The sequence below is a fragment of the Leptosomus discolor genome, chromosome 23 (genome assembly GCF_034619465.1).
Source record: "Leptosomus discolor isolate bLepDis1 chromosome 23, bLepDis1.hap2, whole genome shotgun sequence".
Taxonomy (NCBI): Eukaryota; Metazoa; Chordata; class Aves; order Leptosomiformes; family Leptosomidae; genus Leptosomus; species Leptosomus discolor.
In genome coordinates this window covers 8905237-9134118 of record NC_141413.1, presented here as the reverse complement: position 1 = coordinate 9134118, position 228882 = coordinate 8905237, and the positions used below count along the sequence as shown (strand labels likewise).

General features: G+C 49.8%; 8 protein-coding genes and 1 pseudogene across 13 annotated transcripts; 4 read left to right on the top strand and 5 right to left on the bottom strand.

Moving 5' to 3' along the window:
• Positions 1-1096: 1096 nt before the first annotated feature.
• AP3M2 (adaptor related protein complex 3 subunit mu 2) lies at positions 1097-14323 on the bottom strand. Of its 4 annotated transcripts, XM_086477038.1 has the most exons (9): positions 14207-14323; positions 13565-13658; positions 7248-7419; positions 6570-6707; positions 5946-6031; positions 5282-5415; positions 4202-4409; positions 3208-3352; positions 1097-2774 (listed from the first exon to the last, which is right to left on the bottom strand). In XM_086477038.1, the coding sequence occupies exons 2-9, from the start codon at positions 13613-13615 to the stop codon at positions 2674-2676; spliced, it is 1035 nt and encodes a 344-aa protein (XP_086333164.1). In that variant the 5' UTR covers positions 13616-13658; positions 14207-14323; the 3' UTR covers positions 1097-2673. The 4 variants fall into 4 exon arrangements, with proteins under 4 accessions (XP_086333164.1, XP_086333163.1, XP_086333161.1 ...); XM_086477037.1 differs by lacking the exon at positions 14207-14323 and having other exon boundaries at positions 13565-13779; XM_086477035.1 differs by lacking the exons at positions 13565-13658; positions 14207-14323 and adding an exon at positions 9647-9974.
• A 1810-nt stretch (positions 14324-16133) lies between these two features.
• Positions 16134-64718, top strand: KAT6A (lysine acetyltransferase 6A). Its single transcript, XM_086477033.1, has 17 exons — positions 16134-16172; positions 16286-17056; positions 37121-37229; positions 38064-38179; positions 38439-38520; positions 39310-39445; positions 41140-41453; positions 42654-42772; positions 46754-46869; positions 49129-49270; positions 49704-49865; positions 50814-50907; positions 52207-52438; positions 53581-53791; positions 54821-55510; positions 56343-56658; positions 62068-64718. Exons 2-17 carry the CDS (start codon positions 16454-16456, stop codon positions 64653-64655), a joined length of 6030 nt encoding a protein of 2009 aa, XP_086333159.1. The 5' UTR covers positions 16134-16172; positions 16286-16453; the 3' UTR covers positions 64656-64718.
• A 10953-nt stretch (positions 64719-75671) lies between these two features.
• Positions 75672-145114, top strand: ANK1 (ankyrin 1). Its single transcript, XM_086477156.1, has 44 exons — positions 75672-75797; positions 113888-113989; positions 119526-119624; positions 120705-120803; positions 121502-121600; positions 121714-121899; positions 122038-122136; positions 122715-122813; positions 123105-123203; positions 123665-123862; positions 123940-124038; positions 124372-124470; positions 124711-124809; positions 125000-125197; positions 125373-125471; positions 125561-125659; positions 126724-126921; positions 127141-127239; positions 127645-127743; positions 128065-128163; positions 128268-128360; positions 128534-128606; positions 129011-129034; positions 129916-130018; positions 130303-130381; positions 130667-130764; positions 130853-131077; positions 131497-131651; positions 131792-132003; positions 132130-132334; positions 132521-132617; positions 133009-133237; positions 133421-133546; positions 133633-133752; positions 133970-134054; positions 134312-134386; positions 135203-135334; positions 135512-135658; positions 137314-137866; positions 138515-138773; positions 140063-140146; positions 140420-140587; positions 140893-141014; positions 142814-145114. The coding sequence occupies exons 1-43, from the start codon at positions 75672-75674 to the stop codon at positions 140989-140991; spliced, it is 5835 nt and encodes a 1944-aa protein (XP_086333282.1). The 3' UTR covers positions 140992-141014; positions 142814-145114.
• Positions 145115-146154: 1040 nt separating this feature from the next.
• NKX6-3 (NK6 homeobox 3) lies at positions 146155-148066 on the top strand. Its single transcript, XM_086477228.1, has 3 exons — positions 146155-146536; positions 147590-147759; positions 147836-148066. The coding sequence occupies exons 1-3, from the start codon at positions 146155-146157 to the stop codon at positions 148064-148066; spliced, it is 783 nt and encodes a 260-aa protein (XP_086333354.1).
• Positions 148067-153795: 5729 nt separating this feature from the next.
• Positions 153796-161271, bottom strand: GPAT4 (glycerol-3-phosphate acyltransferase 4). Of its 2 annotated transcripts, none has more exons than XM_086477070.1 (12): positions 161106-161271; positions 158249-158318; positions 157619-157916; positions 157361-157435; positions 156831-156920; positions 156631-156724; positions 156004-156146; positions 155752-155807; positions 155329-155414; positions 154964-155092; positions 154800-154879; positions 153796-154178 (listed from the first exon to the last, which is right to left on the bottom strand). In XM_086477070.1, the coding sequence occupies exons 1-12, from the start codon at positions 161268-161270 to the stop codon at positions 154070-154072; spliced, it is 1395 nt and encodes a 464-aa protein (XP_086333196.1). In that variant the 5' UTR covers position 161271; the 3' UTR covers positions 153796-154069. The 2 variants fall into 2 exon arrangements, with proteins under 2 accessions (XP_086333196.1, XP_009951323.1); XM_009953021.2 differs by having other exon boundaries at positions 156031-156146.
• A 705-nt stretch (positions 161272-161976) lies between these two features.
• On the bottom strand, positions 161977-173967 carry GINS4 (GINS complex subunit 4). The gene is made up of 8 exons (XM_086477071.1): positions 173869-173967; positions 173547-173633; positions 173122-173235; positions 172536-172633; positions 172117-172205; positions 171678-171768; positions 171466-171572; positions 161977-162002 (listed from the first exon to the last, which is right to left on the bottom strand). The coding sequence occupies exons 1-7, from the start codon at positions 173965-173967 to the stop codon at positions 171476-171478; spliced, it is 675 nt and encodes a 224-aa protein (XP_086333197.1). The 3' UTR covers positions 161977-162002; positions 171466-171475.
• Positions 164564-165571, bottom strand: LOC104350593 (protein phosphatase 1 regulatory subunit 3C-B pseudogene; annotated as a pseudogene).
• A 302-nt stretch (positions 173968-174269) lies between the features above and the next one.
• GOLGA7 (golgin A7) lies at positions 174270-181246 on the bottom strand. 2 transcript variants are annotated; one of them, XM_086477104.1, is made up of 5 exons: positions 181136-181246; positions 179574-179726; positions 179129-179230; positions 177914-177977; positions 174270-175553 (listed from the first exon to the last, which is right to left on the bottom strand). In XM_086477104.1, the coding sequence occupies exons 1-4, from the start codon at positions 181244-181246 to the stop codon at positions 177930-177932; spliced, it is 414 nt and encodes a 137-aa protein (XP_086333230.1). In that variant the 3' UTR covers positions 174270-175553; positions 177914-177929. The 2 variants fall into 2 exon arrangements, with proteins under 2 accessions (XP_086333230.1, XP_086333232.1); XM_086477106.1 differs by having other exon boundaries at positions 174270-175550.
• A 23712-nt stretch (positions 181247-204958) lies between these two features.
• Positions 204959-222043, top strand: SFRP1 (secreted frizzled related protein 1). The gene is made up of 3 exons (XM_009959674.2): positions 204959-205493; positions 211727-211804; positions 221721-222043. The coding sequence occupies exons 1-3, from the start codon at positions 204959-204961 to the stop codon at positions 222041-222043; spliced, it is 936 nt and encodes a 311-aa protein (XP_009957976.2).
• Positions 222044-228882: the final 6839 nt, after the last annotated feature.

The window sequence follows — 228882 nt, the reverse complement described above, 5'->3', positions numbered from 1 at the left end:
AGCTGACTTGAAGAATGGCCCAGAATCAACTCCAAATTTTTTCAATGTTTTACCCCTCGTTTTGTAACAAACCCCAGTCCAGTAACTAGAACGTATGTTCTCCACCCTTACTTTTAACTTCTTGCGTTTCATTTCCCAAAAGTTGCTGCCACCTAACTCAGAGCATTTAACTGCATTTCTGTGGCTTGTTGACCCATTACATCCCTCCCTGATAAAAATCCTCGAGATGGTTTCCATCTCTACAACATCAGCTTTTCCTCTTCTTATCCTGTTTTTTTCCCCTACTTGTCCTCTTCCAGCACACAGTAGCACCATCTTGAGACAAAGCTTAAGACAATAGTCACTGCCATCTCCTTGCTTCATCTTTTTCACTTTACAGTTGATAGTCATATTCAAGTTCTTTCAGAACCTGAGTCAACACCAGCATTTATTGTAAGTGAAGTACACAGCTACACCTCACATTTCCCCCCAAAACTCCTTGTATCATCATCTACCAAGTTCTCACTGACATTGCTCCCTGCTTCCTTCTTCCACGCTGCTTCATCTTCCATTCCATAGGAACTTTCAGCCATCTCAGACTGATACAGAAAGCTTGTCGTAAGGGCTAGACATACTTATGCATATAAGAAAACTTTCAAGATCTTGAGTAACATGAATCACTTCAGCAGGAAAGAAAAGATAACTTTAAAAAAAACAAAGCTACAAAGCCAAAGGGTAATATCAGTACTTGAGAAGCAGGAAGGTAAAGAGTTATTTCATTGTCTTCATAATTAAAGCACAGCCCTCAGCCTGCTACCCAAAACCCTACCTAGTAACAAAAATGGTTCAGCTGCATTCCTAAAGACAGTTTCACTGAGATTCTAGGAAAAGCTCAGCACTCTTTTTGGGAAACACTAAGAAAAATTACCAAGAAAGTAATTAATTTAGTTTTTGAGACAGTGACTTAGTCCCAAGCTTGCAATCCCAATTGCATAAAGACATTTATCTCCCTAAGGCACCCACTATCCACAATGCAGTTGGCATAATTTACTTTCCTCCTCAAATACCAACTGTATTTCTTGGAAAGCCCACACAAACCACTCTGAAACGACACAGATGACATGTAAAAATGAATTTTATTGATGCCCTTGCTGAAGGTTATATTTGCACTGAACATGCTCAGCAGTAAGGCCACTCTCTATGGCATTCATCAGTTGCACTGGAACTTGCAATTCCACAAGCATGATGCCACTCATCCACTGCAAGTATCTGTCACATGCAAACCAGAATGTATGTTATCCTTCGCTTGGGGTCACCTTGTTCTCTTCACAAGCATGAACTGTACGTGTGGGACTCCACAGCCACCTGACAGATGCTGTAGTCACATGTACAGCAGCTTAGGGACAAGTGATGCTACCACAGAGAAAATACATTGGCATCTAGTGGCCAAAGAGCACATTACAGACAATACGGAACAGTGCAGATGCCTCCCATTTCATATTTATGCTGTACAGAGAGATGCAGCACAGATTGGAACGGGCAGATGCAGCAACAGCTCCTGCAGAAGAGATGGTCCCAGTGAAAAATCCAGCGTAGGCTTGAATCCACCTGCACCGCAGCCAACTGGTACAGGAACTGGAATGAGGTAAGACAGCCAGAAACACTACAAAGGTACCAGGACACAATTATCTCAAAGACAGACATCAGTGAGCAGGAGAACAGCAGTATCACCTTCATTTCTAACAGGCAGGCAGAGACAAAAAGAGGTTCCAACAAGTCACTAGGATAGTGATCATAATTTAGCCACAGCTTGTTTCCATCAGAGTGCTACATCTCCACAAAAATTCTCCTGCATCTCTGTCTCTTCCCTGACTCCCCAAAGAAACTAGGAGAATCCCTACCTTCAAATACTGACGAAATAAGAGAAGCAGAATTACATTCAGATGTCACCACCCATCAGTTATAAGATCACACGTGCTACAGTCAGCCCTTCACAGGACACCATGCAAAGATCTGGATGGATTTCCAGTTTATCTCCAGAGATTCAAGATATGTGGTGACCAAGATGGCTTATGAAATATCTAGAAAAAGCATCCACTACTTCCCTTCGTGGCACTATCCCCAATCTCAGGCTCCTTAACTTCGCATCCTGGGTGGGACAATCTACCTTTCCACTTCTTCCAGTCCCTTTTAGGCAAATGGCTATAAGATCTCTCTGCTGGCGAGAACTATATAGCTCTCCACCCTAATGCCCAGTGATGGAGAAGGGCAGATGCCAGATCATCACACTAGAGTTGAAGTTTGTGGAAATGCAACTTTGTATCACTCTACAAAGGAATAAAAGCCAACCAAAATATAAGGAAGAAGAGTTACAAAAGGCAGTAAAACCCTAGAATTTCCTTTAGGACAGCAAAATGAAGGTGATACAAGCTTAGATAGCTGACCCACTAATCCCAAGGGACCTGAACACCTCTCCCATCTGCCACTGTTCCAAATACTTCAGACTGAGCTAGGGATGAGATGGTTCAGGTCAACCTTCTTTTCCCTGCTCCCCAGCATCATAAGCACTGCCTCTCCTGCTCATGCTACTACAGGCAAGGGAGCAACCCTAAACAGATGGATGGGTAAGAGGCTGCATCCAACAGCCAGGGAGAGCAGAAACAGGAAAGTGCTCTTCCTCACTACCAGGATCCTCTAGGTTCGGACTTGGAACTTGCCAGCCTTAGTCATGTATTTTATCCCCTTGAAGGGCTTGTACTTCTCCCCATACATGTCCAAGCGATTCACCTTCAGTCCTAAAGGCAAACAAACACAGCGTAAGACTGACTGCTGCCACAAACAAAGCAGACCAGCCTTCAGGATAAAGGAACAGAAGATCATACTAGAGGTACAGAAAGCATAGGGGAAGTTTTAGCAAGCAGTAAACAGAACGGAGAAAAGCTGAAAACTGCCAATTGTCAGAATTATTCTTTGCAAACACATCCAAACCCTCAAATTCTTTATAGGTCTGTAAGCATGAAATGCAAGGAAATGTAGATAGGCTGTTTCACAGAGCATCAGAGAGCACAAATCCACATATCTGTAGTTAAAGCACATGAGTTTTTTACTTGAAGAACATGTTTCACATAGAATGTACTTCAGAAGGCCTGCAGAGCTACTTCAGCTATGTGCAGAGTGAGCACTGACACAGCAGTGAATATTCAGCTTCTTTACCTGACAGTCACTTACCAGATATAGCCAGCTGCTGAATTTTAAACTGCAGGTTAATGGTGGGGTTTTCATCTGGTTTTGATGTCCCAGCTTGCAGGCTTACACTTCCCTTCAGGCTTGGCAGCTTCTGGGGGTTTATTTTTCCCACATCCCATGACAGCAACTTCAAGGAACAGAAAATGCAGCAGTGAAACAGAAATGCCGTAACACCCTCTAAAGAAGAGGCCCCTTCCAATGACAGCTTTTAATGTTTCTTTATGGAGAAGGTCTTTGTCTTAGAATCTTGCCTTTCATATTGGACAGAGACAGTACAGGTTTAAGAAGCAGCTGCCTTGGACCTTTGTTCTCCCTCTCTCTTTCCACAAGGTTCCTCAAAAGCCTACCATGAATGATATTTCCACTACCTGTGCTACAGGACCCATTTCCTATGTGTAGCAGCAACAAAAATAATGCAGAATTGCCTCCTTTCCAAGTGGCTGAAGCAGTGTTGCTTGAGGCTGTACTGTGGATAAACCATCAAATTTAAAATTTGCAATAAGAAAAAAAAGTGAACTCCTGGGAGGGGGGGGGGGGGGAAGAGGCAGGGCAAGGATCAAACAACAAAACCAGAGCACCCCAAAACAAATCAAAACCCACTAACCAACACAAATCCTCAGTGTTTGCAAAGCACCAGGTCTAACATACAGCACTAGGCACGACAACTAGATAGGCAGTAGTTTGTAAAGCATCCACCAGACTAATGACTCATCATACAATACCAGTTCTTGGATTTTCTGCATACACTAAGCAACCAGAACTACAATCCACTGACACTGAGCTATTTGTTGTGGGGATTAAGACAACTTCTAGTATGCAACTGTGCAAAAAGAGTTCTCGCCCCAAGAAGAGATACTGCCTTCTGAAATGCAATATTCAAGGAAACGTTCATGTAAACACGAACAGCTCAATTTCATTTGGTGAAAGGTAAAAAAGATTAAAAAAAAAAGTATCTAATTTCTCTCTTTCCACTCACCTTTGTAACTGGATCAAAGATATGCGTTCCCTGAGACGGTGTGAGGGTCATATTTAAGACACTTTTTGGCATTTGGCTAGTGACCATCACTCCCTCTACAGTCTTCCCCATAGTCTGCTTCGGCCCCAGTGTGATCTCAAAACGTCCCAGTGAGCTGCTATCACGGAAACTGATGTTGTGTTTAACGTAGACAGGAATTGCCACAAGGCTAGAATGAAGACATGAACAGAAAGTCCTCGTCAACCTCTTGCCTTCATCTTTGCTTTTCCTGATGCAATCTTTTCCTTCTACACTGAAAACATTGGAAACCAGTCTCCTTAATAAAGAAGGAAATCCTACGCTCATTTGTTTGATCTAAGAGCAAAGTCAGAATCCTGTTCTCAAGTCTTAATTACACTTTCTTTATTCAAGCTTGCTGTATCTTAGTTTTCTACCTCTCTACGGGACGGGTAACTACATCCAATGTAACAGAAGACTTCAGCAAAGGACGAGGAATGTTTTTGCATGTCACAACCAAGCTGGCAATTAGTTCCAGGCAATGCAGCACCTGAACTTCATGTTTGTGCATTTGGTTGGGATTTCCCATTCTTTTTCACCTATTTGAGCTATGGCTGACAAAGTCTAACAAAATGCTTTAGCATCTGTAACCCAAATTAGTACTTGGTAAGCTGCTTCTAGAAAGGAGTGCAAACAGTAAACAAGAACTTGTAGTTCTATTAAAAGAGACGTCAAAAAAACAAGATTACCAAACTATCTTGTTTTATTCTAAAAGTTTTTTTATAAACATGGGAAATGAACACCTTGATTACTCCATACTGCCTAATTCTTTCCCTCTCCAATTTGTTAGTCTGCTACTAGTCTCTGAAAAATGCTGGCTGACCAAAAAGAAATGACAGAATCACTGCTCCAAACAAGGAGAAAACGCGTTTTAAAAAAAGGAGAGCCACAAGTTATCATGCGCCTCTACTTCATTTGACACAACGAGCTATCTGAGCTTTAAAAGCAGTTCCTCCCACCACCCTGCCCCCCAGCCAGGAAGACAGAAATTTTGTAATTCACAGCACTACATTCATCACCTACTTCTGAGCACTGACATGGTAGGAGAGCAAGCGAAAATTTCCATCAGGTGGAATGAAGGAAAGTATTCTCTCTGACTCCCAGCGCTTAAAACGCACACATGGATGAAAGCTGACATCATCCAACAACCGAGGGTTCTGAAATAAAAGAAAATCATAAGGTTAGTGAAGACAGTTTTACTGAAAATAACCTCCTGTTCTTCTCAATCTTCTATCCATGAAGGGCCAACCATTTGATGTACTCTGCCCACCTGAAGGCATCTACATTCAGACACGTTAAGCTGTTTGATGCAGTTACATCTGTGCAATATTAGTGCTCAACAACCTACATCCTATTTTAGAAAACTTAGTCATGTCAAATAATTACAGTGATGCATACTCATAAAAAAGCTGTCCCTTTAGGATATCTGCCTAAAGCACCACTGTATCTCAAACTTAGTCACAGCACACACTAAGAGTACTTTCGACAAAGAATCTGAAAATAAAACACTTAGGCTTAAAGTTGCTGAAGTTCACTGTGAGTTTCCATCGTCAGTTCTTTCCCTTTTTGTTTGGCGTACCCAAGTTCTAATCTACTGGAATCTATCAGTGCAGGACTGAGATCCTAGTAGCAGGGCTGGGAACCCCTTTTCAAAATACTTCAGTAAAGATACATCCTTGAACTTTACCATAAAGGAGAGGGTAAGGTCTGGCATCCCAGTCAGCTTGACACAAGCATCAATCACCCCTTGAATTTCAGCAGTAATTGTGGAACCTGCAACAATAAAGCAAACGTGGGAGGTGATGTGAACCAGATCAAAGAAATCACAATGTGTAAAAACTATCAATGAAGAGGAAGGAAATTTATTATCTTTATGAAATGTCATGGATCATTACGTTGCACATTCAACATTTTTCTCATTCCCAACGACTTCTAAAGAAGATGCATACAAATAAGAACCACTGAAACCAGCAATGTCCATTTAATGACTAATGACAATAACTCCCAATTCTAAGAAGACTAAGATGCACAAAAACTAAGGAGACAGCGCTATGCACAATTTTTACTCACCTTCTCTTTTCCCCATATAGAACTGCTTACAAGACCTCAGGAATAAGGACAAGTGAAAACCTTGGTACCTCTCTAAAATTCTTGACTGAATAACACCTACAAGTTGGCAACATTTCAGAGTAAGAGTAGGAACAGCACTTCCCACATTTAGATGAGGGAGCTCCTCTTTGAAAACCCAAATCTCTCTCCAGGCACTATCACAACAAGTTACCCTTGTCTTAACCAGAAGCAACTTCCATACCCGATTTGTCAATGATTGCATCTATCTCCTCAATCACATCAAAATACGCCTCATTGTTGGTATATTTTACACCAGTACGTCTCCAAGGCACCACTGATAGCTGCCCAGTAGGAAGCTGGTCACCCACATTAGTGCTTCCTGAAAAAAAGAAAGGCAATAACAACAATCACAGAAGTTAGACAATGCTCCAAAACAAGTCCTTGGCCTCAAGTAACTTAACTGTAATTAATTCCTGAGAACCTCTGTCTTTTTGTAGGAGAGCAATTAGTCTTCCAGACTCACTGTTTGTATTCTACAATATACATCTCATATCCAACTCTAAAACAAACTACAACAAGGATGGGGACGTCTAAATAAAAAGCAAAACAAAAAGAAAAGCCACCCCAACAAAAAACCTACACCAAACTAACTCATCCAGGAAGGCATGTCATGGCTGTAACTAGAAATGTAATCTGTCTCAGTAAAAAAAAAAAAAAAAAAAAAAAAAAAGTGCAGCTAGTGCTGGAACTGGAAGGAACCTCAAAGCAAAGCACTAACACAGGACTTCCTAAGATACAGCTATGCTGGGGTTTAGAATGGTAAGGGACAACAAATTTTCTTCGCCCATGTCCTAATTTACTCATGCAGCAATATTGCCACACAGCCTCCCCAGTTTATCTACTTTTTGTTTCCCTGTACCTGTGATGGTGTTGACAACTGTTCGCAGGATAGTGGGAGGTTTTATCAGTTCCTTAAGAATATTAGACTCTGTTGCCAATGGAAAGCCATTGTCCAGCATCTCCTCCAGCACCTCATAAACCACCACAACATTGTCCTTGATCATCACCTCTGAACAGACACCAAAATAATCCTGTGCAAAAGAAATCGTTACTTGACAATCTCTGAAAGAAAGCCTTAGTGATCATTCAGTTCAGTGTCCTCCCACAGAGAAGTAAATCCAGCATCTTCTTGGAGAAGGTGAAACAACGCTGTAACTCCGTATATTAGTACAAGCACAGCAGACAGACTGACCACTCCCACAGACATGTACAACTCTGAGCATACCTGTGCTGCTGCCCCAGCAAGCTGGCAAGTGACCGCATCATCATATGCTCTTCCTTCCTCTCTATATAAGAGGATTCCCTTTGACAGCTAAAGGATTTTTTAATCAGCACTTGAAAGTGGCTCAATCACAACCAATTAAGCAGCAATATTAACAAGAAAAACTTATTTCCTGCAGCCACTACTGACTTGCATGCAGTGGCGCCTTTCATTAGACTCCAGTATTATACATCCTTCCTCAGCTGCCGTAGCCTTTACCTACAGGACTCTCAGTATTTTAACTGTGCAGTACAGCTGTTTAAGGAATTCAACCTCTCCTCCTCAAAGCTCTTCATTTACTTTTGTTATAATGCTTCCATACACATAGGCAATAATACAATCACTAACTTCAATTCCACAAATACTTCTTTAGAATTTATTTTTATGTGGAATATAGGGGAAGCACAGCTTCAAACTCTCTGCAAATTCTGCCTAAGTCCATGTTTGTTTTAGAGGAGAACATTTCCGAAGTCCGTCTAACACACTACCTGTGTTTTTTCATTCTGATACCGTTTGGGATGTACAGACGGCTTACACACCCTAGGATGTATTAGACTAACAGCAGAAGTCCGGTATTCTGAAAAGTCTGAAAAACAATTCTATCCATGTAACAAAACCCTCCTTCCTCATAATTTAAGAGGTGGATAAACAGAACCTTAGAACGTGATTCATAAAAGATCCACAGACCAGTTTATTCCCCAGCTTCATTCCTCTACTGTTTCTTCAGCTCCTACTCCAAAGCAATAATTAGCAATATTAGAGTTTGCAGTAAAAACATGCCAAGTCAAATTGTAAATCTGTAACACAATGTAGGTATAGAAAATGAAGTGGAGATCTTTCAAGATTCAGCATGTGTTATAGGAAGCAGTCCCAACAATTCAGCAATTTTTAAAATTGAACATTTAATTTACTCATAGTTTTGTTCCATGGGGACTTCATACATCTTTCTGGAGAGCGCACGCATGCACACACAAACCAGAGCTTCTAGTTACTTACAGCAATTAAAGAGATCAGGCATTCAGCACAAAGCATAAGCATATATAAACTGTGACACTAGAGAATTCCTAGTCCTGCACCACAAGCATTGCTTCTTTTTCAGATGTATCAGATTTCAACACAAGGCCAAGCCACTGAAGACGCGTTCACACCTCATTCCCTCACAAAAAACAAGACCTAAGTGACTGCCATAGTACATTTTTGGCCTGAACAGCCAATCCACTCCCTGAACTCAGTGAAACACAACTCAGGCTAAGCTCACGTTCTGATTGGCACCTGGAAGCAAAAGCTCACATGATATTCCTCTGACCAAGCAGCCGCATTTCCTGTATTCTGGTAGGATGCTGGTCACAAGACATTTCAAATCCAGACTATACAACCCTACTGTTGACAGGCAGAAGATAGACACCTCCACTGTTTCCCTGAACTGACTGGCGGTCGTGTCTGCCCCAGCACGGAGTGAATATGGCTGCTCTGGGGCAACTCCTGGGACTCGTTTCTTTAGGAAGCGAATATGCTTCCGAGAAATACTGCTAGATGTAAGCACATAGGTAGGCTGTCACTTATTGACTAGAGCACATGGCTACAAGTCGCACAAACTCCAGCTTGGTCTTAGTTCACAGTTCCTAGAAGCGACAAGGCTGCACAACAGAAATATAAGTCTTGACTGCTGACAGGTTCTTCCTGTGAGCATAGGCTGATCTTGAATCCGTCGTCACCAGAGGCAGTGCACCCCTAACCACCGCCAGCCCTCGAGACCCACTCTAGGTCCTCGCAGCTGCAGGAAGAGCACCAAGAGACCGGAAAAAGAGAAAAGTAATTGCTGCTAACTCGAAGGGCTCCCTTTCCTCCCCTCGCCCCGCTCTCCGTCCCAACGCGGCAGCCGCCTGGGAGTCTCCCTGCTCCGGCCTCCGCGGCGCGCACCCAACGACCCTACAGCTACAGCGGCGCCGCGCAGCCCCGCCCCGCCGGCACCCCCCGGTCGGCCGCGACAGCCCCACCTGGAAGGTATCGACGACGCGGTGCAGGAACTCGATGACGAAGAGAGGCGGCACCTCACTCTGGATAACGGCCACGAAGAAAATCTTGTGGCGGTAGACGCTGAGGAGGTAGTGGTGCGGCGTGGGGATCACCGGCGGCACGTTCTCCGCCTCCGAGGCCCTCTCCTGCGCCTCGAAGAAGTAGTCACAGACGGAGCGGCTGACAACGCTCTTCCAGTGCTTCTCCAGGAAGATGTCCCCCGAGGCGTTGATCAGGAACAAGCTGTGGATCATGACTGCGGCGGGCAAGCCCCAGGACGGAGCCGCAGCAAGGCCTACGCTGCGCGGCTATCGCCCTCCCCTCCGCGCCCGCACTGCCGTACAGGCCCCCGCGCTCTTGCTGCCACAAGCCCCACCCCCCCGGCGCAAGGGTTGGCCGCGCCAAAAACGCCCCCCTAACCTCTCCGGGCAGTGTTCGTGAGCACTCTGATTGGGTGACCTACTAACAACCGCGCCCGATAGGCCGAGGAGAGGCGTGCGGCTGATGACGCAAGGAACAGCACGCTACGCTCAGCTCCGATTGGGACAGCAGCCTGCCGGGGCTCCAGACAAGTTCGGGAGCGCGCCCAGCAACGCCCCGCAGGCCGAGGCCCCCGAAAGAGGCGGGCCGCCCCAGAGCGCGCGCAGCGAGCCTCGCCCGCCGCTCCCAGTCGGCAGGGGGCGCGCCGCCTTCGCGCCGGCGGCCCCTCGCCCGCAGAGCGCCGCTGCTCGGGAGGGCCGAGGGCGGGGGCTCCTCGGGCGAGCGGCTCGCCCAGGCCTTCCCGGTGGGGTGGGGGCTGGTGCTGGCAGAGACTGCCGCCTTGGAAACGGTGTTGCTTCCCATTTTTTTTTAAAGGCACGGTTTTTTAGGGTAGGCATCTCAGTATAGTCCATAAAATGTGTTGAGTAACACAGTTTGTACACCGAGGAGCAGTTAGTCGAATGTTTTCCACTGTATTATTTTGCTGGTTTGTTCACCACAGAGTAGTAACGCTACTAAAAACACAATCCGTCTGGCATGAAAATGACAATTGTTGTGCAAAATGCATCTAAACTCTAGGCCAAGCGATTCCTTTGCATAATTGGAACAGGTCGTATAGCAGATCTCTGGACTTCTGAGTCAGGCAGATGCCATTACGAATAACTTTCCAATTTTACTACTCTGCTGGGGACAAACATAAACACAAGAACAATTAAAAAGTCATTTCTGTCCCATTAAGTAAGCTAAGCATCCAGCCTTTACTACGTGGAAAGGAAGATAACTGACTGCTGCATAAACACGGAAAGTCTTGGGTCTGAGTCTTTACACCTGACCACGCTTCAAAATGGTGGGCAACTCTTTCAAGCAGCAATATCACCAAGTCTGGAAGATGAGTAAGCTGAATGGATGGATTATGTCAGAATGCAAAAAACTGCACAGTTCAGAGTTTATATTAATCTTGTTTTCTATTGATATGTTGTAGCTGGTTTTCCCCCCAAATGGGGCAGAGGTCAGTTTATTCACTCTGACATCACCTTTTAATACTGCCGTATGCACACATCCTTATTTGAAGTGTTAGATAATTCAACATGCACTAAATGAGCTTTTCACTATAGCAGAAAATAATGAAAAAGAAATGACCTATATATTAATTTCTCTTTTACTGTCAAATGCATTTTTTAAACATCAAATAATGCTTTTTAAATGTCTAATTCAAATTACTGTAATGAATGACATCTGAGAGCAACAAAGGGGTAATAATTTGTCATTTAATTACAGCACTTCTCAATTTAAAATAATTATTTATGACTTTAATATAATCACTTTACTTTCAACACAAAGGTATTCTAAGGATTGTAGTATTGGTCCACGAGGCTCTTTGAGACTGTATTACTTGCAGTCACACAGGTATCACAGACAGAAAGCAGCAGCAGCACACAGTTAAATTGACCAACAACTTACAGCCTTTATAAATTCAGTTCTCCAAGAAACTCAAACCTTTCTCTTTTTAACCTGGACCTTAAAATCAACAGTCATGCGATATGTCTTTTCAATACAGGCATTTTTTTGTCTCATAAAATGCAATTCAGTTTTGACTGTATTATACATTGTTTAAAAACTGCCATTTCCCTCTGACTGCTTACACCCATCATCAAAATTGTTAGTACTTTACTCAGTTCATGAAGTTGTCACATCTGTATTTTTCCTACTGTTACTTCAGTTTCTTTAGCCATCATGAACGCTGGTGCCAACACAAGAGCAACCATAGGGTAATAACTATTTCTGCACACCAAAGGAAAAGTTTGTTGAGGGAAAAGGGGAAATAGCTTTCTGCTTTAATATCAGACAGGATTGTTAAAGTGTCTGGATGGCACCTGCAGAGAACAATTTGCGGTTACACTGTTTACTGCTGCAGAAATGCTGCCTGGCTGCTTCCAAACTGTTAGCACAAAGATCATGTTTTGTTCTGAAAGTCAGTCTCCACAGTGGCTCGGGAGCTTATATAAACTGGAACCTAAAAGGAGAACATGGCAGAAGATGCTGCCACAACAGAATTTCATTTTGCTGGTTAATTTATGAACAGCCTGAAAACTGTTCATAGAAGGGTACTGTACTTCAGTTACAGTACGTGAACCCCCACAAAAACCTAAGCACAGTCAAAGAGCAGTGCTACAAAATGGTGTTGCCAAACCATGCACTGTCTTTATGATAGAACAACTCCTTACCATCTGTAGTTTGCCATATGCAGGAATTCTGATGATTTAACTGTTAGCCTGTGCTGTGAAAATAAAAAAGAGCATAGAAGAAAACAGGCCATTTTTAAATTTATAATAGTCAACAAAACCAATTAATTTTGCAAAGATGCTAATAATAACCTCCTGCCAATTTTGAAATGGAATAGAGCGTACATACTGATACACTCTGGTGCAGGAATACAACTGAGTTTCACTGTTATGTACTGAATCCTCTCAGTCTTGCTTTACTTTCTTATCTGGAAAGTACATTTTTATCTCCATTAGCTTTTCTAATAGAAAAGCCTTGTAATTTAAGGCACTGCTTCAAAGCCATGCAGCATAGAACCACCCAAATTTTGAAGACTCAGGAAGAGATGGGAGAAGAGATTAATTTGCAGGGATAATCCAGGTCTGGCAAGAAAAGGCCAGACCTCTATCGTCTACGTGGCAGAAACAGAACTAATTGTACAGTACCTTGTACAATAGCATCTCTAACTCCATTGCCTTCAACTAGTAACTAACTCACTGAGAACACTCAATGCACTGAAAAACCTATTCTGTTAAAACATCAAAAGAATTCCTCTTGCTCAAAAGAGAAGTTTCTCACCTCAAGACACTAAACAAAGCCATTCAGAAAAGACGACAAGTTTGCTTTATCAACTGTCTCCACAACGCTTCTTAAGATTTTTTTTTTTTTTTCTAAAAAAGGAAGCTCACATGAAACTTGACACAACAGTTGTCCTTTAAGGCAATGGTGAAAAACGCCTACTTCAAAATGTGTACACACGACCGGTAAACTGAGCCAGGGGTTAGAAAAGGTAAGAGAATTGCGCGCAGCACACAGCCATTCAGGATGGACAACAAAATGAGATTCTTTTCATCATATATAACCTAGAAAAGAATGCCGTAAAATGAGAATTTGCTCTTTGCTCCATTCTGTCAACTTTGAGCACACCCTAGTCCAACGTCATACCTCCGCATAGAGGAGGAGAACCGTGCTGTTCCACAAACTAGCCGAGGGCGGACCTCAGTTCTGGGACCGACCCCTTTCGCTTCCAGCGACAGCCAGCCGCCCCTGCGGAGCCAAGACCACGGTACCTAGACAGCTCCGGGCCACTTCCGTGTAGAGCAGCGTTTTTTAACTCCACAAACGTATCAAAGGTATCAGAAAGCGACACAAATTACCTCGCAAAGGTGCCCAGGGACAGAGCAGTCTTGAACGTGCGCAGCTGGCATAGGAATGGTATCGTTACCTCGGAGTTCTACGTCACTTCGGCACCTTTAAGCCAGAAAAACCAAGAGTCACGGTTCCAAGCGCAAGCTTCACGAAGCCTAGAGATGGCTTTCCTCCCTTACGGTTAGAGCCGTCGACTACCAGAGCACGGCCGCTAGCCCCGGCCCTCCCGCCCAGCTCCCGGCGGCGGGACCAGCCGGCAGCCTACCTCCGGCCGCGGTTGGGGGAGCGGAGGCCTCCCCGCCGCCGCGGCGGGACCGCCCGCGCCTCCCGCCCAAGCGCTGCCTCCAGCCAGCCTTCGCCGCGCGCCGCCGCCATCCCGCCCCAGCCCCGCGCGCTCTACCCACATGGCGCCGCAGGCCGCCCGCAACAGCCGGCCCCGCGGCGGCGACCTGGCCGCTCCCGCCACCCTAGGAGCGGCCCCGCCTCTCACCGCCGCGCGCGCCCACCAAGGGCCCGGTCTATGGCAGCCTCCGTACCCGCGGCTCTTCCCGGCGGCGGCCGCTCCCGCCCCGCTGTTCTCCGCGCGCGCCCCCGCCCGCCGCGGGCTGTTCCCCTCCCACGCCCCCTCCCCCCGCCGCAGAGCTCCGGACCCAAGATGGCCGCCGTGTCAGTTTCGGGCTTCGCCGCCGTCCGGCCTTTGCTTCTCGGTTCCCGTCTCTCGCAGGCTTCGGTAAGCAGTGCTGGCGGGACCGCCCCGGCTCGGGTGCCGGGTGCTGGGGAGCTCGGGGACAGGCGGCCGGCGAGCTGCGTGGTCTGGGGAAGGGGAAGGCCCGCTGGGCGCTCCAGGCTCGCGGCCTGTTCCGGCCCCGCCGCCGCTCTGCGCCAGGCCCGGGGCCGGCCGCCCGCTCCCCTAGGGCCCGCTGGGCCTACACCCTGGGGAGGCGGCGGTCGCGGCACAGCGCGGATGAGCCGGGTGGTGCCGGCCGGGGGGTCGCGGGCCGCGCTCCGCTCTGTCTCTGGCGCGAGAGAGCGCGGCTGAGGCGGGCGCGGGCGCGGGCCCGGCCGAACCGGTGCGAGGAGCTAGGCTGCACTGCTCGTCTCCGGCGGGATGAAGGGCGGTGAGGGGCCCGGCTGGTCGTCGGGGCTGCGGCCTGCGCGCTGTTTTTCGCGATTCCGCCGGTGCGAGCCTCTCGGCTGAGGCAGCGTGCCCCTTGGGGCGCCGTGTGCGGGGCCTGTCCGGGGTGGGGAGGGGACGGGCGGTAGCAGGTGCAGGGGCCGTTTGTCGCGCAGATAGGGAGCGAGTGAGCGACCTGGCGCTGGGGCCGTCCCGGTATCGCCCCGGCCTGGCCGGGCGGTTACGTAACGTCCTGCGCACGGAGCTCCTCTGGGGACAGAGCACGGCGTCCTCCGTGGCCCCGGAATCCGAGCGTGCTGGGGCGCCCCGGGAGCGCAGCGTCGCTTTGCCGGGCGGGCAGATCTCGGGGACCGTATTTCCCTTTGCATCTGTTGTTGGCGGGGTAAAAGAATTCTAGGTAAGCACTGCATCCTTCCCCGTTTAAACAGTAGCTCTGAATCCTTCCAGTACTGGCTGTGTGGAACTGTGCAATTGAGTCCGATGTCTGTATGCAAATGTGTTCTGTGTGTTCATAAATTCCTCGGTACTTACTAGAAAGCAGAATGGGAGAACTGTGTTGATGACTAGCTCATGACTAAAACTTCTCTTGCAGAAAATCGCTATTCCTTGTAATAAACAGTTTATAAATCCTTCTGGGTTAGTGTTCTTTTGCAATAGAACTTCAGCACAGCGTACTGTTACTGCACTTAGGAAAAGTCTTTGTTAAAGACAACTAAAGGCTGTGAAGTAGAGCTTCGTGCCCTTCCATCAGCATCTTTAATTAGCAGTGTCATAAGCATTCCTTCATTGTATATGGTCACCTGTTACTTTGTCCTCAAGTGTTTTCAGTGTGCCTCATCTATACTGAAGATTATAATGTTGTATTATTCTTTCCTATGGTCTCTGAAAGTGGAACATTTAATTACGATCTCCAGCTGCGTTTCTTCACTTTTTTTCTTGATGGAACGACTGTCATAGTTTTTCTTAGCAGAAGGGAATCAGACCTGTGATTACGCTCTGAAAGTTTCTTACTGTTTGCTCAAGACTCTTGGCTATTCATCCTGCTTTCTATTGAACTTTCAGACAGTGTCTTCCATGTGCAGAAATGAAGAGAGCTGATGCTTTTCTAAGGTCTTTGTTGTGGTGTGTCATCCCCCCCCGAATTTTAATTTAGGTAGCGCTCAGTGGTTATACAAAACTTGGTATAGAATTTATACTGACTTATGGATTGAAGTGAGAAAGGCGCTTTTTTCGCTAGGTTGTACAGAGTTATGTCATTGTTAAAGCATGCTTTAACTAGTAGTGAAGATAAAACCTTAAGTATTGCTTCAGTGTTTGAGAACTGTAGTAGTGGATTAAAACTCTGCTGTGTGTTTAATGAATTAATGTTGGCTGCTAATTTTTTTTTCCTAACTGTTCTTTGGAAACATCTGTCTTCTTGTTTTCTTCCAGGCCTAATGTTACAGTTCTTCTGATTGTGAGTGTGCAGACCAGAAGCTGAGGTGAGATATAGTGAAATCTTTATACCTTTGTGGAAAAAATTCCTCTGAAGCTGTTATGGGATTTATTGGAAAGAATGAGGAAATTTCTAATTGTTTTGCTTTCCTCTCTTCAGTGTGAAAACAAATAATGTTTGAGAAAGGAGGAGTAATTCAGAACAGAAAACGTGTATGCTATGGTTAGCTGGTTCCCATCATTCGAGAATCTGTTTTCTCATCGTGTGAAACTCGTTCAGCATCGGGATAAAGGATAACGACTCTATGGATATACAGAATTCTTCACCATGGTAAAACTCGCCAACCCGCTGTATACAGAGTGGATTTTGGAGGCAATCAAAAAGGTAAAGAAGCAAAAACAGCGTCCTTCGGAGGAAAGGATATGCAATGCAGTGTCATCTTCGCATGGTTTGGATCGCAAAACTGTTCTGGAACAGTTAGAGTTGAGTGTTAAAGATGGAACTATTTTAAAAGTCTCCAACAAGGGTCTCAACTCCTACAAGGATCCTGATAATCCTGGGAGGATAGCACTTCCAAAGCCTCGGAACCATGGCAAGTTGGATGGTAAACCAAACGTGGACTGGAATAAACTTATCAAACGGGCAATTGAGGGCTTGGCTGAGTCTAGTGGCTCATCCTTGAAGAACATCGAACGCTTTCTGAAAGGTCAGAAAGATGTATCTGCATTATTTGGAGGTAGCGCTGCCTCCATTTTTCACCAGCAATTACGATTAGCTGTCAAACGTGCTGTTGGCCATGGTAGGCTCCTTAAAGATGGACCTCTGTACCAGCTCAACACTAAAGCAACCACTAATGCTGATGCGAAGGAGAGTTTTGAGTCTCTTTCCTGTCTCCCTCCAGTGTGTCTCCTTCCCCATGAAAAAGATAAGGTAAGACCCAAGTTGCATGGGCATTTTCTTGTGACTGATGAAATGTGTCAATACAGAGTTGAGATTTGAGGTCAATTATTTGTTTAACTTGCATCTTGTAAGTTAGAAATTACTAATGTGCATTTAGGATACTGCTGTGTCCAAAAATCTAAGCATGATATATGATACGCATAATATGTACTTTGGACGTGAAGACTGCAAGTGAACTACTGTGGGGAATTTGCCTCTTAACACTACAGAATTGAATGTATAACAGGCTTACTGTAGCTATGTTAGCAAAACATAGGAAGTAAGCCTCTTTACTTTAAGGTGAGGTGGATTTGCAAAGCAAACTTGAGATCATCTCTTATTTTCACATTTTCACATATAGCTGTCAGTTTGGCTTCTTGTTTGAATACAGATAACATAGTGAAGTGCTGATTAGCACTTGCCACCTAATGCTGTTGTAGACGCTTTCTTTGTTCACAATGAAAAAATCACTTTCTGTCCCAGAACAGCTTTATTTTGAAATAGGAAGAACAGGTATATAGGATATAGCAGTTGAAAAGCAGAGTGAAATCAGAGGATGTAGAGAGCATGGAAATGCTGGAATGAGCTCTCATGGCCTTCTGTTCTCTTTTGTGTGCCTCCCCCCACCCATCTTTAATATAATTCATTATACAAACCAAAGTATTTTTCTATTGTTTTTCTCTTACTTTTATGCTTTTTTTCCCCCTCCTTTCTTCCATCCTTCTGCATGCCTAAGGTATTTGACTCTCCACTCCAACCTTAAGATGGAAGTTGTTCGAGTGAAATTCATACCCAGTCAGTATCTTTCCTGTCCTTGTGCTACTGTGGAAGCAGAGTAAAACGGAAATCTATCTCTGTTTATTGAAGACCAGTTTGCTAGTAGTTCCTATCTTTGCACTACTAGTCTCTGGGACTTCTAGAATGTGAATTTTTTTTTTTTCTATTCATAATGGTTAAATTTTTCAGCAATGTTGGCAATTTTTTGTTGTAAAGATCCTCTTCAGGGATGAGTTCATTGAGTGTATGCTGCTCATGTTTTTTTAAAGTCAGCTTCGCTTTCTGGTGAGAGGGCTGCTTTTTATGATCTATTAGGGTTTGAAGACTTAAAACTACTGTAGGAGTCTTCTTCCTTAAAAAAAATGTGCACAGCTGCTTTGTCACCAGTTTCTCTGAAGTTCTAATTTAACTGTGGGAGCTCTACTGTGGACACAGTACTTAACTAGTCAGAGCGCTGTGTTGTGGGCTGCTGCAATGTACAAAGAAAGTATTACTACGCTGAAAATTCCATCAGCTGCTTCTATCCTTTTTTTGAGTGTTCTGTCTACAAATGTTTCCTATGTACTTCTCCAACTGTATCTGTAATGAAATCAGTATAGCTGTAAAATGGTATGAAAACTGGATGTAAACAAGCCTGGAACGTGAGGCAGTTGGTTTGAGAGTGGGAATAACGGTGGAAAATATTAGCTGCTAATAATAACACAGTATGTTTTGCAGCCTATTCGGTCTTCTGTAATGTGTAAAAGCTCAGGACCATCTTGATATTCTTTTGGATGAAGTGTTTCCTGGGATTTTCTTAAAATGGGATATATCAGAGTGGTGAATGATAATATGGGCTACTATAAATACTGAATTTGGTCTGAGGTTTGTTTCTTGTCTCCTGGAAAAATATGCGTATCAAGTTCTCGGGTGTGCACGTGTGCATAAATATAAACACATGTATATGTATGTACATTTGGGGCTGTTAGATATGCTCCCTAATTCCTTTCCACCTGCTCAGTTCGAAGCAGATTGAACTCTAAAAGTAATACTAAAGGTAAATCTTAGTAACATTAGAATACGCAGTAGCTATAGTAGAAATTTTGCAAGGGATTTCTTCAGTGAATTCTTCTGATTTATTTTTTTGTGTGTGTCTTTTAAAATCCTAGGTTTATGCTCTTCTTGTACCATCTCTGTGCTGCGTTTCATAATAGGTTCTTAAGTCATTTTGAAGATATGGTATTAAAACATCTATGTAGATTCTGCTAGCATTAATTAACTGGAAAGTCAGTGGAAGCCAAAAGATCGGTTCCTATCCCGCAGGATTTTTAAGTCAGTTTGTTTGGTTTTGGTTGTTTATTTGTATGATTTTGGTTTTTTAAATACAGACAGCATGATAATCTTCCTTCACTCTACTGTTTTGTGTTAATTTTCAACCAGTTATGCAGGCGCAAAAGGCTTTTACTATGCTGTAGTAATTTTCTTGGCGTACTGGATGCTTCAGAGTGGTGAGGGATTTGGGGGGGTTTTTTGGTTGGGTTTTTTCATTTTTTTCTTTAATGGAATTATTCAGTACAGATTCTTTGGGAGTATTGTGACAATGTTTCTCTTGATTCTTACAAAAGCTTTGGCAACAACATGAACAAAAGCTCGACCTCCCAAACCTGAGAAATCCTAATGTCCTGCCCCTTGTTCACTGTTGTTAGTCTTTTATTCTTGCACTGTTTGGTCTTTAACACCCATTTAAGAACTCTCTGTATACTATATGATCCAAATTTATGAATCTTAAAAGTGTAATATTTCTTCCTTTCATGTGTTCAAATGTAGTTTCCACTTAGCTGCAAGTGCTTACCTGTCTGTCTGACAGTAGTGTCACTTTGTTTCGATGCCTAGAAGTGAACATTCAAATCTGGATATTTTCCTGTGTGTTGTGAAACAGAGTACCTTGCAGGAGGTCTATGGAAGTTGAAACTTCATTTTTTTAAATAAAATAAACATAAAGCAGCACTATAGAAGCTTTGTTTAGTAAATACTGGCTTTTTTTCAGATTTTTTTTTTTTTTTTATCTCAGTGTTCTGCGAATACCACATTCTAGCATTCAAGGGCAGAAAAACTGGCAAGTTATCATGGTTTACCAGGTAGTAATGACATGCTGCTGACATTATGGTTTTGAAATCCCTGGCCTAAAAACACTACTTGGAGGAAAAGAAACAAACAGGAAAAAAAACCTGCTGATGGGCAGAGTTCAGTGCTGAAATTTGCTTATCTGTTAGTGACAGTGGCTGACAAGAATTTTCTTTAATTTCAGTTTTAATCGCTATGTGTGCCTTCACTCGTGTAGGCTTTAGGGAAGCGGCCCTTTCAGTTTCCTGTAGTTTAGAAGCTAAAATGGGAATTGCAGTTAAGAGCTATTTTTGCATTCCTGGTGATGTTTTGGACTAAACGCTGGGCTTGACTTTAGTGTTGCTTCTATGATAGGTGACAGACTGGTAAGATTCGCAATACCTGCCTCTATTGTGGAAAGAAAGAAGGTGTGGGGTGTGTGGCAAATTGTTGCAATACCTAAAAGTAGAGGGAGTTCATACTCAAATTGTAATGAAAGAGAAGACGGTTGAGTTGCTGCCTCTTGGGTAAGTACCAGGCAAGCACTATCCCTTCAACGTGGCTGGAAGTGAGGAAGTGTAGATGCTGGGCCTCCCATGTTAGATCAGCCAAAGAAGTGATAAGCATGGAGCAAAGAACGTTCAGCACTGAGTCCACCATCCATCGGGGACATCTGTAGGAATGAGCAATACCATGCAAGCTGGACTCTAAAACAAGTAATCCCACTGTTACAGTGCGATTTCTACAGTAAAGCCCTGATTAAATGCGCATGAAAGATTTCTGTAAAGTATAACTGTCACTTCTGTTTCATGTGTAATTAGTATACATGCAGACTGAAGCAGGATTTTTTGTTTATTTTTTTTTTCTTGAGGAAAAATTGCTGTATACTGGTATTTGTTCAGAGGAACAGTTTTATTTCTTGACACTTCCTACTAATTATTATTTTAAACACCTTTTCTGAGGTGGGAGGAAAAATTCTTTGGTGCTGCTTTGGAAACCATAACTTACCTTTAAATGGATGCCATGTATCTTTAGATAGGTGAGGGCAGAATTTTTTTGTCATCTTTATAAAAGCTAAACGGAATAAACAATGATACTGTTTTAACGTATACTGGCTATTGAGGTGTCTTTGGGAATAGAAAGGCTTGACGTGAGTATGCAGAAAAAACTTAGTATATTGATGAAATTTTCTGGGATATTTCACCACCATTTTTAGTTTTGGGTTGTTTTGGGGGGTTTTTTGTTCATGATTGGAACAGGTGCTGTAGAGATGATTTGGGAAGTTTAATCTTATTTGTACTGGCACCTTGCATCTCTGCCAGAGGTTACCACAGCCATTGCAAAGATAAAGCAAGTGGTGTTTTGCTCCTCAACTGTTGTGGTTTGTAGCCCAGTTTATTACTTTTAAATGAAGTTGTTGGCTTAACTTAATGTTCTGTGTTGTGAAATTCAGCTGGTACTGGAGGGAGAGAATCTCTGATGAAGGGACAGAGAGGGCAGTGCAGGGCAGTAGCCTCTTTAATTATCGCTACTGTGAACTGGCACATCATCAGAGGCCTTGATTGCATGCTATTGAGTTATCCCTACAACGTGCTATACCTTTATTTTATCTGCACCACTACTACCTTTATTTCTTTGCTTACTTTTTGGCACAAAAGGTGGGTTGCATTTGCCAGACAAGACAGACTGATGTGTCTCTCTTATAGTCACTTAGATTGATACGCTCTATTTGTGCATTTGAAGCCTGAAAAGTAATAGCTATCTGGTGCTTATATAAGGCTATCAAATGCGTAGTATATATTTAATTGTGAGAAACTTTTTATACAGTTGTGTGCTGCATCTTTAGAATGTTGGGGGAAAGGATTGTGGATTGCAATACTTCAAGAGTCTTTTGATCAGAAACTTTGAAACAGATAACTTTGTTTTGGTTCGTTATTTTGCTGTTTTGTTGAAACAGAAGAGCTCACTGAACCTATGTTGTTCTGGAAAGCCCTGGGTTGTCTTCCTGAACAGTTCTCATTGGTACGGTAGCCTGTATTTGGAGGGCCTATGGTGCCTAGTAGTTCAAGTCGTATTGTGTTGACACTACAAAAGCATAACAGAAAAACATCTGGTTTTAGAAAGTTGGCATTTAGTGTAAAATAAGGCAATACTCGTGACTTGCAAAGCACAAGGTAGTACTATTTATGTAACAAATAAAGGTCATGGTGTATTAGCTACATGCTAAAAATTTTACTCGTGTCTTTTAGTCATTACAAAACAAATGCATTCATGGTTTTGAGATTACAAAAAATTATGACTGCATATTATGGCAGTGCTTACTGCAGGGTATATCTTCCTTTGGAATCATTTAGCATGATTTTAAAATTGTGTAGTATGGTGGTCAAGCTAGAAGGAGGAACCCAGCCACTGCTTGGATAATAGCTTTAGTCAAAAACCAATGAAGATGTGGGAGGTCAGAAGGCAGTGCTTGTATAAAAGTCCAGGCAAACTCTGTTACCTTATTAAGGCAGCTGGTTTTGATAAATGCTAAAACCGTTATTCCCAAAATGCTGAGGTGTATTCTTTCACTACCCTGCATGTTCTGTTTAACCATTCACTGTCAACAAAAATAGTGATAACTTATTTAACAGATGGGAATTAAATTTACCATTTGTGTCGTCTCTGCATGATTTTTTTGCTGTATGACTACAATTAACAAGTACCGTGTAATAGTTAATACAGTATTACTACAATTCAAGAATTACTGCAGTACTACAAGACTACTGCCATACAGTAATATCTAGGACTGTTTAAGAGCTCTTTCCTGGTATGTTGTGAGGAACTAAACTATAGTCAGATGCAGGTCTTAAGGCTGGAAGCTCTAGGTAAAGACAGCTTGCTCTGCTTTTGTTTTGTCGGCCTTTGTTGCAGAACACAGGTTAAAAGGCTATAAGAGTTTTTGTAAAATTGTTATTACTTAAAAAGAATAACAATATGTTAACACATCAGCTAACTGAAGGAGAAGTTGAAATAATTGATGTACATGTTAGATGTTTCCAGAGCATTTGAAATTTGATCTCAGGACAATAGTAGGACTGTCCCTTGCACAAGCAAAAGGAAAATTCAAATGGTATTAATTGATCTCCATTTGCACTGTCCTTGAAACTGTCTTTTATGTCAGTTAAAACTGGATTTGGCTGTAGCAACCTTTAAGTAAATATTTTAATATTGTCCTATAGTACAGATGTGAGTATAAAAACAAAATTCTGAAAGTGCTTCCTGAAAAAAAAAATGAGGAAAACTTCTGTGGCTGAAAAATAGGAGGAGTACTTAAAGCAGATTCCCTGTGCTGCTGTCTCACGCGTTGCTTATAGGCATGTCTGTTTCCTAGTTTTGTGTTGCTATTTATATCTGTTAGTACTTATCAATCACTTCAACTGTGGGTTATTACGCATGCAGCATCCTTTAGGCCTTCCCTCTTGCAAATAAGAGTTCTAGACCCCAGTGTGCACTTGTGTTTATCATATGAAGCTGAACTTCTTGTATCTTTTTAGAAAGTTCATAGGCTTTGAGGGCATCATAGTTGTTTTGAAGGCCTTTAAGCATACAATATCTATTGCTATATTGTGTCTGTTTTAGGTTAATAGCTGTAATTCCATGTCTTAAAGCAAAGGACTGTACCATTACTGGTAAGGAAGTTATTTGTGGATTGGTTTGTTTTGGGTGGAGTACCTAAATGATCTGCAACCAGAGCATTGTAATTACATTTTGAGAGCTCACCCTTGCTGTCCAAGGATGCCCTTCAAGCTTTGGGTCCCAGCTGGAGGAGGATTAGGATTCACTCTCTTCCAGCTGGTTCTGTAGAAGAGAAGGCTGTAGTTCTGCCTAAAAAAAAAAATCATGGTTGATAACAGATGGCCTCCATCTGTAGTCTGTGTAACTTTGGAAACTCTAGTGCTAAAAAATTACTTTGAACTTGATTGATTCGATTAGTGAACAGGTGAAGTAGCTCTTAGCAATAGAGCAAATGAAAGCATGTCATGGAAGCATGTCAAGCAAGTTACTATCATGGCCAGCTATGAACGGATGCTATGTGACAGTGCATTCAGGGTGACACGGTGCGGAATGATACCAAGAGGGGCTCTGACAGTATTTGAGGTAATGGTAACTTGGCAAAGTTTGTAACTGTGGGAAGATGTTGTGATGAGTACCTACATCAATGGGTTACTACTGTGGAGGAAGTGTTTTTAACCATTCTCTGACACAGTTTCAGCATAAGCTGAGCATAGGATAGCTGGTTAAAAAGGAGGAGACTAGTCTGGTATGTTGGCTGGATCCCTGTTGTTACTCCTTTCTGTCCTGGAGATTGTTGACAGATATGGAATGACACATCTCTGAAGTTTGGTTAGTAAAGGAACCTTATTTACTATAGAACTTTAAAGTATAGTGCAACAGGGAGGAGGGTGGATGATAGAGAATGCTGCTAAATAAACAACAGGTTGATTCCAGTGTTAGCTTTGTTATGTAGCAAGGGAAGAAACAGCAGAGAGAATGAGGGCAGATAATTCTGTCCCTGCCCTTCCCCTAGTTTCCCAGCAATTTTATCTTAAGTCATAGTGGTGGTTGGAAAAACAAGTTAAAAAGTATAAATATTAGATGAAGTAATGTCATATTAGTTGAAAGATAGGTTCCATGTTCTTAAAATAAGTACAAATATGCAATCAACAGAAAATGTGGTAAACAAATCCTATGTGTGACAGGCTGCTGAGTCTTTTGACCTCTATCCTCTGTGGAGTAGGTGGGTAGATATGTTTTATTCCTACTTGCTTCATTAAAGGGTTTCAAAATTAATTTATCCTAATGAGTTGTGGTAAGTCATGTTAGTCTTTGTTCCTCCTATTTAAGTTTTCTCTTTATTTGTTGTGTAAATCTGACTTAATTTTTCTGTCCTCACCAATTTTTTCTGCCTGTGTGATTACCTTTCCTTGGAACAGCTACTAATACTGCTTCAGATATTGCATGAGAAATTACCTGTTTCATTGTCCAAGAATCTGGCAGTCTTTCCATTGTTACTGGTATTGTGGTAAATCCAGACTTGCAGTGAGACTGAAAAGAAAGGAGGGAGAAGGGTGTCCAAAAAGAATGACCCTTGCATAGCAAACAGAATCCAATTGGTAATATATTGGCTTGTTTTGAGTTACTTTTGAAGGCTGGTTAACCAGTCTGTGGACCTATGCATGAACAATGAATTCTGGGTTGAAACTACTGTATCTTCCAAGCAGGTTTCTAGGAAGACCTATGAATTACTAAAACTTAATTATCAATGCCTCTATCCGTTCACTGTATTTCTGAAGACTGGATAGAAGAAATTATGGATCTTGGTACGAAATTAGATACTTGTGTAGAATAGAAATTGTATTAAAACTAAAGGTGTTCTGAATTACCAAGTTCTGAATTATTGGGAAATCACCGTTTCTACGTATTTCTCCCCATTTCTGTTAGACTGTCCCATCTAATCTTACAAGTCCAGAAAAACTGGTGACAGATACAGCTTTTAGATGTGTGTGTGTGTGTGTGTAGGTTTGATTTAATTTAAAATTCTTCAAAAATATACAGCCTCTCCCAGGCATTAGGTTACTCCTCAGTCTGAGACTCAATCCTGGATATTTAGTAATGAGGTGTTTTGATTGGAGTGCTGAATCTCTGAACTTGTCTGGACTCGTAGTGAATTCCTTGAAGGTGTGTGTGGAAGGAAAGAAAGTAATTCTGCTGCTTAATGTTACAATGACTGAGCTTCAGAAGCTTCTAATCATTAAGATGCATGCAAAATCTTTAGCATGATCTCAGGAAAAAGTAGATGCACTTGCTTTGTGCTGCTACCAATTTTTATTTTTTTATTTTTAAATATACATCTGTAAAAATACAGTGACTGACTGCCTTACTTCAGCACAGACTTCACTCGGTTTTGCAAATTCAGGGTACCTTCGTACAGGCAGTCTCTCAGCAGCAGACCTGTTTGGAAAAAGGTTTTATTTGTGCCTGTTTGGGTTTCTGCCACACTTGCTGTATAAGGCTGCTCATGTAGCAATGATCTATGCTTGTGCAAACTGCACGGGGTGCGGGGAAGGAGACTAGCACTGAATGAGGACTGTGGGTCAAGAACATGAGACTTTGTTAAATCTTACTGTCAAGGGTGTTATATTGAGCAGTGGATTTGGTAGTGAAGAGTTATATGCAGAGCATTTCTTTTTTTTTCCCTCCAATCTCATGTTCAGGGTGGTAGAGCTTCAAAAAATGGGTAGGATTTGGTCCCATAGTTACACTTGTCTGGGTATCCTGACTAAAATACAAATAGCAGCCTTGTATCAGATATTTCTAACATGCACTAGATTCTCATTCACAGTTCCTTTTGTGCCTTCTCTGTTATCGTGTTTATGTGGGCCCCTGCATTGTGTTAAATATTTTTATTCATTCATGTTTGGTTTTGAACTGAAGTATTTTAGGGATGCGGCTAATGTTGAAGTGGAATACAGTATTTAAAGATGGAGTAATTACCTATATACACAAAAATTACTTGTGTCTTTACAAAATTCTCTTCCCCAAAGTAATTTGTTGTTTTTAGAAGTCAAAGTCAATACCAAAGTTCCTTATTTTTTGTGAAAACCGAAGTATCATGGAATGCAAACTTTCCAGTGAGAAGAGTTGAAGATTTTAGTTTTCTATTGATTTGAGGGATGTGTTTTGCTTTTGCAGCTGTGGAAATCTATGACTTCTTAGGAATATTACTTGATCTAAAATTGAGTTATATAATCATCCATTGCTCCTAAGACAGGATGCTTTATTTTCTTGAAAATTAGGAAGCTGGGACAAAGTATAGGGGAGACCTTACAGGATATAGCTTTGGGTAAAGAAACCTTCAGTAAGTTGAACTGCCAGGTTCCTGAATCAGTGTCAAATAAAGAGAGTTTCTTAATACTGCAAATAAAGAAATTTGAGCCTCCCTTCTCTCCTGCCCCCCCCCTCCCCCAGTTTGCCAGCAGGAAGTCTTGGCATGTGATTCTGATTGTGATGTGCAAATCTTGAATTGTTTTAATCCTCTGATTAGAGGACTTGTTAGCTCTGGGGAGGTCATTTAAAGATTGACTGTCTAAATATTTCCAGTTGACTTTCTGTAAAGTTCTTATCATGTCATGTGCGTGTCTAATAGTGAGGAAATTTCTTCAGCTTGAATGTCAGTCCCAAGTAGTATCCACATTGCCTTTTTTTGTAGGTTTCCAGATGTCATAACCACTGCGTAGAATTCAGCTTGTATATGCTGCACCGATATCTAAGCTATTAACTGCCACACTTCACTCTACTCTTGTGGCCGCATTTCAGATGTTCTCCTCGTTGTAATAGTCCTTCCTCAAACAGCAGCGCTTATTTTGAATGTCCTTTGATTTTTCTTTTTAAATGACCCTTTTATGTTTCTGTTAGGAAGAGGTATGTATTTCATGCTTGTCGTTTCTTCTGTATCCTTTTTTATGTTTTCTCCCCTACACGTGCTTTAATGTAGCCTCATGTTTTAGGTCATCTTTCTGCCATGTAAATATGCTTCTTTCTTTCAAGTGAGACTCAGCTAAGTGAACTGGAGACAAAATATCCGTTGACACAGGCAAACATACATGCATGTGTTATTGTAATAGTTTTTCATGTGTCTATTAACATATATTTAGCATTGTTTTCTTGAGCACAAAGAGCATTTTAAAGAATTTCTTGTTTTTACTCTCGGTTGCTTCATATTTTTTCTTCACCATACTGTCTGGAGGCAATGTTAAGAAATGTGATTTGGTAGCTCAGATAGAAGGGGAATGGTGAGTCATTCACCAGGTTAAAAAAACTGAACCCATTGCTGCCACAAGTTAATATTATACTGTTTTCTATATATACAACAACAACAACAAAATATTTGTAAAATTACATTGGTAATATAAAATTCATTAGTTCTGATTTTATTGAGGCATGGAACTGAAGCGATCTTATTCCCCAGTCACTGATCCAGAAGGCATGGAATCCAGGCTTTGTGATGCCGTGCTCACTGAAACATGTTTCCTCATGTTTGAAATCATATTCTTCACGTGATGTAGGTTGTACTTCCCCTCTGGCTTTTCTGGTTCATCTACTCTTTCCAGTAGCTTCGGCATTTGAGGCAGACCTTTGCAACAGCATGGGCTATTTGAATTGAGGAGTAATGGTTTGTCACTTGTTTAAAAACAGACACACCAAAAAATATTACCTAGCATAAATTTTCGGAAGCCATCGTATCGGTGCTCTTGGATGATAACTTCCTAGCTAAAAAGCAAATGTACTGTAGTGGGGATGGTTCTGTAAATACTAGTTGTGGTAGATTTTCTCTCTGGAGGGCTCACATTCAAGATGTCTTAAAAAGCAAAGGCAAAAAAAAAAAAAAGTTGATGTGAATGTGTGTGTTTCTTTTACACTAACTTTAATTTTACACCTACTCGATTCCAACTACAATGACTACTACAAGCAGATGTGTGATGGTGGGGCAAAGATGGCCCTGGTATCTAGTAAGCCTCTGGTATTAAAATACCTGCAGGAAGTAAAGTGCATTCAGTGTACTGTGGCAGTGTGGGCTACAGAGTTGCCTGTGAGTTTTGGTGAGTATCCTACCTCACTTTTCCTAAATTAAGAAGACTACAAAGCAGGTGGATTGTCCAAAACTGAGGTTTTAAATTCCCCTCCCCCCCCCCCCCCCCCCCCCCCGCCCCAGCTTTTCCATAGGAACTTCTCCATAGTCGCCTTTAGGAGTGGGTACAGTCTGTAAATCTGTAGAGCAGCACGTTTGGTTTCTAGACATCCTTTGTATAGTAACAACATGTGCTGAGAGGCTGGCAGGCTGTAAGACACTGTCAGTCCAATTTGTTCTGGCTCCCTCCCTCGCTGAATCTGGTGACATCACACAGATAGATGTGCTTGCGAGAAAAACAGCAGAAGGAGTTGAATGTCTGCCAAAAATTTGGAGTATGAAACTGAGCTGGCTGCTTCCAGTCTTGTTTTCACGAATCTTTCATTGTATGCTTGCGTTTTTCACTTGCCAGGATGTTCTTTGCTGAACAAACACAGCAGCAGTGAAATCTCTCCATACTTAGTGTAACACAGTCTCACGCAGAAGCCTTGGAGGAGTAGCCCGACTTCCACATTCAAAGTTATTCCAATTTAATAAATTATTCTAAACCATTTTGAATTCTAGGAGAATCTCATCCTTTATTCCCTCAAACTCTAGCTGCTTTGTTTTTTAAATGTGGTTAAGTGTTTGTTTGCAGTTTGTCAAAGGTGGTAAATACATGAAACATTGAAGCTGTGAAGGATAGTCTTTGACCTGGTTCTTCCAAAGCTAGACAGTGTTCACATGTGGACATCCAAATTTGAAGGACTATAGGGACAAACAGGGCGTGCACAAATGCCGGCTAGAAGAGGTAAGAAAAACTATCTTAGAATGTTGACTGTACAGAGGTTCTATAAAATTCTTTTTGATTAAATAAATTGCTCATGAACTTCCTGCAGAGGATACATGAAATAGTTTACTTCTTCCCTGAAAAGTTGCATGAATGTTCCAGCTTTGCTTTCACAAATGATGTAGGATAGCCAATTAGATGAGACCAGCTGTGTTTGGGGAAGTTTTTTTTCAGTGCAATGGTATATAATTTCTGCTCCTCCTGTTTGCAGAAAAGTATTTCTATTCAAGAAAAAAATAAATTGCAAGACAGCTAATGAAATTCACTACTGAGCTTTGCTAGTTGGTAACCTATAGAAAAATAAGAGATAGGGAGAACCATAACTAATATAGTTGTTCGTGTCTTCTAATGTTTCATGAAGTATATGCAGCTATTAGAGTCATATAAGCATTTTGTAACTACCTCAGTCACACAGCTGGACAGTGTGTTAATCATATGAAGCTATCATTGCGTCTGAAATAATTCAGATTGAACTGCTAATACAGTAAATTTCCCATAACTTATATACAAGTCTGCAGGGGCCTTAGTAGTGCTGTTTTTTTAAATACAAGAACAAAGTATATTACTACAACTAGTGAAACAGAGTTGTAGCAGACTCCTTGATGCAACGCTGTATGGCAGTCATGGGAGTATCAGTAAAGTTTGGTTACGTGATTACTTGAATGAGCTTTATTTGTAAGTCATCTTTTCCTACAAATTAGGTTTCTCCTGGCTAATGTCATACTTTGCTGCAGCTACGTGATGATTTTGGAGGTGAAGTTGGATAGAAGCATGTACAAGGAGAATAGAAAAATAATTAAGTGCAGTTTAGTAAGTGACTTGCAAATACAAATGGAGTGTAGACATGAGCGAAAGGAAAGCATGCAAGTGAAAGTGCGTAGACTAGTAATTTGAGGCTTATCCTTATTGAAGCAGGATGGCAGTCTGAAACACATCAAACAAAAGCTTACTTGGTTGTACCTATTTTTCATGCTCACTGCTCTTTTGTGCCATATTGTTACATTATAATAAAATTCTGTATCATTTCGGTGAAATGATTGGCTCCCCTGGATGACACAGTTTTCCCTTCAAGTCAGACAGTTAAAAGAAAAATACCAGTTAATATCCAGTAGTAGTGCGTAGACACAGCTGAATGAAAGTAACTGAAATGACAATGAAAACATTGGAGTTGTTCAGTTTCAGTGTAACTGCCGTGCTGAAATTGAGCTCTCATATCAGAATTTGAGAAAGGGAAATACTGTTTCCTTTTTACAGCCAAGTAAATCAAAGCAAAGACAAGCAGAGATTATTGTTGTCATCATTGTGGTAAGGCGGAGCTATCTGTGTTGGCCAGGAAAAAGAGTGAGTACGCTTTGGGGTACTGATGCCTGGAGTAAGCTCTTGCTCCAAAGGAAAATATAATTTCTTGGTTAGTAAATTACATAATTTGTGCTCTGGCAGACTTTTGTCAGGGGGCGTCTCTGAGATTGCCATGTTGCTGACTGTATAATATAAAATACTAACTTTGTGAAGCACTTCTTATTTAAAACAAAAACAAAACACAAGGACTTGACCTCTGCTTAAAGTTCTGGGTTATTTTTTCTGCTATGTCTCTTTCTGTACTAGCCTTTCTCAGGGAAGGTGAGGGAGAAAATTAAAGGAGCAGGAAACTAACATGCTTTTTAGGATGCAGTTGTAAAACCTTCAGCTAAAAGGCTTGGAGAGTAGCAAGTGGTTTATGTACTTTAAAAAAAATGGAGGACTGCAGCTCAGGAAGATTTCATTCTGACAGCAATCCATTGTTCCAAAGTATCCATGTCCAGATACTTTTACAAATAGGTATGGTAGTTGGGGGTTTTTTTGTGGGTTTTTTTTTTTTTTTTTCCTGAAGACAAACTGTCTCCTTCAGACTTCTTTAAAGTGTGTCAGGTTATGTAAGTGGTTTAACGCCTAGGCTTTGATTTCTAAGAACTGTGGCAGTTTCTTACAGGGGAAGAAGCACTCGGAGTTCAAGACAGATAAAAAGAAACAGTGGGTCAAAGTGTATGGTTTCCTCCTGAGGAAAAAAAAAATTGTAGTCTCGCAGATCAAAAAGTCAGAGTGGAGGTCCCAACAATGTTCACTGATGCTAATAATGTAGCCTGCACTGATGAATTGATACTTGCTTGGTGCTCTTTTTGGGGTATGATGGCATTAGTGGTTTGTGCCATCAGGAGGAAGGTGGTAGCTCCAAATACTGCTCAGAGGGGCATAGCCATCTATAGTCTCTTCTGAGCTTGGATGTCTGTCAGACCTTTGATCAGATTGCTTCAAGAAATGACATTGACTGACGTGTCACTTATATGTTCCAATGTAGTGGATATACTCCAATGTAGTGGGTGATACTGCTGTTCATTGCTGCTGGCTTTTCTGTGCCAAAAGGTGTGAAATTGCCATCAGTCTTACTCTGCTCTGCAAAACTATTCCAATATGCTTTGTATGCAGTTTAGCAAGTTAATAATTCAGGATGACTTCTACTAACCACAGCGTTGGGCCCACCAAGATGTGCAGAATATGCAGTTGATGTCAAAGGGATTGATACCTTCAGTGGGTAACAGTATCACTGGTATCTAGAAACAGCTGCTGTCATGTGTGAAATGTCCGTTCTTATATGAATGAATTGCACGCGCTTGTTAAGAGATTCAAATATGTGGGCATGTGCAAGTCATCTAAAACTGTATCAACCAGAGCTCAAGGTAGAGGCTAACCTAGAATTTAAATGCAAGTTTGGGCCAACAAGTGAATTTTGGTATAGTGTAGTAAATATTGCTCAAGGTATATGATAGGTTTAAATGTACATTATCTCTTTATAATACCTTTAAACAGTTGATTTTTTTTTTTTTTTAGTTCATTTTACTGTCCTATCGTTCTTTGATCAGTAAGTATATAGGACTGCAGTGTTCAGTGCCACAAGGTTTCCCACTAGGTAAGAAGGCATTGGCAGAAAGGATGTATTTAATGCATCTAAGCTGTTAATTCATGTTTCTTAGGGAGATGTACAGAAAGACATCTTTAGTAAGCATCATAATGGCTTGAAGTAGCATCAGCTGTTGGCATATGAACTGTGACTTTGGGGGATTTTTAAATCGGAACTGCTTAGGCTTGCCAGGGAGGGCATCTTGTTGTCATCATGCAAAGGATTACCTCAGTAGCTTTTTCCCAAAACAAAGAACAAGTATTTGTGGAATATTTCTGCTTTTCTTATGTTTTCAGTAATAATTCTGTGATCTTTTGTAAGAAAAGCTGTCCTTAGGATTCTTTACCCATAATACCTTTAAAAGAGCTTATCATTATCTAAACATCTCCTGGTTATGGGTTTCTCTTGTTTTATCTTTGTTACTTGACTTGCATATTGAAAGTAATAGTTTATTTTAGGATTGTGCCTATCTAACAGTCAGGAATTGGTTCATCTGCTATTACTTTGTCAGAAAGGTTGTTCTCTCTATGTATGTTAATATGTTTATATTTCTTTCATGTATAAATACTTACATTTAGTCTGCAATTCATTTCTCAGTCATTCTTGAATATATTAATTTCTGTAGGTCATCTATTCTTAAGTGATTTTATTATCTGTCCTTTGAAAATAATGTCCATATCCTGCTGTTAGTTGAATATTGGAACTAGACATACAATCCTAATAATAGTCTCGATAATCTAATTTCTATTTTACATTCTTCTTGTATTTGTCTGTAATATTTAAAAACATAAAGCAATAATAGATAGGAAACACTCCTTTTTTGAATAATTTACGGTTTTATCATCTGCTCCCTGCAAGGAGCCTTTTATCATTTGTTTCTCCCTTCCCCTTCTTGTAGGTTTTTCTGTTCTCTTTATTTTTCTCACTTGCTGCCCAATAATAATTTGTTAATTCTTACCGTATCTTTCATGTACACCTAATACTGCTCGCAGAAGTCTTGCAGTCTTCTTGTTTTCTTTCACGTGATTTATCTCATTCTATGGTGTCTCTTGTGACATTGACTAGAGGGAAGAAATTCCCATCTGCACTTCATGCTTTGTGAGGGGTTCAATTTTTCAAACTACATCACTTTGTCAGGGGCCGTAGTGTATGACTCCTTCAGAAGTAGTAAAGCTCTTCTCCTTCATTTCTCAAAAAAACCCCCCAAAGAACCCGAAGAAACATAATTACCAAATGGTGGTTATATGCTCTTTAAATGGTGCCAAAAGTTTTAATGTCTGTGGTTATATTGCAGTTCAGTAACACAGTTAGTAAGGTGTGACCATGTAATTAAGTCAATTTCACTACACTTGCAGATGTTAGACCAAATGCATTCTTGATGTAATCTGTAAGAGGTGGTAAAAACATTGCAAATACAATTTGCCTGGTTTCTTTTTCTTCTGATATTGGGGTACAGCCCTTCTCCATGAATAAATAGTCTCTCCCAAGTGCTACTGTGATCACATATATAGTGGAAAAATGAAATTCTTCTGATTGTTTAATTGTAACCATAAGTGGACAGCATTTCTGTGAACTTATCTTTAGCAGTTCAGTTCTGTATATCCAGATTTGCGGAGTAGGCATATTCAGCTACCGAATTAACTCAATTTTGGTCTCTGAATTAACTCATCATTTTACAGCCCTTTGAACTAAAGCCATAAATGTTTTCTTGAAATATGTAAGCAATTTAGATTGAAATTTAGTGCAGATTTCAGTTCTGAAAGTATATTGTCCATTTTGTATTAAGAAAAAAAATGTTTTGTGCTTGTTCTCTTCTATTACAGTATCAGTGAGAATATTCTATATTCAGAGCAAGGAAGTGCTGGGATTTTAGATCATGGTTTCTTTTTGTATTGTTGTCAGTCTTCATTTGCTTAATTATTTCTGCTTTGAATTGGTAACGTCAAAGCAAATGGAAGCGTGTAGAGTAATATAAATGTTTTTGGAATAGCTTGGTTGTCATTCTTAACCCTTCCTCTGTTTCATTGCCTTTTTAATTTTTTTAATACCCAACGTAAACCTCAGCATTCAATACTGCAACTTCAATGTGGCATTGGCTCTTAATTATGAGTTAAAAATCAGTAGACTGTGTCAGAAAGTAAGAATTAGCCATACATGCAGCAAAATTGATGCTGTCGAATGTTTGGTCATGTTGAAGTTTAACTATTAGAAAGGATGAGTGCCCCTTTTTAGCTTCTGTGTGAAAGACTGTTACAATGTAGTTGAGATTCTTTATGAAACTTTGTATAACCTCAGACTGAAATGAGAGGAAAACAAATTATTCTGGGATGTGAAATTATGTTCACTGAGTCCATTTCTGGCAAAACCACACTTTGTGGAAGTTACAATTTGCTTTATATAAAAGAAGCCTAAGAGTTTTGTAAATTTTTTTTTTTTAAATGAATTTTTATTTTAACTGACTGACCTAATATATGACCAAATATAGTGGATGAATGAACATGTCAAATTGGATTCTAAAGGATTCTAAACCTTTTTACTGCAACTTTGTGGTAGATCGAGATCATTGCATTTCTTTCAGAGAGGACCAGCAGATGTCTAGACAGGGCTCGCTGCATTCTTTAGTTCTCATGCTGGTCTGCTCGCTAACATTATGCAAGGGATTTTTTTCTGAGCATTTTCTTGTCTCAAAAAAAGGCAATAATGGTGCTTACCTACTTTGTGTTGTATTGAAATGTGAATAAAATAGCAAAAAAAGAAGAACCAGTTGTTATTCTTCTCAGAAGGTAAAGGGTAAAAGTAATTCCTGAAATCTTGATTCCAAAGAAATTAAAGCACTGACAGACCCTTAATATGCAGTTTTTCCCCCTAGTAAGCCTCATACTGACTGTTAGCAGCTAGCTGCGTGGCACCTGGAGTCCAGTCATGAACAAAAAGACAACAATTTGTGTACAGTCAGTCCCCTCTCTGTGGGAGAGGATAAAAGAGGACAGGGGATCCATGTAGGAGGATTCCTACCTAGCCAATTTTAGCCAGCACCGCTATGGTGACTATGGCTGGAAAGGTACTTCTTGTGGAAGATGCTAGTTTTCCCCTCCCACTTGGTTATTAACGATTTGTGTGCTTGACATAACTATCTACAGTTGTCTTGTTTTTTCCCTTTCTCAAAAGGACCGGAAACTGGAATCCTTCAATTAACTAAACCTGTGAATGTGTTTCAGACAAATAGTTTGATGGGCAGATGGTTTCATATTAGTTTACTCTTCAACATCGTCTGGGATTTACCCAAAGGCTAAGATAAATGCTTGCATTCAGACTGAGGAATGTTAGGCTTTCATTCCGAAGTAGTCATTCCACATTGTGTGGCTTAGTTCTGAAATAGCAAATTTCCTAAGGTGTTCTGGTTGTTTCCATCTAGTAGATGTTTTAAGGAACACACCTCAGTCTGTAAGTATACTGGATCTGTACACTGGAGTAAAGATAGAGCTTGAAACTTCAAGTTTCTATATTACTGTAATATAAACCAACCTGATCTCTGCAAGAAACTGTTCTGGATATAGCTGTTGCTTTGGCTTAGCCAGAGTAAAGATTCCTTGAAGTTCTTCTGGCATATGCTTCCATACAATAATTAACAGTATGTGCACATGTAGCTGCATAATATACTTTGAAAAAGGTATGTGTGAAATAATTAACTTTAATGTGATACTACATAAAAAAACGTGTCTCAAAACTTACCATAATCTAACATTTTTTTGTGTTTCCAGTGTTTAAAATGGTTTTAGCATATTTTTGTTATATTTTAAAATTAAATTTTGCTTACATCTTTCCTTTGAAAACTATAAAACACAGACTTGTCTTGGAAAAAGCAGAATTGAATTAGAAAGAATTTGCTAGATTATGAAATCTAGCACTTAATGTTACTGGAGATAAGGTTATCCTTTCCCTCTCATTAGTTGATCAAGTGCCACTTCAAAACAGTTATTGCACTTGCTACTTCTTTGAGTAGCTGTTCTAGAATGTCAGTCCTTTGGTTTAAAAACGTCCTCTTTATTCCAGGCCAAGTGTTTTCTTGGCTAGTTAATATGTTTTTTATTTTGCTAGTGTTGTGGCTGATCTTAAATACATCTTTTTCCCTACATAATCTTTAACGCCCCTGAACTTTTTCAGAGAGCAAACCATTTCATCTGCTGCTTTTGAGTGCTGAAAGCTTACTTGCTGAACTTCATACAAGAGAATTTTTTTCATTTTTCATAACCATGTTAATAGTTGTACAGTTGTTGTATTTGTTCTAGGTGATGTATTGCAAGTGCTTTTGATGATTGCACTACCGCTTTCTGGATACCTGATGGGAATTTTGAAGACTGCTGTGTTCTGTGGTCATCTGTGCCTTTTTTCTACCACTGCATCATCTCATAGCTCATTCATTTCTTGACAGATTAAGGCACCAACTCTCTCTAACTTTGCATTCAGTTATGTATTCATTTATAGCCCTCTTTCCCAGTTTGTTTTTCCAAGTTTCCCCTAGCCCTGGAATTCCGTTCTCTTTTGCTTAGTCCCTGGGATTATGTCTCTTGTCTTTGGAATTCTAACTTCTATTCAGGTTACAGTTAATGCAGTACTGTATGGTGAGAACCAACTAAAAATCTGTGAATCATTGTGCGTTTTACGTACTGTTTACATGTGATATGTATGTCTGTGTGATTTTGTGTGTTATGATTTGCTCCCTTGATATACTTAGTGTTTTATTGTCTGTTTTCCTCACAGCCGGTTGCTGAACCAATTCCAATCTGCAGTTTCTGCCTTGGTACAAAAGAGCAAAATCGGGAGAAGAAACCTGAAGAGCTCATCTCTTGTGCTGACTGTGGCAACAGTGGTAGGTGACCATTTACAGTGCTGCTAGTAATAACACATCCACTTGAGACAGAAGAGCTTCGTTTAATGACTGCTACTGACCCGTACATATGAGGAGTGTGCATCTAATAATAACCTTGCCACTTGAGACAGTCTAGTGTAGTGACTACTCCTGACCCATACATATGAGGACTATGCATCTATGGCATATAATACAGTTAGTTCAGCTGAATCTTATGCTCCCGTAGGGGAGACAGTTAAATTAACACAAATAATTAATTTGGCTCCTGGAAGGTTTCTTTAAAAATCATAGAATTACAGAGTAGTTTGGGCTGGAAGGGACCTTTAAAGGTCATCTTGTCCAACCCTCTGCAGTGAGCAGGGACATCTTTAGCTGGATCAGGTTGCTCAGAGCCCCGTCCAGCCTGACCTTGAGTGTTCCCAGGGATGGGGCTTCTACCACTTCTCTGGGCAGCCCGTGCCAGTGTTTTACCACACTCGCTGTAAAAAATTTCTTCCTTATGTCTAGTCTAAATCTACTCTCTTTAGTTAAAAAGCATTACTCCTTGTCCTATCAAAATGTGCTAATAATGACCAGGTTTACTGTGTTTGTCAATTCAGTTATGAAAAATTATCTTGGTGTTCTTTCGTATGTGGGCCTGCCGCTTGCTATCTAGGGTATTGGGTTTGTGTTATAAGTAGATAAGAATAGAAGGACCTAAAAATAGGAGTATCAGGATAACCAAAATTCTGCATGGAAATATGTAATTGATAAACTAATCTCTCTGTGACCTATCTGTGAGCATTAACAGCAGTGGAATTGTTTTACTGGTATAATTTTTTCCTTTTTCTGTAGGTCATCCGTCCTGTTTGAAGTTCTCTCCAGAGTTGACAGTTCGAGTGAAAGCCTTGCGATGGCAGTGTATTGAGTGCAAAACATGCAGTTCCTGTCGAGATCAGGGCAAAAATGCTGTGAGTACAGTGGAATGTGGACTGAATTAGGAGATAATCAGTCTTGTGGATGTTCTGTTAAACGACAAAATAAAATAATTCTGAAGTCGAATATTTGCAGCTTTTGTTTGAGTCTGGTAGTTTTTCTGAGACCTATGAAATACCATGATATGTCTGTAGTTGAAAACTACGTGCATGTTGCCTGAGATAGTGACAAATTGATGGAGGGCTTGATGCTGATGCACATCTAAAATAGATTAACTTTATCTGTCTTCAACAGGATAACATGCTATTTTGTGATTCATGTGACCGTGGCTTTCACATGGAATGCTGTGATCCCCCTCTTACCAGGATGCCAAAAGGTGAGGACTTTGTGATGAAAAGGGTGATTTAAGATGGTGTTAGAAGAGATCGGGGGTAGAAAGTGCTTCCGTGTATTTGGTCCTCTTTTAGCTACATTTAACTTGTTCTTTAGAGCATTGCTATTCAGGTATTAGAAACTAGAGAAGGGTCAGAGCTTCACATCCGGATTTTCCACTGTCTCTTGCTTCCTGTACATTACTGTGTGTGAAGGGTTTTGAAAAAAATCTTTGAGGTTTGAGGAAATAGAAGTGATCCTTGCAGATTATAGTTATCAGCTTCTATTTGAATGAATGGCCTTGTACGAAAGAAAGAGAGGGCTTGTAAGTTTTTGAAGTCTTATCCGTTTGGACAGTAGAGAATCCTGGAGTACAAACAAACTTCTCTTTTCTATCAGAAAGCAGATTATCTATGAAAGATTTTTCCTTGGTAGTTAGAAGAAAATTTTTCTATAGAAGATGGTTGGAAGTCCTATAGTCGTAAGCAGAATGTAGGATAATTAAATGTGATACTTTTTTATGGTTTACTGATGATGTGCTACGAATTAAAGAGAATTCCTGTATGGCTGTGGGAAGTGTATCTGGAACAGGGGAGTAGGCTGTGAGAAAGTAACTGGACTTGGGTTTAGATTGCTGGAACATATACATAATTTTTCTTACATGTCTATGTGATAATTGGGGCCCTTGGTACTGTTCCTGCCCTTTCTGTCAGAAGGCCTGGGGCCTGTAATTCCCCTTTTTGTCCTATGTAGATGTCCCTTGCATTCAGTGGTGGGGACTTGTGTCTTGTAGGTATGTGGATATGTCAAATATGTCGGCCACGGAAGAAAGGAAGAAAACTTTTACACAAGAAGGCAGCACAGATAAAACGACGCTATGCTAACCCCATAGGACGTCCCAAAAACAGGTTAAAGAATCAAAATGCAACGTAAGTGTCTCTATAAGGAGAAGTAAGGTGTGAGATTCTATAGGGCAGTAGGTTTTTTGGAAGTCTCTGGTCTACTCTGTGAGATTTCTTTCACCATGAAAAGCTTTTCATTGTTCTTTAATACAGAATTTCTGAAGAGTGCTCTGAAAGACTACAAGTAATCTTAGTGCTTCTTTTTGCCTATATTTTTGACTCTTTGTAATAACTTACTGTTTAGTTTTGAACTATTCCTTATAGTCATAGTTGAATTTTCCTGTTTGTGTCAAGTCTGTTTTGCTGGATGGCTGCTTCTTCCAGCATAATTGTTTTGCTTTGCTTTTCTCAAGAACGCTTTCTGATGTTTAGAAAAACTAAGTAATCTACAATAAAGCATGTGAGGTGGTTGCTGTTTAACGTATATTTACTCTGACACTGCTGACAGAAAATATGTGGCCCTTTTCTACTTCCATTCCACATGTTTCTACATTTGTGGAGCACTCTGTTGTGTTGGGACGGATTGTGTGGCCTTGTCATGGTTGTTGTGGGGCAGCCAGTTATCAGGGAATTGGATTTGGCTGGGTAGGAATTCTTTGGAAAACTTTTCAGCCAGAGCAATTTCCTTGAGTTAAGGTTGCTGGTCAGTGCTTGTCGTGATGCAGCGCTATTGACTGTGCAGGGGACAAGAACTTCTGTTTTAAGCATCAGATGAGCTTAAAAAAAAAAAAAAGTTGAACTTGATTCTAACCAATAGCACCAAAGGACGTTCTGGAAAAAAAAAAAAACCTTGCGAAGTTTAATGCTTCTAAAAATGTAGAGGGAATGTCTCTCTTAAACATCCTACTTTTTTTTTCAGTTTGTGTGATACCTTTGTTTAGAGGAACTCGTGCTATAATTCAGAGGGGCAAAAGGAAAGCTAGCTATCTGCTATTCCTGTTTTGTCTCTCTTAATTTTTATTTGATCATTTAGTCACTTTTTTTTTGCCTTTGTTCTGTCATCTCACTTGCAAAAAATATCCACAGAATTATGTACAGATGCTTAGTTGGTCTTTTTAGGAAAAAGCAGCCTATTTCTATCCTCTGTAGCTGCGAAGATTGTAGCTAAAAATAGTCAACTTCCTGAAACAGCAGTCAATCTAGGGCAATCCCTCTGAGAAGTGCTAAATACTCAGTTATCTCAATAGTTTTAAAATTTCCGTCCTGAAAGATGGCAGCCGTTTGGAGATCAACACTGTTTTCTGCTAAGATGACCATCAGTGGTATAGCTTCTTAGCTGATGCATGTGTCATGTGTGCATTAGCTTTCTGTGTAGCTTTTAAGACAGTTTCCTATCACTACGACAACTTTGACAAATGACAGGTGTAAATGTTTAATGACTGCATAAATTGAAACTTTCTGTGCAATGGATTCATTCTGACTACTGTTTTAAAATTTAATGTATTAAATTTGGTGAAAATCTATTGTTTATACTGAAATTAATTGTACCTAATGTTCAGTGTGGAGAAAAATAGTACAGTACTTCTACTGAGATGTTTAGAATCCTGCCTCCTCTAGGGTACGCAGGCTCTTGACTACTCCTTTATTATTAAATTCTTAAGTTCATGTTTAGCTTCTGTGTGATTGATAAATAAGTATTTTAGGTGGTGGTCCACTTTGCAACCCAAAACAAACGACCTTACCAGATCTTCTGACCACATCTTTCCCTTTCTCGTCTTTAGATCAAAAGGCCCTTTCAGCAAAGTTCGAACTGGCCCTGGTCGGGGTCGGAAGCGTAAGATAGCTCTGTCTAGCCAGTCAGCATCGTCAGAAGGAGGATACCTGGAGCAGGCAGACATCTTGGATTTCTGCAGAGATGGCAGCACCACCTTGAAGTTTAACAAGAAAACCAAAGGGCTTATAGATGGCCTTACTAAATTCTTCACTCCCTCCCCTGATGGACGAAAAGCTCGAGGGGAAGTGGTAGATTATTCTCAGCAGTATAGGATCAGGAAAAAGGGTACCAGGAAATCTAGCACTTCAGAATGGCCCACAGGTAAAGATTTTTCACCCTGCCAATGTAAGTATCCTGCACATGAAGAAAATGTTCAAAGGCTAGGATGTTGAAGTGACTAGAATTGTTAGAGGCTGGAAACCTTGAGCTGAAAGTTAACGCTCAAATGCAATTATCTTTGGGGCATTGAGGTAGAATACCAGTTGGAGAAGGGGAGTGATCCTAGATACCTTTGCCTCTCTATATATAATCGCAATGTGTAATGAGGAATCAAATGATTACTGTGAGGCAAAATGCGCTTTGGTAATGAGGGGCTCGCAGGTAGCCTTACGAAATATGCTAAAGAATGTCACATTTGAAAGACATAATGTAGGGACTGGTTAATGAGAATAAGAACAGCAAGGTAGAAGTGTGAAATGGGAAACAGATAATTAAAAGCAGTCTGACAGACCATTGAGTTTCTGGTCTATGGTATAGGCTTGCACACAAATGTTTCTTAATTTTCAGCCATAGAGAAGCCTGTTTTGTGCATTTTGGCACCTTCTTGCTGGAGAACATCCCTTCTTTTGAAAGCAGTTCTGCTTTCCTTGTTTTCTTTTCTAGCTGAAAACATTAATTTATGACTGGGCCTTCATTTAATCTCTATGTTCAGATCTTTACGGTCTTGTTGAATAGTTTTGTAGTGTGACTTGTTCCTAAGCGAGCAGTGGAAAATATTCCACAATAACATACAAGCTTTACAGCTTTAGAATAGTTATCTGCATTAGCTTGGCTGGTGCTGGAAGAACAATAATGTATCTTAATGCTTTGGGGGTTAAGATGAAGTGTTGTGTGGATTTTGTTTGCTTTTTTTGTGGAAGGGGTGTTTCTTGGGTGTTGAATGTAAGTGTTCTTGTTTCGGTTGCACCAGATAGGGCATTTAAATAGTTGTGATCCTTGTTTGTGAGAAACAGGCATAGTGGTAAGCCATTTATCCAAAACTGTCTCATTATTACAGATGCCTTCATGATACTATGAATGTCTACGTGGTGAGTTTTGGACCTGGTTAAATATATGACAATACTTCTTACATGGTTGCAAATCCAGAACTGGTTCTTCCTTTGTGGTCCCAAATCTGAATAGAAAATCCCATCAAAAAAACTTGGCACAGTGTCTGAATACAGCCGGATGTTTGTCACTGCACTAAAAAGCAAGTACTGCTCTGTAAATGTAGGTGAAGACAATTTTCTCTCTTATTTACAGACAATCAGGATGGCTGGGATGGAAAACAGGAAAATGAGGAGCGTTTTTTTGGGAGCCAGGATATCTTAACTGAAAAAGACATGGAGTTATTTAGAGATATTCAGGAACAAGCACTGCAGGTAAAGTTAAATTTTTGGTGTCTGGCAGTAAGTACTGAATCTGTAAAAGAAATTTAAACGAACCCAAAAACCCTACCCCACCCAAACAACAAAAACCAACAAGAAATACAGACTCCGGATGAGTCAGCCTGTCATAGAAGCTAACGTGCTTGATTTCTGCTGCTTGAGGGTAATGGGGAACTGACCTCAAAAGGGCTGAATGATAATATAAAAGTGAGCGTAAGAGGTTAGGGTGGGCATCTAAAAAGCCATTGTGTCAGAACGTAAAGCTGTTAAACAGCTGGTAAAACATGTGCACAATTGAGGCAATAAAATATGGGGCTCTGCTAGCAGTTTGGGTCACAGGCCCTCTGGCTAGTTAAAACATTCTTTTTCTAGATACTTCAGCTCCTTATAGAACAGGATAGGGCATTACTGCGTGTGTCTATATGCATGTATATGTACATATACATGTGTGTGCAATATGTGTGTGTATCTCTCTACCTGTACATTTCAATAACCTGAATGGCCTTACGACTTAACTCCTTCTGAAGCCAAAGGGGTCAATTGAATTTATGCAGTGACTTCCCTGAACAGTGCTTCACTAAGTATAACTGTTCTTTTAAACTTCTCCAGGTATTTGACTTCTGTTTATTTACCTATGATTCTGTCATAGGCTGGTTTAATTCCACTACGCTAAATATAGACTCTGTACCAGAAGAGTTAATGAACAATGAATTGTGATAAGACTGAACTACGCTATGTGTAGACTTAGTAGCAGACTAAGGTGAAGTGCAGTTAACTCTTTTATTGAGGTGCAAATACAACGCTACTGCATAGGAAAAAGTTCTTTAATATGAGGGTGGTGGATCACTGGAACAGGTTGCCCAGAGAGGTTGTGGAAGCCCCATCCCTGGAGACATTAAAGGTCAGGCTTGATGGGGCTCTGAGCAACCTGACCTAGTTAGAGATGTCCCTGCTTATTGTAGGGGGTTTGGACTAGATGACCTTTAGAGATCCCTTCCAACCCAATACATTCTATGATTCTGTGATTTCAAACTTCGTTACAGGATTGATTTAAAAAAAAAACAAACAACTCAGCGTGTGCAACATTGAGCAAATTGCACATGAGACTGCAGCTTGTGACTTTAATTGTGTTTTAGAAAAATAACTGAAGATCTGAAACGAAACCTATGGAAATATACCCAGAATAGAGAAAATGCTAATCTCCAAGCATCTGCTTAGAAAAAGAAGCAAATTTTCAAGAGTTTGGTTGGTTTTGTTTGGTTTTTCCCCTGTGTGGGGAAAATACTTGTTGTAGATTATATGCCTTAAATTTAAGGCAGCTAGTTGGTTCGTTTTGGTGAGCAAAGGGATGACCGGGTTGTGATGCAGCTGATACAGGGACCCTGTGCATGTACACTGAGCTAACTGCCTCACCAAAGGAAATAGAAATACAGAGTGATGTATCAAAGGCTTTTGAGTGAGCCGAGGCAAAGATCCTGCATATGAAATGTTGAAGAAGAAAGTCACTCAGAGCTATCTGCAGCTAGCATAGAGGCTGAAGCAGTAGTCTGCTATTGAAGACTTAATTCTAATGGCTGTGATGTGTAAATAGTTGTATGGGAGATGAGTTTCTACATTTTTGTTGGGCATTCATTTGAAGGAGGAGGGGTTTGTTGCTGGAAAGAAGGCCCAGGTGCAGGATTCATTGTTGCAGGTACATGTTACTCTGTTTTCCTTAAGACTTGTCAGATGCTTGTGATAATTGTTTGTTATTGACCTATTGTATTGGGTGATAATAGCGATTCCTTTGAAACTACAGTGCAGGAAGTGCTTAACTATAGATTATCATAGCTATAAAGAGCTGCCTTCATAAACTGCTCTGAAATTCTTGTGTTGCATGCAACCTTATATCAGCTATGAAAAATGCAGAGGCTGTGCTTTCTTTTTCTCATGGAATCCTCACAAATAGGAAAAGCTTTTAGCACCCAAGATTGTGCTTATTTACAGAATCACAGAATGGTAGGGGTTGGAAGGGACCTCTGGAGACCATCTAGTCCAACCCCCCTGCTTAAAGCAAGTTCACCCAGAGCAGGTCGCACAGGATCGTGGCCAGGCAGGTTTTGAATGTCTCCAGAGAAGGAGACTCCACAACCTCTCTGGGCAGCCTGTTCCAGTGCTCTGCCACCCTCAATGTACAGAAGTTTTTCTCCATATTCAGACGGAACTGTCTGTGCTCCAGTTGCCCCTTGTCCTGTCGCAGGGCACCACTGAAAAGAGCTTGGCCTCATCCTCTTGACACCCACCCTTTAGATATTTACAAGCGTTGGTAAGGTCCCCTCTCAGCCTTCTCTTCTCCAGGCTAAAGTTCCATGTCTCTCAGCCTTTCCTTGTAGGAAAGATGCTCCAGTCCCCTCATCCTCTTTGTAGCCCTCCGCTTGACTCTCACCAGTAGTTCCGTGTCCCTCTTGAACTGGGAGCCTAGAACTGGACACAATACTCCAGATGTGGCCTCGCCAGGGCAGAGTAGAGGGGGAGGAGAACCTCCCTTGACCTGCTGGCCACACTCATCTTAATGCACCCTTAATAGTATCATCTTAATTCTTTTTCTTAAATACTGAACATATATGATATATATAATAATAATAATAATAATATCTAATACTTAAATACTTTAAAAAATTTTCTTAAATAGCACGTTTGTTATTAAATTTAGCTTTTGAGTTTCCATCCTAGTAGGTAGCCTAAGATGAAAGGAGAAACCTAAGGAATAAATCTGTAAACTGATGGGAGGATGGGGAGAAGTGGTTGTGAATCATATGCAGGTAGCAAGCTCTAAGACCTTATTTGGGTGACTACTGAAATATTCTGTTTATTTTCTGAGTAAGAATGAAAGGAAACACGAATCAGTTACTGATGGCTCTATTTGGAGCTCTTGGATTAAATATTTTCATAGGAGATTACTGTCCTTTTTCATCTAGGTAGAGCTCCTTAAGATGTGTATGCCTAGGGTTAGATCCTGAGGTGACTTCTGCCTATACCAGTCCCACTGAGGATACTTGGAAAAATGTTAATGTTGAATGTTAGGCTTTCAAACCCCAAACTGTTGTCATGGGTGTAGCAGTTTCATTCTGCTAGCATAAATTCACATGTAGGTGATTCACTGGAACTATTCACATCAGTTTCTGACCTCCTACATGAAACATAGTCACGTTTATTCATAGTTTTGCAGTCCAGGTGGTTCATATGATAATGCAATGGCAGTGGGAACATTTGGATTTCTAACTGGGTGAGTGACAGTCTTTTGAGAGAAGACCTTCATGAATTGGCAAAACATTTGTTTTCTTTGAAAGCAGAGCATTTAGTTGCTTTTTTTTAGTTCACATAAAATACACAGTTACTATCAGAGAGACAGGGGAAATAAAGGTTGTGTAAGTAATAATTTTTTTTTTTTTTCTAATAAATAATTTGAGGTTTTTCTTTAAGTCTTGTGTACTTATGATGAGAAGCAGGTAGCCATACCCTGAATATTGTTTTGGTAGATACTGCATTCACAGTAGTACATAGTCTCGGAGCTGGGAAGACACTGATGTGTTATGATAGATACTTGAATATTCTAGATCTTAACCTCAGGAGCAGTTTATGTGTTTCTGTTCTGACTATTGAAATAACAAGAAAGGAAATAGCAGTGGGACTGAAAAAAAAGATTTATTGAATCTTGTTGTGTACTAGTTTGTATTTAAAACCATGACATGCAATAGTGTGAAAGGTAGTGGAGGTATGTGGTATAACATTGCTTACTAATTCTTTTTGTGAATCACATGCTTGCTTGAAGTGTGACTGGTGCTGGGTTTTAGTGTCTGAAGGCAACATCTGCATCTTCTCATACTCTGAGAGTTCAAGTGGGATGGGCTGTGCAGACAATAATGTTTTAATTTATTTCAGTTTAGAAGTCTTTCACTTGGAAATTCACAAAAACTTTTTTTCCCCCTTGCATAGAAAGTAGGGGTGACTGGGCCTCCTGATCCACAAGTCCGATGCCCTTCTGTCATTGAATTTGGCAAGTATGAAATCCAGACCTGGTACTCCTCCCCATATCCACAGGAATACTCGAGGTATGACTGAACGTTCTCCTTTTGTTCTGCTTCAGTGTTTATGGGAAAGCTGTACTGCAGCAGGCGTAGAAATCTTAAGAAGATTCTATCTGAATGTGGGACAGAAGCAAAGTACACATAATCCAGATACTTCTCATGGTAGTTAATAGATGTCTTAAGGTCTTTTTAGGCTGAGTCAAAAAGTTGATAAGCACTCTGCAACAACCTGCATATGCTGTGAGCATTCGAACTGCCACAGGAATATATGATTAGATGGATTCCCAAAGAACTGACACACTCTGAAGAGGGAACAGTCTCAGCTAAATGACCTGGTACTGGGCTGTTATTAAGCATGTAAGTGTACTCTCAGAGTACATTGGTTCTTTACATGTGGTATCGTAGAATGGGTTGGGTTGGAACAGACCTTTAAAGACTATCTAGTCTAACACCCCTGCCATGGGCAGGGATATCTTTTCACTAGATCAGGTTGCTCATAACCCTGTCCAGCCTGACCTAGAACACTTCTAATGATGGGACATCTGCAGTTTGTCTGGGCAACCTGTTCCAGTGTCTGACCACCCTTATCATAAAAAATGTCTTTCTTCTGTCCCATCTAAATCTACATCCTTTCAGTTTAGAACCGTTGCCCCGTGTCCCATCACCACAGGCCCCAGTAAAAAGTCTCTCTTGGTCTTTCTTGTAAGTCCCCTTTATACATTGAAAGACTGCAATAAGGTCTCCCTGGTGCCTTTTCTTCTCCAGGCCGAGCAACTCCAACTGTCTCAAGCTTTCCTTATAGGAGAGGTATTTCAGCCTTTGGATCACTTTTGTGTCCCTGCTCTGGACCTGCTTCAACAGGTCCATTTCTTTCTTGTGCTGAGGACCCCAGAGCTGGATGCAGTGCTCTATGTGGGGTCTCACTAGAGTGGAATAGAAAGGGAGAATCGCCTCCCTCAACCTTCTGGCCACGCTTCTTTGGACACCACCAAGGATACAGTTGGCCTTCTGGGCTGCAAGCACACATTGCTGGGTCATATCCAATTTTGCATCCGCCAGTATCTCCAAGTCCTTCTCTGCAGGGCTGCTCTCAACCCGTTCATCACAGTCTGTGTTGATACTGGGGATTGTCCCAACCCAGGTGCAGGACCTTAGACTTTGCCTTGTTGAACTTCATGAGTTTTGCATGGGCCCAGTCCTCCAGCCTGTCAAGGTCCCTCTGGATGCCTCCAGCGAATCAACTGCAGCACTCCTCATGATAAAAAATAATAAATTTGTTTAGGGAATAGGATGTTAACTGTGTATTAAATGATTTGATTAGAAATCACTGTGTGCTATCTATGGGAGTTGAAAGAGAAAAATAAATAGAAATTTCACAGGAATTGCCATGATGTATTATTTTTATGCTGTATGTAGTTCAACACAGTTGAAGAAGAAATGTCTAATGTTGCACACTTTGGCGTCTGAAAGATTGTTCTGCTGTGGTGCGCATATCGTTGTTTGATGTTCTCTTGCTTAAGAACTTTGCAAGCTGTCTAAAACTGCAAACTCTCCGAACTTTAACTGGATTCAGAAAGAGAACTAACTTCTAAGGGCCATAGCTAGAGAGAGAAACTTAAATAAAACTCTTTATTCTACCATTTAATAAGAGTGTGTGGTCTGTTATAAGGAATTATGCTAGCTCTGCTATAGGCATTGAAGGTAACTGAAAATAGCATTCCTGCCCAAGCTAGAGTATGTAAATGGAGATAAATCACAACAGTATTGAGACACTTGCATTCAAATTGTTCCTGTCAGTGTAGTATGTAAAATGGTTTTAAAGCAAACAGGTAGATGGTGTTGTGACCCATTGCTCAGGGGTACATACAGCTGTCTGTTATGAGGAGGGAAGTGAGAGAATAGGAACTATTTATCTAATGCATCCTAGCATCACTAATGCAAAACTGGGGGGTTTTTTGCTATTTTTTCTAGGATTCTAATCGATGCATGTATTTCTTCTGACATAACTTAATAACGGGGAAGTATTTATGCAGGGCATTAAATACATTTTTTTGATATGCATTCATTACAGAATAAGTAAGTGAGTGCCATGACACCATGCATTCATTACAGAATAAGTGAGTGCCATGACACCATAGTAAGGTGGTTTTTGCCTGATTAGCACATACACAAGGTCAGTATGTACTGGGTTTGTTTTCATCAAGTTCTCTATCTGCAGGAGTGAGAAATTTTATCTTCAGTCTGTATTTTCAGTCTCCGATCTCTCTTTATCTTTGCTTACAGGCTACCTAAGTTGTACCTTTGTGAATTCTGTCTAAAGTATATGAAAAGCAGAACTATTCTCCAACAGCATATGAAAAAATGTGGCTGGTTTCATCCTCCAGCCAATGAAATTTACAGAAAAAACAATATTTCAGTCTTTGAGGTAAGTTAGAAAACTAAGCCACTCACTTTTCTCTATAAAATAGGGCCTTTAGCACTGAATCGTGTGAGAAGTTTTCCATAGTCCTAAAAATGTTCATTCTTGAAATGCAGAGTTGCTAAAAGTGAAGAACTACGAGTAAGCGGTGGGAGCTGATCTCATGTATAGGTTAGTCATCCATAAAACATATGAGAAGGCTGGTTTTGTAAAAATGCTTTTTCATTTTAGGAAAATTAATCTTAACTTCTCTTTTAAGCTAACAAATATAACGGTGACTTGTCCATGGCCTTTATGCTGTGGAAGTTTTGAGATGCTGCCTGTGACAGAGAAGTCTTCCTCTCATGTTAGATATTTCAAATGTACAGCAATACCCAACTGAAGCATATCCTTGCATGACAGCAAATGGAGTGACAAAACTTTTCCTCATTTCTGTAAGGTTGATGGCAACGTCAGCACTATCTACTGCCAGAATTTGTGCTTGTTAGCCAAGCTCTTCCTGGACCATAAGACTCTCTATTATGATGTGGAGCCATTTCTTTTCTACGTGCTGACACAGAATGATGTCAAGGGCTGTCACCTTGTTGGCTACTTTTCCAAGGCAAGTATTGGAGTACTTCAGAGGTGGAACTGCATTTGCTGTGGTGAGAAACGCTGCTAAGGAGTCTTTAAATTGTTGTAATTTAGGCCCTTGCATTATGTAATACGGGTAGAGACATCTGTTGCAACCAGATTTTATTTAGGTTACTTTCAGAGACCACCAGCTACTAAAACCATGTTTCCTCATACTGGTGAATAGCATATATTCTCTACGGAACATGTACTGCAGCTAGCAGTGAAAAAAAACCCAACTCTTCAAATGACTTCCTGCTCTTGGTGGTGATGGGTAGTACTGTTTGTGAGAAAGACATCATTACTAAGTAGTTCTCTCTCTGTTTCCTTCTGTAAATACATTGTTTTCCAAACAAGGCTGACAATTTTGCACCTCATTTCAAACCTTTTATTTTTTTTGACAGAATGGCCAAGATTTCAGATAGGCCTTTTCTTAAGATTTTTATCTGTAATGGTTTTCCTTACTTTTAAATAGCTTTAATTGAAGCATTTCCTTTCAGTCTTCAGAACAGCAGATTTGAGATTGCATTTTAGTATGCTACAGTTGCAACGTTTAAAGATTCACTGGAATACTGCAGGCTTTTTCAGTGGATTCAGATGGCTTCAGACTTATGCTTTGAACTTTATCTGCTATGCAGACCATGTTCTTTATTGTGTCTAAGCAGAAGGGTGGTAGTTATGTCAAGGTTTCACTCTTTTTGTTTTTCTGAACTGAAATGATGGTAATAGAGTTTTAATATTATTCTGTCTTTTAAAGTCTTTCCTTCACTCATGTACGTTCTTGTTCCTAAGAAACTTTGACTGGCTTTCTATTTCAGTTTTTGCTATAGAAGTAATTAGGGACTTGTCCAGAACAACTCCTGCTATTTCTCACTGGTCTTTATTTTTTGTCTTTTTTTTTTTATTTTTTTTATTTGCTGCTTTTTATTCCCAACAGGAAAAACACTGCCAACAGAAGTACAATGTTTCCTGTATAATGATTCTTCCACAATACCAGCGTAAGGGCTATGGCAGGTTCCTGATTGACTTCAGTAAGGAACTTTTTATTCACTTTTTTTCGTCTTTGTGCTTTCATATTTTAAAGAAAGGCTTCACTGTGGAAGAGGATATTTTTCAGATTAAAAATCATCTTGGGATAAAGAATTCTAAAGCTTACAAAATCATCTGAACTTCACAGTTTACTCTTACCACTGGAAGGCTTCAACTCTAAAGACAAATTGATTGTTTCCCCCCCTAAGCAACTTACGGTGGAAACCATAGGCGCGTGTCAGTGTAGTGTTTTTAGCAGAAGCTTACCTTGTGTGTGTAGTTCTTTCTACAGAAAGGCAACCCTAAAACTGCATGGTCTGTTGAAACCTTCAGCAGCTTAAGTGAATGAGTGTCTTAAGAAAAAGGTAGTCGTAGTTACATTGAAATTTAGCTTTGAGAGCAACAAAACCAGACATACTTAGGTTCTGAATGAATATTCAAGCAATCCTCAGATTCATACATCTCAGTAAGTTCTCAGCAAGTTCACAGGGCAGCTTGCCACTGTAACCATCTCTCTCTTATTATGTTGAGTGCAATCTAATATATCCCTCCCTGTAGACATGCTAATTTTGGAGTTAATGTCCAGAGGAAAAACCCTGCTGGTATAATTGTATTAGAATTATTTTTCTGGTAAATATCCTTCTGTAGATGAGATGTTGTTCTCTGAAAATATTAGTGAAACAAAGGAACTCGATGCATCTTGAGAAATCAACAAATGTGGGCTCTATTAGAGCAGTGGTGAGAAGACATATTTGTCAGCTGGTTTCCCCCTCCCTCCTTTGTCATACTGGGGAGGATATAACCTCTCGGTCTTCATTGAACCCGTGCAGTGTATCACAGACTTAAATTAAGTCGCTGCAGATAGAGCTTGGTACTCTCCAGTATGGCCTTGAAGTTTGACAGTATTTTCAAGAAAATTGTTTCCTGTATTAGTTTTAAATGGCTAAAATATGTTTTCCCTCTGTTGTATTCAAAATTGCTATTGCAGTGGGAGAATAGTCAGCAGACTGTTTGTATACTTCAGGCTCAGTATAGTTTCTAGGTAGGCAACTGCTGCCATCTCGTGGCATTGCCCATAGCCAATGTCTGATGGAAGTGTAGTTTAGAAATTTTACTCTATCATTGAGTAACAGGAGTTTAAACAAACAAACAAACCACTCAGTGTATCCTTCAAAATTATAATCTATATCTTGTAGTCAGCATTTAGCTACTTCCTGGAAAAATGCCTTTGTAGAAATTGGAGTGGAAACAGAAGCAGTGTGTGCTAATTTTTTAAATATTTTTTTCTTGTATATCTTTAGGCTATTTGCTTTCAAAGCGTGAGGGTCAAGCAGGATCACCAGAGAAGCCCCTGTCAGACCTGGGGCGCCTCTCATATATGGCTTATTGGAAAAGTGTAATATTGGAGTGCCTTTATCATCAACGCGACAAGCAATTAAGCATCAAGAAATTGAGTAAGCTGACTGGAATCTGCCCTCAAGATATCACTTCCACTCTACATCACCTACGAATGCTTGACTTCCGTAGTGATCAGTGAGTACAGAAGTCCTGTTGTATTTCCAAATAGCTGGAGATATATTTGAATGAAACTTAATGGTGTTTGGAGACAAGTCACATCTAGTAAGCTTGGTTTTATTTAAGACTTAAGCATCCAAATACTGTCTGTAGAGATTTATGATGCTCATGTGTGATGATGAATTGTTCGGTACCAAAGCTGGAACAGATTTCCAGCTGTGTAGCTCTGCAGCTGTGGAACTTCTGAGTAATTTGCAGCTGTGCAAGAAATCAAGCTGGTCTCTTGGCCTCGTTCTCTTCGGGTCCCTCAGCACAATCAGTCTAACATACTTGCAAAACAGAGCAAACAACAGCAACTTCCCTTCTCCAGAGGGAAATCTGTTCCTTTTTCCAGTCACTGAGCAGACATTTTTTTTCTGCTCTATTCTCTGTGCCTCAAAGATGCCATTAACTGTGTGAATTAACATGGGATGCTTGAACAGTGGGATAGATCACTGGGAGAAATTAGGTGTGTGGATGTAGAATAGAGGTAGTCTGCTTGCCCAACTGAGCGTACAACTCAAGTGAAATACTGGGAACTATTCTTGATTCAGACCGTAGCAGTTTTGGAAGTGGGGTTGTATTCTGTTGTGTTTTCTGTTAAACTTGGAACATATTTGGAAAACTTGAAGCTATTTGAGAACAGTTTTATGTCCTCATTTCACAAGATACTTTAATCAGAGATATTACTCACAACCCTCTGAATAAAATCCACTCTGGTAGTGGGACTGTAACTTTTTAAAGCAGTCCTTGCATTACCATTCACCTTGTATCTTTCACCTTGTGTTGGCTGTTCCCCAGTTGGCATATGCCTCATCCATTTAACAGATAATAAAAGTGATACTCCGCAGCTGAATGTTATCCATGGAAGGATGATGGCTTCACCACTAACAAGAAGTGGAAAGAATTTAATAACATTTCCTCAGTTTTAGGATGCTTTCTCTGGTAAACTGTCAGTACTGGAAACTGTACAATTTTAATGAGCTTTCTGTCTTCTCTGAAGTTGTTCACAGCAGCACTGATAGAGTACACAGATTTTTCTGTAATGTCTTATACCTGTTTCACGTGACAACATGTACAGTATGTAGCCTGTTGTTGATCAGAGTACTATTACTGTTTAGATTTGTGATCATTCGTCGGGAGAAACTTATCCAGGAACACATGGCAAAGCTTAGAACTAATGTCCGACCTATAGATGTGGATGCAGAATGTCTGCGTTGGACACCTGTTATAGTTTCCAACTCGGTTGTCTCTGAAGACGAAGAGGAGGAGACAGAAGATGGGGAAAATGAAGAGCAACAACAGCAGAAAGAAAAGGATCCAGAGACCAGCGTAAGAATGCATCTGTTACTTCTGTGTGGCATCTGGTTTACAGTCAACGCTTTTGAAGGCAATGCTAACATTTCAAATGCCAGGCTTGGGTATTTGGCATAATTTTAAAAAGCAATGCAGTCATGATTAGTAACTTTATAGTTTCAGATGAGAGACTAAAAATAGGAAAAGCATTGCAACGTAGTCTAGAGAAAGGTTAAGGACTATCTCTGAAAAGAGTTAAGGCTATTTCTACCCTTAATGATTTTTGCAGTATGTGATGGGGGAGGGGACGGTGTTAAAAAACAAACAAACAAACCCTAAAACACACCAAAACAAACAAACCCAAAACCAACCAGCCTGCCTCCCACTCTCAAGCAACCTGATCTGTCATCAAATTATTGAAATGTATTTAAGTTTGAAGGACCCAGAATTTCTGTAAGTGACAAATAGCATAAATGGAAATGAATCAACAAAAACTTTTAACATTTTTCACCAAAGTTTTTTGCTGTGTTCTTTTGCAAAACTACTAATAGCTTTAGAATTACTACCCACAGAGCAGTGAAGGTTTCTGAAACTTAGACTGCTGTCCTTGAAGGATTGCACTGTCACATCAGGTGATGAGCACTGACTAGAATACTAAGGCAAATTACATGCTGTTACCGTATTTACATTAAACTAACTGTGCATTTTAATGGAAAAAGAGCTTCAAGTGTGTGTTACTTTTTTATTGAAAATTACACAAACACTGTGTTTGAATGTAGCAAGATGATATTTGCATTCCAGCAGGCCACTGGATGGCTGCTGCTGACTGAAGTCACTTGTTAGGAAGACAGCTGAGGTACATTATCAGCTGGGAGGAAAGGAGTAGCAGTTAGCACTATTAGAATCTCATAAAGGTCTATTGTTTTGTTTTTCTTAGATTCTTAAAAGTCACTCTTGTTAAACTTTTCTGACTTCTTGCTCAAAAGCTTTTGTGGTCTTGAATTCAGGACAGACATGCATGCTTCAATAGGAAATGTGAAATCTATTTGTTTTTATTTAAATCAGATGGTAAAATCTGTGTCATGGGAGAAGAGAGAGCAGGAGCCTTACTCACCTGCAGAGAGTGAAAAAAAGCCAGACATTGTCGCTCCGGCCAATTCTGCACGGCCAAACAAGCACATTTTTGCCCTGGATAGTCTTCCTGCAAACAGTCAGCCATCTCGAAGAGGTCGATGGAATCGTAAGGGCAAAAAACTTCGGGAGTCATTTTGTGAGGAGTCAATATTGCCCACTGAGGACAAAACAGCAGTTCCCAGTGGACGATGCAGCGAGTGTGAGGAGAAATCAGCAGCCTCGCGAGGGCGGTGCAGTGACTGTGAGGAGAAGTCAGCGGCCTTGCAAGGAAGATGTGGTGAATGTGAGGAGAAGTCTCCAGCCCCAAGAGGCCGGTATGCTGAAGATGAGGAAAAATCAGCAGTTTCCCAGGGACAGTATGGCAAAGGTGAAAAATCTGCAATTCCCCGTCGGCGGTACAGTGAAGGTATGGAAAGGTGGAGAGGGCAGTTGAAAAAGAACACTGAGCCACTGAAGTGTAGATTCCCGGAGGATTGCGACAGATTACCCCGCCGCTACAGTGATAGTGATAGGGCACTTCTGAGGTGTTTTAGTGAGAGTAGTGAAGAAGATGATGATGAGCCTGTGAGTCCTCGATCAAGCTCTCCACCTGTTCTCACCAAGCCAACATTAAAACGAAAGGTGTGTGCCTTATTTCTTGTTGTCCTTGACTATATCGTGCCGTCTGTTTTGTCAGTATGTTGGTGTTTTCTGAAGGATTGTGCAATTCATGAGGTATGTGTAAAGTGTACAAGTAGTATCTGCTCAGTGTTCCAGAGCTCTGTCTGGGGGGGTAATTTCTGCTACCCTTTTGTAGTGGTGGTTTTTGTTGGATTGGGGCGGGTGGGGGTGGGGGGTGTGTGTGTGTGTGTATTAATTCTAACTTCTGTCATGTGCTTTTGATTTTTTTTTCCACCTTGGTTATTACAGTGCTCAGTCACACAAAACAGAAACAGATACAGTCCTGCTTTTAAAAGAAACTTGCAAAATACAAATGCTGTCTAAACAACTAAAATCACAGCATAAAATCTTTGGAATGATTTATCACGGAGATGTGAATTCTGTCAACATGACCAAGAAAATCCTCTCTCTGTGGGTTGCTGTACTAAAAGCTCTCTTCTATATCGTCTTTGCAGCTTATTCTAAACTATTCACATCTATATTGTAGTGTCTCTGAACTTTCAGCTGTTAAGGATGGGCTGTTAGCTCAGCTGTTTAAATGATTTATACTATTATACAAGCGTCAATATAGCAATCTTCATGTAAGTCAATATTCTTGCCTTGTATTTGACATCTGTCTTGACTGAAGGCAGGTGCCGGTCACTATTTCTAGTGAAGTTTGGATTCCAGAAGGGAGCCCTCTGGTCCTGCTTAGGCTGTTGAACTCTGCTGTTCACGTTTTCTGTTTATCAGTGTGTTATTTCTACTGCAAGTCATGAAATGTCTTCTCTCTTCTCCCACTGTCCACTTTCAGAAACCAATTCTTCATCGGAAGAGGCGAGTCCGCAAGCGTAAGCACCACAACAGCAGTGTTGTCACTGAAACAATCTCAGAGACCACAGAAGTGCTGGATGAACCGTTTGAGGACTCGGACTCTGAACGACCTATGCCTCGACTAGAGCCTACATTCGAGATCGAGGAGGAGGAAGAAGAGGAGGAGGATGAGGAAGAGGAGAATGAACTTTTGCCCAGTGGATACTTTCGGCACTTAGCCCCACCAGACACACTCAGGCATAGACCCTCTTCTAAGAGGAAGTCCAAAGATGAGGAGGAGTCTGATGACACTAATGGTATGTTTGGTGGTATGCTGTTGAAAATTTGATATAGATAGCGTGTCAGTGAGTGTCAGGTGACAGTAGCTCATGACGGAACAAGCTGCTTACCTTGTCTTATAACATCTAGCTAAAATGCAGGGTTAGGTGTAAATTACCAGTCAAAGCCACCTCAAACATTCACAAGCCTTATGAAAATGTGGTGCATGCTTCTAACTGTCTTATTAGCAATGACCTGATCACAGGGTATCCTTTTGATTCAGCGTTCCTAGTGGAATTGGTATCTGTGATTGTGGAAGAACCTATTCATCAGGGTTGCTTACAGAAATAAAACAGAAATGAATTGAAGAGCTCTCAGTTTTCTGTAACAAAGAGAAATAATAAATTGTCTCTTTTGAGATCCTGTTCTTCATCACATTGCATGTCCTGCCTCTCAGCTTCTCATATCTCCTTAAAGTTCTCCGATTTCAGTTTGTAAAACAAAATTTTTTGGTTGGAACTGGTTACTTAGAGTAACTTAGAGAGCACTGACAATTCAAAAGAAAAATCTGTCATTCAGATGCTCCATTAGTAATCTTCATTATGGTTGTTATATTTCTGTTCTCTTGATGGTCTACATAGTGCAAGGCAGTCAACCAAATAAAAACTAAGAACTGTGTGAGAGAGAAGTATGGTGCTGTTATCCCACAATAAAAAGTTGTTACTGGAATGAAGTCATCAATTTATGGCTTTCAACTAGCCTGTAGTTAGCAGAGGAGAATTTTTCTTTAAAAGTACTTAAATACTGAAAGCATCAATATGGTTATAGCCATGTATGCTATCCATTTAGCATTAGTTACCCTTGAATCCTTACAGCAGCACATAATGATGTAAATTTAGTGCAAACACACATTGATGCAGCTGCAGCATTGTTTACTTAGTGGCAATATACGCACAGTGAGCTTATACCATTGGGTTTTTAATTTTATTCTGATCAGATTACTCATGAAATACATTTTTATGGTACTTCAGCATGGTTAATAAGACTATAGAGTGGGGAGAAGATCTGTTAGATAAGTGATTTTCAGTCTTTTTCATTTGTGCTCTTCTGAATGTCTTCTGGTGGAGATGCAGATACCTTTAGAGATTCCACACACATATGTTGCTTTATAAAATACAACAGTGATTTTTAACTATCTTTTGCAGACTGCAAATAGAGTCCGTAGAGTGCCCAGGGATCAAAAATGTTATTTGGAAAGCCACTGTTTTAACTCACGGCCATTACATACTACAATGATAAATTTCTTGCTCACCTACTTTATAAATACTTTACTTTCTTACTCTCCACTTGTAATTTAGTGCTTGCTGTTCCCTTATGTCACTTCTGTTGCTTTTTTTTGCTGAACTTCTGCAAATTTGTCGGAACCTCCTGAAGTAATAAAGTAGTAAGCACACTATTTTAGGGTATTGCTGCTCCTGACATCAAATGGTATCTTTTGGCTGCTTGTGCCTTTAATGCAGGTGCCTTTGCATATAGATAGTAAAACTGTAATGATCTTAGAGAAAATACAGTGTACTTTCAGTTACCTAAACGTGTTAGCCCATGGGGATAATGAGTTGTCATAAACAGCTGGCCTTTTTCGATTAAAAAATTAAGCTGGGTGGAGAGAGGCAGCACTACCTATGACAATTTGTATTGCAGTCATTAATACTTGGTTCAGATTTACACATTTTAATCATAACTATGAGTGAGGAATGTTTATAGGAAGCTTAGATTTTTTTTGGAAGTTTTCCCATCACTACAGAAACCTGCTTGTCATTTCCTTTCTTTAAAAGAACAAACCAAACAAAAAACAAACCCGAAAACAACAACAAAAAAAACCCAAACCAAAACCAAGGTGGTTTGGGTTAGTTTTTTCCCTGAGAACTTAATCTCTAGGTGAGGCAATGCATTGAAAGTGTTTTATGTTTTCCTTGAAATGTAACATTGCACTCTCTAAAATTTGGTGTCTGATGAGAATTTGAATTGGTTCTGTTTGCTGTCAGGGCTATAGTGAGAATGGATAGTGTGCTGTGGTGATTTGAGGCCAGTATTTAATAAGGGTTAGGCATTCTGGAAGACTGAGTGTGTCCTGTGGTGTAGAAAACAAATAAAGCTTGTCTCTATATTCTACCAATTCTGTGCAACTTGATTAGTTTGTGTGGGAAGATGGAGCTCTGTAATAGGTTGGGCTGTATTATTTTGCTTTTCCTAGTTCTACCTTCCAGTTTTACTGTGAAAGTGAATACTGTAAGGATCTTCTGTTCAAGCTTGCCTGCATGCTGATGTTTAACTTAAGTGCTGAATGAGCACATACACATGATTGTCAGTATCCTAAAAAATGATGCCTGTGAAATCTTGAGTGATCATCAAACCCGTATTCTTTTGCAAAGACGCTGTCAGGTGCATGTGGTAAAAATCATAGAATCACAGTCCCTTGAGGTTGGAAAGGACCTCTGGAGGTCATCTTGTCCAGCCTCACTGCTTAAACAAGGCCACCAAGAGCCAGTTGCTCAGGAACATGTCCAGATAGCTTTTGAATATCTCCAGGGAGGGAGACTCCACAACCTCTCTGGAAAGCCTGTTCCAGTGTTCAGTCACAGTAAAGAAGTGTTTCCTGGTGCTCGGATGGAACCTCCTTTGTTTCAGTTTGTGCCCATTGCTTCTGGTCCTGGCACTGGGCACCACTGAAAAGAGCCTGGCTCCATCTTCTTTACACTCTTCCTTAAGATATTTGTACAGATCGGTAAGATTACTCCCCAAGCCTTCTCTTCTCTAGTCCCAGCTCTCTCAGCCTTTCTTCATCAGAGAGATGCTCCAGTCTGTTAGGCATCTTAGTAGCCCTTTCCTGGGCTCTCTCCAGTAGCTCCATGTCTGTCTTGTGCTGGGGAGCCCAGACTGGACACCTTTAATATTACTTTATTATAAGGAGAGCCTGCCATGATAAGATCATTTACTTTTTTTTAACTGTATTCCTAAAAATATTAAATCCATGACAGTACAGATAAAAGCAAAGGGTCTTTAGCTAAGAGGTGGTAAATCAAATCCTCTGTAGTAGACAGGAAATGTGAAAGAAGAGGAAGAGAAATAGTGATTTTTTTTTTTTATTAATTATTTTTTTGGAAGAGGTGGATTTTTTTTTTTTTTGAAGGGCTTAAGTGTTAATGCTTTAACAAATGCTATGAAAGTAGTGTTTCCATTTCTCTGCCTGATGATCTGCCGACTGTGGAAGATCCTTTCTTTCCTTTACTTGCATCTCAAATACTTGTTTTACGGATGACTTTAAGGAGTTGTTGAATTTTGAATTCAGTATTTGTTTTAAATTAATTTTTTTAATACCCAGAATTTTTTCAGAATGCTCCTCGTCAGAGATGTTTAGGGTAAATGCCTGTCTGAGCAAAGGGCAAGAGTAACTCAGCTGACCTGTGATTAGGTTTTAAGCAGCATTTGCGAACAACTGGGAGCACATTATTTAGTTTTACCTTTGTTGCATAACTGTGGACTTAAAACAGCTCTTCCTGGGAAATTCATAGCATGGAATCAATAACATTTTTTAAGATGGTAGAAAGGGCAGAAATGTGAATAAATGTACTCTGAATATGGGGGGGAAATTGATCTTATATCCATATAGTGGGATGACCAACCTAATTGCAGGCCCATTAGTGTGACAATCATCCTGACTTAAATAGTAGGGTGACTGGCTTATTACTCAGTAGAAAGTCCAGGGAGAGTTATTTGCTCAGTACAAATGAACACTGGTACGTGAAAAACGTGTGTCAGATGATATATTTTTACAAGACTACAGCTTGGTTAATAAGGGTAATTGATGTTACCTACTTAGAGTTTTGAGAGGTATTTGACTTAAAGCCATTTGCTTAAGCTGAAATGTTACAAAATCAAGCTAATACACGTGGAATAAATCAAGCTGCAAACAAGGAGTAATTAAGCAGCTTTGTTATTAGGGGGTGCAAGGCAGTTGGACTAGGTGATCATTGTAGGTCCCTTCCTACAGAACTATTCTAAGGGAGATTGGTCTGGGTTGTGTGTCTTTCTGTACCGCTATTTTATGAATAGATTAAAAAATAACGTAGCAGCTGACAGAAAAAGAGGGTATTTGGTAAATGAATTGAAGGGCAGTTCACTGTCAGTGACAGTGACTCACACTGGGAGAGTATTTGAAGGTCCTCTCCAGTAATTAGCATGGTTTTCTAGCTCAAAGCCAGAGAGATTCAGATGGTCCTTAAATATATAAACAGGGGCATCTCAAGGGGAGTAGAGACATTCTGTCATCTCTTTATTTAGCTTTGGTGAAAATACTACACCATCTTTCTCAGTTATTCACACTTGGTAAGAGTATCGATAAACTGGTATTGTTCAAAGAACAGTCGTGGGCTGATTAAGACACTGGAACAAAAGTTCTATAATGATAGATTCAAAGAAAGCAGAGGCAAAAGAGTGACTGGATAAATTTACAAATTACTTAGGTGAGAACTGTTATCTGGTAAGAGAGATTTTCCTGCCTAGCAGGTAAAAGGAAAACTAATACAAAAGCAGATTAAGTAAATTCAGTGTCTGGAGACAGAAATTCAGATGGTAAAGTGTGAATATCAACTAGTGTCAATGATTAACTGTTGCAGTAGTTTACCAACAGATGTGTAAAATGTCGCTGACTATCCCAATTGGTAGGTTAAAACCAAAATTAATTCAGGGAATGCCTTACAGTATTCAGTAAGTTCTCAGTAAATGATGATGTTCCTTTCTGTCTGTATAAGGTCTAAACCTACTTTAGTGTTTGGAAAGTCACCGAAATACAAAACTTGCTGCATCAAAAAAAAAAGTCTGAGGAGAGAGAAATTCAGCTTACTTTTAATGAATTTTCAGAATAAAAAGAAAAAAAGAAAAAAATTTGGCCAAATTCAGTTATCTGTGTATTTCTATTGGCATTTAAAAGCATAAGCCATGAAAAAAATGGAAATATTTTATATCTTCAACAGATGCAGAAAATACAGATCTAAATGGAAACATGCTTTTATTGCAACTTCATGTGTTCCCCTACGCTGGAACATTTTCATTTGTGAACATACTGTATAAATAAAATTTGTAAAGGGTGGTGAGTCTTTCCAGGGCTTTATCGTATAGCCTAGTGTTTAATTTGAATTGTGTATTAAAGGCTCAGAGCTTTGACCATGCAAAATCTTGAAAGCATTTCTGTTCTTTGAAAAATGTAATGTGCAATGTGATTGCTGATGAGCAGACCTTGATCCTTCTTGTTACCCTTCGCAATTAATCTCTAAGCTAATATTGATACGTAAAGTTGATAAACATGATGGGAATGCTTGGGAAAGCTTCCGTGAATGCTCAGGTCAAACAAAAACGTTTGAACAGTATCTTTTAATTTGTGTTTTCAGGTAACCCAACTTTGAAACCATTATCTATGCTGAGAAAAGGTGAAGCAAAGGATTCTTCACTTGAGCCAGATACTTCTACACCCATGAAAAAGAAGAAGGGATGGCCAAAAGGGAAAAGCCGAAAACCGGTCCACTGGAAGAAAAGACCTGGTCGAAAACCAGGTTTTAAATTGAACCAGGAAAAGGTGCCACCATCAGTTCAGGATGAAGGAGATGATGCAGTGGTAGCTAATTCAAAACCAGGGCGTAAGCCCAGAATTTCAGATAAAGAAGAAAGTGTTGAGCAGAAAGAAGAGCTGCCTCTTATTGAGGAAAGGAAAGAGGAAGGTGTGAATATGGAAGCAGAAGAGGTAGGAGAGGGAGAAGAGGAAGATATAGCCAGCAGTGAAGTAAGAGCAGTTTCTCCTGTGGACAGCAACAGCAGTCCAGTGTCAGAAGTAAAAGAGGCTGAGATAGAAGAGGAGGTAGAGGAGAAGCCACGGGTTTTAGAAGAGCAGAGGCAATCAGAAGAAGAACAGCAAGAACTAGATGAACCCGAGCATGACCATGAGGAAGAAGAGGAAGTTGCAGTAATGACAAATCAAAATGAAGATCATGATGCTGATGACGAAGATGACGGTCATCTGGAGTCTGTGAAGAAAAAAGAATTGGAGGAACAGCCTGTTAGAGAAGGGGTGAAGGAGGAGCCTCAGGTGCAAGAATGTTTTTTAGAAACAAGCATACCAAGCAGTAGAGAAGATGCAAAAGAAAAAGATGAAGCAGAGGCAGATTCTGAGGAAGAGCAGGCTTCCAATGAGACATCGGTGGGCTCAGAGCATGTCCCTGGGTCTGAAGATGATCACGAAGAAGAACAAAGTAATAAAGAAGGGTTAATTGAATTAAAGGAAGAGGAGGAGATTCCTCATAGTGAACTAGACCTTGAAACTGTTCAAGCAGTCCAGTCCTTGACCCAGGAGGAAAGCAATGAGCATGATGTAGCTTACCAGGACTGTGAAGAAACTCTCGCGGCTTGTCAGACTTTGCAGAGTTACACCCAGACTGAGGAGGATCCTCAGATATCAATGGTTGAAGATTGCCAGGCCTCAGAACACAACAGTCCAATATCCTCTGTTCAGTCCCACCCCAGCCAGTCTGTACGTTCTGTCAGCAGCCCAAATGTGCCTGCTCTGGAGAGCAGTTACACCCAGATCAGTCCTGAACAAGGATCTCTGTCCGCACCCTCTATGCAGAACATGGAGACCAGCCCCATGATGGATGTGCCTTCAGTATCGGACCACTCTCAGCAGGTGGTGGATAGTGGCTTCAGTGACCTTGGCAGCATTGAGAGCACTACAGAGAATTATGAAAACCCCAGCAGCTATGACTCCACTATGGGAGGCAGCATTTGTGGAAATAACTCTTCCCAGAGCAGCTGTTCGTATGGAGGACTGTCCTCTTCTAGCAGCCTCACTCAGAACAGTTGTGTTGTCACACAGCAAATGGCAAACATTGGCAGCAGTTGCAGCATGATGCAGCAAAACACTGTCCAGCCTGCAGCAAACTGCAATATCAAGTCACCTCAGAGCTGTGTAGTGGAAAGGCCTCCAAGTAACCAGCAGCCAACAGCGCAGCCACAACAGCAGCAGCCTCAGTCACAGCAGCCACAGCCCCCACCTCCACCCCAGCAGCAACCTCCACTGTCTCAGTGTAGCATGAACAACAGCTTTACTCCAGCACCCATGATCATGGAGATACCTGAATCAGGAAGCACCGGTAACATAAGTATCTATGAGAGGATTCCAGGGGATTTTGGTGCCGGGAGCTATTCGCAACCATCAGCCACATTCAGTTTAGCCAAGTTGCAGCAGCTGACAAACACCATTATGGACCCTCATGCCATGCCTTATAGCCATTCTCCTGCTGTGACTTCCTATGCAACCAGCGTTTCTCTGTCCAACACAGGATTGGCTCAGCTAGCTCCCTCTCATCCATTAGCAGGCACACCACAAGCACAAGCCACTATGACACCCCCACCAAACCTGGCGTCCACCACCATGAACCTCACGTCACCTCTGCTTCAGTGTAATATGTCTGCTACCAATATTGGTATTCCCCACACGCAGAGGTTGCAGGGGCAGATGCCCGTCAAGGGGCATATCTCCATTCGCTCGAAGTCAGCACCACTGCCCTCTGCAACTGCACACCAGCAGCAGCTCTACGGCCGCAGCCCACCCGCAGTTGCCATGCAGGCTGGTCCACGTACGTTAGCTGTTCAGCGTGGTATGAACATGGGAGTCAACCTCATGCCAACCACCCCTTACAATGTTAACTCCATGAATATGAACACCCTGAATGCCATGAACAGCTACAGAATGACACAGCCTATGATGAACAGCAGTTACCATAGTAACCCTGCCTACATGAACCAGACAGCACAGTATCCTATGCAGATGCAGATGGGAATGATGGGGAGCCAGGCCTATACCCAGCAGCCTATGCAGCCAAATCCTCATGGAAACATGATGTACACTGGCCCCTCCCATCACAGCTACATGAATGCTGCTGGGGTGCCCAAGCAGTCTCTCAATGGACCATACATGAGAAGATGAGCAAGATGAACTTGCATCCTAAAAACTGAAATATATATAAATAAAGGAACCTTTTATACTGACGAGCCAGAGAAAATGGACCTTTTTCCAGTTAAAATATTGCTGTAGATTTAGAGGGATTTTCTTTGGTTTATTTTATTTTTTAGGAAGCCTGGTCTTTATTTTTTGGATTTTTTTTGTTTGTTTGTTTTGTGTTTTTGTTTTCTTCACAATCCTGAAACATTTTACAGCTAAAATCATTTACAGATGTTTTTTAGAGGGGAAAACATGCACAAAATCTTTTCATAATTTAAAAAGAGCCTTACTTTGCTGACAATGTGGACAGAATATGTGTAACAGTAAAATCATTTTTTCTAAATTTTTTTTCAACTGTATGTCCTTCTCCCTTCCCTGTGCCCCTCTGTATGCAGTTTCTAGTGCTGCAGTCATATAAAATGTTTGACATCTCAAAGAATAACAAACCTTCCCTTTACACCCCATCTGGCATTTCCTACTGCTAGCAGGAGGCACTTACTGGGAGACTTGGAAGGGGACACAGAGGATAAATGAAGCTTTTTATTTCTGCAAGTCAGGAAAAATTTTTAATCTTTAATTTTCCCTGACTCCCTTGCCCTCAGTAAAATTTGGAGTTATGTGTAAACGATAAAGTATTCACATTGGTGTTTTGTAGATGAGTTAATTGAAATTGTATGTTTCATGCTGAAAGTATAATGTAACTTTTAAATGATCCCATTCACCACCCAGACATGCATGTGCACGCACACGTGCGTGCATGCACACATGTTCTGTCACTGAACTACTGGAAGCCTCTCAAGAGAGAACTATCTGTGTATCCCTTATGCAGTCATGAGGAGGACAGGGTGGTTAACAGTCTGTTAGAACAAGAAAATGGTTGCAGGCTCTTCTGGTGAACTGCAAGTCAGCCACAACTCTTGAGATCCCAAACTCTGCTTTAGTATGTACTTCGAAATGCTGAGGGTCTTGGTTCTAAGCCTTTGAGTCAGGCTGAGCTCAAAAGCAGCTGTTTCCAGTGGTCTGCCTCTTAATCTCTTTACTTAGGTAATCTTGGAAGATAAAGTGTATGTTTTAAGTGACTCGACGAGAACCCTGTGGTGTCCTTGTCACTCTTTCATTCCTGGTATGGGGTAGGAAGTTGCTGAGTGTGCCGCTTTCTGGGGGAATCAGTGATGCTTTCCCTGATTCTCCCGCTGTGTTTGAGACCCATTTTATAGGAATAGCCACACTTTTGATCTCATGTGGGAAAAGAAGGGAATCGGCCTGTTTTGCAAGAGTGAAACAGTCCAAACGCCATAGTAGGATGCAGGCGGCAGGATTTTGCTGTTTGTTACCGCATAATCCAATTTACATTTTTTTTGGCTACACTGCTGGCACGTCACCCAATACAAAAAGGGACACCCTTTAATGTAAAGTTCTTTTTTAATTGTATATGGAGTAGAAATGCAGACACATTAATAAGACTAATTTCTTTTGTTTTTAAACCAAAAGAGTCTAAAAGTTGGGGTTTCTTCGGATGCACTAAAATGGACTTTTCTCCGATAACTGCTAACCATAAAAGGCAGAATTCAAAGGACTTCCACTTTTTATTTCTGTTTAGTTTTGAGCATGTACAAGGCTGTGTAGGACCCCATTTCTCTGTATATACTATTCCAGTTCCAAATAACCCATGTAGAAAGCGCACTGTGCTGCCCTCTCCTTCCTAGATCTTCAGCTGTGTCACTGCTTCCTGATTGCTGGGGGGGCGGGTAGGGGGGTGGGTCGGGGTCTGAGACAGGAGGAGAAGCTGTTGCAATGAGGGCCGTGAGTTTAGTTTGTTTGCTGTTATGTTTGGTTTGGTTTTGTATGTTTTTTTTATCAATTGGGCAGCTCCCTTTTCCACAAGCCTTTGTGACTGTAGAACTATTGTAGAAAAAAAAAAAAATGTTCTTTTCTATATATAAAAAGAAATTATCCAACGCAGTAATATTGGTACCTACCATTTTTTCACTTCTGTTTAAAAAAAAAAAAAAAATATGTATTTTTAGCAAGATAACTTGGGTAATCTTCTAAAAGAAATTAAAAAAAAAAATCTCACTGTTAGTGACTTTGATGCCTTTTAAAAATAAGAGCTTTTTCATTTCATTCCATCTTTAAAATTTTTTATCTTTGTTGTAGAATATTAAAAACTATTTTAAGAAAGATAAAAATTCTCTTTAAAGAGATCTCTAGAGTGTGTGAATAGGAGCTCCAGATGCCTCTAAAAGCCGCATGTACAAATGAAGCTGAGTCTATTCCTGTCTGTTTATATTTGCTTTTCCTGTTTTGTAACCTCTTTGTACTTTGTTCATGGTGACTTGTAAGCTAAGGGGAAGGGGTGCCTAGATGCCTTTGTAATTCTCCATGTCATACGCTCCTGGCTGGATGGTCTCCCTTCCTCTCCTTGTATGTAATATCACTTTTTTTTCCCCTTTCTAGCAAGTACTTTCAAAAGAACTCTGTACATTTTAACATAAAAAAAATAAATTATGTTGAGCCATTTTGGATGTCAGTTGTGCATGTGGATTTTTTTTTTTTTTTCTTTCCTATGAGCAGTGAACTCTGTCCCTGATCCTTGGTCCTGGGAATGTGATTCCCTGTTGGCCTTTTGACCTAGGAGAGAGGTGGTACTTGGAATTTACCTGTGAGATCTCTGTCCATGTTAATTTTTATCTACAGCTTCTCATCAGAGAAAGATTAAAAAGTAGAAGAACCAAAAACTTGAAAGCTTCTTTAGAAATCATCACCTTCACGTTCCTTTTTGCAAGGGCTGCCTGGAACTTAAGCGAAGTGTGTAACCTGGTTTTGAGCAGATTCTGTTTGTGCAATCGCTCCAGAGTTTCGACTTGTGCCCTTACAAGGCTGCTGTGGGGGTGTGAAGCCCCCCCACCCCGTTAGTGCTCCGGGCAGGAGAACCAGGGGCGCGGCCCCGCAGCCTCCGGGCAGCGCCGGAGCACCCGGGAGCCCCGGGTCGCCCAAGTCCCAGCGCGGCTCTCACCGCCGAGGCTTCCCCGGGAAAAACGCCGCCCGCTCGGCCGCCCGGGCCTGGGGCCTGGGCCTGGGCCTGGGCGGCTCCCGGCGCCTCGCAGGGCCTCCCGGGAGCGGAGCGTGGGGCGGAGCCGCGGCGCTGCCCAGGGCGTTTCCGCAGGTGTGCAGTCGTGAGGATGTCCTCCCGTCAGCAGGCTGTGCCTGTGTGTCACGGTAAATAAATTAAAAGGGCCTTTGGAAGTGTAAAATTAAGGCTGACGCGCTGTTGGTGTCTCCAGTTCCCACCAAAGATGGAACGTAAGTTTATGTAAGGTGAGGATGATGCTGGGTCTTCCTTTAAGCTGATCTGTTTTTCCTTGGACTCGTCATATTGTTTTATTGAGGCACCTGAATTTTCAGGTCAAACACACCTAGATCCTGATAGAAGCTAATGTACAGGGGTGCTCCTGGGTGATTCATTTATTTATTCTCACAAGAGTTTTTAGGTTATTCAAGCACGAAGGAGAGAGAGACAGGGTGACCTGTGATTAAGGTTTTCACTACTTTAATCACTTTCCACAATTGTGAATTATAGTGAGTACATCAGCAGTGTTATAGGTAAGAATCATCAGGATCGCAGTAATATGCATCCTGTGTGTTTACATGTATGTGTGTTACTTTTGCATAGTCAGTGCTGGAGTTAAGACTGAATTAACAATTCTGTGCCGGAAAGCTGTGTTTAGTCGCTCATGGCTTTTACATGTTTTTTAAGTTGTTCATTAAAGGAAGCTTTAGCACTGCGCAGCAGCAAAGTTGCGAGGTGGTGGGTGCCACCGTAGCGTGCCCTGCTTTCTCTGTAATGATTGCGGTTTGTGGTCTTTTGGGTTTTGCTTGGTATTCTTGGCATACACTGAATCTAGCAGATGTGATTTGACCATTAAAATATGCTCAGCTTGAATTGTTACCTAACAACAATACTGTTGGAGTCAGGTTTTATTTATTACCAATTTTCAGAAACATCTCTCATTTTTAGGATACAACATGGGTTTTAAAAGTAAAATACCAATTGAGAACAGTTGCGTGTTCTCTAGCAAGTCAAAATGGCTTAGACTTCCAGAATTAATGTGCTGAGTGAGTAGACTAGAGTGTAATTCTGCTGCTTTAGATAACTCTAGAATTTGAAGTAGTCATGGCAGATCACTTCCATGAAATAACAGTATATGGTTATGTTCAAGTAAAATGCTTGTATCATAAACTGACAAGTAGGGCAAGTCAAAGTCTTCATCTGATGCCTGGGCACCAAATCATGGTTACACGTGCTGATACTAAATACTTTTCAAATAATTATTTGAGATCTTTGCAGTGCTTCGTCACTAGCTGTCAAGCTAGGGGTGAGCAGGGCCAATGCTGCTAATAATAAAAATTAAACTTCTTGTACGTTTTTCAGTTCTTAAGGTAGTTGAAACTATTTTAAGAAGAAAAATGTCTAGATAGGAATATAACAATTTGTAACAACTTTCTAGCTTTGTGGGCCGAGGAACAAAGGTAAGTTTTTATGGAAATCTATAAAGGTCATGGAAATGTGATTCCAGAGTTAATGAGCTGATAAACAGTAACTGCTTCTTAAGATATGTTTAGAAAAAGCATTATTTGATCAAATAGGCCTCACTGTTAATAGCCTCTGCTTGTTGTTTAAAAAAATAAAGAACTCCTGTTTGTGTGCGCTAACCTGATGATCACCACGTTTAGGAGCCATGAACAAAGTGACCTCTTGTTTAGAATCTTGTCATACAAACTATCAAATCCTACCATTAGAGAATGACTAAATAGGGGAGGGGTTTTTTCCTTGATTTTTTTTTTTTTTTTTTGAGAGAGAGTTGCCAAGGTAGAACAGGGTTGAAATCAGACTGTCTTGAAGTGCAAGAACCTTTAATACCTTAGAGCATGGTGTGAACAGCTGCTGCTGCCACAGGCTCTGCATTGCTGCAGCCAGATACCATTCTGTGGGCATGGTGAGAGCCGTTCCATTCAGCACTGTCAGGTTCGCTCTAAATTAGTTGATATGTGGATCAAAATGTCTGTTACCAGCTCTCAATGTGCAGGGAAGAGTTTGAATGCAACCCACAGCAACATACAAACTACTGCCTGGGAGACTAGTGTTGTAGTTTTGGAAGAGGCTAACTGAAAGGAGAGTGGTCTTATAGGGGTCTGACAGTTCTGAAAGCTCATCAGTGAGATAATTAAGAAAATGCTAGAAAGAACAGAACCGTCTTAATTAGGTTCCCAACCTGGGGAGAGAGCTCCTTGCTGAGATCCTACCTCTGCAGCAACAGAGGAACGCAGATAGACTGAGGCAGACTAAGTTTACAGCAGCTAAGGTGGGGCCTGCAGCATCTTTTATCTTCACAGCTTGTCAGCCAGAATAATTTACCTAAAAATAGCTGCCTGAAGTTGAGCTTTGAATGTAAAATTCTTTTGCCCCTAACACAGAGAATCTCAGCAACTTCACCAAACATTGATCTTCACCTAGAGTAGGGCAGGACTCCAGCTGCATGTTTAGTCTCTTGAAGTATCTGCAGTACCTTGCACAGAGAGTCAGGAATTTGTTTCTGTGCTTCCTTCCTTACAGGAGAACAGATCTGTATGGGGAATGGGCACATAATAACCTTATTCATTTTGTGTGATTATTTTCCTAAGGGTTCCCCTGTCAGTATCTATTTGTTCTCCTTTGCGAAATACTTTATCCTGTGAACTCTTTGGAACAGGGTCTCTGTTGTCGCCACATTTGTCATTGTGTCACATGGTGGAATCCCATTCTGTGATTGGGGCACCAGGGAGTTACTGTAGTACAAATAATCTATTTTCAAGGAAAAAGTGATAAATATGGTGCTCTATTCCAAATAATTAAATAACGTTCTGGAAAAGTTTCTTCTCTACTAACATGTTAGCTAGTTACCATGTTAGCACATGGTACCTTTCAGCTATAGGAGGAAGTCTGTTTAATGGAATTCTGTCATCCTCTGTTTCCCCGTTTTATTGAATAGGAATAAGCAGCAACAGGATATGACACATCTACTGTTACAGACATTTCCCCAACAACTTCTTCGAAGAAAAGTCATTGTTGGATATAAAAGTGATGTGGTGAGTTAAGTGAAATTACGACTCAGTCCATTTCCAACTTGTCCTGAGACCTTGCTGAAATAGCATGAATGGTGAAGAAGATGAGCTTCTCTTTGTGTACAGCAGATCTCTAGGGTCCTTTTCTACCAACCATACACCTACAGCACACCTTGACATCAATTGTAGGCCAAATGCTTCATAACTTAAAACATCATGAGTGTAAGCTCCTGCACAGGACGATCTTATGTGTATGGCAGAGACACCTCATTCCACTTAACTCAGATTTTTAAGTCATGCTGTCAAAATTAAAGACAAATGTTTCAAAAACAACCACCACTGACTCCAAAGACCATTTAGTAGGTATGCCACTCACCCTCCAGTTAGAGAGCTAAATATAACTTCAAATGCTATCAGCTCGGGCCGTACCAGGACAATAGCTCTGGACCTAGAGTTCAACGGGGTCAAATCCTCACTGGTATGTTGAGGGGAAAGGGAAAAGAGTGTCACATAGGAAGAACTGAATTGTTACTGGACAGCAGATTTCCTGAACCAGGGCTTCAGTCAGTTCTGCTGGGAGGAGCCATTCTCCATAGCAGCAGGTTCAAGGTGCTTTGTGTTCCCTTCTGATAAAAATCTTCTGCAGTCTGAAGTAGGCAAGGCTGCTGTTGCTTTAGGAGTGTCCTTGTCCTCCTTTGGTTTGAGTTAGTGAGCATGCTCTCAACCAAAGCAAATCACAGAACCTGGTCCTCAGAAAGTGGTCAGAACTGCCTGGGCATATACAGCAAAGGGTCAGCAGGTGATTGAAGGACTGAGGACAAAGGAAAACGCTGAAAAAACAGTGTCTTTAGAGGCCATTGCAGGCAGCCTTGATCATCCCTCTACCTATCCAGCTGTGAGACAGGCACTTTGATCTGCTAGGAACCATGACCACTGTCCTCAAGAACCTTCATCACAGATACTGTGCAGGGCTCGGTGAGTCCAAGCAGCAAATGCTGGTGCAGGAGGAAGGTGGAAAGAGAATTGTGATGGTATGGGGTATGGGATGTCTGGAGGCTGTGATGGTGTATGTACAGCTGTGGATCACTGTGCTGGGGTCAGGGTCTGAAGAATGCAACATTACTCTGGATAAGGTGGTGAGGAAAATGAGTTTGAACAGGGAAGTGTTTCTGGCCTTAGAAAAGCATAGGTATCCCTCTCAGCTACGCTGGTAAAAGCAATTCATCTGCTCAAGTGCACCCTCCTTTTCTGGGGATAGCAGATGATGCTTTCAGCGCCCTGCAGGGTGTACCAAAAGGGTATTAGATCAGTAATCTGACTGTTAGAACAATAATCAGACTTACAGGCAGAGTCTGAACCTGGGGCTGTCTGGAGTCTTGCTAGATACTTCTCTGCTCTGCTTTGTGGGCAGGCAGGGACTATGGGTATTTTGCAATTCGTGTGTCTAGTGGTTTTCCAGTCATGATCAGTCACGCAGTAATGCACAGGGCAACAGGGTGGGTGTTTTAGGGTAAATGCTATGGCCAGGAACAGTCTTTTGAAAAGTTCTCTACATCTCACCTTCCCTGTAGCATCCCTTCTATTCTCTGTTCTCCTTGTTCTCTGTTCTTCTTATTCTCACCTTTCCTTTAGCATCTGTTCTGATTCTCTTTAAGATACAGGAATGATTCCATGGTAAGGTTTTGGGATGGGTGGTTGGCTCTTCACCTTATGGGTTCCATCCAACCATGCTTTTTAGCTTTTCTCTGAAATCATTAAGGGTTTGAAGCCATTTTTGAAGAACTTCTATTCTGGTTTCAGAATCAAGGGCTTTTGAGAGATATATGAAAAAAACGTGGAACTTCTGGTAAACCTGGGAGAGATAGCAAGGTCCCAGTGCCTTGCGGGTCCTCTCTGACCCCATTTCTTTCCTGACTGCAGCTTTATGTAGTCAGTGGCAAACACAGGGTATCCACAAAGACTGCTGCAGGAAAACAGCAGGTAGGATGTAAGGGAATCCGCAGTGAATTGACTCTGCTAACTACCTGGTTAACTATGATGAAGGAGTTTAGCCTGTGGGCTGTAATATGTCAAGATAGAATCCTGAATTCAGCATTGAGGAGCTCATGAAAATATTCTTGTTCCTTCTGTAAGACTGGATCTCCTTCCTCCTGTCTGCACACTGAGGGGGAAGCAGCTTTTCAGACAGTTTTGGGAAGGTGCTTTTCTGTTTTGTCCCCTGGACCAGCAAAAGCATGACCCCACTCACTCCCATGTCTTTTTACCCATATCTGGTTCTCCCTTGATTACTGCTCTTGTACTGTGCTTACTCTGTTCTGGCTTACAAAGAGTTAAGAGGTGGGATCTGTTTGTAAGAGGAGGCAGTGTCTTACAAGCATGCAGGCAAAGACCGAGTGTACTGCCACTGCCTGATGCCATTTAGCTGAGTATATAGCAGATGCTTTGTTGACAGCAGGAAAAAAAGGGATGCCCATGCCAAAGTCTGGAGTGCAGTACAGCTATCCCGTGAGTGCAAGTGTGCAGACCCTGCCACGTAGCAAGGCTGGGTTTCTGAAGTTTGACCCAGCTTAATTCTTGAAATCTGGAAGACAGGACTCAGGTTAGGGATGAGATGTAAAGTCGCAGCAGTGTCTCGCTGCAGTCTTGCTAGCCGTGCTCAGAGCTCAGTGTGCCCCACAGCACTGAAAGGTTGGTGCCCAAACACTAGCAGGTGTACGTGGTGGGAACTGTATATGGCAGAACTTGGTTTCATTCCCGAGTTCCCTGTTTTGAAAAATTAGGAAGTTCCTCAGAAAGAATTCTAAACTAGCAGAGAGGCTGTTTTAGGATGCAAAGTCAAACAGACAGAAGTGTGGCGCTCTCAGCATGTTATGATTAGTTGTGACAACTGTTTTGCCTCCTGTGTGCCTGTTGTTGACCACATCATTTTTTGTATTAGGCCTCTGCCTCATTTGGCCTGCAAAGTGCTCATGTGGAAGAGGCGCAATTCAGGCGACTAGTGCAGCTGTGCTCCTGGCACCTCCTATCTGTGAAGCCTTTCACTATGCAGCTTCTATTTAATTTTGTAAATTTTTTAACATGGGTGTTCATAGGATGCTGCTATATAAAGATGTGCAGCTGGATCTAGATTTGAGCATGTTATTTACCCATGTGGGTACAGTAGACAGAACTAAAGTTGTCCTTGGAAAAGCCTTGTAACATTTGATTATTTCCTGTTCTTCATATTTTATTAGGACCTTCTCTATATTCTCAGCCATCATATTCTTTAAAAACTACATGGTACACCAGTCTTTTTCCTGGTTTTAGCACCCTCCTTGGTCTGTGGGTGAAGCAATAGAATTGGAGGAACTTCAGAGGGAAAAGAAATGCAGGAAAACTCACTCTGACAGAAGAGTGACCTATATTGTCTGTACAGTTAAGTCTGCATCTCAGCTTCTTGCCAGTCTAAATAACCTCTAAGTGACTGTCAAGCAGTTGCTGAGAAATGGACATTAATCCCTGCTTCGCCATCTTTTGACACAAAAGGGACCCTTTCTATCTAGAATTGGGGGACAGGACTGTGCCAGAAAAGTGCAGCATGTGCAGGGCTTCCGCCTGGGTGGATAATTTTGCTTTGCCCCATGGGCTTGCACATAGGGGACAGTTTTTCTGAGGGACAGGAATTGAGCTGATAAAGGCAGGGCCGCTCAGAAGCAAATCGTAAAGCACGCTGCTGCAGGTCATGTTACTGTCACAGCCAAAGAGTCCACCCCAGTTTTACCCTGGCCCCCTCACACACTGGTTCTGTGTGCAGGAACCAAAGTTAAACCTCCAGGCCTGACCCCTGGCTTCCAACATGGAATTGTTTGTGCTTTTGGAAGGCAGCTGCAGGTGAAATGTATGGATGTGTGTGGAGAAGGGGTGGCTGACTCTCCAGGAGCCTTGACTGGGGATCCTCAGAGAAGACTTGAGCTCCGGTGATGCCTGGATGGGCAGGAGCTGGTGGCTTGGGTTTACTTTTCTGGTGCTGTGTAGTCGAAGAGCAGACTCAGCCCTTGGTTTCTGTCTCCCATTCACAGCCAAGATCCCTCCCCTTGCTGCTCACTCAGTGGAGAGATGTGAGGAGGAAAGGATGCTGTTAAGCTGCACTTTGCTCCAGTACTTGGCACATCCTTTGCAGTATCGGCTGTTTTCTGAGCAGAGATGCTGTCTGCCTCTTAACCGATGCAGCAATTCCCTATTGCTCCCCTTGAAAGGAGCTGGAATCATAACCGAGAGAGTGAGCGAGTGATGCGGCTGCTGCACAGAGAGTGACTGAGAGGAAGAAAATTGGAGAGACTGGAATATGTGCCTGCCTCAGCAGCACTGCAGTGGTAAAGCCACTGACTGACTACATGCAGGTTACTGTTCTTTATGCATCGCTACAGAGAACCCAGAAGTCGGGATGAAATGCATTGGCCTCCTTTTTCACCGCTTCTCTATTGTCATCATGCATTAATTGCAGAGAGTTATTTTCCTTCCTGTGGCTGACTGCCTGCATCTCTTCTCATACTGCAGGAGAGACAGTGAGGGAGAGAGCACAGCACCAGCCTGGTGTCCTGTCCCACAAGGAGGATTCTGCATGATGTGCCAGTGCAGTCAGGGGCTGCTGCAATGGTGCACAGAACCTCTGGAACAGCTGGATTTGGGATTACTAATGCTTTATAAAGGTGTCCCAGACTCCATCTAGCAATTAGCTGGAGACATCAGCTGCCCTTTGGGGCTTGCTGGCTGCTTTCTATTTTCCTCTCATTATAGGTTTCACACTCATCTGGGTCGACAGCATTTGAGCTAGGGGAAGGGACTTTCTTGGTCAGGAATTGGAGGGTGCTGTGTGGAAAGTGTAGGTGTGAGCTGGAGGGAATTGCAGTCTGACCGGCCATGGCTCAAGCAGCTAAGCAGCTGAAGAAAATCAAAGATATTGAGGCTCAGGCACTGCAGGAGCAGAAGGAGAAGGAAGAATCCAATCGCAAGCGCAGAAACCGCTCTCGGGACCGGAAGAAAAAGGTCAGTGGCATTAGGGCAAGCAGCCCTATATCCAGATGCCTGTGCTTGTGGCAGTGAATGCTGTTTGTGGTTTGGGGGGGGGGGGGGGGGGGGAGCGGTGAGAGGGGAGAGAGGACAGAGGGGCAGTCTGGTTCCTGTACAAATTTATGTGCAGTCAGCACAAGAAACAGTCTGCCAAACAGAGGACAACTTTTGGGGACAGGAATCTCCTGTTTACCCTGACAGATTAGGGAGCTAGGGTGTAAAAAAAGTCAGGTGAAAGGAAAAAGGAAGTGAGGGATTTGTCAAGGCAGCTAAAGAGACTCCCTCAGCCCAGTAATGGATTTGATCTCTAAGATAAAATAGCTGGCTTCTAGCTTCATGCAGTTTCCCAGAGTTGCTCTGTGTCTGCAGAGCAAAGGAGCAAGAGAACCCCACCCCTTTCTCTAGTGAAAGAGCAGTTTTGATGTGCACTTCATGCCCTGCGTGATCTTTGCCAGAACAGTGAAACCAGGGTACAGCGGGAGGAGACCACTAACAGAGAAAGCAGTTTTGTGCAGGGGACTGTGAGCTCTGCTGCTGCTTAGGGCAGGCTGTATGTGTGAGTGGGACACAGATCATCGCTCCTAGCAAAGGCATGTTACTTGCTGGCAGCAGGCGAGTGGGGGGTCAGGAGCACGAAGAGGTGTCTTTCCCCTCTGATACTGACATGCAGGAGCTTTGGGTCTGCCAGCTGTTCTGAGCTGTAGCTCCTCTCTGGAAAGTCACTGCCAGTTTTTTCTTGCTGCCAGCTTCCTGTAGGAGCCAGCATGTGGCTAAGATAGCTTTGCTGCCCCTTGAAGACCTCTTGAACTGAATATTCTTCTCATAGCAGGGCCTGAGGGTGTATGTGCTATGCACCAAGCCAAAGAGGCAGTGAGGAGTGAGGTGAAACCAAGGGTAATCAAGGATATATGTGAGAGGAGGTTGTAATACAGGGATGTCTTAGGTGGGCTTCTCTGCCTTTAGCAAAAGACTTGGAGACTTCCATGTGCCCCTGCTGAGCAAGAGCCTCATGGTAGAGCTCTACTGCTTGGAGCACCTCAATAGCTGTGCCCTGCGAGTCCTAAGAAATGTCTTGCTGAGGTGCGGGGGATGGGCACTGCTGACCAGCCCTCAGGCTTCTATTCTTCCTGCCACACTCGACAACTGCTGATTCAGGCTGTCTGGGCTAGTCCTGGACACTGGAATTCCTAGATTTCATTCATCCCTGTTTCTGGTGAAGGCTTGCTCCCTGAGTCTTTGTGAAAAACATCCTCTTCACTTCTGCCTACCCCGCCCCAAAGCACAGTGTCTTGGTGATGGGTTGGGAGATCCAAAGATACCTGCAAAGTGTCTGGAGTTCCTCATGTGGAAGGTACTAGAGAGAGCACCTTCTCTCCAGCTCTTTGTGAGAGACCTGAGTTGCACTTGCTGCCGAGACACACCGTGACGCAAGAAGGGGAGCTGGAGAAGCACCACTGAATACGCCCAAAGGGGTCTGCTTCCCTGGGATGGGATAGACTTCACAGCAGTAAAGAAGCCTTTTGTAGTGTACTATCTGGGATTGACACAGCATGGGGAGCACCCAGCAAGGTCTCCTTGCAGAAATCAAGGTGCGCTGTGGTGCGCTGAGGAGGAGTCAATCTTCAGCTGTCCCTTCCTGAGTGGTGAATCCAGGGAGTGCGCTGGCAAGGGAGGTCTGCCTGCCTCTCAGCTCGGTGGCTATGGTCAGGGTGGGCAGAGGCCCTGTTCACTCCCCTGTTCCTCTTGGGACCAAAGCTGGGTGTAAGGATGCTTGTCTTTCGTAATGCCAGGCCATCTGTCCAGGACAGCCCTGCAGGGCCTCTTTTTACTCAAGGCTGATGGAGCAGCTTGTGTCTTATGTTGCCAGCGGGCTGTAAAGGGGTTCTGGTGTGAAGAACCACCAAACCAGGAGATTTTGCTGTTGGGCCAGCTCTCTATTCCTATCCCCTGTCCCAAAAGCCTGAGTGTCTCTAGTGGTAGTGTTTTATTGTACAAGTCTCCTTGGAGCCAAGCTGAGGGCTGCTGGAACATGTTGGAGTTTCTTGGGTGTCTGTTAGCGCCCTGTGAGTTTGCATGGGACTTGTGTCACATCTGTGCGAAAGGCCTCTGTTTCGAAAGGCTCCTGCACTGGCCACTGGAATGGACTGAAATCACCGCTGTGTCGCTCGGTCCTCCTGCTCCTCCCCATGTGCCTACCTGTTGTCTCTTGCTTCATATACAGATACAGGCTGTTTTCGGCAGAGGCTTTTTATTTGCTCCACGTTTGTACAGCGCAGCATATCAGTGTCTTGATTTATGACTGAGCCCACCATGTGCTGCTGCAAGGCCTGTTATTAGTCGGAGGGTAACCTGTGATCCAAGGAAGTGCTAGCATGACGTGAAGCAGTGGAGATGGCCACAGGAAGGAGATGATGGCCCCAGAATAAGTTTCTTCTCATCCCACGCAAGCTGATGTTATGTCTTGGGGCATGAAAGCTTCGCATCCTTTAGCGTTTCCAGCCATTTTTGTGGGTTGTGTGTGTCCCATGAACTGCACAGTTGAATCCTGCAAGAACTTTGTGTCCTGTGATACCTGGAGGCAGTGAGTTATGTTATTTAATGCTGTGTTGCCCAAAACCCTTCTCCTTGGACGATGATTGTATTTGTTGTTGTTTAGTTTCCGTCTCAATTTCTTGGCTTTTTTAATTAAGTGCATGTAACGAGAACCTGATTGACCTTGTACTGTCCATTTTTGTGTTCTGTGCCTCTCTCAGTATAGGGACAGTCCAGGTGTATAACCTTGTTGTTCTTCTGGTATACCCTGCCACCAACCTTTGGAACTCAGACAATGAGAGTTGATGTTTCATTTGACAGGGGCTGCATCAAGGATTTAAGGAATGGTATCTTGTCACTCACCCTTGCCCTCTGTGCAGCCAAGCCACCCTTGTGTTTTGGGCCGAGCTGTCCATTAAACAGCCAGATATGTACTGAAGATTGCATCTGCTCTGTGGGCTCTGCAGCATGGCTGGAGGTTGCCTCAGTCCGAGGATGACCCCAGGGAGCAAGCTTTCAGTAGCCCTGTCCATTCACACATTTAGTGCAAGTTCTGAATTTTGAGGAATTATGAGATCTGGCATAATGTGTTGATGTTTTTCAGGGTGCCCTGCAAATGGGCAGGTGTGACAGCAGCCCGTGAGCGAAAGAGGGTGTGAATTGAATAATAGAAGTTTGCTGCCGTTAGAGAATTTGCCAAGCGTCATCTGGGTTGGCTTCCTGCTGTTCTTGCCGCAGTATCCTAGCTTCAAATCTCTGTGCATTTTGCTTCAATGGCCAGTTCACAGGGGATCAGAGCCACTCAGTTACAGCTGCTGGGCTGTATGTGGAGTCTCTGATGTGCCTAGCTGCACTGACAGGCAAGTGGTGAGGGCCAGTAGCGACATCTGTGCTTCAGATACATCTGTCTGCCCTTTTTTTTTTTTGCAGTTTTGGGAGGTAGTGATGGTCAAGAACGCTTCCTTCCTTTCACTGCAGGTGTGCTGTGGCCAGGCTACCTCGAGAGGCAGAAAGCCCTCACTTGGAAGTCACACAGCCCACTTAAAGGATACGGTCCTGCCTTCTGCAGGATTAGTGGGGAGCAGCACAACACATTGTGAGAATGTGACATTTTGACGCAATTTGTGAGACAGGTCTGTAACTTGTTATGCAAACACACTGTTATCAAGTCCTTTTGAGTTGTGTGTGGTTTGTTGTTGTGGTTATATATTAAAGGTAGAAAATGGACCAAATCCCTTTCCAGGAATTCTGGAAGCATTAGCAAAGCTCACCAAACAGGTTATTAGAAAGAACCCAAAATGTCTAACCCCCAAACTGAGGCCCAGAGGTACTTGGCTTGCCCTTTGTTTCAAACATGCATTTACAAGTAACTTGCAGCTGTACCAGGTGCCCCCAAGATAAGTTGCTAGTGTCTGCAGTGCCTTGCAACCTGACAAGCTTTGACTGAGACTAATAAAAAAAAAAAAAGGTAATACTTTTATGAAAATCATTCTTCCTATGGAAGTATACTTATTCTGGTGCCAAATTCAGCCACATATCCAGTCAAGCATGAGGAGGGGCAGAGACCTTCATCTGAGGAGCACAAAGAGGCAGATACCAGCTGTGCTCCTCAGTTGGCAAGTGGTCATGAGGGATTCATGGAGTGGGAAGCTAGAACCTCTAAAACATCTAAGCAAGAGTGCTGTGCAGCAAGTAAGACCAATAGCATTTTAGTAACAGCAGCAATGCTAATAATGTCCAAATGTGCAGTCTGTGTGCAGCATAACTGTGGCTACTGGATTAAACAACAATCTAACCGAACGTTCAGAAGGAAATACCTATGATAATTTCTGTCAAAGTTTAAATGATTAATTAACAGTATGAAAGGTGTGATACATCCTCTCAGTACATTCAGAGTAAGTTTTGACAAATAGAGGACAAAGCTGACTGCATCTACCACTTTTTTTTTTCCTTCTTTTTTTTTGGGGGGGGGGCAGGGATGATGAATGCAGAACAAACGACTTTTCTCTTTCCGCTCCTGTCTAGTTTCTTTGTCTTGCAAGTGTCCAAGGGGTAAGACAGTCTCTTGTTACGGATTTGTAGAGCATCTCACACAACGCAGTCTTGAATGGTAAAAGAAAATTATTCCTAATAAGAAACTGCCTGCACAGAACTCCATGCCTTTTTTTCCAGTTGTCTGTTTCCTGAAAACAGCACACAGACCAGTTTATGGGTTCATGACTCTCCACAGTATAGGCTGGCACCCATGCTCGGTGCAGCATTTCTTCCGCATGTTGCAGCAGGAAATATTTTAGTGCTCACTATTACACACTGAAATCCATCCCAGCAGGAGAGGCTAGGGGGGTGCTTCAGAGAAGGGAGACAAGAAATTTGTGAGAGAGGGTTTGAAATAGGTGGGAAAGAGAGAGAGAGGGCTGTTTCCATTTGGCAGGAGCTGTGGTGGAGAAATAATCTTCCACCAGCTAGAACGTTATGGTGGGAAAGGGCAAAGGGAGCATAGAGGATTGAATGACCCCCTTTGTATTCTCAAGCATGGATAAGGAAAAATGTGGACGTAACTGGCTGACATCAACTGTCAGAACAAACTCCAAGCTGAGGTGTGTGAGGTGAGTAGAGAGAGGGGCTAGGTCCTGAATGGGCAGCTCTGACAAGATTGAGGCGATGTGGAGGATGCTGATGAGAATGCTTTTGCATCACAGAAATTTTGCATGCTTAGGAAGCTAGGGAAATGTGGGAAATAGAAGAAGTCAAGTAGGGCTTGGAACAACAGCCACAAGCTCAGTCAGACAGAGAAGCAATTACAGATGATTCCCTAGTAGGACAATTGAACAGTCACATAGGGTGGCCATGCTTGTGCTTGTTGTGTGACAAGCAAAAGATCTCACTTACCTGCTGTTCACTCATGAGCTCTATCAGGGTGGAACTTAAGTCCAAGCTTACGATCCCTGAGGTGGAAAATCCAGACACCTCTGTCAGAATTATGCAATAAGCTTATGAGAAACTGGGGTGAGAAATTGCTGCTGGAGTGCTGCCAAGGAGAAGCCACTGGGGCTATTCTCTCTGCTTGCCTACCATCCTTTCCAAGGGCTGTCACTAAGCAGCAGCCTTCAGCTTGCGCTGGGTTTAGAGGGGCTGCAGAGAAGAGAGTGATGGACAGAAGGAGGGCAAAGAAATTCAGCAGACCTGGGCTGCAGGTGTCTCAGAACATTCCCTAGGACAACTGGACTTTCAGCATCATTGTGCGCTCCTCCCATGGATGTCTGGTCTGGTACAGCTGCTGGATTGGGCTACATGGATTCTTGCATTCAGTGGCAGTAGATCCTGCCAAAGATGTGATGGGGCTGTCAGCTTCCCAGGGCTTCAGTGGCTGCTGGGAGCTGTGTTGGTATCCAACCTGCAGGCTGGAGGTCATCAGCAAGAGATAGGACCATGCCAACTGCAGAGTCTCAGAGTACAAAGCTACTTTGTCTTGTTTTTCTGCCTGTTCCTAGAGCAACACCTCCAGCTGCAACTTCTGTTGTCTCCCACTGCAAGTTTCATCAGTTCCATCAGCCAAAACTCTGCTTTTCCTTGCATTGCAAGAGCAATGACTATCCAGGCACCTTCCCTGAGAAGTTAATCAGCTTGTGGTGTGGCACAGCATTGAAGGTGGCACCTTTAGGACCACGTGAGATCAGCACTAGGTGAGGACACTGTATGCCTCAGCCAGGCAGCAGCTCTTTGTAGCCAGAATTGGGTGTCTGGACTCCAGTATTCTCTGTCTGAAGCATTTTTTCTGCAAAAGAATTGCTATCTTCTGCCTGAAACGTGGTGCTGCTGTGCAGTGGCAGGGAGAAGGAGCATGGGATATCAGGACAGACAAAGCCTTTGAGACTCAAGGAAGCCCTGCTTTTACCACTCTGAATGTAACCAGAGGGACAGTGTAGACAAAGAATTAAACTGTGTGACTAGGAATGGGCTCAATCATTAGCTATCTAGCTGTTACAGTAGGCTTTCAAAAGGATTTTGCAAATCAAAGGGCCATCTTAAATTTTTCTGTGGGTTGTGTGTGTGCTAGGTTTAAAGCAGCAGTGCAGTGTTGAATCTTTTCTGCTGTAAATGTCCAATGTGTGAAGCTGGGAAGGTGTTTTGTATACACAGCTGCTGCCAAATTGGGGCAAAGCATGAGCTCCTTTACAGGTGATCTGGTGCACTGAGGGAAGGAGCAATCATGGAGGATTTGCACCCCACCTCTGCCCAATATGCCTATGTGGAACTGCTTTGTGTGCCTACAAGGTAACTGTGACCCTCCAAGCTCTGTCAAGGTTGTTGGGGAAGCAATTCCCATCAGGATTTGGGGAGGATTACGTCAGCTGGCTGCACTGTCAGGAGATTCAGACCTCTGATTCATAGAAGCTTAATAAATATTTAGTGCTCGCTTTAGGCTGGGTTGGGAAGTAGAGGGGCTGTGTGTGATGATGACTTCCTCTGATGCTGTTTGTCTGACCTGCCAGTGGAGTCCTATACAAATGGAAATGCTGTCAGGATTAAAAAAAAAAAGCATCAGTGCTATGCCGTATCGTACTGCTTTGCTGTCTGAGGTCTATAAGGGGGCATTTTTCACATAACCCACTAAGGTTTCGACTCCTATCTCTCTCCATGTCTCTCTGGTACAGCGTCAGCAGGAAGAAGAAGCTGTTTCAAACTTACCTTTGACTAAACTCTGTCCAATTTCACTCACCACTGCTCACAATCACCCTCTAGCATTTTTCTATTAGGTTGCAATGCAGTGTGCACTGGTTATAATGGGAGCATCTGTGCTTTGCATTAAGTATAGGGGAGGGAAGGCAGAGGACAGTGCACAGCATATTTTTGGGCAGGAAGGAAAACGGCAGTTCAGAAATTATAGTGATCTCGGTGTTCCTTCACAGTGGGGAGGTTATAGGAGTTTCTGACTGAACATGGTTTGTTGCAATGGGCACAGACCAAGAGCTCTCTCAAATGGCCCAATTAGAAAAATCAGAAGATTTACCTGGCAGCAGTTCCTCTCTGGTGTTTACCTTTTTATTCTTTCACTGTCTGCCTTGCCCTCTGCAGGATATGGTGCCAAGACAGCCTAGAATCTGAGATAATGTGAGCTAATATATAATGAACCATGTTTGACTTGGGATGTCCATCCCTTTCCCAGCAAATAGTTGTCCACAAATACTAAAGTCAGTTTTAAGCGAAGAACAGCTTGTACAGTACTCAGCTAGCGAGGCATTTTAGAGCCTGTGTCCGTGTCCTTCCCTGACATTTCCAGGCAGGAGAGAAATGCAGCGCCATGATGGGAGGGGGAGCAGCTGTCGGGTGGAACACGAGCAGAATACAGGCATTGGGATGTGAGGGATGTCAGGTCAGAGCAGACCCTGCTGCTGCAAGGACTCGCTGATGGGGGAGGAGGCATGGAGGGGAAGCTGGTGCCACTCTGCACTGCTGCTCTGCAGGCTCTTAAATTATTCAGATGATAATGGCATCTGTATGTGCTTGGTGAGCCCACCAGTTATCAACATACTGGAATGAGGTGAGCAACGTTTGAAACCTTGTAGCATTCAGAAATCTGTTCCAGGAGCAAGTTCTTTCAAACTGTGCCCTGTCCTCAGCATCTGGTCCCTTGACTGAGATGCCTGTCCAGGCAGGGCACCTGCTGTGTGCAGGGAGTGAGCCCTCTCCAGAGCAAGTGCCTTCAGGAGGGCAGGAGGCAAAGGACAGTGCCCTTTGTGAAAGTCCTGTGCTTGGTATAGTCTGTGAGGCTCAGTTTGTTCACAGTAGAAAACCTCCTGTAGTGTGCTGAAGCTGAGGTACAGCAAGCTAGATCTGAGCTCAAAGGAAAGCTGCTTTACAGGGTGCTAAAATTAGAAGTTTAGTCTGAATTATGCTAATTTGTTTTAATTGTCTAAGTATGTCAAGGTTCTTCAGAAATATACCCTCTCTGTGCTGGTCTGGAAAGGTGCGGCATCACTGGGGGAGTGATGGAAGGATGGGCCAAAGATTGCAGAGATTTCTGGGTTCCCTGCCCTACTTCTATCTCTCTAGGAGCTCTCAAAATGCCATGAGGGTAGATTCTGAAAACAACAGCCCTGAATTGGATAGACCAGCCTTGTTATGATCTTAGATGAGTAGAGGGCAGCCTCCTGCATGCAGGGAAGTTCCTGGCACTTTCTCTGTATAAGGGAACTGCTCAGTATGGCAGAACCGTCTGAAAATTCACATTTCCTTTCACAGCTGAACTATGTAATGTTTTGAGCCACAGTTCTGCAAACAGCAGCAAAATTCAAGCTCCCTTCCTATTTGCAAACCAGATTTTGCTGACTGGATGAAACATTCCACCAGAGCCATACATTTCTGTGTAGGGGCTGCAAATGTAGGGGACGATGTTAAATCTATGGCTTCAAAATGTTGCAGCCTCAGTGAAAAATCTACAGCAGAAACAAAGCAGCAGGTATTCACCGAAGTGTCTTGGGAGGCGGAGGGAGAGAATGCAGCAGCAGGAGAGCATTTAGAAAACAGACGAGGTTTCTATATTTATACAGAGATGAGGAAAGAAGGGGAGATGTGCGTGCGCGCATTTGTATGTGTGCGTGTGTGTCCAGGTCACTGAGAAGACGTCTGTTTAAGCAGAAAGGTACTGCAACAAGATAACATGGAGAAATGAAGGCTATGGTCCTTCCCTGCACTGTGGTGATAGGCCTTTTCAGGGCTTGTAGGGTGCATTCATGTGCATATTGGACCTTTTAAATGGGAAATGCAGAGAACAGAGTGCTGAAACCCTTTGCAGAGTATAAACTATGTTAGATTTTTAACTAATCTGTTGATCTCTGCAAAGGAATAATAAATATTGTCACCTTTTTACAGTGTCATTTGTCCAGAAAACTAAGGCTTCTAGATACTCTGCAGGAAATGCATAGTATTCAGAATCCATTTAGTTCTGTCATGACGCCCTGTCTGGAATGGGGAGCACTGTGTCTTTCCCAGCACTCGCTGATTACAGCACAAAGTGAAGAATAAGATAAATGCTATGAGAAGGTACTGTTTTAGTGGGTGAGACAGACAGGTGTGGGGTGAGATAAGGACAGTTTTGGCTTAACAGTGTACTTTGCGATTTGCACAGAGCATCTCTGAACACTGGAAAGATGCTGCCCCTTTCTGTGGATGCCCCCGGGAGTACTGTGTAGATATCCGACTGCTGGCCATGAGCAGCAAAGACACTGACCTATCAGTGCAACTGCTCCATCTAGATCTCGTTCCATTTCCACTCGCATGTCATCTGGTGCTTTCGTGGACCTTGAGGCAGTACAGATGCCTGGCATCCTAATGCATTGGATGGGATGTACTCTGAGGGCCTGTCATCTATTTTAAGGGACATACTGGGAAGGAGAAGAGGGCAGTGCCTGTGCTGTCACCTCACAGGGACTAAGCTGTCTGCTCAGCTCTGTGATTGACTGAACCAGCCTGTGGTCACCCAGGGTCTCAGAGCCTTGCCTTGGGTGAGTGTTGTGGGAAATGCTGTACTAGCATTTGGCCCTTCCATCTCCAAACACGCTGCTATTATAAGCTATTTCAGCAGCTTGCTTGCCCTCCTCTGTCCCCAGCTGCAAGCACTGCCTCTCAGGCCTGAGAGCTGTGTCCTAGGAAGCATACATTGCTCTGCTTGGAGAAACTTCTGATGAGCAGTAGGTGCTAGTTTCTTCCATAGCCCAGCTTTAAGTTGTCATTTACACTTTAGCTGTTGTGAATGGCACTCGGAGACCTTGGAATCTCTTGTGCAAATGTGGAGGGTCCTGGGAAATTTTATAAGGCATGTACCATCAACCTGCTAGCTCGTCTCTTCTAGCAGCCTTCTAGGTAAAGTGCTGGTGAGGTTCTTGTGGTGAGGCTGTCCTGCTGTTCCCTGGAGTATGCCTTGGCTGTGCTGCTGGAGGTACTATAGTCTGGTCTGCTGTGTGCCTGGTCTCTTTGACGTAGGACTTCGCAAAGAAACTCTTGTGGTGGTGCTTTGGATGGACATTGAACGTGACTGGCTTCGCTGTTGGAGCTGGAGAGTCCAAAACAAGCCAGCCTCTTTCACTCCATTGTTCTCTATAATCTTCTAAAAACAAAGTTCAACAGGTGTTATCAGCATGTGGAAAGACTCAGAAACTACCAGCCTTTTTAACACCTCATATTAGTTGGCCGGGAGAGGCAAAATCTTAACATGCAATGCATCAAAATTGAAAATATATTGCAGCACAAGGTAAATTCTTACAAGTCAGTTGTCCCTCTTTTTGCAGGTGTCATGCAAGCTGTACTGATGGAGCAGAGAAATGGCTGTTTTGGGCTGTACCTTGCTTCCACTGGATAGCTGAATAGTCAGAGCTTTAGGCACAGATGAGATGGCAACCAAGCTCTTTCTTCCGTCCTTCTGAATGGGGAGGGGAGAGGGTTAAAGGGATCTTCCTTTGGTCTGCCTGGGAATCAGCTGTATTCTGTTGATGACTGAAGTGCCAGCTTTTACTGTGTGCTGTAATCATATGCACACTTCTTCCTTTTCTAAGTTCTTACTCTGCTATTTGACTCAATAATGTTTTACTGTAAATTATTTCCATGGATTTGGTTATAGGAGTAAATTGTGCATTCTTAAAAGATGCTGAATTTCAGTAGTCCGGTGTCCTTGACTTGCAAATCTCTGCATGGAGTTTCTCTTGGTTTGGGGTGTTTATTGTTCTTTTCTTTCCCTCCTCCATTTGCCTTGTGGTGGATGAAAGCACTCAAGCTGACAGGTGGGCATGGAGAGTGGGGTGGTGGTGTGCTAGAGAGTTCTCAGAAAGGGAAACCTGACCTAATTGGCTTTTGATGTTGGGCTTGCTTTTACTGCAGTGGGGAGTGTTATGGTTCTGCTTCCCATATTTAATGCTGAAACAGAAGGTATATCTGTGGGACACTGTCTTTGGCATGGGGGTATTTCAGCTCTAGGAGATGCCTGCATGGGGTCTGTATCTGGCCTGCAGGCTATAATTTTCTAAGCTTTTTCATTCATCAGCTCTTTTCCTGGCAGAATAATCTCAGCTCACAGTTGACAGTAGCTTTGGTCCAAGCAAGAACTGCTCAGCGGAGCATGACGTGGCAGCTCTTTTTACGTGCAGCTTGGACGTGCGACCACACTGATGCATAGCAATGTGCTCCTGTTAAAGAGGAACATGATGGTCAGCAGGCTGATCCCCTTTCTGTGAGTGCTAGGAAGAATGCTTCCTGTCAAGCCTGCTGTGAGATGGCTGCGGAGCTGAGATTGCAGTAAGAGGAGCTGCAGCATCACCGGACAAAAGTATAAAATATCTGCTGCCCATCAGTACTGTGTCAGCAACACTCCTTCTCAAAACTTGTGAACTCATCCCCGCCAATGGTGAGATACGCCTCTCGGACCTGCCAGAGGAGTTCTCCAAGGCCAGCAGCAGCCAAATAAGGCAAGATCACCTTCTCTCTGTCCAAAATGTGAGGCAGCAACATGTGAGCATCCAAAATGTGAGGCCAAGTGCAACATCCTGCACCTGGGTCAGGGCAACCCCAAGCACAGATACATGCTGGGCGGTGAGTGAATCGAGAACAGCCCTGTGGAAAAGGACTTGGGTGTGCTGGTGGATGAAAAGCTGAATATGAGCCGGCAGTGTTTGCTCACAGCCCAGAATCACAATTGCAATCACATCCTGGGCTGCGACAAACGCAGCGTGGGCAGCAGGTCGAGGAAGGGGATTCTGCCTCTCTACTCTGGTGAGAGCCCACCTGCAGCACTGTGTCCAGCTCTGGGGCCCTGAGTGTAAGACAGATGTGGACCTGTTGGAGCAAGTCCAGAGGAGGCCACGAAGGTGATCGGGGGCTGGAGCACCTCCCCTGTGAGGACAGGCTGAGAGAGCTGGGATTGTTCAGCCTGGAGAAGAGAAGGCTCCAGGGAGACCTTATAGCAGCCTTCCAGTACTGAAAGGGGCTACAGGAAAAGTGGGGAGGGACTCTTTACCAGGGAGTGTAGTGATAGGATGAGGGGTAACTGTTTCAAACTGGAAGAGGGGAGGTTTGCATTAGATACTAGGAGGAAATTCTTCACTGTGAGGGCGGTGAGGCCCTGGCACAGGTTGCCCAGAGAAGTTGTGGATGCCCCCTCCCTGGCAGTGTTCAAGGCCAGGTTGGATGGGCCTTTGAGCAACCTGGTCTGGTGGAGGGTGTTCCTGCCCATGGCAGGGGGTTGTAACCAGGTGATGTTTAAGGTCCTTTCCAACCCGAACCATGCTATGATTCATTGTCTTCTGACGATTCAGCAGGTATCAGCCACACCTCCCTATGGGGCCTCTCAACACACTGCGCAGCACCACCATCAGTAGCAGCAGAGGGGTCACATGAGGGATGTCTTTCCTGCCTTTCTTGTATGGCCACAGACACTGTGGGTAGATTTGGGCAGAGGAGCTGGCATCTTTCACTAATTCACGTTGGTTTAGTTGTGCTTTAGAGCTAAGAATAGTGTGAGGACACTTGGAACAAGCTGATCCAGAGGCTTTGCTCACAGCTGTAATAGTGAAGCAACTTTCTCATGAAGCTTGGAGATAAGGTCTATTCACTGGGAAGGGGCATTGCATATTGGGAGTTTTAGTCTGAACAGACTTCATCTCTGCAGAAGTGGTGTGTTTTGTCCATTTTGCTGGAAGTAAATGCAGCATTGCACACAGAGGAGCAGTGGAGGGTGCCCAGTAACAAATTATGAACCTGTCGTTTGTTCTTGACAGAATCTATTGTAACTTACTGGGAGAAAAAAAAAAAAAAAAGAGCTCAGCAGAGGAGGAAGCTTCAGAGTTTCCTTTATTGTTCTTGTGAGATTTTTGGAAAAAAAAAAAAACAAAGTAACATGCTTTTTGTCCTCTTTCTGCAGCTGCAGCCACTGCTGTCAGCTCCCCACCTGCAAGCTGTCTGCTATTTACTGCCGAGCTTTGCCAGCAGGTTACTGGGGTAATGTTAGGCTTGTTTAATGATGAGAAGTGCCTGGAAAATATGCATGTATCATTTTTATGTTCAAATTGACAGGCACATGGCATGCCAGTGATGTGATTGGGAGCTGCCAGGAAACAACAGAGATTCAAGGAATCTCTTTGGGTGCCCAACCATGAAAACAAGGACCTAATTTTGGCTATGTTTTCAAAGACCAGCATGAACAAACGTGCTGTTTGGAGGATGTTGTGCCTCTGAAGAGGCACTAAGGGCTGCAAAGAGGTAGGAGAACAGACTACAATGGTGGAGGCTTCCAGCCAGTCCACATTCCAAAACATGGTCAGCATGTAATGCAGCAAAGCAGCTGTAATGAAACCAGTGTCCTCTCATGCCTCTGCCACAGTGGGCATCCTGGCCAAAATATGTTTCTGAACCTCTGCCTGCTGGCAGGTGAAAATGGCTCTTCTTTTCTTTTGAAAAGAACTTGAGGAAGCCAAAAGAGGAAATAATTAATAGGATTTTCTTTACTGTTTAATTCCACTCACAGGCATGCACAGCCAGAGTACTCACTGTAAAGCAGGTACTTGGATTCCCCCTATAGTGCAAGAAGTTAAAAGGAGGAAATCTAAAGTGTTTAGGTTGAACTGCCTGTGTGAGCCTGGTATCCAGCATCCTCTGTAGTTGCTGTCAAAGATCCCGCGATGCCTTTCCCAAGAAAGTGTGTGTGTATATGCATGTGTATGCACACGTGTGTGGATTGACTCCTCTGTTCAGCCAAAATCTTTCTCAGATAATTGCGTTCTGCTTCCTCCAAGTCCCTTGTTTCTCCAGTTCCTGGAGTTCTCTGTAGCATTTCTGTGGTCTGCTGAAGGGTGCCTCCTCTTACTCTGGGCATGGGAACACTAGTTTAGCAAAAGGGTGAATGAACACAGGGGAACCTTTGCAATTGTGGAGTAGACTGAGTCTTGAAATGAAAAGTGGTGGAAATGGCACAGTGCAAGACATAGATGTTCTCTCTGTAGGAGACCACTTCAGGTTTCTGTGTTTCATCTTGTAAAGCAAATTCTGTCAAAAGGCTAGCATAAAACCCCCTCAGATGTTTCAAATCTACCTCTGTGCCCTTACATTTCAGAGATTTTTGGATTGTACTGAACCACTCTGTCCTAGTAGCTCAGTAAGGGTGCGTGGTATGTGGGGGTCAGTGTCTAGCATTTCCTGGCACTGACAGCATTGGTTTTTTTGCAAAGCCTCAGGGAATCCTGGTGCTAAATGCTACAAGAATATTCATCTTTGAAGGTAAGCAATTGTGCAGGCTTGGAGGTGTCCTTGCAATGCAGGGGATCTCTGTGAGCTGCTGGAGAGGGATCAAACAGCCTGCTCTTCCTGTGGTTTGCACAGCCTGTTTGTCATTTGGAATTCTTGCTCCTACTCCACCTGTGATGCAGTGGGAGATGGGGACAGTGTTGTGCTGCATGTTATGTGGACCTGCTGTCTTCTCTGCAGCCTGTAACAGCCCTTCCCAATTCCCCATTAACTGCTCCGTGGCTAGCACGCTTGTGGCGCTCAGCTCCCAGCGCTTGCTGCTGGCACTGATAAACTGGAGTAACAGCATCTAATTTTTGAATCATTGGAGGGGCGGGGGGGATTTTTTATTAATAACCCAAATTGCCCCGTGAAACAGCAGCTTGTGTGATGTTAAATATTAAACTCCACTAAGTGGGCGAGCCAGAGCACAGAAACAACAGCATGCTGGTAATGACTTGGTGTGGCAGGAGACTGCAGCGGTGCCTGCTAGTGTGCATTAATCCTTGCTCCTTGGAGAGCCTTCCATCTTCAGGGCAGTCAGGTGCTCTGCCACGCAGCTCCCCAGCTCCTGAATGGCATTTTGCATGCTTTAAACAGATCAGCACATCAAAGGCTGGCGGATCCTCTCTCTGGCGTTGCCATGGCAGCAGCAGCTGAGAGGATTTGGATGTTTCTGGGATGGGGTTGTGTTGCTGGGTGTGTTGGGGCAGAGCAGGGCTGCTCTCCGCACTCCGGCGCCCAGTGTCATCGTGGACACGGACACGAGCATGCCTGGTGCTGCCAGCGGCACGTGGACCTCTTGCTGGGTGATGGGACGGTCTGCCCCAGTTTAGGGTGCTGTGATGCAGACCTCTGCATCTGAACCGCTCACCTCAGCTCCCTCTAGTCCGGGAGAGAAGCAGGGAGTCCTTCCCATGCTGCACTGCACATGGAAGTAGGTCAGCTAAATTATACCCTCAGAAATGCTTGTTTCTTTCCACTGGCTCTCAAGGGAGCCAAGACAGCAAGCCCTGCTTCAAGTGTTGACTCTGTCCGTGCCTGACACTGTTACAGTGAGCCTCCCCTTGGGATGTCTGTCTCAGATGCCTCTTCTGTCCCCTACAGATCCACACACACTGGATACAGTCTTGTTTTAGTCAAACTCCCGAAATGCAGAAATGAAACTACATTTAGGAAGGAGGCATTGCTTTATTCAATAGTATGCAGAATCAGACACTCAGGGAAAGTTCCCAATTTGAGTGCAAAGCTAAACGCAAAACTTAGCGTATTTATGTACTAGAATTTTCATATCTTGATTACGTGCCACACCCATCATGACTTGTCATACTCAACTCCACCTTTCTACCCTATTTGCATATTGCTAGTGTTGCAAAACTATACTCTGCATGCACGGGGGTCTTGGGTGGTCATCGGTGGTCATTTGGGTAAGCGCCCCCTACTCATTCTGAGACAAAGTTCACTTCAGGGTACGGCTGGAGCTGTTCTTGCAGAAATGCTTTGCCAGCCTTCAGACATCCTTGGCTGTTCAGTTAGCTCAAGTCCTTGGAGCTGTTATCTCAAGATAAGAAGCATTCTGTGCATCCTCCACTGCAAGTCCTGGTGGTTGTTATTTTGTTTTTACAGAAAGTTTCACCCTTGATCCCAGGTATGGTATATAAAGCTAAAAAGTACGAAAGAGTTACTACAAAATATTTACATAAGGCAATGTCCAAACACTCTCAGTGTCAGGTACAGTGGATTTGCAGGAGTGAACATAAAGCTGAGCTTTGAATACTGTGAAAGTATGACATTGGTCTGGCTGGGCAGCATGCTATAGCAGCAGGATCAACGAGGCTGCTGTGTTTCCTTGGCAAAATGCCCCATCCTCCTTATTGTGTGGTCTGAAATTGCCCCTGGGAATTCAGTGCTGGTTTGTGAGCATTTCTCTTCTGGGTGATCCTGGCATCTCCTGCCAGTGTCTGCTGAGGGGACAGGCACATTGTATGCACATAGCAAATGTCCTTTGGGGATGTGTTGGTGGGCATCAGGAACAGCTGGGTGGTTTGATGAAGGAAAGCGGGTAATTTTGAGCACACTGCATGCATGTTCCTTGTGCTGCCACAGCATAGACAACCAACCATCAGTCTTCTGGCCACTGCAGACTAGAGGAGATGGTGAAGTGGTAGTAATATGCTGTACCATGGTTTGTAGTGAGCGTGGCAAACTGTCAAGTTTCTGTGCAATCACCTGAATTGCTTACAAACTCATCTGCAACCAAAGGTGCTTTCTGTTTTCATTGCCTCCATGTATGCAGTATTAACTTCTCTGCTTCCCCAAGGCTAGGCTAGACTCCCTAATGGGGCTGGGAATCCAGTGCTTCTGCAGGCAGGGGCATTCCAACAGATGTATTTATTTTCTATGTAATATCTCTGAAATTATACTCTTGAAGTGGAAGGTGTCCCTGCCCATGGCAGGGGGTTTGGAACTAGATGATCTTTAAGGTCGCTTCCAACCCAGATCATTCTATGATTCTGTGATGAGTGCAAAAAAAGTCCACTCCTGTTGCCCATCTCTGAGAATCAGGTAAAGTTCCTGTCTCCAGAAGGCTTCTGTAGCACTAGCTGTGGCCTATAAAATGGGCTTGTCTTTGGGCATAATTGACCTTTTTCAATAGCAGTTTCCTGCAGAAGGTCTAACTGAGGATCTGGGGTATGTCTGGTCTGTGTGTGCGGGGGTCCGCTTTCAGGTGCTTCTTATTGCAGCATGTCACAGTATTTTCCCAGACTTTATTTACATTGTCTCAGTTCTGACCTATGCCTGCAGGTGCAAGACAGAGGAGCCGGGGTGCACATCAGAGAAGGCAGTCAAAAGGATGTTGTTGACAGGAGTGGAGCAAAGGCCTGAAACTCATTATAATAAATTCAATTTTCTCTTTGTGCATTTACCTTGAAGTAACTCTGAGCTGATTTTGCTGCCAGGCTGCAGGAGACCTGCAGGAGAACAAAACCCTATTTGTTTTGTAGCATGGATTCAGAGGAGCACTTTGGGGTTCTCCGCCGCTGGCTGGGTGGTAACTTGCCAGTGCCTGTTCCCTAAACTCTGCCTGTTCCTGCTCTGCAATGCAGAATTGGATGCTGGACTGAAAGCAAGAACTGTCATCCACTGCTGACATGCACAAGTTTTCCACAGTTTAGGTCAGGGCAAGTTGATCCACGAAGCACTGCTCTTTGGTCCCATTTTTGCTCCCTTTCACTTCCATCTGTGCTTTAGTTCCCTGTCTCTAAAATCATAGAATCATGGAATCACAGAATGGTTTGGGTTGCAAGAAACCTTTAAAAATCACCTAGTCCAGCCCTCCCTCCATGGCTAGGGATATCTTTCACTAGATCAGGTTGCTCAAAGCCCTGTCCATGCTGACCTTGAACACTTCTAACGATGAGGCATCCACAACTTCTCTGGGCAAAAGGGGGTAGCCAAGTGACTATGTTCAGTCTGTACTACTCTACTAGCTCAGGAGTAGATGTAAGAGAGTGTGGCTTTCAGCCAGGGTTACAAGCTGATGCCAGGCCAGTGGGTTTCAGCACATTCTGGAAGGATGGGCAAAGCACAGGGACTGGCTCCTGCCAGCCCTGAGAGCAGCCTGCTCCCCCTTGCTGTGCTGACAACATCTCACAACTGGGGGGAGCAGTGAAGGGGAATGAACAGATGTCTCCAGGCTGCCTCCTGTGTTGCTGCTGTGTCCTTGCTGCTATCCCGCATCCTCCTGGGTAGGCAAGCCTAGTGCTTGCTGGAGCAGTTGGTAGGGCCTCAGTACAGCAGTACTGATACTCTGGGAAGCTGGCTCAGCCTCTGTAGATGCTGAATTAGTCTCACTGAGTGTCTCAGCTGGAGGAAATTTCAAGCAAGCGCAACTCCGAGAGCCAAGCCTGCTGTCCTGAACTCCCCACAGCAAGGGGACTTCAGGACACGTCCTGGTCTGTCTGATGCATGACCTCTCTGCAACAAACTGCAAAAGGTCTGAATCCTGCCTGGAGTAGCAAGGGGGGATGGGGACAAAGGCAGTGTGCCCAGAAATCTGAAAGCTTGTTCCCAACTCTGTGTGTATACTTTTATAGGCATGTTAGGCTGCAGGGCAAGTGTGAACAGCAAGCAAGCAGGCTGCCTTGGGAAAGGCCACAGAGGGGCTAGATTTGCAGAGGCCTGTTTGATTCCTTGGTTAAGAAGGGTTATGTGACTTTGTGCGTGGTGCCTAAGTATGCATATCATTGGTATTCTTCTGTCTTTTCTCATTGTTGTACCTTTCTCTGAACTTGACCTGTGGCCTCTTTTGAAGGCCAGATACGCAGTCCTTGTACATGAGGTCCTTGCTATGTCAGGCCCACAGCATCCACCCCTTGAGACTGTTCAGGGCACCCTTTCCTGGCAATGGTGATCCCATATCTTTTCCTCTGAAGTAAAACACAGAATTTCTTCTCTGTTTCGTGTTGCTGTCTGGGCTGAGCCTGCAAATGGCCTCGCTATCCTGCTGATGAGTTCAAAAGGATTTGCTTGATGTTGCAGGAAAAAAGGCTGCTGTTCCAGGAGCCGAGAGCTTGTTTTCCAGCATTTGGATGACATTTGAAGAACAGAACAGTAAATCGTCTGCTAAGCAAGTTATGGGAAGCGTATCCTCTATTTTCTTTGGCCATAGTGCAGTGTCCTAAATGCCCCACACTATGGAGCTGCATTTTTAGAGTACATGTTGGGGGGGGAATGGTGGGGGCTGGGTTAGGGAAACAGTGGTAAGAGAAACTCTCTGGGAGCTCTGTGGCTTCTAAACAAGAGTTGCCTAAGTGAGGCTCATAGGGTAAGTTTATCGGAGAGATTTAAGAAAAGCCCTCTGTGGCATGGGGGTGTTAGCTAGCAATGGTGTAGGTACTTAAGCACTGCAGCACAGAGGTCCAGCTTCCTGGTGTAGCGTCTTAATGTTATCCTAAGAAGTAGGTAAATGAGCCATTGTGAAGCTGTTGCAAGTATATCAGGGCTGGTTCATGGCTGCTAAGTTGCAGAGTGCACAGTTGATGTGTCCAGTGGTAGGACAGTTTTGCCTGTACCTGTGCTGTAGTGGTGGTGACTGCTAGAAGCTTTGTCCTGCTGGGAGATTTCACGTTGCTGGTGTGTAGTGGGCACCATTAAAAGCCGACCTGGAAAGCGTATGATTTGTTCAGATCCCATTCTCCAGAGAATCTAGGCTGTAAGGAGGAGCGGTTGCACTGGTGTTTTGCAGGTGGCGAGGAATGTTCACTTCCAGCAGTTAACACCCCCACATCTCCTGTACTGTAGCTGATAGAGCTTTGAGGGGCAGGTTCCAGAGAGCCTTTGTTCCCAAGTTTTTACTGCTGAGGCCAGGGAAAAGTGCTGATACTGCACACATTCAGTGAAAAAGGTCCACTGGGAGAAATAAAATAGTTGATCTCCTTCAATTTTAGAACAATAGTGAGACTCCCATTAGCTCTGCTGGGTTAGTGGAGCTCTATCGTCACTCCTGTGCTGCAGAATTGCGCACTTTCCAAAGTAGTATATGAGTGAGTATTTCTGGGACTCTGGGACTCTGCTTTTCTCATCCAGAGGCACCTTATGTAATTTAATTAGGCCTGCTGTGTGATGAAATCATCCTAAAAGCTGATCAGTGAGAGCAGGGCTGTAGGCATGCAACAGAAATCTGCACATCTCTTCTAAATCATTCATTAATTACCCGTAAATGAAACTCATGGGTTTCAAGATTTCAAGTGGATTTTCTGCAGATCTGCCAAACTATTCTTCACAGCACTGCAGTAACTGGAGAAAGGTGTGAGCAGGGTGCAGTGATGTGGGCTGTTGTTCTTGCTGTAAAGTTCATGTGAGGTTGTCCAGGCGTGCCAAGGGTGCTCAAGAAATAAATGAATCAGTGATATCTGGAAGAACTAATCATGACGAGAAGTTACACGTAGTCATCAGAACATGGATGGATATGCATCCAAGAAAGCATTTGGCTCCTTTGCTTGCTCAGCAAGGTGATGAACAAAGGCACAGACTTCCAAGCTCTTAGGTGTCCTTACAAGACTGGACTCTGGGAAGCAGTAGGAATGTGCAGTTGCACTCCAGACCTCAGAGCATTAACTTTTCAGTTCAGAAGGCTTGCGTTAAGCCTTCAGGAAGAGCAAGGACAGGCTGGAAACGTGATGCAGGGCTGCTCTCTTTTGAGATGCGGTTGCATCTTTTGGGCCTGTTAATATTGCAGCATTTGTTGTGCTGCTCAGTGTGCCTTGCTGTGCTGTCACAGTCACTCAGAAGTTGGGTTACTGCTCTGTGTCGATTTCTTGGTGGAAAGAAGCAGCCGCTTATCAGCTGCTCCACCCTTGCAGAAACTGCCTTTGAGCCAAGCACTGCAGGTAAAGAAGATGTACATGTGCCTTGCCCACTGAGACACAGCTGACACCTACTCCTGCTGATTGTAAGGTATGTAATCAGTAGGCGTATGGGGCTGAGCATGAAAATTTCTGCCTGCTTCCTTCATTTGCAATTTCCTGTGGTGGTTTAAAACATGGCCTTGAGCTCAGATAGTCACATATGAAGTGCTTCAGTTACAGTCTGGGAAACAGTAAAACCCCAATGTTTTTTCATCTTCATCCCTGTCAAAAGTCTTATTAAGTTGGACTTCATTCTGTTCAAGTATTAATTGCCTCTGGGTAGAAGCAAGCACACACATGGCACATGCTTCTGCTAAACAGTAAAGCATCAAAATAGCACTGGAAGGAATGTAATGGGAAATGGGGACCCTGTCCCAGACTTCTGTCTTGTAGGGGCCAAGACAAAATCTGCAGCCTTTATTTTCTCTGTCTGTGGCTGTGAAGGACCTGTCTGTGGCACTCAGTCTCTTCCAGAAGCAGAAGCAGTATTCAGCTCTGATTACTTCTCAGGGCCCAATTTCCACTCCTTGAAACACTTTTCCCTGGCACCACCCTAGCCCAGACAACAGTGGTCTCTCTTGGACGTCTCTTATCAAGTGCGTTTAGTTAAGGGGGCCCTTAGGCACAGGGGCAGCTCTATACACATTGCAAGCTGGTTACTGGGGCAGGGGATTGCTTATGTAGTGCAGCTCTGTACCGGTATGAGTGTACTAACCTTATCACAATCCCTTTAGACATCACCTCTAGAAGAGGGAGAGGAGTGATCTTGTGAGTAGAGGTTTACAAAAATGGTTTCTAAGTTCTTGTCAAACTACCTGAACTACATAACAGAGCAAGATCTTGGTGCAGACCGTGGCATCTAGGTACGCTGCAGACCTCAGAGACCAGGTGGCTGCTGAGAATTGAAAGTGTGGGGTGAGATCTGAGTTCTTGCTTGGCTGCTTGATGCTCAGCAGCAGAGCAGATTTCTTTCCAAGAGGAGCAGAGTGCAGCCTGCCAGGTGGAGACTATGCATTCATCTGTTCTCGCAGGAGGTCAGTCTGCACTGCCTCCAGGCATGCACTACAGCCAAGTGCTAGATATCTCTCCATCTTGAGATCCCCAAATAGGCATAATATTTAGGCATTTCAGTGGATCTGTAATCTTGCAGTTGTAGCAGGACCAATGGATCCAATAGGATCAATAGCTGGTGTGGATTAACTGCAGCCTGATAAGGGTCTTGTTAGGTCCTTCAGATTGGTACCCTCCCGAGTGAAGGCAGAAATCTACACCATAAGCAGTAATTAAGAAGTGATTTGCCCTTGGCCCATATTGTAGGCATAATGCCAAACTCGGGGTTCCCAGAAGTGGGATTTTTCAGAATCAGGCTGAGTTAGGTGATGCGTTTTGCTCTCAGAACTGCCTGGTCTCTAACAGGGGGAAAAACGGTGGATGTTAATCCTGTGGGTAAGATGTCTTCTGGTCCACTGAATAGGAAAGCTGGATGCAGAGGTTGCTGAACAGTTTTTATCTGTGTAGAAATCTTCTTTGCATCCAGGATAGCTCAGAACTAAGCCCTAGCATGAACAATGGGCCATGAATATTCCTTTCCTTTGGGAGCTCTGCACTTTACTCTGTGAAGTTCTGCACTTCTGCTCTCCGCTCTGTGAATCTGACTTCCTGAGTTTTTGTAGCTGTATGAGTATAAATAAGATAAATTGTTGTGATGAAATTTTCAGTTTCATTGCCTGGCTCATCCAAATGATGAGCAAAAAGAACACCTTATGACTCATGTCATAAGATGCCAGAGAGGCACACGCTATGAAGCTGTCTGTCTGCTCAGTGTGGGTGCAGGGAGGGGCAAAGGGCTGCCTAAACATCCCAATTTTGGGCTCAGACTGCTTCTTCTCCAGGAATTAAACTGTAGTTATGCTGGCACAAGGCAGCTGTCTCTTGGAGGAAGAGAGCAGGCTGCTTCATCTCCAAAATCATACCTTTGGAGGCAACTGTGCACAGTTCAAGAAACAGAACCCGAAGAACATAAATTCAATTTGTATTTCTGGATTTCCTTTGGGGGTCTCACAGCTCAGATAGTTCTGAACTGATGGATGATCATGAAACAGTTTCTTAGATGAGGGATCTGAATGGGAGAGATTTCTTATGTCTATTAGCTGCTGAGCTTTGCAAACTCAGTCCATTGGATTTCTTGCAAGTTTTGTTTTGTCCTGTGCTTCTGGGTGCTGGTTTTTAGACTGATTTGGGGAGAATTACTTGTAAATTGGCTCCTCCACCCCATCCCCCACAATAAAGGAGATGGAGAGGCAACTAGGGAGAGAGCAAGGGCTGAAAAATCAGTGCTTGGCAAATCTTTGTCCCCCTCCCACCGTATAATATTGCATAACTCCTCCTCTGACAGAAAGCTGAAGAGCAGGCGTCAGTGTGGACGTTTCACATGCTTCCTCTGTTGCTCATGGCTGATGATTCCAGCACTTTGGAAGCTGAGGGATTAGACACCTGAGAGGTGAGGCACCAGCAGCTCTTATGGCCTTCCTGTGAAATTATGGATCACCGTGCCAGAAACCACAAATGCCACCGGAAAGCAAGCCTCAGCCTTGCTGTGCTCAGAGGGCTGCCTACTCTGAGCAGTAGAGTGTCTAGTTCAGTACTGCAGAGCATTGTTATCTGCTTATTTATGCCTACATCACTGCTGTTCTCTGTTAACAGGAAGAAGCAGCCTGACAGCGGCACTGTTTTTCATCCCAGCTCTCTCCTTGCATGAATCTGAGTACCTTCCGTTATCCATTGCTGCGCAGCTGTGGCAGAATTGCTAAGGATTTAAATTATTCAGCTTCTGTTGCTGACTCGGCTTTAAAACTGCATTCACATTTCCTAAGATAACAGCTTGTTGACCAGAACCAGCAAGCCTGGCTGCTCCTTGGAGCCTCAGCCGGTGACAGAAGCATGGGGAGTGTTTTCCTTTGTAAGCAGAAAGGGGACATGCTGGAGTAAGATGAACCTCTAGCGTACCCTTGTCCTTGTACCGGGAGGGCACAGTGAGTGCTCAGAGAGGAGCAGCTTTCCTTCAGTGACTTCAGCCCTGGACCCATCCTGGCATCGCTTCTCAAACTGCTGATTGCAAGAGGGGCTGCACTTCATTCCCTGAGCAAAAGCACACACAGTTTCCTCAAAACACTGAGGCCCACTGTTAAAAGAAAGTTATTTACTCTTCTCCATGGTGATGTGTTTAAGGTTCTCTGCTGCACACACTACACTCCCCATTCCCTTAAATGAAAGGAGAAGAACAGCTGAGGACAGACAGACTAGCAGCAGCCAGTGAAGTGCCTGGTGCTGGGAGATCACTTCTCTAGTTACATGGAAGATAACACAGAGGAAGGAGCCTTGCGTTCCTTCACAGCTACATCATAGTGCTGTTGAAGAGTTTCTCCAAAGGTCAGAGGCACAACTTTGTATCTTGGAAGACCAAAACTCTTTGTAGCTGAAGGAGTAGTTTTCTTCAGAGACCTCCTCTTCCCTCTAAATTTCTGATTGAGAGCTTCTCTCTGCCCCACCGACTCTGTCTGCGGTTGCTGCTGGAATTCAATGTTTTTCTCTCATGTGTAAACCTGGAATGCAGTGGCACTGAGGCACCAGGGCTGCTGAGTCTCGTCCCTAGGAAACATCTCAGGACAGCAGAGAGAGAAATTATTTTTCCTTTGGTATGGTAGATATTATAGCATCCAGGAAACAGCACTTAAGACAATACTGGAACCCTGGCTCACAAAAATCCCCTGAAGCCTGTGGGGGTGCACAGCGGCCTAAGTGGGAGTTGACAGCTGTTATTCGCTCTAACTCTTGGCCACTTTTTCGCAACATGAGTTTGCTCTTTCTTAGAGAGTATTCCTGTTGTGTCTGTTGTAAACCATTTCCCTTTGCAGAGCTTCAGTTCAACTCTGTGTTAGCTTTTGTGGGTGCGACATGACATTAACCTGTACAGTCTTGGAGGCCTTTAAGGGGACGGTAATATGCTTGGATGTCACTAAGGAGAGGACACAGTATAAAATCTTAGGGAATGTGCAACCCAGCCAGTCTCAGTTTGGGGTCCGGCACCAGGTAAGTGTTAAGGAACTGCCTGAGACCTTAGCCTGTTGAGGTGTTTTCATGGAAATGAAAAGAGCTCTTGGGAGTAAGAGCTATTCATTTGTTAGAGCTGTATTTGTTATTTTTCAAGCTCTCCCAGGCTCTGATTTCTCAGACAGGATTGTGCCTGTACTGTTGTTTTCTCCAGAACTGCAAGCTGTGTCACAAATGTTACAGTTAGGTGTAACAGGCAAGACAATGGTGACAGACTTCTAGTAAAGCAGGTTGCTCTAGGGTCTTAGTTTTCAGCACTGATGGATGCAACTCGCCTGTCTGCAGTTAGATAGGAGGAGCTTCAGAGGTGCCTCAGGTGAGATGGTAGTGAGTGAATGAGACCTAGTAGAAGGATCAGTGGGAAGTGTTCAGAAAAATATGATTAATAAGGGACAGCAATTAATGTAGCAAAGAGGTTCGTTTCCTTAGAGATGGAGCCTGCACCAACTCCACAAACAGCCAAGGAAAGAAAAGGTTAGTAGTGTATCACATACTTCAAGGCAAAATGCTCTGTTCTCCTCCCTCTTCAGGGAAGGGAGGAAGCAGGCATGTACCTGCCACCTCGCAGGACTCTGTTCATTCATGCTCCTGCAATCGCCTTCGCTTCTGGAGTTCTAGAGCTATAGAAATGTGACTGATAGTAGAGTTCACCCTGTGAACTGTGTACAGTTGCCTCAAGACAGATACCTAGTGCCCTGTGATATGCCCATCTGCCTCAGCTGCTGATCCATGGGTCTGCTACAGTCCAGTGCCTGCCACGCCATGTAGATGTCACCGATAGCCTGGAGTACCTCAGTGACCTGAGCTCTTGCTGCTTCCAAGCCCCTCCTCTGAGGGATGAAGAAGTCACTGGAGGGCTGTTTGCAGGCAAAGCTCCAGGTCTCAGTGAGGGAGCAAAGCCTTTGTGGCTTGGCCAGGCTTGCCAGGACCGTGTCTGGGGGTAATGTTTCTCTGTCCCTCAGAGGAGCTCTGACCTGCAAACATCCCTGTCAGGGGCTCTTGAATTTAGGCACTTTTCTCATTTCTCACAGCTGCAGAAAGGCTTGGCCTCAGTGGTGGGGACCGGGGGCAATTTCTTCTTATGGCCCACCACGTGGCCTGTGCCAAAGTACCCTGCGGTCACCTTTGCAGAACCCCACAGGAACCACAGCAATTTCCCGCTCTGCACAGTCACAGGGTTTCCCTCCCTCAGCCCTCCTGTGGCTGTGGGCATATGATGTACATGAGGGAATTCTGGGCTGGAGCCAAACGGTGAGCGCCATGTCCCCTCCTGCACTGTGCAGGGCTCACCTGTCCTCCCTCTGGGGGAGGATGTGGCATCACTGGATAGCTAGAAATTTGTAGGACTGAGCCAATCTGACACTGCTTGTCCCTTGCAGCCAAAGGGTTTGCCACCCCAGAGATTATCTCATCCCTGAGTTTGCCTGTAATGGGTTTGTGAAAGTCACCACTGCTGGTGTTCACTGGTGCCAGAGGCTGCACAAATCAAAGCTAAATCCTGGTCCCTGCCTGAGAGAGCTCTCGCAATAGAAGTGTGGGGGCACCCATCCAGCAAACTGGATAGAGCAATCTCACGGGCACTTGTACACTGCTTTTCCCTGAGGTGCAGTGGGAGGTAACCCTGAATGGATTGGAGGGCACAGGTCTTCTTTCTAGGGCTTTGTCAAGTATGTTATCCTGGTGGCTGCAGGACCTGGAGAAAGTTTGCATTATGCTGAGGCAGCAACTTTGAATAGCCTCATAAGCTCTGGCTGATAAGGTCCTGTCTTCAGGGTGCGGAGGACTCTTATTTGCATTCATGACATGCAGTTATGCAGGAGGAAAAAAAAAAAAAGGCAGGATCTGAGACATTGGCGATGTTGCTCTGTAGGTTCAGATCAGCAATACTTTTAGAGCAAATGTAGAGTGCCAGCCAGCAGTTGCAGTGCCTATCCCTTTGACTATTATCATTTGAGCTCTACCTGAACTGGAGGTGGAGTCTGTTATAGCTCAAATGCCAGAGGGATCCCAGACTTCCAGGGAAGTGCTGAATTGCACTGGACAAGGGGAAGGTGTTTTCCTTAGACTGAGGTATGGACTCTGCTTTGCTCTAATGCTTCAACGTGGCCTTTGCTGAGTATAAAAATCCAAATTTCTATGTAATGCAAAGCATTTTTCCATCATAACAGGTTCTCTTGATCTACTTTTCCTGCCTCTCAGCTGATAAAAGCTTTCCCAGTAGTGGGCTGGGCTGTTTTATAGGAATTTTCTAGGGAGATACAGCTGGCAGAGCTGTTGTTTTTTTCTCTCTGAATCCGCAAGTGTCACAAGCAGTATTTATCTGTATTCTGCCCAGGCCTTTCCAGGTGTGATGACCTCATGGCCTTGGATTCACTGGTTTGGCCCCAGTGCCTGAGAGGAAGCGCCTTGGCCTTCTTGAACCTGTAATTGGCAAAAAAAGGGCCAGGTGAATAGTAGCTAGAAATAGAAACCAAGACGTGTGGCTCCCCTGCAGTCCCCCAGTGCTTTGTCAAGATGGCCTCAGTTTAGCATCTGGATCCAAGATGGGGTTAGCAAGACACTAGCAGAAGGATGCCTCCTGCCAGCCAGGAGTGCAGGTGAGCATTGCTCTGTGGTGTGTTACCCTGAGCCTGAGCACGAGGAGAGGGTGGGACGGGAGCGGTCTCCAGGAGGTCTGTTCCTGTGAACAATTGGTGTGACTCCCTTGCGTGTCTTTCAGAGAGGGCATGCACCAACCACTGTGGACCCCTTGCCTTCTTGCTGCAAGCAAGGATCTCCTGAAGGGATGCTGGAGCAGGAGTCTGCTGTGCAGGTAGAAGGGGGGAAGGGGCGCGTTCATTGTATTGCAGTAGGCTCCAGGCCCTTTGTAGGGCCTGGAGCTGCTGTGACTAGACATCATTTGCTGCTTCAGTTCCATCTCAATGTCCTTCATTTGGGACTGTGCCCAGCCAACATCTGCAGAGACCAGTGAACAATCTGGGGTCTTCTGCTAACTGCCTCTGGCCCAACCTGCTTTGTGCAGCACAAAGCAAGAGACAGTGTGGTTCTGGCCACAGAGCTGTTTCATTTTGCTTTGTATTTCTGAAGTTTCGTCTTCCCTTGTACTGTTGGAAGAGCAGGGTTCATGCACGTGGGCTCCTCCCTGTTTACAGATATGTTTATGAACCGTGCCTCAGGCGTGACATTCACTAAACACTTTCTGTCCAGCCTGGCAGCTCTCCCCAAGTCCCTGACGTGGGGCAACCTGTAATCTCCAGACTCCAGGCACGAGCCTCCCTGTTGTGCCGGCATGCAGGCAGGCAAGTGGTGATAGCGTGCAGTCCTGCTGATAAACCTCTTCCAGACTGGCTGCTCACACTTGGTTTAGCTGCAGCATTCGATGTAAGTGGGCTGATCAGAGCTGCAGACCCTGGCTGTCCAGGGCGAGCTGACTTTCTCCTGCAGTGATGCCATACCTGTATTACTTGAGGGTGGTGAGTACTTGGACATGGATGGTAAGGCACTCGCTGGGCAGCACAAGGGGGAGAGGGGTCACGTCAGATCTCAGGGTGTTGGTCTGCATGTGAGAGTTTAGGTATATCCTGGCCAGTAACATGGACTTAAATCTGGTCCAGAGAAAAAGGGCCTTGTCCCCAAAACATTGCAGCTAAGTGGACCGTAGAATGGCAGGAAGGGTTTGCAGCCCTTCTTAGGTCGCTGGGTACTTGCCTGAGGTCATGCTGGGAGCCAGTGGCAGGGCCTGACATTGAATCCAGAATGGCTCAGGCCAGTGGTGCTGTACTTACCTCATCCTTCTCTGCACTGCTTTGTTGGCAGAAGGGAAGTGCCCCCAAGTGCTGTTGTTTTGTGCTATTGTAATGGTGTCAATTTCTGTGTTACCACCTTTCCTGTTTTACCCACCCAGAAGGATGACGTTTCTTTCTAGGCACAGTGCTGCGCTAGCTCTGCTGAGGAGCAGGTGGCTGTGCTGCTATGGCTTTGCTTGCGTGTCCTCGCCAGGGATCAGCTGGCAGAGATATATTGCCAGGCCTGTGCTTCAGGTGCTTTCCTGTCAGTGCTTTCTTCCCTGCATGGCTTCCGGAGGCTGCACCCCGAGCACTGGCCAGACCAGCCTGGCTGAACGCTGCTGGCAGTAAATCTGTTGCAGCCATGGGACTGCACTGTGACCTCTCACAGTGGGCAGATCCTAGCAGAAAGCCCCCTTCTCGGTGCTTTTGGTCGTGGAGGCAGGCAAAGCAGGTGTTGACTACCCCTGCTGAAGCAGAGGTAGAGAATGAGTCAGAACAGACTGCAGAAATTAGGAGCAGTTTATAAGCATCACTAGAAAAGAGAAGCAAGTTTCTCCACAAGGCACCAGGGCAGACCCTTATGGCATGGTCTGGACTCCAGTGCATCTCCTGAGTGTGAGGGCACTGCCCAGAGCCCAGGGCAGACTGGAGGCTGGTCTGCAATGTGTGCTTTAGTCCCTGGCTTGCATCAGGCAGGCTCAGAGCATGTCTCTGCTTTCCCCCTTGCACTGGCAACCTGCTAGAGCTCTCTCAACTCCCCAGTGTTCACCTGCTTGAGCCATGTCATGGTCCAAGGAAGGAAATGCATTAGGAAAGTAGGAGATAAAAAGCAGTTACAGCACTGCTGCATCTATCTCAGCAGCTGTAAACCCTGTTATGTTGTTAGAAGAGGTGTAGTGCCTGAGTGAAAAGCTCTCACGTATTGTCTTCAGTCACAGTCTATATATTTTCTGGTGAGGTAAAAATAGCTTTTCTTTTTCGGGATATGCAGAGAGCAGAGGCTCCTGCTGACATCAAAGGAGAGTGACAGCTTTCCCCTGGGTGTGCGTGGCCTCAGCTGGCAGGAGCAGTAGCTGTGTTAATCCTTGCCTTGCTTTTGCTCTGTGTAAAAGGAACAATGTCCTGGTCTCCAGCTCCTGGTTCAGATTTCTGGACCAGTCCCTGTTCCTCTCCCTGCTCCATGCTTCTGGACCCAGCACTGTACTTCACTGGGGAAGTGATGGTTTGCAAATGACAGAACAAGATCTTGATGCTACTACTTAGAAAGTCCATTAGTAGCAGGTGGAAACTGACAGAGACAAGCTTTCAGAGAGCTGTGGGCTGTAGCACCAGGGGATCCTTATCAGAAAGATCAGTCTGCTGTGTAGGGACAGTTTCCAAGTCCTTGCTCAATGCAGATTAAGCTGTTTCTGATATCCACCCTCCTCACAGTCCTGAACCTGTTCCAGCTTCAGCAGCTAGCAAAGGGGACCTGTGAGGGGGAGGGAAGGAGCCAAATGGCAACACAGATGCTGTCTGCATCTGAATATGCTCAGCAGAGACTGAGTTAACCTTGGCCCTGACCTGCACCACCAGTCACAGTCTAGAACTATGTCTCCTGTTGTAAAGGAGTGTGTAAAAATGGGCTTTCCGAAAGCTAGTTACTCATGATTATGTAATGATAAGGTTGTGCATGATGTAAGGGCCAGTCTGGTGCCTGCACCTGAAAGCTTGCCCCCTCTTCAGTACTTTCAAAACTCTAATTGACAAGTTGCCTCCCTACCCACAAACCTGCCAGGGGCCCTCCTTCTTTTGCTTTGGGATTTCTCCTCTGCCTGTTGCGTGGAGTTCTCTTCCAGCTCTTACAGTCCCTTGCTGCAGGAACATGAGCAGATCTTCCATGTCCTGCATGCTCTGATTGACCTGCTGCAAGATGGTTGGGCTCTCCCTTCCATTCTGGTCTGGGGATCTCTGCTGGGCATATAAACCATCGGCCTCTGTCGTACATGGCTTGGGGAGGTCTGGAGCTATTGTGAAATCTCCACTTAGCAGAAAGGAGCATGGACAAAGGGTTTACTCAGGCTGGTGCATGAAGTGAGATCAAACTCACTTGGCAGATGCCTTCCAGAGATCACCTCTTGTGCCTTGACTCTCATCAGTCCTATTAAGATCTGCAGACCTAAATCATGTGGGCAGAGGTGAGGATGATTAGAGAATAGAACTTGGATATATGGATTTATCAGTCTTAAATCATGTGGGCAGGGATGAGGATGATGAGAGCATAGAATTTGGTCATATGGTTTTATCCTTTTATCTAATGAATTTTCCTGATGCTTTTGCTTGTCTCTTTCATCTGGGTTTGCAGTATGTGCCTGTTAGCCAGTTCTCCATGCTCTGCTGGCTGCCTGCCTGAGGCTTTGCTGCTATGGCCTCTCTGGGGATGCTGTGCTCTGCTGAATGCTGTCTTCTACTCAGAAGGCAGAAACCTGCCAGTAGGTTTTGTTTCCACTGCGGGGACCACTGAGGGTGTCCGATTTCTGTGAATACAGATAGGAGAGAAAGTTCCTGTAAGGCGGACAATGTGATTTCTGTTTCTGGGCATTTTGAGTTGAATCTCCAATTCAATTTTCTTGATCTTCCCTGATCATCTTGGAGCGACCCTAGCTGTCTTTTGTCTGCCCTTAATCTCAGCAGCAGTGTGTTTCCAGGACTGACATATTCATCTCATCTGATGAGAAAGGATCCAGGTTATCACCTGCAGACCTGGGCATTTGATGTGTGGAAGGGCAGGGAGGTCCAAATGGGCTCTGGCTCTAGAGAAATCCCTAAGTTGGGCAATTGCTTAAAAGTAAACCACTACACTGATGTAAGGTTTTGCTGTCTCTGCTGGAAATAGTGCCTCAAAAGTGAGGGTCATGCCCACTACTGGACACAAGACACATGAGCAAAGAAAACGTCAACGGCTGTTGCAAGGTTTACTGCACTACCTCCCCAGATGGCAGCGCTGACCTTAGGTTCCAGCACCCTGCCACTAGCAACTGGAAGTGACTGGATGACTTCCCAGATGTGAGTTGGGCCTTTCCACACTGTCTAGGTAGGATCCCCATAGCAATATGTGGCTTTGGTGCCAGGATTCAGGTTTGCATCTCACTGCTGGTGCTGGGGCTCTTTGGATGCTGGGGTGATTGTGTGCTGCTCACCCTGCCAGGTGTTTCCTTGCTGGACCTCCTCTGCTCCATGAGCCCATGTCAGCCTGGCTCTGTTTCCCCCTGTTCACTGGCAAGACTGGCCACGTAGAGGAGAAAGTTTGTCTGCTTGGTGGGGCTGAAAGCCACTGCTGCCTCCACCAGATAGGGCCCATGGTAAAAGTGTGCCTTTCCCTTAGCAGCTGTACATGACTCTCGGAAGGGATTGTGGCCCTCCTGTTGCTGTTTCTCTGCTCTTCACACAGTTTGCAAGATATCTCAGCTGGCTTTGCTCCTAATGTATCCCAGAGAAAGGGTGGTACATGTTGCTCCTGATAAGGGTTTTCAAGAGAGTGTTAGAACAATGGAGCTGCAAACAGATACCTGCAGTGTGCAGAGCTGGAGCTGCTAAGCTCCTTGTTGGAAAGAGCACATGGCTTCCAAAAATTGCAAAAGAGACAAAAGAGTTTGAAGATGCAGAGTTATCAATTAGTGGCAAAACGGGAGACAGCAATAAACTTGTGTAGTGGTGTCATTTGGTGTAATTACTTTCAAGATCTTTGCTATAGAGCAGCCATAGGAAGCTTTTCATGCAGCAATGTTTTCCAGTAGCTAGGCCTGGAAGAAACAAAACTGAATGAGTGCCAGGGCTGGCAGGAGAGTGCCTGCCCCAAGGACAATGTACATGGGCCTGGTCTGCATCCCTCTGCCTCTGGCATGCAGGGACTAAGGCAAAATCCCCATACAGCCAGCTTCCCTCTCTTCCTGGGCAGGCATCAGCTGTGTGGCTCAGCAGCAGAGCAGACCCAAATTTCCTGGCCACTGGGTCTCACTGTTGTTTGGCAGAAAGCATTTTGCTCCCCAGGGCATGGGAAGCGATTTGTTATCTGAAAGTCTGCATTGCAATTCCTCTTCTCTGGTGTAAAAGCAGCACAGTTCTTCAGACTGAAGATATGTGGCAGAGACCAGGGAAGGGCAAGGCAGGGGCTGAATGATGCGACTGAGAATTGAGTCTCTGGGAATTTCCTGTAGTACTTCATGTGCAGGGCAGTTCTGGCTGTGCAATACCTCTGGGTAGAGAGTGGAGAAAATACAGCCCATTTCAAAAAAACCTCACAGTGACCATAAGCTCACCAACTCTTCCCTCTCTGTAAGTAGTCCTTGCAGCTGTTGTAATGGAGCAGGGAACGAGCTGGTTTCAAGTGTCAAAGCGCTTTGTTTCTGCAGGCAGTGAGAAGGTGTAATGGGTGCTAGCAGCCTCTGACTGGGTGTGCTGCCCCTCACCTGCCTGTGCTGTTGCCTGGTGGTTGTGCAGCACGGGCAGGGCTGATCTCCAGGGACTACTGGAATCAGAGACTTGTTGGAAAGGGCACCCAGGCCCTTTCTTTTGGCATCTTTGGTCCTGTCCATAGCAGGACATGTTCCCAGGCAGTACCACAGACCTGTGTGCACATCCTTGCAGTGAAGGGGTCCCACCTCCTCTGGAGCTTCTCAGCAAGAAGCCAGCTCAACCCTTTCTCGTGCTGGGTGCTGCATAAACAAAGGAGTTGCAGTCCCCGCTCAGGCTGCCTCGCTACTCCAGCAGAAGATCTGCAGGTAGATGAGCAAGTGGGCAGATAGGATAGAGAAGGCAGCGTAGCAGGGTGCATGTGTGCCTTTTACCATTCTGGAACAGTGTGGCGACTTGCTTCTTGCCTGTCTTTGTGTCCCAGAAAACACTGTGAGATCAGCACAAGTCCCTGAACTCATTTGCACTTGGGAATCGTCTACTTGCAGCATTTAGCAGCTTGTACAGAGTGGGCTTCTGAAAAATGTTGCCACTTTTCACAGAAGGAGGCAGTGTTGAGACCCTCCCTGCCTTTATCAGCGATGTGCAGAAAGAGCTGGCTGGAGCCCCTCCCTGGGTGGGAGTGAGAGCGAGGCACTGCCAGAAGAGATTAGAGCGGGACTGACCACAGCCAAGAAGAAGATAGAGCAGGATTATTGAACCTCTTGACTGCAGCCCTTGAAATCCAGCCTGAGCCCCTGGTTTGGCAGAACTTCCTCTTTGCTTATTGCCTTAGCCACAGCTACAATGCAGTGGGCTTGGTCAGGTCCAGGCTTCTCATGTTGGCGTGAAAGGGCTAGGACAGTCATCCAGCAGCAGTAGTGCTTTGCAGGGCAAGGCTGTGAGAGCAGGAAGACACCTATGAATAGGAGCAGAGGAAGCCACTGATCAGGGCCAGGAGAGGGAAAGGGAAAAATTTAGATTGTCAGCAGACAAGGGGAGCTTTTTCCTGAAAAAAAAAAAAAAAAAGAAAGGGAAGGAAAATAGAAGCACAGTCTGATGTGCTGTGCTATGTTTTTTTTACTTTAGAAGGTCTCGGAGCACTTTGCAAAGTCCAGATCTGAGGCTTCTCCCTGGGGGAGTTGCTGGCAGCAGCCTCCTGACGCTTCACAGCTTGAATGTCCACAAGTCTGTGAAGCACGACACCTGTGTGTAGGATTTAGCAGCCGTGTAACAGGGCAAAAGGTACACAGTGGCAAGTGAGGCAGTTTATTTTCTCCCCTGGAGTAGCTCCTTTCTGGAAGATTGCTAGGAAGGCAAAGGAGAGTAGAAAGAAACACTACAAACTCCAAAGGGAAACCAGTAGCAGCAGTCTGCATCTGGAAGAAGTTGCTGTATATCCTAGGGCACACGGGTAGCAAATGACTGCATGTGTGTGTGTGTGTACAGATACCGGGGGGCTGCATGTAGCATGCCCATGCTATGCTTTGTGCTTATTAGTGTATGGTAACTGTGCACTGTGTGTGTTGGTGTTTAGGCATGTTGGTGTTGTGCTGACTAGGATGTGTGTGTGTATCTTTTTGATACGCACATCTTCTTGGTTCCCTAGGGTCTCTGCATTTCTTGCTGTTGCTGCTCCCTTTTGCTGAAATTCAGGAGATGGCCGTGACCCAAACTGTGCTTCAGTTACCTGGCTAATCTAGTGTTGTATTGATCTCTGTGACACCCCACAGTAAAGCAAGCTGTTGTGAACGAATGCCCCTTGAGTGATAGGTAGGCAGTCCCAACATGCACACTGAAATCAGAAGGGCAATATGACTGCAGATCTATTTCCTCTGCTTTTACCATTTGAGCTGAGATATCCCTTCTTCTCTGGCCACATGTGTTGTGTGACTGCTGCTGCCTGATGTCCTGCATCTCTCTACGCATCTCTGAAAGGTGCATGCTGAGCATGGGGAGCAGAAGGGCAGTACCTCTGAAGCACTGAAACTTCAACACATTCTCCAGGGCCCTGCCCCCAGCATCCAGAGGGTCGGGAGGGAACCATGACACCTCTCCTCTGTGGCAGGTGTTACCTGTAAAATGCCTGGCTCCTGGGCATGTCTGTGGGGCTTCTCTTTGCTGTTCCCGAGGTGGTACCTGCAGCTCTGACCCGCTCCCTGCACTTGGCAGCAGTCTTCCACTTTCCAGAGGCGGCTCGCTATTAAATATCCTGTCTGACACAGTAATGGAGGGAAAATGAGCAAATTCCATTAGCAGCTGGCGATCCCTGCAAGGTCTACATTGGAGCGAGGAGGGAGCCTGTATTTTTAGATAGAATGCAGTGTAACTTACTGGCTCTCTCAAAGCTGGGGAGTAGATAACCAAGGAGGGGGAGAGGGGACACCAGGCTCAGGTTTCAGCTGAAGTGCCGGAGTATGGCAGCACGAAAGGGCAGGTCTGGTCCAGACGTGGCTGTGAGTACACAATGCACTTCTCCTTCGTGGCCACAGAGACCTCGGCTTTGCTTTTCTGCTTGCTTTCTGCCTGTAGTCTCTGCTGCTGGGCGTGCTGGGGTTTTGGGAGCCCCTTTGTTGCTGGAGCCTGTAGAGTTTTACCATTTAGATCTTTGCAGCTCCATGTGCGTCCCATGGGTGGGAGAGCCTGGCTGAGCTGTGCTTTGACTTTCCAGGGAGTTTGCTGTGGAAGGTCTGTACTGTGCCTGGCATGCTGGCGGCATAGCTGAGGTGCTGCCCTGTCATTGATCTTGACCTGAGATGCAGAGGCTTCTAGCAGGGTCTGGAGTTGGAAAAGCTCTTTGCATACGATCTGTTGCTTGACACTGTCAGTGTTTCCTCGCTAGACCGTAGACAGCGCACAGGGCTTAGGGCGCAAATTGCACTTCTAAGCACAGTGCTGGTGCTGCCTTCTGCCTCTTACAGTAGATCATCCTGTACGAGCAGGGCACTGAGGTGCCATGTCGTGTCTGCTGGGTGCTTACAGTGCTCCACAAAGCCAGCAGCTCTGCTCTGAATCTGGGGGCTCTTCCCAGATGGACAGGGCTCTCCTCCGAGGTGATAGCAAATGGAGCCAGCTGGCACAGGAGGTCATGCGATCAGCACGTGTTCCCCCCCGCACGCGGAGGCTGCGCATCGGGACAGGGCATGGTGGTGCTGCCCTCCACCCCCTGTCCCTCTGAGCCCATGGGCTGCCCCAGAAGGGGCCATGACACCCGGCCACTGCTGCGGGAGCCTGGACTGAGTTCTGCAGGGTGTGCCTGGCACAGTGGGGGCCAGGACATCCTGTCTGTGGGCCTTGCTTCTGCAGGTGGTAGCAGGGTGGTGGGCCCAGGACACGGCTGCATTTCTCTGGGGTAGGCGGGTTGGGCAGAAAGAATGGGCTGGGGGAGGCAGACAGAGGAGAGCAGAAGGCAGCTGAGTTGTGCTGCTCCAAAGTCCAAATTCGAATGGCTGAGCAGCAAAGAGAGGAGCCCTGAACCTGTGTGGTGCATCATCCTGCCTAGGTCTGCCTCCAGTGCTGTCCTCTGTGGTCATGCTGCTTCCAGCATGTGCAGGAGCTTCCTAGTCCTGGGTGTTCCTCCACAGCCAGGCTGTGGGCACCACAGGATGGCCTGGGAAGGCAGGTGTAGGCTCTTGTAGCACAGGAGGTCCCTTGAGCAGTCCCAACATGAGTGGCACAAGAGGGGTTCTGATTTTCTGTTGGAGCTGAAGGCAGAGGAGCATGTTCTGTGACTCTGCCATGGATGTCTCGCAGCTCTTTGCTGCAGAGGGCCCTTTGGGCTGGACCTAGTGGGCAGGCACACACCAGCTCATACTTAACAGTCCAGGGTCCCAGCCTCAGAGAGCCTCATCACTGCATTTCCACCCTGTTGTTCTCCAGCTTCTGGTGAGCCATCCCATGGTCTTCATTTGCTGCCTTACGCCGCTAAATAGTGTTGCTCAATCCGTTGCTGTGCCTTGCCTGGGGTGGCTGCGTTTCAGTGATGCAGGGAGGCACTGCCTTGTTTCTGTCGGAAAAGAGAGTTGCAGCTTTCCTGGCTGTGGGGCACTCAGCCGGGGCCATTGTCCCTGGTGCCAGTACTCGAACTCACCACTGTGGCTACCCAGTGGTTTCTGGAGGACAGCAGGGGTGGGCTCACCACAGCTGCAGTTTAGGCCTTGTCCCTCTCAGCCAGGACACAGAGGTGTTTCCTGGGCCAAGGGAGGCTGCCATGGTTGCAGGAGTCCACTTAGAGCTTCCCTCCCTACCCTGCTCACAGTGCCGGGATGAGCTGCAGACCTCGTGTGGCTCTCCTGCCCTGTCATCTGGATGCTTTTCACTCTTAAGTCCGGGTCCCAGCCCTGCTTCTTCCTGTCTAATTCAGGGCACCTTGGTCTATCCCAGCAGTTCCCACCTTGACCTGCCTGGCCTCTGCCTTTTCTGCCTGTAGTCATGTTCTCTGCGACTGAGTGAAGAGCTGGCCCTGTGCTGGTGATGGAGGAGAACCAGGGGACTCTTGAGTCTCATGCTTTTTCTTTTTTTCCCCAAGGCTGATGCTGCAACCAGTTTCTTGAGAGCTGCAAGATCCGGGAATCTGGACAAAGCTTTGGATCACCTCAGGAATGGGGTAGATATTAACACCTGTAACCAGGTATGTGAAATCCACAGGGCTTCTGGTACCATATCTAGTTCATGCAAAAATGTGCCATGCAGTGGCTCCCATGACAGTCGCTGCATCCCTTCCTTACACTGCTCCCGTGGGACCGAGGCAGGGAGGTGTTCCCTGTGGCTGCTCGTTTGCTGTGCTTTGCATAGCCGATTGGAGGCACCTCCCACAGTCCTATCTGCCACGGAGCAGAGTGTGAGTTGGCTGGTAAGAAGTTGGTAAGGAAGTTTAAAACCTCTGTGGGAGAGGCTGCCTGTCCTGACCCCACTCCCCTCCGGTGCCTGATGTGCCTAGCTCCTGATGAAGCATTTGGAGGGGTGAGAAAAGAAGTGCTGTGTTATGTGGAGTGCAGTGGCAACTTTTCTGTGTGGAGGTGATTTTCTGGGGGTGACCTGCTCTGCAAAGACATTGTGCAGTCTCCAGACATGTATCTCCAGAGCTGTGGCGTGCCAGGCTGAGGGGGAGGTGCACATCAGCCTGGCAGATCACGGAGGCATGACTGCCAGCACGATAGGGGGATCCCTGGGGTGCAGAATTGTGTGTCCTGGCAGACCCCATCCTCCTCTCACCTGTGCCACCCCCTGCCAGGCTCCAGGCAACCCACAGCCGTGTGTCCCTGCCTGTGCCAGACAGCTGGCACAGGAGCTCCTGACCAGAATTGAGCTCAGGGGAGAGGCCACACAGGGCAGACTGCAGCATGAGAGTGGTCCCTTGCTGGGGAGCTTTCCACAGCTGAGCTGTGTGGAAACAGGTTCTATGCTGGTGAGGAAAATGGCTGGCCAGAACTCAGATCTGGACCAGTTGTCTTTGGGGGAGGGAGGGTAGCAATAGCTATAAAGATCTGGGGAGCCTGGCAGTACGGGCTGGAGTGTAGCAAAAGGTATTAACAGATAATCAGAGAGGGAAATCTGAGGCTCCTTTAGGGTGACAAGCAACTGGGACAGCTGGAAGGGGTTCAGTTGCTTATCAGAGGCCAGAGCAGATAGCTGTGAAGAGTGTAGCACAGTGGCTGGGACGTCACAGGAATTACTCTTGGGGATATTCCCCTTGCCTGCAATGCTCAGGCTTTCAGATTCCCAGAAGCTGCAGCTTAACACAAGCAGGGGGTGTTTGAAAAAAATGCCGGTGTTTGTGGCTTGGGAGGTGCTGGGCAGGTGGAGCCCCTCCTAGCCCAAAGCAGAGACAGGTCTGCCCCAGGAAAAGAGAGCTGCAGGCACAGAGGAATTGTTTGCACATAATCGACAGAACATTTTGTATCTGTGTAGCTGCCAAAAGCAAGTGGCTCAGCCTGAGTTGGGGCGGGTGCTGTAGGGAGAGACTCAAGGGGGTTGGGCTGAGCAGGGGGGACAGACAGGCTGCACTGTTGGCTGCTTCCTAGAGCAGTAGTGATGCTGGGGAGGCTGGCTCAGCCAGTAGCACGAATGTATATTCACCTGGTTCAGTATCAAGTCCGGAAACCAAGTGTAGTTCAGACCTACTGATTTGTGCACTGCAGTGGCTGGCACAGTTACCGCAGACAGGTTCCCCCAGGAAATGTCACCGTCTCCTTTTCTTTTCTGGCCAATGGTACTGTGCAGGGATGGTGGGCTTCTGCAGGCCCCTGGGGCACACTGCAGCTTGCATTCTCCTCTCTGGGACATGAGATGAGGTTTGGGGAAAGTTCAGGAGATGCTTATTTTGTTCATCATTGTATTATCTGGATTATTACTTCATAATCAGCATCCAGATACTCTCCAAGACTTCTGTCCTGGGGCTGTGTGGGGACATATGGGATTTAGATCAGAGGGGTCTTGTAGGGAGAAGAGGTAAAAAAATTTCAGTTTCAGAGTCCTTTGAAGATGAGCTTTTCTGTGGGGTCCTGTTAGGGGGTTAGAGGCTCTGACCACATAACCATTTTGGAGAGGTACAGGGTTTGAAAAGAGAAGAGGCCATGTGATGCGCTCTTAGCCCTGGGCTGCAGGACTTGGCTTGCACTTGGCACTGAGCAGATTGTGCACCTGCACCTGGCAAGATCTTCCAAGTTGCTGTCCTTCATTGCGGAATTTGCCCCAGTCATTAAACCCCGCTGCTGTTCCCTTAGCCTCTCTTGGGGGAGCAGAAGCCTGTGTAATTGAGCCACAGCAGCAGGACAGTTGCTGGAAGCAGTTACACTGCTCCTGCCTCCAAGCGCTTGGCTTCAAATGAGCAGAGACAAATAGGTGTTTAATGCGTCCACTGCTCCCTTACAGACCTCTGGGAAAGGAAGTCATAAGGAGCAGGGAGATCCTGCTGCTGACGTCTGTGCTGCTCTCCTCTCCAGGAAGAACTGGAGATGCTGCCATGTGTGGCAGAGGCTGGAGGAGAGCCTGGCAGGGAAAATCATCTTACTTTGCCTGCTTACAAGAGGCTCAGAGAATTCCCTCCTGCCACTTTCGGTGGATGTTTGGAGGAGAGGGGCAAGAGCAGGCTGTGTTTGGCCATGCTGGCCCATGCCTTCTGAGATGGGAGACTCTGCAAGCAGATTGCGCCACGGATATTCACTCATTTCCAATGACAAACTTAAAAGCAGAGGGAGAATTTCTATGTCCGCTGCTCCTGTACCACTCTAGTGCAGAATATGTGGTTCTGGAGAGGGATCTGCAAAGAATTAAGACAGGGAGACCCAGCCACAAGCTAAAGACGATGGCTTTCAACTTCTTCCTCATGCAGAGAGACAGTCAGTCATCAGCTGTCACCACTGACTGGCAGTGAGTCCTGTTTCCAGCCAGATTTCTGGTCCTGGTGAGGGGATTTAACACCTTGATGGGGAGCACGTGGCTACGACAGTATGAGGCACTTCTTTCAGTGATGTCTTTGCACTGGTTCCTGCCTTCTCCCTGAGGTTAGATGGCACTTTGGGGTTTCCTTCTGAGGAATATCAGACCTGTGGGAAAGGTCCAACCTCACATGTCCTGTATAAAATAAAGAGGGATATATGTGGTCAGACCTATCCCACAGGCCCTGTATTCTTACTCAAGTGCAGAGACCTTGACATGCCATCTGATCTTCATCCCATCGATTTCATCCCCTTCATTGCTGCCATCTGCATCAGTGTCTTCGTCATCCACCTCTCTCGTGTTTTGAATACCTGCATGCTCCCATCTCATCCACGAGGAGCTGGAGACCTGAGGATGAGCGCATCTTGCTACCAGGACCCTCGCCAGCAGGGAATGGCGCTGTGCTAGCACATGGGTGCCAGGAGATAGTCTGTCGGGGTGGCCGTCACAGTCCTGATGGGCAGTCCAGGGCAGGACCCTGCTTTGGTACAGGCTAAGTGCAAAGTCCTGTCTTTTGTGTTTTTCTATAGGGCTGCATTTGTTGCATTGACAGCCAGTGACTGGGATTTCTGGGAAGTGTTTGTGGCACTTAGTGAGGTGAATACAGCACCTTTCAAATTAAGCACATCCTGTGGCGGTTTTGGGTCAGATGAGCTGTCAAGCCAAAGCAAATGTGCAAAACAGCCTGTGTTGTTCCTGGAGCAGAAATATCGATGGGCCACTGGGAAACGATCTGCAAACATTGTGCTTATTGCTGCAGGGCCAGAGAATAATGATTCCTCACAGGTCTTCAGCATTCAAAAGGTTATTTATGAATCCCTTGCGTCAAAGGGCATATGTGCTGAGGAGAGCAACCGAGCATCTGTGATCTTGCACTCCAGGTGTTTGTTGTTTGAGTGTAACCAAGAAAAAGCATGGACTTGTGAGCTCATGAAGGCAAGGGTGTCAGTGACCATCTGTATGCAGTTGTGCAGGTGTGTCTTAGTCAAAGAAGCTGGGCTTGACCAAGGCGATGGGCTTAGTGTAGCCAGGCCTGGTTGGGGGGAGTTTCCGTTCAGTGGCTCTGTTCTGTGGGTGTTGCAGCTTTCCTGCTTCATTTTCCATTGGAAGCAGGCCTTTTGTGCTTCAGGCTCTAGGGGACTTTGGAGTTGGCGTGCTGAGGAAGCCTGTGGATTTTTAGGTTTTTACTCTTTGTGCTGGAATCACAGTTGAGCAAAAGAATCTGTGACTCTTTGACTATGATCCTGGATAGCTGGTGCTTTGAGTGAGAGAGGGTGGAAAACCTTTTTCCAGTATGATAACACTCTTGAAGCTGTTGTAAGTTTAACTGGAGTGTTGAGGGCTGGAACAGGAGCCTCCCCAGGCACGTTCTGCTCCCCTACCTATATTCAGGTGGGGATGAAGCAATTCTGTGAAGTGACCTTCCAGTGCTCTACAGGAGCTGAAACAGATGGTTGGGAGGTGGAGTACTTGGGCAGGACTGTGTGCTACCAGGGAGCTGGCATCTCTGCCACATGACAGCATTGCGTAGGGGTGGGTAAACATAGTGCATCCACCTGGGAGAAGTGAGGCACAAGGGAAGTTTGCCTTATGGGGAAAAAACATTTTTTCTGAAATTGCCTGCAAGTACTTCAGCTTTTTGTCAGCAAATATCCCAGCCCTTTTGTTCACATCTGGGAAGCAGAAGAGGGTGTTGGAAATAATGGAGCAAAAGCTGTCTTAGCAGCCTCTAGGGTGGTGACTTGCCTGACTCCTCCTTCTGACAGCCCAGGGATGCTAAAAGGGCACTGGCCAGCCCTTTGCTCCTAGCGCTCGGGTTCCATGTGGAGGAAGAAGGCGAGCTAGACTGGGGCATATGCAGAGGTGTTCTTGAGAAATCACTTCGGTTGTTTGGGAGCTTCCTGGAACTGGTAGAGCTTAGCAGTGGCATAGCCAACACTTTCTCTGCACACTTTGCTGCAGCTAAACTCTGAGGGAGCAAAGCTGACCCTCTGCTGAGCATGGGCTGCAGGATGGGGCTGTTGGTGGGCAGTCTGCAAAGCCAGGAAGAAGCCAGCTGCTGGACTGGAAGCTTCTGAACTGCTGTGAACTAAATTCGGCTGCCGCTTGATAAAATCATTGTCCTGTGCAGAGCTTCTCACTGCATCTCGATCTGTGTAAATGTTAAAGTTTAAGGTTTGTATGTGCACTTACACAGCAGCTCTGGTGCATCCTTACTCTGGGCTATACACAAAGCTCAGCTCTGTGCTTTATGTTTGAAAAGCCTGACTGCAGGTGGGTGGTCGTGGGGTGGAGCATCCCAAGGAAAGTCACTTGAGCAAAGACACGAGTTGACATCAGGGATGTGTCATGAGCAGGGAGGACTGAAACAGTGCCTGTGGTGCCAAACACACACACATGCTGAGCTGTGGTGCCACCCATCCATAGGAAATCATCTACGGGGGTCTGCATGCTTTGCTCGTGGAGAAACCTCCAGCATTGGTCAGCAACTCAGCATTCAGCTGTGTGCAGTTGCCCTGGCAGCGTGCAGCTAACCATGGCTGTTGTGCTGGATGCCAGCACAGGGCTCGGGAACAAGGCAACGGCTCCTGCTGCCACCAGCCTGGACTTTCTCCAGCATGAGCCAAGCGCCCGCAGTTGTGTCTGCACAGGAGCTGAGAGTAGGGGGTTCCCTGGAGAGCCCCAGCAGGTGACTAATACCCTTCTCCCACCTTTGCTTCCTCCAGAATGGGCTGAACGCCTTGCACCTGGCCTCGAAGGAGGGCCATGTGAAAATGGTGGTGGAGCTGCTGCACAAGGAGATAGTTTTGGAGACAACGACCAAGGTGAGGACAAGGGAGTCTGATCACATTAGTCACAACTCTGCACCCTGCTGTTGCTGCCAGACAAACCAGCAGTAGCCGAGCAGCGAATCACACTGTTTGCTTTCAGCCCCTGGAAAGGCTGTGCTGTTGGGCTGGGGCCTGGGGACCAGGCTCTGGTTTCAGCGCAGTCAAAGCTGTGCTGGGCACCTCCAGGTGGGTGGGAGGATCTTCTCCACCCATGCCTCTCCCCCATGGGAGCCACTGTGAGTTCAAGAGGGGAATAATAGAAGCCACAACATGTGCTAGTGCTGTCTTTGCTCATATCTCCTCCTGGCACTGGCTGCTGGCTCAGGTCAGCCCTCACTGCCCCAGGGCAGCCCCTGTGTGCTGCAACATTGAGATGGCCTTGGTACCATTGTTGCAAGCCTGGAGAGCTCTGGTTCTCTGTAAATAACATATCATTCTCTCCTTACATCACCGCAGCGGGGTGTGGTTCTTGCTCGGTGACAAGTGAGACAATGGTACAAGCAAGCAGGACTGACAAATGAGCAGCCTCTAGCACCTTCTGAAGGGCTGTGAGAGCAGGAGGGGGCCTGGCTTGCCACCTCCCCTGTGCCCTGGCAGGGCTTGGGGTGCAGAGCAGAGTCTGGCATTCTGCCACACCACCCAAAGGCACAAGTCAGAAGAGCCTGTGTCTGCATTTTCCAGCCTGCTTATCATCCCTTAGCTCTGCTGGGATGCCTTGGCTACCAGGGCACACACTGCAGTTTTGCCTGAAGACTGCCAGCTCAGCTACCCCATCCTCCCTCCCCTCCTTATCTTTCGGTGCTGGAGATACACAGAGCCTGACAGTGCATACAGCTTTTGCTGCCAGTAACTTCATGGGAAAGATGAAATCACTCTCTTCCCTGGCCAACAAATGTGAAGGGTAGCTGCCTGGTCTGTAGCAGGGACGGAGCATGGAGCAAGGGCTGCATGACCCCACAGGCTTCCCCTGGCCAGCTGCTCTGTTTGGACGTGTGTTAGCAAATGTCAGGCCCATCTTTCGCCAGCATCCTGGGTTGCTCCAGCCCCTGAGCGCTGCCCTGTGGTGTCTTTCAGAAGGGAAACACAGCCCTGCACATTGCTGCCCTGGCTGGACAACAGGACGTGGTCCGGGAACTGGTGAACTACGGGGCCAACGTCAATGCACAGTCACAGGTAGAGTGACCTGGGCTGGGGCAGGAAAAGCACTCAGTGTGCATGATGGTGGTGTCCTCATGGTGGGAACTGTGCCCAGCATGGGCACTTCAGCAGCCCTTTACAGTTTTTCTCTAGGGCTGTTCAGGGGCAAGGACTGCTCTGCCAGACTCCCGAAAGAAGACAGGTGTGCGAGTGGTGGGGAGGGAGTCTTGAGGGATATGGGGGGAGTGGAATGGTCTCTCTGCTGAGGGAGTCCATGGCAGCACACACAAGCACCCTGAACTCATCCTGGGAGGACTCATGGCTGATACCTCCCTGGCACAGCCATAAGGTCTCCAGCAACTCCTGCAGCTCTGTGTGCTGTGCCTCCTTTGTTCTTCTTCTTGGGCCTGGTGGGGCTGCAAGCTCTTCAGCTTTTGCCTGATGGGACGAATGTCCCTGAAGCAAGGGAGAGTAGTGGCAGCGAGTGGAAGTCAGTGTCTCCTGGGCTGACTGTTGTGAAGCATTCCCTGGTTCTTTCTAGATGTGGGGAGCCATGGGCTCCAGCTCTCTATGATTGCTACGCTGTTACCAGTTTTTTTCCTTTTTACTACTCACGCTGTGTATGCTTTTGTCTCAGTTCAGTAAGCTGGGGGTGTGGGTGTTGATGGGGTCTGCAAGGAGCTTGAGAAACTCGAAGAAGAGTTGTGTTGATGTGCATGGCCCTGTGTTTGCAGAAAGGCTTCACACCCCTCTACATGGCAGCACAGGAAAACCACCTGGAAGTTGTCAAGTTCTTGCTGGAAAATGGAGCCAACCAGAATGTAGCCACAGAGGTGAGATCCTTGGGGAGGACCCTAGGGCCCTGCTTTTTGGGGCTGCTGTTGGATATGCCAGATGCTGCCATGGCTTCTTGGCCCTCCCCCTCTCACCTGCCTCTCCTTGGCAGGATGGCTTCACGCCACTAGCTGTGGCTCTGCAGCAAGGGCATGAGAATGTGGTTGCTCACCTTATCAACTATGGGACAAAGGGTAAGGTCCGACTGCCTGCCCTGCACATTGCAGCCCGCAACGATGACACTCGCACAGCTGCCGTGCTGCTGCAGAATGACCCCAATGCTGATGTCCTCTCCAAGGTGTGTGGCTTTCCCATCCTGTCTTGGGGAGCTTTCCCACATCCACAGGGGGAACAACAGCTTGGTATGCTGTATTTATCCATCCTTTCAGCAGGGAGCATATTTCTGGCTGGGCTGATCCCTCCTTCTTTCCCCTAGACTGGATTTACCCCCTTGCACATTGCAGCCCACTACGAGAATCTCAGTGTGGCCCAATTACTGCTGAACCGTGGAGCCAGTGTCAACTTCACACCCCAGGTAAGTGCGAAGTGGGAAGGCTGCTGGGGCTGGTACTGCACCAGCACCAGAACAGAATGCTGTGCCTCCTTTCCATGTAGGTGCAGCAGCAGCTGCCAGGGTATGCTGGTGAGGTGGGACCATGCAGAGGGTAGCACACAGATGCATGTCTGGGGAGTTGCCATTAATAACCAGTGCAGGCCTTTTCTACTGTGTCTCCCCTCTGTTGGGTGCAGCCATGCATCCCTGGATGCTCTTTGGGACCTTGTGTCCAGGTGGAAGAAAAGCTGGTGCTGTCGCTGCAGGGCAGAGCTTATAGCCCCTGCAGTTGGCATGCCTCTTAATGTCCCATGGGTGCAGCCATATCTGTGAGTTGGCGCTTTCCTGCGAGTTCTGTGCAGCTTGTCTACAGCCTTTAGCTGCAGGCAGGAGAAGGTGCTCCCAGCTCTGTGAAACAAGCTCTTCTCCTGGGCCATCCTTGGGCAGGGATTTAGCTCTCCCTTGCCCTCTGTCCTTTGTTTGCCCCATGCCTCCTTGCAGCCCTGCAGGGCAAAGAGAAGGGGTTGCTTCCTCTAACAGACTGCCGTTCCTCCTGTCAGAATGGGATCACTCCCCTGCACATAGCCTCCCGCCGGGGCAACATCATCATGGTACGGCTGCTGCTGGACCGCGGGGCCCAGATAGAGACAAGGACCAAGGTGAGACCACTTCTGCAAGTGCACAGGCTGTCTGCCTCCCCCAGCTCCTTGCATCCAGGGAGCACTGCCATACTGCGCTGCCCGGTGCTTACCCTGTGAACACCTTGCTCAGTGTGTGAGGGAGGGTCCCTGGTGCACTAAGGGAATGGACCAGGTTTTTTGGGGGCAGAGGACATGCTCAGTTTTGCCTTATTTTGCAAACAAGTCCAAAGTCCCTGTTACACTCCAGCCTGAGGGAATCCCTGCCCTTCCTTGGCTGTGCTGAGCCCTTGAGCCCTTCTCTCTTCCCAGGATGAGCTGACCCCTCTCCACTGTGCAGCTCGCAATGGACATGTGCGAATTGCAGAGATCCTGCTGGACCACGGGGCTCCCATTCAAGCCAAAACCAAGGTACCCACGGGACTCTGTGGGGTTATGGGGTTGTGCTTTGTGCCAGGTCCCAGGGTAGCACAGAGGGGTAACAAGTTGTGCAGTTGCTGGATGCTACTCGTGGCTGGGCTGGGTCTGTGTTTTTGGCCTGCCAAGGGGTGAGGAGCTTCCTGACCTCCTCCTTGGCCCTAGCTGGAGCCCTTTGCCTGAGGGCTGCATGCTTCAAAGGGATCAGCCCTGAGAAGGGGATGGCCTGGGGACAGCCTGTCCCATGGCAGCAGCTCTTCGGGCCCTGCCCTCTGTTCGCTATTGCTCCCCTGTAAGTCTTGGCGAGGGATTTCGGGGCTCCTTTCTGGTAGTGCCCTGGGGAACACACTGACTCTTCTGCCTCAGAGCTGTGGCCAGGGGAGTGAGGCAGGGGCTGGGTGGGATGCCTGGTCCCCCTCCTGGCCCAGCCCTGAGGCCCTGCTCCGCGGTCACAGAACGGCTTGTCGCCGATCCACATGGCAGCACAGGGCGACCACCTGGACTGCGTGCGCCTGCTCCTGCAGTACAGCGCCGAGATCGATGACATCACCCTGGACCACCTAACACCGCTGCACGTGGCCGCACACTGTGGGCACCACCGGGTGGCCAAGCTGCTGGTGGAGAAGGGGGCCAAGCCCAACTCCCGGGCCCTGGTGAGCGAGGACAGGCAGGCAGGGCTGGGGCAAGGGAGAGTGTTCTTGCAAATGACTGTCCATCTGTCTGTCTGCAGAATGGCTTCACACCCCTCCATATTGCTTGCAAGAAGAACCACATCCGGGTGATGGAGCTGCTGCTGAAGACAGGTGCCTCCATCGATGCTGTCACGGAGGTAGGTGGGCTGCAGCCCAGCCCCAGTTCTCATGCTGCTGCCTGCGCAGAGCAGGCAGCGCTGCAGGGGATTGTGGCCCTGTTGCCTCTGCTGGTGCCTGGGCACCTTCTTTGTTGTGGCTTAGACCTCTTTGCAGCTCAGGACCTGTTAAGCCTGGCAGCAGCTCTCTGTGTTCCCCTCAGCTCACCTGCCAGGCTGCTGGGGCCAGGCTAGGGACCCAGAGTTTGCCTCTGTGCTGGAGCGTGCCCTGGGGAGGGGGAGGAGGGGGCAGGAAGAGATGTTGGCAAGGCCATCAGCCCCCATCTTGGCTCCTGGGCTCCTTTCTCTCCACAGTCCGGCCTGACCCCGCTGCACGTGGCCGCCTTCATGGGTCACCTGCCCATTGTCAAGACCCTGCTGCAGCGTGGAGCCTCTCCTAATGTGTCCAATGTGGTGAGTCCCACCCTGGCTGGGGCTGTGGGAACTCAGCATGGTGGGGTTCAGCAGGAGGTGGGGATTGCTTGAGTTCTGCTGTCTCTGCTCTCCTGAGCAATCCCTGGTGCCCCCCGGTTTCTGCTGGCAGGAGGAACTGGTAGGGGACAGAAGAGATTGTGGGCACTGCTCTCCTGTGCTCAGACCAGAGGAATAGCTGCAGGAAAGCATATCCTCTACTTTATCCTGTCCTTGGTGCAGAAAGTGGAGACGCCCTTACACATGGCAGCCAGAGCTGGGCACATGGATGTGGCAAAGTACCTGCTGCAGAACAAAGCCAAAGCCAATGCCAAGGCCAAGGTAGGTACAGAGAACCTGTGTGATAGTCCAGCTCTGGGAACAGCCAGTGCTGGTTTCCTCACTCTCACCTGCCCAGAGCACGACCTGCCAGGGGCTGTGCAACAGCAGGAGCAGGGCTGGATTCCCTTCAGCATGACAAGGAAGGGACTGGTCCAGATCTGCCAAACCAACTTCTCTGCCTCCGTCATAGGACGATCAGACTCCTCTGCACTGTGCTGCACGCATCGGCCACACCGGCATGGTCCAACTCCTGCTGGAGAACAACGCCAACCCCAACCTGGCCACAACAGCGGGGCACACACCCCTGCACGTCACCGCCAGAGAGGGGCATGTGGACACGGCTCTGGCCCTGCTGGAGAAGGGGGCTTCGCAGACCTGCATGACCAAGGTAGGCTGCAGTGGCCCCTGCTGCTGAAGGCATGACCCAGCTGGGCCAAGGCTGGGCAGGCTGGCAGTGCAGTGTCCCTGCCACAGGAGGAGCAGCCACCTCCTGTGCTGCAGCATGTGCCAGTGCCCGCCTCCTCATCCCTGTACACTCTGTGATGGGCTGCCTTTCTCCTCAGAAAGGATTTACCCCTCTCCACGTTGCAGCCAAGTATGGGAAGGTGGATGTGGCAGAGCTGCTGCTGGCACGTGACGCTCACCCCAATGCAGCAGGGAAGGTGAGCGCTGCTCCTGTGGCAGTGGGAGGGGTGGTGTGGTACATGGCGAGGCTCTGTCTCACCTGTCTGTGCCCTATCCCCTTCTGCAGACCGGCGTGACCCCACTGCATGTGGCTGTGCACCACAACAACCTGGAGATCGTCAAGCTGCTGCTTCCCAAGGGGAGCTCCACACACAGCTCAGCCTGGGTAAGGCTGGACTGGGTGTCCCTGGGGATGTTGGGATTTGTCGTGTGTTCAATGCCTGCCGGCCTAGGGCCAGCATTGCCCCTCAACGCTGGCACTCCAGGCGTATACAAGGAACCAATTACTGCCAGCCACTCTCCATGCCTTCTGCTCCCACCTGCCTGTCCCTCGGACCAGCACGTGGGGTGGGCAGGTGTGCCGGGCAGTCTGTTCCAGCAGACAGGCTCTGTCAGGGATAGTCCCTGCTGGCAGCACAGTTGTGGCTGTTGCTTGGGGACGTGTTTCCATGGCAAGCCCCGCAGAGCTTGGGGAAAGCACACACAAATGTTAGCATGCAGCTGTCTTCATAGTTGAAGTTAGTGAGTCAGAAAACCCACGAGCTCCTGAGAGTCATCCTGCTCTGCCTGAGCATGGGGAACATCTCCACAAAGAGTGACCAGCAGCCTCGGTTTCCACACTGTTTGCAGAAGCTGCATTCTCAGAACAGACAAGTGGCTGCTGGTGCCGGCCCTCCCCATCTGGCACTCCCCTCTCCCCCTGCGCAGGCTGCCGGCAGGCTTGCTGGGCAGGCATCGGGAGCAACCGGTACCGGCGCCAATCCCCTGTTGGTCTGCGTCACTGACAGCCTGTGCATCACCCTGGGCAGAGTGTGTTTGCCAGCTGCTTTGCTCAGTCTCTGCCTGAATACTAATCCTGCATATTGCGAGTGCTGCTCCCAACCTCAGCCAGACACATTCTAGGAGGTGTCTGTCTGCCCTGGCCTCTCACAGCTCCAGGTAGCTGAATAGTGCTGTCAAAATTCGTGTGTGGAAAACTCCAGGACAGCTGATACCAGTCAAACCTGAAGCAGGTGGTCTTTGAAATCCCTCTGCTGACTTTGCTGGAAGAGTGAGATTTGCCCTCAGCATCAGGGCTAGTTGCTGTCAGGGAGATGGTTCGGGTGTGAGCATACATCCCTGAGCTCTGGAGGCAGCTAGGAAGGGCCTGGAGGGACAAGGTGGCACCCTCTGTCCCTGCTGGTCTGCTCAGCAAGGGCTGAGCACTGCCATGAGCCTTTCTCCCTGCAGAATGGGTACACCCCGCTGCACATTGCTGCCAAGCAGAACCAGATGGAGGTGGCCAGCAGCTTGCTGCAGTACGGGGCTTCTGCAAATGCGGAGTCTGTGCAGGGAGTCACCCCTCTACACCTGGCTTCCCAGGAGGGGCATGCGGACATGGTGGCACTGCTTTTCTCCAAACAAGCCAATGGTGACCTAGGCAACAAGGTAAGTTGTCCCAGCGCATCCTGCCAGGCTGGAGGTGAACACCCCAGCAGGGAGTAGCAGACAGGATGGTAGTCCAGGCCCCAGTGCCTTCTTGCATTTGGGCAGCAATGTGCTGACCAACACGGTCAATTTGCCTGATTGGACACCTGACTTAGAATCTCTGCTGGTAGAGCTGCAGTGATGGTACTGCCACTTTGCTGAGACCTCCTCTGTTTGCAGAGTGGCCTGACTCCTCTCCATCTCGTGGCCCAAGAGGGACATGTGCTGGTTGCTGATGTTCTGGTGAAACACGGAGTCACAGTGGATGCAATGACCAGGGTAAAGTAGTGTGTTGACCATGGCTGTGGTGAAAAACATGTGGGAAAGCTACCTCTAGGCCTGCTCCAGCTGGAGCATTGCTGTTCTTTCTCTTTGTTTAAGACTCTGCCATCTCACAGGGATCCTTACCGTCTTGTCTGTGTCTTGGGGCCTCTTCCTCGTCTTCCCCCCCACCTCCCTGGAGGGATGATTCTTGCCTGCTCCCACATCTCACTCCTGTACCCCTGGGCACAAGGTGGTGTGGTCTGCAGTGTGCCCTCTGCAGTGGTCCTGGGCTTTCAGGCAGCATCCGCGTGCATGCTCCATCCTTCATCCATGGGGGCTTGCCCATGGGATAAGCATACCCCAGCCAGGAGGGAAGGAAGCACCGCTGAGGGCAGGCTGAGACCTGATCTTGTCTTTCAGATGGGCTATACCCCGCTGCATGTGGCCAGCCACTATGGGAACATCAAGCTGGTGAAGTTTTTGCTGCAGCACCAGGCTGATGTCAATGCCAAGACTAAGGTACAGAGATGTCCTGTGCTCCAAGGACCCTTCTGCCCTGGGGAACAGCACACAGGTTGATGGGGATGGCTTAGCCTCCCTTCCTGCTTCCAATTCTCCCCTCTACATTTCTCCAAGCCCTCCTGTCTCCGTGGCTGGAAGCTGCTGTAGTTTAGCTGCAGCCCTGGGCAAGTCCTGGGTTCTGCAGAGCCCTTTGCTTACCCTGGAAAGGAGGGAGCTGCTCTCATGCTCCAGGCATGAAGCACAGTGTGAGGCCCAGGGGCATTTCTGGGGCAGCAGACTCCCAGAACTGATGGCAGCACCCTCTGCCCTCCCCTGCAGCTGGGCTACACCCCTCTGCACCAAGCGGCACAGCAGGGCCACACGGACGTTGTGACACTGCTTCTGAAGCACGGTGCCTCTCCCAATGAGATCAGCACAGTGAGTACAGCACTCGCCTGCTCCTCCTCGCCCCATGGCAAGCTTGGGCACCTACCTGGGCTTTGCTGTGGCTGCTGCTAACCCAGTCCTTCCTCCTTGCACAGAATGGCACCACTCCCCTGGCCATTGCAAAGCGTCTTGGCTACATTTCTGTCACAGATGTGCTCAAGATTGTCACAGAGGAAACCGACATCCCGGTGAGCCCCTGGGGACTGGGACCAGAACCCTGTGGAGGAGGGCTGGAGGTGGGAGCAGACAGGCAAAGGTCTGCTGAGTGCAGCTGGGCAGGGTCAAGACTGACAGCTGAGGAGGGGATTGCAGGTGGCTGCGCAGCAAAGGGCTGGCCTCTGACTGTGCTCTGCTCCCGCAGTCAGTCGGTGACAAGCACCGCATGAGCTTCCCGGAGACTGTAGACGAGATCCTGGACGTGTCAGAGGATGAAGGTGAGGGGACAGAGCTGAGTCGCACCATCCCAGAGATCTGCTGGCTGGGCCTGCCACACTGGAGGCCCAGCAGCCCTGGGGACCGGCACTGGCATTGCTGTCAGCTGGGGTGGGGGAGCTGTGTGGTCCCACAGTGGTCTTGTGGAGAGGATGAGGGGAGCCCACCAGACTCCTGGGCTGGCACCTCCTGGCTCGGATTCTTCCCTGCACTATGCAGGAGAGATGTGTCTGGACCTCTCCATGGTCCCATGCTCCAGGGACATTGTGCAGAGAGCTCTTGGGCATGCAAAGCCCCCCACCATGCCCTGCTCCATGGGGTGGTACCAGCTCCAAGCCTGGCTGCAGCTGGTCTGCTCCTGTTCCCTCCCAGCAAGACCTCACCGTTGCCTCTTCTTACTTTGCAGGCACTGCTCATGTCACAGTAATGGGTATGAAACATGTCCCCCTGCCCCAGCTCAATGGCCCATTTCACCCCATGGCCACTAACCATCCGCACGCCACATCCATTTGCTGAGCCTCGATGCTGGGCTGGTGCTATCCAGTGCAGGCCCTGCCATCCTGCCCTGCCCATCTGTGTCTGTGCTGCTTGCTGTGGTGTGACTGCATGAATGGGGCCATCCCCCCACTGCGGGGGAGTCCCGGCTCCCTGTCGGCCCCTGGCCCTGTCCCCGGTAGGCAGAAGAGCCTGGTTCTGTGACAAACTCCAGTGCCCCTCCACAACCGCCCTGTGCCATCCTGGCCAGGGCAGGGATGAACCCGAGTGCACGAGGGTGTCCATGCTGCTATGGTCCCCTGCCCATCACTGGGGCTCTCCCTGCTTTTGGAGGTGCTGGACTCCCTCATGTAGGGCATTGGCAAGAGCCGAATCCAGGTGAAACTCCTCAGCAGGTGCTAATTGGGCCTGCAGGCAGCGCTGTGCCTCCAAGGGGGGTGCCTGGATGCACTCAGCAGTATTGGGGCATCCTTCCGGCATCCCCAGCCCTGCCTGTGCTCTGGTCCCCAGCATCCAAAGGCAGGCTCTGCTCTGTGCTTATTGCTGTGGGAAGGGAGTCGGCTAGCAGCCGAGGCTCCTGACGGCTACCACAGCTCCTGTCCCACTGACCTGCAGCATGGGCCTTGCCCTTGCCAGCAGGCCCCATGTGCTGTAAGGCTGCCCTGTGGCTGGCTGAAACCCATGGGATGGGTGTGTGTGGCCAGCAGTGGGAGCAGAGATGCACCCTGGCTCCAGGCCTGAGGAGCGATGGGGGCAAGGGCTGGTGCTGCCTTGTCCTTCTGCCTCTCTGCGTGCTGAACCAGGTCTCTGTTTCAGAGGAGGAGCTGGTTGCACCAAAGCCCAGGACACCCGATCCTAGGGACCAGGAGGGCAAGAGGGAGGTGCTGGAGCTTGTGACCACGACGACACTGGAGCAAATGTAAGAGGCACTGGATGGTGGGGTGGGAGTGGGTACAGGGCACAGGGCCAGCGTGGTGCTGGGTTGGGATGCCAGCAAGGCAGGGACAGCTCTGGGCAAGGAATGGATCCCTGAGCCCCGACTGGCTAGCATAGCAGGCAAAGCTGGTTGGTGTTGTTCCTGCAGCAGGGCACGGGTCCGCTTCTGAGCCTGCCTTCATGCAGCGGCCCCGAGACCTGGGGGTGGCTGGGGCTGAGGGGCCCAGGCCTGCCACTTCAGTGGCTGTCACTGCCCTCTCCTGCCAGGGTGGAGTCTCCAGCTGTTGTGCAGGTCCCCTGCATCCCACCTGAGACTGTGGTGACCAGAGCGGAGGAGACTGAGCAGGTAGGACCTGTGGAGACAGAAGCTGAGCAAGTCAGCCTGCTGCATGTGCCCTTGGTGTCCCCACAGAAGGCGAGCATGAGACACAGCCTGCCATGACCCCCCAGGCTTTCCCTGCCAGGGGGAGCCCCCCCATCACCACAGAGCCAAAAATGTGGGGTGGGTGGTGGGGATGGACCCTGTGGTACCAGCTTGTCCAGGGAGGTTTGGGAGACTGGAGGAGTGGGCAGGCTCAGCACCCCTAGATAGGACCATGTGCCAATGGGGGCTTTTCCCTGCCTTACACAGCCCTCCAAGGAGTTCGATGAGGACTCCCTGATCCCTAGCAGCCCTGCCACCGAGACCTCAGATAACATCAGCCCGGTGGCCAGCCCCGTGCACACAGGGTGAGTGCCCAGCCCATGTGGCGCATGCACATTCTGCATGTGAGCCAGCTGCAAGGTGCCCACCCGCCCGTGCCTCTGTTCGCTCCAGGTTCCTGGTGAGCTTCATGGTGGACGCCCGTGGCGGCTCCATGAGGGGCAGCCGGCACCACGGACTGCGCGTGGTCATCCCGCCCCGTGCCTGCGCCGCACCGACCCGCATCACCTGCCGCCTGGTGAAGCCCCAAAAGCTGCCTGCACCCCCAACGCTGGCTGAGGAGGAGGGTCTGGCCAGCCGGATCATCGCCCTGGGGCCCGCTGGCGCTCAGTTCCTCAGGTGAGTGCAGCTGGGAGCAGAGCTGATGGGGCTGCCTACACAGGGGCCATTCCTCAGGACTGGGGATGGATCTGGGCTCCTCTGGAGTGTCTTCCGGCTAGGGCAAGAACTCTGCCCATCTCTGTTTCTGGTGGTCTGGTGCAGGAGAGATCCCGCCTCCAGCCAGGTGCAGCATGTTTCTGGGGTGGGTCATTCCAGCATAACGGAGCAGTGGCTGTGCTGTGGTAGGAAAAGCCCTGACCAGCACTGTCCTGCCGGGCACAGAGACCCATTTCCCAGAGAGAGGGGTTTGAGCAGTCCTGCCTTCCTCCTCCAGCGGCTGTACAGCATGGTCAGGCACGCTGCCCAGGGCCACCTGGCTGCCTGCGAGTCCTGGCGACAGCATGTGAGTGCAAGCAGCCTTCCTTTGCTGTCTGCAGCCCTGTCATTGTGGAGATCCCACACTTTGCTTCGTATGGGCGCGGAGACCGTGAGCTGGTGGTGTTGCGCAATGAGAACGGCTCTGTCTGGAAGGAGCACCGCAACCGCTATGAGGAGAGCTACATGGACCAGCTGCTCAATGGCATGGATGAGGGTGAGCGTGCCAGGCAGGTGGGGCTGGCCTGGGTGGTGGGACGGGTGTGAGCGTGGCGTGGTTGGTGCAGCTTGGAGGGGGTGGTGGGTGACAGCAGCGGGCTTGGTGTGTGAACATTGATGGCTGTGCTGCCTTTGCAGAGCTGGAGAGCCTGGAGGAGCTGGGGAAGAAGAGGGTCTGCCGCATCATCACCACCGACTTCCCTCTCTACTTCGTGGTCATGTCCCGGATTTGCCAGGACTGTGATATGATTGGCCCTGAGGGAGGGTGTTTGAAAAGCACACTGGTGCCCATGGTACAGGCCACCTTCCCAGACACCGCTGTCACCAAGAGAGTGAGGCTGGCCCTGCAGGTGAGCGCCAGAGAGCCTGGCTGGGGGGCCAGCTGGGCTCCTGCAGGCAGGGGTAGACAGCAGGCCCAGGCTGTGCCCCAGCCCAGGGGAAACAAGCCCTGACGCCCATGGTTGCGCTGCCTGCAGGCACAGCCCGTGCCCGACGAGCTGGTGACTAAGCTGCTGGGGAACCAGGCAACCTTCAGCCCCATTGTCACAGTGGAGCCGCGCCGGAGGAAGTTCCACCGCCCCATTGGCCTCCGCATCCCACTGCCACCATCCTGGAAGGACAATCCCCGAGACAGTGGCGAGGGTGACACCACCAGCCTGCGCCTGCTTTGCAGTGTGATCGGTGAGGCTGCCAACCCCTGCTGCGCAGGCGAGTGTGCTCTCTGGTGGGGACAGGCTGGGCTGCCTCAATGGGATGCAGCTCCTGGCAGCTAAGGACAGGTCACAGCAGTGGAGAGAGCAAATGCCTGGGGGATGCAGACCCAGGCTTATGGAAAGCCAGTGTGGTCATACGTGCTTTCTGCTGCAGGAGGGACAGCCCAAGCACAGTGGGAAGACATAACAGGCACCACGAAGCTGATCTATGAAAACGAGTGTGCTAACTTTACCACCAATGTGTCTGCCAGGTGAGTCCTGGGCAAGCATGTGCTCGTCTGGGGACATCTGCTGCTCCTTGGGCCCTCTTGGGGTGCAGCCTGTGCCAGGAGGAGTCTCCTGCCCCTGTGCTCATTGTGGTGCTGCCCCATTGCCCTGTGCAGGGCAGTTGCCTCCAGCCTTGAGACCCCCATGCTGCCTCGGCACACATCAGAAAACACAACAACTGGGTGTGCAGGGGGAAGGGGCCATTCTTTGTGCTTGGGTGGATCCCCGTCATGGATGGGCCTGCTCCAGTACCCAGATCTCTTGTGGCACCCTCTGCTGTGCAGTTTGTTGTCAGGGCCGGGGGTGAGGGAGGGCAGCTCTCCTGGTGCCACTGGGGAACCTGCCCGGCAGCGCCCTGACCCAGCCCTCCCGCAGGTTCTGGCTGGCTGACTGCCCGCGCACAGCTGAGGCCGTGCACTTTGCCACAATGCTGTACAAGGAGCTGACAGCCGTGCCCTACATGGTCAAATTCGTGGTGTTTGCCAAGATGAATGATGCACGGGAAGGCCGGCTGCGCTGCTACTGCATGACTGACGACAAGGTTGACAAGACTTTAGAGCAGCATGAAAACTTCACTGAGGTGGCCCGCAGCAGGGACATTGAGGTTTGTCCCCAGCAGCATGTGTGAGGGGCAGCAGGGAGACGGCTGCCCAAGCAGGGGAGGGGCTGATGACAGTGGAGCAGCCTGGCCCTGGCCGGGGGAGGAGAGTTGGGGTTACCTGCCCTGTGCAGGGGCAGGAGAAGCAGTGCTGCACAGGGTCTGAGCATGTTTCCTGCTCCTGGCCAGGTGGTAGAGGGCATGCCTTTGCACGTCGAGCTCTCGGGGAACCTGGTGCCTGTCAAGAAAGCCACTCAGCCCCGCACGTTCCTCTTCCAGTCCTTCCGGGAGAATCGTCTTGCCATCCCCATCAAGGTAATGGCAGGGTGCAGGGCTGGGCTGCAGTGGAGCCCCTGCACCTGCCCTGTGCCAGGCCACCTAACTGGGCTCTCGGTGCTCAGGTTCGGGACAGCAGCCGGGAAGCCAGCGGCTCCCTATCTTTCTTGCGCAAGGCTATGAAATACGAGGACCTCCAGCATGTGCTCTGCCACCTGAACATCAGCATGCCACCCTGCACCAAGGTCAGTGCCAGGTCCCTGGCACCTTTGGGAGGGGGCAGCAGGGACCCATCCCTCCCTCAGCTGCAGGAGACAGCACTCACTGTCAGCTTTTCTTCCTCAGTTGCTCCATGTGGCTGTGCCATGCTGCTCTGGGGCTGCAGGAGAAGCAGTGGTGCAGGGCAGAGGTGCTGCCCTGTTTTCAAGCTGGTGACCCCTTGATTTGTCCCCACTCTCACAGGGAAGCGGCAGTGAGGAGCGGAGGAGGACACTGACGCCGTTGTCTCTGCGGGAGCGATACAGCGTCCTAAGTGAGACCAGTTTTGGTAGGCAGCCTGCTGGGACTGTTCAAGCCCACTCACCACCTGCGCTTGGGGTGTACAAGCCTGGTTGAAAGGCTGTGCTGACCCTGTTGTACTCATGCTTGTGGCAGCTTTCCTTTCCCTGAGGGTTTCCTTGGTCTCAGCTGCAGGGCAGTGCCATGCCTACAGGGCTGCAAGACCCCCACAACCAGCACCCTTTTCCCCTCCCTGCACTGGTGCAAGGCACTGTGCAGCTGAAGCTGTGACTCCTTCTTCTCTAGGCTCTCTGAGCACCACGGACAAGGCAGACCAGAAGCTGGTCGACATAGCAGAACATCTGGGCCTCAGCTGGGCCGGTGAGTCCACCCCTGACAGCTCTGAGGATGCACAAGACTCCTTGGAAAGCTGACACTTAGGAAGGCTGGAAATGTGCTGCAGGGTGGAGTCAATGTGCTTTATACTGCCCAGGGAGCTGGGCCCTAATGCAGTTGGTATGCACACAGTCTGCACTAGCCGCTCTGGCAGGCTGGCCTTGCCTCCCAGCACTTTTGTTAAACTGTGAGCATACTGCGGCACTGAAATGAACCTTCTTGCAGCTGTGCATGTATTCACATGCACCCACACAGATACCAGGCTAGAGTGTTGTTCTGAGTTGCACATACTGCTGCTATTCGTGGGGGCCCAGCACTGTTGTTGCATCGACACACAACGGCAGTACCCATGCTTCTCCTTAGCCTGAGACACTGCTACGCTGGTCACAGCCAGCCTGGGCAGAGGGGCTTCAACCTCTGCCCTCTCCCAGCTCCTGCTCCTGCATTTTCTGCCGTGTTCAGCTGTATGTGATGGGGAGGACTCTGTGCTGGGTCTGGATGAGCCCTTCATAGCATCATAGAATCATTTTGGTTGATAAAGACCTTTAAGATCTTCAGGTCATTGTCAACCATTATCCTAACACTACCAAGCCCACCACTAAACCATGTCCCTAAGCACCACATCTATACATCTTTTGAACACCTCCAGGGATGGTGACTCCACCACCTCCCTGGGCAGCCTGTTCCAATGTCCAACCACTCTCACTCTTTTCACTCTTAACAACATCGCTAGCGTTTTTGACTTGGGAGCTGGTAGTAGGCACTGGGGAGTGTGGTGCTGAGGTGTGGTGTCTCCCCCAGAGCTGGCACGTGAACTGCAGTTTGGGGTCGATGACATCAACAGGATACGTGTGGAGAACCCCAACTCCCTGCTGGAACAGAGTGTAGCCTTACTCAACCTCTGGGTCAGCCGCGAGGGCAAGGATGTCAAGAGTGAGTGTCTGCGGTGCCCTGTTAGAGGCGTGGAGGTGGCAGGTCTGGGTGCGCGAAGCGGCGTGTGCATGCTCAGGGATCACTGGCTGCCTTTACAGCGCTGGTTCGTGCACACCTGCCTGCCTGGAGGGTGTGTTCCCCTAGTACCACTTCGCTGACACCGGCTTCCCCCTGCAGTGGAGACTCTGTACACGGCGCTGAGGAACATTGACCGCAGTGAGATTGTCAACACGCTGGAGGGCTCTGGGCGGCAGAGCCGCAGCCTGAAAGGCAGCTGGCGCTACGTGGACAGAGACTACTCCCTCTCACCATCCCAGATGAATGGTGAGTCCTGGCTTCTGGCAGGGACTGCAGGAGGACCCCTGGGGCAGAGTCCGTGCAGACGGATTTGGGCTGATACCTGGCCTGATCACGGTGTGCTGGTGGTCCACTGGGAGCTCAGTGGGCACCGGGCGTTGCTGACAGACGTGGCCTTTTCACTGGGGCTTATGCTGCAGGAAGCTTGGCCACTGCCGCCTTAGAAGCTCTCCAGGTGGGGTGGACACACATTCCTTATCCCGACACACCAGTGAGAATTGTCTCTGGCTGTGTGAGCTGAGCGACGGCCAGGAGCTCACAGAGTCCTGACTGTCTGGCTGTGGCAGTGCACCTGGGCTGGGTCCCAGGTGCCTGGGTTTGGGGACACAGCTGGGGTCTGCTGCAGCGTGTGCTGTCGGTGAGCTGGCACACTGGGCAGGGACAGGGCTTTGTACTGCTGCAGCCCTGCACTGTGGTGCTGGCCAAGCAGCACTGGCTCATGGCTCTCTCCCTCTCTGTCTCTCCCCTTGTTTTGCTCTCTCAAACATGCCACCTAGTACCACCAGGTGCGGGCACTCCTGTGGGTCGCCTCTTGTCACCTCTCTCCTCTGAGCTCATCCTGGCCTCTCCTTCTCTCATCTTCCTCCACTGCCTGTCTCCACTGTCTCCGCCTCAGCTGAGCCCTCCGGGAGCCGCGTCCTGCTCCAGCAACTGCATGTCACCAGGGGCTGCCAGTCACATGGCTGTCATGCTTGCAGGCAGCCACCCCAGGCCTTCTCCTCCTGCACTGCCCTGCGCTCCTTCTCTCGCTGGCCCTGCACTGCTTGCCACTGGCCAGGCATCTGCACAGGGGAGAGGTGCCCTTTCTGTGCGGAGGGTCCTAGCTGTCCCACATGCCTCGGCTGTGGCTGGCAATCCCTGGCTGCATGAGGAGCAGAACAGGTTCTCTGCTGGCCTCTGGGCGTGGAAAAGGGGCTAGTGGGTCAGAGCCAAAAAAGGCTAAGCAAAGCCACCTGCATGGGTGGGAGTGCCTGGCTTGGCTGTAGTCCGTATCAGTGTGCCTGGGCTGTGCATGTCACCCCGGGTAATGCATGACAGCTACTTGTATCTCTGGAGACACCAACAGGGTTGTTGGGCCCTGGCTGCATCCTGCAGGGCCTCGGGTTGCATGACATGCACCAGGGCCATCCTTCCCTGCTCATGATACTGCTTCCAGCCTGCTCCTGTGTGCTGCATAGGGGGATTGACTTTAGGAGTCAGTGCCTGCCAGACTTGGCCACCTGAACTCCAGACTGTCAGCCAGCTGGTGCTGGATGGGGGCTGTGGGCAGGGATCCGGGGGCTGATGGAGCAGGGTAGCAAAGAGAGCACTGTGTCCTGCAGTGTGGATGGGGCATCATGTGGACCCCAGGCCAGTCCTCCCCACAGGGAGCAGGCAGCCTGGGACCTGCCCGAACCAGCCCCAGGACTCAAAGGGAGGCATGGCAGTGCTTGCAGGGACCATGCAAAGGCAGCAGCTGCTGTGAACGCAGCCCTGCCCAGCCCAGCCGCTGGGATCTGTGGCATGACTATTGCTGTCCTTGGGGCAGGCACCCTCCCGGAGGCTGTTTCCCTTCTTGCCCCACTGTGCTTGTGCGTGCGTGAGACGGCTGCCGGAGACGTCGCCTCTGTCTGCCCATATAGGTTACGCTTCGCTGCAGGACGAGCTGCTGTCCCCCGCCTCCCTGCATTACACGCTGCCATCCCCGCTGCGTGCCGACCAGTACTGGAATGAGGTGGCCATCATGGATGCTATCCCCATGGCTGCCACCGAGCAGGACGCCTTGATGGAGATGTCCGACATGCAGGTGTGGTCCTCGGGGCTCACCCCCTCGCTGGTGACTGCTGAGGACTCCTCTCTGGAGTGCAGCAAGGCTGAGGATTCGGATGCCACAAGTGAAGGCCGCTTCCCAGGGCAGCTTCTAGCAGATGCACATGGCCCAGACCACATGGGCTCTATGGACCTGGTTGAGGATGACACAGTGGACTCAGATGCCATGAATGGCCTGATTGACGTTCTAGAACAGGAGGAGGGGCAGAGGCCAGAGGAGAAGATGCCAGCCAGTGATCACCAGCCAGGGACTGGGGAGCAGGACCCGGAGAGTGAAGTCTCTTTTGTTTCAGTTCAGCAGAAGGTGCAAGCCAGGATCACAGCATCAGCTACTGTTAGCCACGTCATGGAGAAGAGCGCAGACAGGTACTGCAGCCTGGGGCACCAGGGTGGCTGTGGGAGGGGAGCAGAACTGCTTCGCCAGCTATTGCCCTGTGCTGGGCCAGCTGTAATAATCTCCCAGCTTTGCTTGCTTCTCTGCTGCTCTCCAGCTCTGGAGCCCGGGCATCCCCAGCAGACAGAGCCGTGGCTTGGGCTGAATGCCTCACACCTCTCTGGAGATGCTCTGGGGGGCCTTTTGCAGGGCACCTGGGAGGGACCCCAGGCAGACAGCCAGGCCCTGCACATTGGTTGTGCTTCCCAGAGCCATCTTGGCCTGGGCTGTGTCCTCTCACCTTCCCAGTGGTACCGATCCCGTGAGGTCCCTGGCAGAGCCCAGTGATGCTCCACAGCATTGCCTTAAACCCTTGCAGCCAGGCCGCAAGGCTGTAGGGTGGGCAGGGAGCATGATAGGGAGGAGGCCTGTGCCCTTTGTGCATCTGTGTTTTGTGCTGCTTGTGCCAAGCGCCCAGCAGTGCCATGAGCTGGGGAGCCCAGCGCCTGGTGGGGTGCAGGCTGCGCTGGCATGCCTGCCGGAGGTAGGCTGATGCTCAGGGTACAGCACTCCATGGCAAAGCTGACTGCGTCTCTCTCTCTGTCTCTCTCTCCCTGTCCCTGTCCCTCTCTGGTGCCCAGGCTGAGGGACTGGAATGCAGAAGGCTCCTTTATCTCCTGCCTACAGGACCTGACAGCGGGCTCCTGGCAGGAGGGGGTCACCCGAAGTCTGCTCCTGACGCACACCACGGCCTCTGGGGCGCGGGGCCAGGAGCAAGAGCAGGTCCTGGTGCCGGCCGGGGAGCTGATACGGGTCAGCTCCACAGAGGACAGCGACTGGCAGCCCCAGCACCCCATGGGCAGCCGGCAGGAGGAGGCAGACAGCCACTTCTTTGGGCAGGTGAGGTTAAGAGCAGGGAGACACAGCCCTGGAGGAGATGGAGACCCTGTGGACAGCCCTTTTCCCAAGCGTACCGCAAGGCCAGCCGGGCAGAGTGGGTACTAGCGGAGGCACAAGTTTCCTGGCACGCTTCCTGACCCCTGCCCCTGGGGGTGCCTCTCAGCCCAGAATAGCCTGCTGTGCTTGATACCTGAGCTCTTGCTCTCAGTTCATAACCCACCCAGCCTCCCTGCCTCCTTCCTTATTGAGTGTCTGCCCTGGCCACTGGCCCAACAGCCTGCTGGAGCCAGAAATAGAGCTGGTCTGGGGGCCAGGCTGGGTCATGGGCATGCTGCCACGGCCACGCGGAGCTGGCAGGTACAAGGTGAGGGCAAGCACCTTTCCCTGGCCAGGGCATGCACAGCACCCTGGGCAGTATGGCCATGCTTGGAGATGGTTGCTCATCTCTGCAGCGCGTGTTTCCCGAGTCACGTGCGATTCCAGTGACGCCTCAAACACCTTGCTTGTGCCCAGGACTTCATTTGTCCTGTGTTGGAGGACTGCACTCTGGTCTCCCTCCACAGCCAGATTGTTGGCGAGCTGACAGAGAAGGGGGACAGGGACAGGGCTGTCCCAGTTACAGCCTGGCTGGGGACGGGTGGTGCTGTCGCAGTCCTGGCCCCGTGACTTTGACAGAAGCTGTGAGCGCAGAGGACGCCCCACCTGCCTGCTCCCTTCTCGCCGCCCCCAGCCAGCTGAGCTGCAGCAGCTAGGGTTACAGCAGTCCTCCCGCAGAGCCAGGGCACCACACCGGGCAGGCTACAGACCCGCAGGGCTGCTCCTGCCCCTGGGGGCTTTTCCCGTCCCAGCCAGATAGCATGGCTGGGCTCTGAGTGGCTGTGTGCGCTGCGGCAGGGATGTGGGCTTTCCTGGCCCAGTTGCTGATCGCTCTGGTGCTGCTGGCCTTCTTCCTGGTCAGCTGCCAGAACGTCATGCACATCGTCAGGGGCTCTGTTCGCTTCCTGCTCAAACACGCCCACCGTGAGCTGGACAAGGAGCTCGGGGAGAGCCAGGGGCTGGCGGACGATGAGGAGGCTCTCTCCACCAGGGTCGTCCGCCGGCGCGTCCTTGTGAAGGTAACGAGCAGGGAGTTTTAACGAGCCCCGTGGCAGATACAAAGGAGAGCAGTGAAGGGACGGGGCAGGGCGGGAGACAGGGGCTGTGGGGTGGATGTCATGTGTACTGTTCTGCCTACAAAGGGTCTCCCCTCACTTCCCTGAAATGCCCTGATGTCCTTCCTGTCACTGCAGGGGAACGAAGTCCTTCATCTGCCTGGAGAGCAGGTGACTGAGGAGCAGTTTACAGATGATCAAGGCAATATCATCACCAAGAAGGTGAGTGATCAAGGGCATGGTGCAGGCAAGGGCAGCTTCAGCCTTTCTCCTCTCCCTTCTGCCTGGCTGCCCTGCTTCTCCCTGCAGCCCAGGGGCCTGTGCAGGGCACCCGTGTCCTGCCGTCTTCGGTTACGGTCACAGTATTTCTCCAGCCAGACCTTGTGCATGGGACAGAGGCTGCACGCCACGTGTGGTTCAGGGCCAGGCTGGGTGAGGAGGGAGGCATGGTACCCTGGGGCTAGCTCTGATGTCGGGCCGTGTGGGTCTCCACAGGTCATCCGGAAGGTGGTGCATCAGCTGGGCCCTGGTCACACGGATGACAGGCAGGGGCAGGAGGAGCTGATTCTGGAGGGCTCCCTGCAGGAGCCCCAAGACCTGGAGGATGAGGACGATCGCTTCATGAAATACTCCATCCTGCACCGGGATGGTCTGGGGGCCAAGGTACAGTGTGACTCCATAGCCCTGCCTTGCAGGCACACTGCCTTGCAGGCACCCTGCCTGGGGCCAGCACTGCCTCTGCAGGACTGGCAGGCTCTGGGGTGCTGCCACCCTCTGTTCTTTCTTCTGCCCTGCTCTCCTCTCCTGTTTCCCCTCTAAGGCTTCCAGGGGCAGCTCTTGCCCACTGCACCACCCTTCTTGCTCAGTGTCTTCTGCCAACTGACTGCCTTTCCCTCTCCTGTCCTCTTCTGTATGTCTGTCTGTTCATCTGGGTGATGCCCTGCTTCCTGCCCCTGCGGCTTCCTCAGGAGGAGGTGCGAGTGCGTGTCCCGAAACCAGAGGTCTCCGGGGGCAGGATGGGGGCTCAGATAGTGAAACGAGCCAGCCTGAAAAGGGGGAAGCAGTGACCCCTCAAATGGCCTCTCTTGAGGTAACCCCACCTTTGCTCTTCCTTCTATCCCAGCTCTCCATGGTGCTGCTGGCACTGAGCCGCTGGTCATGCACATCCTCCCAGGGAAAGTGTAACAGGGCTGTGCACAGCGCTCAGCCTGCAGAGAGGCGTTGCTGTGCTGCAGCAAAATGCTGAGGGTGGGCAGCGGCGTGCCCCTGCTGCTGACCTGCTCCTGGGCCCAGGGCCTGCTCTGCAGCAGTGCTCCAGCCACCTGCTGGTGCTGGGTCAGCCTCGGCACTCCGCTGCAGCTGCAGCGCCGGGGGCTGCTACTGCAGTTGCAGCATGCTGGGTGCTCAGGGTAATGGTCCCCAGTGACGGGGCCACGGGGTGGTTACTCCTGGTTACACTCGGCTACAGCAGAGCGATGTTCTTTGTCCAGAACCACTCCAGGGAGTGGGTAACATTTGCGTGGGTGCTGAGCAGAGCTGTGCCCTTCATGCATGAGCACTAACTGTGCAGCCCTGTGGCAAACGAGACCAGCCCTTGGAGCCTGGTGCCCCTCCCTCACCTTCCCACGGGGTGCAGCTGGCAGAGCCGTGAGACAGATGAAGGGTGTCTCAGCTCTGCTGCCTCGGCTCGCAGCAGTCCTGCTGGGAGATGCAAGCGGCTGCCACTGCCAGCCGCGCATCGTGGCAGGAGAGGGCGGCAGTGAGGTCTGCTGGAGCTGCTGTGGCCAGGAAGGGGGTGCAGGCCGTGGCAGGATGCTGCCGGTGGACATCAGGGCGGTAGGCGTGCGGGAGTGGCGGAGTGCAGGAATATGATGCTTGTAGGGGTTGAGGACAAGGGACGTGTCTTTGGCTCAGGACATTTCTTCCGTTGATCCCCAGTGGGAGCAGTGGATCATCCCTTGAGTCTGGTGCACTCCCTGCTCCCCCTGCCTTCCCTCTTGGGTGAGAGTAGACCAGGCACAAGGCAGGGTGCTTGGCACAGCACACTTGGACCCAGCTGCATCATTGTTCTCTGCATGCTCGCTGCTGGGCTGGCAGTGCAGCACCTGAGGGAAGGTGCTGCACGCATGCTCCCCAGCTGCCAGGCGCTGCCTGGGCCAGGAAGGAGGCTGCCAAGCAGGGGCAGTCGGTCCTCTGGCCTCTGCTGTACATGCATGGCTGTGCCTGTCTGTTCTCCCTCTCCCTCCTCTCTCCACTGTGTTAGTGGGCTCTCTGTGGGTGCATGATAGTCAAGAGGCTTGTGCTTGTGGACACATGTTCATGCAGACTGTGTGCCCACACCTGCCGCCTGCCCCACTCCCCAGATAGTCACTGCCTCTGTCTGGGGCAGTGCTCCTGCTGCATTGCTCTTGCTGTTTTCTGTAGCACGCGAAAGTGGCCCAGGATGTGCATCAGGAATGTATGGGGTCTTCCCCACTGCTATGAGAGTGAGGTGCAGCTGGTCACCCTAGTTGAGGCTGGGGGCTCAGAGCTGGCCTCCTCTATCTCAGAGCCTACAACAGCCCTCCCAGGTCCTTCCCAGTGCCATGTTACCTTTGGTGCAGCTCGGCTCCCTCTTGATGCTCTCTGCAAGCTGGAACAGCACAACCAATACCATCTATGCCATTGCTGCCGGTTCCGGGCAGGGTACTTACCGGTGCTCTGTTGCTGTCTCTCTGACACTCCCCCCCAAAATTGTGGTAGCTGGGCAGGATGGGTGCATGTGGGACAAGTATGGGGTGCAGAAGGGGCTGGGGCTGCAGTGGATGTGGTTGCCCCTACCCTTTCTCCTGGGTGTGCCACCATGAATGCCAGGTAACCCCATCGCTGTCTCTTTCTATGTCTTTCCAGGATCTCACCTCAACACCAAACCACTGAACTCCACACATGTCCTGACACATACCTGAGAAGAGAGGAGAGGAAAGCAGAGAGTGGAGGGGAGCAGGGCTGGCTGTACATGTTTCTATAGGCTAATGGCATGATTTCTGTATGAGACATACTTACCGTCCTATCCGCATGACTGACTGACTGCAAGACGCATGAGCTACAGTACTTAAACTGACGGAGGGGCCTCCGTCCCTGCCCCGCTGCTGTCAGGAGCCCAGAGACAGCAGCACGCACGAGGGGAATCCTCTCAGCTCCTCTGGGAGGCACGAGCCGGACTAGCAGAAAACTAAAGGGAAGGAGACTCCACCCTGGTGCACTTGCGTGTGTAAATGCATCCTCATTCCCGTGCTCGAGCTGGAAGAGGGAGGCTGGGGCAGCATGGCGCTGCTCACCGTGGAAGGAATGGGGCTCAACCCCCCCCCCCCCCCCCATCGCCCGTGCTGCCTCTGCTGGACTCGCTTCTCGTCCCTCTCAGTGAGTGTTGGGTTATGGGGAGGGCAGCAGTTGCCAGGGGATGTGTGAGAGGAGGGTTGCAGGGAGCACAGCTGCCCTGGGCAGAGGGGCTGGTGCAGGGCTGCCCTTCTGCTCCCCAGCACATGCAACATCTCCTGCCAGGGCAGGCCTCTGGGCTGAGCACTGAGCTCGTTGCTTGTGTTGAAAGTGTAAACTGTACAGCAATCAGCCTTGTGTATATGAACCAATAAATACTATGCAAACCCCTAGGGACACTCTAGCAGTATGTACAAAGCACTAACAGCTCTGCTCCCAAATACCTCTTCAGGCTGCAGGATGGGCAAAACCTTTGGAATACGTGAGCAGCTCTGGTGCCTAGAGCTGGGAGGCTATAGGAGTGAAAGGGCAGCAGACTGTCCCTGCCCTGTGCCCCTCCGTCTGATCCTGGTCCTTTCCTGGCCTGAAGAGCGGGGCCCACAGGTACAGTACAGTCCCATGGGCCTGTCCATGGTGCAAGCCCCAGATTTTGTTGGCTCCAGCTGGGGTGAAGCTGTAGGCCTGTGCTGAGGTGCTTAGGGCCCAGGGAGGACGGATAGTGAAACAGAGCAGGGGATGCTTGTGACACACACAGGGTTGTGCCTAGCTCTATATCTCAGCACAATATCTGCTCAGGAGATGAGCCAGGAGCTGGCAGGAGCCAGCAGCCCTGCACTATGCACCCCATGCAAGGGCTTTGTAGGGTCCCCTGGCCTCCCTGCAAGGGCACAAATGAGGATAGCCCGGTGACCCTGTGGATGCTGACCCTCCCAGGACCAATCCCAGAGACGTGGGGGGCTGTTTCCCTGGTGGCTGTGCTTTGGCCAGGTCAAATACCCTCCTGCAGCAGCCCAGACTGAGCAGTTGCTGTGGGAGCTAGGGCAGCCCCGTAGCCAGCTGCTCTAGCAGGAGAGCAGCAATGGGCAGAGCTGCCCAGGCAGGCAATGCTGAGGTGTGCAAGAGGCTGAATCTGCTACAATACTTGACCCCAGGAGGGCAGGATGCAGGTAGTGGCAGTAGGTCCCATGTCCCAAACTCTGTCCTTTACCTAACTGACATGGGGCCTGGTGTTTGTCGCAGTGATATGGGGAACCCCTGCTCTTTACTCTGGAGGTGGCCACAGACCTGTTTCACAGGGCCCGAGTTTGCTCTCTGTGCAGAACGAGCCCACCTCCAGCTTCAGGCCGTGTGATGGTGGCCCTGGCAGAGCAGCCCTCTCTCGTGGTGGGTGCACATCTGCTGGGAAAGCCCCTGGCTCCCCTGCAGCCGGGAAGAAGCCTAGCTGCAGCGGAGCAAATGACCCAGCTTAGCCTTGGAGAGCAAAGCAACTCCTTCCCCACCCCAAAGTTGAGCCATATAGGCACAGACTCTCCCTCCATCACCCTTGCTGTGTACACTGTTCTCCCTAGACCCACTGTGACAGCTGACTCTGTAGCATCACCGTAGAGTTGTGTGTGGGTCCTGTGCTTTGGCCTTGTATACGCCTTAGGGAATGTGCTGTGCTGCAGCCGTGCCTGGCACCTGCAGTGACATTGCTTTGCGCTCAGATTGCTCGTAGGGCTGGTAGGGGGAGGCTGCACCCAACATTGAGCCTAGAGAATGCTGCAGTCTGCACACTAGAAGCTTTTTAGAAGTTTTAAAAATTACTTTTATTTCCTTTTTTTAATTGTTATGGAAACAAGCCTTTTGGATCTCCCTGTCTTAGCCCCTGATGTATAGATCATTTCCCTGTACACCAGCTATCAGACTATGAATTAATAAAGAAACCAACACAGACCGTGTCTCATCCCTGCTGTTCCGAGGGTGCGGGGAAGCCCGAGGCTCCGGGGTGCGTGGCCGGGTGGGGCTGCCCTGTGCCCGTACCCCGTTGCCAGGAGGGCAGGGGCCGTCGAGGGGGGGGCGGCAGCTGTTTGTGCTCCGCCGGTGACGGGGGAGGCCGAAGGGCGCAGAAACGCGCGCACTCCCGGCAGGTGTCGGGGCTGATCCGGCAGCAGCCGCTCCCCGGGCGGGCGGGGGGAAGCAGCCGCCCAGCCGGTGACACCGGCGCCTCGTGCCGCTGAGGGGCGGGGGGGCAAGCGAGGGGGTCTGCCAGCTGGCCGGCAGCAGCCGTACTGCTGTGCGCACCCGGGGGGCCCCGCCGGGAGGGCCGGCCGCCGCCTTCCGCCCCGCCCGGCGCCGTCCAGCGCCCGCGACGCCCCGGCCCGGCCCCGCGTCTCGGCTTCGCGTCCCGGCCCCTCATCTCATCCCACCCCATCCCGCCCCGCCCCGCCCCGCGCCCCGCCCCGCCCCGCCCCATCCCCATCCCCATCCCCATCCCCACCCGATCCGATCCCCGCCCCGCCCCGCCGGCGCTGTCCAGCTCCCGCAGCGTCCCCCCGCCGCCGGCTTTCAAAGCGCAATTTGTCTGGGCCGGGCCAATCGCGGGCCGGCCCTGCAGCGCAGCCAATGGCGGCCGAGGCGGCGGGGCCCCGGCCAATGGGAGCGCCACCTGCAGCCGCCCGGCCAATTGGGGCCCGGTATTCTAATAGAGCTCATCTTTATCAGAGAAATGTTGGCTCTCCCCAAGCCCAAGTTGAGGGTCCGGAGCTGGGGCCACCTCGGCGGGGTCAGCCGGGGCCGCCCACCCAGGGCCTGCCTGTGGCTGACCTCCTGCCCAGGCTGTGGCCCTTGGCCAGCCTGCCAGGGGCCCAGGGCTGCCTGGGTGCCCGCCGGCCAGCGAGGACACCGGGGCCCAGTAGCCCCCGGGAGGGTGGGGATGGTCTGGCCATCACACCCCCAGGGACCTGGGCTCTGAGGGCCGCCTCGGCGCTGGAGCCATGGACGCCAACCTGCCGGGCACCTTCCTACTCAACGGTCCCTCGCTGGGCCCCTTCCCTGAGGCCAAGGCACCCGTCTGCCAGTACTCTGTGCAGAGCTCCTTCTACAAGCTGGGTCCCCCGGGGCTTGGCACCCAGATGGCTGCTGGCACCCCCCACGGCATCTCCGACATCCTCAGCCGACCCGCAGCGACGCCGAACAGCAGCCTCCTCCCCGGCTACCCCCACGCGGGTGGATTTAATGGACTGAGCTCCCCGAGCGTCTACTATGGGCCCCAGGTGGGGGCCCTCCCCAAGGCCGGCGGCGAGTACCTGCCGCGGGGCCGGAGCTGCTGGGCGGAGGCGGCCCCAGACTGGCGGGGCAGCCGGCAGTGCGGTGGCCGTAAGTACAGCGGGGCCGGGGCGGGTGGGTGGCAGGTGAGTGCCGCAGGCAGCGGGTGCCCTGCAGAGCCCCAACCCATCAGCAGCGGGTCAGCGACATGGGGCAGCTGCCCAGTCTGCATCTTCTCCATCACCCTGCATGAGGTACGGCTGGTCACCCTATGGGCTGCCCCAGGACAGTGGGAACGACGGAGCTGCTAGACCTCAACCTGCCGCAGAGGCTTCGGCTCAAGAGCAGGGGCAGCTCCAGTGGCAGAGATTAAGTCTTTGCTTAGCCCCAAGGCAAGCCACAGCTGGCAAGGATAGGCAGAGCCCACTGTCCTGGAAATCCCTCGTCCCTGCGGCAGCCTCACTGGGGTCAGTGCCCAGCCCAGATCAGGGCAGAGACAGGCAGTATGGCCAGCCCTGGGCTGGCAGCACTTGCCTGCCTAGTGGAGGGCTGGCAGGGGGATTGTAGAGCATGTTGCTGCCATGACAGGGGGTGGGTGGGATGGGTGCACCCACTGTCCCGTGGAGAGCCCCAGGAGGCTCTAGGCGAGGGGCTGGGTGCAGCTGCTCAGCACCTGCAGCCACGGTCCCCTTCCCCCTCTCCAGGTGACGCTCTTGGAGCAGATGGGTCAGGCAGCTTGGCTGTCTGCTCCTGGCACAGCAATGAGCCGACCAGCTCTGCCTGCCTTCCTGTCATGCATCCTGCAATGTGTGGAGCACAGGGGCACAGTGTTCCTGGTGCTGCGTGGCTCTGGGCTCATGCACTGCTGCTGACAACCCTTCCCCTCTCAGCACAACAAGTCAGTGCTCTCCCTGAGCAGGAGGTGTGCAGCCTGGCTCTGATTCTGCGAGGCCCGCACAGAGGGCAGCTCAGCTCTCCTGGGATGGGGCTGAAGCCTTGAAGCCAGAATAAGTTTTTAATGTGGAGAGGAGCCAGCATGGAGGGCTGTGGGTGCTGAGAGCTGGTGGGTGTACTGGTGCTGTGTTCAGGAACAGGAGAGCTGCCCAGAGCCATGCACTGCAGAGAGCCTGGATGCTCACCTGCCTCTCTCCTCCTCTCCTGCAGCCCCTTCTCACCTGGCTGACAGTGTCCACAAAAAGAAGCACACGCGCCCAACCTTCACGGGGCACCAGATCTTTGCTCTGGAGAAGACTTTTGAGCAGACCAAGTACCTGGCGGGTCCAGAGAGAGCACGGCTGGCCTATTCGCTTGGCATGACTGAGTCCCAGGTGAAGGTGAGTGTTGGGCCCCACGTGGCACAGGGCGTGTGGCATAGTGGCTGCTAACCGAGCTGGGCCCATGGGGTGGCAGGTCTGGTTCCAGAACCGACGGACCAAATGGAGGAAGAAGAGCGCCCTGGAGCCCTCCTCGTCCTCACAGCGGGTGGGGGGCTCTGGTGGAGAGCGGGCAGCCTCCGAGACCGAGGACGACGAGTACAACAAGCCCCTGGACCCCGATTCGGATGATGAGAAGATCCGGCTGCTGCTGAGGAAGCACCGCGCAGCCTTCTCAGTGCTGGGCTTGGGCACGCACAGCGGCTGAGTGCCGGCACAGCCCACCCCTCTGGGCCATGGGGTGCCCGGCCTGGCCGCCTGCTTCCTGCCAGGGGGGTGACCCCCCCTGCAGGTGCCCAGCTGTGGGGATGGGGTCGTTGCCACTCCCATCCTGGTGGCTCCTGCCCAGGGATCACGGCTCACAGGGCTGGGAGCAGCACGCGTGGGCAGCGTCAGGCGTGGCCGTGCTGTCGGCATTGATGAAATAAAGGTCCCAGCCCCAGCCAAGTCCCAGCGCTTGCTTCGTGGGCGTGCGGTCCTGGGTGCCCTCATGAGGCTGGGCCAGAGAAGGGGCTGGGATAGCACATATGGGGCAGGGTCTATGTGCCAGGCAGGGGAAGGGGCTGTGGCTGTGGTGCTGTGTATGGGGCAGAAAGAGCCCACAGGAGTGGGGCAGCCCTGGGGACCTTTCCCAGGGTTTGCCTTGGTTTGGGTGTGCACTGGCAGCAAGAGGTGCTGGTTCAAAAGTCACTCATTGGGGCCTCTTGTTGGAACCTCTTAGCAGCAAATAAATATCATTTATCTTAACAGTGTGAGTGAGAGCCCATTCACCTGTCGGGGCTGTAGGATTAATGTGGCGTCAATAGCCCCGGTGTGTTTGCCTGCCAACCTGGTGGGCCTCCTCCCATGCTGCACCCCTGTGCAGCGAGGGCTGTTCACGCACACGTGTGCACACGTGGGTCTGCATGCCCCTCACTCTGGCTCCCTGTGGCTCAGCCCTTGCATGCCAATGGTGGATGCCACATGGGGCCCTCTGTCCCCAGCCACTCGGGATGCCAAAGGGACTCCTGCTGGCACAGGCATGCTGCTGGGGGACCGGCAAGCTCAGCAGTCGCTCAGCCGATCACCAACTAAGTGCCAGCCAGGTGTGAGCAAACAGACTGGCCATGCCTTGGGAGGAAATCAATAGGAGATAAGGTCCTGCCGAGGCAGCACGTACTGTTCAGCAGCATGGCACAGGCACAGAGGGGATGCTGGGGGCTGCAACCCAAGCTGCTGTCCCCTGCGGCCACAACCCGAGCTGCTATTCCCTGTGGCTGCAGGCAGCATCTGAGGACAGGCTGCTGGCCAAGTCCACCCCCAGGGTTGGCCAAACCCCCTGAAGCACTGTGGCTTTGCAGCAGCCCTGAGCACCAGCCTTGTGGCATGGAGCCGTGGTGTGGGGCTGCATCACCCTGCGACCTGTCTGCCTGGATCCCAAGGCCTGCATTTGGCTTTGAGTCCTCTCCAGTCTGTCTCTTTTTGCCATGTGCTGGGCTGGGGGGACTTTGCAAGGAGGGCTGACTGCTTGGCAGCACTTTCCTAGGGCTTAGGGAAGACTGATCTCCCCACACAGGTCCTTGTCCAGCCTCACAGCGAGTGTGGGGCTTGTAATGCTTCCCCCTCAGCCATGCAGCCCCTCTGACAGCTGCCAGCGGGGTGACAGAGCTGATGGACCCTTTGCAAGGATGTCGGCGGCCAGGTCCCATGGACAGCACGTCACACAGGGCTAGGGCAGAGGCTGCGTACTCCACGCACCCCAGCCCCGTGGCAGGGCTGGGAGAGCCACGTCACCATCCGTGGGCAGAGCCAACGCTCGGCCAGAGCAGGATCCACACGGCGAAAGAAGTGAGCGGCTGCTGCCGGGATATTTTTTTGACATTTTCTAAGCTGCCCAGCATGGCTGACAATTTTTAATGTACTAACTGCCTGGTCCAGTGAGCTGATTAATTGGTGCTGTGGAGATCAATACAAAACAGAAAATTAAAACAATTTTAAAGTGATTAAGTAGTTTAACACCTGTCTGGTGCCACGTCAGGGCTGGGAGACAAATAAAGCAGGTGGCAAAGGCCCTGCTGCAGTGGGGGGGGGGAGTGACAAATAGCAGCAGCAGCCTGGCTGCCCTGTGAATCCCCACAGCTGGACAGGGCCCCCCAGCAGTGCTGCTCTGCACAGGGCCCCGGGGTGGTGGCCAGGACCACCCTCGCCTCCTGCCTGCTTGGCCGCCACTGTGCCGCCATCCCGATTCCTGTGCCCACAGCACTGGCCACGTGCACCAGAGCAGTGCTCACCTGTGCTGGGTCTCACGGGGTGTGTGGAGCCTGGGCAACGGTGAGCACCAGCTCTGCCCTCCCCAAACCTGCCTGGTGCCCCTGGCCGGGGGCCACCTGGGGCTGGGCAGCCCTCGGGGCTGCGGGCAGGTGTCCTGCCGAGCGCAGGCAGAGCTCGGGACGGCTGCTCTGGGGGCGTGTGGGTGCGCGCACGGGCAGGGCGGCCTGGCAGGCAGATGGATAGCAGCTCCGCTTCAATTCTGCATCCCTTTTCTCCCAGACAAACCCCGTCGGATTTTCATAAATCAAAGCGCCACACTGTTTAATAAAAATTTATTGACTTACAAGTGATTATTTATCAAAAGGCCATTAATAGCGGCTCCGGGAATGATGTGCTACTGGGTGGTGCGTGGAGACTAATAGCAAATCAATGCCAGCATCCGGGCAGAATGCATATGAGGGCCCCGGGCCCCAGTGGGCTGCACGGCTGCTGCAGCCCGAGCCAGCAGCCCCTACCCCATGGGCCGCCCAGCACCTCCCCCCCCCCCGATTATTTATCGCTTACAAATGAAATGATCGATACTTTTAATCTAGAGCTAAATTTATTAACTTTCTCATCGGAGAGAGACATATTGACTGGGGTATGGGGAGGGGGCGCTGAGGAAAGATGGATGTGTGCCTCCTAACCTGTCCAGCCAGCTCCCTGCCTGCTGCAGAGCATCCCAGCAGCAGCTGGGCTGCCGCCTCTAGTCCCCCAGCACAGTGGGGCAGTTCAGGGTCCCACAGAGCCGGGCAGGCTGGGGAGGGCTCCTGCATATCACTAGGCTGGGGGAGCAAGCCCTGGGCAGAAGACTTGTGGGCACCCACAGCCAGGTCCAAGCGCCGGGGGGTGCTGGGGGCTCTGCTGCAGGCAGTGGAGTGGTGTGAGGCCTGCCCTGGGGAGAGACCCTGCCCATGCTTGCAATGAAGGCCATGCCTGTACCCTGTGCGAGAGCACCGGCAAGGGTGTAAGTGCCCGCTCAGGAGCGTGCTGCTGGCTGGGGAGCGGCGACAGGCAGCCTGGAGACCCTGCCCAGGCAGGAGGATGGGCAGGCAGCAATTCCCATGTCCCCAGCCCAGGGCTGTGCCCCCGGCCGCAGCTCAGCACACGGGAAGGGAGCACCCCCAGGACCCAACGAGCGCGGCACTGACTGGGCACCCCACGGCTCTCTGGGGCTGGGCACCCTCCAGAGCCAGCCAGACCACTGCACAGTGGTGGGGCTTAGTCCAAACGGCACCCTGAGCAAGGGAAAAGCTTTGCCAGCCTCGGGGCCAGAGCAGAAAAGCTCAGGAAGACAAAGCTGGGGCTGGATCAGGCTGTCACCCCTGGCCAGAGGCTGCCATGAAGGTCAGCAGTAGCTTTTGGGCAAACACATGACTCAGGCAGGAACTGGAGCAAATGCAGCTCGTAAAACATTATGATTAAATGGTATAGGCAAGTATTACAGGGTAACACACACCTGCTTGGTAATGAAGCTTAACCATGCTACTGGTTAACTCCCATAATGCAAGCGCTATACCCAGCATTTCTTATACAACCAAAAGATGATGGTCAAAAAAACCCTCTGCATAAATATAACAACTGCCAAAGAGGTAAGGGTTGCGCTTTTATTTCTTTTCTTTTTTTGCTTAAGTAGCAAAGCAACAGTCCCATCAGTTAACAGATATGGACAAGGACTGGTGAACTGGTGCCAGGGGTTGTACCTACTAATTGGGTGACACAAGTAAATGAAAATGCTGGTGAATAGACCCCCCAATGCCATAATAAACTCCTAATGAAGGTGGGGGTCCTAGCCTGGGTAACTGAGATACCCATTAGTAACGAGCAGTTGTTTTGTCTTCTATGGGTAGCACAGAAGCATAAGCAACACACTCCATCCCTGTAGATGAACTATCTGCTGCTTGGCTTCAGCTGCTTTTGTTTTGTTATCTTAGGTACAAAGGAAAAGATATCGGGCTTTGTTTCATTTTTCTCCCACCCCCCGCCCCTAGATCAAGCAACATAGCTGAAGTGGGCAGAAGAGAATAATATGAAATTGGGGTAACAGTGAAAAGCACAAGGCAAATAAAGGTGTCTCCATCACCAGACAAGAACAGCCTGTTTCTCTTGGTGAGGCTGGATGTTAGCGGTCATCGTGTGTAACACATCACTGGTAATTGAATGCAGTGTTTGTGCAGGCAACATGTGTCTGTGTGTGTGTGTGTTTATAAAGGATCATATTTTGAGCATTACAAGAAGCAAAGGTTAAATCAATTCAGTATAAAAATATTTCCCATAACTATAAGTTAACAGCTTATAAGCTATTAAGCATAGCTTTACACCACTGTGAGTAAGGACGACTCTCAGGGTTGTACTAGGAACAGTTTAGTTTATTTGTCCATAAGTTGATGGTCCCGGGGTAGGTGAAGAGCAGCACACCGGGGAAAATGGGCTTCCTCAACCATGAGGACAAGTTGTGCACACACTGCTTGCACACTGCGCAGGTAAAGGTGACCTGGCCCAAAAGAAGGGTTTTGAAGCCAGTAATGATGAAAAGCAGAGAGGCCACACAGAACTCAGTGAGGGTACGTGCAGTATGTGTCTTGGGAAAGCTGAGGGGAGCTTCTGGACTCTCTTTCTCTCTGTTGCTCTCTTCTCTCTCTCTCTTCCTTGATATTTCTTTATTTATCCAAATAAAACAAGCAGGAAGTAAATGACCTTGAATCTATGGTGGTAGCTAGTGCAGGGAAATTGAAATCTAAGGACACTTACACAGAATAGCTGTCCTGACCGGGGGGGGGCGGCTGATGCCCTCCCCCAGCAAACACTGCCTGGGGTACAAAGGAGGCACTTCAGTATCGCCTTCTCTAGCGTTCCAGAAAATGCAAGCAGGCTTCTGCAGGTAGCAGTGAAACAGCACTTGCTTATAAGAGCAGGCAGAGGACCCAATGAAAGTGCTACAGTTTGTAGAAACATAAGGGAAACTGGAAAGTACATAGGATGAATGCTCAAATGCAAGTTGTTTTACCGAATATAGTCGCAGAGCTGAAAGGGAAAGGGGCAACACCTCCAGCACAAGACTCCAGTTTCCTTGCAACAAGCTGAGACTATCTATGTGCATGTTAGTGCATAACAAGATCAGATCCCACTGTCTCCCCTCAGGAGACACTTGAAAGGGGATCTCCTGCCCCAGCCACAGAGTCTCCAACTCTCCTACCCACCTTGGGCTCCCACCATAGCACGTATGGATTCCTCAGGACCCCCCCCACCTGCCACACCAGTGACAACTGCCTGGAAACTTGCAGTGCCAGGGGATAGAGGAGGGCTTCCAAGGAGGATGATCCTCACCACTTGAGGAACGCCAGCAAAGAGGTGTTATGCAGAAGCAATGGTCTGGGTCAGGCTATGACAGGAAGGTGACAAAAGGAAAACGAAAAATTTCTCCTTCTGGAAGTAAAGCTGGAAATGGCCTGAGAGACCACATATGGCTCCTAAGGGGTTTATGCTGCAGACATGAGAGGCACAGGCTCATGGATGCTCCCTTGTCAAGGCAGCTAATTTCAGAGCAGCTCACCAGTTTCTGTGCCGTGGGAGACTTGTGACTGACACACATGCACATCAACACACCAGTCCTCCCCCTGGGCCTGTAAATACCATATGGAAGCATATGACATCGTAAGTGTTTCGTTTAATATTGCCCCTGCAAGGGGCTTCACTGTAACAGTAACAAGAAGGCATCTTTGCCAAGAGCTGCCCAGGGCCTAAAGACTCTAGGCAGTAAGGGTGCCTCTGGGAAAGAACAGCCAGAGGATGAAGGAGCAAGTCCAAGCAGCTCTCGAGTAGCCAAAGTCCAAAGATTCGGAGCTGCTTCAGGCAAGCCCTGGCTCGCGCTGGAGGCAGAAGGCTCTGGCCAGGCCCAGTAACAGTGCTGGAGGCAGAGGGCTCAGGAGCGGCTCCGGTCTTCATGGTTGCCTACAATCATTTTGCTGTAGAGTTTCTGCTGCTCCTCCTTGAACGTGTCTTTCACCTTCTCCCTCTTCAGTCCTCCATCCCTAGGGAGAGAGTCGTATCATCAGAGGAGCTGCAGCCGTGCACTGTCTGAAACTTCAGCTGGGGCTGCTGAAAGCAGGTCAGAGTTCCCGCAACAGCCGGACAGCTACACTTGTACCTCATGTTGCCACGGCACGCTGCAGACCACTGTCCCCAAGAGGAGTTACTTTCACACCTTGCTCTGCCAGGAGCTGCACCCACGGCCCTGCACTGTGCTCAACACGGCAGCTCCGTCAGAAGCATGAGCTGCTCTGATACCACTACAGCAGCCTGCTTCCAGAGGCCCTCTGCCTCACAGGCTCTCCATGCCTGAAAAAGGAAGCTTCCAAAGCAGGCTCAACCCACTTTGCTGAGCAGCATCAAGTCAGGACCAGGGTATCCCAGCGCAAGCTGGAATCACGGAATGAAGCCCTGGTGCCCAGCACACACACAGCAGAAGTAAGGAGTTTGGTCCCTGCTACAGAAGAGCAGTTTTGGAGGTCACAGGCAAGATGTATCTCCATTCCTCCAAAGGCCCACTGCGCAATGCTAGACACAAACTTAGCTCTACAGCCCACAAGCACACACGGCACCCAGGGACAAGGAACCTGGCACCAGGAAGAGAAAAGCCTGCCTGGACTCACCAGAGGAGATCCACGAGGCCCCCCTGCCTTGCAATGGCTGACTTCACTCGATTGGCAAACTGGACAGCGTCCTCTTCGGGCTGTGGCAAAACAACACTGTTCAGCAGGAGCAAAGGGCCGTGCAACAGGCAGCAGATCAGATCAGCCAGGTTCACCTCACTTACCTGCCTGGTCATTGGGGGCAAGTACCAGACACTGCAGACAATGGCCCAGCTGGTCATCATCCTGAGGAGGTAGGTTACCATGCCATACTTGCTGCTGTTCCAAAAGGCATCTCCAAACTGCGGGTCATACTACAGAGGCAGAAGGGCTCATGAAGTCAGGCAGTGGTTGTACCCTCCCTGAGGCTCCAAGTTCCACCCCAAGCGCAGCTACAGGCCAGCCCTCCCAGCGCACTGCATGGAGTGACCTCAGCTTCCCCATGCCTTCAGACCAGGCTGTTGACCCAGTGGTGACAAGGCTGGGCTGCCAAGACTGAGCTCTCACGCAGAGGGCTACTTGTGCTGTAAGAATGTTTGCCTTCTCTTACCTTGATGGCTACAGGGTAAACTGTGGCTCCAATTTCAAAGCTCCCCTTTTTGAACATCATCACAGACGTGTTGTTGATGCAGGTTCCTGTAAGGGGCAAGCACAATCTTCTCAACTTCCCTTTGCAAGTCAGTTCAGAAGCCTAAGATACACACCTAAGGGCTAGGCCACGGGCACCCAGCAACTGCGCCCTAACATACACTCCAAACCCTGTTCTCTGTGTGCAGAGGATGTGTCACTGCGACATCATGTATCTGACTTCCACATTCTGAGTTCAGTCAGCCATAAAGAGGCAATGTCCCCTTTATCTCAGTGAAGGGTCTCAAGGCCCTTGGCTGCACAAGAAGGGAAGGAACAGAGATGCAGTGCTGTCCCAGTGTGCCCTCTCCACCAGGTCCTTGTCTGACCTTGCTCCACAACTCACCTTCTGGAAAGATGAGAATAGGCAGTTTGCTCTTGTCCTGGACATGCTCTGTGAGCCTAAAAAGAAGAGTGTCGCCAGTCAGCACAGGGCACAGAAGCTATCACTAGCAATCCACACAGCCCTTGTCCTGCAGTCACCGGGGACTATCTGGGTGCCAGCAGGAGCAGCACAGTCTCCCAACACCCACGAGGCAAGGCAGCGTCCTCACCCACGGGAAGTGGGCAGCCCCCCAACGTTTCCCAGCCTCCAGACCCGCCCTGCAGCGAGCAACTGTCACACCTTTTGGCGACGAGGTGACGATCTTTAACCTCAGAGCGTTCAAACCAGACGTGGGGGCAAGCTTTCACCATGGCTCTCTGTATCACGCCCATGAGCCCTCCGTGGATCTGACCCACCTAGACAGGACAAGACGACACAAATTACAAGACCTGAAGGCCAAGGCAGCTCCTAGCTTCACAGCCAAGTTGAGGTTCACCTTTCTACCCCTGCCCTGGAAAGGCTGAGAGGAAAAGTCCCAGGCTCTGACTGGAAGGACAGATGCAGCAAGCCCCGAGCACTTTCCACATTGCAGGAGGTCCAGCTGGGGAAGTGCTTTGCTCGTCCACAGATAGCAAAGCCCAGAGCTCTACTTGCAAAGCAGTGCCCAGAGATCCCTGGTGCTCTGAGTCCCAGGCCAAGCTTGCTGGAAAGCCACGCACAACAGCGTATCTGTGCACAGGGTCTGACAGTGCCATGCAATGTCGTGCAGGGAAAAGTAGTTCTGCATGCTCAAAACCCTCTTGCTGCCTACTCCTTGTCTCACGCGATACGCTTGCTGCTCCTACCACACATGTGGCCAGGCCCTGGCAGGCAGAGCTGGGGCTGGGGTGCCGACCTTACCATCGCGTAGTAGCCATCACTGGCCAGGATGATCACATCGATGGGAGACGTGTGATTGGCCACACAGATGCCACCATTTCGGGGTCTGTTTTCTCTAAATGCAAGGTGAGGACAGAGGAACGAAGTGTGAGGCCTGCAGGAGGCACAGCATGGAGCAGGTAGTGGGAAGGGACAGCCTGCAGCAGAGAGTGCCTCCTTACCGGTCATGGTAGGTGATGATAGCCGTGAGGGCACGCACACAGATCCGGTAACACATCAGGTGGACATGCTTGCTCAGGAACTCCTTACACCTGCAGCCCAGGACAGAGACCATCATCTCCCAGTTCTACAATCTCCCCTGTAATGGTGCCACTCAGCCCAGTTGCCCCAGGCCATGAGACCCAACCAAGGTTTCACATCTCTCACAGAAACACGTCTCGTCCTGCGTTTTGCTGTCAGCTTATGACCACTGATTCTTAACTCATGAGAACCAAACTTTGGCCTCTGCTTTTTTCTGTTACTGGTCCTTTCAGAGCCCAGGGCTGAGCGCTTTGCCACAGGCTCCGTGCTCACATCTAGGCCCTTTGTTTAAAATTACAGGGTGTCTGATCCCAAGAGGCTACAGATGCCAGCAGCACCTCTCTTGCCTGCAGCAGGCAGAACAGATAGGCCTTGCAGGAAAACTTCAGGATTATTGGGCCTCAAACTGCACAGGGCGTTCCCCATCCCCTTCCCTCAAAGACGAACTCACCTTCCATTTGGCAAATATCCCACCACTGTAGTACCAGTCACCAACAAGCTGATGCCAGTAAATGCCAGGGCTATCCTGCAGACAGAGGGAAGATACACGCTAGCAAAACCAGGCCACAGGCCCTACTCATCAAGTAGCCCGTCCCTCCTGATCATGTTGATCAGGGTCTGTGGGGCTTGGGAGACCAGTTGCAGTTGCTGCAGCGGGAACGGGCCATCAGCACTGTCTCAGCAGGCAGGTTCCCGTGGCAGCACTCACCTGAGGGGCAGAAGGAAGCAGTAGCGGATGAGCACACCCAGTCCCCAGAGTACAGTGAGGCGCAGGCTGATATACTGGAAGTTGTAGTTGGTCCTGCTGAGCAGATTCCAGGACTCCAGCTCTTCAGCTGAGAACCTCTTGGTCACTTCATCATCCATGATGGTCTCAATGCCTTTGCGGCAGAAATAGAAGATATCTGAGAGCTCAAACTCAGGGGTGTCCAGGGCTTTGCCACTGCCACTCCGGCGGATCTCCTTGATCTCCTCTTCCAGTGACGTTGGCTCCTTTGCAATGATACCTGCAACATGCCGCAGGCAGCTCTGAGCAAAGTGTGACTTGCCTGCACAAAGACAGCTGAGAGCCAGGGCCCCTCCTTGCCCACCCTCCACAGGGCTCCCTTCCTTTCTCCATCCCAGACAGGCACAAACCAGTCCTCCCAACTATCTAGAAATGGAGCACTGCCTGGGTGCTTCCCTCCCCTTCCTCACGAAATAGACCTCTCCATAGCTCCCTCCAATCCATCTACACGGAAAAGGCTTCCTAGCACACCTCAGCTGCTCAGGACACATTTACCTCATTTCCCAGAAAGAATTTTGAACTCACAGGTACCCACGCAGGGCAGGATCTTACCATTGACATAGGGCTTGTATAATGGATGGTTCTTCTCCTTGGCACCACGCTCAATTCTCAGTGTTGCCCACTGCAAGAGACACACACAACAAGGAAGGTTCGCAAGGCTTGTAGCTCCATTTCTTACCACCTCTGTTTTACAGTCGACTTCCAGGAAACACCATGGTTAAGGGGAGAAGGTGGGACTAAAGCATGAGGCTTCCATACAGAACTGAAAGGTCGAGTGATGAACACAACCAAATCGAGGTGGAAGCAGAGACTGGCCTGGGAGGAACATTTTTATAGCAGAGATCTGCCTGCAATGGGACAAGAGGACTGACAGGGACATGCTGAGCACAGGCACAGGACAGCCACGACGTGCACACATGTGTGCCACTCTGCACAGCACAGCCCCAGCGGGAACAGGGCATGCCAGAGCAAAGAAGAGCGCTCCAGTGGTGAGACGGCACAGGAAGATTTTCTGCAGCCTCCGTGTCCTGTAGGCTCTGTTGCACCCAGCATGTAGTTGCCACAGCCTCTGGGTGGACCGTGCATCCTGCTGGGGTGGCCTGCATTACAGCGCGGGAAGCCCATCATGGGACCGGTGCTATTTTTCAACACTCATTTCTTCCAAGCTCAGAGCAGAGACTGTGTTTTCAGGCTGCTGCTAAAAACATCGGGCTGATGACGGGATGGGATCCTTCCTTCCCCGATTCAGCTAACAGCTGCTGCTGCTTCTCAGCTCACCGGCCAGTCCAAAACAGCAGCAGCAAGCACCCTCAGACACCTCTCCGGCAGCTGGCTGCCAAATCCCACGCCCAGACTACCTATATCCACAGAAATCTCTCCCAGCACATTCTCAAGGGCACCAGCAAACACTGCAGTTTGGATTTCTGGCCAGTCTTCCTGCCTGCCCTCCAAGTAACCCTCTCAGCCTCACGCTCTTCTGCGTTACACAGGCCTGGGAGAACAAGCTTCTAAATGAGGACTTGTGTACAACATGCTTATCGCTCCAGGCTAGCTGCTCCATCAGGGATCTGTGAAGAAGGGCAAGCCGCTGCAAACTCCTGGCATCCTGGTCTCAGCCCATGCCAGCATCAGATCAGGAGGCAGCTACGTGGGAATGATAACTGCATATGGAGCGTCCGGCTCATCTAGCAGCCTCCTCTGCCAGGAGAAGGAACTGCAGGATTGCAGAAGATTGTCTAGACACTGCCATTCCAGCAGAAGTCAGAAGAGGAGCTCAGACCCAGCAGGAGCTGGGCAGCCTACGGAGAAGGTGTTCCTCATGAGCCCAGCATGTCTCTACCCTGACTGGTGACAGAAAACCCAGACTCGCACCGGGGAAGCACCAGGCAGGTCTCCCTCACCACCCACAGTGACGCACAGCTGCCACTCCAGGCCCCGCAGCTCTGGCTGTGTCCCACACATTGCCAGACTTGAGTGCTGCCCCTCTGGGTGAGGTTCACAACACTGGCCTCTAGAGCTGGGAAAATCTTTCGGGTAGATAAGGCTCCCCAAGAATACAATTCTGAATGACCAACCTAGTGAGTGAATCTTCCACCAAATCTGTGAGCAGTTGTGCCAGTGCTCCTCTCTCCCACCACAAAAATTCTTTGATAAAAGCTGAAATAAACTTTAAAGTCTTTTCAGAAAAAGTGTCTCAAAATTAAACACCAAAATAGGTGTTGACATTAAACATTCCTGAATTGAAGAAAGGGGAAAAAAAAAAAAGAAAACAAGGTGAAAAGTTCAATTTCAGATAAACCAAACTTGTTAATTTTTTCTCCCAGTTGAGTCACTACATTTGAAGTCAGGTCTTCAGGCATCTGTTAAAGGAGCACCTCACAAAGCCCAGGGTCTTCCCACTGACATCTCAGGCTTTTGGGACGACTCAGAGCGTAAAGAGCTGACTGAACATTGCAAGGGCCGCCTTCCCAAGCCAGCCAGGACAGACACACTCCTGGGGAAGACCAGCCCTGTTCAAACAGCAGTAGCTGTACCATAAAACCTTTAGCATCTTGAACTCCAATTTAAGAGCCTAAAACCTCCGTATCAAGCACGGGGCATCCCTTTTCCTTTTGCTTGGGCTGACAGGGTAGGGTGGTGTAGGCTTTATCTACTAGGAGTTTGGCAAAAATTCTGGTCTCACCAAGGACTTCCTTCAAGGAGAGGTGTTGGCTGTGAGACAGCCCGTAAATTAGTCTGCCAAAGGCAGGCAAGGGAACAGCATGACCCCAAGCTGGAAAATTCCACTTGGCCTCTCTGTGCCAAGAAGGTCAGCAAGGACTGCTGGTCTTTCTCCGAGGCTGCAGACCCAGACATGGCTGCTGGGCTCAGCAGATAAGCAGGTGGCACTCTGGGACAGTGTTGAGAGCTCTGGGTTCTGGCTACAGACCACTCGAGGCTTGCAGGGCAGAAAGTCCTGCCTTACCTCCTGCTTTTGCTTCATCCAAACGTGCCCTGGAGAGGAGCAGCCTGATGACTGCAGCCTTGTCTCTCCCCATCACATCCTACACACCTCTTGGCTTCTTTCCACGTTGAACTCTAACAGCAGTCTGCCTTGCCTGGGACATCAACCCATCCAAGCATACACCTCCTCTCGGCACATCTATAGATCCTACTGTTCCATTGCACACTTACAGGCCACACTATCCTACTACTTTACTTGAAGACTTACTGGATAATTACAGGGAAAAAACAGCCCAGGAACCAAGGTCTAGTAAACTGCATTTGACTGAGACGACCCAAACGGGTCACCTGGCACCAGCACATGTCACCAACAAACCAACCTCCCACCCAAAGCCTCTCTTCCTAGCATGACCATGCTTGGCAAAACCCCTGTAAACACACAGAAGATTCTGAAAACATGACTTACCTGAAAAATCTTTAATAGAGTTTTCATGTAAACCTTGCGGATGCCAAAGGAGACTCCAAAAATTGCTGGCACGATGATGAAAACCAGAAGCAGAGTGAAGAGGACAGTTATGGAAATCCCCAAGAGATTAACAACCAGGCTGTCAAAGGGGAGCAGGAGGAACATGGTGAAGGGCCCAGGCAAGGCTGGTGCCCTGCAGCCAGACAGAAGGGCTGCCCGCAGCGATTAACCAGTCCTCCTGTTACTCAGCAACAGTCTCACACATGCACTGAGTTCGCAGCCTGCTCACAGACCCCATTCCAAAGTTCACATCCTTTTTGGGCTCCGCCAGAGAGGGGATGCGACAGGATCAGGGAGAGCAGTTGGGAAAACAAGCAAACAGTCTGCCAGGAGCCCAGGTGAGTTCAGACAGTGCGGGCCAAAGAGCTCAAAGAAGACAGAACATGTACACAGGTTCCTCCATGGGCGAGCACTGGGCACTGCAGTGACACAACTGCATGAATGTGTATCCTCCCAAGGCGCCGCCGAACAAGTCCTGCTGTGGGGCAGCTTGTGAAGAAGCTGGCAGCAAAATCCCCTTTGGGCTGCTGAGAGCATGCAGAGTCTCTTCACAGGGACAAGGTGGAGTCCATCCCTGAGCCTGCATTGGAGGAGATTGAGGGAGTTGGCACTTGCAGGAGCCTACCGTATGTGGAGTTATTATTGTTCTTTCCGTGAGGACACAGGCACTAGCGCAGATCCTTGCATGACGCCTGGAACAAGTTTAATTCCAGACGCCCCTGGCATCCACTCACGCTGAAGGGTTGTTATAGACACGAATGAAGACTGTGTCCCTGGAAAGCTCTTCAAACAGCGAGTTGGCTTCTTGGCAGACGAGGCACTCACATGCCACCACCACTAGTGGAGGAAAGAGAAACTGAAGTCAGGCAAGTCATGCAGCTTGGAGAGACGTCAACTCAAAAGAGGGTGGCAGGAGGCCAGGGACAGTGGGCTCTGAAACCTGGAAGGCAGTGCTTGGGCTGAGGTCACATCACTCAGAGCAGCTCCTGAGACACAGCAGACTCGGACCGGCACTCCAGCTGCTGCCTGGCACTGTCACATGCTTGAGAATCACCCCCTGCTGCTACTCGTCCTGTATTTTCATACACCTCAGATTGAGCAGACTCGTGCAGAACCACGCCTAGAGCCCAGGATACTGCAATCAGGTCCCAAGTACCGGAAAGGAGACAATGGAGTGACAAAAAACCTTTCCTCGTGACAAAGATCTTATCGCCCCTCTCATTTCAGAGGCATCCATGAGCACTGAGCTAGCCAGGCACCCAGATTCCTGGGAAGGCATCACGTCCTCTACCCCTGTACACACACCTCATCCCGGTCACACGGGGCAGCTTCACAAACAGCTCAGGACAGGAAGCTAGCCCAAGGGGAGAATTACTGATGATGATTAGCTCGAGTGGAACTCATTGGGGCACAGGGACCAGTCAAAGGTCAGACACTCGGCGCTACAGCCCTTCCGGGGGAGGATGCCCTCGGCAGCAAGGGTACGCACAAGGGCAGCAAAGGCTGAGAGGAGCCTGCTCGGGGGAGATGTCCCTTTGGACATCACCTTCACCTGGCTGCAGAGTGCCACCCTGAGGACGACATTCAACAGGTACCCGGCAAGCACACTGGAGCAGAGGAGAGTCTGGGAAGATCCTCTTGCTCCCCTGCACAGCGTGCTCCAGCTGCTGGCTTAGCGCTGCTATAACAGTAATGCCAAGAATATCGTTAGTGCTTCAAAGGAACACGCACACCTGCATAAACCACGTCCTGGGAGAGGCAGCTCTACAGGCACCCGTGTAACTGCCCATTATGCCAGCGCTGTCACCCATCAGAACCAGGCCTCGTGCTGGCAAACTGGTCAGACTGGCCACCTGAGCTGGCAGCTGCTGCCCTAAGAGGGGCTCAGCTATTGCGCTCTGTCAGTGTCACCCAGTGGCGCCCCGTCAGGGCTGGCCACGCACCGGGCAGGCCGCAGGGCCAGCAGCCACGTGTGAGGAGCCCCGGCCAGCCGCAGGCAGCCCTGCCTGCTGGTACAGCCCCTGCGGCTCCCGCAGGGCGATGCTGCCACCGCCCCCAGGCTGGGGGGCGGCCCGGCCGGCCCCACCGCCGTTCCGCCCCAGCGCAGAGGCAGAACCGCGATCGCATCCCGCGCCCTCGGGGCTGCGGCTTCAGGCTGGGCGCCCGGCGTCGCGAGGAAACCCCCTCCACCCGCACCGCGGACACGCGTAACGGCGCGCCCGGGGCCGGGCCCGGCGCGGCTGCAGCGAGGCCGGGGGCAGCGGCGAGCGCCGTTCTCAGCTCTATTCACCGGGAGCACGGGGCGGCGCGGCTGGACACGGCCCACGAGCGCAGCGAATCGCGGCAGGGCCGAGGCTCGGTCCGGCGACCTTCGGCCTCGGCGTGTGCGCGCCAGGCAAGCAGGTGCTCCGCCGGGGTGGCGCGGGGGCGCCCCGCAGGGCCGGGCGGCGGCGGCTGCCTCCCGCTCCTCCGCCGCGGGCGGAGCGGCGGGGGCCGGGCTGTGGCACCGGGGACGAGGGCGCTGCGCCTCAGCCGTGCGGTGGGCGGGCCGGGCCGCACCCGGCGCGGGGGGGCGCTGCGGCGCGGCCTGCACCACGGCGGGGAGGCCGCGCTCCCCGAGGCGGGCACCGGTTAACGGTCCGCGGCCGGGCTGGGCCCTGCCCAGGCGCCCCGAGCCCGCCAGGCGCAGCGAGCGGGCGGGCAGGGGGGTCGGCGGCCCGAGGCCTGTGCGGGGAGGCGGGGACCGCCGCGCCGGGCCGGGCCAGGCCGAACCGGGCCGGTCACGCACTCACCTGCCGCCACTGCCGCCGGGCCCCGGCTCCGCCCCCGCCACGTGCCGTGCGCGCCTCCGCCCCGCGCTGCGTGCCCTAACGTCAGCGCGCCGCCCGCGGGGCCGCGCCCGCAAGGAGAGCACCGCCCCCTCGCGGCGCCAGCAGAGGGCGTCCCCCCGCCCCCAGGCCCCCCCCCCCCCCCCCCCCCCCCCCCCCCCCGCCCCGGACACAGCCACAGGCAGGAGCAGAACTCGCAAAGCGCCGCCACTTTATTAACTCCCCGTTACAGCACCAACGACCGGAGGCGCCCTCGCCGCAGCGACCGCCCGCCCCCGCGGTGAGCCCTCCTCGGGAGCGATCTCTGCCGAGGCCCCGGGGCCGGGGTTGCGCACACCCTCCCCAGCAGCCCCACACAAGGCACTTGGGCAACACCAGGACCCCCACAGCTGGCGCAGATGGCTCCTACCCAATGGACTAGGTCCGCGGGCCACAGCCTCCCCTTGTTGCTCGCCCCCTCTGTCAATAGCATCGCCTCAAGAACCTACAGGCAGAAGTCACACCAAGCAGCACCTTCCAGTCTCAGGGGCAGGAGCCAGCAGTGAAGAAGCTTCCGCAGAGAGTGGCAGTTGCTCGTTCAGCAGCAGGCTGGACACGTGGAGGATCTAGCAAAACTGTGAGCAGCGTCTTCTGCAGCTGACCCCTCCCCAAAGACCCTTGTCCCACAGTCTGGACATAAAAGGGACCTACACCTCTCCACATGCTGCTTTCCTACCAATAAGGAGCCTGGGTCTCTGAGCGCCGCCAGGTCTGCAGGTGGGAAAGGACCAGGGCGGCAGCCTGAGAGGTGCCAAGATGCTCCCAGGCCCCGTTGGCACTCTTCACAGCGTGGGAGGGGGGGCGGATCATGCCCACATGGCAGATCTTGTAGTTCTTCCCGTGGTTGTTGTCCCAGTGAGTCTTCTGTCCGCACTGGAAGAAGATGCAGAACTCTGTAGCCCTGCGGGAGATGGATGGCTTGGGCAGGGCAAGCTCAAACGAGAAGATGTCTGTGTCAGCCGAGCCATAGGTGCTATGCATGTACTGGCAGGAGACGTCCCGGAAGCTCTTCCAGCCATCAAAGGTGATGCGGACCATCACTTTCTTCTCGTACTCGATGTTTCTGACCTTTACTGTCCCTGACAGGGCACGGTCCTGGATCAGGCAGTTCTCCAGGCAGACAAGGTTGCTGTGCAGGCGGCTGCGGAAAGTCATGTAGTCCGCGGAGGGCTGTGGGAAGTCCAGCACATACTTGCACGCTTCTGGGCGTGAGTCCCGCAGCCTAGGTCGGAAGCAGGCAAGGTCAGACAGGGCATGCTGCAAGTCACAGAGGTCCTCCTCGATCTTTGAGAAGAAGCGGACAGCCGTCAGCGAGAGCCCCTTCATGTCAGCAAACACGACTCTCTTCTTCTTCTGGCCCTTGGAGCCCTTGGTGCTATCTCGCCGCTCGGGCTCGGGGTCTGTGCTCAGCTTCTGGTTGAGACACGACCGGAGGGGCTTGCGCCCCCGGCTGCCCCGCAGCTCCTCGTAGGAGTTCAGCAGCTTGCAGATGGGGGGCGAGTGGCTCAGGCAGAGCCGCATGGCCAGGTCCACGGGCATGGCCGGGGGCGCGCTGGCCCTCGCGCCGTGCACCCGGGGAAGCCTAGAGGCGAAGAGGGGGTCAGGCGACGCGGCCCCGGCTGCCGCGGCCCCCGCTGCCGGGCTTCCGCCCGCGGCGAGCCCCTGCCCTCCGCCCGCCCCGCCCCGCGCTCACTCGCCGCGGCGCATCGCGTCCCGCCCGCTCCGCTCCCGCTGGCTCCGCGCGCTCAATGGTCATTAAGGCCGTGGGACCGCCGGCGGCCCGGACACCCCCCGGCCGCGGCGGCAGCCAATCAGCGCCGGAGACACGCCCCCGAGCGGCCAATGGGGGCTCGGCGCTGCCCCGCCCCGGCGGGCTCAGCACGCCCCGCCGGGTGGCACCACAGCCCCCCCCCGCCCCGGACACCGGGACCGAGCCAGCCCAGCCCCCCGCGCGCCCGAGACCCGCCTCGCCCCGCCGGGTACCGCTCCGGGCCGCGGCCTCCGGCACCGAGCGCGGCGGTGGAGCGCGCTAACGGGAGGCGCAGCATCGGGAAAACGCGTGTGCTTTTAGCGCATCAGCGCGGAGGAACCATCAACGCCCGGCGGGAGCCGCGGGACAGGGAGGAGCGCGTTCCTCTCGCGCCGTCCTCAGCGCAGGGAGCGCTGAACTGGTTTTATACGTCCCCTTTCAGGCCCTGCCAGAAGACGGCTCCTTCCAGGGTGTCTAAGCACAACGACAGTCCCAGGCTCATCCTCTGCCAAAGGCGACCAACTCAGGAGTTTCCTACCCCAGTTCCTTGCTTTGAAAAAGAAATTCACCCACACCCGAGCAGGCAAGAGCCACGGTAGTGTCCCCAACATCTATCCCCAAAACCACCTTCACTGTCCAGCTCACATGTGACTCCTTGACAGAAAAGGCTGTCACCTCCATCAGATCACCCCTGCCCTGCTCTACCGGCTAATCTCTCCGGAGCTGTCTAGCCATTTACGTTAAGCAGCCCTGATTGTTCCTGCTGACAATACAGATTTTCATCAGCTCGTGACACGACCTCAGTATTTATATGTGGCTGTCCATCGCCACCGTGCCTGAATGTCTCCAGCACAGTGCAAGGCACCTCTCGTGGGACAGCTGGGAAAACCCAACTCCTGGCTGGCACCAATCTGCAGTTCAGCCCTGGTCTCAGTCAGCAAAAACATCAGGAAAAAGGCAAGAGTCACAGTGGCACCATCCCCTAGAAGGACACGTGGCACTCGTGTCACTGCTGCCAGACACCCCTGCCTGGGAGGAGCAGGACAGCGGCCTGTGGGTCACCAGGAGCCAGATGCGCTCGTCCGGCTGGGCCCACAGCAGCCAGAGGTGTGTCTGCTGTTGGCCAGTGCTGCGGGGTACCACCCCCACATGGGGACAGACACGTCTGCTGGGCTCGGCCAGGCCTCCTGCTGCCAGTGCCAGCTGGCACGCTGCAGCAGGAGCCCCGAGCTGAAGTCCTGGCTGGTGACCAGCCTCAGGCCTGAGCTGGAAGCAGAGCTCCCAAGTTCTGAGGCCAGCCTCGGATGCAGGCAGCACCACACGTCCTTCCACAGAAGTCAGCTGGAGGACCAGCATACTCACCCCTACAAGGTTTAGCTGGGGCCACAACTGTCCAAGTTACAAACCCAAGTGACATTTCCCGCAGTCATGACAGCAAACTGCCCCCCTTTTCTCTGAACTAAGGGCTCTGGCTCATGGTCTCACAAGTTGTCTGCTTTGAACCTCTGAATACTTGAAACTTTTCCCTGCAGATCTTCCAGTGGTTTCCCCGCCGTGTAGGAAAGTTTGTGTTACGACAACTGAGCAATAATCCTCACCAAATCACATTATTCATTTGACATAGTTTTCCTGTAGATACCCAGGAAATAAGAAATAGAACCACCTTTGGATCACTTTTCCTAGATGGGACTTCCAGAGGAACAACTCCCTAACTCTAACAGAGGTATTTCTCAACTCCAGGAATGCTGCTGTCACCCAGAAGCACAGCAGCCGGCAGCCGGTGTTAACCAGGGCACTGGAAGAAAGCCCACAGAAAAATACCAGGGACAGGCTTTCCACCTTTCACACACAACTGGGGCCCAAGGGAAGACAGTCCCCCTGCGTGCTGTGGTGATGGGTGGCACACCAGATGACTCCATGTGCTCACAAGCACAGGTGCCCCTCCAGCACATACGATGCCGGTGACAAGTCTCTTCCCAGCAGCTGCTTTCCGAGAATCATCCTTTCATCACATCCTCAGGCTGACAGTGCGTTTCCCCGCACTTCGGTGACTTTGGGGAGTTGACACCGGCATGAAAGAGTCTTCCTAGCAATGACACTGCTTGCCCCACCTTTCTCCTGCACTCAGGAGAGCAGATCCGGCTCAGGCCGGGAAATCACAGCTCACCATCAGTGCCCTCCTCACGACCTCTTTCACCATCCACCTACTTTGCATTTAGAGCTAATCACTCAGTAAACCCAAGCTATCTCCACCTTGGGAGGGAGCAGAGAACAGGGGGTGCATCTGAGCCCAAGCTTTACAGCAGACCCCATGGAAGCTGCTCCCACTGAAAGTCCAAGCCAAAAGCATCACTTCCTCAACAAACCTGCGGACGCTTCCCCTTCCCCGAAGACAGACAGGACAGAGGCACAGTGCTAGCAGTGAGGCAGTATCCAGTCCCAGAAGCATCCCAATATTTAGTCATGGAAGGACACAAAAAGCAGACAGCAGCGTTTTCAGGTATGCCAGAACTGAATCTCACTATGAGCCTGACTGATTTCAGCCTGCTAGCCATCTTCAAAAACCCTGGCGACGTGGCCATGTGCCAGCTGTCGGACTCCAGAGAGGAGCTGTACCAAAGGCACTCTGGACAGAATCAGGTCCAGTTAAGATTCAGCTGCTAGAAGAGGACAGGAGACCATTGCGCTCACATTGCTGCAGCCACGTGAGATGCAGTGGTGAGGCAAGTACTAGCTGTTGGGATGACTGTTCAAACTTAATAGGGCCAAGGAGAAAGTCTGCCAGACGTGCCACCTAGACATTCTCCAAGCAGCTCTCCTACAGCACGCTTCTGCAGCAGCGGATTAACAACTCTGGCTGGGAGCTTCAGTCACCTCTGTGAAGCTGCCTGGGCTTCCTGGGGGGCTGTGCAGAGGTACGTGCCACTGATTCTTAAGGATTAAATCCAGCTTCCTCTTAACGTCTATACTTAAACAAATCTTCTTTACCTAAATGGATTCATTAGGAACACTATAAACCACACATGCAAAGCCACTCACACTACAAGATGCACCCTGTCACCCCCGGCTGGCAGGGGAGGGGGAGTGTCAGAGGAGCACCACGCTGTTCCTCACACGGACCACCGGACCACCGTGCAGGGAAGACCCTGCCCTGAGAAGCACGAGCCATGCACCTGACAGGCACTGAGCTGAGGCAGCGCGGGACACCCTGGCTTCTCCCACTAGCAGAGGCATGCACGGGTCAACAGGGCCAGGGGAGCTTTTCCTCTCTGTGACCAGCACGAAGGAATCGCTTGTCCCCCTTGCCCCAGCAGCTGTTTCAGCAGAAGGGAGTCGGACAGTTTCAGCCCTCATAACTGCCATCAGCTCTACTAGAACCCCTCACTCTGTGCAGGGAAGGTCTTCAGGTCATGCACAGCACAAAGCTGCTTTCTCCTGAGCCCACGATTACAGTTGTTCCATTTCAGTGAAACTGTCTGACACTGGTCTTAAATGAGGCATCCCAACACCTACACACTGAAGCTTTCCAGAAAATGCCCTCTGGCTCGCCACTTTGCATTTGTTCTACAGATCCACGTCTCCCTGCACGGGGAGCTGAATGCTCTCCTGCAGAAATCAAATACAGAGTGCTGGCCTGATAGGAAGCAGCACAAATAACACACAAAGCATAGAAGGTGGCCCAAAAACAAGACTCCCATTCTCATGCTGCAGCAAGAGACCGTTCTGGGAAGGCTCCGTCAGCCTCATGCTCCAGTATCTTTCTAAACCGCACAAAGGCACCACAAGCCCCCACAAGCCTACAAAACTCCTCAGAGCTCTTCCACAGTGCTCAGCTGCTGATCGTGCAGACCATCCTGTACGAAGGTCCTACCTGCTCTAGAGTTCACCGACCAAGGCAGCCTTGAGCTTGAGGATTAGCTGTAATAGTGGTGCAATCTCCCTGCAGTCAGCCAGTCCAAGGAAGCAGGTTGGAAAAGGCTGAAAAAGTGGCAAGCCTCTCATCCCCCTCACTGGACTTGGTCTACAGGCAGAATTTCAAGAGATGAATTAGCAGCACATAAACCCTCCGTGCAGGACCTGCTCCGGTCTTGGCTTTAAGCAAAGTCTGTGCATGTAGCAGAACCATGGACTGAAACTCAAATTTTACACGGGCAGTATAAAGACCCTACAGCTCTGGCACAAACAGCCTGAGTGTGAACCAGTTGCTCTGGTTAAGGAGAGGTTTGTGACAAACCTGCAAATACTGTCTGACATTTCCAAAACTTTGGTCATGATTGCACCACTTGCAATCTGATCAGAGAAAACACAGCTGTCCATGGCTCCTGGAGGCACTCACTCCTGGGCCACGGCAAGAAACGCCATTGTCAGCACAAGGTCCAGGTAGCAATTCCAAATCCAAGCTTACTCTGCAGCCAAATCTCAGATACCTGTAATGGCAAGGGTAGGTATTTTACAAGGATAGCGCTATTATTGCCAAAATGCCAGGAAAAAGCAGCATAACTCTCTGGCCATATTACAAGGGGCTGTAGTGACACAACTGCATCCACACTAGGACACAGGCTGCATAAGCAGAACAAAGCTTGCACAGCCTGCCTTCCTCAAAGGCAGGGCCTGTCCAAGGAAGGACAGACTCGCCGTTTGGCCTGCAGAACAGTGCTTCAAGGGAGGAACTTGATGCAAGTAGAAACCCTGAATTCCTAAGCTCATGGCCATCTCCCAGGTGATATTGTCATAAAAGACCACGGGAACAAAATTGGCAAACTCTTCACCCTCCCTTCCCACTGCAGGTAAGAAGCCGGTGATAAGTACCCCACACAGCACCCTGTGGCTCTCCCCTGCTCACCCGTGATATTCCTTTTGCTCTGAGCTGCAGTTTCCATCCCTAACGTGTTCCAAATGCCCCCTGCTCCTTCTGCAAGAACCAAGATTGCTCTGCCAGCAAACACTTTTATGGGTGGTGTTTTTTTGCTCAATGGATCATGTGGCAAAGATGGTGCAGAGGTACATCCCCTCCGGTTCACCTCAGAGCAATTGGCCACTTGCACAACATCCAGGGCTGCACAGAACCTGCGACAAGATCAAAGCTGACGGAGACAGGTGGAGTTTACGTAGCTCGTTGCCACACCATTCGGTCAGTCAGTTTCCACCCAACAGCCCAATTCAAAGAACAGTGCTAAACTGGAACAGGAATGAACACATGGCTGCAGGTTTGAAAAGAGAGCACCCTGCTATTTACAAAGGCTGTATTTGCCTTTGAGGACAGATGCACTCTGTCCACACCTGCTGTCAAACCAGCCTGGGATCCAGAGAAGCAGCAGCTGCACTCATCCCTCCCTTGGGACTCCAAGGGGACTGTGGCAAGGCTGCTGCAAAGCCTTGTTGGAGGGAGTGCCATGACACAGACTGCCCTCGCTCAGGAGCACCAGAGAAAGGAGTCTGGCTGTGCTCTCCAGACAATCGGCAGTTTGGTGAGCTGCGGGGGCAACGAGCCCCTTTGCACCAGCAGAAAGATGTCCTGCTGGTTTGTTTGCACACTTCCAAGGGCCTTTCCAACACCACCACTGCCCAGCCGCGCCCGGTGCGAGCTCGGGGAGGGGGGGACATGGCCCGGGCCCGCCCTGGCGGGTGGTGGCGGCTGCTGCAGCTGCCGTCGGTGCCACCACAGCCCGGGCCCTGCACTTACCGCTCACCCCTCAGATGAGCTGCACCGCTCCTGAGGCCACCAGCGGAGCAATGGTCCGGTACCGGATCAGGTGCTGTGAGCCCTCCTCCAGGTCGATGGTGTACTCCCTGCAGAAACAGGCGTGCCCTTCAGCCTTCCTGCCCACCGTGCCCCACGCCACTCTCTGAAACCCAACTCATGCAGGTGCACTGCACGGGGAAGCGCCCACCTACCTCTGCTCATCTGTCTCCGGCTCAACCAAGATGTTCTCCTGCCGCTCCAACACCCTCAGGAACACAAACGAGTCCAGGTTGGGCTTCGGGACTGCAGACAACGGATTCAGGGCACAAGCTCAGCACTCGCCTGTGTTCCTCTGCAGGACAGCGAGCTAACAGAGGGGTACAGGGGACAGCAAACTCATGGCCAGTGAAGGGAACACTAGACACTTCTGATCAGCGGTAACGCATGCGCTGCCTCAGCGTAAGGCAAGACTGGACGGCAGGGGCCAGCACGATCCTCTGACAGCAGCACCAAGGGGCCACACAGCAGAGGAGTGTTATGACACTGTCACCACCTCATCTTTGCTTCTACGGAGTGCCAGCTGCAGGACTAGCCCTTAACGTTCCCTGCTGCTGTAATTTTCAGATTACCCTGCAGTCTGGATGTACTCACCCGATTTTAGGAGAGACACTTTCTGCAGGTTGGGCGGCATGTGTTTTAGGGCCACGTTCTTCAGATAAGTCTCTGTGTTTGCCATGTACCTGAAACAAACCATTGAGGCATTTACTGGTTTAATCAAATACAGACTTGCAGGCTGAGTACTGACTCAAAATGAAAGCAAGCAACATCTTCTGGTCCCACAGGCATGGCCAGAGACAAGCCTAATGGCTTGTCCTGGTAACTGGCTCAGAGTTACCAGAGCTATTTTATTTCAGCTCTTTCCTTGTCCAGCAGAAAACCTCCTGGTAAAAGCTGTGATTCTTACTGCAAACCTGTCTAAGGCTGACAGTCTCAAGAACTGTTCAGCATAACACATGGGCGAGTTCTATAACCTAGAAAAAGGGAGGGAGATGCATCCAAAACATACTCACTCTTTAGCAAAAGCAAACTCCTCTGGTGATAGAATGGAAGGCTGCCCTTCAGCTCGAGACTTCTCCTTCTCCAGGACATGAGGGAAAAACTTCTCTATCTGATATTGGAACAAAATCCCAAAGACTGTAACAGACCTCTCCCAGGAGTTCAGTGCCTACAATCGCCACTCCCCAAAGGCTTCCCCTGCAAGCAGTAGTCCACTGTTGTACAGGTATACGCAGCAGCTGCAGGCCTGCCCAGTACCTGCTCCCAAATTAACAGCAATATGGTCAGCTGGGTTCTCCAAGCTGCACAACCACATCTGTACGTGGCAGGACCCAGGCACAACATGCAAGCATTTGGTTGTGCCATCCTGGGCCCAGACAAGGTGGGCCTGGGCCCCAAGAAAACACCCACAGCAATGCTGTGATCCTCCATCATGACAGAAAAGCATGTCTAAGGAATGAATTCCTTGGGACTGTACTTTGGAGGACACAGAGGGTGTGCTTTAACTAAGCGACTTACTGAAACAGGAGGCCTTGTATAAGTAAAAACCACTTCTGTAGTCACCCTTTTTCATCCCCTGGGCAGCACAGCAAGTATTACCTTCACAAGCCTACATCGCAAGTAGCTGCTGAGCACGTAGCGGATCCTTTCAATCTCCATGCGGTGAACGCTGACCTTCAAGTCTCCACTCTTTGCCCGCTTTAGGTTTGCCTCCTGCAAGGAAAGGCAAAGACAAATTAAATGGTTGAAATGCCAAATAACAAGAAACAGAGGGAAGATGGGTTTTGCACATAAGGCCCGCAAAAAACAGACTGTAGCTGCTTTTGGTGACACAAAGCACCCTATTTCCTTGTGTCTCCAGTCCCCTCCCTGAGACAAGCTCAAAGAAGGGGCTCAGAACAGCCTTATCTCAGGGACAGAGGAGCAGACAATCCCAGCAATCCCAGAGGAACCCAAGCATGTACCTGCCATGCCAGGCACTCAGGCGCCTGCCTGTACCATCACCTCAGTCCAGCAGAACCTACCATATGATCCAGCTGCTCCACAACACACTCAACGATCTCAGGCTTGCTCTCCAGCAGCTCTGGAGCAAACTTCTCATTCAGCCAGGCCTGAAAGAAGGCACGCTGTAAGCAGAAACAAGGAATGCACCCACTAGATGCCCCAGTCCCCAGAGAGGCCAGAAACTCATCCCTCCTCACCCGCTCCGGCGAGCCAGGGGCCTGGACCCCGCTGCCCCACACCTCCCCCAGAGAGCCCAGGCAGGGCCCAGCTCTCAGGCACGCCCCAGATGCCGCCCGGGAGCCCAGGGCCCGGCCCTCAGCCGCTCTCCCCAGCACACACTACCTGCTCCAGGCTGCGGATGAGCTGCGCCGGGGTGAGCACCAGTTCCTCGCTACCCCCGTCCGAGTCTCCCTCCGTCCCCTCACCGCCCGCTGCCGCCATCCCGCCACAACCTCCCGCCAATAGCTACGGGCCTCCGCGCATGCGCGGCCCCCCCCCCCCCCCCGCATGCGCCCGGCGCCGCCTAAGTGTCCCGCACGGCGCAGGCGCCGACGCGACAGCCCCTCAAGATGGCGGCGGCAGAGCGGTGCCGGGCCCGGGGCTGCGGCGGCTGCTGAAGAACAGCGGACAAAGCGGCTGCGGCCTAGGAGGCGATCGTGAGGTGACGCTGTCACTGCCTGCTCGGGGACAGCGGCACCGCGCGCCCCCTGTGCGCGGAGCAGCGCTGGCAAACACGACACAGACACGGTTTAAGAAAAGATTTACTAATCCGTCAGTACTTCTGCCAATATTGCAACAGATGTGAAAGGCAAACACTGTTACAGTTTAGAAAAAACAAGTTTTATACAATTAAAATATTAAAGAAATCTCAAAAAAAAAAAAATCAGTGGCTGAGTAACAAGCCTGGAATTTCAGATCCAGTATTAGCACCTACAGCACCACCAAACCCCCAAACACTCGGATCTGTTCTGCAGAAGTCTTCTTTTCTAAATACCTGAATTCCTTCCACAACCAGACAATGATGCTCAGAACCTAAGCCAGGACATCCTTGCTTTGATAAGGGAAAAGGATGGAAGAGATAAATACTAAGCCAGCTTGGTTTGTAGGAACGTTGCTTTTGCAGGTATTGCTGAGGAACGCCAATGCATGGGGGTACTAAATAGTTCTACTTTTCAATAGTGTGCCAGCAGACAGAATTAAGAAACCATCTTACACAACATCTAACAGTTCGTCAAATCAATGTTTTCCTATAAATTATACGTAATAAGTCCATAAAGAAACAGTTTTACACTTCACATAATTAATCAGAGTATGGTAGGAATTGTTATGTTTATTGGTTCAGCATCCATTTTATTCTACTCACTGTGTTATGAACGAATAGACCCCCTCTTCTGGTGAGCACTGACAGATGCAATAAGAGCACACATCCAGTAGCAGAAAAACCACCAGTATTAAAGTCCAGCTATTCCTCCCCCTCCTAGGAATAACCAACACCATTAAAACAAGTAACAGTTTGCCTTCTGAATTTCCATGAGAATCAGCACGGGAAACATCAAATGCTCATTGCCTTGAGTCACTTCTCGCCAGGCAGAGGCACTGTGTATCCCCTCGCTCCAATATCAAACTGGAGGGAAGGCCTTGTTTCTGGAAAATTCCCAACTCTGACTTGCAGCTTTCCAAAGCCCGACTGATGTACAGAGCGGTTTAGGAACTAGGGAGGAACAGCACTGCACTTACGTGACTAAAACCAGACTTCTCTTGGGCTAAGTGCCCCATTTCTTTCAGAAGAGTACGTAGCTTTACCACTTCTGCTTTTTCTTGGGGAAAAAAAAAAAAAGTGATCTCATTGCTTAAAAGTTTGCCACAAAATGGATGCTGACCAGCTAGGTCACCCCATGTGGAGCAGTTTTAGGAAGTTAGTCCTTGTAGTAGATGGCACTGTGGATCTGGCAGCAGAGAAAGGAATGATGCTCTAAAGTAGGAGGTAGGGGAACTTTGATACAGCAAGTCCACTGTTGAGCTATCTGCTAGAAAAGAAATGTCATATTATTAGAATCTATGACTAAATAAAACCAGCAAAACTCTACACAAACCTTTACACAGCCATATTTTGTTATCTTAGGAGGTATGTAGCAGCAAAGGTAGGGCTACCATGTGCTGTGGTCAGTGTAGCAGGAACAGAAGCCAACAGTCGGTTTCTTTCTCCATAACAGGCATAAGTATTTCCAGTCTCTTTTCTGCAAGCATTGCCAACAACCTAGACTTAGACTACCATCCCAGGACCTGCAGAGGACCCAAGACAAGGGAGCCAGCTCAAATATGAGCTTTACAAAAGCAAAGCTTTAAGGAAGGTCAATAGGTATTTTGGAAACCCAGGGATAGTAATTTCGCAGTTCTATACTGCATGCAGTTAGCATGATCCTTTATTTTAGTCTCTCAAGTACTCGGAGCACTCTTTTCACTTTGTGACTGCCAAACAGTATCAGGAAAATTAAGTACTTTTCAGCAACTTTTTCCAGTTAAAGCTACCAAAGCTAGAAGTTGCTGGCCACTCTTAACTGAAAGCATCACGAGTAAAGATATTTGAGTGAGAACTGGAACAGCATCCAGCTGAAAAACTGCAATAAAAAGCTTTTGTATGCTAGAATACGCTCAAGGACAGAGTCATGGAAAGATTTTTCCACTTAAAACTATTGGGTAGGATAAGGTCTCAACTGCGGCAGCAGATCTCAGAGTTCCTCTGAATTTACAGAGATGTTGCAGAGACCATGAGAAGTCCCAAGACATGCCACCTATTCCTAGCCAGAGTCATATCCTCTACCACTACCCCAGACAGAAAGACAGTCCATGTTTTGTAGAGCCCATGTAGGCTGCATTCCTGAACAGATCATCAGGACGGCGTGCAGGCTCCAAATGACTCAGAGATGAGTACCTGACAAAGCTCCACTCCCAGACCAGGCTTACTTGGGTCCTCATACAGCTTTCAAAACAAGTGTTTACTGGCCACAAATATTTGCAATTCATTAAACTATCCAGAACTTCATCATACACGTCTTAACTTCATTTTAAAAATTTCAGTGGTTTGACAGAACTAGCTTTTACATAACTGCTCAAAACCCACATCACCTAGGAAAACATTCCTCGGTGATTGATGTGAAAAGAGTCGCGACAGATGGCCTGTGCCAAATATATGCAGATGCAGCTGATAAAACACAAACTTATTCCAAGAGCAGAACACAGGTGCCATGCAATACAACAGATTCCCAAGTGCTAATAGCCAGATAAAGAAGGGTATTTTGAGACTGAATTGGCATCTACAAGTGATGCCAAGTTACAAGCCAGAGTTGTCTACAAACAGGTACGCATCAGCAAGAATCTTCATCGTTTTGCTTTACCAGAAACTCTTATCATGGTTTGCTCCAGCTTGTCATAGGTTAATCTGGTTTATATGCACTGTAAATACGGGTCAATCATAAGCAGACTACCAAAAGAGAAATCCTAGAGACATGTAGCAGAGGCAGGTTAGAAAAAGCACTAGAAGAATTTAGTAACACTACCAGGAATAGCAGCGTGCATTTCCCCTTTGGGCTGCGTAGCAGCAGCAGTTCACTGTTCAGTCCCTTCTGGAACAGAAAAGCTGCCGCTCAACAGTATATAGAATTGAATCTTCTACATACTCAGAAGCAAGAAGGTAAGACACAATTACTGGCATTGATTTGTTCAGGATTCTGAGGCTAATAATCCTGACTTCTAGGCAAAATACAAGGGGATCCTTAACATGCTGTGGATATGACCTTGATTTCACAAGTGCTCGGAACATGGAAACTTTTAAAATAGACCCTGGTACCACGGAAAACATTTGAGAGGAAAAGCTGTATCTTTCACAACAGTATGGGAAGAGCAGGTGCTAGCACAGCACCATTAACAATATCTCTTGAATATTTCTCTCATGCTATTAGTACAGAAACTGTTCAGAAATCCGAAACAAGCATTCAGTAGTGACCTATTCTCAGGTCTAGATTTAAGGGTTAGTCTTAAGTTTGTCTGTTCAGAACCTTATGACACAAAGACTTCATGAGAACAAAAAAAAAAGATTCTTTTACCTACAGAACTGAGAACAATTTTGGGCATAAGCTATGTTCCTACGTATTTACACAATCAAGAACTGAATTTCTCTAAAGGTAAATCTGGTATTGTCTGATCCGTATTAACATGCAGTGACATAATGCCAAGTACTGATAGTTCTGCTGATTCAGAAAAGGTTTATGTGAACAGCCTTTGATTACATACAGTGGTGGGATAAATATTCTGTCTCAGTATGACAGCATCTACCCCTCTGAGCGTACAAAACAGGTTGAGATGGGTCTAGAGTAAGGTTAGCATGTACCTGAGACTCCACAGTTTTATCTTCCGCTGGTCATACCTCTGTCTTCATAAATGGTAATTTCAATCTGCACAGAAAAGCTGTTAGGGAAACATACTATAAAAAGATTATGAAAACATAACCCAGAAAAAAAGGCAGAAAAATTTAGGATATTAGAACCTTTGATTTTTCTGCCTCATACCTGCCGTTTCCAGGGTAGTTTCAGAGCTAGAAAGCAAACGGAACATAAGAGATGCCCTGTCAGGTCAGACCAGCAGTCTATCCAGCCAGGATTGTTCTGACAAGAACACAAGATGCTGTGCGCGGAGCGTTTGTGAGCCTTGCCACCTTCTGTTAAATTTCAGGAAAGGCTATGCACTGGACACTTCTACAGTTCAGCCACTAAGTCACTAACCAAACTGAAAATGCTTGCACTCAAGTTGAACGGGTTTTTTCCAGGAGGTGTGTGCACAGAAAAAAGCAGAAAACATTGAGAATAATGAACTCACGTAGGTGACAGCTACAAGCTACTTAGACAAATACACAGATAACCCAAGGAATAGCCTTAGCGTGCATTTAACTGGCATTCTGTGTCTCAAGTTGCTCCAGATCCAATAGTCTCAAAAAGCGATACACGTGTCTCATTCTACCCCTAGATTTGCTAGGCAAGGTCTTTACAACGACTAAGGTGATAACTAGACAAAATGCCTGCAGTGTTCAAGAGCTGAAGAAAACCAGTTGAAATAAGCCATGCCGGAACCAAGAGCAAGTGCTAGGCAGGTACCAACTTACAGTGGTGCCATATGGAGAAATCTTCACCAGACCCTGAGCCGAGGGCTGCAGATTAAGCGACAGCCATCTCTGGCTTTCACGTCACCAGTGTCTATCCTACCAAGTCGGTCACTTTTTTCCAGTCAGAGAAACTGCATTTTTAGAGGCCACTGAAATAGAGGAAGCACCTAAAGTGCTGGCAGGACCCTGTTTATACATACTGCATTTTCAAGGAAGCCTCAAAGGATGGATTCCAATACTGCGTTTCCATTGTCTTCTGATGTGACAAATCTTAAGGTACTAAGATCTGACCGAAGAATAGCACACCACGGAGCATTAACAAGAGTAATCACACATTCTGCTGTCTCACACACCAAGCATGACCAGAGGGTGCTACACTGAGGTACACAGGTAGCACATCACAGGTGGACAAACCAGGAGACAATCTAAGAAACCACAGAAGGATACAACTCTTAGTCCTCTTTCAATGGGGTCTGTCAGAAGGAGGCCCTGAGGAGCATAGATCTTCTCATTCTGTTCCTGAATGAACTTGGCAATTTTCTTTAGAACCTGGTGATAGAACAGCACAGAAGTCACAGCTCCTTCATCAGGTTTCCCGACATTCCCCAGCCACGGCACAGATACATCAATGCTGGGAGAGCCCAGCACACAACTAGGGACAGAAAGTGTGTGACTCCTCTGAAGCACACGCAATCATTATGTTACTCAAAGTGACTAACGTAGAGAAGTCTGCCTGGTGTACGGGTGGCATCGCTCTGCAGCAGGATCCAGAGTCAACGTGGAATTGGTACAACGGTGCAAGTCACAGAAAAACCTACCAAGAAGTAAGTCTCTGACTGAAGTCTATGAGACACACTGCCTTCCCAGTACAAGGTAAAGCAAAGCAGCGCACCTTTTCATAATGCGTTTCCATGCACAAGAAGATGGTATAGGCAGTCAGACAGGCGAGACACCCTTCAAGGTAAGACTGGCCCCCGAGTTTTTCAGCTTCTGCATAGAGGTTGTTCAGTGTTCGGACAGTCTCTTCAAACTGCTGCCTGTCAATCTGCGAGAGAAGTCAAGTTTAGCTGTCATGCCCTGAACATTTCAGAACTCACTGATATCTTCAGGTATCTGCCTTCATTTATTGCTTATTTGCACTTCCACACGTTGCAGCCACTGTGTTTAGAGCCAAAGTCTGAAGGACGCTTTGAGTTACAGACCTGTAGTTCCTTCTTAAGTATCTGCCAAGTGATTAGATCAAGTCTGACTGCCAGCACAACCTGGACACAATTAAGAGTAACATAACTAAACCAACGTGCAATTCAATCAGGAAAAAAAAAAAAAAAAAAAGCTTAATCCACACACAAAGAGTTCTGCTAGACTAAAAAGAGCAGTTCGGGAGTGGACTGACAGAGCTAGCTCTTAATATCAGTATTGCCTCGCTGCTGCAGCGCTGATCAAACAAGCTCTCAGCAAAACAATACAAACCAAACCAGAGTAACAAGGAAGAGAAGTGCAGGAAGAAAAAGGCATTAGCAAGGAGCATTTTTTTCCTGTCAGTTGAAGATACTGCATCTGACAGCATTTAAACAAAATGAAGGTACTTGAGACGGCACTTGTGAGGCTACTGAACAGGCTCAGCAGAACTGGCTGGACTCCACAAGAGAGGACAGTGTTAGTGCACAATACAACAACACACGCTTTATTCTCACAGGCATAATGAACACATTCTATTTCACTGCTACAACAGAGAGCTGCCTTCCTGAGGATTACAGAAAGCACAAGAGACCAGCATTTCATAAACACTGAAGAAAAGTGTTTTTAACTATTTTTCATGCAGCTTTTCACCGCAAATGAGAAGTATGTTTTTACCACAATTTACCAAAAATGCCATTTGGACAACAAACAACGCTTTTATGCCAAAAAATAACCAATATCCAAAGCAGGCTATGCCTTCAGACTTTGAAATCACGCCCCTCTCACGCTGTGCATAGGACTGTAACAAAAAGAGAGGATTAGAAGGCGCTCGCCGCCGCCAACGTAAAAGCCAGGTGAGAGACCTTGGCACAGCACCCTCGGGGTGCGCCGGAGCAGAGCTGCTCCCAGGACAGGGGCACGGTGAGAAGCCCCACCGCCCTCCCACCCCTGAAGGGTGACCTTCGGTGCAGGCACGGAGGTCTGTGCGGAGACCTACCGCGTGCTCCAGAGAGGGGCGGAACGGGCTCACGGCCGCGCGAGCCCGCCCGGTCACTCGTGAACGCCGCCCAGGCGCCAGGCGGTCCCCGCCCGCAGGCCCTCGCACCCGGCGGGCGGCCGCGGGGGCCGGCCCTTCCCCACCGCCCCGCGGGCTCGGCAGCGCCGCTCCCGCCGCGCACAGCGCCGGCTGCAAGCCCCAGCGGCCGCGGCAAGGTGGGCGGCGGGGGCCGGCCCCGGGCTGCCCGGAGGGCTCGGAGCGGGCCCGCCCCGCCTCACCCTGTTCTCCAGCTCGGCCGGGAACTTGCTCTGGAACTGGCACCGCGTCCCGCCGCTGTAGTCGCGCTGGATGAACACCTTGCCCGACACGGGAGCCTGCTGCGGCCTCATCGCGTCGCCGCCAGCCGCGGCCGCCGCCGCCCAGTGCGCTCCGTTCCGCTCCACCGGCCGCCGCCGCTCACTTACGGCTGTCGCAAAAGCGTCTGGACGACTCCGGGCTACGAAAAGGGCGGAAGTGCCATCTGGCGCACGCACCGCCGCCTCGCCGACGCGCGGGAAGAGGCAGTACGCAGGCGCAACCTCGTGGGGCTGCTGAGCGGCAGGATCTGCGCATGTGTGTGCGCACCGCCTGCTTCCCATTGGCTGCGTGGCGACTCCCCCTGCCATGGCGGGCATGGTGACCCCGCGGCACAGCCCGCGAGACGCCCCTACACCTCCCGAACACATGGTGCAGTCCTGCCCCCCGCCCCCCCGCCGCACGCAGACATGGCACAGCCCCGCCCCGGCCTGCTGGGCCCTGGGGGCCCCGGCCGGGCCCCGGCTGCGGGTCGCTGTCTCGCTGTCTCGCTCCTGCGGGACCCGCCGCTGCTCTGGGAGTTCGCGGGCTGGCGCCGCGATCTCTCCCCGCTGCCCGAAGCGTCGTCCGAGGCCGCCCGCCGAGCCGGCCCCGGGGCTGCCCGGCAGCCCGCCAGAATCCCCGCTCCCGCGGCCCTCCCTGCCCCGGTGCCGGTTTCACGGTGTTTTCTCAGGAACCCGAGCCGGTGGGAACAGGGCGGGGTTCGCGGCAGCTTTATCCCCAGTCGATGTTGCTGATAAACACGCGATCGTTTTCAGGCCCATTAACCTTCGGCCCCGGGAGCGCTGCCCCTGCAAGGCATCGGCAAGGTCGAAGATCGTTTAGTTTAACGAAGACATGAAAACCATTCGTGCCTAGACCAGGCGGACAGCAAGGGAGCTTACCGACTGCCTCAGACCGGCATTTCGTGCCTCCTCCCTTATCTCCCCGTTTGAGCGATGTCGCCGTGAGCCGTGGGGGCAGTTGTTGGGCAAAGGGCTGGGTGTGCGGCTGGGCTGGGGGGCCCTGTTGCTGGTCCCTGCACCCCGCAGAGGCAGGCCGTGCCCCGAGCCTGCGTTGTCCCCAGCTCTGCAGGACCTGGGCATGGGGGGCTGAGGGGGTCCCTGCTGGGCTGCTCTTGGTTGCAGCTCAAGGGGGGCTGCAGGGGTGTACAGGAGGTGGCACGCTGACCTGGGCCTCCAGGCCAAATGCTGTTTTGGGGTGAAGTTCTGCCCCTTGGGGCTCACTGTTCGAGTTTTGCTGCCTCCTCCTGTTTGTCTCAGTGTAACACTGAAGCTGCCTTGTCCGTCTGCCTGGGGACTACATGGGACAAGGTCGGACTAGTGGATCCGAGGTGTCGAGCAGCAAGATGGGGACTCAGTGAGCAGCACCCTGCTGCTGAGGTCCTCTCCCTTTGCCTGTAGAGCACTGCATTGCTGAGCAGCTTCAGAGCTGCTCTGATAGGCTTGAAAGGGCCCTGTAGTATATTTTCCAGAGCCTTTGTGAGCCCAGTGGGGTGTGTTGTGGGCAGCAGGATGTTAGATTTGCAAAGAGATAGTTTAGTTTGAAAATTCTTTAGACAGTGGGAAAATTCACATGATGCAGCTAAATGGCCTCTGCATCTAATGGCATTATTTAAAAACATTTTAAATGAACAAAAACGTGAGGCGAAGGTGAATGTCCTCGGGAGGTGGAATGCTTCTGTCCAGTATTAACGGGTGCCATGGCCTCCACAAAAACCCTTAAAAATGACAGCACCCTTTCAGCTAATTCAGAAACCAGGGGAACTGGAGAATGATACAACTAATTGAAGATTACTGAGTTCTCTATGGCAAGCTGTGCCCATGGATTAAAAAAAAAAAAAGCAGACACTAATTATGGGCACAATTACTGAGCCTGGGCTGAAGCCAGTGCAGTCCTCCGCGAGTATTTTCTGAGATCACACATGAGAGATACTAGGAGCAAGCCTTTCTGTGAAAGCCAGTAGTGAGTTGTTCATGGCTGCATTAATTAATGAAATGCTTCACAGAATTACTGCAGGAGCTTGAGGTCCAGTGGCAGCAAAGCCTTGCAGACACCATCAGCCATAATTAGGAAACATGTCTTGGTTGGGTCCTCCCTGTGTAGTCCTTTTCTTAATTCTGTGACTCATGCAAATGAAGCTGATCTCTTGCCTTCAGCATTCCTGAGAGTCTTGTTCTCATCTGGAAGTTGTGAAATCACAGATGATCAGCAGATACTGTTCCAAGGTTTGGAAGTTAGCTCATCAGTGACATGTTTATTTGAACAATTATTGGAAACCATCGCTTGGTGAACAAAAAGGAAAGGGAAGCAAAGCATTTGGGACAGTCAGTTTCATTATTTGCTTACTGCAGCTGCTCCTCTTCAGTCTGCTGAAGCTTCCACTTGCAGGATGATACACAGGAGAAGAGTTCCCAGGCATCCCAAGGAGGAATGAACTCAAGTGCAGACATGCTGGCTTGGGCCGTGCTCTGTCTCTACCGGGTCAGTGTCAGAGCAGAGCAGAGAGCCTGACCTGCTTCCCACAGACTTGGGCACCGAGGCTGCTGTGCCGGATGGGGAGGTGTCCCTGGACCCTAGCAAGGCTCACGGAGGGAGGACACGCTGCCAGGCCGTGTGCCACGGCTGTGCGGGACCTGCTGGGACACTGTGCAGGGAGGGAGGAGGTTGCTGTGCTTGCTGGCTGCAGGACCGGGGGTGTGGGGCCAAGCCAGGCTGTGGAGCATCCCCAGCGGGCTGCCTGGACACTGCTCTGCTGGCGTTTGTGCCCTTCTCCATGGAGGCAAAGTCCCTTGCTGCCTTGGCAGGCATTACCTGAAAACAGTCTCGCTCGAAATCATAATGGGACCTGCAGAGGGCTAGTGGGCGGGAGGGTCCTGCCTTTCTGGAGCCAAAGCTGTAGGGGAAGAAGGGGATGTGCATAGGTGTCTTCCTTGGCCCAAAAAGAAACCAATGCCCATGTTCTCCCTCGGTGAGCAGCACGGCTTTCACCCGTCACACTGCGGTGAAGTCTGGGGGTCACAGGCTCACCGTCTGTACCCTTCCTGCCCTTGCTGCGGTTGGTACAGGTAACTTCTCCCTAAACCTCTCTTCTCTTGTGAGAAGATGACAGAGTTCCCAGCCCTGGAACACTAACCCTGAGCAAAGTGAGCAAGCTGCGAATGCTGGGGATCGCTCAGCTCGCAACATGTCTTGGTCCTCGTGTGGCTTCACCCCAGTGCTCCCAGTGTCCAGCTGCCTTGGGGCTGGCAGGTGAGGAAGAGGAGAGCCATGGTCTCTCTGGTGTCCGGGGCTCTCATAAGCCACAGCGCTGCTCTGCCTGCTCCTTCTGACAGCAGTACTACGGCTGTTGAGTGAGACAGAGACGTGCCTGTGCCTGTGCCTGGTACGGGACGGGGCACAGCTCCAGAGAGCAAAGCTTTTGGATAGACTAAGGCCTGGGAGAAAAGACATCATTTTACTGCTTAGATTGGTTTTATGTTTTACCTCCAAAACTCTTGCTGTCTCAGTTGATGGGACCTCTGTTAATAACTCTCAGTGTGGGTCTGAAATTATTACAAATTGGGAAACAAATAAAAAATGTCTGATGTTTCAGAACTTGCTTGTGAGCCCCTCTTGAGCACGTGTGTGTGAGGGATGCATTCGGAGGCAACCCAGTGGGGCAGGCGTGGAGCGTGTTCTGCCGTTCTGAACTGATGTGAGCCAAGAGTTTATCAGGAATTGTTGGTGCACTTGTTGGCACATCCGCAAATGTACACTGAGCCGAGGGCCACAAAGGCAAAAATGAGTTGACCCACCTCTCTTGAGGAAATGCTCTGTCTTCATTAGTTCTTGGCATCATCCTGTTCAAAGCACTTCCTGGTTTTTTTTCTGAATCTTTTTCACTCTTTCTGAGAAAAGAATTATGAAATTATACAATGCAGTAATAAACTGTTATTATTTATTAAATAAGAAGGCCCTGTAAAAAACCAGAAGGAGGTGCTATCTATTGCAAGGGCGTTTGAAGTTCCAGGCGTTGATAGTAAAATGTGGTCTCTTAACTCATGCCCTGAGACAGAAAATGCTCCTGGCTGGGTGACCTGGCCCTGCTTAGTGTGGCTGTGTGTTGTGCTGCAGCCCGGCCCATGTTTAGAAGGAGCCACAGGATCTAATTGTAGGGTTCAACTTTATTCCTTCGCTGAACATGCTTTTCTGCGTTTTTGCAGCTAAGAGCAAGGTTGTAAGCACGTCAGATCAATGTTGTTTTATGAAGGTAATAAACCGCCAACGGCTCGCGGAAGTGGGCAGCCCTGTAGGAACAGAGCAAAGCGCTCTGGAGCCCTCGGGCGCAGGCACTTGTGCAGCTGCCAGTGGCCAGTGTTGGAAGAAGAGGAATGGCAGCATCTTCAGGGCTCTCCTGTCCCCTGCTGTTCACCGCTTGTTTCCTTTGTGCGCCTCAAGCAAACCTTTTTCTCGTGCCATTTCACATTTGGTGCTACCAAATCATCCCAGGAGTAAGGGCGGAACATCCCCAGAGAGCACAGACTGGCTGAAGGCAGGGGAGGGCAGGCACTGTGGTGCAAGTGGTTACAGCACATGGCTGTCACAGGCGCTGGCTGGTGAGAAAAGGAGCGTGGAGCATCGGCAGTGCCAGACCAACAGGTCAGAGGCATTTTGATGATGTGGGGAAACAACAGATAATAGGTCTGTCTGGGTGTGGAGGCTGCAGAGATGCTAGACGTCAGACTTGGACCAACCAGGATGAACTTTATTTCCTGTCAACACAGATGGTTTTTGTCCTTATTATGTGTCCCCTAGTGCCACCCCTGAACAGAGACTGCAGCCATTCCCTGGTGCACTGGGACCTGAGCTTCCTTGGACAACTTCTGTTTTTTCATACCTGCCAAAAAGAGCTTTGTCCTCCCACAGGATTTCTGTAAACTGGTTACAAATTTGGACACATCTAGTAATGGTAAATCTGAGGTTACGTGAGTTCAGCCTTTGCCTGCAGTACCACGGCACCTCAGCTTGTATTCGTTGTTTGGAAATACAACACTGCAGTGGCAGAAAGTATGTTGCAACACAAGGTGACGATGTGCCAGGCTTTCTTGCCTTCACTGGGAGGCAGTGCTGTAAATGGCCTTGAGCTATCGTCCTCCTCCCTTCTCGGAGGACAGACCTCTGTACCCCGCTAGCCAGAGGAGGAGGAAGCAGGAGGGGACTGTGCTTTGGCCACGTGCTGGGAGCTGGGTTTGCAATGCCAAGGCTTGGAGAGCAGAGCAGACAGTTCGTGCTTTCTGTGGATGTCCCCTTGGGAGCTTCATTTCCTTTAAACTCCCAAAAATGCAGATGCCGTTTCTGTACCCTGTGCTGGAAATATCGGGGGAGCTGGACGCCTGAGCACTTGCACGTTGGGTGCCTAATAGCTGTACAATTAGCAAGGTCCGGACCAGCCCTCCCAAGGCCCATGGGAGTTTTTCTGGGAGGTCCTGGGGCTCTGGGACCCCCCACCTGGGCACTCCGAGTGAGACATATTGAGCCCAGACCCGGTGGTGCAGCAGCTCTCCGGGTACAGAAGAGTGGAGGTTTGATTTCAGAGTGGAGCTCCTACTGAGACGGACTTCTCGGCACAGTAGTTGGAAAATGCTAATGCCTAATGCCCACCCTCCAGGGAATCCATCTTCAAAGCCCTCGTGGGGCTGTGGGACAGACTCCTCTGGGGAAGCTGCAGCTTCACAGGGGAATCACCCTCCTGAAAAATCACACGGAGTGTCTTTTAAGTGGAAATGACCGTTTTTTTCACAATTAGGTGGAGCAGAAATAATTAAGCAGGACCACAGCCATTGTTATCTTGTACCTAATTGCCAGTCTGTCAGGGATTACTTCATTGTGCTCTTCTGCTAGTTTTTCATTTTCTTTTGGTAAAAAGCTGATAATGTTTGCTCCTCCCATCACAAGATATATAGAAATCTGTTTACAGAGGAGCTGCTCTTGCACCCAAAGCTGGTCTGTGGAGTTTGTGGGCAAATAAATCCCAGGATAAACGGAATATACAGAGGGGTGGCAGACTGGGCCTGTGGGTGACTGTGTGTGTGTGTGTGGAAAGGAAGCAGCACAACACCATTTTAAAGATACCTCTTTTCTGTTTGCATTTAACCTTTGTCTTTTTGCTCTTGAAGTGGTAACCGCACTAATTTGTCTGGGAGGCTGGGAAGGCTCTTGGGAGGGGATGCATCCAGCAAGGATGGGTATTGCCATCCCTCTCTGGTCATATGCTGAGCACGGCTTGAGAGAGTGGCGGGGCCCAGCCTGGGAGTTTCTAAGACTTCCATGAACCCTACGTTTTTAGCATTTGCAATTTCCCTTCGCAGACTGGGCGAGCTGGGCTGCTTGATTCACACCACACCGGAGTCTGCTGCAGTATTGTCCTCTTGCAGAGGACTTTTGCTGGCCAAGATAAATTCAGTGCCAGTGGAGCAGCAGGAAACATTAACCCTTGGCTAGGGGGGCACTGAGCAGTGAGAGGACCCTGGTCGGGGTGGCAGGAGTCCCCGTTGCCAGGGAGGGGTCTACAGCTTCCACTTTGGCTGTCCCTGCATGAGGACTGGGAGAGCCCAGGCTGCGTGTCCCAGGCTCAGGGACACGTTTTCCACACCCGCTACCCCACCAGTGTCCACCACCAGCTGCCTCAGAGAGATGCAGGGCACAGCTAGTGGTTGACTAACCCCTACTGTAAGCAAGGAAGCAGAAGCCAGGACTGTCTTTCTAGCAAAGCAATTCTGCGGTTGGATTTCTCTCTGCTGTTACAAGTCGATCCCTGGGGGGGAGGGATGGATTCTGCTATGTCTGGCTAAGAGTTGGCACAAGGGCTTGCAGGTGTCAGGATAGCATGGCTGATTCGGATTTCCGAGGCTGCAAGTTTCCCCTCTCCCATGGTCTGTAAGTAGTTACAGAGCGAGCAGGTTTCTGATAAAAACAGGCAAAAATGTATATGTACTGAGGTCAGCTGGAAGCAGAAGCTAGATGAACTCAGGCTCTAATGGAAGGGTGATTAACTGTCAAAACAGCTTGCTGGTGGCCAGCAAGCATTCTCCATCACCACTTGCTGCCTTGTTTTCAGTCTGAGAGGCTGTAAGGGGTGAGTTGGTGCAGGAGCCATGTGTGGGCTCTCTCATCTGCAAGGGTTCAACATCCTTACATCCTGCCTGGTGCTGAGATTGATGAATCATTTGTTGTCCCCTGCAAACCACACCACAATTCAACAAGGAAGAAATAAACACAAGAATGATTTATTTAGTTTATTTTTTGCAGGATAATAAGCAGTCTCCATGTCTTGCTTGGGACAAAAGCAGCAATTTTGCAACAATATAATACGATAAACAGTGCTGTCCCTGTCCCCAAACACACATTCCAGGGACAGACCTGCACTGGCCGGCTCCCAGGAAGGTGTTCCAGGCCCGTGCCCAGGCTGATGGAGGCCAGGCTTTGCTGCAAGCCGGGGAACGGACACCTTCAAAGGATGCCCTGGTTGCTCAGGTGTTACTTCCAGGACAGGTACTTACCATTCTCAAAGGTTGACAGAAGTCGGCTGGCCACAGCCACGGCTGGCTGGGCCCCACGAGCCTTTTGGCAGCCAGAGCCGGGCTCAAGCCCACAGCCTGGATATGGACCCTTTCTGCCCTCAATGCCTCCAGACCACCCTGGTGGGAGATGGAGCCAGGCCCCCTCCCCATCTCCTACCTCCTGGCTTTGTGGAGGGGCTGGGCACCCCAGCCTCCTCTTGCCTGGGCACGCTTGAGCTACACAGTTTGCTGATGTGATAATGACACTCCTAATTTGCTTTGGGGAAGAGAAAAAGAGGGGAAAAAAAGAAAAGACAGAAACCCCACTAAGTGGCGGGCTGCCCTAGGAACCTGGATATTCAGTGGCTGCTGCTGATCTTGCTTCACCCAGCTGCCCCCCACCCCCTCCCACAGGAACAGCCTGAACTAATTAACCCTCTAGCACTCCATAATGAAGGCTAATAAACACCTAATGGGTTTGCTTGAACAAACAACCTCCGCACAGGCCATAGGAAACCCCCAGTCCGGTGGCGTGGCATGGGGGAAGACAAGGGAGCGCAGGGCTGGGGCTGCCCCCGGCTCTCCCCTCCTGCACACCTGAGCCCGAGATCCCCCAGCCCCGTCCCGCTGCGCCTGGGCTGCTCCACAGCCCGGCTCCCTGCTCCGACGGGGGGTTCCTGCTGTGTGAACCGTCGGTCGAGAGTGCTACCAGCCCTGCAGACCCGTGCTTGCTCCTCTTGCCAGCCTTGCCAGGTCAGGGTTTCCCTTGCTGACCTCCCCAGTGCCTGCGGCTCTCTCCAGGCCTTGTCCTTCCCAGCCCTAGCGCAGGGGCACCTCTGCTCTGCGGGGCACTGCTGGCTGGCTGGGCGGCAGCCAGCTCTTCTCCAAAAGCCACACAGCTTTGTTGGCAGGGCGCTGTGCTTGCAGCAGGACTTTTGCTCCTAGCACGAGCGGGGCTGCGTAGTACAAGCTGCAGAAACCCTGTGATGCCGTCAGGTGTTGTCCCTTCTTTGGGAACCTGGGTCATATGTGTGGTGGAAACAAATCGGGCTCATTCTTCCTGCAAATGCTGTAATTAGCATCTTGGTCTGTGGATTGCAATACGGCCGCAGTCTGTCGTAGCTGGGTTTGTGCAGTATTGTGAACCAAAGCTCTGAACGAAATGCACTCAGAAATATTCTGCTTAAAATACTGTACCAGATGGACTGCGTTTTCCTAACCTTTAGCTGGTTGCAATGTGCAAACAGTTAAGATCATAATGTTAACATTTTCTCAGATGTTTTATGTGCGTATAAAATATTCTCAAAGAATGTGCTTTTGAATGCAAGGTTTTATCCAATTACAGTTTTACTAGAGTTTATAAAAACATAAAAATATGTTTTCAGGGTGTCTGAGATGCTGCTGGCCTTCGCAGTAAATGCTGAACCCCTTGCAGTGGAATATAATTGCTGCTACATGGGAGATATCTCTGGAATTTTTATGATTAGGTAAACGTGCTAATTCTTTGGTCCTGTATCTGGTCACCTCTGAAAACAGTTAACATAGTGACAGTTAATAACAAATATGTTCCATCTCTGCAACAAAACATTCTTTTGCTTAAAGGCTTGGCTTCTGCAGACATGAATGGGTTTGAATCAGATACTAAAAATAAAAGTTAAGAGCTCAGGGCAACTTGTCAATGGAGTAAGTTGCTTAGGTTATTTCCCAGCACGTGTAAGAATAGATCTCTCTTATCCTGCATGGCGACTTCAGCCTCTTGTAGGCGGCATCCGGAGATGTTAAGTGAGAAAGTATTTCTTCCCTGGCTTAACTGAAAACCTGAATCAAGAAAGGAGATAAATGGAATTTAATGGATGTTCATTTAAAGACATCTACCATTGTGCTTTTGGAATAGAAAAGATGGCAAACACTGTAATCACTGGGAATCTTCTAGGTTTGCCATGTGAACGTGAAGGCTAAGCATGGAAATGCTGATCATGTAATCTGTCTGTTTCTGAAAGACTCATGTATTGTGTTACAGCGCTTTATGATTCCATGTGTAAGTAGTTCATAATTTTAACAGGCTTATTCCTATTCAAAGATGGTAAATTAGAATAAGCCTGTTAAAATTATATAGCAAGTGTGCATGAAATCATAAAGGAAGGTAGTAAATTACTCTGTCAAAGAGAGAGAACCAGGCTCTCTCCAGGCTGCACACCATCAGCCGACCCGAAGTGGCTCAGCCCCTTGCAACAAAACCACGGTGCCTTTGGGGGCTGCACCTTGGGGAACCTGTCCTCGCCTGCACCGCTGCTGCGAACAGACGGAAGGGAAACCCTGTCCTGCGCCTGTACCAAGCCCGGGCCTTTCAGCCTGGACACCCCGTGAAGGTCACGCAGCAGTTGGGGGAGCGGAACAGTCGCGTCAGCTCACACTCCTCCAAGGAAAGCAGCGATGCATAGAGCCGGGAGTCTGGGAAGCTACCCGCCCATACCTCTCTCTTGTGGTGGCGTTTTTCGGGGACTGCCCACCCTCAGCCCCCCGGCGATGGCTTCAAGGCCACTGAAACAGGGCGGCAGCCCATTCCCTGCCCTGGGGAGAAGTCGGGGAGCTGGCGGAGGTGAAGTGCCTCAGGGGAGCGTGCAGAGGTCAGCGAAGGAAGCCCACGCAGCCCCGAGCATGCTCGGGTCCCGAGAGCCCAGGGCATCCCCAGCCCCGCTGGCAGGAGCCCCTGGCCCCGCGGCAGGGGGTTCAGGCACTGCGGGCAGCAGGGCTGCTGCCCTGGCGCCGCCCGGGGAAGGTAATTTGAACCGGTACCGGTGGGTATCTCGCTCAGTGTTTGCAAAGGAAAAACAGGCACAAGGAACAGGGTTGTATTTGTTATTTGTGAGTCAAACGAGCTGTGGTCTGGAGGCTGCCGATCCTGCCTCCGAGAAACACCGAATGGCACTGCTGCCTGCAGATGCTTTCCTCCTCGCGTCACCGCGGGCTGGGCTTCCCTTGCTCGAGCCCCCGGTGCCTGTCTGGTGGGTACGGCCGGGGCACTCCCGGGCACCGTCTGCAGCCGCTCTGACGCGTGGGGTGCTCGCGGTGAAGGTCCTGCGTGCCGTGCAGTCCCACTCCTCTCTTGCTGGAACCCACGGGCAAAGCTGAGGTGCTGGAGGGCCACCGAGTCCTTGCTGTCAATGAGCACAGAGTTTTCCAGCCTGACGTGACCAAATGCAGAAACTCGGGGCTCATGGAAGAGACAGAAGGTCTGCGAAACAAAGAGTCTTTCAGGTCACCTAGTGCAGTGTAGATCCAAGAGGACAAATTGAATTTTCAGGCATAGCTTAGATTGGGAGATATGCTTGCAAAGCCAATTTGTTTCATTTTATAGGCTTGAAAGATTCTAAGTCAGGGCTCCCTGTATGTTTTGAATTAGGTTTGGATAGCAGTATTCTAGAAAGCTGGATCTGGAAAGGTTTTCAGTCAGGGCGTTTGTAATCGAGTAGGGGCCATCTAGCATTTCTGCAATGCGTTCAAATAAAATATTCCATGTCTGCTCCAAAACCAAGATTTCCCATGGTTAAGAAAATGATGAATACCTGCAAATGGAGGTATCTATCTCATATTAAATAGTTCGGAATAAGATTCCACATGTGTATCAACAGAGAAAGTGGGAATTTCAAAGAATGCGGCTTTAAAAAGAAAAAAAAAAGAAGGAAGCTCTAAGCAGCACCAAAAAAGAAGGAAACTCTAAGCAGCACCAAAAAAGAAGTTTTTTTTTTTCTCTACCAGTTAGTGCTATTAACAAGGTTATCAATTTTATTGTCTGTGCAAAACGTAAAAGCTGTAGGGAGCTGCTGTGTGAAGCCTTAGAAGTGGAAAAAAGCTTCATCGGGCAGAGTGCAGGGTCCACCGGCGGAGACGCTCCCGCAGGCTGTGTGAAGGGCACCGCCACTTTATTCTGAGACTGTCTTTTGGCCACTCCTGTCTCTGTGCGACGCAGCCACTGTTCGAGAACCAGACCCTCTACCAGTTCATACAGCAGAAATGCGGCGTGGCAGTGCAAGGTGCCACGAGCCTTCCAGTTTTGGCCCTGCTCCCTGGTCTTCCTCACGTTGAGGTGACTCTCCCAGCTCTGTTGCCGTCGGGTTCTGGCACTTCAGTGATCCCGGGGAGCGGAGCAGCTGCTCTGCCCGTGCAGCCCGTGGGTCCCCAGCACGCTCCATCCTGTGGGACCCGCTGCATCCAATGCACCAGCACGACCTGTGTGTAGACTTGGTGGTGGCTTGCCGTCATTTTGGTTTCCACCATCTCCCCCACATCCGTCTCAGGGACGTGGCAGCATTCCCTCCTCTCATTACCTGTGAGGAAGGACGGTCCTGGAGCGTTCATGAGGGGCCGTAGTGTTTTGATGGTGGTCTGAACAGGGGCTCAACTGCAGGGTTTGGAGCCAGCGGGTCTGTGTCCTGGCAGCCTCAGTCCTGGCTCAGGCGAGCCCACCAAGATGCTCCCAGCACCCTTCCCCAAGCCAGGACCACCGGCGCGCTCCATCTCGTGCTGCTCGGCCTCACGACTTGAGTGACCAGTGTCTTCTCCTGGGCTAGTGGGAAGCCATCTCACCCTTTCTCCAACATGAGGAGCCACCGTGGCTCCCAAGCCTGTGAGCTCTGGGATGCATTTTGTGCCCTGCAAGCCAAAGGCAGCAAGACCATTTCAGCAGAGGGATAAGCCCCTGGCTCCCACTGCTGAGCTCAGCTGCCAGAAAAGTTCCCCGGAAAGCAGCACAATCTTTGTTTGGTCATTAAAGCAGAAAAAGAGAGAGGGAATCTTAGGAAATGCTTGAAACGATTAGGTGATCTTAACTCTAAGGAGCTAAACAAATGCAAAGCAACTCCCCGCCCCCCCCCCCCACCCCCCCTCCCCGCCCCAGCCCCTCGTGCTGCTGTAGAATGTAATCTCATTTCTAAACACACAATTACAGAAAATAAAAAGAAAAGAAAAGAATAATTAATTTCTGCTTCCTCATGCAAATCCTCTGACCAATCATTTAGGGATCAGGGGCAATTCAGCTTCTTGTGCAAATTCCAAACTGAAGGCCTGAAAAAAGCAAGTGAATGGATTTACTTTTCTAAGAACCAGAATTAACAAAGGTTCCATTTTCCATGGTTATATGCCTGGCCAGACAGCCCTTGCTGACAAGCTCTCAAAAAACATGTGTTGGCCTGTTGAAAAGGCCCCAGTGTTGACTGACAGACAATTGAAGTGACAAATTGTTTCATTGTACTTGGCAGGGAGAGCGCTGTATTAGATAATTATGGCGAGGAGGGAAGCGACAGGTCACAGGTCAGAAGACACGTCTGACCCTGTTTTCTGAAAGCCCTGAAAGGAGCCCGCGCCCGGGAGAGCAGCGTGACGCTGCCAGCGGTTTCTCTTTCCGTTGTGATGATTAAGAGCTAACGAAGATGGAACGGGGACGGGCTTGCTCCCCGCTCGGGAAGTGGGCGCCGGGGTTCAGCAGCGGCTTGGTGCCCGGGAGGGCGAGCGCTCCTGCGGCGCCCGCTGCCCCTCGCTGGCTCCAGCAGTGCCTGATGCATCGCCCGGCTGCCTGCGGCAGGGCGGGTGGCTGCTGCTGCCTGAGCGTGCCCGGCTGCGGCTGTGCAGTCCTGGCGACGGCTTCGTCCGACCACGGTGAAGGCGAGCGGTGGTCCCCGGCACAGCGCTGGGCGTGTTCTGGGGTCGGCACAGGTAAAAAAGGTGAGGATCCCGCAGGAAAAGAGAAAGCAAAGTGTAAACGGCTGAAGCAGCCTCAGGAACGTGGTCCTCAGCTACACGGTCTCACCACTGCACCTCAGCCCCTTTGCTTCAGACGAGTGGGTTTAGCGTTTTGAGGGGCAGCAGAATCTCCCTAGGAGGCAACGCCACAGTCAGCAAAGGCTGCACCTGAAGCGCTGTTAACACCCCTTTAAATGGGGGTGACAGCTACCTCAGTCCGTGCAGGGCAGACCTGCCCGGTGCTCCTGAGCTCTGCCTGGTGCCAGCCTGGCCGGCAGCATCGGACACTGCCTGTGCAAACGCAGCAGCTGCACAAGTGCCTTTTAGGGAGCACCAGACCCATTCACGCTGGACAACCGGTGAGCATCTCGGCAGGTCTGTGTTTTGAACTGGCAGCAAAGTGCACAATATCCAGCCCCGAATCCCGTCCCAGGCAGGTCTTGCTTGGGCACGGACACCTTCCTCCTCCAGCCCGTACAGCTCAGCCTGCAAACACCATCAGGACTAGCCCGTGCTCACTGGGGCCTGTTTTTTTGCTGGCTGCAACACAGTACAACTAATTATTATTGAAGCCTCTCTCCCACCATAGAAATAAAATATGGTATGGGATCACAGCACAGCTACTCCATTGAGAGCGCTGCTCAACTGAGTAATACCAATAATTCAAAACAGATGAGCCGAAGGCTCGAGCACTATAGACTCAGTATCCCAATCTGCCCTGACCCCTGGAACTCGCTGAAAGTTACCTTGAGACTCGCCAGAGCTCTTTGTAACTTCTGTGAGGGTTATTTATTGCAAAGTCATAAATATTTGTTATGGATTTTCTCCATCAATCTACAAAATGAATTGCGTTAGTAAAAATGTATGTACTTGGAATTTGGGCATGTGTTTCTCAGGCAGGGGAGAAAAGTAGGATCTCCATTGTGCAGAGGACGGGCTGCTGCAGAGCTTTGGGCTCTGCTGCCTGCATTAATTAATTCCCTTCCTCAAACGGTTTGAAACGCACAGTACAGTTGAGAAGAGGGGGAGGAAGAGTTCTTCTTTAAATTTCTCTTAAAATCTTCCATAAAGTTGTTTATGGGGGAAGGAAAAGTCTATTTCCCTCTCCTCCCTCCCGCATGCCCTGCCAGCCCATTAAAAACCTGAAATTCAGGGGCTGTTGTGCCCCAGGAAATCAACCTCAAGCCAACATCTCCCAGTCTCCCTCAGAAGCAGACACCAGCACCTGCTGGGTGCAATGGGGTGGAGGGAGAGTGCCCAGCCTTTTCCCTTCCTGCCCCCAGCCACAGCTGCCTCAGAGCGAAGCCACCACATTTTCCCACTGCTTAAAGAGAGGACCTGGGAGCAGGGCTGTTCCTGCCCTGCAGGCACTTTTCTGGTGAATTAAAAAGTTTTTATTCAAGAAGGCACTTAAGCAAGACCTTAACTTCAAGGATGCTCCCAGGTTCCCCGGTGCGGCAGGATTTAGGCACTGGTGGACGTTTCCCCCGGGGGGCTGAGCCGGGTCAGGTCCCGTGGCTCTGCGTTGGGAAGGTGGGGTCTGCAGGGTGGAAGGAGAGCGTGGGTGCAGGGGGCGCGAGCCAGGGGTCCTTCGTCCTTGTGCTCCTGCCTGGCTGTGGAGAGCGGCTGAAAGCATTGTGCCTTCCTGGGGCGGCTCCTCCACCTCCGGAGCCTGGCGCAGTCGCCGGCGCTGCAGCATCCTCTTTCCAGCTGCCAAGGGCGCCAAGGACCTGCCCTGGTTTGTGGCGTCTGGTGTTCTGCACTGCCGTCCCTGCAGCCCTTGAGATTCTGGGTTTGCAACAAAATGGCAGCCTACCGTGTATCAGAGCCGCTTTTTCATGTGCTAATGTGAAGTGAAATACATTTTTTTCTCTCCAGGACTCCCGGGCTGTGTTTCTTCTTTGCGCTAGTTTTACAGGAACCCCGGAAAATCCCAGAAGACCCCAAGGATCCCACAAATCATGCCAACACTTTTAAGCTGTTTGCACTCGGGCTAATGAGCTGCTATTTTAAAAGGTTATTGCTAACAATTAAATCTGACTGCATTTTTTTGTTGTTTTAAAATGGCTTGTAGCAGCTGTGCTTGTCCCGTACGTAATTTCAATGAGCCCAGGAAAGAAACTGCTGCAGTTGTCTGTGCTGGCTTTTCCTGGTCCCCACGTCACCCAGCATCCGTGAGCACGGATGATGATGGGGAACGGCTATTTTGCCTGCAGGAGTGACCTGGGCAGGGTGGAAGCTGGCTACACACGTCTGCAGGCTGCGTTCCCCTGGGTCACTGCTCACAGTGGGATGACAGCAGGGAACTGCCCTGCAGGTGTGCAGGAATAGGACTGGATGCAGTGCCTTCTCCTGCAGAGAGACAGGTTTTTACTGTTCCCCCCGCTTTTCTCAGTGCTGTCTGTAGCTGGGAGCAGCTTAAAAGCCTACTGTGAGTGCAGGATCCTGCACGTCCTTTTCAACTGCTGCAAAGTGACTGCACGGGACCTGGCAGCCTGCATGTCCCTATGGCGAGTCACATATGGATGGCAAGTTCTGCTCTCCCATGTCTGTCTGTCCAGCCACCCAAAAGCTCTTGAAAAGGTTTGCATGAATGAGCTGATCTAGCTTTGTTTCTGCTCCTGTGGTTTGCCCTTTACCCTTTGGCCTTTGCCCAGCTCTGTGGCCAGGGGAGTGAGGGTTTGGCCACAGATCACTGCACAGCTGGCCAGATGCTCTCAGAAGCACAATGAGCCCTGGCGGGGCTTGCAGCTCCTCCCGCTCCCCGGCCCCAGGCACTGGCATGCTTGGTGAAACACCAACACAGCATTTTTCTCCCGCTACAACGAAGACTTCAGCCGGGTCCTGAGCGTGGGCCCTGCGCAGTGCCGCCTCAGTGCCAGGGGAGGTGGATGCTGCTTCCCCTCGCATTCTTGGCGCTGCGCCTGGTCTCCATCCTGCTTTTCTTCCACTGTGCCTGGGCTGATGGAGCAAACCCGAGGCCCTGCCAGCCCTGGCTTTCGCTCCTTGGTCTGAGCCCTCGGTGCCAGAGTGGATCCGGCAGCTCTCAGCCGGCGCGCGGGGGACGGTGTCTGTGCTGCTGGTGCCGCCTGGCTCTGATGGGACGTCCGTGTCGCTTGGCTGACGTGCAGCTGCAGGCAGAGGAGAGCTGTCCTCTTAGGTCTGGCTTTGTCTAGGACTTTTATCTTGCTTGCTGGTGAGGCTCCAGGGTCTCGGACTGCCTGCAGTGCCTCCAGTTGTGGAACTACTCTCTTGACACTTTCCATGTCCCCCTTGCCCCGCTGAGCTTTGCCCTCCAGCCCAGCCTGGAGCCGGCTGGGACACTGGACAGTGCCGAGGAGCTGAGCTCGTCCTGCGTGCGGGCGCTGGTAAACGCCTGCCGTCTGACCGGCTTGCTGAAGGCAAGCGACAGGCTGGCGAAGGCACTCCTGATTGCCTTCTCTCATGCATATCCCTAGGAAGAAACATCCTCTCTCTCATTTCTTGCCCATTGCGTAGCTGCCTGGGACTCTGTCCTGTGCAGTTGATGCCACGTTCCCTGCTCGTAGGTAAGGTGTAGATCAGCTGGGTGTGCCAAAGACAAGTGTGAGTGTGTTTGTGTAGGTGTGTGTCCAACAGCATCAGATCGCAGTGACAGCCCAGGCTACACGTGCAGGTCTGGGTATCTTTCTGCTTGCTCGGGCACGCACGCACAGGCCTGCCTGCAGGCTGGCAGCCGCCGCAGAAAACAGGGTCTGGGGCAGATGGTTCTGTGCTGGGTAACATAGTAGTGGAAAAAGTTGACAGAGGGAGCATGACACCAGGAGCTATTTGTTCAATCAATGATTTACCAGATGTGTACACTGTACTAAAGGCTTGTAAACATACTTTAATGGCCAGCTGTAAATCCAGGCAGTAGCAGTGCCAGCTTCATCTCCATCGGACGTGTTTTAGGAACAGCAGTCTAAGGTCTCTGAATCACTTTGTTATAGGCTCTGTCAGCTCTGCAATTGTGCGTGTAAATCAAAGAACCAATGTCCTTAGGTCAAAATTATTTGAATGTCAGGAAAGGTTTTATGACCAACAGCTTTTCCTTTTCTGGGTTCCCTGCAGTTTCTTGTCTTCCACAAACGGCATCTCCAGAACATTGGGTTTCCGTCCCAGTGCCCCAAGTGCGTGGCTGTGTTTTCACTGACTATGTTGGAAGCCTCTTTTGTTAATCACTGAAGCAAAGCATCATTAGTGAGAAGTGCAGAGTGTACACAAAGAGGAACTTGCCAAATTACTAATAAGCAGAAACTCCATCCATCTTAATGAGGTAGGGTTAAGAAAATAGCAACCTAGAATATACATACTGGAGCCTTTCCATGCTGTTTATTTATTCACATTAGAAAGTAGTTCAGAACTCCATCTCTGGTGCTGCTTGGAGATGTCGCGTGGTTTCCAAACCACAGGCTGCTTGTGCTCTTTCAAATCATGAAGCATGAGAAAGATAAATAAGTAAGTGGACGGATGACTCAAAAAATTATTAGAGGCAAGATAAATATCTGGTCTCCAAACAAATAGAACAAGGCCACAACAAAATGCTTGTTCCAGGCTCTCCTCACTGCTGAACAAGTCAAGTCTGCACCGGGCAGCAGACGAAGAGAGTGCACTGCTTGTGGCAGGGCTGGAAATCATGCCTGCAGGTTGGGAATGGGATGCCGCATGGTGCCGGTCAGGCAGCGCCTGGCACGGGCAGCCGGCACTCCTGGGGTGCTTCTGTGCTGCCAGCTCCAGGTTTGTGCTCTGGACACCTGCACCAGAGCCATCCACACTTCGTTACGTGGCACAGAGGAGGGCTGGGAAGAAGCAGAGAGGAGCTTTCATTTGGGGAAAGTCAGGGAAAAATTACAAACCCGTTTATTTTCTGTCTTTTAATATGGAGGGTCCAAAGAAGAATGCTCAGAAACCCCAGCCAACAGCCCGCCTTTCCTTTGAGGCTGAGAGACACGGTGAGATCTCAGACCCTCCAGATAATTCACGTACTTGCCTGGTGACCGATGTGGGTGCCTGTTAAGCAGCCTGTGGTCCCCTCGGGCCCTGGTCTGCCAGGTCTGCAGGGCCAAAGGAAGAGCCGTGATGGGCTGGTCCCTCTGTGATTCCTGCTGATGTTGCAGGTTTCAGCCACTGGAGGTGACCCCTCTGTGCAGCACTGCGGGGAGCTGCTGCCCAACTGCCACACGCAGAGCAGATCTTGTCGATCTCTGGTGATTTCGGGGCGCGGCAGGTTGGTTCCTTGGAGAGAGAATTGCCACAGAGTGAGAAGTGTGAGGAGACATTTCCTCGTAGTGGGCAGGTCTCCATCTCCTTTCCTTTGGGGTCCTCACCAAAGCAGCCAGGGGAGCCTGCATGCTCAGTCACCACAGGGCTGCTCCTGGGCTGAGGCCCCCATCACGTCAGCCTGGCAGCATGATTTATAGCTCCCCAGTGACTCGCAGCACTTCCCCACGTTACTCTGGCGACACAGAAGGGGTTTGCACCCACACCAAGGTGCCTGCACACCTGTGCTCCCCAGCCACGTTTTCCTTTTGTTGGGTAAGAAATGACTTGCAGCACATTTCATGCAAGCAGCTCAGCTGCTGGCTATTTTATTGAATGCCAGCGCTCGCTGTATGTTATTCAGACAAACTTTATATATGCTACAGACCCTCTCAGCAGCCTGCACCTGGTCCAGGGCAAAGCTGAGCCTCATAGAGAAGAATGTGCTGTAATGCAGCAAGTTATTACAGGATAAATATTTATAAGCTCCTGTAAATATTTGCCATCAGTTCCCTCCTGAGACTAGGGGCAGACGGTCAGAGTTTCAGCAGTGCTGAAGGCATTAGCTGTTGTAGTTCTTTATATGTTATCTCAGCTAGTAAACCCTTTGTTGATTGTGTTTAGTTATAGCATTTAATGGTGCTAATTTCACACTAACGGGAGACATTGGCAGGAATCGTTGTGTGCCTTGATCCTGGCCCTGCTGCGTGCTGGCTCTTAGTGTAAGCATCCTCTGCAGCCCAGGCGGTGCCGGGCACCAGGCTGGGGCGGCAGAGTGGGTCACCACAGCTGCAAAACTTCCCCGTGCAGATTCCTGTGTCGTGGGGCGAGGGAGCGTTCCTGGCTGCCTCAGTGTTATTGGAACCTCGGAGCTGTCTGCTGAGAAAACCAGAAAACAAACACAGCAAAACTAACATCCTCCCTGGCAGGCTGACCCCGGCAGGGGCTATCAGCTCTCAGCTGGCCAAGGGGGTGTCTAATCTAAAGCAGATATTCCCTGGGGGGTGTCCAGGAGCTGTGCTGCTGCAGGAGGTGGTGTGGGAGCTGTGTACCACTGCAGGGCTGGCATGGTGGGCTCCCCATGCAGGGACGTGGCGGATGGGCTGCCTCCATGGTGCTTTCCATCTCCTCCTCGGTGGGGCACGGGCACCGAGGGGCAGTGGCAGCTCTGGTGTGGAGCGGCTGTTGGTGGTTTTCATGTTGCCCCGCTTGGGGCAGGGACAGCGGATGCCTGTGGCCAGCTGGTCTCGTCTCCCCCATCACTGCTGCCTCTGTTGGGGCTTAGCCGAGGCTAGTGTACTGGTGGGAAACCGGGAAAGAAATGCCAGGGCAGGCAAGGCCATGACTCCTCCATGCCCTCAAACGCAGCAGTAAAACAATGGGCCCTGGGCAATAGCGCTTGCTGGATTGTTGCATGGGACTATTTGGGGGCTCCACTTTGCTGCTCATGCACGGAAGCCAGTCATTTGGCAAAAATCAGCTCAGTTAGCAGGCATTGTTCATAAAGAGCCCGGCGCTGAATGGGCTCAGGGCTAATATATTCTATTATCCCACGCCTGCCTGTTTCCCTGGGGCGGCATGGAGGGAAGCGTGCATTCCAGTGCCGGGCGGCCGGGGCAGAGCGTGCCCTGCCGGCCCCGCGGCGCTGCCCGGCGGGCAGTGTGGTCAGGGAGGCCGGGAAGGGGTGGGAGGGCACTGCTGCCGGCAGGCGAGGTGGGCGTCAACAGTGCGGGGGCACATCAGCCTCCAGCCGTCTCTTCGACGCCGAGAGCCCGCCGCGGGTGGATGCGGAGAATAGCAGCCACGGCGAGCCGAGGGAGCTGCAGTGGGGGGCAGAGCGCGTGGTCCCACAGGCTGCGGGGATGAACAATGGAGCCAGAAATAAGCGCGGTTAATTGGGCTGGGCTTTTCAAAGGGTATGAGAGGACTGGGGATAGCAGAAATGGTGCATGTTGCAAAGCATCTCATTATTCAATAAGAATATGTTAGCCCCTGTGGGAGAGGCAGCAATAAATGGCTATAAAGCAAAGTTAAATGATGACATTAGAGACTATGCAGAGATTTAAGAAGCAGCGGGCCACATAATTATGAATGGAAATGGCTGCACAGGCTTCACTCAGAAAAGTTGATGCCCAGTTTGCAAGGGGTTTGTTGGAAGAGCAGACCTTCTTGGGCAGCTGCTATTTAAGAGGCCTTATACTGTGTATTAAGCAATTAGTGGTCTAGACCAGAGCTGTTGCCTTCCTCCCCTCCCCCCCTTTTTTTTTTGTTAAAGAAAAAAACGTTTTGCTGGGCAACTGTATTTCACTTTACAATTCGCTCTTCGATTCCTGTACAGGTGCTGCTGCTGTGAATGTGGGTACCAGATACAGAAGGGAGAAGAGAGCCAGCAAAGCCCTTTCCTGGGCTGAGTTCAAGCTTTGAGCGCAGATGGATTTAGGGGCCAAGGCACGCCGTCTTGCAGCTTTCCCGGTTGGATCAAGAGTGCTGCGTGGTGGCAGGCAGCTCTTTGAGCTCAGCGACTACTGCACAGTGAGTCAGGGCTGCAGCCAGCCCAGTAATCAGTGTGGGATGCCCCAGATACGTGGTGGCGCACATCTCTGGAGTGACTCTGACAGGACATTTACCTTGCTCCATGTGGTATTTGCCGAGCTGGGGATGACCAGAATCCTGACGGCAGTTTTATCACAGTGTTACTGCTGTTGCCTTTGGAGAGGTCCCCAACTTTTGAACAAGCGTTTCCAAAGTCCCCATCTTGCCTGCCTCCCTATGGTGTTTCTCCCAAGTAAAACGCCCATTGCCACTCTGAAAACAGAGAGGCTCTGAGACTTTCTTATGATCTTTCAATTGAAGACGGGGAGTTACTTGCACAATTTGGTTTTGAGGGCTCCAGATGAGCAGGGGTCATGTTCTGGAGCAGAGACTTGTACCTGAGGATGTAACACTTGGGTGCAGATAAAGATTCTGGAGAGAAATTCAGCCAAACAGCCCTTGAGCAGATCAGTGCCCCACTCTGCGTACCACATTATAGCGTGCTACTGTAATGCTGCAGTATTTTCAACATTCTCAAAACAAGATGTTTCAGTGTTTCTAAACTGATTTTGGCCAAAGCATATTCTAGGCTGCCAGAATTTCCCAAGGGATGAGCAGTCCATTTTGCGGCTGTTTCTTGGCGCAAACAGTGATCAGTGCTTTGCTACCTACCGTTATTTCCTGAGCCCAAGCAGCGGGAGAGGGCCTGCTCCATCCAATTCCCTCTTTCCTTCAGCTACTGGCGCCTCATGGCAAAGATTTCTCTTGTTTACTGCTGAATTCTCCACTTCATTAGCAGTGCTAACGGGCTTCTCTCTTCAGTTGGCCCTCAGGTGAAAGTGGCTCTTTCAAGCTTCCAGGCTGCAGAGCCTCTTCCATTTGCCTCTCAATGAGGTGTAGTTCCTGTATTAAATAGCACAAGCTGTTCAAGCAAAAGGCAGCAGGAGTAACGGGGGCTTTGTGCAAGTCCAGAGGAGGGAGCTCAGGAGAGCTCCTTCGGACATGGACGCGTGGGCACAGGGGAGGCAGAGCTGCTGGGTGGCCAGATCTTGTGCACGTGAGGACTGAGACAGCTCCTTCCACCTGGCTTGTGCCTAGGGGCACGCAGCTCTGCCCACAGAGGGGCCATAGGACTGCTTGCCTGGGATGGCACCCAGGTAGGTTCGTGGCCACTGTCCTCAACGTGTCCAGCTCCAGGCTTTGGAGGGCAGCAAGTCCTTGCAGGCCCTTAGGAACGCAGCAGCCTGTGCCCACCTGCTGCGGTGAACAGGGCTGGCCTGCGCTCCTGTCCTGTCTCCCCAGCAGAGCCGTGCGGTGCCAAGCATCTCCTGCTTGTCTCTGAGTAGGATGCACAGCTGTGGCTGCAAGCCGAAGGCTTGCCGTGGCCTGGATCCTGCTCCCAGGAGCTGCCGGCAGCAGCCCCTGCAGGGAGCTCTGGACTGGCCACAGGCAGCGCCGCGGCTCTGCTTCACACGTGCCTTTTTCTTGCAAAGGGTGGCGAGGGACTGGCACTGCTGCTGGGGGAACAGTGGATGCTGCTGTTGTACAGCTTCTGCTTCCCTGGCAGGACCGCAGCCAGGTTTCCCAGGCGCAATGCCTCTTTAAGGTAAACAGACCAACTCCTTCTCTCTCAGGGTTGGGTTTTGGTGGTTTTTTGTTTTTTTTTTTTTTTTTTTGCAAATACCATAGTTTTTGTTGGAATTTGTCCACAGGGAAATGAGGTCTGCATGGTCCAGCCCAGGTTCTCAGGAACATCTGCAACCTTGGAAAAGCCGCGCAGGAGCGCCTTGGCCTCCCAGAGCTGCCCTGGCTCCAGCGCCCCCGGCACGGCCGGCGGCAGGCTCCCCGGCACGGCCCCGCGGGGGTCGGCCCGCCCCGAGGGGAGCAGCCCCGCGGGGCCACGGGGTGCGCTCACGCGCCCAATCCCGGGGGTCTCGCGGTGCCCCCGCGCCGCCGCCGGCCGCGCACGGCGCCCTCCCGGCACCCCGACGGGCCAGCGCTCCGCGGCCCCTCTCCCGCCGCGCTGCAGGTGGCGCGGGGAAGCCCCCGCTCCGGCACCGGGCAGGCCGGGCTGCGCAGGGCCGGCGGGGCCGCGCCGCAGTCCCCGGAGCCGCCGCAGGCCGCCAGCGCCCGCACCGGGCCGCCCCCGGGCCGCGGGTCTCCGGCCAGCCGCGGAGGCGCGGCGCCGTCGGGGCCCGCCCCGGCGGAGACGGGCGGGCCGGGCCGGGCCAGGGCGGGTCGGGATTGGCTGCCGAGGCCGTTGATTGACACCGGCGGGCGAGCGCGCGGCGGGCGGCGCTGCCCTGATTGGCTGCCGGGGGCTCACAAACCCGCGGCGCGGCGCGGCGGGGCCAGACCGGGGCCGGGGCCGGGGCCGGGGCGGCGGCGGCGGCGGCGGCGGCGGCGGCGGCGGCGGCGGCGGCGGCGGCGGCGGCGGCGGCGGCGGCGGCGGCGGCAGCAGCTGCGGGCGTTCGGCGGGGGTAGCTGCCGGCAGCGGGCACCGAGCGGGGGGCAGCGGGTCGGGGCTCCGGGCAGGGCGCAGCGGAGGGGGCCGGTGAGGGCGCGGGGAGGGTCCCCGGGGGCGGCCGCCGGCAGCCGGCGCCCGGCGGGGAGCGGCGGGCGGCGCCGTCGGGGCCACCGTCGGCAGTCGCGGCGATGAGCGGCGTGCGGGGGACCCGCGGGGCCGCCCTGCGGGCGCTGGTGTCGCTGGCCGCCGGGCTGCTGGCGTGCGGCGGGGCCAGCGAGTACGACTACGTGAGCTACCAGTCCGACCTGGGCCCCTACCCGGGCGGGCGCTTCTACGCCAAACCCCACCAGTGTGTGGCCATCCCCGCCGACCTGCGGCTCTGCCACAGCGTGGGCTACGACAAGATGGTGCTGCCCAACCTGCTGGACCATGAGACCATGGCCGAGGTGAAGCACCAGGCGAGCAGCTGGGTGCCCCTGCTCAACAAGAACTGCCACATGGGCACCCAGGTCTTCCTCTGCTCCCTCTTTGCGCCCGTCTGCCTGGACCGGCCCGTCTACCCGTGCCGCTGGCTCTGCGAGGCCGTGCGTGACTCCTGCGAGCCCGTCATGCAGTTCTTTGGCTTCTTCTGGCCTGAGATGCTCAAGTGTGACCAGTTTCCCCAGGACGATGTCTGCATTGCCATGACGGCTCCCAATGCCACCGAGGTCTCCAGGCCCAAAGGTAAGGCATGACTGGTGCTGCATTTCTGCTCCTGGCGCGTTTCTCTGAGCTGATGGGGCAGGTGTCAGCCCAGGAGGGGCTATGTGGCACTGGGCAGGTGTCTTGAGGTAGGAGGAGGCTCACCTGAATGCTGCTGCTCAGCAGCAGGTCCTTCTCCAGCCTCTGAGCACTCTGCAAGCGCTCTTGTCCCGAGGAAGACAGGACACTCTGCCAGCTCCTCACCTCTATCCCGCAGCTGAGCCCGGGGGCATATGGTGCTGGGGCACGGCAGATGCGCAGCTGCTCCGATCCCCACACAGGCACCGGGGCTGGGGTCCAGCCCCTCAGGGACCAGGGCTCTGACCCTCTGTCCTCTGGGTACTGCACTGCCCTGGCAGCAGTTTCTCTCCCAAGCCTGACTCCCGCCGGGCTCTTCTTGGCAGCAGTAGGACATGTGGTCCCCCATGGCAGGAAGCACTGCCTGACCAGAGTAAGCAGTGGCAGTAATCCTGGCAGAGTACCCCGCTTCCCAAGCAGCCCTGGGGTGAGAGGCTGGGCAGCCGGTGGCTGCGTGTGCACTGGAAATCCAGCCCTGCCTTCTCAGGTGGGCTGTGTGCCGGCAAGCGGCGAGAGGCTTGTCAAGGAATGACTGGGGAAGGTGGATGTGGTTCTTACTTTTTTCCATTAGGTGAGGCAGGTCTGGTGCCAGACTGGATTGTTTGTGCAAGTTGCAATGAGGCTGGCTTGCTGCTGAAAACTTTTAAAATAAATAAATATCCGGGTGTGGCTTCAGCATTCTGCATTGGAGTGCTTTGAAAGGCTGACAGGAGGGATATTTGTAGAGGGAGAAGGCAGAGGGCTATGAAAGTGTGATGCTTTCCTGCATCCAGAGCTTCATTGAGAGGGATGGACACTCTCGATTTCGGGGGGATATAGTGCAGGCACCTGGGAGGAGCTCAGGGACCAGGGAGCCACACGTGGGGCTGAGCGATTGCCGTGTCTTCTGTGCTGCGTCCGGAGCTCATCTGGAGGGAGGGTCGCCCTTTGCAGCAGCCGCTTGTGTGCGGTTACCTTTACAAAGGCTTTACGTCGTGCTCGGCTGGGAGCCCTTGCCCAGCCTGCCGGGGGTCTGTGCAGTGTTATCCTGCTTGTCCCAGTGGGACTCATCCTTCAGGGAGCCCTTCAGTTACGGGGCAGGAAGGAGGTGCATCCTGCAGCAGAGGGTGACGCTCTGGGGGTGTCCCCAGGAGCCAGTGCAGGGGCACGCAGAGGGAAGTGGGGAGCGATGGCTGGAGCAGGACGGGGCAGGCAGCCTGCCTGGGGGCAGGCAGCGGGGAACACTGAGCTTGACACCTTCTGGAGCTGTACAGGGAGCCTCTGTTGTGCCGTGGCAGTGGCATCCGGAGGCAGATGGGGGTGTGAAGCGTGTGCCCACACCAGAGGGTGAAGTTTGGCTGTTCTCGATCCCGGGGACCCAGCCTCTCCCCGGCAGTGCTGACAGCAGCGCAGCCACACTGGTTTCCCCGACGTGGCTTGCGCTTACTGATGCAATTGCTGGAGGAAGCTCTTTGTTTTGCAGGAAGGCTCTAAAATCATCTGTCCTGTGTGAACCTAGACCCTTGGTCAAGACCACAGTCGCGTCCTATGTTGCGGGTACAAAGGTCGCTTTTATTCCCCCAGCGACTTGCAGCCAAGCGTGCTCCTGGGGCAGCTGGTCTGAGCTGCTTGCTGTAGACCTGCCCCTTCGAAGGTCTGAAGCAGAGTTTGAGCTGTTTGCAGGTCATTCATTTTAGAGACACTAATGACCCAAGACCTGGGAACAGTCTTCTAGATGAGCAGCATCTGCTAAGTTTTCCCTTATGTAGTTTAACAACTAACTTTCTGATCACCTTTCAGACCTGCCTTGACAGCAGCATTGGGGTGGGACATTACCGCTTTCTTTTAGTGTTGCTAATGTGCCCATCAGCACTGTATTTGGGCACCATGAGGTCGTTTACAGGCATCCTAATGAGACTTTATTACAAGGAATTCCATCAGCTTAGGTTTGAGTCCTTTGTGAATCTATTGCTGGTCCTGTTTGGGTACAGAGAGGCCTCAATCTGCACAAGCTTTAGGGTGTATGAACTCGTTCTTCGAGTGAACTGTAAATCGGAGCTGCATGAGTATTGCAAGGAAGTATTGCAGCCACTTAGATAACCACTGGCTGTTAAACGGCTTTCCAAAACTAATGTCCCAAGCGCTTTTAAATGAGCAATTTGTTTGCAAGGATGTTTGCAGAGAGCAAGTCTTTAGAATTGTTGTGCAAATGTGAACTCTCTTCAGCATTCAATGGAAAAGTATAAACAGCCATCTTCATCTTTCAAGAGGAAAACCCTGCACGTGCTGTAGCTGAGCCCCAGCAGCTCCAGAGGTGTCAGGCTGAGCTCCCTGTGCACGTCTCACTGTCTGAGGCACTTTTCTGTGAGGGGACAAGCAGTCTTGCTGGAAAATGCTTCTTCAAGGTGAGAAGGCCAGCCCTGCCTGGTAATTTGGGCCGGTCCTGCTGCCCTTAGGTGTGCCAGCTTTCATGGCATTGACGCTGGTTTGCAGCAGAGATCTGGCGTGTGTTCTCCTACAAATAACCTTTGGTTGGTGAAGCTTCGTGTGCCACATATGCCGTGTGCTGGGACGCTCTTGCCCCAAACAGCTTAGAGTGAACAGAGCAAACTTAAAGTTAGTAGCAACCATTGCCATAACGTAAACCAACGCAGCCGTGTCCCCTGCGCTGGTGCTTCTGCCCCTGCACTGCGCAGAAGATCCGCGCGTGGCCTGCAGGGGCCAGACCAAATGAGGTGCCCAGCGCTTTGGCTGCTGATGCTGCTGCCTCCTGCGGATGAGGGGTGCCTCTGGGCAGGCGCGCTTGTGCCGCTGCGTTCGTCCCTCGCCCCTCTGTGTGCCGGGTCCTTCCCTCCGCCCGGGGCTCTGCCGTGGGAGACCCTGTCTGCACTTTGTGTGTGTTTTCGTGAGCGCCAGCTCCTGGAGCCCTTTTGGTCTCGGGCACTGGGGTGTGTTTCCTGTTGACTCAAAGAGGGTCAGAACCCAGCGGTGTCCCCCCTTTTCTCTGGGCACTAATAAGAACGAGCCCTTTCAGTATTTTTCCCCATTAACACCTTGAAATTGGAATTTGTTTCTGCCTCTCAAAGAGCTGACCTGATGAATTCCTTTCTCCTTAAGCACGGGGCGGTAAAGCCTGCAGGCCCACAGGATGCATCAGGGGAGTTGCAGATTAATATAGCATTACACATTCCTTCTCTTTCCCCTGGAGTAAGCCGGCTCCAAAGCCAGGCGTTAGAAAATGGTCAGCAGGGAAGAGCGAGCTGGAAGCAGGCTAAGGTTGTGCTTGGAGCAGAGCTGTCAACTGCAGAAGGTGGGCCCCAGCTGAACTGCAGCAGGCTAGGAGGCAGGCAGCTGTGGTGGGGCACCATAAGGTGCAATCTGTCCGGGTGCGTGCTGGCATGGCTGCCTCTGGGCCGCCGCAGCAGGGACTGCCTGAGCCAGGAAGCTGGGCTGGGCTTCTTGTTGGCTTCTTCAGCCTGGCTTCTTCAGCGTGGGAAGGGGAAGGTGAGGTGCTGGGCAGCACTGTGGGCTGGAAGAGGTTGGCCGTGATGCCTCGGGAGGGGTGGGAGGGCAGGCACTTTGGGAATAGCTGTGGCTCTGTGAAACTGTTTTCCTGGGGTGCAGAGCTGTGTGGGAGCTAGTCAGGCCCCTGGCATTTGTGTTCCTGACCTTGGCGTGATGGCGTGTCCCATAGGAGAGGAGCATTTCCCTTCCCCCTCGGCCCAGGATAGTGTCCCCTGGCAGCCCTGCAGGCATGTCCCTGCTGCAGCAGGGCTGCGGGAGGCAGGGCTGGAGGATGCTCCCCACACGTGGAGCTGCCTGGCATGCGCTGTGGTGAGCAGCGGGTGCCTGCTGCCACTTGTGGGGCTGTGGAGGTCCTGCCAGCACAGAGTGGCGTGCTGGGGGCTGTACCCTGCTGCAGGGATGCACGTGTGGGCGAGGCTGCTGGTCGTGCTGTGCTGGACGGCCGGCAGTGCTCGCCCTGCCTGGGCCGTCAGCAGAGCCGCAGGGAAGCATCTTCTTCGCAGCTAGAGGAGCGTTGACGGGATGTGCCTGCGGCGTGGCTGGCAGACGCGCGCTGTGTCACTGGTGGGAAGGGGGGTGGATGTGAGGCGGGGGTCCCTGCCATCCTGGGTGTGCCAGAGCGTTTCCAGGGGCTGCTGTAGCACAGCTAGAACAAAGCCTGTGTTTTCACCAAGAAACAATGAGTCTTATTTTCCATTTTCGGGAAGGTTTATTCTTTGGTTGCCTGGAAAGCTTGTAGGGTGGATGCAGTGGTGTCTTTCACGTTGTTTGTCTGGCCCATGTAGGCTCAGCCAGTCTCCTAGTGTGCGTTTTGGCTGCTGAGGCAGATCAAAGTGCTTTGCACACTGGGATGTACGGAGATGAGCTAATGCGTGGCAGGTACCCCCTCTCATTCCTCAGGGTGGTCCCCAGCACAGTAACCAACTCTTGGCACTGCAGCAGAGACAGACGGCTGGGGCTGTCACCCTCCTGCGAGCATCCCCTCTCCCTCATCATGAGCTCATTAAATGTGCAGCCTGGATGGAAATATTCTGACTGCTGATTTTAAAAATAAAGTGTTGGGGACGTCATCACGTCCCCAAAGGCTGGCTTCTTCACCTTAAGTTAAGACAGTAGAAGTGGCAATCACAGGTCAAGGTTTTGGAAGAGGAAGTTACCCAGGTGACGGGCAGCTCTTGCAGGTACAGAGCCAGGAGTGGGACTAAGTCAGCTGTTGGTGCTGTGAGCGTTGCCTTGTCCTTGCACATTGGGGAGACTGGGAGGCCAGTTGCTCTGCGTGTGTGATTAATAAAGACATGGTGCATGACCCCAGGAATTGGCATTTGGCACAGAAGAGATTTGGGGGGGCAAGAGGGGAAGAACAAGTCACAGAAAACAAATGTCTTGCCTGAAACCACATGGGGCATCTGTGACTGAGGAGGCTTGACTCCGGTTGGCGCGGGTCGTGGCCGTGCCTCCCTCGCCAGCCATTCTGGCTCTGCACTGCTCTTGCTGGGAGACCTCTCTGTTGTTTCTGTCCAGCAATGATGCGGGTTTCACTGGCCTGGCTGAGAGCTGGAAGGGGGTGAGTTCAGGGACCAGCAGATGTTTTGCTGCAGTGCTGTCCCTGAGAATAACTCCCTTGTGTGGGAAAGAGCCCTCCGTTCTTCTGGACTGGGAACAGAGGCAGCATCTCCCAGCTCAATAAATTAATCCACCAGTAGGACAAATCTGCGTCTGTGCTGCTGGGTGGTCTCTGCTCCGGCTGGAGACAGGAACCTGGAAACAGATTTTTATTCTCTGGGTGAAGTGAACTTTCCTCCTGGGATGGATCTCAATGAAATCTCCAGGGCTGGCATTTCCCAAGAGGAGGATGTCGGCTGCCAGTGGCTGACAAGCAGAGCCGGCTCTCCTCCACTGGAGCTGTGGGGCTGCCCTGCAGGCCCACGGGGTGTAGTCAGGTCGAAAACAAAAAAGAGAAGATGTCCACTCTTAAGATCGTGCCGGAGGGGCTTCTGGAGGGGGGCGGCGCACATGAATGCTGTGCAGGTCCATCGCCAACCAGTGCCTCTCCGGGGCAGGGTGGGAGGGAGGCAGGCCAGGGGCTGGCTGTGCAGTGCTTGGGCAGCCTGTGGGGTGGTCCCCGGCACCGAGGGGAACCTGTGCTGAGGTCCTGAACTGCCCCTGCCTGGCTCTGGCACGGCTCCTGGCCCGGGCAGCCCCTCGGTGCGTGAGCTGTCCCTGGCCACCGTCCTCCTGCCATGCCAGCGTTTGGGCACTGTGTGCCCGCCTTGGCCCACCGCGGGGAGGGAACGTCAGCAGGCTGTGGGCCATGCCGCGCATCGAGTGGCTCGCCTCAGCTGAGTGTCTGGCCCTGAAAACCCCTCTCCTTGCCAGCGCTCTCTTCCCGCTCTTGGCAGCTGCCTGTCCCTGCCCGTGCCTGGCCTTGGGGCTTCTGGCAGTGCTGGAGCGGGGCTGGCAGGAGGCTGCCCATGGCCAGTGCTGCCTTGTGAGCGGACCCCTGGCAGGGTGTCGACCCATGGGGCTGGGACCTGGGACCTCGTGGCAGGGTGCCCTCCTTGAGGGCAATGGTCTGACAGGCTCTGCGGTGCCTCTTGGTTGGTTCCTCACCACCTCTTCTCTCCTCTTGCCAGGAACGACGATCTGTCCCCCTTGTGACAACGAGATGAAGTCGGAGGCCATCGTGGAGCACCTGTGTGCCAGCGAGTTTGGTAAGGAGGAGTGCTGGGGGTACGGGGAGGCTTCCCTGGGCGGCTCAGGGCAGTGTGGCTCCTGTGCGGGCTGGATCCTGGACCACTGCGTTTCCCTGCCCGCTCTGAGAGCGGTGCAGCCAGCCCTGTGGCCGATGTGGCTGTGTCGCCCTCAGGCAGCCATGGTCCTTCCTCCAGGCGAGGCGAGCATGCCTCTAGATGTCAGTGTCGGCGCGCGAAGGCGGGACGCGACTGGACATGTCCGGAACGTGTCCAGGACATGTCCGGCTCCTGCAGCCTAATGTACATGGGGCTGGGACAGCAGGGTCCTGCAGCAGTGCCTGCGCTCCGGCCTTGCCCCAGCTGCGGTGCTGAGCATCTCTCCTGCCCTGCCTGGGGAAATGCCGCACAGGACGAGGCCCCCGTGCGTGGGATCACCCACCGAAGTGGCGATGCTGCGGGCTGTGAGGCCCCGCTGCTGCCGTCAGCCCCGGCTGTGAGCCGAGAACCAGATGGTGTCGGTCTGGAGTCTGGGGATGGGGCAGAAGGGGCAGTGCCTGTTTTTTGGTGAACATGGTCGGGTTCATAACTTAACCCTGGTGTTCCCGTGCTCTTGTGTGCTTGCAGGAAAGAGGCGTAGCATGGACCCTTATTCTGCTTGCAATCATGAAGGAGCAAACCAGCTTCCTCCTTCCCCCAGATTGCTTGTATCGCTGGGTTTCTTTTTAGCAAAGTTGTGCTGCTCTTGTCAAGTCTAGGTGTAAAAACCCAAAGCCAGTCCTTGTCTAGCTAGGGCCAAGCAATGAGCTTAAAAAATGCAGAGCTACTTGAAAGCTGTGCCCTAAATATATTATGACTGAGTGGGTGAGTCAGACAATCATAGGTAAACAGAACTTAATTTTAAAAAAAAGCATCGCAGGGAAAAATATTAGCTTTCTCAGATCAAACCCAGAATTAACTGGTTTTGACATCCTTGCTGGTGTATGTAGCTGTCCCGGAAGGTTATTAAAGCATATTGAACAAGGTGTGCATTCCTCGGGGATTAGCACTTGAATGTGCCAGAGCACACTATGCAAACCCAAACCTGCTCTGCGTGCTGGCGTATTACCCTTTCTGCTGGAAATGAATTCTCAACTCTCCTGCAGATTTGGTATGCTGAAAGTCCTAAGTTCAGCACAGACTTTTTCTAACTGGGAAAAGCATCAACAGGAACACCCGTATAATGGTTTCCCAGGAATACGCATACTTGTAGCTGGGTCAGATAACGGACTCACGAATTCGGTGCCACAGCCTGGCTGGGGAGTGGGATGTGCTGTTCACCCGACTGTTGGGCTCACTTGGAGGTGGGTGAGCCGGAGTGCTCGGCTCTGCCCCGGCCAGGCGTCAGATGAGAGGTGAATAGGAGCTGCCCCTGCCCCACTGCATCTGTGGGGAGAGACTGGAGGGAGCGAGCGGCCTCTGGGACCGGCGCACCTGGTTTGGGGGTCGCAGTGATGCAGAGGCATTGCCCTGGTCCAGGGGCTCTGGGCTTGGGGGCATCTATCCCAGAGGAGGAGTGAGGGGCACTGGCTGGGTGGCAGCGGCAGCTCCGTTGTCCTGGGTCACCGCGATATGTGTCGCCTCCCCGGAGGCACGCGAGGAACAAGCCGAAGTGGCGTCCCGCTGGTGGGCAAGTGCTGGGAAGGGAAACACAAGTTTAACCGCATGCTTGTCATCAGCTCTGCCGCTAAATATCTTCCCTGTGCTCTGGGACAGTTACACAACGGGGAGCAGAGGCCAAACCAGAAGTATTCACGGCCTCCACGGAGGGGCTTGAGACATTGGCTTGCCCGCAGAGTAAGCTGGTTATTGGGAAATTGTGTGGTTCAGCATCCAGAGGATGGAAATATTTCTTAGCAGGCGGGTCCCTGGGTAGGGCTGCGGTGAGTGGCCAGATACGGTGTTACTGTGCACCGTGAGCAGCAGAGGAGCAGCAAGTAGAGGAGCTCTCAGCCCCTGTGCCTACCCCCAGTCAATCCAAAATAGCTGTGATGGCTTTCACAGAAGCCTTCCTCCTGCTGTGGTTCGGGGTGGTGGGGATGGGTCACCGGGAGGGGCTCTGCTCTGACGCAGGGGCTGAATGAAGGTGTCCCTTTCTGCTGTGTCAGGGAGCTCAGTGGTGTCACCGAGTGCCCTATGCCCCTGTCCAGGTGACAGCAGCTTGCACAAACACATCTAGATTTGAACTGGCTGTTGTGAGCTCTTGGGATCGCTTTAGTTGTAATGTCAGGTATCATAACTGCGTTGGTGCACCCACCTGACTCACCCAGATCACCATGTTTCTCCAGCTTTGTATAAAGTAGTTTGTTTTCTCTGCCAAAGCAGGGTCTGGTGGTTTTTCTGACCATTGCAAGGAATTTGGGATCATTCTTTGTTCGATGGATCAGCACAGCTCCTATGTGTCACTTTATTTTTTAAAATGTGTCAGAGCTCTTGCTGATGCTGCAGTTGCTCCCATTCCTCCTCCTTCCCACTCCTGCTTTCTCTTGTCTCAGGAAGGAGTTTTTCATTTGAAAACAAGATGACCCCCGTACTGTAGAGAAGTCCAAAGGCAGGTGAGCAGGACACAGCTGGTGTCTGTTGCATGTGAACCGTCACTCTGTCTTCACAATGGAAAGCTGTTTGTGTCTTGGATGCACTTCTGTTCCTCTGCTCCTCCCGGTCACCAGACTCAGTCGAGGTGGGAAGCTCATGCGCATGGGTTTTCAGTGGTGTAGGTTTCACGCAGCTGCATTTGGTGTTTTCTTCCTTCTGTTGCTGTGTTTTTCCTCCCCATCCGGGAGGGTCCTGGGTGCATGTAGTGTTGCCTCCAGATGTGCCCAGTCTGTAGCCAGCTGGGGAGCTGGAGCAAGGGTCTTACCTGTGCCCTACAAGGGAAGGCCATGCAGGGTGCTCCTGGGGATGTCCCAGCTGTGGTGAGCAGCCAGTGGAGGAGGCATTGACTTCATGAAGTTTTCTCAAAGCACAGTGCTTGGCCCTTGGATCTTTGTTTAGTCTTGGGGGGTTACTGTCATGGGGTGATTTCTCAAGGAGAGCTGTTTATCTGGCTCTAAAATAAACTCCCAGCCCTTCAGACTGAGGTTTCTCATGCACATCCACCAAGGTAAACACCGGCAGCTGACAGGTTACAGATACTCATCAAAGCCAGACACGTACAATAAATCTTTAAAATAACATGTGCTGCACGGGGCAGCTGTTGGTGGGTCCTGTGCTGGTTCTTCCCCCAGTAACATTACTGTGGGTTTCACTTACATCCCAGTGGCTTGTTACAGACAAGACACAAGGAGCACTTTGCCCACCACGGATGTGTGGCCATGCCAGGGTGGGAGGTGGCTGTATAAGAGCCCTGGGAGCAATGTCCATCTTGAGGACAGTGAAGGAAGAGAGCTGCATCCAGCTGCGAACACAGGAAGACTGTAAAGAAAAGGGACCTTTCTTCCCTGGCCCAGGAGAGTGCCCTGGACAAGGTGCTGGGGCTTGGAGGGGTGCCAGGAGACCACCAGCCTCGTGGGCCAGTAGGACTCTGGGCTTGCATCTGTTTGAGCAGCAGGGAATGTGAACTCCTGGGTGCTGGTTCAGGGCAGCTCTGCTCCCTGCTGCGCTGCCAGCAGCTTGGCAGCTCCTCCGAGAGCAGGATGGCTCTGGGGCGGCAGTGTGTTTTGCTGTCCACACGGCTCTGGCTGGGGCTCGCCATGCAATAGCCGTGTGGTGAGAGCGGTGTGCATGCTCCCGTACCCCCGGCAAAGCGTTCGGCACTGTCTGCCTGCTGCTGTGGCTGTCCTGCCTGTAGGCAGAGGGGACCTGGGTCGGCACTGCTGGAGGCGCTTGGAGATTAGCCACTCCTTTCTTTATTTCAACAGCATGCAGGAGCTGCCTCCTCTCTTGGGAGCACCAGCCAAGTGCCCCCAGGAAAGGGGGAACATTTTTGACCCAGCGTCTCTGTGTGCAGCTCCCAGCATTGCACCTCTTTTGCTGCTCAGTTGCTTGCCGTAGCAGCGGTCCCCTGTCCCTGCAGAACGCAGCAAGGTCCTGTTGCACCTCTGACTGAGTGTGAGTGCTGCTCCATGTCTGCCTGCCTGGGTGCCAAGGCTGGGAGCAGGCAGCAGAAGCATCACCCGTGGCTTGGAGCGGGGCTGCGGGAGTGCAGAGCAGAGGGTGTCAGTGAAGGTGCAGGGACCCCGTCCTGGGGCACAGACCAGCGTGGGGGGCTGGGCCAGGTATGTGTGGGCTAGCTGTGGTTTAGATTTTCATGCAGCTCTGGCATGCTGGGGGCAGCGATGGATGCAAGGTGAAGCATGAGATCTCCCTCCTGTGCCCCCGCAGCCGCCTCCCCCAGCCTCCCTGGGCTGCAGCCAGGGTTTGTTTCTTACTCTTCGTGCAGGCTGGGCTGGCCCTGGAGTTCATTCCTCTCTCTGTTTCTCTTGGTGATTTTATTTATTGTTTCTGCCCTTTCTCAGGGGTCTGAGGGGATCCTGCTGAATGGGCTCTTGCTGCACTGGAGACTGCAGTACAATCAATATGTGCTGTTTATTTTTTCCCGTGACTGACAGCTCCTTGCCTGCAGCCTTCTCCTGTTACAGCCCTAATGTGTCTTCTGGCAGGTTTCCTCCTTCTGAGTGATTTGTAAAGGAAGGAGCAATGAGGCTGAAGGAACAGCAGAACTTTCCCTTCTATCACGTTCACTTCCCTGCCTCTGAGGTGCTGGAGTGGGGCCCTGGCCCATGCAGGCAGGAGAACAGCAGAGATGGTGTCCTGGTCCCAGATTTCTGCGTGCTGAAGAAGAGGGGTTGGAGGTGCCTGTGGGGCACAGTCACGGTGGGTATGTGGTGGTGGGCAGTGAGCAGGGTGCAGGAGCTCAAGTGTCTCAACCTGCAGCTGCCCCTGGTACAGCACGGTCCTCAGACGTGGAGAGGGCACCTGAGCCCTGGCGCTGGTATCAGGGAAGGAGGGTGCTTTGCTCTCAGGCAGTACTAATACTGTGATCCCAGTTTGCCTGGGAGACTGGGTTTCCTCTTTCCGCACGCTGGGGGTGGGACTGGAAAGCTGGAGCTGTAGGGACATTGATAAGAATTGTTTCAGGTGATGAAACACGAGTTGTGCTTTGTCGGGCTGGACCCCAACCAGCTCTGTGGGGCCTTTGCTGCTCTTGGAGCTGCTGCTGCCAAGAGTAATTTCACTCCGAGTAAGCAAACACTTTCATATACCCTGTTTCATATTAGTAGTAATAAAAAAAGACATTTTTATATCTCCTGCACTCCCTGCTCTCTCTGTATTAGAGATAGCAGAGCTATGCTGCCATCTGATACAAGCTGTTTGTAGTTGGGGCCAAATTTGTAGCTTGGTCTAACGGGGTGCATAACCCTGGGCTGGTGTCTGACCCTTGGCAAATGGGAGCTGTGGCTGGTGATGGGGCAGCTGCATATCCAGAGCTCTGCTGTCCCTCTTGGTGTCCACCCTGGGCATCCCGGAGTCGGAGCAATCCAGAGGGAAGCGCAAGGTGGCTTGGGGCCACAGGAGAGGAGGACCTCAGAGGGGATGAGGCTGCCCATGCTCTTCCTGACTCCAGTGGTTGCTGGTGGCATGGTCCCGCTGGGTGACACCTTGGGAGAAGGAAGGGTGGGTTGATGCTGCAGTGTTGCATCCGGAGCAAGGATGCTGGGGGAAAGCTGGTTGTAGCTGCCGGCTGGTGCATGGAGGCTCTTTGCAGGAGTCTGCGCTGTTCAGGGGTGGTGCAGCTCTGTCTAATTCTCGTGCTGGCAGCTCGCTGTGGCAGTGGGCAGGGTCTGGCGAGAGGGTCTGTGCCTGTGCTGGACTTGCGGCACCGGCTCTCCCAGCTGAGGCAAAGCACTGGCGAGTGCTCATGCCTGGGCAGACACCAGCTTCTTGGTGCTGGGGCTGAGCAAGGGCAAGGGCGGGTTTAGCACCTCGGGAGGATTTCTGCCATTGTAAACACAACGTGGCTGAGAGCTGTTTCATCCCAAATTAAATCCTGAAATCTGCCTTTGTGGTGGTGGTTTTTTTTTTCTCTCTCTCCCAGCCTGAGTAATGCTTTCACTTCTGTGTTTTCTGGGAAGAGCCTTTGAAGTGGGCGGCTGGACACAGACTTGTGCTGGAAGTCTCCTGCCATGACTTGCCTGTGAGCAGACGTACCAGCAGCACTCACAGGGATGATGTTTTGGGACCACATATTGCATGGAAGTAAAACCTCTCCCTGTGCCATGCAGGAGCCCCCCTCTGCCCTGAGCAGTCGGCTTCATGGCCCTGGGGCGCATTCATCGAGGAGGGGAGACCCTCCCGCTTGGCCAGCCCTGCGGGGTGGGGAGGGTCATCCTTGTCCCCGTCCCTGTGGGCATGGATGTCCCAGAGGGGTGTGCAGCATCCCTGGCGATGCTGCTCACCTCCTGCCCCAGCACCCAGGGGCTGCAATCCTGGCACCGTGCTGTGCCGGGTCCGGCACTGCATCTTGGCAGTGCTGGCGAAGTCACAAGCAGAGCTGAGACAATGCCTGGCTGGAAAGGGCTTTCCTGGTTTTATGGGTGGTCCTGGCTGCAGCTGCCAGTCAGTGCTGCTGGGACAGCAGGGAATGGGGCTCCTGTGCCATCACCTCTCTCATGGCATGGCTGGGAGCATGGTCTCTCTGCAGCCTCCGAGGCTGCCGTCTGTCTAGGGGCGCTCACAGTGTCAGGAGCGAGGGCCTTTCCACGGGAGCGCATCAGCCAGCATCTGCAGGAATGTGGTGGATGCTTTGATTAGCAGGAGCTTGGGCGAGAGTGGAAGGTGTTGAGTGTGTTAGGTGAGGAGATGTGATTGCAGTTAGGGAGCACGGGTTTGATAAGAGGTTGTGCTGAAGCGTGTGTGTATCATGTGAGAGCAAAGGGGAAGACGGGCTGGTGGCTGGTGTGCTTGCTCTGCAGCGACACAGAGCTGCTGCGGCGTGTGGGGTGCCATGGGTCAGTGCTGCAGCCGATGCTGGGGCAGTCCCGTGGCTGTGGCGCAGGCAGGCTGCAGCTGTGGGGCTGGGAAGGCTGCCCATGCTCGTGCGCTATGAATAACCCTCCAGGTGTCTTCCTGGGGTCAGCTCCCCTCTGGCAGCAACGGCTGAAGATTTAGTCTGTGGAAGCAAGCGTGCCCTGGGGTCTCGGAGGCAATTTCGACTCTTCTCCCGCTCGGCACCGAGACAGATTTGGTGTGGCGCGGGGGGAGCGGAAAAGCCAGGGCTCTCAGGGAGGAAGCTGTTTGCTTTGGCAGCTCAGTCGGATCCTGGAGCCAAGATTCAATCCATCCTTCTCGAGCCTTTCCCCTGCTGCCCGCCCGCTGCTGGGGCGGTGGTGTTCCTGGGGCCGGGAGATGCCAGGCAAGCTGCAGCCGTGGCGAGTCACACGATGGTCCCCCCTGCCAAATCCTCTATGTTTTAGGAAAGCCACAACCCAAGGAGCTGCCTCCTGCTGCGTGGTGGTGTGCGCTCAGAGCTGGGAGTGCAGCTGGGAACGAATGTGCCCTCGGGCAGCGCTTTGCTGATGTGCGTGGAAAATGCCAGAGCTGCGTGTCTGGCCTCGCTGCTGTGAAACGTGCCTTTTGTGCCCGGGAGTCTCACCCAGAAAGTGGGTCTGAGCTTAAGGAACGTGGTCCAAGTAGGGGAGCAAGCGGGGACTGGGGAGCCAGGCCACTGGCACGAGGTGGAAACTGAGTAGTGATTATAATGCCTTTTTGGTGGGTGTGTCTGTTTTGTTTTTTTTTCTCTCTCATGTGACTGTTTAGTCTGCAGTAAGGCAGCTGAAACTTGGTAGTCCTTGAGCCAGGCTGCATTTTACCTGGGTAGCACTGCAAACTCCCTCTGTTCCTGGTGACAAGGGCATCATTGCTGGGAAGATCAGAGTCCTACACAAAGTATTTGCGCCCCTGGTCAGCCTCCTCGTTGGTCCTCCTTGGTGTTACCTGATCTTGGCTCTGTGCACTGCTTTGCACGAGCGAGGGTTGGATGAGTTTTTAGTTCACGTCTGGATTTATGGTTCATCTGGGCAGCTCCCATGCTCCCTGAGCCTGCATTGCTGGCTTGTGAACAGATAACTGCTGCTGTGCAGGGAAGGGAGCAGCTGTGAGCTCCCACGGCACAGGATTACCAGACCTTCTTCCATAGACTATGACACTTGGAGTAGAACAGCACCTCTACTAGCTGCCAGATTGTTTTCTTCCTCTAGCAACAAGGATCTAAACTTGCAGTGATCAAAGCAAAGCAATTTGCAAACACACCATTTTGAAAAAGTCTCTTGTTACTGGTATTAGACCATTCCTCCTGCACTGCCAACCACTGTGCTTAGTGCAAGAGTTCAAAGTCAGAACAGATAAAGAAATCGAGATTCACATTGAGGGATGATGCTTCTGCTGCGCAATTAATGTCATGGAGCTTAGAGCTGCTTGAAAACTACTTGCTTCATTTTCCAGATTTGTTGCAAATTGATCTGGTTCAGTGTCTTTAGCTCCTTAAAGCTTGAGCCTCTTTAGCTCCTTAAACGTCCTGAATTTGGAAAACAGATGGAATGAAAATTTCAGTTAGGTTTCCAGTCCTAGAATACTTTCTTGTACAGTGACGGTGTAACACGACAGGGCTCTTGGCAAACACAGCAGCCATTTTTGGCACATGGGCAGATAAATACCACTACTCCTTTTGCCAGTGCGGTGGCTGGGAGCGTGAGGGTAATACAGAGACTCTGCTGCCTTCTTGGGATTGTCATCATGCTGTCCTGCTGCCATTTGTGTCTGGAACGGTGAGCAGAGCTGCCATCCAGAAAGCAACGTGTGTTCATTGCTACAAGCTCCAGCAGAGTAAGACTTCAAGGAACGATGCTGCGGGGACCCACCTCCCTGCCAGAGCCAGAGGCTCCTGCATGCTGTCTGCTGCATGCGCTCTGAGAGTCAAATGAGAAGGGACAGCAGACAATTAATCACCTATCCGAGCGCTGGTTATCTGCAGCTCTGAAGTAAACTCCTAAATGATGGAAATATGTTAGTAATTTTTGTCCATGTGTGCTTTTCCCCAAAAACAAAGCAGAGCCAAATGGCACAGAAGTGATACTTTAATGTACAACACATTTTCATAATTTTTCCCTTGTATACTGAATTCCTCTTCATGGTCGTGGCAAAGGAACGTTAGTTGTTTTGTTGGGTTTTTTTAGGTTTGCAGTTAACTCGTGAAAATGGTGAACCCCAAGAGGAAAATCTTTTCTGTGGAAGTTGTGTCAGGTTAACTCTGCTTCTCCTGGGGAAGGTGCAGGCGAGTGGCTGCTCCGTGTGGCTCTGCCTCCTGCACATGGGTCCTGCAGACCTGGCTGCTTGTCACGGCGCTTTGCTACTTGGATGTAGACATGTTTGGTGCTTGGAAACTTGTTTCACAGACACCTAGGGGCCGGGAGTGACTGCAAACAAATGCTTGAGAAGCCAAGTTGACCTTTTAAATGGCCCTTTCAATAGTCTCTCCATGCGTCTAGAGCAGGGAAATCACCTTGTTTACTCAGCTAACGTTTTGCCAGCAAAGAGCGTATCACCAGCTGAACAAGTCTCCCTCTCAAGTAAAAAGCACCCGGCCTGCTTTCCTGGGGGGAAGGGAAACAGAGATGTTGGTGTTTTACCTTGATGCTCTCCCGGGTGCGGGGATGGCTCTGCTTCGGGTGCGAGGTTTTCCGTTTTGGCGGCCCAGGGCATTGCGGGGGCAATGTCGTGGAGAGGGGAGCAGGGGGACGTGGGGAGCTGGTTGTCTGCAGCTGGGCAGGGCGCTGCTGCCATCCTGGGGTGGGGACACTGGTGCCCCCTTGCCCCCAGCCCCGCTTAGCAGAGACTTTGTGCCAGTGAAGGCCGCTCAGGAGTCGTGTTGTTTTTCCCTTCTCTTTGGCTTGTTTTTCAGCGCTTAAGATGACTATAAAGGAAGTGAAGAAGGAGAATGGGGACAAGATGATTGTCCCACGGAAGAGGAAGGCGCTGAAGCTGGGGCCCATCCGGAAGAAGAACCTGAAGAAGCTGGTGCTGTTCCTGAAGAACGGGGCTGACTGTCCCTGCCATCAGCTGGACAACCTTGGCCACTACTTCCTCATCATGGGCCGCCAGGTGAAGACCCAGTACCTGCTGACAGCCATCTACAAGTGGGACAAGAAGAACAAAGAGTTCAAGAAGTTCATGAAGAAGATGAAGTCTCCTGACTGCCCAACGTTTCCGTCCGTCTTCAAGTGATGCGGTGGGTGGCGGGAGAGCCGCCGCCTGGACCTCATGCAGCCCGACACGGCGGCTCGGTCTCGCTCCTCTGCAGCGGGGATGCTGGAGCCCTCCTCCTCCTCCCTCGCCCTCCTGGAGCTTCCCTCGCTCACCCCAGCCCTCCCGCCTCCCTGCTGCCGGCATTCCCGGTCACCCGGCCATGCGAGTGATGCGCGTGCACCAAACAGTCGCTGAGGTCACACACGAGTTGCGTCTGCCATATCCAAAGACCTATTGCTGTACAGATATGTACATTCATTTAAATAGCAGCTATCAGGTAAAGATGGCAAGCAGAGGGGTACGAAGTTATGGCAAGAGATCACACACTTGCAGAAAAGACCCTTGTGACCGTGTTACTCCTGTTGTCATGGCTGCAGGATCGCCCTGAGTTAATTCCTGTTTGAACCAGAGCTGGCCAATTAGAAAAACACCCCATCCTCACGATAAAAGTTAATAAATGAGTAGTGGAGAGCCCATTACAGCCTCTGATAAAACCTAATAGCTAATCGCCCTCACTGTAAAAAAATCCCATTGTAGTCTAAACGTGCTTTGTTTAAGCCTTAACCTGGGGATCCTTGGATCGGGGAGCCCTCACTTACCAGCATCTCTTGTAAGGTGTCACTGGGACACCTAGCCTGGCCTCTGCCGCGCTGCACCGAGCTGGCTGAGCCCCTTGAGCCCGGCACCGTTGCTGCTCCTTCTCCAGCCTGCGAGTCCCCTGCGGCCTTGCCCGGTTCGATGGTGAGGCAGCCCTGGTGTGGCCGGTGGCAGAGGGGGCTGCCTCCCCCCACGCCTCCGGCCTCGTGCACGCCCTCAGCCACGGCAGCGTTTGGCTGAGTGTCCCTCACCCTCCGGCAGCCTTTCATGGCAGAGTTCCCGTGCACACATGGCCAGTGCTGCTTGTGCCCAGACGTGTAACTTGATTTTAGCCATGTGCGAACACATGCCGTTCGCTGGCCAGCTGGTCAGGGGAGAGCTCGTGGCCAGCTCCTCCAGCGTGTGTCACTCCCTAACTTTACCAGTGATATTTTTATAGTTTCTTCGGGCTGCTGACTAAATACCAGATTGCAGAAGGCCGAGGACTTGTCCCTGTGGAGCGCCACGGGAAATGCCTCGTCTCCATCTTTCCCTCTGCAGTCGCTGTGGGACCTATCAGTTTCTCGGTTTTTGTCTGTTTGATGTGTGACAACTTGCCTTTGTATCATTCCTTTTCTTTCTCCCTAATCAAAATGTCATGTTAGTATGAGGTCCAATAGTTTATGAAAGACAAAGAATATTGCATCCAAATGATTACATTTATCGACCAAGCTGAAATTCATTATTCGGTTAATTGGACAAGTTCTCTTTTCCATAGACCCATATTGCTCCATATTAATTATACTATCCTGCTTCCATTCAGTATTCTCATCTATCATGATTACTCTAAGAGAATGAATATCTTGCGATCTGAGATAATCCTGTTGTATTGCAGTTAAGTGAAATAACAAATCCTCATTTTTGAGGTTTAAACCAACCCCACTCAAAACTGGTAGGTAAATTAATTATTCTTTAGCTTGGGAGTGCTGTTTATTCCCCACGTGGGGACAGAGCTGCGGACTTGGTTGTAGAAGAATTCTGTGAAGAAAAGTGCGTTGGGGAATGATGTTTCACAGCTAACAGAGATGGATTTAGGACGTAAACTCTGTAGAAAGTCCCACTAGGTTCTCTTAGACCACCATTTGTAGTAGCGTTGTTTCTTTGATGCAAAATTAATCGTTGTAGATAATGTGCTTTATCAGTGAATTAAAGAAATAAATAAACCATGGGCTTTAACATCACGGGTTGATGATGTGAAATGATGGGGAAGGCTGACAAATCCAGCCTTGTCAGAAACAGGCCGTGGCCCAGAGTTGGGACACGTGGAGCTGAAAGGCTGGTTATCTTGGAGCACCCACAGCGATGGTGCCCAGCGAAGTCCTACAGGCACTGGGGCAGGGACCCTTCGTCCCCAACGGCTTTGCTTTCGGAGCCAAGCGGCAACGCAGAAGAGGAGAGAGATGCTTAAACCTTTAGTTGGGTTGGGGTTTCGTGCTGTCACCCAGGCTGACACCCAGGTGGGTGTCCTGTTGGCCACCTCTAGAAACCTGCTGTGTAACGGGCTGTGGATTTACTATTTTAAAAATACGTGTTTCAGCAGGAAGCATCAAATCAAAGAGCAAACCAGTTCACATGTGCTTAGAGCCACTTTTGGCCCTTGGCAGCCTTTGCTGCTCAGAAAGCCAGCTTTCCACCAGGGGACCCTGAGCCCGAAAGCCGGGGTGGAGGGGCAGGCGAAGTGAACAGGGCAGCGGCCTCTTTTCCTTTGCTCCGGTACAGAGCGTGACACGACGTACATGGGTTTGTTAATACTGCTCGTGCTTTTTTCTGCAGAAGTAGTTCAGAAAAGCTAATAGCAAGAGTGCCCACGAGTGATGCGTTTTGCTCTTTGTAACCGTTCTGTGCATCGTTCATGGACTTGGCCCGGCTTGCCAGGAGCCCTGCCCGTGGCACGGGGACACGAGGAGCGATGGCCCTGGGCCGGGGCGCGTGGCAGACGTCATGCGGGGACTGCGCAATCCTCTGGACTGTGTCCTGGGGCTGAAGAAGCCCCACACCTCAGAGCTACCCATGGGAAGAACAGATTATCACTGTCATTACCTTCTTAAAGGATAATATATTTGTATGTTACTCGTCGCTCTATCAGTTACTTCAGACACCTTTCTGACCTTGTGCGTTTGTCCTTGATCAGAGCTGCTGAGCAGGTTGGCACATTGCATTGACATGGTATTTTGGACATTCCTGTGTACCTGGAAAGTAATTTTACTGTTCTCTTGCCAAACTGCTCTGTGATCTGCTGGCCATTCCTGCGTGGATCCACCGGGTAGATTGACTGGTCATCACCCCGCTTCCCCTGTGCTGTCCTGGTATGAGGAGGCTTTTGATAAAAATGACAGTGCTAAAAGAAATGCGTTTGATGTAACATCATGTTGTAGGCAGTTAAGGTATCTTTACGTTTTGTTTTAATGTTATTTTAGATAGTTTAGAAAAATGTGGCAGATGAGAGGGGACTTTTTTCTGTTTTTCTGTTTCGAAGTTTTGAGAAAGAGAAAATGTGAAGACCAATGAAAAGCAGCAGTGTAGAGAACAGCCTTCTCTGGGCAGTGAACAAAAGCACGAGGCTTTTCATTACTGTAGCTGGCGCGATTTTTTTATTTCCATGAATATTCTTACACCTTTTAAAGGCTGACAGATGTAACCATGAGAAGTATGAACGCAAATGCAGGTCTTACTCCAGAAAAGAAATCTGCCATGGAAGCACATGCTAAGTGTCTGGAAATAGGAGGTTTTTCCCTGTCCTGTCACTTCAGGGGGAGCTTGGATGAAGTGAGAGGGTTTGGTGGGTGATATGTGAAATTGCCACCTCATGGGAAGGTGACTGTGGAGTCAGTAGGAGAGAGGTACTGAAACACCAGCGCCAGCACTGGGAGGAGACCCTGCACACGCTGATGAGATTGGAGGAAAGCGGGGTCTGGTGTTCGCAGTGTGCATCACCGGCCCTGGTGAACGCTTCCCCTACAGAGGCGCGTATGTGCACCGCATGTTTGGGTGACTGCTGCGAAGCAGAAGCAGATCCATTTCCAGGACATGAGGCTTTAAGAGAAAATGTCCAGCAAGTTCTGCGCTCCCTAGAATACATCTCTGTCTCCTTTTGGAAACATTAACTGGTTAATAGCTGTTGGTATGTTGAGGGTGACAGATACGGGTGGATGTCTGCCCAGCGGTGCACACCGGCACGCCTTGATGGACGGGCAGGAGCCAGCCTCGGCTCAGGGCTGCAGCTGCTGCCCGGGACCCCTCGAGCCCCCACCATGGCCACAGCGCGCCTTGGTCTGCTCCCCCGAGGGCACCAGAGAACCCCCAGCACCAGTGGGTTTAATTCGGGCCCGAAGTGGCAAGCTCGACTCTGCAAAATTGGTGTCAGCTTCCACTTCTCCTTAGGTTATTTTAGCAGTTGTTGATGTTATGACTTATGTTTATTTCCAAGTCTAATATTGGTTCTTTTTTAAAATGCTTTTTCTTCCATGTATCAATGTTCACTTAACTAGAATTTCTGAATTAATCAATTACAATGTGATTCCCCTACTCCCCCTTTTTATAAAGAGATGTTTTCTAGCCTGAGGGTTGCTGCAGGGCGGCTGGTTGAGGGTGTGCTGGGGTGAGCCAGACCCCGGGAGGCTGTCGAGATCCCGCAGGGGTGTGCGTGCTGCCCGCTCACAGCAGTGATGCTCTGGGTATGGCACCGGTGTTACCGGTCACACAGGTGGTGAGATCGAGACTATTGGTCCTGTTCAGGGAAATCCCCACGTGAGCTTTTTGGCATGTTCTGCTCCTGATTCGGCTCAGTTGCCTTTTCGGTATAACACGATTTATATGGGGAAACCTTTGGCCGTTCTGCCTTTCTCCTACTGTCTGTTCTCTTTGACTCTATGCCAGTGAAATGTATTGGGGCTTCACCTTGCCCAGCGCTGAAGTTTCAGTTTCTTGAAGGAAGACTGACATAGCTTTTCAATAATGACGTGTTGGGGCAAAATCTGGTGGTTATTGAGTTCGCAAGAGCCCATAGGCCCAGTGGTGAAGGACAGTGCCTGTGGTACCCTCCCGCTCCACAGACCACAGGTGACACTGCCAGAGCCTCTCGTGGTCCTGAGCCCGAAGCAGCACTGTGCTGTATGCCGCTGTGTCTGTACAGCTGTACCTTTCTGGACATGGGGAAGGGAAGATGCTTTTCACAGGCCAAGCCTCAAACTCCCCAGTGATCCCTCCTTGCTGCAGGAGCCGAGACTGGGAGACTTTGTCTTGCGGTGCAGCCTGCTGCTCATTAGGTCTCCGAAGAGGTTTGGGGGATGTGAAAGCCGCAATGGGCAGGTTGTACAGGGCTCGGACCAAGGGGAGCCCCACAGCTACGAACTGTGTTACCGTGTGGAGAGTTGGCTCTTGCCGGCTTTCAGCACGTCGCTGTCGCTGCTGCGCGGCTGTGCAGAGTTTGGGATCGTGGTGCAGTGGGGTTGCGGTGGCTTTGCTTCCCTGGCTGTGCCCGATGTGTGGGGTGATTTCAGTGAAGCACCCAGAAAGGGAGGAAGGCCCTTGGGTGAGCTGGCGGGGAAGGCCTAGGGCTGCTGAGCAGCGCAGCGGGATGCAGGCTGCTGCGAGCGGGTTGAGGGGAGGCAGGTTCCCACTCTCGCCTAGGGTCCGTGCCACGCACAGCTTAGGTAAGAGGGCCCATCCTTGCCCGAAGGCTGTCTTCTGAAAACAACGTGGGCAGCCTGGGTAGCGAGTAAAGGGTAGCTGTGTTCCTAAATGCTTGTGGGCTGGCAATTTTGCTTTACTTTTTGGGAAAGTACTTGGCTCCTGGGCTTCCAAGGAGGCACTGCCAAGTAGGACCGATGTGCGGGAGATCAATGGAGGCAGGCAGGGCCAGGAGGCAGCGAGGGAACAGGTTCGCATGGGCGTAGGGAACAGCCCTGCTTCCCCTAACAGGTCAAGTCTGTAAAAACACATGGTGGGCGTTGAGAATAAAGGGCAGAGGGGCTGCTATGTGTTTGGCAGAGCTCTGCTCTGATTTAAGGGCTTTGCTTACTTCATTTACCTTGGAGATGTGAGGAGAATGGGTCAAGCTACATGCAAACTGTTTCTTGAAGGGCAAATACCTGAAATATAATTGTAATGGAGCATGTAGAGGTGCACTGGCCCTGGTAAGGGGCGCTGATGCTGTGTAAGTGCCTCAGCGTAGGCACAAGCACCTGAGCAGAGCCCGAAGACCTTGCTGTCTGTGGGAACCTCTTGCATGAGCACAACGCCTGTTACAGCAGAGCACTGCTTGCTTTTCTCATGATGTATTTTGATGAATAAATCTGTACTTGATTGTTTTACTTTGTTTTAAACTTGTGGTTGATATAAACACATTATGGCCTCTGTTTTCTCTCTTTGTGATTGGAACAAGAAAGCCCTCAATAAAATGCCTTTTTTCTTTGAAAGTTTTTTTTTTTATTATTGCCTTTTCCATATCAATTGCGTTACTCATTCCATGTGGCGCTGACATCCCAGCGCCCCAGTGCATTGTCTCCTTGTGAGACACAGCAGCTTGCCACTGCTGCCTAGCAAGGGATGATGTAGAAGTTTAAATCTTAGATCCACAATGTTGGAGAAAGAAAATTCTACTGTCAGATTCCTAGTGCTGGATTACAGCATTTTGTCTATATACTTGTTCCCCACCAAGTATCTCTGTTGTACACCAGCTAGCTGAAGCTCCTTTTAGCTTACACTGATGCAAAGAAAGGAAAGCGGTGATGCCCTTGCAGCAAGCACTACCATCTGCAGGAATTGCCTTCCAGTTGCCTCCTAGAGAAAGTTCGCTATTGCTGCAGGTGAGGTGGCTGCAAGGAAGAAGGCATGCCCTGGAAAACTCCTGCCCGCTTTGGCCAGCCAGTCCCAGCTTCAGCTCCCAGGTGATTTTGATCGAAGTAATTTACCCACCCATCAGGTGAGGAATGTTCAAGTGGTGTGGATGGTTGCAGCCCGGGCCAGGTCCCAGCTGTGCAGGGGAGGTTTGATAGCTCGGTGGAACCAGCAAGCTTTCCTTCTGCAGCACTTCTGGCCAGAGAGAGTGGCTGCACCAGTTTTGCCACTGTGAGAGCAGGTGAAGTCAGCACCTCGGGTCTGCTGCTTGGGGTCTCCTTTACCCAGGTCAGAGCTGGTGTCTGGGGTAGTTCAGAAGTTGGGGTGAAGGCTGGCTCTGAAAT

Coding starts and splice junctions, on each gene's coding strand:
- AP3M2 (XM_086477035.1), bottom strand. CDS start 9,919: ATGATCCACAGCTTGTTCCTGATCAACGCCTCGGGGGACATCTTCCTG. Junction 6,708..7,247: donor AGTTGTCAACACCATCACAG/GTACAGGGAAAC, acceptor TCTTTTTTTCAG/GAAGCACTAATGTGGGTGAC. Junction 5,416..5,945: donor ACCTTACCCTCTCCTTTATG/GTAAAGTTCAAG, acceptor CTTTTATTTCAG/AACCCTCGGTTGTTGGATGA.
- KAT6A (XM_086477033.1), top strand. CDS start 16,454: ATGGTAAAACTCGCCAACCCGCTGTATACAGAGTGGATTTTGGAGGCA. Junction 49,271..49,703: donor ACAATATTTCAGTCTTTGAG/GTAAGTTAGAAA, acceptor CATTTCTGTAAG/GTTGATGGCAACGTCAGCAC. Junction 50,908..52,206: donor CAGGTTCCTGATTGACTTCA/GTAAGGAACTTT, acceptor GTATATCTTTAG/GCTATTTGCTTTCAAAGCGT.
- ANK1 (XM_086477156.1), top strand. CDS start 75,672: ATGGCTCAAGCAGCTAAGCAGCTGAAGAAAATCAAAGATATTGAGGCT. Junction 134,055..134,311: donor CCTAAGTGAGACCAGTTTTG/GTAGGCAGCCTG, acceptor CTTCTTCTCTAG/GCTCTCTGAGCACCACGGAC. Junction 135,335..135,511: donor CGAGGGCAAGGATGTCAAGA/GTGAGTGTCTGC, acceptor TTCCCCCTGCAG/TGGAGACTCTGTACACGGCG.
- NKX6-3 (XM_086477228.1), top strand. CDS start 146,155: ATGGACGCCAACCTGCCGGGCACCTTCCTACTCAACGGTCCCTCGCTG. Junction 146,537..147,589: donor CAGCCGGCAGTGCGGTGGCC/GTAAGTACAGCG, acceptor CCTCTCCTGCAG/CCCCTTCTCACCTGGCTGAC. Junction 147,760..147,835: donor TGACTGAGTCCCAGGTGAAG/GTGAGTGTTGGG, acceptor ATGGGGTGGCAG/GTCTGGTTCCAGAACCGACG.
- GPAT4 (XM_086477070.1), bottom strand. CDS start 161,270: ATGTTCCTCCTGCTCCCCTTTGACAGCCTGGTTGTTAATCTCTTGGGG. Junction 156,921..157,360: donor GGATATTTGCCAAATGGAAG/GTGAGTTCGTCT, acceptor CCTGGGCTGCAG/GTGTAAGGAGTTCCTGAGCA. Junction 154,179..154,799: donor GGCCTCGTGGATCTCCTCTG/GTGAGTCCAGGC, acceptor CTCTCTCCCTAG/GGATGGAGGACTGAAGAGGG.
- GINS4 (XM_086477071.1), bottom strand. CDS start 173,967: ATGGCGGCAGCGGGCGGTGAGGGGACGGAGGGAGACTCGGACGGGGGT. Junction 172,634..173,121: donor TGCGATGTAGGCTTGTGAAG/GTAATACTTGCT, acceptor TTCCAATATCAG/ATAGAGAAGTTTTTCCCTCA. Junction 171,573..171,677: donor CCGGAGACAGATGAGCAGAG/GTAGGTGGGCGC, acceptor CTGTTTCTGCAG/GGAGTACACCATCGACCTGG.
- GOLGA7 (XM_086477104.1), bottom strand. CDS start 181,246: ATGAGGCCGCAGCAGGCTCCCGTGTCGGGCAAGGTGTTCATCCAGCGC. Junction 179,727..181,135: donor CGGCCGAGCTGGAGAACAGG/GTGAGGCGGGGC, acceptor CTTCTCTCGCAG/ATTGACAGGCAGCAGTTTGA. Junction 177,978..179,128: donor TTGAAAGAGGACTAAGAGTT/GTATCCTTCTGT, acceptor TTTTCTGTGCAG/ATTGAAATTACCATTTATGA.
- SFRP1 (XM_009959674.2), top strand. CDS start 204,959: ATGAGCGGCGTGCGGGGGACCCGCGGGGCCGCCCTGCGGGCGCTGGTG. Junction 205,494..211,726: donor CGAGGTCTCCAGGCCCAAAG/GTAAGGCATGAC, acceptor TCCTCTTGCCAG/GAACGACGATCTGTCCCCCT. Junction 211,805..221,720: donor CCTGTGTGCCAGCGAGTTTG/GTAAGGAGGAGT, acceptor CTTGTTTTTCAG/CGCTTAAGATGACTATAAAG.